This window comes from Aedes aegypti, chromosome 1 (assembly GCF_002204515.2).
Source record: "Aedes aegypti strain LVP_AGWG chromosome 1, AaegL5.0 Primary Assembly, whole genome shotgun sequence".
NCBI classification, from domain to species: Eukaryota; Metazoa; Arthropoda; class Insecta; order Diptera; family Culicidae; genus Aedes; species Aedes aegypti.
This window is the reverse complement of record NC_035107.1, coordinates 210235515-210483517: the sequence shown is the minus strand read 5'-3', so window position 1 is coordinate 210483517 and position 248003 is coordinate 210235515. Positions and strand designations below refer to the sequence as shown.

The window sequence follows — 248003 nt, the reverse complement described above, 5'->3', positions numbered from 1 at the left end:
CTAGGTCTGTTCATAAAGTTTATATTTCTTGATCTAATTGACCTATCTACGTCCATTGGTTCTGGTTTAGGAATTGTCTGATTGGTTAGTTGGGGCTGTTGTCTTGGTGGAAGTTGGGGTCTAAAAGGGTTTTGCGAAAAGTTTTGGTGTTGAGGTGGAGGCAAATTATTATTTGAGTAACGTCGAAATTGTTCGCTTTGAGCTCTATATTGGGGTTTATACTGTATTGGATTTGTATATGAGGGAACATGATTATAAGATAGAGGATTGAAAGGTATTCTGTGCAAGGGTTGTTGATTGTATCTCGTTGATGGTGAGATTTTCTTGTTTCCACGATTTGTTTCGAACTCGCCTATTTTTCTAGCAATTCGGTTAGCTTTTTCAATTGTATAAGAAAAGACTGTATTTAAATCTTTTGGCTGTAATAGGCCAACATGTGATGAAAAAGGTTCATCCAAACCGTCAATAAATTTCTCAAGGCAAATTCTATCAACGAATTTGACTAAATCATATGGATTTTTCCATGTTGTGTCCATTTGGATATGAGTTGATATTCCTGTAAAGCAATCCTGTATTCCAGGTATGCAACTTGATTAGCTCATCGCATTGTCCTCGCGCGTGCAATGGGCTGGTTCTGGATCTCTACTGTTGCTATGGGCTCAGGTGAAAGTATTGGTGTTGGATGATGACGGGAACCGACATAACGTCTCTCCTCTAAGTGTTATACTGAATCACTCTTAATGAAATCTTTCTTTTGTCTACTTTAACGAATGTGATATCTCATTTAATTATAACAATGGATTACTTGGTCCGAAGACCGAATTGAACTGTCTGTATTATTTGATTCAGGCGGTTTTTATATCGTGCAAGAATGTTGCACGGCTTGAGGTTTCATTATTGAATTTGCTTATGACTTATGGGAAGCCTTCTGGAGCGCGTATGCTGAGGTCAGCGTGACAAACAAATCGATAATTCGCGGATTGGACCTTGCCCTACGCAGCCGATCAATTGCAGTCGAGTTGTACTTGCCGTGGCGTGGTGCCTCGATACAATGTATCGTATGCGTAAGCATAACAATTTGGTAAGGCGGGTAAAGCGTGTAAGTGTTTAAATATGTACACTACAGTGTCAGGCGTCCTCGGTTGACTTCAATGAACCTTCGATGAACGTGAATTTGGCCGGGAAAAATGATTTTGCCAAACTGGATAATTTTTCTTTCTGTTGATTTGCGGTGGTCTCCTTGGGAAACTCATCTGTTGGATCTGTGTTGTTTCTCGCGATACGTAGAGTGACTGTTTACCCTTCTTTTGCTTGGCGAGGTTGGGTCCTATTATGGCTTTTGTATCTACGGATGCAGAAGATGATTAGTGGTAACGACACAAAGAAGGCAATAAATATTCCTCCAAGTGTCTGAGAACTCGTTATGTGGATTTTAAGGCTTTTGATCTCCTCCAAATTGTTAGTATTCATCTGGTGAAGTTCTTCCATATCCGTCCTTTGCTTGGTTATTATTATCTCTTTACCAAAAATTGGCGTCAGAAATTCGTGTATTACGGTTGGTTTTAGGATTACTTTTGAATGTACAGTTCTGCACTGTAATTGTGCAGTTAGCTGTTTCGATTATTGTTGGTGTTGCTATGATGCGTGAGTTGCCGCAAGAGTCCTCGACGTACACCGTCTTGTCTGTGTCGATCAGTATGGTTCCAAGGCTGATCTCTTTGATGATTGGTTGATCTGGATGATTAAAAGTTGAACATCTGGCCTTCTGGTTAGTGACTATGTTGAAGACGCATTCATCGTTTACTGGATAGCTATTGTCGCAGATGAAGAACCTTTCCATTTGCTCGTAGAACGTGTGTTGATATTGGGCCACATAGCGGATATTTGTATCGATTCGGCTTCCGTGTGTGTTGATGGGTTCCAACTGCATCAGTTTATACTGCTTCTGCTCAATTATAGGAATTTTGACGATTATGATGATGTGGTTATTTTGCCAAGAAGCGATTGATTGAATGAATTTATAGATTTCATCTTCAAATTTAATATTAATATGTCGATTTTCTAAAGACTTCCAAATATACTCTCTGTCTTTCAAGCTCAGGATGTTTCTATTTAAGTGATTCGATTTCGAAAAGGCTATCTGCTCCTCTAAGTCATCTAATGTTTTAATCAATATATCGAGATTTAAAATCAGGTTAATCTGCTCAAGGTCTGTTGAAAATTTTCGATTATCTTGATCGATTTGTAGTTTGATTGACCTTAGCGTTTCAGAAACTTTGTTGACCGTGGATTGAAGTAAATTATTGATTTTAATCTGCTTTGACAGGTTTTCGATTATCTTATTGCTGGTCTGTTCCTGTAATTCAAAATTTTGATTGATTAAATCCAAATCTTCCTGGTCTGGATTACCTGCTACAAACTTAATGACTTTTCCCAACGCGTTTACGAGTCCTCTTTTAAATCTTCTAGGATAAAAACCAGTCAGCTTTTCATTCGCTTTTTTAATTTTGAACTGGAGGGTTTGTTCTAAATAGTCTGTGATATTAAGTTTCGTTGCCAGATTCTCTATGTAGTCGATGTTCTGTCTGATGTCGTTAAGGTCAATTTTGTGGATAAGTCTTTCGTAGCCTACTCGTATCCTAACTGTATCTAGTTTTATTGTTAGCAGTCCGTTTTTTGTTGATACGTCATGAATCATGATAAGTCGTCGCTGTAATCAGCCGTACAAATCTGAAAAGAGGCCAAGAAAATGTGACAGTTTTCCTATTGAGCTAATGAAACTGTCTAAATGGAAATTCTGAACGCTAACAATGGCTATGTTCTAAACTACGATTGAACCAATACGTGATGACGAACTAAATAGTACGCACCATCAATAAAGTATTGTCTAAACAATAATGATCCCATAAGGATTTACAGCATCTAACGAGAATGTTTTGCTGCTTCAAATCATCATATTTTAATCATGCTTAATCTACCGTATACATACAGTTATCTCCTACGCTCGAAGTTGCCCTACATAATCCATCGCTGTTAATACTCGTTGGGGGCCCCGTGATGTTGCGCTGACTGCATCTTCGATGTCACAAGCGATCGACCGGTTGCGTCGCGAGCTGCACTGCGACACGCCCTCACTCTCTCGCACCGAAGATGTTGCGCGACAAGTCCCAGCGTGACAAAGTCCCAGCGCGACAAAGTCCCAGCGCGACGTCTCTCTTCGACGAGACGATATTGCACTTCTGCTTGCCACACAGATCACGAGTGCTTTTGTTGGAATAATCGTCCAATGACGAAGGCTCAATGAGGTGATGGGCTGGATTGGACTATCCGAGACGGTGTCGCTGTGTGCTAGCCGGTCGTGATCGACGGCACAGTCTTTAGGCTAAGGACAAAAGGCCCTCTCTTTAGGAGAGATGAGGGGAAATTAGTTCCATCGTCGTTCTTCAGGTCAGATTATAAAGCATTTACCTGGTGAAGGGCCTTTTCCCAACTTCAGATTATTGAGCTCCCGTAAATCCCGATCGTTCAAGGGCGAGTGGAACTGAAAGCACATTTTATGAACCCTAGCCAAAGTGGGACCATTAATTGAACATGGTTACCTATTGTTCGAACATGTGGCGGGTGGTTGTGATGCCTGGTAATGTCCCGGTCGGTATTTTCGGTCTGGTCTGGTCAGTCTTTGGGAGTCGGGTAAAGAAGCTGTTGGTACATTTGGGTTTTAAGGTCTAAATACGCCTAATGTTACCTGCTCAATCATGCAAAGTATCGTGCAGTGTAGAATCCGTGGGGTACAACTGGCACCGAGAGTTGTCTTGCACGTGGCGCATTCGTCACTTTAATATGAGAAGGAATTAGTTCTGAACTGAACATACACGGTGTCTTTGTGGAGCAACTTTATTACAAAAAAATAGGTAAGCCTGAAATTTCAAACTAAAAACAATTAGACTTTGCTTTTTCATTTGCGACCAAAATCAAAAAAATCGGTCGGGGGGTCCAGAACATTTTTTTTTATTTTGTGTAAAGTATTTATGAATATGCGTTTTTGTACCGACGCACATTGCGTTGAACGTATGGAGATACGGGACAAACTGCAAAATCGAACTATTTGAATACCTTGGCATGGAAATTAAAGTTTTTCTTGGTCAAAAGAGCTGTAATAAGCATAAATGACATATGATATACTCATAATCGCAAAACTGTATCAAGCATAATTTTCATTATTTTTCATGAAAACCCTTGAAAATCGTACTTAAATTGGTCATAATGATGTAAGAAGTTATTAGGAATTATTTCTCGTATAACTTATGATCTCGTCCTAAGGAGAAGATGCATCGAAGTCAAACCTCGAATTTTCAAGAGCACAAATCTAGAGAACCTGACAACCTTTTACGTTTATGTTTATGTTGATGTTTTATTGATTGGTCGCTACCAGTGAGTTATCGGTTGTCTGCTTTCCTAGACTTGTGCTTTTGAAAATTCGAGGTTTGGCTTCTATGTATCTTCACTCTTGAAACCATTTGTAACCGTTTGTGTAGCTCGTTGTTATTAAGCAGATAAACGGACCAAAATAAAAACTGTCACCGCTGGGAGACAGAGGAGGATCTTCTCTTCCTCGTAGCATTGTGAAATAACGTGTAACTCCATTTGTTTGCTCAGTAACAAAAAGCTACACACTTTGTCACCTATGGCTTTAAGGACGAGATCATAAATTATAAAAAATATCTATTCAAATGTATTACATACCTACACATAAATTAAATTTTTTTTTAAATAAGTTTTTTTTAATGGAAAATGTTGCTTTATCTGTTATTATAATAGGTGGATACTAATAGATGGATAACATTTTTATAAAATAACCGGTCGCATTTGAAAAAAAGCACTGAAATCTCGACTAATATCCATCCTCCAGTATTCCTAGTAAACCTAAATATTTACTTACAGATATACATACGTACATTCATTTATATATTCATCCAAACATACGAACATTAGTGCGATTCAAATTTTTAAAATTGTTTGGAAATCCAATCTCCCATATGCTCCGTAGCATCCTTACCTTAAGGTGAAACATCTCGGAATCTAAATATGGCCGGTACAATGGCCGACTTGCCCCCCTACTCACGTTTTCAAAGGCACAAAACTGGAAAAATAGTTGGCGAACCTTTCTGATCTTCTTATTTTAAGCTTTCTGCTAGTGCACAAAGCCAAAATAAAAAGTGCACTGTTGTTGGATGCTTTCTTCGCGAGATTTGTGCCTTTGAAGTTTTAGTGAAGTCTAAGAAGTTGATTCCAAACTGTTTCACCTTAAAAAAAGTGTTCTGTAAAATGTCCAGCTTTGTAGGTGGTGATTTAAAGGTGGCCCAAAGACAATGTAGGTTTATATGGAAATTACTATGAAGAAATTTTGAGAAATGTTCCAAACCCGCTAGTACTGTAATATATGCACATATTGAAAACTCATTATTCAAACCTTAATGAAGGATGTTGCTTAAGGAACTAATCCCTTTGAGCTAATTTGTTTGGGATCTTTGTACATGTTTGCAGGGCTAAAATCCCATATTAAGCTAAATAATGGCAAACAAACTCATGAATATCTCTTCTGCTACCCGTCGGATTGAATTTATCTCTTCAGCAAATTTCTTTATTATGGTTTGAAGAATGAGTTTTTACTATGGGATAATAAGTTTGTACTTGCATTACAGTACAAGCGTGTTTGGAACAAATCTCAAAGTATCTTCATAGTAATTTCCAAATAAACCTACATTGTCTTTGGGCCACCTTTAAATCACCACCTAGAAAGCTGAAAATTTCACAGAACACTATTTCTATAGTAAAGACGGCAAGGAGCATATGGGAGATTGGATTCTCAAACATTTTTGAATTTTGAACCGCCCTAATGTACATAAACACATAGATACGGAAATACAAACGTATGAGCAAGTCTCTCGAAATCGAACAAAAAAAAAGTTACTCTAGACCCCCCGACCGATTTTTTTGGTTTTTGCAGCAAATGAACGCGAGAGACCAAGACTTCATTGTGGCGAAGTTTCAGACTTACCTATTTTTTTGTAATAAACTTGTTCTATGAAACACACCGTGCATACTTTAGTGTCTTTTCCCTTTTACCTTCTGGAGATTCGCCTATATGCACAACGAATATATTTGCAAACTAGCATGCACTTTTTATTCACTTTTTTGCATGAGACTTTGACTCGTCGACCGACCACCAACTTCTGTTCAGCCACTATGACTGTGCTATAGTGCTATTGTCTTGATTGCTTTCGGGCTGCTGTTCGCGTAAGCAGGATGGCTTTGGAGTTGTCGGATTAGTATCCGAAGTGTGCGAGAGAGGAGCTACGGCTGTTGTTTCGTAAGATTTATAGCATTTATTGATAGGAAACGCACTGCGGGAAATGACTGCTACATTTTGTCGGCATTACTTCAAAAATTTTTGGTAACAAAAATTACTTCTTATTTCTGTTTTTGTGTACTTTTACTCCGAATGAATCTTTAAAAGTTAACTCGTTATTTTCTTGTATTCTAGAGATTTTGTAAGGTTCCTTGTCCTTTGTAATTCGTTGTGTAACTTTAACGTATGCCCTTTGCCCTGGTCCAGCTGTTTTAGCAGTGATTTTCTTTTGTTCTCTTCTTCTACTTGTCTTTTCCTTTTCTCCATCATTACTAAAATAGCTGATTGGATCTTTTTGTAACTTTGATATATGTCGTCAGCGTTTGTTTTGTTCTGGTAATTGAAGATTACCTGGCGAGGTTTAAACCCAGTAGCACTTCTATATTCTCGTTGGTGTCGAGTAGGATGATTCCCTGCGTGACTTGGGTTACTTGTCTTGCTTTCGTCATCGGGCATGTGGGTGTTTGATGGTTCAGTATATTATAGATGCAGTCATCTTCGATTAGATTAGTATTGTCACAGATGTTGCACCTTGTTGATTGATAATATATCGTGCTGCCATGTTTCGCGACCAGGTTGACGTATGTGTCGATACGTGTGTTGTTGATTTTCAAAGCAAGGATTTCCAGTAAGTCGAACATCCTTCAATCCACAATCGGGGTTTTCACAAGTAGAACTGCTTCGTCGTTGTTGATGGCGATGCTTGCTGAAGTATACTGAAAAATCTCATCTAAAAATTTCAAATTTAAGTTTTGCTTCCTGAGCTCATCTGCTATTAATTGTTTTTCTTCTAATGAGAGAATATTTTTGTTCACTAATCCTATTCTTGAGAAATCTATTTGTTCTGCTATGTCTTCTAGTATGTGGATAATTCTGTTTATGTTCCAAATGAGGTTTACGAATTCTAATCCTGATCTCATTCCTTGAACTGTATTGTGTTCGCTTGATATTTTTGAGCTAATCTTCCTGATTTTTTTTTTCATGATGATTTAAGGTGAATATATCCTGATAGGATGATCTGGATTGGCAGGATCATATCTGACTATACTTTCCTGTCTGTACTTGATTCTCATGACCACTAGTTTATATAATATAAAGATAATCAGTAATCCAAAACCTATTAAGGATAGATGGCCTGTTACTTCTGTCAAAGACGTATCATTAAAGTGTGGAAATAAATGGATATGATATCTCTAATTGTATGGCATCCTCATTATATTAGTATGAGATATCTCTATTCTCTGCTTTATAGAATTTTGGAGCATGTGTTCGTAATCTGAGATGGTTTTCCCGGGAAGACTTGATTATCCCCTCTAATATAAAGCCCATTCGGACCATCCGTCAAATTCAATAATGAATTATGACTCCAGTACAACCACTCTATCTTTTTATTATCCTCCGTTTTGAAAGAGATATAAGGTCTGTGAGGCGATTTAGATACAGTTACCCACTGATAATCACTAATTGGTTGTAATAAGCTTCCATTTAGAAGACGATATACTGGGTATCTACCAGGGGATCTCGGTGCTAATGTTTGTAGCTCGATTCTTGATAAAGCCTCCCCGTTAATAATCGTTCTTTGGTCTTCTCACACTCTTTTTTGAGAAATAAAGAAAACACAGTATGCTCCACAGAATGTATTAAGATTTCCTCAGGCTGAACCGAGATTTTAGACTGATTATTGCATCTCTCTACTTTATTAAGATATTCCCCTAACTTATCATTCTGGGGAATTTCTTCTTTCAGTATTCCAATCCATGTTCCGTCATCAAATGTGAACCCAGTCATACCACAGAATTCTTTTACGCAAATCCGTTTTGCAGATTGAAGAGGATAATCAGGACTCCAGAAAGAATAATGCCCTTTGTCACCTTCTCTAGCGAACACATATATCGGGCTTAGAGTCTCCTTCAGGCATTGTGGGAGATGATTATCTAGGCTCATCCAGATCATCCCTTCTTTAGCTGTGAGACAGTGAGCTTTGTTGCATTTACCGTGAATGAAGAGTTCAGAGATTTTAGTTCCTTCATACGGATCAAACAGAACGGGATGAAACCTGATATCTACATGAACACTACTTTCAGCAGACGTTCTCATCCAGGAACAAGATGCGGCAGGATGCTCGGATGATTGATAATCTCCATGCAACCAACTTAGAATTGCGTCAGAGCATTCTAGTGAAGATATGTGGGAACTCTCGGTTGAGTATCTAATGGTCTGACCTCCAAAGAAATTCTCTGTACATTCCGTGATGAAGATTGTTTTGATGCATAAATATCCTTCAGATGTGTAATTTTCTCTTAATAGTGGGGCATAAGATTTAATCCTTAGTCCATGCTTGCCGACATCCTGATATCCTCCGGTATTGCAATTTATATTGGACAGATTGGCCATCGACCATTTTAGTATTGGAGAGGTTGGGAATAAAACATCAAGTCCAAAGACTGATGCGAGTACTTTTAGGGTTATGACTAAAGATAGAAATATGTGAAACATTATCACGTTAGAACATATAATTTGTATGATATGTGTTGAATTAGTAAAGTTATTGAGCTTATTCTGGAAAAGTTCGTTTATTTGAATTTGTCTTCCTTGATTGTTTACAAGTTTATTCTCCTGAGTTTGCAATACTCCTAAGCTTTGTTGTAAGATCTCAAGATCGTCATTATCCGGGTTTCCTGCAACAAATTTGATAGCTGTACCTAATGCGTTCATTAGACCTCTTTTGGCCCTATGGGCGATGAGAGTATTGAAATTATCTTTAGCTATTTTCGTTTTATCTAAAAGTGTTTGCTCTAAGTGTTCGATAGTTTTAAATGACCTTGTATTTTTTTTTCTATGTTTCCTATATTGTTTTCTATTGAGTTAAGGTTCGCTTTATGTATCATCCTGTTGTATCCGATCTTGATTCTTGTTGATTTCAACTTAAATGCAACCAGTCCGTTACTGTTAGATATTTTCTTATAAATAGTGGTATTTATTGTTTTGATGAGGATTAGTCTGCAAAAGAAGAAAATGTAGTGGTTTATTTATTTATGGTTTATATATTTATAAGTTTTACCTGCAAATTTGCATTTAAGTATTTAATTGATTTTTAATGCAATTTTTATGAACTTTGACTCCGTTCGTATCTTTGAAAGTTAAATTGTTGTCTTCTTGGACTGTAGTTATTTTATAAACATCTTTGTCGTTAGTTAACCTTTGAGATATTTTTATGTATTTGGATTCGTTTGGATTAATTGCCGTAGGTTGTTCACGGTTTTCGTGTTTTTGTTCGTAAATTTGCTTACGTTTATCTAGTTCCAGTTTAACTGCGGTATGGATTTTATTGGATTGTTCGATTAGATCCGCGGCGTCAGTAATGTTTAATGTATCAAATATTAATTCGCGCGGTTTTCGTTTTGTTACAGAGTGAAATGTATTGTTATAAATGTCTGTAATGATGTTGATTCGATCGTTAATGGGGAGTTCTTTATATTTTGATTTAAGAGTCCTGTAAAGCTCAATCATAGTTGAGTGGAATCTCTCGACTATTCCATTAGAGGCTGAATTGCAAGCAAAATGAATTTCAATGTTTAGTTCGTTAAAAAATCCGACAAAATCGATTGATTTGAACCCGGGTTCTTGATCGCAAACTATCGTTTGTGGTCTACCGAAGTGTCTGATGTGTTCCGAAAAAGCGTGTTTCAAATCGACGATAGTTCTAGTCTGTAGTGGAATAGTATTTGCAAATTTAGAAAATGAGTAACATGAGTCACATAAGGGTTTTGACTATTCACAATTGTATTACCCATAAAAATCCCGGGGTGGATTTCCTCTGAGCATACTACCGAATCCTCTTGACATTTGGGTTTATTCTACGACTGGCGTGAGGTGACAATTGTCGGTGTCGTATAGCGAGGTGACAATTCTCGATTCGAATGAAGTGACTCGCCGTGCACATCAAATGGAGAGTCACTTCACTCGAGTCAAGAATTGTCACCTCGCTATACGACACCGACTATTGTCACCTCATGCCACTCGTAGAATTAACCCAATTGTGTCAAAGAAGGAATTCTTCTAATTATTTCGCAACGCTGGGGTAGGAAAATGGCTCCATTTAAATTGTCTTGAATAGGGACTGTTAACTCTTCATTTCTATTTAAAATGAAAAGCATCCACAGTTCGTAGTCAACTTTACATTTATACTGAATCATGAAATCTCTCCCTAGGATACCATCAGTTGGTGTCGGGAAGCCATTCGACACTATTTGAAAAGATGGATTAATTTTTTCGCCTTCTATATGAAGACATGTATGAGTGCTGCCTAGTGAAGTAATTGTTCCTTCACCGACGCCTTTAATATTGCAGTTTTCCGAGGGATAACAAATTTGGTCAGATTTAACTTTACTGGCTTTAGTAATTGAAATATCGGAACCAGAATCTAACAAAAAGGTACATTCTACTTCCGATAATCCAAGTTTTAATTTCACAAAGTTGCAGGCAGATACATTTATGGTGTATGCTGCCCAAACTGAACGCCTAAAGGGTGATTCTGGTTGGGAGTTGATAGTTGTTGTTGCTGCTGCTGATCATCTTGACCCTGTTGTTCATCGTTTTCGATATTTTCCTGTTGTGCTACATACATAGAATGCTGTGGGGGCCTATCCCGAGTAACACACATGTTATAATTGTGTATTATCAACTTATATATGACTAGTTTTGGTCATACATCAGTTGATAATACACAATTATAACATGTGTGTTGCTAGGGATGTCTTCCACGACCACCGAAGGGGTTGAAATTTCCTCTGGATGACCAATTATTCCTGTACCTAGTTTGTCCTCTGTATTGGCCTTGCTGATAAAAATTTTGCGGGTAGCCATTTTCTCGAGGGAAATGAGCATTATTCGAGAAATTTCTAGCTCCTCTTCCTCGACCTCTCAAGTTGTTGTGAAAACTATTTTGCATAGCAAAGACATTCACGTTGTCATTACCATGTTCGTCGTAGGTGTTTGTATCGTTTTCTGTGGCTTTAATAATCGCTGCATTAAGCGTCTCAAAATTGCCTGCCTTTAATATAAGTTGTGTTTGAGTATTTTTTATACCACCACACAATGCCTTTATACCCGCTTTCACAGCCATTTTACTGGCGGTGTTGTCGGGGATATTTTCTGCTAGATATATATTTTCTAGCTGGGTTGTTAATTTTTCGACCTCATCTGTAAAATTGGACAGTGTCCCTGTTTGTCGAGTGGCAGATAATTTCGCTAAAAGAAGTTCTGATGTTTGTGTGTTTTTACACTTATCCCGCAAATTTTGCACAATAACGTTAATCGTTTCAGATCTGAATGGATATACTCTATTTGATCACACGGTGTCATTTCGGTGACTCCTTTCTTCTTCCTGGGGGGTGATTTGATGCAGTTCTCCTTAAGTTTTTCAACTTCTTTTTCAGCCTGCTTTCTTCGGTGTTTTTCTTCTTTGTACGAAGTTGCGAGGTGTTCGCATCTTTTCTGTAGTGCTAGCATATTTTCCTCCATTTGTTCCATTTTCTTAACTTTTTCTTGAATGGAGTTATTCAGCTTCTCTTTATATTGGTTCAGTTTTGCGTCAAATTGTAGTTCCAGTTCATTTTTCAGGGTCTCAGCGTATGTCTTTTTTTCTTCGTTTAACTCATCGATTTTTGCACTTTGAGCACTGTTTTCTTCTGTAAGCCTTTTCACTTCTTCGTCGATCGAAGCTTTGACGGTGTTTGAGTACTTGGTTTTGAGTCCTTCTTCAACAATATTCCTGGCTTCCCAAAAGGTAATGTTCCTGTCGATTTTTAGCTTTGTGAGTTGTTTTTCCTTAGCAAGCACTGGACACTCCTTGGCGAAAGCGCCATGCTCATTTTTACAGTTCACACATTTGGCTTCGTTGTTGCATTCATCGTGGAATGCTTCACCACACTTGCTACATTTTTTTTTCACTATTGCAGTCCTTGCTAGTGTGTCCGAACTTGAGGCACTTGAAGCACCTTAGCGGGTTCGGGTACCATGGCCTGGTCTCCAGTAACAGATATCCTAGTTTTATTTCCTTGGGAGGACAGATTCCCTTCACGGTCAATATGAAGATTTTTGCCTTCTTCTAGTCTTTCAATCACCATATTTTTTTCTCTGGAACCTCCGTCAGAGGTTTCCCCCAAACGGGGGAAACTAAGGTTGTTCATCTGGCTCGGTTATCGCCAGCTGATTTTGATTTAATTTGCACTCGCGTATGCTATTCACTAAGGTTGTTCACTTTGTCCGTTTGCCTAGTAATCGTTTTCGCCGGTAGGCCGGGAGCGTAATATGACACCTTTTTAATTAATAACCGCGAGCACCGATTGCGCCGATGCGACTTAACACGACCGGGGTTGCACTCGAACTGCGTCTGTAGTGAGAACAAACGGCTTCTCAAAGTCCGGATATTGGAGAATGTCACTGGACGTAAGTATGTTTCTGCATCTTTCGAATGCATCAACAAACTCCTTGTCGTGTGTGATTTTCTCACCTTTCCGTAGTGCTTGTGTAAGAGGTTTGGCTATTTTCGCAAAATCCCTAATGCATTTACGGTGAGGTGTACCGGACTTCGAATAGGAATCAGTTGTTACACGATTGGTGGTTGGTTATCCAATGTCTTACTTTATTCATTTCAGTTTCAAAGTCAGTTCTGGTTTTACATTGCTTACAAAACATCTGGAATGCATGTGTGAATAACATTAAACAGGGAAATGGAAAAGGCAAGGCAGAAGGCCTTGTCACACTTGAATGTTGGGTATCAAATAACTCTGTCAGCATGTTAAAGAATTTGGGTGATGTTTAACTATCAGAAGGGTGTCATAAGGAAGTTGATAATTTATGGATGTTGCAAAGTGAGGCTTTGCTGTGCTGTGTAAGTGTTATGTTTTGAAATGAGATTAACTGAATGGTATTGTTATACCACAACGGTAGTAGCCCAAAATTCCGAGAAAACCTCTCAATTGTTTCTCGTCTGTGGGGATTGGCCAATTCCTGATAATATCAATCTTATCAGGATTTGGTTTTACTCCATCACGTGTCACGACCTGCCCGAGAAAGGCTACTTCCTTTTGGAGGAATTCGCTTTTGTCGAGTTGGATCTTCATATTATATTTTCTCAGAGTTTCAAAGATTTTCCTCAGGTTGTCGTCCATATAGACGAGACATCTGATGCCGATATGCTCTCTTAAAACGTTATCCATCACGCGCTGAAACGTTGATGGGGCGTTTTTGAGCCCAAAAGGCATCCTCAAGAATTCGTAATGACCGTTTTCAACATTGAAAGCGGTTTTATCAATATCACGGTTGTCCACTTCAATTTGGTGGAAACCGGATGCTAAATCGAGGGTTGTAAAATACATGCAACGCCCCAATTTATCTAAAATATCCGTAATGTTCGGAATGGGATAACGATCATCAATCGTTTTCTCATTAAGTTTACGATAATCTATGACTAGACGCCACTTTTTGTGTCCAGCTGCATCTAGTTTTTTTGGGACAATCCAGACAGGGGATGTCCAAGGGCTGCTTGAGGGCCTTATGATGCCCTGGTCAAGCATTTTCGAGATTTGCCGCTGCACCTCTGCTCTATGACAGAAGGGGTAGCGGAACGGAAGCTTGAGGGGATTACCGTCAAACGGTGTTAAATCCCTCACGCTAGATGGAGTCTGGAGGCTCTTAAGAACATCCTCTTCAGACGTCACATTACGACTGATGCTGCCATGGTTGACGGCATTACTCGCTGCGCCTATGCTAAGCCGAGTCAGCTGATCAGAGATGCGGGCCATCTCTCGCTCCAGTGCAGCGATTGTTGCTGTATGCTCTGTCTGAAGGGAAGACCCTTCGCTTGAGCGAGCAAACCGTTCGTTCGTGGTAGCTCCAGCAGTTTCCACATCCTCATGAGCGAGGATAAAACGCTCCTCCTCAACGGGAGTCATTGCCTTGCTTCTAGTTTCTGGCATTTTCACGGTCGGGATTTTTTCACTTGCTAGTTAACACTTCTTAAAACTATCACTTTTCACTTGTCACTTAGTTAGTTTTTTTTTTGAAAGGTTATTTTTACAGTAAGATGAGAGGTAGATAGATAGATTAATGGGATAGTTAGTCGAAAGAAAATACTTACTGCAAAAGATCGATATTCGCTCGATCTCAGATCTAAACTCCGGGTAGCCTAAAGATTCCTGGGATGTTGAAGATTCCGCGGATTACCTTGACGGCTGCAACCACTAATTTACGATATTCCCTCGTAAACGGAACACTCCGGATCGCGACACTACAATGAAATCCGCGCCGACTGCGCCACTTAAAACTTCATCGACTGGGAAGTTCTTTTTAAAAAAATATTACTTGTATACTCCACGATGGTTAACTACTGGGTAACTTTATTATTTCATTCAAAGCCCTAACTGCCCTGCTTGTTTTCCTAAAACAGCTAGCCTTGCACCTAGCGACGTTGGTCCGGTGGTTCCGCTCCTGTTGCTCTTACACCGAGTGTAGATAATGATGTAAATGCCTAGAATGATACAAATGGAAGATAGCCCCAAACTGGTGGATGTTCGGAGAGAATGTTGGTATTTGATGATCTGGAGTTGTTCTCGGGTTTCGATGTGCAATTTTTCCAGATCTTTGAGATCTATGGTTGATTCAAAGTCTGTCTGCTGAATTTTTACTCCGTCCATGGGTATTATTGTTGGTAGCGTTTTCGATGAAAATGCAGTAGTTGTGAAATTCTTCCCATCTATTGAAATGGTACAGTTTGAGAAGAATATTAAGGTTGTGCCAAAAAGCTTTCGCTTGTTTTGCAGGCAGCTGGATGATAGTGTGACCGATGCGTTTTTGACTATGACGTCAAGACTTGGTCAAGACTTCTATAGGTTGTAAAGCTGCATTGTCCGGGGAGTCCTCTTATGATTTTTGAGAAACATTCATCGCCTGAGATGTCTTCAAGCTTATCTTTCTTGCAAAGAGAGCTTCCTCCAATATTTTGACATTCATCTTTGAGAAAGTAGGTCAGGTTGTTGTGTATTATTGCTTCATTCCAGGGTAATTTAATATTTCTACCGTTGATTGGTAGGGGTTCCAGTATCAAATTATTGAAATACAAGGGCGAAATTTGTGGGATGCCGATTATTAAGTAGAGTGTTGAGCCCTTAAAAAGAGCACGGATGTCCAGATAATCGTAGACCTGATCGGGATTCAAAACTGTTATGCCCTGTTCTTCTAATTTCTCTGAGATAAATTTAATTTCCTCTGTTTCCAAGAAGTTCTTTGATATAATGTGGATTTTCGATAACTGAATATCTTCAAAAATTGAATCTAGGTGTTTTTGTAAAAGGTCAATAGGAAATTTTAAAAGCCTGTCGGATGGTCGTAAAGTTCTGATTTATCAGTTTGTTATTCATAAATGACTGTCTAGCTATTATTATTTGCCGTTTGATGATACTCTGTTCTCTATTAACCGTGTCTATGATTTTATTGATTCTATTCTCTAAATGTCTATTTAATTTTACTTGAATGTTATTTTGTCTGACTAAATCTTGATTGCTACCTCTTAGTTCTTCGATATCATTATTTATTTGATGCAAATCATTTTCGTCTAGATTTCCAGTTATGGCTTTTATGGCTGATCCTAGCAGGTTGAAAGCTCCCCGCCCCCGTCTACTGTGTTTTATCGGGTTTAGTTTCCTATATGAGGTTTTAACATCTTCCAACTTTGTTCTTAGCATGGATGTCAGGTCGTCAAAGTCGGTGAAAATTTTGAGTCCATCGACAGCGAGTTCGATGTTGTCCAAAAGTGGTTTGTATTTGTTTAAATCGATGGCATGATAGATGCGGTGTCGTCCTGTCTTTATGAGTGTGTTACCAGATTGTATCGTTAGTAGTCCAGGGTTTCTCGTGAGGTCGTATAGCTGTATAGTTTGTGATAATGTAGTCGTAATGGTCAGGCATGTCAGAGTCGTTAGGTGAATCCACATCTGAAATTGTGAATGCAAGAATTTTGTAGTGGATTCAGGTACGCCGAATGTTGTCTTTATGGATCTCTCGGTCATAGTGATCTTCAAACGTTCTACCGTTATCTTGGACCACTGTGACAGGGAGGTATCTTTCTCGACCCTTATTCCGCACACCCTGCACTTTGTTGTATACGGTGCCTTCCTCCAGTAGGATGGGTGGTTCCTCTCTCGCCTTGTTGTGATACTCCAAATTTTTATTCTGGGTTGATTTCGATTGAGCATTGACCTCTTGATAAAATTTATTTCTATTCTCTATAATTTTGTTCATGTCCAAAGGCATTTCCTCTCCGTCTCTTCTTGCATACATGATTTCCCTTGGTTTTAATTTTAAAGCTGAATGCACTGTATTATTGTATGTAGTGCATGCTATTCTGAAAAGTTCTTTATCATTTAGATCGGGGTATGCGGGTTTTAAGCATCGATAGATTTCACCTAACGTTGAGTGGAATCTTTCGACGGTTCCATTACTTTTACTGTGGTTTGGTGGAGTGAAATGTATTTGGACATTTCGATTTTCCAAAAGGGTTCTTATCTCGATAGAACGCATTGCAGGTTCATTATCTGATATGAGCAAATTTGGAGTACCAATCAAGGAAAAGTATTTCGTAAGCTATCTTACATCGTTTATGTTGCGGGATTTGATCGGTATGATCGTTGCAAATCGGGAAAATTTGTCTACAAAAGATAAAAATATATTAGGGTTTTTTATAAAAATATCTAAATGTACTATTTCTAATGATTTTTTTGGATTAGGTGTAGAGCCATACTTTATCTTGTAAGGGTGTCTCTCGTATTTGTTTTTATTAAAAATTCGACAGAGCCGGATAAACCGTTGGATTGTGGTTTTCATTTATGGGAAATAATAGCGACTGGCTATCTGTTGGTTATTCTCCCAGACGCTGCGGTGTCCGTTGGTATGTGTTTGCTCTGTTACCAGGTTTTGGTCTTCCAAGGTTTTTAGGTCTATCAGTAATTTTTGACTAATGCAGACTTTAAATGGTTTCCCCCTACTGAAGTAACTTTTGTAAACTATTTGCAATGTTTTAATAACGCTCTCTGGACAGAAAATACAATTGGATGTTTTTACGTCCATGTATTCTTTGAACATTTTTATTAAATAGGGTACTCCAAAATTAATTTTTGTGATGGTACGCCTAAACATTCGAGGAAATATTTCCTCGTAGGTTTCATTTTCATTGACTCCTAATTTTAAAATAATTTGGTTACTGAATTTATTAAGTGGGTGTAATGTACATGGTATGAAGGCAGAATCGCCCGTGTCAGCGGAATGTACTGTTTCTGCGGAGTCATCTTCAGATGAAGATTCGTCAGAAGATGTTTCATCCATGTCGTTTGCATTCAATTCTTCTCGGACCCTAGAAAGACCGTCAGCCACAATGTTTTGCTTTCCGGGTCTATATTTTATGTCGTAATTGAATTCTTCTAGAGATAACCTCCAGTGAATGAGCCTGTGGTTTGTATCTTTTAGATTCAGTCCGTAGGTCAACGGTTGATGGTCCGTATATAGCGTAAATTTTCGCCCGTAAAGGTACGGCCTGAAATATCTACAAGCCCAGACAATTGCCAATAGTTCTTTCTCAATGGCAGAGTATTTCTCCTCTGACTTATTGAGAGTCCTAGAAGCAAAAGCGACAGGTTTGTCCTTGCCAATTATGCCTTGTGATAAGACAGCGCCAACGGCGTAATTGGAGGCGTCTGTTGTTAGAATAAATGGTTTTTCCAGATCGGGATATTGCACTTGACGTTAAGATATTTCTACACCGTTCAAATGCGTCTATGAAATCCTTAGTGTGTATGATTTTCTCTCCCTTTCTCAATGTTTGGGTTAACGGTTTCGCTATTTTCGCAAAGTCCCGGATGAACTTCCGATAATAGCCCAAAACACCTAGGAACCCTCTAAGTTCCTTTTCATTCTTCGGGAGTGGCCAATTTCTGATAATGTCAATTTTATCTTGGTTGGGTTTCACTTCTTCGCGGGTAACGATGTGCCCGAGGAAAGCTATCTCTTTGTGTAGAAATTCGCTTTTATCGGGTTGTATTTTCATATTATACTTTTGTAAACTCGCGAATATTAGTCGCAGATTGTCGAGATGTTCTTTAAGACTGGTCGAGAACACTATGATGTCGTCCATACAGACAAGACACCGAACACCAATGTGTTCTCGTAACACGTTATCCATAACGCGTTGGAAAGTCGACGTTGAAGGCAGTTTTCGCAATATCGCGCGGGTCAACTTCAATTTGGTGGAAACCCGACGCGAGATCTAGGGTTGTAAAATACATATAACGTCCTAGCTTGTCTAGAATATCCGTTATATTTGGAATGGGATAACGATCGTCAATCGTTTTCTCATTCAATTTACGGTAGTCGATGACTAACCGCCATTTCTTGTTTCCTGATGCGTCCAATTTTTTTGGAACGATCCAAACAGGGGACGTCCAAGGACTACTCGAGGGCCTTATTATTCCCTGATCGAGCATTTTTGAAATTTGTCTCTGTACTTCCGCTCTGTGACAGAACGGGTACCGGTAAGACTTAGTGTGTATAGTAGAGTGGTTCAAAAAATCGTTTTTGCTCCACACCGCTCATTCGATTCTAGATCAAATTCTGAGTGTCCTCCCAAAATTTGAACTCATTTGGATGAAAACTGAGACTGCACAAGCCCTTTAAAGTTTATATGGGAATTACTATGGGAAAAGCAACCAATTCATTCAATCGGTCATAGTGTTTGCCCATGTGCTCTTGGAGATAAGAACTACGTTGATACTGTGAGAAACAATAATCAGCTACAACTTTGCCGAAGACCGTTTTTACATCGGACGCCTCAGTAATTAGTTATTGATTTTTGAATAAGTTGTGAAACTTTGGCTATAATTATTGGGCTGCTCTGCAGGCATCACTGGATATATGCAGTAAAACATAGTAGCCATGATTTGTGCGTGCTATCTTTCGCGTCAGGTGCAACAATGTTGCCTGTTCAGAAGTTAAATGAGCACTGCTGAAGAATTTGTGACTGGATATAAATCAATAACTAATTACTGAGGCGTCCGATTTGAAAACGGTCTTCAGCAAAGTTGTTCCTGATGAATGTATCTCACAGTACCAACGTAGTTCTAATCTCCAAGAGCACATGGGCAAACACTATGACCGATTGAATGAATTGATTGCTTATCTCATAGTAATTCCCACACTCTTGGAAAATATCATGTAAAATTAGGTTCAGTAAGATGCACATAAAAGAAGCGAACCTTTTGACGTTATTTTACGTCCGATCTTAAAATTACATGACATTGAAAAACCAAAAAAAAAACATACACGTCGTGACGTAAAAGTAAGTTTTCAAACTTACTTTTTCATCACGACGCGTATTCTCTCTAGAGGTTTTGTTGTCACATAATATAGTCGATAAACGCACTGGATTTTATTGCTCTGAACAGCCACTAAACATCACTTCTACATACCATCTAGAGCGATTCCATTGAGTCGAATTTCCTTCTTACGTTACTCGTGCACGGAATGCATGTGTAGTCTGTAGTTCCATAATATAATTGCACGGCAGAAATATCGAAATTTATGCAATTAGAGCGGTGGTCACTAGTCTTCAAACATTAACTTCGATGTTATCTGCAAACATTTTTGCCCCATAGTATTATTTCACAGTTGGACAAATTTATAAGCTGGGTTTTTCACGTTGCACAGACTCACTAAATAAAGCTTTGCTGCCAATGTATCTTCCACTTATTCTGTACGCGCTCCAAATCCAGCTATAATATTCTCCTGGCACCGCAACGGTTTAACTGGAGTTTTGGATGAAAATCACTCGCGCACCGATAGTATTTTAGATTTTGAGAAATCAGACTGAACGGCAGGTCCAAATGAACAATAAGTCCATCTACAATTCACGAGCAAATTATGTAGAACACTGATAAAACGACTTTCCGGTGGATCGTATTTCGCTTTGCATGTTTTCTGTGAAAAATTAAACTCAACTGTCAGCGCCCAGCAGCGGTCGTGTGCCTGTTTGAACAAAGTGCAAAATCATGTAATTTTAAATCTTTTGAAACTCGAATTCAAGTCTCGCGACATTTTTACACTTCTTTAACGCTTTATTGCGCGATGAGCTGTTTTTTTCATTGCTAATCAAATTTATTATTATGCTTGAGAATCATGGCATTATGATACATCCAAAGAAACAGAAAATTATGTCATATTGAGGATTGAGTCATGAAATATTTAAGTGCTCAAGCGATTAAGTTACCAGTAAAATTCATATTTTTTAAGAGTGCATATAAACTTTAAAGGGCTTGTACAGTCTCAGTTTTCATCCAAATGAGCTCAAATTTTGGGACGACACTCAGAATTTGATCTAGAATCGGATGAGCGGTGTGGAGCAAAAACGATTTTTTGAACCACTCTAGTGTATAGGTATCTCATCTTTGGTATTGATCTTATGTTTAATAGCATTTGTAAACGTTAATTGTTGATTTTCGGCATAGAAGATATGTTCATATTCAGCTATCAATTTCAATAGGTTGATCTTTTCCTCACTATTGAGGTGATCTAGTCTCAATTGATCAAAGACTCGGCCTCTACTTTCATCCAAATTTTCATCTGGGGTTGCTTGATTTGTGGTGAAATTATTCAACTCCACTATCAGTGGGTCATTGATCACAACCTTAGTGAGCTAATTTGAGATATTTGATACAGTGACAAAGACACGATTGTCTGAGCAACTATACACTCCGGCATGAATTATTACTTGAGGCGTTAGTGAGATATCTTCCTCCAAGTAAAATTCACCATCACTCTCGTCTGTTGGTAAACACACGACTAGAGTTTCGTTGCAATTTAGTTGCACGACCACTGAGTCTGGATATTTTCTATACATGTTTACCTCGCCGGTGGGGAATTGAAGTTTGTTTTCGTTTGTAAGCATATCTGCTTTCAAAGATCTTAGCGTCTCATATCCAATGAGACCGTCGAAGTAATCGTGAAAGTCGAAGACAAGGAATTTTTGTTTGCTTGAACCTGGAATAGTTGCAAAAGGGTCAAGCTCCACATATTTGTTACCACTAATGTTTTTGATTTTCACTGGTTGAGTTTGTTTACATTTGTCCCAATTGACGTGTTTAGGGCTAATGTAATTTCTATTAGCACCAGTGTCAACTAAAAATTTCAGGGGTCCTTTATTCGTAAATATTTTGATAAATGGTAAGAAATTGTTTATCTTTTCATCGCTGCTTCCTCGGCTATATGAAAATTTAATTCATCTTCTGGAGTATCGGATTCGCCGGGAGCTACGTTTATGTTATGTGAGTAAAAATGTTGTGGGTTAGCTTCCATTTCATCGTAGTTCGAATATGGTTGATCTTGGTCATTGTAATAATAAGCTCCATCATACTGAGTATTACAAGGTTCGTTACATTGAGAGTGTTCCTCTTCTATTTGGAAGTTTGGGTTTTGATTTTGATACTTTGCATGTGTTCTACCTGATAGAGGTTTTTTATAGAAGTTTTGATATGGCCTTGCGCCCGATGGACTTTGTTGCTGATTGTTGCCAAATTTGTTAGGAGAAAACCCGTTAGATTTAGTATTATTATTATTTGATCTATAAAATGGATTTGGGTTTGAATTACTAGAGAAGCCAGGTGGTTTAATCTGATGGGGTGGATTAAACTGTTTTGTTTCGAAGTAGACTGGTTTGTTGAAAAAGCCTGGTGGTTTAAAATTCGAATGAGGTGATTGTTTAAATGGGGACGTGGGCGGTTTCTGTTGATTTTGCGTCGAACTAGCAGGTATTTTATTGAACGATTTTGCGAAGTTTTGAACATAGTTATAATTGTCTTCTTCACTACAAAAACGTAAGGCTTCCTTTAATGTTTTTGGTTGTCGTGCCCTGATGATGGGACCTAATGGAGGAAATAGCCCTGCCACAAACACTTTTAAGCCTATGGCTTGATAATTCTGCTGTTTTGCAAGCCTAACATTGATATTTTTCTCATTCAGATTTAACTGATTCATAAGTAGGGAAGTTATGTGGGAAATTTTTTCATAAAGTTCCTGCACCGTTCCCGTTTGCTTCAGCAAGAATAGGTTTCTAATTAGAGAAACCTCATCTCTCTTGTCGTGGTAATGGGCTATGAGATTATTCTTAATCTCGTCCCAATCCAACTCGGTGCCGTACAGCTCAAGAATTGTGTCGGCGTCACCGATTATTTTCGATCGTATGGTTTGCATCCATACGTCAAACTGAGGTGTATGTCTCGCTTGCTCTAGGATAGGCATAATTCTATCTACAGCTTTGAGAAATTGGTTCAGCTTTATTGGATTCCCATCAAACGGAATCAAATCTCTCAATGTCGATGGTGTTTGGAGGCTTTTGAAAACGTCCTCGTCTGCCATCACATTTCTGATCCTAGCAACAGTGTTGTTGTTAGGAGTATTGTCTAATAATTTTGAGCTGAGGAGGCTCAGCTGGGCTGTAAGATGAGCCACCTCTCTCTTCAATGCATCGATTGTTGTTTCGTGCTCCGTCCGCGAGGAAGGTCCTTCGCTTAGACGGGCGAATTGCTCGCTTTCAGAGATTCCAGTATCTTCGTTACCTAGGTTCGAATGTTCCTCTTCGAAAGAGGCCATTTTCCTGTTTCTTGTTTCTGGCATCTCCCTGTATTTATCACTATCACTATCAGCTTTTATTTTTTTGTTGGGGTTTAAGTTAGTTTTTCTTTCTCGGTTTGTGATATATTAGAGATTCGGATACCGTGGGTTTGTCCTCCTCTCTCTGAATTAGTATGGTTTATTTTTTTGTTCAAAGGAATGACGTTTTTATTTTTTTCCAGAAAACGTCAATCCTCAGATTTTAAGATTTATTTTTTTAAGATTTTTATATACAAGAAGGATTACATAGTTAATAGAAAAAGGGGTGACTTACCGCAAAAGATCGATATCCGTTCGATCTTGGAGGAAATTCCGGGTAGCACTGGATGTTTACTACGTAAGGTTCGCGAAATTTTTTTAACGATGTAACCACTGATCCACGATATGCGTTCGTGGATGGACTGTTCCGAGTTACGATACTTTAAAAAAATCCGCACGACTGCGCCACTTAACACATTTGTCTTCTGAAAAGACTTTTCAAAAAACTAAGTCTAATTTAACAGGAGGATTCGGATTCACAAGTGCACTCTACAACGTACCGACACGAATTGATTTATTGTTTCCTTCTCTAGTCTGAGTTGGACCTACCTATTTCCCTAACGCTCCTGACTCTGCAAATTCCACGATCAGGTGACTCGTCCGTCTTTGTTGCCATGTAGTGGTGCTACGTCGGCACGTGGTGACGATCGGTGCATACGGTGCATGGTCAGCATGTTCCTTCTGGTGGTGATTGTCCGGTTCGTCTTGGATTGAAAGGTGTTGGCGTCCGTGTGGGTTTGTTTGATGAGGAGTTTTCGTTAACTTATATATATATATATATATATATATATATATATATATATATATATATATATATATATATATATATATATATATATATATATATATATATGCAGGCTTTACACGTCCGAACCAAACGGAGGCTCTACTAAGAATGAGCTTGATGGTATAATCGGAGAACTGGATAAGGTATGATCCTTGTATATCTCGTCCCTGTCCCGAACAATTTGACGTCAAGGTGATGTTCGTTACGCTAATCAAGATGTTGGCATCGTTTATTCTCTTAATCACATCCTGACTTTTTCGATGGGACATTTAGCTGGTTCACCAGCGACTAGTTGTTGGATGCATTCTCCTAGTGGTTCTAGTTGAGGGCTTTTGCAGACATATTCATTCTTATATCTTGTCAGGTAATACATTGTAGTTAAATGAATTCTATGGTTGTTGGAAATGACTGGTTCTATGTAGCACAATTGGTACTCTACCTCCTTAACTCGTGGAATTTTGAGGGTATAGATGATTTCATCCTTACCAAACAGCACGTAAACACTGGAAATATCTAATATGTTATCCAGTAGACTCATTCTAAGACCGCTGTTCTTGAGGAATTCCTGGGCTATGATTATCTCGTCTGGAGAAATGATGCGGCTACTGGGGATGTTGCTTCGGGCCAATGTAACATAGAGTGAAGCTTCTTTGATTTTACTTTAACAATCGAACTTAACATGTGTTGGTCAGAGATTTTCGTCTGAATTGTTGTATCTAAATTTTGAATAGTATTTGCGAGGAGATTTAGATTAATGTGGTGGCCTATTCTCAAGTAACCGCTGCTGATTCTGGCTGTACCTATCGGAATAATTATCAATGAGTTTTTCCCTACATCGTGTATTAGTAATTCCGCGTGTATCGTCGTCGTCAGTCATTGATAGAATTGATGCCCATTTCAAATAATTAATCTATTCGAAGTGGACATTAATACTATTGATGACGTTCAGTTTGCCTTTTGCTAACCAGAATGATCCGTAGCCACTCTTACTATTAGCTAGCTAGACACATCGTTATCATATACGACGTAGGGAATACTTAAGAACTCTTAGGAAAATGACTAGTAGATTCACTGAGTAGAAATAAGCGGCGACAATCTTATTTTAATATGGTTTTTACATTGCCATAATAAGAAAAACCTCTTTTGTAACAGCGGTATAAATAATCTAATTCCAGCTTCATTTTCGCAAAATTTACAAGTAGAAAGTAGGCGTTGTGAAGCATTGCATTTGCCACCGAAAAGTGAATCTTGTAGGAGACTGTAATACAAGCCTAAGGTAACTTTACTCTTCAATAATCACTATAAAAATGACTATGGTAAGTAAGACGCTGAGATCGATCATTAGGGTACACTTGCTAGTTTCGAAAAATTGTTGAACAGACAAGGAAAGCGACTTTTTTCTTTAAGGATATATGAACGTAATGACCAATAAATACTTTTAACAACAAAAAATGAAATTAACTAGAACTTTTACTAAACAGCCTAATTTTGTTAAGACTTGACGACAATTGACATTTAAGATTCTAATCTTACGTATAAGACAGGAGTAATCAGAATAGCACTTGAATGACAAATTATTCAAAACCATTTCGACTAGACAGTATTAGTAAGGGCACTACTACATTACTAATTCAAACAAATTCTGATGGAGCTGCTGATTTTCACAATGCTTCCTTTTCTCAGAAGCAAGGGAATATGGGTATTTTTCAAAAACTATCACGTCACAATACTAATAAAAAAACAGTGTTCATGTGGGCACCATAGCCCAGTCCGTCTGAGTATTGGTCCTGGTAGAGGGGAAACTTGGCAAAAGCCAGACCAAGGGTTCAGCCTTGACAAGTTAAGCTGTCAGGCAGCTCCAACTGAATACCACAAAAAAAAATCTGTACTACTGTTTTTGCTACTCCTGTTTATAGCAATAATATTATGTACCACTTTGTACCATTTTGTGTATGATAGTTTGGTCTTCGCTGAAAATTTCCTCGACCTCTATTATGCGAACGATTTTATTCGTTGCGATTATAATTGTAACGAACGTTATGTTGCGTTTGTCTGTTTACTTCCCTTCCTTTGAAATTTAACATCTGTGCAGTTTGAACTGATGTGTTCGAAGCATTTTCTTGAACTTTTTGGGTTGCTTCCTTAATGTCCGTAAATGTACTCGCCTTGAGGATTATCTTTGTCTCAACAGAACTGACACCGTTTATCATAGTATCAACTCCTGCTTTTATTGACATCGATTTTGACACTGGTTTAGGTATCCCACTATTGATGTAAACTCCCTTTAATTTTGCGGTAAGGTTTTCTACCTCGTCACAAAATTTCTGTACCGTATCTTGCTGTTTCAAAGCTTTCATTTTTGCCAAAATATTACCCGGTGTAGTTTTGTCTTCGCATCTAGCTTTGACGTCATCAATAACATCATTAATTGTAACCAATCCATCTGCTAAACCCAATCTGGCTCTACCGATAAGGCGTGTCTTAAGGAACCTTGCTGCAAGAGCTTCTAAGTTTGCCTCCGTTAAATCCTTCAAAAGGTTTGCGAGGTCTACAAAAGCGTTAAGTCCGTCAGCCGTTCCATCATACGGCTGTACGATTGATGTTGCTGTTTTGTAGTCGAAAGCCATTGTGACTTGTGGTTTTGTATTGCGAAACATGCGGCATCAAAAGATCCGTTTATTTTGCTTCATTTTTCCCACTGTGTACTGGTATAATTTCCACGATAATTCACTGTTCACAGAGTTCAGTTTTTCAGTGTGTAAAGACGATGATTTTTGTATTACTAAAATTGTAGTCGTGAGACTGATGGCTATTATACTGAGTTTCCACTTAGCCATTTTTCTGATCTATTCACTTTGCCAATTGGCTTATCGATGAGTCGAATTGTCTTTATCGCGCACTTTGCAGAACGGTCTGCTTTTTACTCTGTACCACTAAGGTTTTCAAAATTGGATAAAAGCTTGTGGTTTGCCGATAGTGTGCGTTCTATGTCTTTCTTAATATGGAAGAAAGACTTTGATAGCTGCTTCAGGTTTTGTTCAGAGGTAAACTTTTCCTGGCATTCTGAGCACAGTGGTAGCATGAATGAGCGTAACACTTCCTCGTGATTCCGTTGCACACCTACGCATGCTGCGTGATACGCACGTTGGCAGCTGCCGTGACATCGCCATAAAAAAGATTGCTGAGCTGCGCACATTTCGTCATTCCACACTTCATTGCACTCGCGGGTTAAGTACTTCGACGAAAAATAAGTACGTACGCGGAGGTCGCGCGCGGTCAGTTAATAATATTTATAAATAAGTTAAAATAATAAAATTATATACACGAGCGCTGTATTAGCGCGTTCGAACTCAAAGACGGTTCGTAAAGCAATGTCTCCACGTGTTCGATACTAACGATGGATTTTGGCTGGCGCGTACTTTGCTGACGTCTGCGAGTATTGGGGCTCAAGTTGTCGAGCGGTTGGAGGATGCGTACATATAACTATACATCTATAAAGATATTCCCTCAAGGTTTACCATATGTTCTTCGCGTTCTTTGGAATTTTAAACGGATGCTGTTCATATTTGGCAATTTTACAGTCTTGGCAATTTTTACGAAGGTCTTAACAATCGATATAATATCTAGAGAAAAGAATAATTGACGAAGTTCTTCATAATTAAGCTTCCAATTTCTATGGTTAAAGTTGTGCGTTCTACGAGCAAATTCGCCTTGGTCCTTCTTAGTTATTAGATCTGGTAATTTCAGGTTGCAAAATTGAACTTTCATCTCTTTAAAATTGTCATTTAAGATTTTAAAGCACGATTTAGCAACCGACAGTTAGGCAAAGATTCCATTTGTTATTCCGGGAGTTTTTTTTTTTAATTTGCGTTAGCTGGTCCTCGGTGTGTTCTTCAAGTTATTTCTTGAAATATGTGTTTGCTAAATCCTGAAAATACGGAATGAAATATGTGAGTGAATATTTTCTTGGGATATATGCATAATGAGTTTATTTTTCAACTTATAAATGATTTCCGGTCCGTAAATAGGGTTGTTTTTGAACAGCTATTTCTAAGTACCGTTTGAAGATTTACTTCGGATTCTTCAACCCGTGGTATTCTGTACAAGCCATCCGCTACCACGTTTTGTTTCCCTTTTCTTACAAATTTACTCGAAAACAAATTGCACTAACCGTGGGCGACCTGTAGCGTTAGTAAATTTGATCTCTTTGGTATTATGTTCTGCTCGAGGTTTAAGTTTTTATAAAGAAATGTGATAATTTGCATCTTCCAACGAGTGTGGTTTTAATTGCCTTATTATGGCAGCTAAAGGCTCCCCAATGTTGTCTAGATACCTTGTCAGGCTTAGTACGTCAATGATTTGTCGTACGGATATAGGATTCAACGGCAAATTTTCTTTCATTCTTGTATTGGTGTTCTTGCAGTCATTGTACAATCTGAGGTGGCTTTTGTCGCCACGCCGTATGTTGAATAATGACGACACATTGGTCGCGAAATCCCGGTGGTCTCCATGTTGTTCAATGGGAACTTGTTTGATAGCATAGATTGTATCTGGATCTCCGTTTGCGCATAGAATAGCGCGAGCATGTCTTTTAACTTTATTTTTATAGCTCTTAGGTACACAGAGCTGATTGAGTCGGGCTGAACATTGGCGCCCTTTACATTTTAAACATGTCATATAGCTCATCTAGTTCACGTAGCCAACTCGACAATTCTTTCTTGTTGCCGGAAAAATCCGGAAAATTTTTGATTGGGTCTGGAATGCAAAAGTTGCTGCTGTTCCCGACCGTCATCAACGCTTTGAGCTGTTCTAATTCAGCTCGAAGTGCCTTCAATTCTGAAGCTCTGGTTTCAGGCATTGTATATTTTGAATATGGAAATGTATGGTTTGATAATAAAATCAATCAGTTTCAACTTACAGTCGTGAATTCTGAAGCCAGGGTTCTCTTGATCGTGTGGCGGGATTATCTCCTCTATTTTAATACGTTCACGATCCCACTTCTGACACCACTTAAGTTCTGCAGGAACTTCTTCAACTTAAAAGAAAAACTTAAAATCAAATTTACAAACACTTTATTCACTCATACGATACCTCTACCACCGGTAGTCGCCCAGAACGAATTTCTTGATGATGATTTTTGGTGACCTCGCTCCGTGGAGGAAGACTGGACAGCACCTCCTTTTTGCTGCTTCACATTGCTATTACGGACCTTAATAGCGTGTAACTTGCTTTTCCTTCAAGAGGGACTTTCTTTATAGCATTGGTATCTTAGAGGATTACGGTGTTACGCGGCCGACTAAGAGCAATGAATAATCGGAGTTCACTCTTTGAAATTAGAATGATAAGTCCTTTCTTTATTCAAATCATCTGTTTATATAGCGATGGGTCACAGTTGTGACATCGCATCGTTCTGATTTAACAATTAATAAAAAAAAAAGATAAACACCTGGAGGGACATTTTAATGTATCATACAAGTTACATCCGAGATGGAGTTTCGGGGTTTTTAAAAAAGACCAAACTTACTCGGACGGAGTTCTGATAGAGACTAACTTTATTCCTACAGAAAATGAATATCGATCACACGATCGGTTCTACCTAGCAACTACCCTTTGGACCTACGTACTAATTCTGCTGGCCTAAGCACTCAACGTTCGCGACTCGGTGCACTGGCCGGTTTGTTTGTTTGTTTATTAGAGACCTTTTAACCGCTTGGTCATTCAGGTCTTGGGTATAAGATTACAGAGTTTATTTACTTAATGGATAGTATAGTATAATAATCTGGTCCGTCCTTCATACAGGGCTGATTGCAGCCTTGGCTGCCTTGCTCGCCTGCTTCTGCAGCTGGTTTTTGATTAGCATCCAAACTGTTATGATGAGTTGTATTCCCATCATGATGATGAGTATCAGCAGCTTCGTGTCGTGGTCTGCCAGTAGGTTGGTGTGGACTTCTTGGGTTTGGATTATCGTCACATCGTGGTCTCCGCTTTGGCTTGTGTCCTTGGAATCGTGGTTTCCCATGTTAAGCTCGGGGCGGGTAGGCGGGCACTGACGAATGATTGGGGTGTACTGATGATTGGTCGGGGTGTCCGCTTGTATATATTTGGTGGTTCTGCTGACGCCTCGTTTGTGTGTCGGGTGCTCTTTTCCTCCGTATCGTGGCTGTTTTGCATTGTTGATTTTATGGAGTTGTTTAACTCATCGATTTTTGAACTTTGAGCACTGTTTTCTTCTGTAAGCCTTTTCACTTCTTCGTCGATCGAAGCTTTGACGGTGTTTGAGTACTTGGTTTTGAGTCCTTCTTCAACAATATTCCTGGCTTCCCAAAAGGTAATGTTCCTGTCGATTTTTAGCTTTGTGAGTTGTTTTTCCTTAGCAAGCACTGGACACTCCTTGGCGAAAGCGCCATGCTCATTTTTACAGTTCACACATTTGGCTTCGTTGTTGCATGCATCGTGGAATGCTTCACCACACTTGCTACATTTTTTTTCACTATTGCAGTCCTTGCTAGTGTGTCCGAACTTGAGGCACTTGAAGCACCTTAGCGGGTTCGGGTACCATGGCCGGGTCTCCAGTAACAGATATCCTAGTTTTATTTCCTTGGGAGGACAGATTCCCTTCACGGTCAATATGAATATGACGGTGGGAGTTTTGTTGTCCTCCGGGCCCTTCATAATTTGTTTTACTTCCGTTATTCCTTGTACTTTTACGATTGTTAAAATAGCGGCGTCTGTATCATTTTTCACATCACGGCAAAAGACGACGACTTTGCACGAGTTCAGTGATTTGTGCTCGTATACCTTGACCGTTATTCCATCAGCTAGTTTGCTTATTTTAGCCAAGTTTTTGACTTGGCTCTCGTTCCGCACTGTTACGAAGATTTTTCCATCCTTGGTCTTCTTTGCAGCAATGACTGTTCCACAATAGCTTTGGATGGTCTTCTCCACTAGCACTGGAGACACGCCATGAAGATTTTTGCCTTCCTCTTGTCTTTCAATCACCATAATTTTTTCTCTGGAACCTCCGCCAGAGGTTTCCCCCAAACGGGGGAAACTAAGGTTGTTCATCTGACTCGGTTATCGCCAGCTGATTTTGATTTAATTTGCATTCGCGTATGCTGTAAGGTTGTTCACTTTGTTCGTTTGCCTAGTAATCGTTTGCGCCGGTAGGCCGGGAGCGTAATATGACACCTTTTTAATTAATAACCGCGAGCACCGATTGCGCCGATGCGACTTAACACGACCGGAGTTGCACTCGAACTGAATCTTGTTCAGTGGTTTCGACACATCCTTGGATTGTTTACTAGTTTCTAAAGATCGAGTCAACGATCTTGTGTTCACTTTAAGGATACTTAATGTTTTCAAATCTTCTGAATTATGTGGTATTCTCGACAATGCATCAGCACATACATTATCTTTACCTGGAATAAATTCAATATCGAAATCTAACTCTTCTAGTTCAAGACGCCTTTTGGTAAACTTTGAGGTTGGATTTCGCATGCCAAATAAATAGACTAGGGGTCTATGGTCAGTTCGAACTTTGAACCTTCGCCCGTACAGATATGACTTGAAATAGTTGATTGCCCAGTGTATTGCAGTCAACTCTTTCTCAATTACTGGTTTATTCTTCTCTCCTTTGGTGAATGCTCTGCTGGCGAATGCAATAGGTAAATCGCCATTTGCATGATTTTGAGACAACACAGCTCCGCATGCAATATTTGAAGCATCTGTTGTCAAAATAAATTCTTTTGAAAAGTCTGGATAGCTTAGAACTTGTGGGGTAAGTAAACAACTTTTTACTTCATTGAATCGTTCTTGATGACTCCATTTAAAGCTAACTTCCTTTTTTAACAAACCATTGAGTGGTTTGGTAATTTCCGCAAAATTAGGAATAAATTTTCTGTAATAATTACAGAAAGCTACAAAGCGACGTACTTCGTCTGCATTCGTAGGTACTGAATATTCACGTATAACTTTATATTTGGAGTCATCGGGCAAAATTCCATAATCAGTTATTTTATGGCCTTAGTACATAACTTGGGTCTTAAAAAATTTGCATTTCATACGGTTCAGTTTAAGATTATAATATCTCAATCTTTCAAAAACTATTGCTAAATTATTCAGATGATGTTTGACAGAGCAGCCAATAACAACAATATCGTCTATGTAAACAAAAGCACATTCTGGATTTAATCCAGCCATTGCTATGCTCATCATTCGTTGAAAGCTATTTGAACTAACATCAAGCCCAAATGGCAATCTCTTGAATTTAAAATGTCCGGATGGCGAGGAAAACACTGTATATTTTTTCGATGTTTCGTCAAGAGGGATTTGATGGAATCCGGCCATCAAATCTAATGTACTAAAATATTTAGCACGATCCAATTCATCCAAAATAACATCAATACGTAGTAAAGGGAATTTATCCGCAATTACCATTTTGTTGAGCTGACGAAAGTCAACTACCAATCCCCATTGTTTTTTCATTATTATTAGACTTTTTTGGAACCAATAATATTGGCGAATTAAATGGTGAAATTGAGGGTTCGATTATGTCATCTTTTAGCATTTTGTTTACTTGCCGGTTGATTTCATCCTTCTGTGCATGAATAATTTTATAATTTGGAATGTAAACCGCTTTGTGATCTGTCAGCTCTATGTTTTGGGTGTAAAAATTATTTGTTGTTAGTTTTTCGTCTGGGAGCGAAAAAACGTCTTCGTATTTTTCTATCAAATTCTTAAGGGGATTTTTGATGTATGGAGCAAACTCATCAACTCCAGTTAATTCAAAAATTGCTTGTACTCTTTGCTGTTGGGTTTTACTACAACGTGTATTTTCAGCCAATTCGTAGTTATCTAAACTTTCAATTTTTGGAATAAAATCTGAAATTATGACAGATGAACCAGTAGTGTTAATGAATTTTACTAAGTGACTTTGGCTTGATACAATGGTATTACCACAAAAGACACCTGGTTGTATCTCTTGAGATATTATCAAACAATCTTTTGAAACATTTAAATTTGGAATTTTTCGCACTACTTCACATCGTGCTGGAATGCATATGCTATTCTGGTAAGTGTCTTCAATTGGTATTGAAACTTCTTGATCAAAATTTCTGAACGTTAATAACCAATGGTCATAATCTATATTGCATTTAAATTTAGTTAGAAAATCATAACCTAATATACCATCGGTGTGAATAGGAAATTGAATGTTTCCGAAAGCCTGTTAGCCTTTCTGGTTCGGTATTCAGGTTTGGAACGGTGTCAACACCGGCCACGTAGACATTTCTAGCATTATTGTTCCGGTTATTATTTCGTCGATAACCGTTAAAGTATCGTGGCTGTGGGCGATTCTGCAAATTGTTTGTGTTATTCCTAATAGAATAGTTATTGTTACCGTTTAAATTACGATAATTGAAATGCCCATGGTTATTACGATTCTCATATTGTTCGGTGTGGTGACCTTCATTTTGACGATTTGTTGATTGGTTATTGCTGGAACCACTGTGCTGGTTCATGCTGGAACTGCGATGGATCTTCTTCGTGACACGTTGCTTTTTCAATGTTATTTTTCACCAATCATTAGTCACATCACATTGTTCTTGTTCATACATTTGTAACACGCGAACTCTTGTTACTTTTCGCTATGCGCAAATCAATTTCTCTTTTAAAACAACACCACACGAAATATGCGCTTGTGGCTAAGATAGCCAGTACAAAACATGCTGCGATAATATCATTCGATTCTAAACTGTTTTCTGTTACAGCAGGAGCAACTTGTTGGGCTTGCTGAGCCACAATGATATTCTCTTCTTTCGACTCGCTGATGGCGAGTTTGACACGCTAGTACTTCTAGTATTTTTTCTGAGTCATGAGATTGAACCTATTTTCGAAAAGAATTACCGTACCCAATATGCCATCAAAAAATGGGTGAAAATCAAACACTAAGAATTTAAAATTTTCACTCAAAAGTGGTTGGAAAAGATTTAATTTGATACCCTGTTTCACTTTTTCACTGCCGGTAACTCCTCGTATATTCAGTGCGTGTATATTTTCTATCGGGATACCTGACGAAAGTGCCCATTTTTTTGAAATAACATTAACGTTTGCACCACAATCTATAAGCATTTTAATTGGTCCTTTTGAAGTCGGAATTTCAATATACGGTAAAGATCTGATTTTTGGTTTTACTTGAACCATTTCGAGACCCATTCGGTGTCCTCTAAAAAATTTATTTTATTTATTTTTTTAAGGCCTCTTCCTTGGTGTCTGAGATGTTGTCTTCACTTGGTTCGTCGATGGTTAAATTTTCCAGTGTGGTGGTACACTCTCCATCATTAAAAAATTCTTTACTAAGCTCAAGCTGCTCATCGTACCATTTTTCATATTCTGTAGGATCCAAATATTCTTCCAAAGTATGAACAACGCGTTTAGCTGTAGGATCGTGAGCTCTCATAGAGTCGCTCGGTCCTCTACGCTGGGCAATCGGTCTATTACCGTAATTCACTTGTTGGGTTCGAATGGTACTAGCATCCATTGGCTCGGGACGTGGTTGTTGTTGGAAGAATGTTCTTTTTGGGGCGAACACATTCGGTCGCGCTGCCCGAGCAGAAGAAAATAACTACTGAATACCAAATTGAGGTATTCCATACCAGATAATTTCCAATACTACATACCTGGATGAGGTATGAATTAGCCCTGCATAAGAGGTAAAATACCTCAAATAATATCTCAAGCATATTCTACGAACACCAAACTGATAACTAGATCAGGTATTGTAATACCTCAATAATACTTGATGGATTTTCATATAAAAATGTAATTTTTCAATTGTAGTTCAATACCTCCAGCAGACCTCAATAGCTGTTTAATACCTCAATGAAGTATTTTTAATTGTTTTAAAGATTTTTTTCAATACCATTATAATACCAAATCGAGGTATTGACAACTGAACAATACTTAATTTTGGTATGATACCAAAAAATGGTATGCATAAGTTATTGGGGAGTTATTTGTTCCTCCTCGGGTGGGGCTTGTAGACTGAAATTTTGATTAGGAAAGTGCCGTGGTGGCGGGTTTGGTGGCATTCGTAGGGGGTTAATATGAGCCGTATGATGATGCGGCGGGACTGGTGGCTTTACTGAGAGGTTAGGTGCAATAAAATGTCTTGGTGCTGCAGTGGGAACGGGTTGCCATGAAGGTATGTTGACTGGTGCATTGCGAGCATCAAGATTTAGATAGTCGACACAATAGCTAAGCTTTGGGGCCAATAAATTCTTACAGAATCTAGAGAGCGGGTCTCCAAGTCCACGAATAAATGTGTCAAGTGCGATTTGGTTATAAAGCCGCATTAAAATTGCTTCATGACCGCGCCACTGGTCGTCCATAGCAACAGCAGAACTAATTAGTGCTATTAGTTCTCGCACTCTGCTGTAATAATTTTCTAAACTTTCGTGTTTGTGTCTATTAAGTGATTTGAGCTGATTATCGAGGGTCATCAAATCTCGTTTATCAGCATAATACAATTTCAAGACTTCTTTTATGCTATCCCACTGCGTGGGAGCATTACTAGTAATGAGGGCATCGTTCGCCTCTCCCTTAATTTTTCTTCTGATAGTTTCAATCAGTAGGTGATATTGAAAACTATTTTTTAGGTCGTCGAACAGTTCTAACACATCTTCAACGTCCAGTATCCACTGGCTTAGATCACGTGGGTTACCAGTGAATTCTGGTAAATCTCTCACAATTTGCGGTCGATAGCGAACCGAGGTTGGGCTGGATTCGACACCTGATTTTGATTAGTGTTTTCTTCAGGATCGGGGATCACGTGATTGAGCCGTGCTGGCAGGATGGGATTGGACATGGTCAAACTTAAATTTTTGAGTAAATCGATTAGAGGGTCAATTTTTCACTTCACTTCCTAAAATTAACACTGTCACTTGAGGGAGGCTTGCTTAATCTAACACTTTTCACTGATCACTAATAAGTTATGATTTCTTGGTTTCAGATTTGGGTTAGTATCGCGCCTGTCTGTGATATTTTAGCGGGTCGCTTACGGATGGTCCGGGCTTGCCGCTGTGCTGTTAGTAAGCGATACGCGTTTAATGTTTTTTAATAAATAATTTCCAAGCGCACTACCGCTCCTGGGGTTTAACTTGGTTTTGTTTTTGGATTAGTTTTGCGCCTAACTGTGATATTATAGTGGGTCGCTTACGGATGGTCCGGGCTTGCCACTGTGTTATTAGTAGACGATATCGCGTTTATGGTTTTGTTAATTACTTAAACTATTTCTTTCTGGTTGTGTTATTACTTACAGTAATACTAAGAGGAAGCACATTCCTTGTGCTGCGGAACAACGCCTCAGTCCTAGAAAATCCTATTATTCCGGGTTGTCGGTGCAACCTTTTGCGCTTTGGATCCGCAAGTCACTGAGTTGATCAATGATGGAGCTGGGACCGGAATCCAAATTCTCGGGTTGGCTTCGTCCGTTGAGACTTATGCGATTACGGAAAGGTCCCGGCTTCGGGCGCCAGTTACATCCGAGATGGAGTTTCGGGGTTTTTAAAAAAAGACCAAACTTACTCGGACGGAGTTCTGATAGAGACTAACTTTATTCCTACAGAAAATGAATATCGGTCACACGATCGGTTCTACCTGGCAACTACCCTTTGGACCTACGTACTAATTCTGCTGGCCTAAGCACTCAACGTTCGCGACTCGGTGCACTGACCGGTGCCGCTGACCTTCCTTTCCTTTGTGGTGGAGGACCGTGGTTTGGTGCTAACTTACATTTTACGTGGGAACCAACTTGGACATTTTCATTTTGCCGAAGTCAGCAGAAAATGTCCACACCGGGACCATCTACACTGGTCGCATATTGCACTTCTTCTTATTTTTATGGCATCCGCTACTTTTTGGTTCCACCACGGCACGGCCTTGTAGGGAACTTCCGTGGATGTTTTGGGAATAGCTTTGTTAGGTTAGGTTAGGTCGATTCTTGTGGTGGAGCTCTGCATTCCGGTTCGGTTGCTTGGGTGTACAAACGTTGGGCTTCCATCGTTTAGGATGATTAGCTCTTGATCGCTTACTATGCTTTCGATAATTTTGCCACGGCGGTCATCTTTATGGGAACCCCAGATACTATGATGAGCGTTGAAATCTCCGGCAATGATGAATGGTTTTTGGCAATGCATTAGTTATGTGTTCTATGTCTTTTTTGTTTAGACTTTGATTCGGTGATGGGTATAAGTTGCATAAGGTCATTTTTCTAGGCATATTTATTTTGATTGCAATTGCTTCTAGACCCGTGTTGAGTTGGATGGTCGAATACTTTATTGTTTAACTGCGATTGCAACCCTTCCTTGTCTCGAAGGGCGGTGATGGGTTAAAATGTTATAACCAGGGATTGAGTACTCGTTGGCGCTGTTTGTTCTAGTTTCCTGTAGGCAGATAAGGGCTGGCTTGTGTTCGTTTATCAGCAATTCAATTTCGGGTTTCTGACTTTTGAAACCATTACAGTTCCATTGAAGTATCTTGGCTTTTAGGTGATTTGATCTTTGCATGATAAGTTGTTAGGTGTGTGGTTCGTTATGAATTATTCTACGTCGTAATCAGGGAGTTCAGTCACTTCGATCATATCTTCATTATCGTCGTCGGTGTCAAAAATTGATGAGTCAGGGGATTCTTCACGTTAGATCACTTTTTAAAAAGCACAAACTTTAAATACAAAAGTGTCTATTGATATAAGTAACCTTACTTGTACACCTAACTAGCAAGAACAAGAGACCGAGCCACGCTGCTGGCTCGCTTTTATTAATAATTAGTGCACACCTTGCACATTCCTATGCCTAACACCTGATTGGTGCACCGCGTGGCGTGATACCGCCGCGTTGCGCGCCAATCGTTCCTATTGGCTAATCCACCTACCAGAGTTTCCTGACTACTCCCCGTCTACTTGAAAGCCGTCCTCGGTTTTCGCGATCTTCGGCAGCTACGGTCCTCCGTTGCTCCGGGCGTTCGTCGGTGTGCAGGGTCTTCATTGTTGCGGGATTAACCTCGGTTTTCTAGGCTCAGGAATGGTACTAAGTTCCTCTCTCGATTCTGGTGGCACCATCTCTTTCTTGTTGACGTCACTAATGCGTAGGATAATACCTCGGAATAGCCAAATGAAAAAGACTCCAATGCATATGATCATCGTAGTAGAGATTGACCCGAAAGAAAGCCATTTGAAGATGTTGAGCCTTAACTAAATGTTTTCCGTGGTAAGGTTCAACTTCCTAAGGGTTTCTCGATGCTCCAGGTGAAATGTCTGTAAATACTCTAGGGGTATACGGTCTATAATTTTGGTAGCATTTACCTTTAGTCCGGTCGTTGGTAAGAATGATTTGGTTGGTATGATGGTGTCCAGGTTGACGTACTCCTCTCCGTCTATGTATACTGAGCAATTTGACATTTGGATTAGAAAGGATCCAACTAAACTTCTCGGTTCATCCAAACAGTTTGATGATATGGTAGTGTTTCCGTTGTTGATGATGACATTGACTTCATCAATTCTCTTGATGTGGTTCTTGCTGTATGTCTTTTCTATGGGACAATCGGCTGAGCTTCCACTAGTTAATTTCGTAAGGCATTCATCTGTCGGTTTGAGGTCGGAGTTGGAACAAATGTAAAGGTTTTTCAACTATGGATATGGTGATTGAACTGTGTATGATTTGATGCCTTTAAGGAGATAATTTGACTGGATGTGGATTTTCGAACCATTAATGATGATGGGCTCTATGTAGTATAACTCGTAGTTGATGGCTTTTATCTTGGGAATCTTAAGAACGTAGATTATTTGTAGAGCATTGTGTAGGATATAAGCGCCTGCGATGTCGAGAATATCATTGGGTGAGTCTAAGCCAAGGTGGTTATCCGAGATAAAATTCCTGGCTAGCTGCAGCTCCTGTGCGGTGATGAGACGGCTGCTGGGGATATTTGCCCTAGCCAATGCAATGGCCTCTTCTATTGTTTCTAAGTGTTTTGTTAATTCATCTATGTTGAAAAGCAAGTTGACTGAACTCATCCGATCAATAATTTCGTTAGAGACATTTGAAATGAACATTGATAAAGATGTAGACATATTTTGAAATCTATTCTCAAAGTACCGGTTAATTTTGACTTGTTCGTTATTCTGGTCTATCAATAAATTTGTGGTTCTATTAATGATTCTCAAGTCTTCCGCGTCAGGGCTACCGGAGATGTATTTCCAAGCTGAACCTAAGGTTTCCCATCTCTTTCTATGTCTCGACGTAACTGGCCTTAGTTTGGTGTAAGTTTCGGTTAGTTTATTTAATTTTAGATTAATCAATGGCCCTAATATATCATCTTTCCAAACCCTATTTTCGACTACTAGTTTAATCTGCTCGATCGCTTCCTCTATGCCTTCTAGGTTTATTCTGTGTAGAATCCTAAGGCTACTGCTGCTGATTCTAGCGTCGCCCATCATTACCACTGCAAGGGGGTTCTGCCCAAGGTCGTGGACATGTAAGAATTTTGAAGCCACCGTCGCCAAAAAACATAGTCTGAAAGTAAAATAGTTGGGTGTTAGAGAAGTTTGATGTCAGTCTTGTGTGTCTTTATGTTATGTCCGTCGGTGACAGTCTTGTCCGTCTGTTTTGTTACGTCTATCAGTCTGTATCGGTTGCCAGAAGGGTGTGGCTTAGCCTTTCCTTTGACCAATACTTGTTTTTCACTTAAAATTTTGTATTTGTTTTCATCTGCTTTAGTTTTGTCGTTTGTGGCCATTGCCTTGATATTGTCCCGAGCGGTTTGAATATTCCTTTGCCTCGCGAGAATAATTTCTGCAGGGATCAAGGATGAACTCGTTCCGAAAATAATTTCGCGGGGTTTCAGGTTAGTGACGCTATGCTTCGTATCATTATAGAGCGCTGTTATAATTGCCAGTCCCTCGTAGAGAGTCAAGTTTTCGACTTTGCTACGATTAGCTAGGTACATTTCAAGCAATGTATTGTGGAATCGTTCCACAATCCCATTGCCTCTACTGTCACTAGCGAAGTGCAGAGCGACTCCTTGCCTCTCCAGAAATTCTTTGAACCGAGCATTTCTAAATCCTGTTGCCTGGTCACAAGTAATCATTTTCGGCAATCCGAAGATTTTGAAATACTCGATAAGTCCTTCTGTTAGCTCTTCAGTGCTTTCGCTGGAGATTTGATATAATTGCGCAAATTTGGAGAAGGAATCTACGACGGTTAGAAATTTCTGAGTCTCTTTAACGTATACGTCAATAAAGACGTTTCCAAAAGGCTCGTCGTATATTCTTCTCGAAATTGGAATTTTGAATGGTCTTCTTTCGTACTTTGCGAATTTGCACTCTTCGCAATTTTTTACAAAGGTTTTGACTTTACCTAACATACCAGGAAAGTAAGCAGCACTTCCTCGTACGTTAGTTTGTAATTCCTATGGTTGAAATTATGCGATTTGCGTATAAAATCCTGTTGGTCCGTGGCTGAAATGAGATCAGGTAATAGAATGTTAGAATAATGTATCTTTAAATTTTTATTAAAATCTGTTTCGATGATTTCCTTACAAATCTTAATTATCTCTAACGGTCCAAAAATGCCGTTACTTGCGGCTGGATCTAAATATTTTTTGATTATAGCCGCCAATTCATCTCTTGAATAATTTGACTTGTGAAAGATATGCCTTCTTTGGCCGGGGAAGACCTTCCACATCACATTCGGGCTTTTCCGGTCATTGCTATCTAATCGAATAATCAATTGGTTTTGAAACTTATTGATTATTTCAGGACCATAGATAGCGTCATTTGGGTAGCATTCGCTGAAGAGTTTCTGTAAGTTTAACTCGACTGGTGGGATTCGCGATAATCCATCAGCTACCACATTTTGCTTACCCTTCTTGTAAACGATTTTGAAATCATACTGCTCCAAGTAAAGCCTCTGTCGAGTGACTCGTCCAGTGGCATCGGTAAGCTTGAGCTCTTTGGTCAGAGGCTCATGATCGGTGTAAATCGTAAAAGGTTTGCCATAGAGGTATGGTCGAAATCTTTTAGCAGCAAAATAGATAGCTAGCAGTTCTTTGGCTGTCGCGGAGTAATTCTCCTCTGCCTTGGACAGCGTGCGTGAAAGGTATGCTATCGGCCTCTCCTTTCCGTCTTCTAATTGCGACAGTACTGCTCCAATGGCAATGTTGGAGGCGTCTGTCGTAAGAATGAATGGCTTATTGAAGTCCGGATAAGCTAGCAACAAATCTGTAGACATGATTTGCTTTAGCTTTTTGAAGGAATGTTCAAAGTCTTTGGTGTCATAGTTTATGACTTTGCTTTTACCTCTCAACTGGCTGGTGAGTGGTTTGGCAATGTTACCAAATCCCGGTATGAAGCGGCGATAATAGCTAACGGTTCCAAGGAAAGACTTAAGTTGTTTCGAGGTTTTTGGTAGTGGCCAATTTAGAATAGCCTCTATCTTACTAGGGTTTGGTTTCACCCCTTCTGTGGTAACAACGTGACCGAGGAACTCGACCTCCTTGCGGAGAAATTCCGACTTGTCGCATTGCACCTTGAGATTTGCATCGCGTAATGTCTCTAGGACCTTCGCGATGTCCTTAACATGCTCCTTCAGAGAGGATGAGAATATTATGATGTCGTCCATATAGACAAAACATCTTATTCCCAGGTGTTTCCGAAGGACAGAGTCCATAAGCCTCTGGAATGTTGCAGGGGCATTCTTTAGGCCAAATGGCATTCGAACGAATTCGAATTTGCCGTGGTCTATATTAAATGCAGTTTTTGGGATGTCTTTAGGATCTATTTCGATCTGGTGAAATCCACTGGCCAGATCTAATACTGTGAAATATTGGGCCTTTCCGAGCCGGTCTAGTATTTCACTGATTTCTGGGATAGGGTATCGATCTGCAGGAGTTTTCTCATTTAACTTCCTGTAGTCTACTACTATCCGGTATTTCTTTTTTCCGGAGTTATCCATCTTTTTGGGTACCACCCAGATGGGTGATGTCCAAGGAGACGATGACTCTCTAATTATACCCGAATCAAGCATCTTTCGAACTTGATCGGATACTTCATCCCTTAGATGATAAGGGTATTTATAGGTTTTTTGGTGCACTGGCTTATCATCGCTAGTTTCAATTCGATGCTTAACCTCGTGCGTGAACGTCAGTTTTTGGCCTTCACTAAAGAAAACGTCTTTGAAAGGTTTGAGCGTTTTTACTAGCTCACGTTTTTCTTACTCGTTCATGTGACTTGCGTTGAAGTTAATTTTGCAGCAAGTCTCATTCTGATTCAAAAGAAACTTTTCGTTTGCAAATGGTTCCATATTGGCTTTCACACCTGGTTTAACAGTGGATAAGTGGACAGAAGCTTGGTGTCCCTTGGCGGAATATAAGCCAGGTTTCAGCGAAATGCTTGGGGTGAGGTTTATTTCATCCTCGATTAGAAATGTGCCATCTGCCGTAGTGCAAATGGTTACCATCTGATCGGTCTGTTCATGAAAGTTCATCGAAGAGGGATAGTATCGTGCGAGTTGATACTTTTTATCACCTACTACAAGCTGGTGGTTTTTGGAGTCAATCAAGGCTTTCATCGATGCTATGTTTTCATACCCGATTAGGCCGTCGAAAAAAATGATGAAATTTGAAGACATGATAGGGGAGCTTTGTGCTGAATGCCTCCGAAAAGAGGTTAGCGTGAACTACCTTGTCAATAAGGAATTTCCCATTTTTATTTGAAACAATTGAAGGAGACTTCGCTTTGGAAGATTTTTTAACATGTTCGGGGTTAATATATGATTTATTAGCCCCAGTGTCGATTAAAAAGTTGAGGTACCCTTTTGTGGTAGGAAACCTCAGGTATGGTATAAAGTTCAAATCGGTCGTTCCTTGTTCTTGACCTTCTGAGAATTTAGCTCATCGCATTCTGCGTCACTGTCCAATGTATCGTATTCTTCTTTCTGTTCCTCTTCTTCAGGTTCACTTATGATATCATTCTCCTCCGTGTGATTAGTCTCGGCCCTTGGCTTACTGTAGAACGGTTTTTTATGTTTATGAAAGGTGTTGGGTTGCGAAGCGCTAGCTTGTGGGGGACGAGAATCGTTTGCCTGTGCATTCTGTGATTTGTATGGAGTAAATTTGCTTGAATACGTTTGCTTCTGAATGGGTTTCCTAGTTTCGGCGTTTTGATTGTTAACGACGGATTGATAAGCATCGTCAAGGGATTTTGGTTTAGAATTGCGGATAATTGAAGCTAATGGTTCACTGATCCCATCTAAAAATTTGGTCACTGTAAGGATCTCCAGCAGTTCGGTTGTGCTTAATGGGTGGAGCTGTAGGTTTGACTTCAGCTTCGTATTTAATTCTTTTATCTCATTAAAATACTTGCTGTTGCTTCTATCACCCTTGCGTATATGAAACAATTGGTTAAGATTTGTTACGAAATCTCTTTGATCGCCAAAATTGTCCCGAAGAATTTGTTTCAACTCTTGTATTGTGTCTGGATTGCCGTTTGCACAAACAGCTGTACGGGCTTCCCCACTTAATTTATTTTTTATAGCCCTTAAGTAGTGGGCGTTTATAGAATCTGGAGCACCGTTCTCTCCTTTAATTTTGAACTCTTCGAAAAGTTCATCTACTTCCTGGAGCCAGGCATTTAATTCCTTTTTATTGCCTGTGTATTCGGACAATTGTTTAATTGGGTCGGGAATATGGTAAGCATTTCCCGTCCCTTGAACGAGGGCTTGAAGCTGTGCGATCTGATCCCTCAACTGCTCAAGTTCACTGCTGTTGTCACGATCGCGTGGCATTTTTACGGATAGAAAGTAAGGCTGGTATAGGCGGGAATTATTACTTACGATAAAATCCGTAGCATCTATTCCGGTTTTGTGAGCGGCTTAAATGTTGTCGTCCGTCCGGTCGATGTCGCTGCGGTGCTCGAAGGATGGTTCCTCGTGCTGATGCGGAGCGTGATGCGATTCCTCTGGAGCTGTTACACTAAGCACTTTAACAACACTCACTTTATAAATATCCCACTTCTGACACCAGTCAGGGGATTCTTCACGTTAGATCACTTTTTAAAAAGCACAAACTTTAAATACAAAAGTGTCTATTGATATAAGTAACCTTACTTGTACACCTAACTAGCAAGAACAAGAGACCGAGCCACGCTGCTGGCTCGCTCTTATTAATAATTAGTGCACACCTTGCACATTCCTATGCCTAACACCTGATTGGTGCACCGCGTGGCGTGATACCGCCGCGTTGCGCGCCAATCGTTCCTATTGGCTAATCCACCTACCAGAGTTTCCTGACTATGAATTTTGCTTAACTGTTGGTTTTCCTGCGGCATCAGAATCAGCTCTGTTGCAATTCTTTTTCCTTATTGGAGATAGTTCCAGCGAGTTTTGCTTGTGCAGCTGTTCTCGGTTGTGTTTGTGTTTCTGAGATTTTTCTTTTAGTTTTTCGTTGAGCGAGTCTTTTTGCGATTTTTTCAATTTTTCTACGTACTTTGCGAGGGTGTCATATTCTTTTTCAGCTCGTTTGCGTGCTGCTCTTTCTTCTGTTAGATGTTTCAAGCATTTATCGAGTTTGTTTTCCAGGAAGGTGAGTTGCTCCGGGAACGAATTGGCTGTGGCATTAGCTTTTTCTTCTCGGGCAACGCTTTTTTCAAGAAGGTCTGCGAGGTTCTTGATTTGGTCGTCTCGAGTTTTTATTTCTTGTTGATGTTTTTCTGTTAGGCTTGTGGTTGTGACATCCGCGAAGCTGCTTTTTTTCCTATCGTTGATGGTTTTCCGGGCTTCTTCAAATGTAATCTTGGAGTCTACTTTTAATTTTATGATTTCGGTCTTTTTGATCCAAAGCGGGCATTTGTTGCTTGTTGAGTAATGCTCGTTCGTTTTGCAGTTGGTGCATTTCGAGGCTTTTTCGCAAGTATCTCCATGGAAATTATCACCACATCTGTAACACAGTTGTTTTGCTGAGCACGTTAATGCGATATGACCAAAATTGAAGCACTTGTAGCATCTTCGAGGCCGTGGGTAAAAAGGCCTTGTTAGGACATTCATGTAAGCAATTTTTATGTTTTTCGGTTCGTTTGGACTGTTAATGGTCAGCTGCAAGGCTGCAGTCTTCACTAGTTCATCATTGATTTTTTCATGCACCTGCGCACACCGATTACCTCTTGGGGCCTCAGGTTTTCTTCTATCACTTTGTCATCTTCATCGATAACTTCGCGACACGACACAACAACGCGGCACTTGTTAAGGAAGGGATGTTCACAGACCTTTATTGGCGTACCATCACCTAGCTTGGTGAGTTTTGCCAGATTATTGGCTTGATTCTCGCTTTTCGTCTGGACAAAGATATTTCCGTCCCTAGTTTTTCTGATTCTTTGCACTTCACCACACCAAGATGACACCGTTTTTTTTTTCAATCAGAAAGGCAGATACCTTACCGAGGTTTTCCTTATCTTCAGTGGATGTGATTAACATGAATCTCCCGCTTGTAGAGAGGTTACCCCCCAAAGGGGGGAAGTCATTTATGCCGCCTGAGGGCGGCATATCTTGCGCACTAGGATTGGCACCAGTAATGAGAAAGTGATTGCACTGTTTTGGATCAATGTGATCGCGGCTGGGGTATCAGGTATCAGAAGGCCGGCTCCAAAGGCACGTTCCCCACCAGTTGGGAGATTTGTGCCATCGCCATATTTGAGCCTATTTCATCATCTACCCGATGGGAGAGGAAAGGGAAGGGAAAGATGGGAGGAAATAGGAGTGGGGTCCCTTGAAGAGGGAAGATCGCATAAGCGAAATGAGAGCATGTAGCTCCATACCACAATGGGTTCGAACAGCGCCCTAAAAAGGGCACTGCAAAACGCATGAGCGTAAAGAGAGCCTATAGCTCATTACCACAGCGGGTTAAGAATAACAGGATGTCCTGAAGATTCAGGCTTCTGTATTCAGTTTCACTTAATAAGTGTTTACCAAGTAATTGGAATCGCATTTGCGCAAAAACTGGACAGTTACATATCAGGTGATACGAAGTTCCATAATCGGAGTCACAACTATCACACACAAATGAGTCAGCACGCTGAATATTTGCCATGTGATAGTTGAGTCGGCAGTGGCCTGTCAACGCTCTGACCAAGAGACTGCAATTCTGCTTTGACAGATTTGTTAAATACTTCGCCACCTTTGGAGATGGCTCAGTAATATACAATTTTGTTTGACGACACGACTCCAAACTATTCCAATATTGCTTGTGCTGAGTTGCCGCCCAAGAGTTTATCTGAAGCTTCACCCAGCACTTCGAAATTGGAATAGCCGGCTCAGGGCCAATGAAGTCATGCGATGCTCCATCGCGAGCTAGCTCATCAGCCAATTCATTTCCAGCGATGGAAGAATGGCCAGGTACCCATACAAGGTTTACAGAGTTGACTGAATTCAGTTCCTCAATTTGAGTTCGACATGCGATAACAAGCTTCGACCTTGAGTTGGCCGAAGCGAGAGCTTTTATAGCAGCCTGACTATCTGAACAGAAGTATATGACTTTACCCATTACGCGCTGTTGAAGTGCTGATTGCACTCCACACATAAGAGCAAATATTTCCGCCTGAAAAACGGTGCAGTTTCTACCAAGTGAGTAAAACTGATTCAGCCTTAGCTCACGAGAATATACTCCTGCACCAGCTCTACCTTCAAGAAGGGAGCCATCAGTGTAACATACTATATTGTTTGATATACTTCTTTCCAAATAGCCAGACGTCCACTCTTCCCGTGAAGGGAATTGTGTGGTAAATGTCCTGTAAGGAAAGTTACAAGCAATTGTGAGATCACTTGGAGCAAGGACAATTTTGTCCCAATTCACCAAAAGTGGAAACAACGAAGTGTGTGTAGATCTACGATTCACTGGATTTTTCTCCAGTAGATCCATTACCCATAAACGGTAAGAGCAAGAAAGTGCTTCTTGTTTAAGATATATGTGTAGTGGCGCAACGTCGAAAAGGGCCTCGAGCGCTGCTGTGGGAGTTGTAGAGAACGCACCAGACATCGCCATCAAGCACATCCTTTGGAGATGGCCCAATTTTGATTGGATTGTTCTCACTTCGCCCTTTTGCCACCACACAAGACATCCATATGCCAATATTGGTCGAACAACTGTTGTGTAAATCCATTTGATATATTTGGGTTTGAGGCCCCAAGTTTTACCAAAGGTTCGCCGGCATTGACCGAAGGCCATACAAGCTTTTTTGACTCTGAAATCAATGTGAGCTGTCCATAAAAGTTTGGAATCTAGAATGACTCCGACATACTTTACTTGATCAGTCACATTAATCTCAGTGCCAAAAAGACGTAAAGGTCGAATTCCATCGCGGTTTCGTCTTTCCGAAAAAAGAACAATAGATGTTTTATTCGGGTTAACCGAAAGGCCATATTGGCGACACCAACTCTCGACTACCTGAAGAGCACTTTGCATCAGGTCGAATAGGGTGCTTATGCACATACCAACTATCAGAGCTAGATAGTCGTCGGCAAATCCATAAGTTGGAAAACCGCAATTATTGAGTTGCCTCAATAGCGTATCTGCTACGAGATTCCACAAAAGTGGTGACAAGACTCCCCCTTGGGGGCATCCGCAAACACTCAATTTTCGAATCGCTGCTTGACGCAATGTCGAGAAGAGATGTCGGTTTTTGAGCATTTGATGAATCCAATTGGTAATCATTGTAGGTAGCCCATGGTTTCGTGCGGCTTCCAATATGGCATCGAAAGACACGTTATCAAAGGCACCCTCAATATCCAAGAAAACACCCAAGCACGATTGCTTCTGAGCGAATGCTTTCTCGATATCGTATACAACTTTGTGTAAAAGAGTCACAGTGGACTTTCCAGATTGGTAAGCATGTTGATTCACATGAAGAGGCATGTTTGCCAAATAAACATCACGGATGTGATGATCGATAATGCGTTCCAGACATTTCAGAAGAAAAGAGGTCAGACTGATTGGTCTAAAACTCTTCGCTTCCTCATACGACGCACGTCCTCCTTTTGGGATAAACTTTACAGTAATATCACGCCAGGATTTGGGAATGTACCCGGTAGCAAAACTGCTTACAAGTAGCTTTTTCAAAACATGTTTGATAGACTCAAATCCCTTTTGGAGCAGAACAGGATAAATCCCATCCGCTCCTGGAGATTTGAAAGGAGCAAAACTGTTAAGTGCCCATTGAATCGATTCAGTAGTTACGATACTGCGAGCCGAGGCCAGAGACTCGTAACTACATGAAAAGACATTTGGTTCATCCGTAGATGCTATGTCCACACATCCGGGGAAGTGTGTATTGAATAAACATTCTAAAACTTCTTCATCGGAAGAAGTAAAGTCACCATTAGGTAAGCGAATTTCGTTCACTTGGAAATCCTTAGATTTTGCAAGAATTTTGTTCAACCGACTGACTTCACTCAAACTGGAAACATTTGTACAAAGGTTTTTCCAGCCGGATCGTTCAGCAGAACGAAGAGCCTTCTTGTAAGCCTTGCGAGCTGACTTGAACGACTCTGATCCAGCTGAACGGCGTCTGTTCCAACTCCTTCTACATTGTTTCCTGAGTCTAGTCAGATCGGAATTCCACCATGGGGTCCCTCTTGTAGTCTTTACAGACCGCAGAGGACATGCTTCTTCAAAAGCTTCCATAATGTAGGATGTTGTAGTATCAACGGCATCATCCAGATCACTTGGATTTTCAATGGACGGAGAATATCCATGAAATTTGGTCGCAACCAATTCAATGTAGAGTTCCCAGTTTGTTGACCGGGGATTCCTAAAACGCAAAGTCTGCGCAGTTACATTTGAATGTTCAAAGAAGATGTAGCGATGATCAGATAATGATTCCTCATCGGATACATGCCAATTCGTCAACTCGTGACTGATTCTATTCGAGCAGAGCGTTATGTCTAACACTTCTTCTCTATTAGAAACCATGAAGGTTGGGCGATTGCCTATGTTAAGTAATCCAAGGTCTGTACTACTTAAGTATTCCATCAGACTGGAGCCTCTCAAATTGATATCCGAGCTGCCCCAGATGATGTGATGAGCATTGGCATCACTGCCCACAATCAGCGGAAGGCTTTTTGTTACGCAGTGTACGACAACTCGTTTGAAGTCATCCGTTGGGGATGGTTCATCATGTGGTAAATATACCGAACAATAGACGTATTTCCTGTTGAGGTCACCAACAGAAACATCGATTGTGACAGCACATACATCTCTGGTAGTTAACTCAGAAATGAGTGTAGCAACGATTGCTTTATTAACGAGCACGCATGCGCGGGGCATGGAGCGCGAGTTTGCCATTTCAAGCTTGCTAAAAGTAGCAAAAACTGGGTCCACAAGGTTACCTAGATAGAAGTTCCCTCTACGAAAGTAGGGTTCTTGAACTAGCGCCACTTGGGCTGCACCATTTTGCATGAGTCTGCAAAGATTGATCGTTGCTGTTCTTTTATGCTGAAGATTGATCTGAGCTAACCTAACCGTAGCCACTACCCAAACTAGGCAGGATTAAGCTTTTTGCAATCTCAGCACGAAAAAGACCAGCAACGAAAAAACCAGATCGGTATCTATTTAAAGTCGCCAAAGGCGAAAGAGCACAGAATACACTGTGTAAAACGCATAATGCGAATCCATATAGGTGATAATTTAAATTAAATGTCAACATATTCATAATCCCACCCTTATTAAGCCTCAAAATAGAGACTGAAGAAGGGCAGCCGATTATCTCGGAGAAACACAAGGTCACCTGCACCATTGCTCCGGGTAGCACAGGAAGGACTCAATACTGTGGAGGGCGCCCTGGTACCCCACAGGCTCCGTTTGCGGTTAGGTTTTGTTTAGACCCCCCTAACCATTCATTCTTAGGCACGGTACGCATCACACCATAAATTAGGGGTCACCTGTGAGGTGGACTTTTACCACCGGAACAGGCAATCCGTAGTGTTAATTCTTAGCCAGTTGAAACAACCGCTACCGACACTACACGGCTATCTAGGCTGCTCGGGAAAAGGAGGTTAATATTGATGATTAACTCCTGACGTGCCCAAGCAGCCGTGAATACCGAGGTTTTCCTTATCTTCAGTGGATGTGATTAACATGAATCTCCCGCTTGTAGAGAGGTTACCCCCCAAAGGGGGGAAGTCATTTATGCCGCCAGAGGGCGGCATATCTTGCGCACTAGGATTGGCACCAGTAATGAGAAAGTGATTGCACTGTTTTGGATCAATGTGATCGCGGCTGGGGACTATGAGTCTGCTGATTAAGGCAGCCGGGTACAATTACTGCACTTGAAATTAGATGCGACGATGCACCGAGGCCGTAATCGAATAATTAAACCACGACGTTACTGGACAAGTGACCGAACGAGACTGAGCCATCTGGTAAGAAATGACTAAACTGCTTATAAGGACAGGCTTGATTGCTTTTTTTCTTTTTATTGCTGGTGCAGAGTTTTCACTTCTACTTCCACAAACAAGTCTTAATGCTCGGTTGTTCTGTCACGGTCGCCATGTGATATGCTTCGACGAATGCCAACTACACAAGTTGCAAGTAGACGAATATTTATTTTGTCGTTGTCGCACGCCGAAATTGCTGATAAGCGTCAATGACCGATGGTTTCCATCCGCCCTGATGTCGCATACATGTTACGCGAGCGAAGCGAGTGTGTTTGTAAAACAAGCCTGACTAACAATTAAAAAGGTTTGAAAATAAGGATGGTTTGAAAATTAAGGGTAGTTTAACTGCTGACTGGGAGGTCGCAGTTGTTATGTATATTTTCAAGTGCTGACAAAAGGTCGTCGTTAATTTACGATAGCAATTATAATAGGATACTTTTGACTTAAGACGTTTACCGCATGTTGGTCATGAGTACAGTGCTGAAACTTTGGATTGATATTAATTGAATGATTTCAGGAAAGCGTAGTAATGTTACTACACCTTCCCTCTTAGAGAAGAATGGTGCAACATGATTTATTCCTATTACAGATTAATATGTTTGAAAAGTCTTGTTTTATGAACTTTCAATATGTTTGTGGTTATCTCATGTTTTATTACAGCATTTGAATCATCTATTTCTATTATAATATATGGTCCATCCTGAGCAATATCCAACTTTTTTCTGCCTTCTAACTTAAGATACACTTTATCTCCTATCTTGAGTGGTGTTGGATTTATTGATTGATTAGCATTACTACATTTCAAAACATTGTTTGTTTTACTATTTCTATTTGTTGGAAAATGTGTTTGATGTATAATTTGTAATTTATATTGAAGTTCATTTACATAGGATTCGTAATTATAAACCGGGTCTACTTGATTTATATTTATATTATCGAAATGGTTCACTGATTTACCGAAGACAATTTCAAAAGGTGTATAACTGTGATTCGTATTTGGAGTAGTGTTATAGCTGAAACAGTAGTAAGCTAACCAGTCGTCCCAATTATTCTTCAGATTATTGACAAAGGTTCGCAGATATTCGTTCAAACATCTGTGATTCCTTTCCAATGCTCCTAATGTTTGTGGATGATAAGCTGTTGCTAGAGTATGAGTAATACTCAACAATTTACAAACTGAGTCAAAGATGCCTTTGTACTCTGTTCCTTGATCAGTTCTGATTGCTTTCATCGGTCCATGTGTTAGAATACATGCCTCGACAACTGCTCTAGCTATTGTATCTGCAGATTTGTCGGGTATGGGAATTGCAATAATGTACTTACTTAGATCGCATTGTATGGTTACTGCGTATCTGTTTTCTCTATTGCTTAGGGTGAAAGGTCCAATGGTGTCTATAGCAACTATATCGAATGCTTTTAGGGGGGTTGTTGTCTTAACCATATTTCCTTGTACTGCCGAAAAATGTTTGTTTTTATGCAACTTTCGCAAGATTTAACGAATTTAGTTACAATATATTTCATGTTTGGGAAACTGTATAAATTTCTAAGCTTTGTGTACAAGCGATTTATTCCGACATGACCTCCGATTGGTGTATCATGGTAATGTCGTAATACGGCTTGTATTTCTTCTGGTTTGGAAATTATATTCGGTGAGTTGTAAATTACAATCGTTATATGTTTAAGTATTTGATTTCCAATAGCTTTGAAATCATTTATACTTATATAATTAAATATGGCATCGCTAGTCGAAATAGCGATGCTCTTAGTTTCAGTTTTCTTCAATGTGATGTATTGTAGGGTACCCTTCTCGATTAATTTAAATATATTTGGCAGTTCTTTTAAATTAATTGGGATGCCTGACGCTAGAGTTAGGCTCACTTTAAAATTTTTCTCGTGTATATTTATTGCCATTATAGGATCCTTTTTATGTTGAAGTAATGAAAATTGCAATTTTCTAAGTTTATATATTTGTTCATTATTAACAGCTTCATACACACTGAGTTGATCAGGCTTTGGTAATTTGCTTTGATTATTATTGTTGACGAGACTAGGTTTGTGTTACATTGACCTAGTCTGTACTTGTAAGATGTTCATAGATTTTAGCTCATTTGACTCCCACAGACTCCCACAGATTGATGAGGTTGTCGCCTACGTTGTATCCCCTTATCCGCTCATCAAGCTTCCGGCGGTACTCGTCTGCTACACCTTCCGTTGATAAGCGCTGGATATTAAAACGCAACGGTCGCTGTGTTCTTGTGTTCGTCACGGTAGACAACCGTGCACGAATTTTACAAACAACGAGATAGTGATCAGAGTCGATATTTGGGCCTCTAAAGGTCCTCACATCGATGACATCCGAGAAATGCCGACCGTCCACCAAAACGTGGTCTATTTGGTTGCAGAGCTCGCCATTTGGGTGCATCCAGGTGTGTTTTCGGATGTCTTTGCGTGCAAAGTAGGTGCTGCTGATGGCCATCCCTCTAGCTGCAGCGAAAGTTATTAGCCTTAGGCCGTTGTCATTGGTGGTGGAGTGAAGGCTCTCCGTACCAATTATTGGGCGGAAAAAATCCGACCTGAGCGTTGGCATTCCCGAAAACAACTTTTACGTCATGCAGTCTCCGTACTGCCCATACTCGCATAACAGTCCCATATTCTATGGGATTCCCTATATAAATGGGACTCTTATGCGAGTATGGGCAGCGTAGGTCTTGTCGAGACAATCATGAAACGCATCCTTCGTGTCGTTGGGTTTATCGTTTGTCGGCGCATATATGTTGATCAGACTGTAGTTGAAGAATTTTCCCCGTATCCTCAATAGGCAGGTTCGTTCATTAATCGGTTTCCACCTCATAACTCGCTTCATATGTTTCCCGATCACTATGAATCCGACACCATGCTCTGCCTTATCGCTGCCACTATGGTAGATGTTGTATTTGATAGCTGTGTTGGCGATGGGATCCACCGCCTTGAATTCACGTTCTCCAGTTCTAGGCCATCTTACTTCCTGAATAGCAGCTACGCTCACTCCAACCTTCTGCAATTCACGAGCCAAAAGGCTCACTCGTCCGGGTTCATTTAACGTCCTGACATTCCAGGTACCGAGTTTCCAATCATAGTCCTTATTTCGTTGCCAGCTTCCAGTCGTGATCTTCTAGAAGTCCGGTGTGGACTTCCTAGTTCTCGATTATGGTGACATCCTGAACACCGTTTGTAATGACTTTTATTGGATGTTCCAGTGTTTTATGATGTTTTGTCTTTTGCATAAAATGCATTTATTGACTAATTCTTCCACATCCGCTTTCATGCCTTTCCAATAATAAAATTGTCGTATTGTACGGAACATCTGAATAATGCTTTTTCTACTTGTTCCGTTACTATTTGTGCACTTTTGGTAATTATCATTTTTGATCCCTTATTTTCTTTTTTTTTGTACTCTACGTAGAGTTTTACTATTTGGTTATCGTCGCTGAGAACTATAACCGCAGTATTTTGTTTAATCTTCCCACATAAAGTCTTCAAGTCTGCTGACAATTGTCTGAACATGTTGTCTAGCTTAGTTTTGCGATCTTTGTTAGCTTTTTTTTCACGTATTTTGCGCAATGAAATATTATCCTTTCAATTTTCGGCACATATTAACATAAATCGGCTGCGATAGAGCAAGACTACATTTGCTTGACATGACCGCTTTGCTTCAAATCTAATCTACGATGAAAACTTTCGAGGAAGGTAGGTATCTATCATACGTGCAAAGCTGAAACGAACAAACTTATTTTTCAGGTGCCATACTTCATCTGCTTTAGCTTTGACCTTTAGTTGGAATAAAACTTTGAAATTTTAGCAACACTGTCTTCTGGTTTTGTCCAATGCCGTGCACAAAAAAAAACTATATCGTTTCTGTAGCAAATTCCATTCGGGAGGTAATTACATCTACCCGAAACAATTAAATAAATCGATGTTCTACCCAGTTACACATAAACTAATGTAATACAGAATAGTGGCTATTAGTAGAATGTAGGCAACGATTACGTACTCAAACAATCCAAATCAATTTGCACATGAATCATTCAACAAAATTTTCAAAACCTTTGAATCACCCCTTGGACAAATGCACACACTGGAACAAATTTTAATTCGATTTTCAGTATAAATAGAACAGGAAACAGTATGAAATGATCGCGCTACATTCGATGGCTACCGGTGTACCTGAAAAGCATTAGCGATTAGGATGAAAACTAACTTACGGTTAATCAACTTCAGCAAGTATCACAACAATATGTAAACCCATACACACAAAATAAAAATTAATTTGACTAAGCAATACTATGAATCCAAATAAATAAATAACTCAACTATCGATGATGTTGATTATCATAGTAAAGATAAAACAGACTAACAGAAGATCAAAGTAAAATAAGAAACTGTTTAGCAAAATCATCAATCTACCCGTACTCTTCCCCCTCTTCCAGTTTAAAACAGACCGTCAATAGATACCAATCCCTCATAAAAAAGTGATTGTTTTTTTGTAATGTTTGTCACCCGCACACCCGTACAATAGGTCCCCGTTCGTTATATTAGTGGTTAGTTGATTAGTGTATATGTATACACCTCTACATGCGTAATTAGGGAAGTACTCTTATTTATTGTCAGTATTACGGAGTCTATCATAGTGGAAATTTGTTTTTCTTTTTTTTTTAATCGTAGTTGTTTGATATGATGCCCATGTGCCGTGTCGTAATTTATTTGGATTTCAGAATCCACCGGCTTGATATTATACCGCTCGCTTTAATGTCGTATTTATTGAACAGAACACTAACGCATAACGATACAGAAATCGGACATGTACACAAAATTGATTGATCGATCTATTAAAGAACATGCTATATAAGCTGAAAATGAACGATGTACTAAATTTGCGATTGTTGAGTTTTACTGTGATCCGAAATGTCCCGATGTAATGCCAATACCAACGTATTAGTTATTAATAAACTTTCTGTCATCGAAACCAATGCGGTTCATTGTATTCCCCAGAAGATTCTACGCCGAGAAAGTAAAATTTAAATGGTCGCAATCAGTTGTAACTGTAAGTATTCTTTAATATAAAGAAAATAAAATTTTAGAGCTTTTTTTTAAAAGGGGAAATTTGCAAACAGACGCCAGAGAACGGCGACCCACTGAAACCAGCCCATGCACTGTACATGAGTAATTCTTGCTCGTGTACACAGTGCACAGACATTACCCTTTGCCTCAGACCCTTCTGTCCCCGGAACCACCTTACTGTATTTCTTCGGGGAGGGGCCAGTGCATATACTGCCCATACTCACATAACAGTCCCATTTATATAGGAAATTACATATAATATAGGACTGTTATGCGAGTATGGGCAGTATAGAACTTAACACATGTAGCAGAAGTAGCCTAGGCAAGCTGTTTTTCCTAGCCGACTTAAGCAATGTTACAAGGGACCAGCCTCGGCTGGGCTAATCGATCCTATAACACTTCCTGGAATACCATTACCCCAAAAACCATCACCCCGAAAGTCAATACCCCGAATGGTCAAGTACTCCGAAAACCAATACCCCGAAATCCATTACCCCGAATAGTCCGTTGCCCGAATATCATTTCCCCGAATTTTCTTGCCCCGGAAAATTCAAAATGAGGATTCAGCAAATCAACACCATACATTTTTTTAAATAATTTGTTGAGAAGACGTGCTTTCTCTTATTTGTTGGAGGAGGTCATTGTCTATCAAATTGTTGCTAATATATATGACAAAAAGAATCAAAAGATTCGGAAATAGAAAACTTCTCCTCAATATGACGAAGTTTTCCCTACTTCAAAATATACTTTACTTAATGATATTAAATAATGATACTAGCCTGGAAGCCGCTAATGGAATATAATTTACTACTTGATTTTTATTTGAATTCGTTTTCTTGTTATCAATGATTTATTCTTCTTTTAATCAACAGCTATTCTTTAGAGTAAAGTGGGGCAAAAGTTCGAGTGGGGTAAGAGTTTCTTTTTAAGATTTCTAGTTCAACTCAAAACAAATCTTATAAGTGTCATGGTAATTCGAATGCTATTCAAGTTGGAGACTTTCAATCAAAATATCATAAAAATCGATTGAGATTTGGAAAAGTTATGGCTATTTGTTGTTTTTCAACGTGAATATTGTAATTTTTGGTCGAACTTTCGTAGCATGGAACCAATTGAAGATAAAATCTTTTTCAATATTTTATGTAAGGGCGTTTCTAGGCCTATCATAAGGTTGCTTTGAGGTGTATTAGTTTTTGCATAAATGCTTGTAAACAATTTTTGGCCCATAGTGGGGCAAAAGTTTCTTCCTATATATAAAATCACGGAAAAAAATTTGCAAATTGCCTAAAAATCCACATATTGTCTTCAAATTTAGTTAAATTTGTGTGATCGTGTAAAAACTGTCACCAAAATTTTACATTTCCACTTAGTTTTGCGAAAAAACTGCTATTTTTGAGTATGTTTTTTTTTTTTTTTTATTTCTTTATTAACGAGAATTTTAACTTATAAGCTAGTTCTTCTCTTCTTTGAGTATATTACAATTAACCCGGATTTGGGCAATTTTTTGATGAAAATTTAGTGTCTATTTTTCGTCAAACTTACGGCTGGTGTGAAGTATGCCTGTCATAAAAGGATCGATATTTTGTGTTTTAGCCAACGAACTTTTGCCCCACACTAGATTCGAACTCTTGCCCCACCGGTGGGGCAAAAGTTCGAATAAGATAATCAATTTTGAAACTGTTATAACTAAAAATGGGTAAATCCCAGACAACCAGAAGTCGCATAGCAGTATGCGAACAAAGTCGATAATTTGTACAAACTGCATCACTTCCGCACTACATGGTGGATCAAATCGTTTGATTGATGAGTTTCCTCGCACAAAACGCTATTTTATGAGTTAATACGTACATTCCGTTTCGTCCCGTATACTTTTACAAAGTAAGTCGGATCAATCCGTAGCAGCTGTCAAATAAACTTTGTTATCACAAATTAAGTCGCATAAGAGTACAAATTAATTCGCAAGAAAATCTACACACTCGCACTGCATGTTATGTTTCATCATATAACATATGTACATATATCGCCTCCACTTTTGTACGCATAAGGCCTTTTCGCGACATCTTATACGTGAAACTTTGCACATATAAACATCGCATAACGCAAAAGGTGATTTGGTTATACGTACATTCTGGTTGTCTGGGATATTTTGACACAAGTTCGTTCAGCAAAAATATAGCCAATATGTTGAAGGTTCACTGTGTGGTATTTGTTTTGTTTTAACTGCTATTGTTTTCCTGGAAACTTCGATTATACCACTAAGGTCGAACTTTTGCCCCACCTTACTCTAAGGGTGAAGTGAGAACCAAAATCTCACTCATAGGCGTGCACTCAGTTTTGTGAGTATGGCTGTGTTCACAGATTCATTGCTACTTTATTCGAACTGCTAATACTGATTTCGTTTTCACATGTTAATGTTAGAGACCTCTACCGCCCTCTTTCAAAACCGTTAGAGTAAAGTGGGACAAAAGTTCGAGTGAGGTAAGAGTTTCTTTTTAAGATTTCTAGCTCAATTCAAAACAAATCTTATAAATGTCATGGTGATTTGAATGCTATTCAAGTAAGGGACTTTCAATCCAAATATCATAAAAATCGATTGAAATTTGGAAAAGTTATGGCTATTTGTTGTTTTTCGACGTGAATATTGTAATTTTTGGTCAAACTTTCATTGCATGGAACCAATTGTAGATAAAATCTTTTTCAATATTTTATGTGAGGGCATTTCTAGACCTATCATAAGGTTGCTTTGAGGTGTATTAGTTTTTGCATAAATGCTTGAAAACAATTTTTGGCCCATAGTGGGGCAAAAGTTCGACCCATGTATAAAATCACGGAAAAAAATGCAAATTGCCTAAAATCCACATATTATCTTCAAATTTAGTTAAATTTGTCTGATCCTGTGAAAATAGTCACCAAAATTTTACATTTCCACTTAGTTTTGCGAAAAACTGCTATTTTTGAGTATATTACAATTAACCCGGTTTTGGGCAATTTTTTTGATGAAAATTTAGTGTGTATTTTTCGTCAAACTTAAGTTTACGGCTGGTGTAACGTATGCCTGTCATAAAGGATTGATATTTTGTGTTTCAGCCAGCGAACTTTTGCCCCACACTAGATTCGAACTCTTGCCCCACCGGTGGGGCAAAAGTTCGAATAAGACAATCAATTTTGAAACAGTTATAAATAAAAATGGGTAAATATTTTGACACAAGTTTGTTCAGCAAAATTATAGCCAATATGTTGAAGGTTCACTGTATGGTATTTGTTTTGTTTTAACTGCTATTGTTTTCCTGGAAACTTTAATTATACCACTGAGGTCGAACTTTTGCCCCACCTTACTCTATATTATTTGATGGTAATGCATAATTGATGTTCGACATATTCTGGAATGGCACTAGACTATGGTTCGAAAAATCTCAGATGAAAATGTTTACTGATATATTTACTGACAACTATTTAAAAAATGCATCGCTAAAGAACAGCATAAGATAAAAGAAGAAAAAATCATTGATGAAAACGTTAAAAATTATGATGCCGATAATTACTTTACAATTGCAACTTTTGAAAGAATAGCCGATAATTAAAAGAAGGACAAATCTGTTGTTGGAAGTTGCAATAGAGTAAGGTGGGGCAAAAGTTCGACCTTAGTGGTATAATCAAAGTTTACAGGAAAACAATAGCAGTTAAAACAAAACAAATACCACACAGTGAACCTTCAACATATTGACTATAATTTTGCTGAACAAACTTGTGTCAAAATATTTACTTATTTTTAGTTATGACAGTTTCGAAATTGATTGTCTTATTCGAACTTTTGCCCCACCGGTGGGGCAAGAGTTCGAATCTAGTGTGGGGCAAAAGTTCGATGGCTAAAACACAAAATATCGATCCTTTTATGACAGGCATACTTTGCACCAGCCGTAAACTTAAGTTTGACGAAAAATACACACTAAATTTTCTTCAAAAAATTGCCCAAAACCGGGTTAATTGTTATATACATAAAAATAGCAGTTTTTCGCAAAACTAAGTGGAAATGTAAAATATTGGTGACAATTTTCACACGATCAAATAAATTTAACTAAATTTAATGGAAAGAATCGTTAACCACCGCCTGGTAGGTTTCCTCGAGGATAATCAGCTACTAGATAGCCGGCAGCATGCGTTCCGTCCAGGTTTCGGAACGGGAACATATTTGGCTTCCCTCGGCCAGATTCTAGACGAGGCTTTGAAGGCTGGTGAACATGTCGAGCTAGCATCTCTTGATCTAGCCAAGGCTTACAATCGGACGTGGACCCCCGGTATTCTCCAGAAGCTGGTAAATATGGGAATCTCTGGAAACATGTTAGCGTTTGTTCGGAACTTTTTGGAAGGACGGACTTTCCAAGTTCTTGTAGGAAATCATCGTTCTAAAATAGTCCAAGAAGAAACAGGTGTACCGCAGGGCTCCGTCCTGGCTGTCACCCTGTTTCTTGTGGCCATGAATGGAGTTTTCTTGGTACTACCGAAAGGCGTCTTCATCCTGGTATACGCTGATGACATTCTGCTGCTTGTGAGAGGAAAGCATCCAAAAATGATACGCCGTAAGCTCCAGGCGGCTGTTTCAGCTGTTGCTAAATGGGCTACCCAAGTTGGTTTCGACATGGCGGCGGACAAATGTGTTCGCGTTCACGTGTGCAACTCCAAACATCGCCCACCTGGTAAAATAAACATCCAGGGCCTTCCTATACCGACAAGAAACTACGACAAAATACTCGGTGTCACGATAGATAGAAACCTATCCTTTCATGCACATTTCACGGCGGTCAAATCCGCCTGTAAGACTAGGATCAGCATGATCCAAAGTATCTCGGGAAAGCGCACCCGAAGCGAAAGGACCACCCGCAAACGAGTAGCTGAAGCTGTTGTCAATAGCCGTCTGCTGTACGGGATAGAAATATCTGGAAGATCTTTCGATGACCTTGTTAAAACCTTATCACCCACGTATAATAATTGTGTTCGTGCGCTATCCGGCCTTCTCCCCTCAACTCCTGCAGCTTCCGCATGCGTAGAAGCTGGAATCCTCCCCTTTCAGTACAAGGCAACCATGGCATTGTGTTGTCGCGCAGTTGGCTACCTGGAAAGAACCGTAGGTAGAGGGCAGGACTGTTTCTCGCGGAGCAGGCAAACCGTGCCCTTAGAGAAGTGGCCAACGCCACGCTTCCCTCGGTGGTGGAACTCCATCGTGTAGGACCTAGAAGCTGGTCGGCCAAGGAGATCACGGTAGACAAAACAATCAAAAACCATTTCCGTAGAAACGCCAATCCGGTAGCCGTTCAAGGTTGCTTTTTGGAACGATTATCTGAAGCCTACTCGAATGCCGAGGTTTATTATACAGATGGCTCCAAATTGGCCAACCGTGTGGGAGTCGGAGTTTTTGGCTCTGATACAGAAATATCTCTCCGCCTACTAAGTCAGTGCACCGTCTTCACCGCGGAGTCAGCAGCAATCTATCTGGCTGCAAAGAAACAGACCGACAGAATGAAGCTGATCGTTAGTGACTCAGCTAGTGCGATTACCGCTATAGAGCGCTGCATATGACGAGCCTAACCTCACTTATTTGACAGCTGCTGGTCCTGTTGTTTACGTTTCGGACTTAGTCGTTTATTCCATCATTTTTTCATCTTCGCATTTCTATCACCAGCATGCTGATGGTGACGATTTTCCACGGTAGGAAGATAGAATAATACGATCCGTGGGTATCTGCAGTGGATTTGACCTCTCCTCGCAGCAAACTTTCACGAAATTAAGAATGATTCGAAAAAAGTACTAAGTCCAAACTGTAAACAACAGGACCAGTACCTGTCAAAATTGATGCGTGACGTCACAGTGCAGTGGAGTATATGCTCTGACACGAATAAACATCCTTTCATCCAGGCCGCTCAGAATCTTCTTGCTAATACGAAAAAGCAAGCGACACTTATGTGGTTCCCCAGCCATTGCGGCATTTTGGGCAACGAGCATGCTGATAGATTGGCTGCTATGGGCCGCCAGGAAGCTCTTCTAACGCCCAAAGTTCCTGGGGATGACGTCAAGTCTTGGGTGAAAACAATATCAAAAGTGCCTGGGCTCTGAAATGGGATAGGGATCGGTCATTGTTCTTGAGAAGAATCAAGGCTGACACAGCCCTTTGGACTGATATACCGAACTGGTGGGAGCAGAAAGTCCTTTCTCGACTCCGAACAGGGCACTCGCGGCTCTCTTACAACATGAGTGGAAGTGGTAGCTTCAGAAAGACATGCGATATATGCAAAGTACATAATACGACGGAACATATCATTAGCTGTTGTCCCAAATATGACCTACTTCGTAGACAGCACGACATAACATCGACCAGCCGAGCTTTACAAAACAACTCTGTCTACGAGAGAACTCTTATAAACTTCCTTCGGGAAGCCGGACTTTTCCTGGAAATCTAAAACCCTAAGAGACGGTCGAACGATTATGATAACCGCTGAGAACCAAGGACACGAATAGACAAAAATACGCTAGACAGCCTAAATTCATCATATAAAAACTCTGTAACTTGCACTTGCTAGCTGGTTGTACCCTTAAGGTGCCTTCAATATTTTCCTTCTTCTCGAGATGAACCAGCCTAGGGCTGAAAATCTCTTAAATAAAGACAATAATAATAATAATAACTAAATTTGAAGATAATATGTGGATTTTTTCCGTGATTTTATACATGGTTCGAACTTTTGCCCCACTATGGGCCAAAAATTGCTTTCAAGCATTTATGCAAAAACTAATACACCTCAAAGCAACCTTATGATAGGCCTAGAAACGCCCTTACATAAAATATCGAAAAAGATTTTATCTTCAATTGGTTCCATGCAACGAAAGTTTGACCAAAAATTACAATATTCACGTCGAAAAGCAACAAATAGCCATAACTTTTCCAAATCTCAATCGATTTTTATGATATTTGGATTGAAAGTCTCTTACTTGAATAGCATTCGAATCACCATGACATTTATAAGATTTGTTTTGAATTGAGCTAGAAATCTTAAAAAGAAACTCTTACCCCACTCGAACTTTTGCCCCACTTTACTCTACATACCTACAAGATGTAATACAGACAAGTAATGCAGAAGCTTATTTTCAAGGCCGCTCGTCTGGAGTCACTGTTAACTTTGAATTTCGCTCAAGACAATTGTGTCAGTTGATACTTTGGCAGCTATCGCTCAAACTTTAAATCAAACAGTACAACTCGAAAGAACAGCCTATAACTCAAAGAAGGGCAAATCATTGGTTAAAACGTTCACACTGGCATTATACAACTTCGAAAGAACAGCCCATTAAAAAAATTAAAAATTACTGATAGAAATGTTAGAGATGGGAGATAGTTTTCGGGGTAAGGGTATTCGGGGAAGTGTTATAGGACCGGGCTAATCCTCTGCAGACAACTCTCGATCGGCGCGCCATAGGCGCTGCAATTCTAGCATGAAGAGAGTGAGAGCCGTAGCTACTGCAATCCAGCACTCGGCATCCGCACACATTCTCTGTATTATATTGCTGGGGGACGTGTCCCCTCCGCATGTAGCAAGCCTGCGATCTCTCTCAACAATATGAAACAAGGACAATGGAACACGACATGCTCCGCTGTTTCCTCCACACCAGCACAATTGGGGCACGCAGGAGATTCTAAGTGTCCGAACCTATGCAGGTACTGCATATAGCAACCATGTTCTGTCAGAAACTGCGTCAGGTGGAAGTTCACTTTCCCATGATTTCTTTTATACCAATCTTAGACATTTGGTATTAGCCGATAAGCAAGGATGGTAGCGAGTCACTTTTTAGTGACTTGGTCACTTTTTTAAAGCTTGTCACTTTAAAGTCTCTTTTTCGAAGCCATTTCAACTAAAGTCACTTTTTTCAACTATTTTAAGCTTAATTTCTAGGATAAAATAATGAATTTGCATTTTTTTTTTCACTTCAGGCCATGTTTTAAGTTACCGTAAAACGGGGTAACTTTGATAATGCGGGTAACTTTGATAGTGCGAGACCCCCAACATACTGAACGAAATAACGAAGTTTCTGTCAATCAGTTAACAAAAACGAATGCAAAAGTAAAGAGTATTAATATGACACTTCATGTCAAAGCTATTTTCGTTGAAATCAAGTGCATTTGAGGATTTTTATGCAAATATTAAAAATTTACAAGATTTTAGCATTTTTGCAACGCTTACAAACAATCTGTTCTATGATCACTACTTGATTAAATCATAATGAGTTCGTCACTTACCCATGATAGCCTAGTTATAGTAGAACATGAATTCGGTCTCAAATCTCTTAGCGAAAACCATTTTCACAAACTGGGACCATTTTTGTAATCTTAATCAGAAATTTCCATATAGCGTTAAACGCCTAGAGGTATGCAACGCCCTATAAATGTTCTGTAATTCATTCAATCTTGTTCGATTTATACTGCATTATCAAAGTTACCCCAAAACAGAAAACCGACTTTCGATTATATGAAAAAATCTATATCCATTCAGAATAATTCTTTTGGCAATCTATCAAGTGCAATCGGTAGCTAGGATGTCAGTACTTGTTTTAAAAATATAAATTGTAATTCTTTGAAACAGCATGCATAAATATTGAAGTTTTCTTCGAAAAAACTATCAAAGTTACCCCGTTTTACGGTACCGTAAAACGGGGTAACTTTGATAATGCGGGTAACTTTTATAGTGCGAGGCCCACAATATAATAAACGAAATAACGAAGTTTCTGTTAATCAGTTAAGCAAAACGAATGCAAAAGTAAAGCATATTAGTATGAAACTTCATGTCAAAGCATTTTTCGTTGGAATCAAGTGCATTTGAGGATGTATATGCAAATATTAAAAATTTGTTAGATTTTAGCATTTTTGCAACGCTTACAAACAATCTGTTCTACGATCACACACATTGACAGCCTAGTTATAGTAGAACAAGAATTCGGCCTCAAATCTCTTAGCGAAATCCATTTTTACAAACTGGGACCATTTTTATAATCTAAGTCAGACATTTCCATTCAACGTTAAACGCCTAGATGTATGCAATGCCCTATAAATGTTCCGTAATTCGTTCAATTTTGTTCGATTTATGCTCCATCATCAAAGCAACCCCAAAACAGAAACCCGACTTTCGATTATATGAAAAATAATTTATCCATTCAGAATAAACCTTTTGGCAATATATCAAGTGCAATCGATAGCTAGGATGACAGTACTTGATTTAAAAATGTAAATTTCAATTCTTTGAAGCAGCATGTATAAATATTGAAGTTTTCTTCGAAAAAACTATCAAAGTTACCCCGTTTTACGGTAGTTCATAACCAGAACAACTTCATGTCAGTATCAATATATTGGTTCATGATTTCCTTCTGAAAAAAAAAATCTTTCATGCACCTTATTATTTGTAATAATATCTAAGATATTATTGGTACGGTATAAGCTGATTGTAATAAAAACTGTAGGGTTTAGTTTTCTTTTTGAATATCTCGCACATACTTATGTAATAGGATGTTATATACCTTGTGGTGGATAATTAGATGTTTATCTTCTATTGGCGAACACTACGTTTCAAAATATGCATCCTAATTATCCTCTTTCTCTTCGAAATTCGCGTTATTAATCAAACCATCATGGTATGAAGCACATTACGCACTTTAAAATTTTACTAAATCTATAATATAGGTATTTGCTACTAAAACCCACAACAAAGTATATCTATTTAATGTTCTATTTGAGAATAAAAACTTATCATACTTCGTAGGACAGAATATTCGTAAACCAAACCTTTAAAAATGGCCAGATAGATCTTGACCTTTTTTTTATTATGCATGTACTTAAGCATCTATTAAGGAATGCATTTTATCAATTGTTTCCAGGAAAAACATTTGAAAGAACCTTCATTCAAAGCTTTTTGAGAATGATTCCAAAACATATTTTCATGGGTTAATACATAAGAAAGGTGATTCACAAATGCTTCAGAGAATTTATCATTTCCATTGTATCGCTGCATGTTTTTTTTTCAAATTCTTCAACCTTTTTCAAAATGTGGGGTGGCGAGTCCTTTTCTTGGCACTTTTGATTAACTTTGGGTGGAGGTTTTTTGGAAGCCTCTGGGCCGATTTCTTCACTTTCGCTTAAGCCGTAAACCACGTTTACCCATACGATTAAACTAGGTTTAAGACCTAAGCGGTGGTGAAGAAATCGGCCATTACAGTTTATATTTGACAAGAACATGCGCGGCATTAAAGCATTTGTTATTGCAAAGTTTATGATAATTCGATCGACTTGATCCCCAATGAATGATGAAAGTGTCCAAGTAATTTGTATTTAAATATTAGAAGCTTAGTGCTAATTAACTACTTTAACAGCATAACGCTGAAGAACATCCTATTAAGCCTATCGTCTTTATGCTCAATGTCCATTCGGCTAAACCTCCATTAAACTTACTGATGGGATATTTCAATTTCACTCAGGCTCAAGTCAACCATTTGTTCTTTCTTAGTCGGTGTTCAAAGGACGCGTCTATGATACATTGGTTTTAAGTAGTATTTAAATCATATTCCATCTTCTGGCACTTTCAATTTAAAATTGATTGATGGCAGAATTCCATTAATTACATTTTTCATAATCTTGATCTAGGGGATTTTTTTTTATTATCGTACAAATTGGGCCGAAGGGTCTCAGATTTTCATGAAACTTTTTCCACAGGCAGGGCTCATGGATATATGAATAAAAAAAATGAGAAAAATTCAGGGTGGCCTATTTTTCCGGAAAACTCAGGTGGAAATTTTGTGTTTTCCCTTGACACTACATACTTTGAAAAATCATAACTCAAGAACAAAGTATCGTAGGAACAAAGTTTTTATATAAAAATTTAAGCAAATTTTCTCAAAAATCCAAAAAAATATAAACTGGAAACAGTTTTCCACAAAATTTTCCACCGTTGGGAAAATTCGTAAAGAAAAGCCTTAAAAACTATGCCCGAACTCGTGGAAAATTTTCAAAAAATATTTTCGTGAAGGTAATTTTATAAGCTTTAATCACTGAAATTTTTGGAATGCACTTTTTTTCGTTTTTGAGTTATGGCCAATTTTGTGAAAAATGTCCAGATGTACCATATAAGACTTTTCTTTGAAAAATCATAACTAAAGAACGAAACATTGTAGAAACAAAGTTTTTATATGAAAATTTAAGCAAATTTTCTCAGAAATCCAAAAAAAAATATGAACTGGAAAAATTTTCCACAAAATTTTTCACCGTTAGGGAAATTCATAAAGAAAAGCTGGAAAATCTATGCCCGAACTCGTGGAAAGTTTTTATTAAAATATTTTTGAGAAGGAAACTTCATAAACTTCAATTCTAGTAACTTTTAGGATGTACTTTTTTTTTGTTCCTGAGTTATGGTCAATTTTGTGAAAAATGACCATATTAGCCTTTTCTTTGAAAACCCATATTTCAATCGAAGCATCAGAAAAACAAGGTTTTTTTTATCAAAGCAATTGCAAATTTTCTAAAAGATCTGAAAGAAACGATATGAGATTGGTTTTAATGAAGTATAAGTCGGATTGGATTATATTTTCCATGAAACATTACACCGATAAGCAAAGCTGAAAAAACTGTTTCTTTTCCATTCCAAGGGATTCTTTCTTTTCTATGGAACAAATAAGATTCTTTTTTTTATTTTTCTTTAATTTTATTTATTCAATTATTCAGTACATAACTTACATTTTATCTTAAAACTATCTATTTTTTCAACCGGGAAGATTGCCTTTGGTTGCTACCACCAGAAGATTTTCGTTTCTTTGTAGTATTAAGAACAAAGCATGCTGTATTTTCTTGGTTTTCATGTGCATCTGAGAATTCACTCGCAAAAATGCTTCGTTCGTCTTTTGGAATAAATGAATGATATTTTTTTGTTCCAGGAATTGGAACAAGGTTAGAAAATCTCTCCTGAAGTAATTTTTCAGCCTCTGAATAGTCATTTTCAGTTGCATAGATAAATTCCCAATCTTTTTTAAATTGGTCTTTCACCTTTTGCGACACAGCCCAGTCGAAATATTGTTTGGCGTTATTAATTTCTGCTGACTAGCATCTCTAGCCATTTGCTTAATATTGCCACCGATACCATCACATGGACCTTTTACATGTGAGGTTGGGAAAAAGTGCCATTTTGCTCTAATTTTAAAATCATTTTCATGGTTGCATACATTTTTGAAATTTGATTTATTTTTGTACTGCTCTCCGCAACCATTTTTTCAAGCTCAAGAAATTTATTTTTCAATCTTGAAATTAGTTTTGTTTGAAAAGCATAAACTGATGTCGTATTATGCTTTTTTATGTCAGCAATTACAACAAAATTTAAGACTATGATCGAAGATTTGTCTTTGTAATAAATTACAAATGGATGTATTGTTACTTGAGGTCGTACAAAGTAATGGCTTTGAATGGAATCTTGTATCACGCACGAATAATTTTCCGCGAAATCCATCTGGCACATTATTTCTTTGTTTTCAACTAGTGATTCCTTTTTAGCTCTTATAAATTTATTTTGTTTATCTACTTTGAATTGATGCACAAGAAACTTCTCTGTGAGATTTTTCAAGTTTTCTATAAAATCATTTACATTTTCCTCTTAAATACAATACTTAACTTCTTCAACGTTGTTTTCATCTAAGCGATTGGCAACAAAATCTTATTTCTTTAATTTACAATCCTCACAGGACCTCAAGTAACAATCATCTGTACTATCTGGACATATCATTTGACTAGTCAAAAAGGTGTTAAGTTTTTTTTCTGTATTATGAACTTCAAAGCAATTAGTTTTTTTCAATGCATCAACCATGAATTTCATATTCTCATGTATCATGCAAACACAAACATTCATGGCCGATGAATCCTTTGTATAAACACATTGTTTTGGTTTAAGTTTCCAGAACGATGTGAATGAGACAGATTCCTTTTCACTCTTACAGGTTTCCAAATATTGTTTATGTAAAGTATCCAAAGGGTCATGTAAAAGGCGTTTTTGAACATTTTGGCGCACTCCATCTTTCAAGCCAGGAAATGGCCGACTGATATCATCCCTTAGGTAAAAATTTGAAACTATGTCTTGGACATCTGATCCATGCGAGGGTCGTCCTACTTTTGAAAGTGGTTGAATCCCTAAATTGTATTTTTTTTTGATTCAGTTATAACGTGTTGAGATACGTCAAAATGAGCTTTAACTTTGGCATATGACCAATTCCTAGGAAGTAATTTTAGAAGATCAATTTGCTTGTCAGGTTCGGCTTTTGTAACAGCTGAGTTCAAATTTAATAAAACGGAATTAAAATCAGACATCATGTATACGCGCTTCACATCAAGAGCTTGAGATCAGCTTGCCATGAGCGCACAAAAATAACCGCGAGCTTGAGCACGTGCTATGGTGAGACACATTTTTTAAATCTCATGTAGCAATGTACTAGCTCAAACGATCACATCTGCACTGGCTCATGCGTCGTCTCATGAGAAAATCTCAATGTGACAGTGCATTTGAGACTCGCAGGCAAAGGTTTCAAAGGAATGAATAGGGTTGAAATTACAGATTGAACTGCCTTTAAGCAGTTTGAAAGGACTGACGCGGTTCAACGCGGTTGAGTCTCTAGCATTTGAATTGAAAAACTTGTGCTGGCCACCGAAGAAGCATAGGCATAGACCGAAACCGTATGCTTCCGTAGGGTTATTGTACCAGGCCAACATAACTGCATGAAAGTACTCCTAGTAAGCGCATGCAACGAGCCTCACGAGATGTCTCATGAGACTCGCTCACTAAGATATATTTTGTACGTATCTGCATCTCGTGTCGCACATAATCTGTGAGCTGCGTTATGGGATATCGCATGGCACACTAGCTCATTTATGTATACATGAGAAACACGACACTCTGATTAAAATCCTCTGTAACATCGACAATATTAGGCGGAAACCAAGTCTTTATTTTATTCAAAATTTGATTGAACATTTCGTCCATAGAAGCATTGCGATACTTACTACTAGAAGCAATAAAACGTGAAGATTTTACTTGAAAATAAATTTCCAAGAATTTAGCAAGCTCTTGTATTTTTTGTACATTATTTATAGAACCAACTGACTCACCCGAGGAAGGAGTTTCCTTTGGCGACTCCAACGAAGATAGTGGTGAAACTTGTTCCTCAAACGCCATTGCTTCTGGAAGATCCGTTACTAGAGCCTTCTGGTCACCGGTCATGGAGCACTTCACGCAAATTTTCATCTTTTCCGTAATCCACCGAACTCCATTCGAATGAAGCTTACTGATGAGGCCTTGGCTGATCGATCGTAGATTTGTCCTTACTGATTTGTGGCCGTCCAGTCCGAAGGGGTTACAGCATAAAGAATTGTATTCGTAATATTGAACTTTGTCCATTTCAACAGCTTCGGGAAAACTTTTTTCACTTTCCAAAAATTAATAACGAGGAATATACAGCTGATAGACAACACTTGCACTTTCTCACTGCTCTTTGTTAGTTTTTGGTAAACTTATGATTCTCAAGCCATTTCAACGCTTTAAACTTGAATTGGTAAATACCTATTTGTCATATTGTCTACCCATTTATTTAACTGTCAATTTTGTAGTTACCTAGCAGGAAAAAATTGCCTATATTCTGATTGAAGGAAACTTTATTTCTATGTTGTTTCGTTCTTAAGAAATTTTGTTTATGAACTTATAAATTTGTAAATATATGGTTCCTAGCAATATTTGATTATGTTTTAGGAACGAAAAATGAGCGTATTGAAAAATATTGTAGGATTGGATCTTATTGATCGCTCTTTTCAAATATAATTTGTTTGAAAGCTGGAATAGCTAATCGGGTTTTCATTATTTGTTTTCATAAACAGTGAAAACTGTCCTGGGAAACTGATTCCATTTCAAAAATTTCATATTTTTGAGATAATTTGAATCCGGTTCGACAAGTCATGATGAGTCTTGAGTCACGATTTTTAAACGAAAAGGCATGTATGGCAAATCTTTGCATTTTTTACAAAATTGACCATAGATTAGGAGCTAAAGAAAAGTACATCCTAAAAGTTTGAATCCGGTTCGACAAGTCATGATGAGTCTTGAGTCACGATTTTTAAACGAAAAGGCATGTATGGCAAATCTTTGCATTTTTTACAAAATTGATCATAGATCAGGAACTAAAGAAAAGTACATCCTAAAAGTTACCAGAATTGAAGTTTATAAAGTTTATTTCTTAAAAATATTTTATTAAAAAATTTCCACGAGTTCGGGCATAGATTTTCCAGCTTTTCTTTATGAATTTCCCCAACGGTGGAAAATTTTGTGGAAAACTTTTTCCAGTTCATATTTTTTTTTTTGGATTTCTGAGAAAATTTGCTCAAATTTTCATATAAAAACTTTGTTTCTACAATGTTTCGTTCTTGAGTTATGATTTTTCAAAGAAAAGTCTTATATGGCACATCTGGACATTTTTCACAAAATTGGCCATAACTCAAAAACGAAAAAAAAGTGCATTCCAAAAATTTCAGTGATTAAAGCTTATAAAATTAACTTCTCGAAAATATTTTTTTGAAAATTTTCCACGAGTTCGGGCATAGTTTTTCCGGCTTTTCTTTACGAATTTTAACAACGGTGGAAAATTTTGTAGAAAACTTTTCCCAGTTCATATTTCTTTTGGATTTCTGAGAAAATTTGCTTAAATTTTCATATAAAAACTTTGTTTCTACGATGCTTCGTTCTTGAGTTATGATTTTTCAAAGTAAGTAGTGTCAAGGGAAAACAAAAAATTCCACCTGAGTTTTCCGGAAAAATAGGCGACCCTGAATTTTTCTCAAATTTTTTTTATTCATATATCCATGAGCCCTGCCTGTGGAAAAAGTTTCATGAAAATCTGAGACCCTTCGGCCCAAACCCGTACGGTAATAAAAAAAATCCCCTCTAGTTACACACAATATTAACGTTATTTAAAGTAGAATCTAATAAAGCTAAATAAAAAGTATCCTTCTGTGAATATTACATTTGATGGAACTTCTATTCGCTTATAATTTTTCTAGACTATATCTTCAATTCTTATCAACTTGAAGTCATGCAAAAGTTTTGGAATTCACACAGTTTACCATGAATTCAATTTTAGCGATTTTAAGATGTCATTTGTTTTAGATTTCGGATGGAAATGTGAAATGCTCAAAATTTTGATTTCACAAATGTGTCAAATTCTTATTCAAATTTACATTGCAAAATAAAATACTTTGGTGATATAAAAAACACAAATGGTGATCTTTTTCAAATCATCTTACTGAAATTTTGAAAAGATTGAAAATCTGCTAAAGAAGGATTATTTATGTAAATGTTAACTTTTCTGTTTAAAAAGAAATTAACGCAATAGTACTTACTTGATACTTGATACTTGATGGGCAACAATTCCTTGCTATTGCGTTGAATCTACGCCGAATGAAGAAGCCTTCTCCATTGGACCCGGTCCTGGGCCAATCGCTTCCAGTCGCCCTGAACGTTAAGCGACCTTAAATCCTCCTCAACTGCAAAAAGCCATCTGGTGCGCGGCCTTCCACGGAGGCGACGGCCTCTCCCTGGTTCCCTGCTGAATATTTGTTTAGCTTGACGTTCCTCCGACATGCGAGCTACATGCCCAGCCCACCGCAACCTGCCGTGTTTTATACGCTTAACAATATCCATTTCATTATAAACTTGGTATAACTCGTGATTCATGCGACGCCGCCAGATGCCATTGTCCAATTTACCGCCGAGTATTGTTCGCAGCACTTTACGTTCAAAGACCCCAAAAGCTCTCCGGTCGACCTCTTTCAACGTCCAAGATTCGTGGCCGTACAGAGCTACCGGAAGAATTAGAGTCTTGTACAACGCGAGTTTGGTCTTCGTCTGTAAGCTGCGGGACTTTAGCTGGTTACGAAGTCCGTAAAAAGCCCGATTCGCAGCTGCAATACGCCTTTTAACCTCGCGGGTAACATCATTATCGCAAGTCACTAGAGTTCCAAGGTACACAAATTCTTCAACTACTTCAAATATATCACCACCTATCACCACCTCACTACCAACATCACCTATGGGCCCACGATTTCTACCAGCGACCATGTACTTTGTCTTCGTGGTATTGATAATGAGCCCAATTCGCGTTGTCTCCCTTTTAAAAGGCACGTATGCCTCTTCCACGGCTCGGCGATCAATCCCGATTATGTCGATATCGTCCGCAAAACCAAGGAGCATATACGAACGTGTGATAATAGTGCCATTCCTATGCACGCAAGCTCTCCTTATTGCTCCTTCTAACGCTATGTTGAACAATAGGTTTGAAAGTGCATCGCCCTGCTTCAATCCGTCTAAGGTTACGAAGGATGTGGAAATCTCATCCGCAACACGTATACTTGATTTCGATCCTTCCAACGTTGCACGAATCAGTCTAATCAGCTTCGTCGGAAAGCCATGTTCCATCATTATTTCCCACAACTCGTTTCTTTTAACTGAATCGTACGCCGCCTTGAAATCAATGAACAGATGATGAGTCTGCAAGTTGTACTCCCGGAATTTATCGAGGATCTGTCGCAGGGTAAACATTTGATCCGACGTCGATCGGCCCTCACGAAAACCAGCTTGGTATTCGTCAACGAAGGACTCTTCAAGCGGTCTCAATCTGTTGAACAGAATACGTCACATTATTTTGTACGCCGAATTGAGGAGTGTTATTCCTCGGTAATTGGCGCACTCCAATCTATGCCCTTTTTTGAAGAGAGGGCAAATGAGGCCATCCATCCAGCTAGCAGGCAGTTCTTCTTCCTCCCATATCCTTAGTAGTATATGGTGAATTATTCTATGCAGCTGCTCACTACCGTGCTTGAGAAGTTCGGCCGGGAGCTCATCCTTCCCAGCAGCCTTGTTGTTCTTTAGCTCTTTAATCGCCTTCTTAACCTCATCTAGAGATGGAGGCTCCACAGCTTGACCGTCGTTGTCGATGTTCATTCTGTTCTCCGATGCTCTATCGTTCCCTCCATTCTGTAACGTTTCGAAGTGCTCTTTCCACCTGGCAGCCACCATCGTTTTATCTGTCAGCAAATTACCTTCACGGTCGTTGCACATGACGGGAGACGGTGCTGACTTTCTCCGCACGCCATTGACAGTTTCATAGAATCGTCGCATATCGTTCTGTTCCATACAGTTTTGCGCCTCGGCTATCACGTTCTCATCAAACTCTTTTTTCTTCCTGCGATGGATTCGCTTTTCGGCTGATCTTGCTTCCCTGTACCGCTCTCTGTTCAGCCTGGTACCAGACACTAACATCCGACGTCTGGCCACGTTCTTCTCATCCGTCACCCTCTGGCACTCCTCGTCGAACCAACCGCTTCTGGGGCGTCTTCGAGCAGTACCTATCACTTCTCGCGCTGTTTCACTCACCACTCCATGGATTGCATCCCATAGATTGTTGAGGTTTTCGCTCACATTGACCTCACGTATCCGCTCGTCCAGCTTTTGGTGGTATTCAGCTGTAACACCGTCTGCTGAGAAGCGCTGGATATTGAATCGCATTGTTCGCTGTGGTCTTGAATTCGCTACAGTTGATAACCGCGCTCGAATTTTACTGACAACGAGGTAGTGATCCGAGTCAATGTTAGGACCCCTGAAACTCCTAACATCGATGACATCTGAGAAATGTCGGCCATCCACCAGAATATGGTCTATCTGGTTGCAAATATCACCATTTGGATGCCTCCAGGTGTGCTTCCGAATATCCTTGCGTGCAAAGTAGGTGCTGCAGATGGCCATCCCCCTGGCAGCAGCGAAAGTCACTAGTCGTAGGCCGTTGTCATTGGTAACGAAGTGAAGACTCTCCTTACCGATGATCGGACGGAAAAAGTCCTCTCTTCCGACCTGCGCGTTCGCATCTCCGATAACGATTTTCACGTCGTGTTTTGGGCACTCTCCATAGGCCTTATCAAGGCCTTCATAGAACGCGTCCTTCACGTCATCAGGTTTGTCGTTCGTCGGTGCATAGATGTTGATCAGGCTGTAGTTGAAGAATTTGCCCCGTATCCTCAGTACACAGATTCGTTCGCTAATCGGTTTCCACTTCATAACGCGTTTCATCTGCTTCCCGATCACTATGAAACCGACTCCATGTTCTGCCTTATCGCCGCCGCTGTGGTAGATGTTATATTTGAACGTAGTGTTGGCGATGGGATCAACCGCCCGGAATTCACGTTCTCCAGATCTAGGCCACCGCACTTCTTGAATGGCGGCCACGCCCACTCCAACCTTCTGCAGTTCACGAGCCAAAAGGCTCGCTCGTCCGGGTTCATTTAACGTCCTGACATTCCAGGTACCAAGTTTCCATTCATAGTCCTTATTTCGTTGCCAAGTCGGTTGCCGAAAATATCGTTCGTTATTTCTTCTTTCTCCATTTTTCGTGGTAGGTGAGAAATTCGGTATGCTACCTTACCGGGGTTGCGCTACCTACATCACGTTGATGGGGCTGCCACCTTAGGTTAGTTGACGTGATACAACATTTCATATTCAGCCGCTGGATACCAGAACAGACGCTGTTTGAGCCGCACCTCCTGGTGAACAGACGCTCGGGACGCACCCCCTCACTCTAGCTGATGTCAGAAGGACAACAGTGCCCAGGTTGCACTACCAGCTAAGTACGCAACCCTTAGCTGGCGGTCTTTGTCATCGTTAGACCCGAGGAAGCGTGAGGTAGGGACTTGCGAGGACCAGAGCTATGTTGGACGCTCCTTCCTGGTTGTCGACTCACCATTTTACAACCCAACGCAATAGTACAATAAATATATTCCAAATTCGGTACTCAACTAGACCTACTAACTGCAGTAGATATTGGATACTCCCTATCATATTGAATATTCATCAACAGTGTGCTAGAACAACAAAACTGATTACGTTTTGATTTTCAAGTCTCTTTTAGTCACTTTTCCGAGAATTGGAAGTCACTATTTAGTCACTTATTTCTCAAATCTGTAGGCGAATTCCGGCGCGTATTTTCTTCGAAGAAAAGAAAATTTTCTTGCTGGTACGTAATGGAAGAAAATTTCTTCTCTTCGAAGAAATTGTTCGCCGGAATTTACCTACTGGTCACTAAAATTACTTTTTTCGGTACCACTTTTCGCTACCAGCCTTGACAGTATTGGAGGTGTCAATGACGAATCTCTTATAGGAGCATCTGAAAATAATTCAAATATGCTTATGACATTCCTTGTCCGTGTTTTTCAACCTGGAATTTTTTCTAGACTTTTTCCGGGGATCCAATGAGGAATTACTGTAGGGATAGGCATTACTTCATGGCAGTGAATTTCAAAAGGATTTTCTCCAAGCATTCCACATCATTGAAATGTGGAACTCCTATACTACCCATAACTGCATATTTGTAACATTCGACAAAAGTAGGCATTGAGTAAATGGAATACCAAGTTTGTATTTTATGGCAGTATGGGAAGAAAATAAAATTTCAATAAATTACCAAGAATTCAAATGTGCTTATTTGAGGCTGAAATTTTGTACAGCTTATATTGCATATTGGGTTAATAGCCAGAAAATCATTCTGGCAGTAATTTCATTGCCATCACACTAATCACATTATCTTAATGTTACTGTTACGCGGTTATAATTGCTAATGTGACAAAACAACTTGGTATTTTTTTTTTATTTTCTAGAACAATCTCCCAGATTTCAGTAAGTTGATCTAAAATGTTTATCATTTGATGACTCCACGGTATTAACTCAAAATTGACGAAAATGATCAATGTGAAAAATATGTACAGTTATGGGCAGTACAGAGATTCCATGTAGGAATTTTAGAAGAATATTTTAGAGAACCCCTGCAGATTTTTGGAAATCCCTGATGAAACTAAAAGAACACTACCGATAGGAATTCATGTAGAATATTTTGTAGGGACTCCTGGAAGAACCTCTGAATGTATTCCTGGTGAAATTCCTGGAGGACCTTGTACAAATATCGTAGGAGAAATTCAGAAATGAATTACAGGTATATACCTGGTATAATCACATGAGAAATTTCGGTTTTTTTCTTTAATTTCTTGATGGAATCCATGAAGGGTTTTTTAATGGAATCTATGAAAAGATCGTAGTAAAATTCATGAAGGAATATCTGAAGAAATGTTTGAAGAGTTTGAAGAATTACTGGAAACAATCCTTGAAGAATTTGTGAAAAAATACCTGGATTGACACTTCACCATGAGTACCTGGATGAATGCATGCAAAATTCACGTAAATTTCTTTGAAAGATTTATTGCAGGATTTCCTGGATCAATGTCAGGATAATTCAGAATTAATTTTAATCTATGCTTATGATATCTCGGCGATTTTTAAAGTCTTCATGTAATACGTAGAAAATTTCTGTACAAATTTATTATGAGAGTACTGATAAAAAAACTCCGTGAAACTCGATTCTTTGCAGGATATTCTGTAGAAATCCCTCATCCTATTCCTTAATTAAATATTAAATCCTGGAAATATGTTGTCACTAGACAAACACCAACGCACGATTATTAGCTAAAATTTCGTACTAATAACATTTTTAGTTAGTTTGTCTTTATGCTTCATAAATATTGACATTAGGTATCATTTATTCATTGATATTTTTATGCGGTGGATATCAGGCGCAATTTCTTTCTTTCTCGCATTCAAGGGAACAAGAGTCAATCGAAATATCAACGGTCAAAAATATTCTCCATCCCGGTCACAATCATGTTGATGCAATAAGATTTGACAGTTCGTCAAGCGGTCGTACGAACATAAATTGGTTTGACTAACTTGGGGGCGGAGCCAATGTTGGTCAAACTGACTGACTTTGTTGCAACCAGGGAATGTCTTCAAACGGTCGCGCAGAGAAGCAGTTTAGACGGAACAACAGCCGTATTTTTTGTATATTTTTAATTATACATATATGTATATATATATTTTTTGTTGTTCTTGCTATTGACAAATTATGTTTAACCTATTTATAATCACATATATTTATATATTATATAATTCATTTTCTTTTCCTTTTTTAATAATAGTTATTAAATAGTTAATAGTATTTCTTTTGTTTATACTCGATTCATGTTACTCTGACTTTCTCTGTCTCTGTCAGCGTACGCATGTGTGTGTATGTATTTTGTGTGTAATTTACTCTTGCTTCCTTCCTTTCTTTGCGTAAACTTTTGCTTCTTTTGTCTCTCCTTCAACACTGGAAGAGCGGAGAGCGAGGAGATTTCCTCTTATGTGTGTGTTTGTGTGTTTTTATTTTCCTTGCTATTTGTTCAACTGCTACAAGCACACACCACTACCCAGTGTCGTTTCTGGATTTCACAGTGGTAGCCGTCGCAATTACTACAATGGGAGGGTGTGAATGTTTCTTTTTACTTTACTACCTTGTTTCGTTTTTTACTGTTTACTTCAATGTTTCAACCTCGTCCCCGCTCTTTTATATTCTTTTTCTTCATCATTTTTTTTTTTCTGTTGGATTGCGTTAATCTCCTACTGATTGATTTACTTTTTGTTTTGTTTTAAGGTTGAACCCTTTCTCGAGTTGGTTCCAGTTGTGTCTGTTAGTTTTTTGTTTTACATTTTGATTTGTTTTCACTTGTTTAAATTCTTTGCATTTTGTTTTGACCCTTCATGCCCAACGCTTTTCAGCTACCGGGTCGGATCGTTTCGTATTTGGTAGTTTTTTGTTTGTATGTTTTTTTTCTTTTAACAACGACGATTGTTTGTGTTTACGGCTTTGTTTGTTCACCCATCGAAGTGATCTTATTTTCAGAGTGGGTTTAATAGTTGTAGGTGTTTTCACGTGTGGCGCTAAACGCGTCTGTTGTTAACGCGGCTAGGCAGATTTTTGAGCGGTTGTTCGGAGAACAATCGCAATGAATGTCAAACGAGTCCTTGCCTTACTTTGATTGTATCTGAGATCTCTGCCTGATTGTTCAGCTCCTCCTGCACACTCACACGTTCAAGGCTGTCTCCCTCTGCCATGTTAGTGTTAGTGTTAGTGTTTGCATTCATCAGAGTAGTCCGATTGTTATCTGTTTCGCTTAAGGTGGGACTGATGGCGAGGGAGACAGAAGTGTTTATCTTCTTTTTGTTTCGTTTGGGCTTTTAGTGCCCTGAGCGCACTTGCCAGAAACGTCACCGCTGGCGACGCTTCGTTGTCTAGCGACGAGGTGGCGCCATTTTGTTTGGTAATGGTTGGGTTTTTGTCTTGTTCTTTATGTTGGTATATTAGTTTCTCTTAGCACGACACCGTTTAGAAGAGTTCTAATATTTTCTTTTGTTTTTAATTATTCATACGAAAAAATATTGTTTTAATTAAATTTTTAATTATATCTGTTATATTTATATGTTTTTTCGACACTACATCAACTCTATTTTGAGATTTTTATTTAAATTTACTTTCTTTTAAAAGATATACTGTAATATATTATGGTCATTGTTTATTTTCCTTTCCTTTTTAATTACATCATAATTATAATAATAGGTTTTTCGCTATTATTACTATTGTTTGTATGTGTGTTGTTTGGTTTAGTGTGTAGTGTGAGTGTGTTGTTTTAGTCGCTGTCTCACAGTGGGGAGTTTTAAAAAATGAACTAAATAGCGTAATTGAATCGGTTCGTTTGGTTTTGCCTAGAAAACCGAACATGTATGCTCTATACTAACTTAAAATACCGGAACGGAATCGTTCTGACCTAACCTAGGGTCAAAGGTTCCTCGTACGTTTCAGAGGAGAATGAGGAGGGTAGGTCTATACAATAACTATGAATTATGACTTATATGCTACAAACGATAGCGTCACTATCCAGAAAAGTGTATGTGATACTAGATTTATAGTGAGTATGCGTCCGTCGCTGTGCAGTCATCGGGCGGCAAGGGTTACTGCGATGCCACAACGAGGTAAATGCGAAAAAAAGGAGATCTGTCAATAATGTGTTTGACGGCGATGTTAAATTTGACACGTGGTACCGCGATAGTTCGCCAAGGCCGCCCGGTTTCCGGCAAAGGTGCGAACCGGACACAACTCGGTCAACGTTTTACGAAGCCTCCGGAATTGCAAAACTAGTAACACTGAGCCCCTACAGATTTCTGGATAGCGAGGTGTCACGTTGTATTTGGCTCGTCACGTTAGCGATCTAATCTATTCCGGACCAGAGGGAGGCAACGCGACGAATATTTCGGGAAACAAGGCTTTATATACCAACCAAGGTGGTAACTCAGGTGACACTTCAACCAAGGTGTCTATGGTTTTGGGTGAGAAAGGTGAGTCCACACTACGCACGGATCGGTGGCGACACCTACACATCTAGTTGTCTGTGCAGTGTATGTCGTACTTGTTGGTATGTGTCTGTGTGTTTTCGTGTGCTTGAGAATATGTATGATTTTCGATTTGTCGCGTGGAAGGACGCACGACCTAAATAGTGATAGTTTCTATTTTGTCTGGACTCACCCTTCGGCAGGGATTTTTTCGTATAAGCATACATTTCGTTTGTTGTTTAATTCCTTTTTTCATTCGACAGAATAACGCTGAGAATGTTCTAGAAAACGCACCCGAGATTTATAAATTTCCCGATGTATTTCTCCTTTCACCATTTTGGTGGTTTCAATTGAAGCTGATCTGGCTTCTGCCCTTCGAATGCAACACGAATCCGTGCGGTTGACTAAACATTCTCAAGATCGGTTATTCGGGGCCGCCGGTTGCCATTCGCTCACACGCACACATCCACCGAAAGGGGGAATGTTTTCGTACGTAGGAACCGTGATCAAAGCAACCCGCACGTCGCTAGGCTACGCTGACCAATGGTTTGACACTCTTTCATTATCACGGTGGGTGGTGATGAATGCGGCGGTGGCGGAGCGCTAATTTGATGTTTTTAGCGCGCGGTTGCCATGATATTTGGCTTGCTTGGGTTTCGATTTCGCACGTTTGTGGTGTGCGTTTGGTTTGGGTGTGGTGGATATAGTTGCAGTTTGTTGGGTTTGCTGCTTAACTGTTTTTACCGGTTTGTTATAAAGGAAAACTTGTTTTCATTTTGTCATTGTTGATTTTTTGTTGTTGGTAGCACGCAGCTGCGTCACTGACGTGCCTTCCTGTGGGAGTGTGAGAATGTGAATTCGTCGCAATTGGGATGTTTGTTTTTGTGGTATTTTAACTTACTTTTAACGTTTGTTTTTGGCAAGTGTAATTTCCCTTGTATTCGTGACTAAGATTGGGTGTTTTTTTTTGTTAGTATTTAATAGTGTTTTTCATTTTGTTTAATGTAGAGTTTGGTAAAATACCATACAGAACGTAATTGTTTGAATCACAATTTACGGCTATTAATTGTGTGTTGCCACTTGATAAACGCACTCAACACGTTAAGTTCTTTTTTTAACCTGTGTTTTGTAGATATAACTAAAAATAAACTTATATCTTTTTGGTTTTTCCATGTGTTTGGTTTTGTCTTCTGACAGTTTCCGCCTTCGTAGCGTGGGGAAACGTATGTCAAAATATAACCATCGATTAATGTTTCACCCATTTTTCGTTTTTTACCCTTTTCTCTTCCTTACATAAGCGTATTTAAATCTCTGGTTTTTCTCATTTCATCGCCTTTTCGCTTTGTTATGTGTTGATTTCAATATAATTTAATGATTTTTTCGCCTTAGCGCGTGAACGTTGTGTATAGAAAAAATGAATAGAAATAAAATTCATAGTAAATATAGTCAACAACATTTCCGTATAAATATTTGTTTTTGTTTTCAAATTCTTTTGTTTGTTTTTGTTCATGTCAGTTTCAAGAAGAAATTTGCGCTTGTGTGATAGTGTGACATTTATCTCGTTTGCGCGTCGAATTCAATCGGTCTTCTAATTGAACAGAACGGTGTACGTACATGATTTTCTTGCTTATGTTTGTGTGTACATATGTATGCGTGTAATTGTTACGATTCTTGATTTGAAAACTCACAACAGAAAATCAAACAACAAATTCGATTCGATTCCTCTGTGTGTGTTGAAACGATATACCGACAGCCTTCGAATTTGCCGTCGAAAAAGCAACAATTTCATCTTCTTCTTACTCATCAAAAATATGCATCTGTTCACAGTTCATTCTTTAGTTTTGCTTTTTTTTTTGGTTATCGCTACACTGCAAATACTGATTTGGATCTGCGCTTGCTTTGTTCGCTTTCCAAAGATTAGTTTCTTCTTCATTTTTCATTCTTGTTTGGTTTCTTTGTATGATAATGAATACTATTCCTGCATTGTTTCTTTTGTTTTTTTTTGTTTCCGTCCGTGAAATAACTCAAGAGCCATTAATTTAACGTTCCTTGCGCTTGTTTGTCTACCGCCATTTTGTTTGACAAGAATTGCGGGTTTGGATGCTTCAATGTTTTTTTTTTTGGCAAAAATCTTTGTTCCCACGGGGTGTTTTTGTTTTTGGTTGTCGATTGGTTTCGGTACAGTGTTCTGTTTTGTTACTCTCTGCTAAAGACGGTTATGGTTAATAGCGCACGACGCATTTTTCGCCTTTGTGTCGTATGGTTAACTTCGTTTTATTATTACCCTTATACTTGCACACACCTGTTGCCGTCGCTAGGGAGGCCTGCTAAGATTTATCTACTGTCAAAGTTGTATCTTTACATGGTTTAGAGTAGGTGTAAGAGTGTGTTTGTATGGATGACTTGAGTGAGTGAGAGCGTATGCACTATTGCTCCTTCGAAAGGATGGCCTACAAAGTTTCTTCGAAAAATTCGCTACCACATGTACATAGGGGGTGGGCTGAAGTGAAATGCTCGTGTTTATGCCTGCTCCTCTACGACGGATTTTGTATTTGGAATTGCTTTGCTTGTGGGATTGACTTTGTACAAGTTGTGCTCACAGCAGTGCTGCCAGCAGCGCGATATTGATTTTTTACTAGATTGACAGTCCGCTGTCAAGGTGACAATCGACCAGTGTTGCCGATTCGATTATAGGTTTTTCTTACGAAGCATCATCATCATCATCGGATGATTGGTGTTCGTGGTTGTCAGTGATGGTGGTGTTTCTGTTGGCGCTGGTGGAGGAGGAGGCGGTGGCTGCTGTTGCTTTTTCAGTGATAATTGCCATTGTGGTAGTGGTAGTGTCAACAAACGACGAAGCACGTTAAATTAATCGCTCGTTATACCAAATTCAGAAGTCGGTATTGTTCGAGTCGACTTCCTCCGGCTCCTGGGGAGCGGCCAGCGTCATCTGTATTCCCGATGGCCCCATCACCTGCATCGTCGGTTCGGTGTTTCGTCGCTTCATTTTGCCCTTCATTTTTTTCAACATGGTCGCCTGTACCGTCCGGTCCGCGGAAAGTGAATTTCGTTTTGTTTCGTTTTATGGAAAGTATCAACAGTTGGTTGTGGTAGTGGGACATATAGATATTTGACGTTTCGTGTTTCGCGGTTCAAAGTGCAATAAAAGTAAACAATAGTGGTTTTCGTTCAGATCCGAAAGTATTTTTTGTTTACGTTGTTTCAATTTTTCGAGTCAAAGTGATGTTGGATGGCAACCGAAATTACGTCACACGGAGGTGGTGTTTGTCCGCGTTGGAACAAGAAAAAGAGAAAGAAAAGAAACAAACCGCATCGATAATGAAAATGTCACTGAAATTTTGCATTGTCTGGTTTTAGCGTGTAACAGAGATTATCATTGGCAAATTGTGAACGAAAATTAGACATTACGAAAGTTACAACATAATCAAGTCAATCAGTTCCAGCGAGCGATTGTGTGGTAGTATATTGGTAGTAGCGTAAAACATCATTCCTTTATAGAAAGAACAAAATTGAAAAAGTAATCAAAGAAACACAGTAGGCGACATTCTCAAAAATAAAACTATAATAATAACCAAAACAAATAGGAAATAGTTTCAACGTGTACCGAATGCAACAACTGGCAGCGCTTCCAGCGAAACAATAGCAGCCCACAAACGCCTCATTAAACGATGGTTTTCGACACGACAACCACTTAACGATAGTACGGATACGAACGCTAAAAGCCCATTTATGAACTGCGCTTGCTTTGCTCGTAGCTTGATGTTCATTCTAGAAGGCGCGCTGCGTTTTTTGCTACTTCTATTAGTTAGGTCGCGTATGAGTACTAATCTAGTTGCCACTTTTATACGGGGCAAATAATGAGTCGATTATAGGGTTTATCTCAATTAAATACATAAGAGTAAAGTGAATCAAAATTAACGATATATACTGTTGAATAACCTCTAAATAAATCGAGTTCTAGTTTACGTTTAGTTAAAAGTTGACTTAGCCAAAAAGTAGTGTAAATAGAAATCTTATAGAAGTAAAAAAAAGGTCAGAAACAATAGAATACAAAATGGATGAACGAGAGAAAATGAGAGCAGGGAAAGATAGTGTGAGAAAGTAAAATAGAGTAAGATCGAAGAGGGCGTGTATTCGAGTGTCGGCGGTGAGAATGTGTGAGTAATAGGTGTGCTCATTCCGGTAGATAGTTTGCCATATCACTTGCAAGTTAGTGTCAGTGTGTTTGTGTGTGCTCATTCAAGATATCTGGATTGCGGTGTAAACTTTACTGATGGGTATCGATTTGGATTTTTGGGCAACAGTTACACAACCATAACGGATGTAATGTGTGTTCGATTTTCTTTTTTTTCAGTTTTGCTGTTTCGATAGCGAGATATAGTGAATGAAAGGGATTTCGATCGTGAACCAACAGGTGGACCTAAACTAAGCTTGAACATCTCTCGTTTCGCAAAATTTGATTTGGTTAACCTTGTTCCAGAAACTAGTTTACGGTTAAGAAGCGTTTTTGTTTAAACCGATGGCGCAGTGCAGAAACCGAAGAAAAAGCTTGAATATTTCATTTTTTTTCTGTGCTTTCATGAATTGTACTAAGTTTGATAGAACTGTGCATGTTTTGTTAGCTGAACAGCAGAAACACTGTAGTTGTAGACTGTATGCGTTAGATGGTAGTTTCCTAGTGTCCTATCACGATCTTTCAGGAATTCCGGATCGCTCTACTAGTTTTCTAAAAATGGATCGTTGGTTTTTGGAGTTCTTATCGTTTTGTTTAGTGGTTACAGAAAGCAGGAAAACAGAAAACTAGGACCGGACGGACGGGTACTCTATGCTCCGCTCAGGGCGTCTCGATCGCGGTCTCCATTTTCTGGAGCGCCACCCTGCGAGAATCCCGATACGGCCGGCGAGATGTGCGGCTCAGTGAGTCTCCGTTTGCTCTTGATCTTCTTCAGCATCGTGGCCTAAGAAAACAAGTGGTAGTTTGGAGGTAGTTTGAATTGGTTAGGGCTCGCTAAGGGGGATTGCTTTCGAACACAGTCATTTTGCGGGTGGTGGGGGGTTCGGAAATGGAGGCCTGTTGAAGAACTTAAACGAACTAAACAAAAGATAGGTGTGGCATTGGGACAGTCTGTTGATGCCTTGTAATGTTTGAATCGAGAGTTTGAGATCCAGGAGTTTCACACGTAATATTGAATGAAAAAAAAAAAAAAAAAAAAAATACTAAGCTTAAACCTAATGCATAAGATTCTATTCAGCTGATGGGCTCGAAATACTTTCAAATCAGAAGTTCTTTCTTAATCTCCCTATTTTTCAACTCGACATCATAACATTGACTATTGGCAGGATGTCAAGACCATGAAAAGAGTTTGCAGCAGATCGATTAACTATTGACATCATTGGCGAAAACTACCATCGTACGGTACCGACGTCCGTACTAGTATAATGTAGCGCATGACTGAAACTACCGTCCATTGTCTGCCTCTCTCTCTCTCTCTCTCTCAAGCATTTAGCAATTACAAAGTAGCTATCAACCATGCTGCCGAGAGCATGTTATGAACGAAGATTAAGGAACGAATAGTTTTACGAGGCGTGCTGGAAGTACGATGAGATGGAAGAATGAGAAGTGGCTTTCAGTGTGCATCGTACCTTTGCTCTGTGCGTACACAAATTCTTTCTGTTCTAGGAAGTTTTTAAAACCACCTAAAACAATAAAACAGTATTTGTCAGTGCTAATTTTTACTATTGATCCCTTTTCGATCCTTGTTTGGATCCATTAGCGAAAGTGGTGATAATCCTTCTTGGACACCGTCTTGAAAAAAAAACCTCTTAAAGGGTCACTTCTTCTTTCGATTATTCACTGAATATGGTTGCAACTACCCGGTCAACCAGTCAGTGGTTTTCGATAGCGATCGACATAGATTCGTTTTGAACCGTTAGCGATCGCCATCGTTGGTCAAAGATCTATAAAGAATTATGAAGACTGGTTGGTCGGGTACGAACCAACGAAAGAATTAATCTCTTAATACACAACTTCCTTCCAAAATAGTGGGATTTAAAACTGTCACTAAACGTGGCAAAAATGGAAGAATGGACATTTCTTCAGAATGCGAGCTTTCTTCCAAGGATGAAATGGATAATGTTGATAATTGCATCGAAATCAGCTATCAGTTCGATGCTTTGGACAAAGTTTCCGAACATCTTATCGAAGCAGCCTCTAGCCCAGGCTTTTTTGATTCAAGTGAGGAAGCAAATGGTGCCGCCTATGGAAGTCAGTTGCTCCGAATTTGGAGGATTTGGGCATGAGATCTTGAGCTCCATCAGGGTAATGAAGGTTTCCTTCCAAATCGTAAAGAAAGGAGACTGTCGCGTTCTGCTGGACACTTAAAGATCGCGAACTTCTTCTCAAACATCTTGAAGAGAAGAAGCACAAATTTTTAACTTAGGACGACAAACCGGAACGTTTGTTCAAGGCCGTCTTGGAAGGTCTCTCAAGTGACTATAAGTCACATTATAGAAAGGAGAACCATATTTGGCATTCGTCGGAAAGTGCTTTCTCGAGAATATTATTTAGTTCACTTTAGATTGATGGAAAAGGGTGGTAACACAGCGTAACAAAAATGACATTTTTGCGTGTCTCAAGGATCAAATTATGTATCTCTAGTAGATTTCGGGTCGCTGAATCTGATGCCGTTCTCAGAAATGTTCCAGATTATCACAATTTTTAGCTATAAGTCGCCAAAGTTGTATAAAAACATTGGTTTCATTGAAAATTTCAAGTATGATTTATCAAACTTTTTGTGATATAATCTACCAAACACGCTAAATAGGATTTGAACTTTCAATTTCGATATAATTTAGTTGAAATTTCACAATAAAATTTAGTTTTAATCGATTTTTTTCAACATGCTTGTAGTCTTCATATTCTTTGTTTCTCTTATTTTGCAAAATACAATACTTTTCTGAACCACCAAAAAATAACATTTTAACGAAGTATGCACTTCAACAGAAAAGTAATCGCCTATCTCGATGCGTGGGAAATTTCTTGCAAGAAATGCTCAAGAAATGCATTTTTCTTTGATCGCAGTACGCAGTTGAAAAAAAATGTCATTTCAAATGGAGCTCGCTGTAGGAAATTTCTTGACCATTTCTTGGGCAGAAATTTTTACTTTTCTTGAGCCGAACAGCATACCTAGCTTTACCATCGAAAATATTATGAACTTTGTTGATAATTATTGTTGTATACATGAAGTTTGAATTCTGTGGCAAATTAAGTAAAACATTTGCCGTACAAGCTGGTAAACTTGCATGCAAGTTGGCTGAAATAGTCAAATTTTGCATTTTAATTAACCAATATCTCGAAAACTAGACGTGTCATGATATTTATGAAAACGGCAATGGACTCAGCAACCCTTAATTTAGTAAATAGCGGTATTTTGGTGCTTGAGACAAAAACGTGTTCCACAGTGTAATCGACAGTAAAAGCAAGTGTAATAAGAGCATCAAATGTTAAGATCTGCTACGCTGCGGTGATGGCAAATGTTTTGTTATTATAGAGTTTAGTAACATTTGAATACACGAACACTCGCATGCGCTCATCATACACAGTTTGTTTTTGTTTTCCTCAACGAAACTTGCACACGCTTTCCAGACTCGTCAAAATGCATATGGAAATATTACCCAATTTGATTTTATTCTACCCAGATTGTTGGTGTTTTTTGAGACAGAGTGCATACTATTTTCCTCTGAGTTTCACAACTACATCTACACTGGAGCACCCACACCATTGAGCGTAAAAACCGCTATTCAAGCGTGTGCTAGAATAAGGGCGAAAGTCGCATGATCGATTTCTATTCATCGATCCTCTTTTCTGTGAATAAAGGTGACAAGATGCAGACTTTTCCACAACACTCAGAAACACGGGTAGTCACAGAATGACTAAATTTTAGTAATTTATGACTATTTTCTATCTGCCTCTCTTTCATTCTGAAGGGAATTTTATTCCTATTTGTCAATTCGCCTGGGTTGAAGCATCGCTAAGCTTCAACCCAGGCGAAATGACATTTAGTGTAGAAATTCACAGTAGAATGAAAGAAAGGCAGATAGAAAATAGACATTAATGCATAAACTTTAGTAATTCTGTGACTATTTTAATTTCTGAGTGTAGAGACCGCTTGGCAGCGATGCAATCTTTCGTCCTGAGGTGAAAAAATGCTGACAAATTTGCGCAAACGCTTGTATTGTGCTCGCTTTATTTAACACATTAAGGGGGCAGGATCCGTGATTGATTTCGGAATTTTTAAAAGCAGTTTTTTCGTTCAAAATCAAGAAAATTTACAGGAAAATGTGTTCACTGCATTCTATTCTCCAACCGAAACACAGTGAACATATTTTCATCGAATAATTTTCAGTTTTGAACAGAAAAATTGTTTTTAAAGTTTCGCTAATGACGATGATTACAATGACGGAGCGTTGAACGTTAATCGGATTGTGTGTGGCAGTCTGAAGAGCCTGAAAATGTTTTCATAGCATCTCATGATCATTGATCCGTAGACCCGTAAAAGATAATATTATTGAAAAAATTATGAGTGATTTCTTTTAAGTACAGTCAAACCTCCATGAGTCGATAGCTGAATCGACTCATGGACATATCGAGTAATGGAACAGAAATGCTTCGGAAAGCTGTTCTAGGGGACCGTCGTAGTAACCATAAACATTTGTTTTATGTATGGTTCCATGAGTCGATATCGAGTTATGGAACATCGACTCATGGAGGTTTCACTGTATTTCAGTTACAGTTGTTGAGGTAAACATTAATACACTTTGTTCATAACTAGATGACAATTTAAGTAAAATGTCGGGAATGAGTTTTGACGTAGTAATCGAAAAACGTTTATAGACAAATTCTAGCAGAGCCCATGTTCAAAATTAATTATACCTTATTAAAATGTGTGATGGAGGCAACGTTCTTCTTCTTCTTTCTGGCATTACGTCCCCACTGGGACAGAGCCTGCTTCTCAGCTTAGTGTTCTTATGAGCACTTCCACAGTTATCAACTGAGAGCTTACTGTGCCAATGACCATTTTTGCATTCGTATATCGTGTGGCAGGTACGAAGATACTCTATGCCCTGGGTAGTCGAGAAAATTTCCAACCCGAAAAGATCCTCGACCGGTGGGATTCGAACCCAAGACCCTCAGCTTGGTCTTGCTGAATAGCTGCGCGTTTACCGCTACGGCTATCTGGGCCGGAGGCAACGTCCTGTCGCATTTATTCAATACACATATTTTGAAACTACCTTTAGCAATCTAGACCAGATTGATGCTTCTTCAGCAGTCAAAAGTTTACAAAAGTCTGACCACATCCTTGCGACAATTGGAGAGTGGTATATGAGAATATTTGGAAGACTACTTTAGACATTTGTAGACACCTCTATAATTACACCCAAAAGTGTTTACTATTATCAAAAATAAAGTTTGCAGTTCACACATCATTCTGCAAGAAGAAGAAAGAAGTAACGATTACTACAATTTTTTTCCATTGATTCCGCAAAATCTAAGCTACATTTTTCTGCTATCCGTTTTTATTTATACGGAAGTTACAGAAAATCCCGCAGAAATAAAATCGAAAATTGTATCCCTACACTGAGAACAGCCTTGCGGTTGAAAATACTATATCAGAGGGTACGTTCAGTTCAATTGCCTTTCGATATACTGATTGGATGTTTTGGATTATCAGTACCGAATTCTAATCCAGAACTAACCATCAGTTCACACCACAGTGCTACTGTGATTTCAAATTTTATTCCATTTTTCATGAAAGGGGTCATGCACAAATTACGTCACGCTCCAAGAGGGGGGGAGGGGGTCCAAAAAGTTGAAATTTAGCGTGACATAATTTGTGTACCATCCCAAAAAGAAACTCATTTTTCTCATTCATTTCATTTTTCATACGGATTCCACCAATGGACCAATGCACGCGTTCATTCTTTGACGTTTTAGCGGTGCCGTGTTATTTATGTGACCATGCACTGAAACGAGCATTGAAGTAATGAGAACCATGAACATGTTTTCAAATTTACTATTCCAACCACGATTGAGATATCATGAACGCTTTTTATTTGCGTTTTGTTCCCTTTTCATCCAACCGTATCGATAGCCGTGTGGTAAGCGTTCGCGCTTGACAGTCGCCAGATCCTCGGTTCGATTCTGGCTTGCTGCAAGTTTTTAACCATGATATAGTAATTTTAACTGTCGAAATGGTGCCATGTCAAAATCGAGTGCACAAAATATTTGACATAAATGCTAATTTAGTCTGCATAAATCAAGTGGCGTTGTGTATTTAATTTAACCCTGAAATTTTCAACCGCAAGGCTGTTATCAGTGTAACTGCGGTTAGACTTCGTTGTATCTAGGACGTATTTTTTTTTAATTTCTTTATTAGTATTATTTCAAACATAACATTCTTTTCTTATATCTAGGTGTTCTGTTAGACAACACTATCATCCCAATTTGGTAAAACAAATTTAAGATTTTATCAACATAATACATTTCATTTGCCGCAGCAGTTCAGATTTTATACAGGTGAGTTGATTTCACCTGCTTATAAGAGAAAAAAAACACGTTTTCAATTTACTTATCCTAACTTAACCTAAATATATAACGCATTAATCGTGGCAATAGAAGATTGTAACGATTTTTGCCTTACATTTTTTAATTATTTTATTTGACATCTGTTCCAATATTGGATATTCTATGTAACTCATTGGTACTATACCAGGGAAGAAGCTTCAGAATCATTTTCAAAATTTTATTTTGAATTCTTTCTAGGACGTAATCGATTTGCGTGAGTACGGCCCAAGAATTGATCCAGAAGGACATTGTAGTTCACATTACCAACTGCTTCAATAATCGTGCCAGGGTGCCATTTCCAATTGGTCGCGATTTTCCACAAACACCATATCTGCTGGAAATTTTCCTTCCAAAACTGTACTTGGCGTTGAACGATACACTTGAAGGAACGTTTGTTGGGCATCGGCTGATGGTATGTTCTCTCCGTCGGTGATTTTCCGTAGTGAACGTTTGAGGGTATCAACAAACCGTTCCACTTGTCCATTTGACTGTAAATGATGGATGCTACAAAATTGGCATCCATTGTCCGAGATTATAGTATCAGGAACCCCACATCTTGCAAAGGTTTCTTCCAAAATTCCGATAGTCGAAGATGCTGTTGTTGATCGGGTTTGAAAAATGTCTGGCCATTTACTCAATGAATCGATATTGACCAGATACGACATTCAATTCAATTAAATTTCAATGACATTCAATTGGTCCGGCGTAGTCCAGATGAAGTCGTTTTCAGGGTCCTTCTGATTTAGGCCACGGTTAAGGTTGGATCTGTGGCGGTGACTTCACTCCACTGGTACATATGGAACAATGTCGAACGAAATGTTGAATTTATTCATCAATCCCAGGCCAGTATACAATACTGCGTACAACTGTTTTCATCCGCCGCTCACCATTAGGGTAACCGCAATATATTTGCTTCAAAATGCGAGCCCGAAATACAGCTGGAATTACGATTCGGTCGCTGAACATAACACAATCCTTGATGATTGAAATAAATTCTCACCGGGAATGATACATCTTGAGAGCTGGATCTGAAATTTGCTTGATGGACAACCAGCCTTGAACCTCTTCGAACGTGACTGGACGGTTGCCAAACGTCTCGAATACTGTCCATTTCCTCTTCGATACTAACTGCAGCAACAACGATTTCTTAGTCTGGTTTCTCATGATTGTTGATTAACCAGGAGAGGACGACCGCGCGCCCAAACTGGTCAGTGGGAACGTATTCCACATCTAAATCAAATCCCAGAAGCGCAAGTGCCCATCTCTGGAGGCGATTGTCCGTATGAAGTGGAATTCCCTTAAAATGCCGGCCTAGCAGCATGCGGCGAAACTTGGTCACGAAGGCTTCCTTCTCCACTTAACTGTAGTTTTGCTCAGATTGTGTCAGTTTTCTTGAAGCGTGAACAACAGCTTTAACTTGTCCATCGGCGAACAGATGCATGATGACGACATCTTGGACGTGGCATCTGGACAATTGCACTGCATTTTGCTGGATCCGGACGTATACCTTCTGAACCGACTATGTAGCCTTCTTCGTGTTCAGCATCTGTTTTGAGTCGTCCAGAAAGGATTCTATTCGTACGATTCAGGCAATCAAACTTCTCACCAGCTGCTGGAATGCACCCGGTGACGATTTCACACCAGGAGCTAACCGCTTGAACTTGAACAGTCCATTATGGATGTTAATTGTCAATAGCTTCTTTGATTTTTCATCAATCTCAACTTGCAGATAAGCATCCGAGAGATCAATAACACTGAAGATCTTGCTACCTGCCACTCTGCCAGCTGGCTGAAAATATCGTCGGGCGCCGGAAGAGGATAGTGGTGTGGTTCCAAAGCAGCATTCAGTCACGAGGAGTAAGTAAATAGTCAGCCCCGCACATATGCGTACTTTTCCTCCTGGCTTCTTCACAACGACGTTTTGTGCTGCCCATTCGAAGAAATCAACTGGAGTGATGATATTCAGCTTCTGCAATCCATCCAACCTTCTGTATAGCATGAAATGCAACGGGTCGCTTCGGACGGAAAACAGGCTTCGCAGGTGGATTCAGGAATGGACCAATGCACGAGATCACTAATTTGACGTTTCAGCGGTGCCGAATTCACTCGTTGCTAAGGTCACGTAAATAACACGGCACCGCTAAAACGTCAAATAGTGAACCCGTGCATCGATCCTTAACTTAACCTTTGTGCTCGTGCAGTGATCTAGTGCGTCATTGGTATCGGCTTCCGTAGTATGGGTTGAAATTGGGTTGATTTACTTGATTGTAGATGGAAGCAAGTGGTTTGTTTCATAGATCGAATGCTTCGATGAAATCCAGTCCAAATGAGGTTCAAATTTTTCACTGTAGTGACAAAGCAAGTGCCTGTTCTGGATTCATTGTTGATGGTCATCCGACATTAGACTCTTCCTTCAGTGATAGTGCAGCACCCGAGACTGTATTCGCTCCATGGAATGAATTGATGATTAATGATGAACCAAGCTTATTCCATGATTGGACGGAGATGACTGTTACGTCCGAACCACAAACCAGCTGGACATGCGCTTGCTTATCGTTGATGAGAACGGTGACGTATTTGCGGATAGGTGCTGCTACTGCGTTGACAGAAAGGATGTTATTGGCTATCTTGGTGAAGCATCCGCAACAGCCTTTCTTGGCATTCGGTGACTAAATTCTCGAGATTTATCGTTGCCGCCGTGTCTGCTTCAAGCTTCGACAGTAATCGTGTCCTGACGTCTGCATCTCTTGATAATTGTAGACCGCAAACGAGATTAGTCCCTTGAATTGGTCGATGGTCAGCTTGTTCAGTTCGAAGTCCTCATACTGGCGGTTGACGATGCCAGCGTAAGTAACGTAATCGTCTGTTTCGTTATTCACAATCCAAATGCAATCGTACTGCTGACTAAACTGGGACTGGTGGTGTCCTAAAAGCGAATTTCAGTTTCTACACTACTTCTTCAAAGGTGAAGTCTCGTGGGTGTCGTGGCAGGATATAATTCAAGAACTTTTCATTAACTGGAACGCTGAGGCTCCGCATGAGCAGGCGATATTTTGCTGCGTCATCCAGTTTTCTCCCATCAACACTGAACAAATCATAATACTTCAAAAACCATCATTCAATCGTCTTACCGGTAGCTGGATCAGGCGTGTTTCTTGATTGCGGATTACCCGAAACGGCTTAAAAAGCGTCTGTCTTGATTGAAGGCTCGTAACTGAATGATATTAATTTCTGCTTTTCGCTGTCATCTTGGTTGCGCACCCAAAGCATGGCATCAGGTCCGTCCCACTCGGGCTCAGACTGGGTACCACTTCTAGTACTGCATTTGGTCCCTCGGTAGTGCAAACGGTCCCCAAGTTTGACAGATCGCAGTACACTTTTCACAGCCTTCTAGATTACCTTAGGAGCCATAAAACTTTGGGCAACTGCAAGGGACATGGAGGTCTTTAATGTGTCTTTGATGGCATACTTGGTTGCAAAACTAGTGGTAACAGTATCCGGTGATGATGATATCCATAATAAGAATTTATTGAAGAAATCTTTACTGCCCTTTGACGCCTACTTGTCCCATGTTCTATGTAAACCTTATGTGGACCGCGGGACACACATGCGTAGAACGGCAGCATACATTACCTTCAACTCGTATAATGTACAAAAAAAATAATTGAATAAATAGGTTTAGTTACTAAAGGAATGTCTCTGCCACCGCTTAGACTTCAAACCCAGTTCAACTATACATAGATGGCCCGATTTTGGCAGCCACCTTTTCAAACTTGTTTTCCGCTCTTCTTAAAAATGCAAACAATTTATCATCGTTTTTTCTGTCCCATGTTTTGCATATTCACGGTAGCTTGAAAAGGGTTAGGAAATTTTTGGGGAAAAATCAATTATAAGATTATGGCAACCTAAAGTTCTGCGTGAAAAGGGGCAGACAAAATCGGCCCAGTACTGTATGGGTAAACGTGGTCTACGGTCTAAGCGGTGGTGAAGAAATCGGCCCTTAGACAATAGATGGCGAGAAATGTTGGCGAAAAATAAGCCTTAATTCTTAACATATGTTTTCAAGGAATTTCATCATGGCAAATTTTCTCTAGAAGGATGGCAGAAATTTAAAATGATGTGAAAAAGTCTAACCACAGATAACAGCCGTTGAAGTCCGATTGTTAAACTGTGTAAGACAATTAACGGTCATTTTGAATCGCAACACAAGTAGCAACATCGGTGTGGCGCTGTCATCGCTGAGTTCCCATGACGATATCCGTGGTGAATATGAAATATTTCGAGATACTGATATTAATCAATGATTGACGCAATTCGTTGTGTGGCGGCGCTATTGATTGCAAGGAATTTCTGTTTGAATATTTACACAGGTTTTCAGAAAATGGTTGTTCTAGCATAAACATTAGACTGGCCCAGCTCAGTATGGGAGAAAAATAAAGTTGTATGATTCCACGGGGCACCCCCCAGGATTATTTATTGGGGTTAGAGGAAGCCTTTCTGAAAAATTCAGCTCATTTGGCACATCATCTACTGTTTGGCTCAGGAAAATTGATGATCGCGTTCAATTGGACCCAGAATGTCAAAAACACTACTTGATATAATAGCGAAGAATATTGTGGAAGATTATACCATGATCAAAATTAATAATGTTGGTGTTTTAACCATCTGAAGTGTATCATGCAATACTGCTTGTATTTCTTCAACATAGCTTGAAGGTAACCACTAAGCGCATCATAGCCACCTATGACGCTGGGCGAGCTGAGGCACATGTCGCACGCATATAAGTGACTGTACGGGAGTGCTGATCTAAGCTTAACTTTCAACAACTGGAAAAGTAATGAAAATTAGTTTAAATCCAGATACAACCTTCTGCAATTATGTTCATTAGGGTATCAACTAGTGTATTTGTCATTCTGGGCTTATTTGAACGCGAACAATTAGTATACGGAACGAAACAGTGACATAGGATCAATTTTCAATATATTTGAGACGAATATCCCATACAAACTTCACATCGATTGCGCCAGCTGGTGGAGCAACCAATTGAGTTGAAATTTTGAGAGAGCGTTTTTTTTTACCCTAAGGCTCATATCTAGGAGGTGTCCCGTTAAGTTTTACAACTTTTTTGTTTAAGGGCCAGTCTAATGAACAACTGTTATCTGTGGTCTTACAAAGCCGATCATTTGTTTTTATTTCAGAATAATGTTTTTCTTTGATTTTGTTTTGATTTTTAATGTAGTTTCGCGACTTTAAACTAAACTACAAAACTCTAAGCTACATTCTTCCAAGAAAACTTGTTATAATTTTTTGACTAATTCGAACACATTTGTAGCACCATGGTTTTTTTTCTGTTCGGAACATAAACCACTGCGACCAATATTTGATCTATTGTAGTATATCCCGTGTCCTTTGTATAGTGCATGTCGTGTTACTTTGTCACTATCGAGAAGTGATAAAGTATTCGTTTTTTTTTACAGCTGTCATTCCTAACTTGATCAAAGGAAAGGATTATAATTGAAAGGTTCCGCTTTTTAAACCCTTCGAAGGGTGTGGTGGGTAGACTCTCCGCAGGCGCGCCCCTTTATCAGTCAAAATCGGATCCCTTGATAAAGTCGGGAAGTGACACCGATTTTGTCCATGCATCAGAATCCTAGTCCTTACTTCTTCAAACTAGAGAACAATAAATAAAAGATTAGAAAACAACTTGTTGATTTCGACTCATTTTTATCCTTGTTTTAAAGTCATTCTCGGCTACTGGAAAACCGAGACTTGTCACTTTTAACAAGGTTTAAAATGTAACATAGACTAATAGTGTTCCTTTGATTACTATAGCATCCTGTTCTCTTCGTTTGAAGCAGTCAGGACTAGGTTTCATTGGTAGATCTTTACCCCATAACGCACCACGAAAAGGTGATCTACCCGCGTTATGGGTATAGCACCATGGTTGAAACCATCCTTCAATATTCTTGAAGACTTCTAGTATAGTCTAATTCCTCAATGAATTTACAAAACACAAAACTTTTGCTACAAATCTCTTGGAATTTAGTCAAATCATATTGTGAGATTTGTTCATACTTTTAACTTGAATTCCTCCTGGAGGACAACAAATCGTTCTATGTTTACTTTTTATCCACATATTATTTTTAAAATGTGATCCTCAATTAAAATTTTAAAAAATACTCATTAACTCACGTCATAAGTGACTGTCTTGGGGATGGGATTCCATCCCAGGTCCTCGGCGTAAGAGGCGTGTGTTCTAACCCCTATCCCCAATTCAGTGAAATTTTACATTATGAATCTTTTCTTGAATGTATGTTCTACAAAATAGCGCCAATATTTTCTCGTTAAACATCTACAACTCTACCAGGATAATAAAAAAATGGTCCCTCCTAAAAAGATTGTTGGGAATATTTGCAAGTAGGAAAAAAATGGTTTCTACATCAATCTATTCGCCATCGCATCATGAAACTCATGGGTTTTTTTTTATTTTTATTTTTTTTGAGGAGTTCAAGAATGAATTGCAAAATCCTTCAGTAAATCTATTTAAAAGTTGATTTTAAAATTCCATTGAAGAATCGCTAGTGCTGTTTTTTTTTCTTTTTTAATCTGTGGTACTTGTATGAATCTTTGGAAAATTTAACGGAAGAATACGTATCACAGGGGAAACAATAATATAATTCTCTAAAAAAATCCCTAAACAAATTGCCCGGTATTTTTTGAGTATTTTTACCGAAAAGTTTTTGAAGGAACAGTTGAACGTATTCATCTAGAAACTTTTTGTTTGATTTTTTTTAATTTGCTTAGACGAAACTTTCAAATTTTATTTTAGAAAGGAGGAATGCGGGGAGCAACTCCAAATTAATTTCTAGAGTAATAAAAAAATACACTTAGAAAAAAATTTTCTGGTAAAGTCGGAAAGCTTAAAGAATTGAATAATAACTACTAATCCCGGGACTAAACTCAGTGAAAACTGATTCTTGTAAAAAACACTGAAAAAGTACGGAAATAATTCATGAAGAAATCCCCTTTGGAATTCTCAGAGGAATCTCTTAAAAGTACATGGTTAAGTTTTAAAAAATGAAAGAGATTCCTCGTGAGTTCTTTGGAAGAATTTTTGAACAATGTTTTTACTGGATCGAGCCTGATTTGCTGCTGAAAAGGAATCGCTAAAGAAATTTCTCTCCGATTTCTTGCAGAAATTTTGTACAGCGACTCCCGTTTGAACTGACATTTCTTTTCAACTGCGTACAGCGATCAAAAAAGAACGTCTTCATTGATTCCTTGCAGGACTTTCCCATGCATCAAGATAGGCCAAGAATAGTTATTTATGCAACAAGTGGCAAAATGATGATTTTTTCAGCATGAGTTGTACATTTTTCCAACGAGGCTCAACGAGTGTTGAAAAAATTAATACAACGAGTGTTGAAAAAATCGAGTTTTGCAACGAGTTGCATACAACATTTTTTGCTATTTCGAGAAATGCCGTTTCAACTGGATGAACTCTAAAAGCACAAACAAACACTTCAAGAAGATCCACATGGGCATAAAGCCATGCGTAGTTTCAATGGACCGATGCACGAGTTCACTATCTGACGTTTGAGTGGTGCCGTGTTATTTATGTGACCATGAGCCTGTGCATGCTATAAAACGTTTGACTTTTACTGTGCGCTCTATTTTCAAGTTGCCCGTGAGAGAGAGAGAGCGAGACAGCACCAACACACGGCGCACAGTTAAAGTCATGAGAACAAAAGAATTTATGGCACGTACAGAGGCTCATGGGAACGAGTGAACTTGGCACCGCCCAAACGTCAAATTAGTGAACTCATGCACTGGTCCATTAGAGGAATGAACAGGTAAGAAAGCACAGACAGCAGCTGACTACAAATGCAGGACGATCCGATCCCACATCAGAAACGCCAACCTGTGTCGGAGCCTGATCGCACAACGGATGTAGACTCTAGTGAAGTGACTCGCAGTGTAAACCACCTCGCTATAGGACACCGACAATTCTCACCTCACGCCAGACGTAGAAAAAGCTCAAGAATCAGATGCAATTGTGCTGATTCTGTGCGGCATGTAAGGCAAGACGAGTCGGTGAGGTGTCGACTCGCTTGTATTTGATTAACATTAGTCGCCTAACGTCACCCGAGGTGAGAACGACTCGTCTCGACTCACACGCCGCGCAGAATAAGCATGGCATGAAGAGACTGCGATACTGGGTTATTCGGTTGACGCCTACCAAAATAGTACTGAAAAGTGCTACTTTTCAGTACCGAAAAGAGTTTCTTTTGGTTCGAAAAGTAGGCCGTTATGTTGATCAACTTCTCAATGAAAAGTTGATTGATTTGCAACGGAATTGCAAAAATACTTTTCAACAGCAAATCAGGCTTTAGACAAAAAATGAATATGTTTCATAGTGAAAATATCTTTGAACCACTTATTTTACAATTTCTAAAAAAAATCCCCTACTTTCAGAATCTGTGTTGAGTTCATTGTTGTTCACCTGGTTTTGGAGGTGTTCCGAAGAAAGACTGCAACATATAAAATTTCTTCGGCCGCCATTCAAACACAAAATTCATCAACGTAAAATAAAGGCCATGTAATGCAAGGTATCAGAGAGCATTTATCTGAAAAAAATCATACAAATTGTTTGATTTATCTCAAAGATACCAAGGTAAGCAATCTTAGTTTTCATTCAAATTAGTTTAAATTTTGGGAGGACATTCAGTGTCTGATCCCAAGAATCGAATCATCGATATGAGATAAATTCGTTTATTAGGAATCTTTTGAAACTATTTCGAGCACCACTGATAACTGATAGAAAATGCTAACTTAAGATTTTCACCAGAGCTTACTTTTGTTCCTACTAGTTTTGTTTCACTTCAATAAAAAGGCTTTTTTATATTGCTGCAGTAAACACTAAAGCTAACAGGGGTCTGTGGGGGTAGAAAAATCGCACTGTGCAAAAGTAACTCATTTGCTTCATTTTTCTGGACGAACCTAGGCATGGGAAGCTCATTTTCAATGCAGCATGCAAATTCATCGAAATTTTCCTGGTGCAATTTTCCCGATATGTATGTGTTCGTATGTGACTGATCGATATGTGCTTGAGTATCGCTGCTTGCTGGAATAGGGAACTCGAAACTACTACTATACGAAAGCTTCTATCTAGAATATGTGTGTAAGAGTGGTTGGATATATGTGGTTAACGAGAGCGAGTGAGATCATTTGCATATTTAAATATGTAGTATATATAAGAGGTAACGGAAGCAACACATGCAAAATTCAATTCAGAGCAAGGAGCAATCAATTCGAGAGATGACTAACTGGTGTTTCGAAAAAGAAGTATCATATGGGAGAAAAACAAATTCGGAAGGTACTGACCTTGAGAGCTGACTTTAGCACCACTACGTCTCCGGGACTCTGAACCCACGGTTCCCCATCGACCTGCACCGGTATGTCTGAATGTAGGTGAATCTTAATGTGACCTCCCTAAAAGGTGTGGACAATATTAGCATTCAATGGTAGGAATTTCATCTTCAGTGAATTAAACGTACCTGGGCTATCCGCATGGCTGATCGCAAGCCAGACTGTATTTGACCGAGATGAACAACGCCGGTTACTCCTACGACTTCCAGCATTCCGTCCCAGTGGTTCGGTTTACTGAACTGATCTTCTTTCTCTGGCCCCCACGGATTGGCACCCGATCCCCAACTAATTAGAAAACAACCTTCAATTAGATTACCCCACCGTTGAAGTCCCAGTTCGTACTCACCTCAGGATGTTTAGAATGATGATACCTTCGACGGGCGGTAGATCAACCACCTTGCCGTCGACCTCTAGCCGAATCTCCTTGTGCAGCTCCTTGACCATCTTTCGTCCAACCATCTTCCGTAGGCCCATCTTAACGTATACGCCCTTATTGTGTAGCCGGGAGTTGAACTTCAACGGGTTCTCCTCGCGAGCATTGTGGAAATCCAGACACAGATCGGCGTCGATGCCAATGCCGAAGTAGTTGTTCATCACGAAGATCTGCGAGTTGTCTTCGCTCTGCGTAGCACCGACGACTGTTACCGGCGAAACAAGGAGGAAACAATTGGTACAGGGGGCTACATGACTTGGCATGGAGTCTTCTTTTGGAATCTTTGAACAGGAGTACAACAACAAGGCATCCAAGCAAGGCAAATATATCTTTCATTAGGAATCTGAGGAGGTCTTCGATACTGGGAACTGATCCGAGAATTTGTACAACAAAGCACTCCCACGGACTGTTTCCGGCAGAGAAATGGGCAAGGTATCAAGCGAATTTTCAAGCTCGGTCAGGATCAAAAACCTATTAGATGTCGCGATACAGGTCCTGCTCGCACGCGCCCGAACGCACAAATACGTGTGATCTATTGTGTGCGATCGCAACAAACATCCATATAAACAACATCACATTCACAAGAGAACACCAATGACAACAACAGCAAATGATAACACTATTTGGTAGTGGAGATCACTGCAACATCGCACTCGCAAGTCCAATTCGGGCAATCAATGTTTAACCATCGGTGTTCGGTAAACAAGTCGACTTGCAATATGCAGGTATGTATGTAGAAAATACGATCAGGTCATGCTGCTATTTAGTACGGTACGGCTTTTTTGGGTAAGGTTCTACGCTATTTGTGATTCGTTCGTAATATAAGTTTTTTTTTATCTTCTGTTCATGAATGAATGATTTGCATTTAATGTTCTTGCACACTCATAATCATATTGATTTAAGGACAGCGTACGATTCTGTGAAGAGAAATCATCTTTGGCAGATAATGGCCGATCATGGATTCCTGGTAAACCTATTTAGGCTTATTTAATCCCTCCAACACTAAACCGAATAGCGTCTTCCGCTTTTTCACTAGCGCTGTCTTTCCTGTATGTTAAAGATTCCGACATTATCTTTAACATACAGGAAAGGCAGCGCTAGTGAAAAAGCGGAAGTGTGCGCTGTATAGATTTTCAGATGCTGTATACAGCGCACTACATCCGACATTATGTTTAACATATAGGAAAGGCAGCGCTAGCAAAAAAGCGGAAGATGCTATTCGGTTTAGTGCTAGAGAGATTATACTTCCAACGCAGAGTTGCACACGTGGCATTAACACCACATTTGCGAGGTTTAATAAATTAAAACAACTTGTTCGATGAGGCAGCGTCCATTTATTACGTAACGCTTTTTGTATGAAATTTTTTGATTTTTTTGTATGAGCCATACTTCCCACTTCCCACTCCTTCCAGTCATCCTGATCCTGTGTACGAGGATGGGGAGGGGTCTTCCAACGCACTCAAGCAAGCAAGTACTCTCAAGTCTCGACGTTCTACCACGTTTCCCAACAGGGAGTTTGCGAACCCCAGACTATGGAAAAACCTCGCTGAAACGGATACCTTACAGCGAGCCAGTTTTCCGTTGTTATCAAGGTTGAGAACAAGTGTATCTACCTGATGCGACTGAACGGAGCTGATCGCCTCATCTCCATATTCTTACAGAACGTCAGGAGCTTACGAACTAAAATTGTTCAGCTGCGCTTGTTGCTCAGTAGCTATGACTATGATGTTTCAATATTCACAGAAACGTAGTTACGTGCGGATTTCGAAAGCAGAGAAATTTCTACCAACTATACTCGACATGACAAACTATGAGAATGTGAAAGTTTAGGATCAAAAGCCAGTTCTTCAACTTCAGCATTATAAACGTGCACAGCCCTCACTCCGGAAGCACTGACGATGATAAAGGCGCATTTTACACACAGCTCAAACGCCAGCACGACATCTGCTCAAGCCACGACGTCAAAATCATCATAGGAGATCAAAACGCTGAGGTTGGCCGTCAGAAGTTCAGACCGACTATTGTTCAGCGTTCACCGGCTGACGGACGAATGCAGCGCGGGCGGTTATGCTGCAGCAAGGGACTCGGCAAAGCGTGGAGCGTTACAGACGGTAACGGGAGAAAAAACGTCGCCTAGAGGAGACGGATTGCGAGAAGATGGAACAGCTATGCCGGTCTCAAGAAACACGTGAGTTCTATCAGAACCTCAACGCATCATACAAAGGCTTCGTGCCACGAGCCGAGATTTGCAGGGATTGTGAGGTGATCGGAAGGTGGAGGCAGCACTTCGACGAACACCTGGCAATGAAGGTCGAGACCATGGAAATCAACCAGCCCACACTTTGAGCGAGGTTAAGGATGCCATTCACCGTCTCAAGAACAATAAAGATGCTGGTAAGGATGGTATCGGAGCTGAACTCATAAAGATGGGCCCGGAGAGGCTGGCCATTTGTCTGCACCAGCTGATAGGCACAATCTGATAATCTGCAAAACAGAACAGCTACCAGAGGATTACACGGAAGGGGTAATATGCCCTACTAGAGTGGTCCAAAAAATCGTTTTTGGTCCACACCGCTCATTTGATTCTAGATCAAATTCTGAGTGTGCTCCCAAAATTTGAGCTCATTTGGATGAAAACTGAAACTGCACAAGCTCTTTAAAGTTTATATGGGAATTACTATGGAAAAAGCACTGCAAACCCGCATCTTGTCACCTTTATTCACAAAAGAGAGGATCGATGAAGAGAAATCGATCATGCGACTTACGCCCTTATTCTAGCACACGCTTGAACTAATTACTGAGGCGTCCGATTTGAAAACGGTTTTCGGCAAAGTTGTAGCTGATAAATGTATCTCACAGTATCAACGTAGTTCTAATCCCCAAGAGCACATTTGCAAACACTATGACCGTTTGAATGGATTGGTTGCTTTTCCCATAGCAATTCCCATATAAACTTTAAAGGACTTGCGCAGTCTCAGTTTTCATCCAAATGGGCTCAAATTTTGGGAGGACACTAAGAATTTAGTCTAGAATTGAATGAGCGGTGTGGAGCTAAAAGATTTTTTGAACCACTCTAATGCACTACAATAATAGTATCTACAAGTTAGATTTTGAGAACTTTCAAGCGATCACCATTCTAAATGCGGCCTACAAAGTATTATCCCAGATCATCTTCCATCGTCTGTCACCTGTAGTGAACGGTTTTTAAGAAGTTATCAAGCCGGCTCGTTGATGGCTGTTCGACAGCAGACTAGATCTTTACTACACCGCAAATCCTGCAAAAATGGTATTAATACCAGGTCCCAACGCACCACCTTTTCATCGATTTCAAGATGACATATCGACCACGTAGAACTATGGAAAATCATGGACAAGCACATCTTTCCCGGAAGCTCACGAGAGTTATAAGAGCAACGACAGAGGGTGTGCAAAATTGTGTGAAGATTTCAGGAGATGATTCAAGTTCGTTTGAACCCTGCCGAGGACTACGACAAGGATGGACTTTCGTGCCTGTTGTGCAATATTGCGCTAGAAAGTGTTATGCGGAGATCCGTGCTTAATAGCCGGGGTACGATTTTTACGAGATCCAGTCAATTTGTTTGCTTCCCCGGAAGCTACACCTACCGTACCCGAAACTAAAAACATGTTCAAGAAGCCGACAGAGAAAGATTACGATCTGATTTACCGGCAACCACTTTTTGCGCGAAACAACGGACACGAATTGGAACATGGAACGTACTAATCCTAGCTCAGTAGGGTAAACTGGCACAGCTTGCCAACGAGGCGTGTCGCATGAAACTCGAGATCATAGGACTGAGCGAAGTCCGTTGGCCGTACTTTAGAGAACACATAATACCCTCCGGACAAATTCTGCTATATTCTGGCCTGCGAGGTGAACACGCTCCTCGGCACCATAGAGTTGGCTTCTACGAGCCTATAAATAAGAGAATAGTCGTCGCCAGATTTAGAACACAGGTTCGGAACCTTACCATATTCCAATGATATGCGCCAACCGATGCTGCCGAATTGCAGGACAAAGAGAACTTTTATATTCAACTCAATGCTGTCGTGGATAAGATTCCGAAAGGTGATCTACATGGGCGACTTCAATGCGAAGATCGGATCCGACAACTCAAGCTATAATCCCGTCATGGGACGCCATGGTCTCGGAGAAATAAGCGTAACGGAGAGCTGTTGGCAGAGTTTTGTGGCAACAACGACATGGTGATCGGGGGATTACTCTTCTCACATCGTCCGGTTCACAAGGTCACGTGGGTCTCCCGAGTAGAAGCATTAACCTAAGAATGCTAATGTCGCTGCTGTTCGTGTTACCAACATCTAGTTTGCCACGAACTGACAGCCTGAGTACCGGGCATCAAAGTGTCAAATTAATTATAAAAACATAAACAACAACAAGGCATTGAACAAACAACGAAAAACCATAATTAAAGGTAAGAATAATTAAAATCAGTTTTGTGATAACAGCGCTACTAGCGTTCTACTACTTATATTTCTATTGTCTCCCGTGACGGCTTTACTGGAAATCAAATTGATCACATCTGTATCAGCCGAAAGTGGAAACAGAGCCTTCTTGATGTGTGGAAAAAATGTAGCGCTGACATCGCATTCGACCATTGCCTTCTCATCGGCGATGTGCGTATGCGCATTGCGGGGATTCGCCAACAGGAGGAAAGAGTCGGACGTCGATTTAACACACACCGACTGGAAGATGTCACAGTGAAAAGGTCCTTCGTCGAAGAACTGGAGACTCGTGCCGAAAATATTTCGGAAGGTGACAGCGTTGAAGAGCAATGGACTGCCATCAAGAATGCCTTCATCACTATCAGCGAAAATAATCTGGGTGAGCTACGCACTCGCAGAAAACAGTGGATCACCGATGAAACCTGGAGGGAGATAGAGGAGCGGCGAAAAGCCAAAGCCGCGATAGAGCGTGTGAAAACCAGAGGAGCCATGACACTTTCCCGTCAACGATACTCGGTTCTAAAAAGGAAAGTTAAGCGCTCATATAGGCGGGACAAACGAGCGTGGGCGGACTCCCTTGCTGACGAAGGTGAGAAAGCCGCAGCAACCGGCGACAATCGTCTCCTCTACGATATCGCCACAGCGGGGCAAAGATGAATACGACGATGCTCGTGAAAGGCACGACTGGACAACTGTTAACCGACCCTACTTACTGACCAGCTAAAACGCTGGTTTGAGCACTTCGAACAACTTTTTCAAGTACCGACCCGGCCACCAACACCTCAGCATGATTGCCGGACGATACTGTGTGGACCATATTGTCACGCTCCGTATCATCCTGGAGCAAGTCAATGAATTCCAAGAGTCCCTGTATATGGTATTTATTGACTACGAAAAAGCTTTCAATCATGAAAATATGTGGGGTGCAATGAATTGGAAGGGTGTTCCTGAGAAAATCATCGGCCTCATCGAAGCGCAATACGAGGCCTTTACGTGCAGAGTATTGCACAACGGGGTCTTGTCTGAACCCATCCGGGTTGTAGCTGGAGTGAGTCAAGGATGTATACTATCACCGCTACTGTTCCTTTCGTAATTGACGAGATCCTGGTAGCCGCCATTAACCGTGGACAAAGCCATTACTATGGAGCACTTAAATGACCTCGATTTGACTGATGATATTGCTATCCTAGCTAAACGGCGCTCTGATATACAGATTAAGCTCGACGGTCTTGCCGAACGGCAGATCTCAACATCAACGTCAACAAGACCAAATCGTTGGATTTAAACACGACCAGCCCTTCCAGCTTTACAGTAGCCAGGCATACAGCGGTAAACGTCGAAAACTTCCAATATCTTGGTAGCTAATTGGCGTCTGACGGTGGTACCTAGATCAGAAGGCAAAGGCTGCTTTTGCGAGAAATATTTGGAAGAACAGTCAGATTAGTCAACGCACAAAAATTCGAATATTCAATTCCAATGTCAAATCTGTGTTGTACGCCAATGAAACGTGGTGTGTATCAGCGGAGAACACTCAACGGCTGCAGGTGTTCATCAGCAGATGCCTGCGGTATATAATTCGGGCATGGTGACAACACAACTGGATCTCTAATGCTGACCTCCATCGTCGGTGCCACCAGCAACCGATATAAACCGAAATTCGACAACGAAAGTGGGGGTGGGTCGACTACACTCTACGTCGGGGTGGAAACGTAATCTGCAAACAAGCGCTGGATTGGAATCAAGCGGGACATCATAGCAGAGGCAGACTCATGGCGGCGCAGCCTCAACAAAGAAATAAAAGAAGTCGACGTTAAATTGACCTGGCCGCAGGTGAAGGCGTTAGCTGGCAATCGCCCAGGGTGGAAATCTTTCACGTTGGCCCTATGCAGAATAGGTCCAGGACCCAATAAGTAAAATTAAAAAAAAAAAAACATGTTGCCAAAAATGGATCCATTTGTTGTCCAAATTGAGGGGAGCCAAAAATGGAGAAAGCCAAAACTCAATTCCACTGTTTGGACAAGAATTACTGGAGCCTTTTTCATGGATTATAAATATGTTGTGATTTAGTTTGAATTAGGTGGACATGGTTTCAACTGGGACAAAGCCTGCTTCTCAGCTTAGTGTTCTTATGAGCACTTCCACAGTTATTAACTGAGAGCTTTCTATGCCAAATGACTATTTTTGCATATGTATATCGTGTGGCAGGTACGTGTTATGTCTACATATCTCTAGCGTTGTTTTTTATTCTACCTTATGATTCTGGTACCCTTTAGGGGCTGTCCATTAATTATGTAAGACAATTTTGGAGGTTTTTAGACCCCCCCCCCTCCCCCCAAAGTAAGATTTTTTGTATGATAACTAAAAATAATTTGTATGGCGCGTAGGAAATCTTAAAGCACCCCCCCCACTCCACCCATAAACCCTTACGTAATTAATGGACCACCCCTTACTTGTTGGTACCTACGGACTATAAATACTGGCTGCCGTGCCTGTAGAAGAGAGACTTCCCGGACTGTGGACAGATTAACATATTATTTTATTCTATATTTGCAGGATATAAAAGTACGAAGATACTCTATGCCCTGGGATGTCGAGAAAATTTCCAATCCGAAAAGATCCTCGACCGGTGGGATTCGAACCCACGACCCTCAGCTTGGTCTTGCTGAATAGCTGCGCGTTTACCGCTACGGCTATCTGGGCCCCCGGTACCTTCACGTTTGTCCTTAGAAATACTGCCATCCTTATCTGTGCACAACTCGTCTCGCGACATGAAGCCATTGCAGAATGCGTTGAGTTTCTGGTGAAACTTCCACGTTTCTTGCGACCGGCACTGCGCTCCATCGCCTCATATCCAGCTTCCAGCCGGCGGCATTTTTGTTGACTCCCAACAGAGGCAGGACTAGTGTTGCCGTTTCGGTCTATAACATTCCACGTTCTGCCGTTTCGCTTGCTGTAGCATGAACGTCCACACTTCATTCTTCATTCTTCCAGAATCTGCTTACATTCTTCGTCGAATCAACCATTCGGTCAACTCCGTCCCACGCACACGACGTTGCTCTCAAAACAGAGTGTAAAGCGTTATGTTTATCGTTTCATTATGGTGAAAATGCATTGAAGCCAAACCTCAAAATTTCAAGAGCATAAATCTAGAGAACCAGACAGCGGTTTAAGTTGAAAACTAAATTGATTGGACACACGCTGGTGGTGACCAAATGATCAAGTTTTCAGCTTTCACGGCTATTCAGTTCTCTAGATTTGTGCTCTTGAAAATTTGAAGATTAGCTTCGATGCATCTTTACCTTAAATGAATAAATAAGATGGTCGCAAGATAATCCATTAAAACCTAACCACAAACGGAGCATGTGAATTACCAAATTACCCTCCATAGTATTGTGCCAATAAACCAACATCTTGAAATTTTGTCAAGAATCACCATTCTTAAAGGTAGAGCAGATGCTGGTGTATACTCTCGGGAACTGAAGCTACATCAGTTTCGCTTACTTGGTAGACATTGTACTGAAACAAATTGCGCAAAAACAGACATTTTCATCCACTTGCCGCGTTGCAATTCGATTCTCAATAGTGCACATCATGAACATAGTGAACAGTTCAGAATCATGTAGATTCAATTAAATCCTCTAACAATGTTATGTATTACAACCGACAAGTCATGCTTGATCATTCATTCGTGCACAGCTATTCCAATTAATTTCTGCTACCGCATCACAAATAACGGCCAAACCTCAAAGCATTACAGGGTTTCAACCGCCAATATTACGAAATGTTTATACTGTATGTGTACTGTACTGGTGGTTAGTTAGTAGTAAATTAGGAAAGTAACAGCCATCGAGAACACAGTAAAAGACCTTGCGTTTGGCTGATCGCGCTGATCGTCGTCGCGGGATGATGGTGTTGATTCTGTTGTTGTTGTTGTTGTTGTAATTGCTGTTGAATTTTCTTCTTCTTACCCGCTGAGTTGGCCTGGGACGGTCTGGGTGCCGCGTCTTCCGGTTTGTCCTCGGGATGGAAGACCACGGTCCAGCGGTCCAACCGGATTTCCTCAGCATCGATCACGTCCCGCAACAAATTCAGCGGATCTTCTCCGCCAGTATAGCCGGCTCCCCATCGTAGCACCCGTGCCAGATCGTTTCCTGTAGGGGAATTGAAATCGTTATCTGAAGAGAGGAAGCATTTCAAAAACTCTTCACTTACCAGTTCCGAGCGGGACAATCGCACACGGTGGACTAGAACACTCCGAATCTTGTCCGACGTTGTCCAAACACTGCAGCACCCAACCGATCGTGCCGTCACCTCCACAAACTAAAATTTTGTAATCCTGAATGTGTCTGAATACATACAGTCTGCAAGATAATAGGGAGAAAAATTTGTAACGTAACGTCTACCGGGCCTTGTTTTCCCATTTCTTACCCAGGCAGTGGTCCACCGTTATCCAGATCAAATACTTGATATGGATTTAACAATTTCCGAAAACTACTAATAAGCTCTAATCCTTGGCATCCACCGGACTTGACGTTGACGAATACCAGCAACGGTTGGACTCCCTGTGGAACCATGCTCGGTTCAATGTTCGGTAACAGCAACACAAGCAGATGTTTGTCCTCATACTTGGACTCCCGCAAGGCTTGGAATGCACGAACCTGCAAAACGGAATTGAGTTTTATGTGGATCTTAAGACATAACAAGCTTGATACTCACGGCTTTGGATGCGTTCTCGTAGGTTATCACTAGCGATCCGTACTCGTAGTAGATCGGACCGATACTACTAAACTTGTTTTCGAAACCAAGGATCTCAGTCAGTATGTGTTCGTAGTTCCGTTGCGACAGACCCGGAGGTAGATTGCCGACAAAGAGGGCCAGGTTCGGTCCGTGCGGATCCTGTTTGAGCTGCAGGTAGAATCGCATCATCTCCATCTGGCGGATCGAGTCTTTCCCGAGCTGCTTCATGATCTCCCAGGGTCGCTCGTTCCACGACAGGACCCGCTCGGTGACCCCCCGGTCCAGCAGTATCTCCGAGCAGCGGTAGTCCTCGATCTGGTGTCCTTGGAGGCCGAATTTCTTCAACGACTCACCGATGAGGTCCTTCACCGTCGAGTCGAGGTCCACCGGGATGTTGACGTAGGCGTTCTCCACCTGAAGCTTGCCGGGGTAGACCCTCACGAAGCCGTGATCGTTCTCGCGGTCACTGCAAGAGTAGACCAATTCAGGTTAGATGGCCGTTTTAAAGTAGAACGAGCTGGGATTGCGTCTCAACAGTATTGATATAACTTTAAAAAATGCAGCACATGGTGTTACATGTAAAAAAGGTAATGCCTATAGCAGTCATTTCTTTGTGATGCTTTTTGAGTAGGCTTTTTTTTGTGGTGCGTGTACTCAGTACACAATGCGACCACTATTTATTCTTCCCAACTTCTTCCAATCACTCATAAAAACATGGATAGAGCCTGTGTCTTTCGCACATTTTGTGGCAGATATTGAGCAAGCTTATAATAATATCAATGAAATCCATTATTACCTAACCCTGTCATAGCTCAACAAGAAAAAATAAGAATCAGTAGTCATCATTCCCTTGGTAAAATGTTTCTTAGTCCATTGGTGTCCATAGGTGTCCATCCATCCGGGAAATCCGGGAAAAGCGGGAAAAACCCGGGAATTCCAAATGGCCGGCAAAAATACGGGAAATACCCGGGAAATTGTTGCACACACCGGGAAAAAGTACTATAGGTGGAACTAAACAATTTGACCATGCACGACTGCTTGATCACTGACTTTAGCTTCAAGCGAGTAGCTAGAGAGATAGTTAACGGTTACTACTAGTTTTTTAAGCAAAATCCTGGTGGGATCAATTTTTTCTTCAATTTTTACCGATTTCTTATGAGATGCTTTTAAATTTCTGGCTTACTTACTTTACTTTTGCTGGCGCTACGTCCTTCAAGACATGACCTGCGCCACAATGTTACGCCAACTAACTCGGTACATGGCTGCTAACCTCCAATTCCTCGATCGCCCCACACTTCCAAGATCCTGCTCCACTTGGTCAAACCACCTAGCTCGTTGCGCTCCCCTTCGTCTTGTACCGGCCGGATTTGAGTTGAACACCATTTTTGCGGGATTGTTGTCCGGCATTCTCACAACGTGTCCCGCCCATCGTACCCTTCCAGCTTTGGCGACTTTCGTGATACTGGGTTCACCGTAGAGTTGCGCAAGCTCGTGGTTCATTCTTCTCCTCCATACGCCGTTCTCACATACTCCGCCGAAGATCGTCCTAAGCACACGTCGTTCAAAAACTCCTAGCGCTTGCAGGTCCTCTTCAAGCATTGTCCACGTCTCATGCCCGTAGAGGACTACCGGTCTTATTAGCGTCTTGTACATGGTACACTTAGTACGGAAGTGAAGTTTACCAGACCGCAAGGTCTTGTGGAGTCCATAGTAAGCACGACTTCCGGCGATGATACGTCTTCGAATTTCTCTGCTGCAGTTGTTATCCGACGTTATCAATGATCCGAGATAGACGAATTCGTCCACCACCTCGAACTCATCCCCGTCGATCGTCACGCGTCTGCCTATGCGAGCTCTATCGCGCTCGGTTCCTCCAGCCAGCAGATATTTCGTCTTCGACGTATTTACCTTCAATCCAACCCGATCTGCTTCACGTTTCAGCCTGGTATACTGTTCAGCAACCACCTGGAACGTTCTTCCGACAATGTCCACGTCGTCAGCGAAACAAATGAACTGGCTGGATTTATTGAAGATCGTGCCCCGCATGTTGAAGCCCGCCCGTTTCATAACACCTTCTAGCGCAATATTGAACAGGAGGCAGGAAAGACCATCGCCTTGTCGAAGTCCTTTGCGTGTTTCAAACGGGTCCGATAAAGCACCCGATATCTTCACACAGCACTGTACACTATCCATCGTAGCTTTGATCAGTCTAGTCAGTTTCCCGGGAAAACCGTTCTCGTCCATAATCTTCCATAGCTCTTCGCGGTCGATGGTATCATAGGCCGCTTTGAAATCGATGAATAGGTGATGCGTAGGGACTTGATATTCGCGACACTTTTGAAGGATCTGCCGCAACATGAAGATTTGGTCTGTCGTCGATCGCCCGTCCACAAATCCGGCTTGATAACTTCCAACAAATCTGCTTGCCAGTGGCGATAGACGGCGGAAGATGATCTGGGAAAGCACTTTATAGGCTGCATTAAGAATGGTGATCGCTCGATAGTTCTCACATTCTAACTTGTCACCCTTTTTGTATATTGGGTATATTATTCCCTCCTTCCACTCCTCCGGTAGCTGTTCTGTATCCCAGATCCTGGCTATCAATCGGTGCAGACAAGTGGCCAACCTGTCCGGGCCCATTTTAATAAGTTCCGCTCCAATACCATCCTTTCCAGCTGCTTTGTTGTTCTTGAGCTGTTTGATAGCATCCTTAACTTCACCTATTGTGGGAGTTGGCACGTCTCCCTCATCCGCCGTACTGATGAAGCCATTCCTCCTGCTGTCTTGATCTTCCTCCTCTGCGCCGTTTAGGTGTTCATCGTAGTGCTGCTTCCACCTTTCAATCACCTCACGTTCGTCCGTCAAGATACCACCATCCTTATCCCGGCACATTTCGGCTCGCGGCACAAAGCCTTTGCGGGATGCATTTAGTTTCTTGTAGAACTTACGTGTTTCTTGAGAACGATACAACTGCTCCATCTCTTCGCACTCCAACTCTTCCAGGCGGCGCTTTTTATCCCGGAATAGATGGGTTTGCTGTCTTCGCTTCTGTTTGTATCGTTCCACGTTTTGACGGGTGCCTTGCTGCAGCATCATCGCCCGCGCTGCATTCTTCTCGTCCAAAACCGTCTGACACTCCTCGTCGAACCAACCGTTCCGTCGATTTGCTTCCACGAACCCAATGGCACCTTCCGCTGCGTTGTTTATGGCTGCTTTGAGACTACTCCAGCAGTCCTCAAGAGGGGCTTCGGTGAGCTCTCCCTCTTCCGGCAACGCTGCCTCAAGGCTTTGCGCGTATTCAGTTGCGACTTCGGGTTGCTTGAGTCGCTCCAGATTGTACCGGGGCGGGCGTCGGTACCGAATGTTGTTCACAACGGAAAGTCGTTGGCGCACTTTAACCGTCACAAGGTAGTGGTCCGAATCGATGTTTGCGCCGCGATAGGTTCTGACGTCGATAATGTCCGAGAAGTGCCTTCCATCAATCAAAACGTGGTCGATTTGTGATTCAGTCTGTTGTGGTGATCTCCAGGTGTACCGATACGGCAGGCTGTGCTGGAAGTAGGTACTACGTATGGCCATGTTTTTGGAGGCGGCGAAATCAATCAGTCTAAGGCCGTTTTCGTTCGTAAGCTGGTGAGCGCTGAACTTCCCTATAATCGGTCTAAATTCCTCCTCCTGGCCAACCTGAGCGTTGAGATCTCCGATAACGATTTTGACATCATGGCTTGGGCAGCCGTCGTATTCACGTTCCAGCTGCGCGTAGAAAGCGTCCTTATCGTCATCGTCACTTGCTAGGTGAGGGCTGTGCACGTTGATTATGCTGATATTGAAGAAACGGCCTTTGATCCTCAACTTGCACATTCTGTTGTCGATTGGCCACCACCCAATCACGCGCCTCTGCATTTCGCCCATCACGATAAAAGCTGTGCCCAGCTCATGTCTATTGCCGCAGCTCTGGTAGATGGTATAACCATCCCTATACGTATGTACCGTCGACCCTTTCCAGCAAACCTCCTGCAGCGCTACGATGTCGAACTTGCGGACCCTCAATAATTCGGAAAGAATGCGGGTACTTCCCAAGAAATTGAGAGACTTACAGTTCCATGATCCGAGTTTCCAATCGTTAGTCCGTTTTCGATGCCTGGGTCTATGCCGATTGTTCCGGTCCGAATTTACATTGTATGCTTCCTGTACTGATGATTTTTACGGCTGGCTTGTAAGGCCTGCACCAACCCCCTGTCTCGCCGGAGGATCATCGTGCACAGCACTGTTTAGAGTCCCACGCTGGCACTAGGACGATGATCAGCCGCTCCTAACATGGAGAACAGACGCTGTTTTGAGCCGCCCCTAACATGGAGAACAGACGCTCTGATAAGCTACACCCTCAGAAGAGAGGAGCCCCCCTTCCCTGTCAGCATACGACCAAGGTTCCACCAGGGTTGGTTACCCGATCTTCCCTACGGTTACTCGTATCCCAGGCGGCACCACGGGGAGGTAGGGATAGGAGTTACTGGACAAGAGGCTAAGGACCACAAATGGGGTCTATTTTATACCTGCAGGTACGCGAAGTACCAATGGTACGCATTGTCCAGTCATTTACCACCCAATTTCTGGCTTAAAAAGATATTTATTGAGCAGATTCAAAGGACATCTGATGGAACATCATTAAAACCTATAATTTCTACCGTTCTTCGGGAAGATCTTTGCCGGAATTCTAACGTGAATCGAGGCGCCAATCGAAAGTTCTGTAGAAAAATCATTCTATAGGGAAATAGTATATTACTAATAAGATTTCAGTGGATTCTATAAAAGATCCTTCGATGTTTTTTTTTCAAATTACTAGAAAATTCTAGCAGTAACTGTTGATTAAAACCATACCCAAGATATGATTTAAATTTATTTTTTTTCTTTGGGAGATCTAAAAGGTTTTTTAACCTCTCTACCAGCAGCTTCATTTCCTACCGCAATAAAAAAAACGAATCGTGATAACTTTTTTGTTTCTCAATATTTTTGCACCATTTTTTCACAAGTTATCAAAAAACTCTTGTAGTATAAGAATCCATGTCGATATTGATCATTAATATAGTGTCCATTTCCCGGCCATTTTGCTCGTCCCGGGATTTGGGACAAAAATCAATGCTTCTCCCGAGAAATCCCGGGATCCCGGGAAATTACGGGTTTGCTATAGATTTTTCAAATTCTCTATAAAACTTATGAATGGAGGTATTATAAAAACTTGAGCCATAATTTTAAAGCAATTTGTTTCAAACATTTGAAAAGTCATAAAAACTTTAGAACAAAAGAAACGATAAAGATCATTGAAGGTGGCTTTAGGACATTTCGTCGAATGACATTTGGTCGAATGACGTTTGGTCGAATGACATTTGGTCGAAAGTACATTTGCTCGAAAGGACATTTAGTCGAATGGACTTTTGGTCGAATTACATAGGAACATTTATTTTGGTCAAATGACGTTTAGTAGAAAGCTTATTTGCAAATAGTTTATTGAAAGATCACTTGGTAAAATTGATTATTATTTGCAATTTTTTGCAAAGTAGGTAAAATAACGTATTCTTTTGAATAATCTGAATCATTATCTGATGTTGAAAAAAATATAGAACATTTTGTGTTGTGTTTTTTTTTTTTTAATTTTATTCATCTTTTTAATTGAAATTTGAAGTTATGCTAAAATCTAGGATATCTATGAATGTTCGAATGAACTTTTTAGAATAAGTTTATTTTTGTACATTGATTGAAATGTTTCGCTGTAGTGAATTTATTATTCTTTGAAAATATCAGCATTCTTTAAAAAACTGCTCTACAACTTATTTTAATACTAACTGATTTGTTATGTTTTTATAATAAATTATTTTTTTTGAAATGTCAACGTTCTTCGTTATGCACTGCGGATCTTTATCTGATGGAAACATTCGGAGAGAGTGCTCGGGTTCTTTTTTTGAATTCCGGGTCTTGCAGCTTACGGACGTGGGAAAGATTTTTGAATGTGAAGTGAATGTTAGGTATCAGTAACTCTACTTATGATCAATTGGCTTATTGTAATTTCCAGCTCAATAACATTCCTCAAGCAAATATATGGCTTTACTGACAGTGTTGATGACTTCGGGTGAATAACAGAGTTTGCAGTAGATGCTTTGAATTATTAAAAATGAAAATTGTGCGTATTCTATGTATCGGGAAAGAGAAGACGAGTTGACTGAGGCGACAAAATTTGGCTTGCTTCCATTTAGGAACAGTTTATCTCGAATCGAAGAACGAAACAATACTTTTCCTTGCTGAACAAAAAAGCAGCATGGAACGTCAAAAACGCAAGAGGTTGATACATAATACATATAATGGGAGAGCGTCAATCAAATTGAATAACAAAATTTTGCTAATCGTATATACAAACAATACAAACAAAAATACTTTTTTCAATTTTTCAATCACTCTTGTATTAGCGGCAAAATGCTACTCTTGACGGTCAGAATAAACGTAAAATTTTGTTTTCATATTATTTAAATTCGACCCCTATCCTCTCCACGAAATGTCGGTTCGACAAAATATCAGATGCTTTCTGTTGCAACTATGCCTCTTCGACCAAATGTTCATTCGACCAAATGTACTTTCGACCAAACGTCATTCGACTAAATGTCATTCGACCAAATGTCATAGATTCATTGAAGGTAATGTAGATCATGCTTAAAGTTAATTATTGAAAATTATTGTCTGAAGTTTACTGCCGTGAATCATAAGTCAGTCCCATCTGCATTTTGGTCAAAATTGAGTTGATATCAGTTTTCATTATATCTTCTAATTGTCTTTCAACTGCACTAATGAGAAATCACTTTTTGTTCATAAAAATTAGGAAAAACAACAAGTCGAATTGTCCCATAATGAAAAGTAAACGCATGCCAATCCCACTGCAGACTTTCGCATCGTGTAACACAAACATGACTCATTATTTGGTCATCTTTATATTTCTTTTGGAAAGGTGACGGAGTAAAAAGCATTTTTTTTTTCTAATATATGTAGGGTAAGTGTTCCCTTAGTTGTGGGTGTTCCTATAGTTGCGGTAGTACCGTTTTTACTGATTTTATTACATTAGCCACAGAACCGACACTGCCAATCGACGTATTGGCTGGTTGATACGCGGAATCGTTGAAAAGAGCGTTCAAATTGCTTTAAAACTGGTGAAATATCACTAAAATTGCTAAAACTATTTTTGCTTGTACCAATAGTTGCGGTAAAGTGTTCCTATAGTGGAGGATCCCATAAGAAAACAACGGATACCGCAACTATAGGAACACAAATTTAAAATATACCGCAACTAAAGGAACAGTGTACCAATAGTGGAGGTATTATTTTTCACTGACATGCCGTGGATTACTGCGATGAAATCATTTTTCTCACTAAGTCAATGGGCGTTAGTTTCCGTTACAACATTAACATGTACATTAATTGCGCTTCTTGAATTTAGGCGGGTAAATGAAGTTCAATCGTGCTTAATACCTCCACTATTGGTATATCTACCCTATGCAAAACGAAATTGGAAACTTCAATTTTCTCAATGCCTACTTTTTACTGACTTGCGATTTGCAGCAGTTTAGGGGTACTTTCAAATTTGTTATCTCAGCATAGGCTTATAGAAACGGCTAAAATGAAATGAAAAGCATTAAAACTTTGCAAAATATGTCTATCTCAAATGGAATATATTTTTTTGCAGTAAAAAATGGCTACACAGAAAAAAAATCCGTTTTCGTATCCGTGAACAGCAGACGTGAACTCGTCAACAAGCAAAAATACACGTAAACTAGATCATGTTTATGTGACCATTGGTAGTAGTTCATGGTGTATTTTTGACAGTTCACGTTTTCCAGAATTCTTTTTTGAGCGTGTAGTAAAGGGGTTCATCAAGATCTTTTAAAATTCATTAAGAATACCTGCTGAAATGCTTCTTATTCTTATTGTGAAGTTTCAGAAAATTCGGTCGAGGAAAATCCCCCATGCCAAAGTTAATCATAGTAGTAGCTTTGTGTCCTACTGATACAGATTTTGATTTTGGAAGAAGCGTTATTTGAATAACTAACATGACTAGTTCTTGATCTATGACAAAGTCCTTATAAGGTCTCTGGCGAGATTTGGTATGGATAAAGTAGATTAGTAAGATATTTTTTGGAAACATAAATGGAAAGGTACTTGAGGTATCCTTGAGCAATCTTTAGCAACATTTTTAGCAACATTTTTGTAAAAAAATGGATTTCTGGAAAAATGCTTGTTTATTATGGTATTTTTTTTTAGAAAGTGAGCAATCTAATGTTTTTTGACGAGATATCGTTTTTGTCTTACAGTTCTAACCTTGGATCCAACGAGAATTGCACCAGGTAAAACAAATCTCTTTAGCCGAGTGGTTAGAGTCCGCGGCTACAAAGCAAAGCCATGCTGGAGGTGTCAGGGTTCGATTCCCGGTCGGTCAAGGATCTTATCGTAATGAAAATTTTCTTGACTTCCCTGGGCATAGAGTATCATCGTACCTGCCACACGATATACGAATGCAAAAATGGCAACTTTGGCAAAGAAAGCTCTCAGTTAATAACTGTGGAAATGCTCATCAGAACATTAAGGTGAAGATGATTCGAAACCAAACTTCAAATTTTCATGAGCACGTATCTGGAGAGCCAAACATCCGTTTAAGCCTAGGACAGGACGTGACAGCTCAACTAAGGCTGCCCCGTTGTTTTTCAGTCGATAACCTTGACGATACAGAAGCCAGTGTTACCAGTATCCTTTTTAAGCAAATCTTGTTAACAAAGTCAAAAATCAGGGCTCATAATTTGATTGTTTCGCTCACGATTTATTCATCTAATGCAATAGAGGATGCTATATTTATCCAAACTCATGTTAAAATACAAAACTGGCGATATTTTTTGAGATAATTGACACCAATTGTATTATATTGATCTCAATTAGGTATTTTTTTTTATTTTAGCATTGTAGGGGCACATGCTTTGAACATAACATCGAATATAAATTGATTTAAAACAAAAAGATTCAATGAAAAATTTCCAAACTTTTTATAAAAACTGTAATTTACGAACTAGCAACACGGCCGGACTAGCAACAAAGTGCCCTGTTGCAATCCAACACAACGATGTGAAAGTAGGCCTTTGCCAAAACGACCAAAGGGAAGTGGTCTTTTTTGACAGGCATTTGTTTTCATTTTTGTACTCTGACCTGTCACGTCTTGTCTTAGGTTTAAGCTGAAAACTTAATCGATTGGTCACCACTAGCGACTGACCAATCGATTATGTTTTCAGCTCAAACGGATGTTTGGTTCTCCAGATCCGTGCTCTTGAAAATTTGAAGTATGGCTTCGATTCATCTTCACCTTAAGGTGAAACAGTTTGGAATCAACTTCTAAGATTGCACTAAACTTTCAAAGGCACTAATCTCGCGAATGAAGCTTCCCACAACACTGCACTTTTTATTTTGCCTTTGTGCACTAGCAGAAAGCTTAAAATAAGAAGTTCTGGATCGTTTGCTAAATATTTCTCCAGTTTTGTGCCTTTGAAAACGTGAGTAGAGGCCATTGTGCCGACCATCTTTGGATTCCGAGATGTTTCACCTTAAGCTAAGAAGCCGGCTCTGTCCCAGTGGGGACGTTAATGCCAAGAAGAAGAAGAAGAAGAAGAAGAACAATTTCCATGAACCACTCATGGAATATACATTTGAAGGTATTCTTAGAAGAGAAAGGATTAGGTATGTTGAACATTGCCGTTTTGTGATACTACGGTCCAAATTTAGATGGACAGAGCAGATGTTTTTGCATAAAATTATAAAATATCTCTGAATTGAAAATAAATACTAGATGATTATTTTTATTATGACAAATATTTTATTTCCAACGAATTAAATAATTTAGTTGAACTGCATAAAATTGTTTAATGAAGAACAAAAAATCCCATATATAATATGTTCAACTTAAAAATACATAGTTTGAAAACGAATATGTCAAAATTTTCTACAATGGGGTTACGTATTTTCGGCCGATTTTTTATTTTCGTCACGGGGGTTTTTGTCTACCAAATCTTATGAAAATCGGCATTAGGATGCGCTAATATGCATTAATGTTAATTTTGATCCCAACAGGTTTAAGAAAACCTCCTACCGAAAAAAAAACAAAAGATCACTATATCAAAAATATCTAGAAAATACGATGTCGCAGTACCACGATGTCATTCGGTTTTTAGTTTTTGGGCATCCGTGAAAAATCCGGGAAATGCAATATTGATTTTGAATGGACGCCCTGTAAATAATGTTTAATGGATTTTTCAAAGATTTGGATAGACTCACTGTAAACCTCGATAATTTATATAAAGGACCTGCGGTTTTTGGTGTAGGTATAAGTTGTAAGTGAAAGTTGTGCACCCTTTCAAACTATATGAAAAGTTTTTGAGTTTTTACGCAATAAACCTTCAATTATTTTTATTTCTTAATTCAGAAAAACTTTTTTTTTAATTTCTTGTAGGTTCTGTCCCAATCAACAGCAACCAACATCAATCAAACGTCTCGCTATCAACAACCGCACCGAAGAAACTACACAAAGTGTTTCCCCAGTGCCGGCTGTTGCCGGTGTTTCTGAGAGCAATCGTGTAGTAGTTTCGGCTATGGCTGGCACTGTGAGGCAAGACGTTCCACACGCCAGTCGTTCTACTTTACCATCGCAAACGGTTGCTGCTACGCCTGACAATCATTCAGGACACGTCGCATCAGTCCCGGAGAAGGCCCTTCGAGAGTTAAACGCAAAAACAATACACAAAGCGCTTCCCCAGTGCCGGCTGTAGTCGGTATTAGCAGAACTAGCGTAATGGTTTCGACAGCAGCTGGTATTATGGGACAAAGCGTCCCACAGGCAAGTGACAGGCGATTTTTCACCGACAGAGACTACCGCACTTCCTCTCTCTCCCACAACAGACCCGCTGATCCGAAGAACATCAACCTCGTCATCCACCACACGATCAGCTACGGATAGTCGCTCCGGCGGCTGCTTCGCCCTACAATGGTATATCCGTGGTCTTGGGACCAACATCAGCGAGCTGGTGCCCCGAGGCAAAGGCGGCAATTCGTCGGCGACGAAAGTGTCTTCGGTCGCTCCGCCGTTTACAGCAGGTCAAACCAGATCAACCCGATGCATTGCCGGAGTTCCAAGTAGCAAGAGCAGAGGCGCGAAAGGCAATTACTGAAGCGAAGAAGCAATCTTGGGAACGCTTCATAGGGAAAATTTCATCGCACAGCAAGACGACAGATCTGTGGCGCACAGTAAACACATTGCGTGGAAATCGGCTGATACGCTCAGTTATCCTCAAACGGTTTCACGGACAACCCCGAAGAAGTAGCAGAAGAACTGGCGACGTACTACGGCGTAGGATCGGCGACGTGTAGCTACCCTCCATCGTTTCAGGTGGTGAAAATGGCAGGTGAGAGAGAGTCCATAGATGTTTCGTTTAATACCGACGACACGTACAACATTCACTAGCCGAAATTCTGTGGGCACTCTATAAAGGGCGAGGTGCCTCGATAGATACTAACATGATAGGGTACTCTTCAACGCCTTCCCGTGTTTGTGAAGTTTGTACTGCTGAACAAGATCTGATTCAGCGCGAGTTTCCCGCCAGCTGGTGGAATGCCCTCGTCGTTCCGATTCTGAAACTGAACTGCCAAGATGTTGGTTCGGCTGACTTCCGTCTTATCTCGCTTACCAGCTGCAGGGCGAAACTACTCGAGCAAATTGTCAACCGTCGTCTAATCACGGAGCTGGAGACGAACGAACGACTTGACAAGCGTCAGCACAATTTTTGTATGGCACGCGGTACCGACACATACTTAGCCGAGCTGGAGAGGCCGATACCAAACGCCGACGAGTATGTTTGATAGCGCCTCTGGATCTGTCGCACCCTGGAATCATGGCGGATACGTGGTCGGATGATGAATCTACTGCAAAGCTTTCTCTCGTAGCGAACGTTTCAGGTGTCGTTGGGTGGGTTACACGTCCAGTGAACACAAGCTGGAAAATGGTGTGCCACAGGGATCAGTGTTATCCGTAATCTTCCGGGTACTGCCGGATGGAGTCGACATACTCTTGCACGCCGACGACATCCTCCTCATCGTTAAAAAGGCTAAAAGTGAAGGCATACACACGAGATTGCAGGCTGCCGTTAAGGCTGTCTGTAAGTCGACGAAAGAGGGAAAGTCATGGCCTGCCATGCGCTGGTTGGCAATTGACATCTCGATGATGCGAGCGTTATCTCACGCTTGGGTACAAGACGGTTATCCGTAACACATCGGGGGACAAGACACTATATAGACACCACACAGGCTTATAACAAAATGGTTCCAAAGCGGGTACTTTACCATTTGAACTGCTGGCGGTTCAGTGTATAGCGAGCACAGCCATCCGTATTCTGGAGAAAAACAGCCGAAACAACATTCTTCCCAGACAACCAAAATGTACGTATAACGAAATCACCTGGAGGCTTTATATGTGCAAAGTTTCACTTATAAAATGTCGCGAAAAGGCCTTCTACGTACAAAAGTGGAGGCGATATGCGTGCATATATTATGTGATGAATAATAACATACAATGCGAGTGTATAAATATTCAACCGAACCAACCTGTGATCTTATGCGACTTAACTTATGATAACAAATGTTGATTTGACAGCTGCTACGGATTGATGCGATTTACTTTGTACGAATGTACGAGACGAAACAAAATGTATAAATGAACTCAGAAAAGAAGTGTGTTATGCGAGGAAACTCATCAAACTGACGAGTTTATCCACGGTGTTTTGCGGGTTTGATGTAATTAGTATGAATAAACGAGTTGTAACGTGAACTTTCATGCGATTTCTGGTTGTCTGGGTTCTCTTGATTCAACGCGACTCGGAACGTTTGGAAGAACTAATCGACGCAGCACTTCCTGCTGTTGGTCACCTTGCGAGACAGGTCGATCGTGTTTGGAATGAACGGAAACCCTCGATTGTATGGGACATGAAGAGAAGCATTCGAGCCGGAAAAAGTTCACAAAATCGTCCAGCGACTTCTGTCGACACGGTTCCGCAACTCGTCCGTCGTCTACACTGAGGCTGGATCTTCGAAGCACCCGTGGATTCAGGAAATTGAGTACATAGTGCAAAACAAAAACGTTCGGTTTTGTTGAATCCCGGAACATGCTGACATAACCGGAAATAATAAAGCCGACAGCTTGGTCAACGAAACTCGACAACAACCAGCTATCGATAGGGATCCCCGGCGAAGATGCACTGAGAGCGATAAAAGAAGCCATACGGCGCCGATGGGATAGCCAATGGTTTGAAATAAAGGATAACAAGCTGAGAGAGATTAAGTACTATACCAAAAAGTGGACTGAACGTGGCAATGCTGCTGACCAACGCGTTTTAACGAGATTGAGAATCGGCCATACGCGGTTAACAGACACACTTTTCTTCTAAAATGGGAATCTCCGCCTACTTGCGAGTGTTATGGAACCACAATCGATGTGCGACATCTTATTCTGCACTGAAGGAAGTTTGAAGACGAAAGAAGAAGATACAGCTTCGATACGCTTAGCTTGAAAGAAGCCCTCGATGACAATAGAGAGAGAACAACGAAGCTGTTGACGTACTTACACGAAACAGAAGTGTACGAGACATTGCAAAAATCAAAAATGAATTGCGTAATGTAAATTAGATTGCACATTTTTCACCAACACGAATGCAGCTTTCTGGTGTAAAGTGTCATCAATATACAAAAAAAGTTGATTTTTTCGAAGAGAGCCATTCCCATCAATGTCACCCCACTGATTAATGGTACCTCGTTTTACAGTATTTCTTAAAGAAAACCTCTAGTGAAACTCATTGAACAATATCTGAATATCTGAAGTAACTTCTGGATTAATCCTGGGAAAATTTCTATGGAAACTATCAGATCACTGGAAAAATAACATTTGAGTACTGCAGGATTTTTCAAGGGAAACTCTAAAAAAATCCTTCAAGCATCCTTTCAGAACGCGGTTAGTAAATGCTGTGCATGGCGTACCATTGGTACCTCGCGTACCTGAACGAATAAAAAATCCCGTTTGTATGGTCTTAGCCTTCTGCCCAGAAACTCCTATCCCTACTTCTTCACGGTACTGGCCGGAGTACGAGCAACATTAAGGAAGATCGGGTAATCAACTACGGTGGGAACTTTGCTCGTATGCTGACAGGGAAGGGGAGGTGTTCGCTTCTGCAAACCTGGAGCGTCTGTACTCCGTGTTAGGAGCGGCTAGAAACAGCGTCTATTCCCCATATCAGGGGCGGATAATTATTGTCCAAGTGCCAGAGAAGGACTATTAGCTAAACTGTGCCCTGCAAGCCAGCCGTAAAAAAATCAAGCAAATAATAGTTAACGAGCGAACACGAGCCGGAAAAATCGGCAAAGACCAAGTAAAGGGACTAGCGATTGTAAGCTCGGTAACGTGGAATTGTAATTTTCTCAACCTCATCGGGAGCACACGCATACTCGCCGATGTGCTGAAGAACCGCGGATTGGGCATCGTAGCGTTGTAGGAGGTGTGTTGGAAGGGATCAATGGTGCGAACGTTTAGAGGTAACATACCATCTACCAGAGCTGCGGTAACACACACGAGCTTTTATAGTGATATGCCGAGGCGCGTCATGAGAATGTACAAGTTGAATATCAAAGGTCGGTTCTTCAACTTCAGCTTAATAAACGTGCACGGAAGCACTGATGATGATAAAGACGCTTTTTACGCAAGTACGACAACTGCCCAAGCAACGACGTCAAAATTATCATAGGAGATCTATATGCTTATGTTGGCTCAGAAGGAAGAGTTCAGCGTTCACCGGCTGACGAACAAAAACGGCCTACGACTAATCGATTTCGCCGCCTCCAAGAACATGACCATTCGTAATACCTACTTCCAGCTGGAATATGGAATGCTGTTCTATACCGATACACCTGGAGATCACTACAGCAGACAGAATCACAAATCGACCACGTTCTGATTAATGGATGGCACTTCTCCGACATTATCGACGTCAGGACCTATCGTGGCGCTAACATCAACTCTAACCACTATCTGGCGATGGTTTAACTGCGCCCCATCACCTTTTCATCGATTTCATAGTATCGACCGCGTAGAGCTATGGAAAGTCATGGACTAGAACAGCTTTTCCGGGAAGCTCACAAGGCTAACAAGAGCAACGATGGAAGGTTTCCGGCGAACATTCCAGTTCTTTTGAATCCCACCGGGGCCTACGACAAGGTGATGGACTTTTGTACCTGTTGTTTAATAACGCGCTAGAAGATGTTATTCGGAGAGCCGGGCTTAACAGCCGGGGTACCATTTTTACGAGATCCAGTTAATTTGTTTGCTTCGCGGATGATGTGAGCAATCTCGCCCGAACATTTGAAAAGGTGACAGACCTGTACACCCACCTGAACCAGGTTGCAGCAGAAGTTGGACTGGTGGTAGATGCGACCATGATAAAGTACATGCTAGTTTGTGGGGCCGAGCGCGAAAGGGCTCGCCTAGGTAGCAGTGTTACGATGGACGGGGATGCGTTCGAGGTGGTCGACGAGTTCGTCTACCTCGGATCCTTGCTGTCGGCTGATAATAACGTTAGCCATGAAATATGTCATCAGTGAAAGTCGGGCCTTCTATAGAGCTTAGTGACATTTGAACACACGAAGACTAGCATACGCTCGTCATACACAGTTTGTTTTTGTTTTCCTCAAAGAAACTTGCACACGCTTTCCAGACTCATCAAAATGCATATGGAAATATTACCCAATTTGAAAATTTTACACCCGGTTTCTGGGTGTTTTTCGAGACTGAGTGCATATTGTTTTCCTCTAAGGTTCACAACTACATCTTCATTAGGGCACCCATACCATTGGGCGTGGTAACCACTATGGCCTCCACAAGAAGCTACGGTCAGAAAGGATCCACCGCCGCACTAAATGGACCATGTACAAGACACTAATAAGACCGGTAGTCCTCTAAGGGTATGAAACGTGGACGATGCTCGAGGAGGACCTACAAGCACTTGAAGTCTTCGTACGCCGGGTGCTTAGGACGATCTTCGGCGGCGTGCAGAAGAACGGTGTGTGGAGGCGATGGATGAACCATGAGCTTGCCCAAATCTACGGCAAACCCAGTATCCAGAAGGTGGCCAAAGCTGGAAGAATACGATGAGCAGGACATGTTGCAAGAATGCCGGACAGCAATCCTGCAAACTTTGAAACCTGCTGAACTACTTAGTCATTATATGTTTCAGTAGCTTAATTGGCAAAGTACTTAATCTAGCATACATGAGTCATAAATCCGAATTACACCTAAGAAGTGGATTTTTTTTAAGAATTTCAATCATAGTTTGTCCATTCATACACATATTCATTAATTAAGTTATGCAAAACTTTACTATTTTAACCATCTCCCCTTCTAAGCCACATTTTTTGTATGTAGAACACCGAAAATGTCGTATGCATCGCCATGCTACCCTGAAACCTTCCTCCCTCCCATTTAATCAAGAGCATAATTTATGGACTTTTCCATATGTACAATAAGTAAATTTTATTAATATTTATACACCAAATGTTCAAATAAAAAATGTAAAAGAGGTTGTCTAAATCGAGTCACACTATATTCAACTCACCGAAATCGCAAATAGATGGCCGGTCGTTTCCCCTCGATTCGGTGCAGATTGAGAACCGGCGTCGGATCCTGTAATCTTACTTCATCACCGTAAACGTCAGTAAGAAAAAATAGCTACAAGAAAACGAGAGAAGGATATAGTTACATTTTGCAGTAAGATCATATGAAACGCTAAGGTGACTTACATTTGAATCCCTGGCTATGTGAAAGGCCCTCAAGGCGGTGGTCAGTAATTGTTCTAACGAGCATGTTCTAGGTACGGTGATGGCTCTAAATATTTTTCTTCGATATGAACAGTTGCCGTCAAATACTTTGATTGTTTCTGGAGGAAAGTAAAGAGATAATCAGTTAGAGGATAATTACGAGGATGTTTTTAATCTTTGACATCACCACATCAATGAATGATAAGAAAGTTCAACACAGGGGTCGAGAGGGGAAAGTTTTCCAACACGTCCATAATTGAGAAAAAATAAGTGTATCCGCTTAATAGTGTCGAAGTGCAGGAATTTACAGAGAGGATGCTGAGATGAGTGCATCGGAATGAGGAAGGGCACTCACGCTGAGAGGCACTCGAACGCACATACGTGGATACGCACGGGAGTGAGTTCCCACAGTGAAGGATAATGAGGAGGGTGGTCGAAGAGCGGAGACTAAACTGATCAGCACTTACCTTCATCACGTTCCTCCTTTTCCTTATCTTTCTTATCTTTATCTTTGTGCGCAGAATCGGGTTTCGAGTGAGTGCCAGAACTGCTCTCTGCCTTCTGTTGGTCGTCGCAGCGTGAGGGGTCTGAGTACATTTCTTCTGAGATGCTGCGAGCTGCTCTCGTCGTGCGATGACAGGAATCAGCAGGCAAAAAGGAAGAAAAGAAAACAAGAAAACGCATGAGTTGGTCTAGTTTTTCGGATGATCGGAACGAGTGCGGGTGTGAATGAGAATGAGTGACGACGTCGGGGGTGATGTGTCAAAACGGAAAAAGGAGATACTTTTTCTTGCTTTTCTGGGAATGGTTTTTGAACTGATCTGGATTTATGGGAGAAATTTTCGTCGTTCGTGTCCTGCTTGGCCCAAGCTATCAGTAGGCTCCCACTTCCGTCCCCCAAACTTCTTTGCATGCAAATGGGTACTATCGTGATGGAGAGAATGTCCTTCAGTGGTCCTCCCATCCGACGTCGACGTTATGATTGTTCATTTTTTTTTTTCGTTTCGTGCTCCTGGTTAGTTCAGCTGACGATGATGTGGATGATGATGGTCGCTATGAGAGAAGCAGGACGAAAGGAAACACCCCCAGCAGTAGCCTCGAGACCGTAGATTTGTTCAAAAATGGTAGGCTGCTACGCGCCGGAGGCAAAATGAGGACAAAGCAGTAAATTATCTCCCTTAACTTTATTGATTTTGCCTTACGGACTGTGACGGTAAAATAGAACTCGGGACGCGTTTGCTCTCTCTCCTCCACATGCTGCTGGATGGCGAACAGCACACGACAGCGAGTTCAGGTGTGTGTTTGAAATGTTAGTCGTGTTTTTGCGTTAGCTAAATGCGAAGGCACATGCAGGTTAAGTATTGAGTGCGTTTTAGAACAAGAGATATGCTAATTAAGTAATATTTCAAAGATTGTCTGTGGTCAAACTCGTTGGACAATATTTTTGAACAAATCCCTGTATCAAATCTTACATTAAATCCTGAAAAAATCTCAAGTGTATTGCCTAGAGCAATTTTTAGAGGGGTTTTCAAAAATACTCCTGTGAACATTCGGGGACGTATTATTGAACAGATTACTGCAAGAATCCTGCAAAAAAAAAAAAACAAATATAATGGAGGTATTTCGACGGACGGCCGTGAGGCGATTGAAAGGTGGAAGTAGCACTACGATGAACATCTGAAAGGCGCATAGGAGGAAAACCAAGGCAGCATGTAGACTGGCTTCATCGGAATGGGGGATGAGCGAGAACTATTTTATAACTTTTCACCCAATGCGCGCTATTAGCTGTAAAAAATGTCAGGCTCCAATAAGCACTTTTGAGTTTCTTTCAGAAGCTGAGTATTTTTTAGAAATTTTAGTTTCTTTCCATACTGTCATAAAATGCACAATAGTAGTATTCCATTTTTACAATCTCTCATCGTAATAGGCTGTTTTTCATCACGCCAATCTGTCATGAAACGGCCTACTTTCCTGCATTGAATTATGCAGTATCGTAATAGCCATGTCTCAACTGATTTCAGTTGCGTAATGACTTTTTCTGGTTCCTCTTCGATCCCGGCGCACAGTGCTTCGTCCCTTGGACAAAAGTAGAAAAATCAACTTTCATATTCGACCGAATCAAGTAGGCCATGATGTAAACATATGTTTTGAGTGTGTAGTACAGATACTAGAAAGTTCGTGCGCTTTTCAAAACAAACCAAAACACCACGTGTTGGCAAGTTGTTTCATCGTTCTATATTATTAATTGTTTTCGTGTCAATCCAATCCCTGTTCAATTCGCTTTATTCCCACCTTAATTATATTTTCAAAGTGAAAATCGCTATGGACCGTGTTGAAACAAGTAAGTAAGAGTCATTCCATTTCATTTCCTGTGATATATTTTACCAATTGTAGAAAAAGTTGCTTCTGAGCTATAAGTTTTTTATGGAGAAGAAAATTAAAACACCTATCTTCTTTTTGCTCATACAAAAAAGTACCTCAAAGTACCTTTCTGAAATCCACTTTAAAATAAAATTTGAAGTATTTTTTAAATTCTGGAAGTGATTCCAGCTGCATATATTTGCCGATTGTATGTCATCTTATGATTTTTAGGTTATGCTGCCACAATCACCAATAGAGATTGTTTCGAGCTGTGGTTTTCTGCCGCTCCACCCAATCGAAAAAATGATGTTCTGAATTTCATGTACAGTTGCTATGGCACTGATTCTTTCTCCAAGATATTTGAGCACGAGCTAAAGACGTTTTGCAAATTTTATTGTTGCAAAATAAACCAAAAGTGGGCTAAATGTGGAAGGTCTTACAAAATTTTCGTGAAGCAAAACTCCGACTGGTTAGCAAAGCCAGTTGAGCTTCCGCGCAATCATTCAGAGATCATCGATTCAGAGTTTTCCAGTTCGGCTGCGCAGGCTGGCAAGGGAAGGCCTCTCAAACCGTTCAATGCATGTTCAAGAAAAACCAAAAAGCGACGTGTTGCAGATCTTATCAACAATAATGCACCTGAAGAGCTAGCGTTCGCTGCCAATGTATCAAATTCTTCGAGTGGGGATCAAGTACAGGTCATGACTGCAGCACAGGCATTAGCTTTGTACGTCGATTTAGATCTGTCAGAACGAAAGTACAATTTGCTTCGAAACACTTTAAACGAATTTCATCCGAACATGCTTCCTAGCCTTTATGCGCTAAGGCGAGAGAAACAAAAAATAATTCCGAAACCGATTTCTGCAACAGAAACATCTGCTACGGTCGATCTACAACAGCTCATGCTCCAGTATCATGAAGGATATCTCGTTGGAAGCTTCAACTGCAGTAAAACTGGTTTGCAAGTGGGGCTTTGATGGAAGTTCAGGATACAGCATGTACAAACAAACATTTTTGGAAGCAGGTAAATCGGATGAAAGTATGCTGACTGTCGCAATGGTTCCGTTGAAAATAATCGAAACAAAGGGAAATCAAACCCTCTGGTCAAACCCACATCCAGGATCGACTTTTTACTGCAGGTCAGTCAAGTTTATGTTCATCAAAGAAGATACTGAAGCTGTTCTGAAAATTCAAAAGGAAGTTGAAGAAGACATCAAATGATGCATTTTTATTTCGAACATTTATTTCAAAGCGAGCACTGTTCTGGTGTCAAATGTAAAATTTGATGTATAAGCCACTTATGCCATTACCGATGTAATATGTGTCAGTCATGCCAATAATGAGTTTTTTTTGTGTATAACGAGTTCCTCCTCGACATCGTAGGGCAAAACCGCATAAAACATCCAGTTATGACTTTTGTCCCCAAGTGCCATACGTTCGAAGCACTGTGCGGCGCCCTCTGACCATAAAGCTTACCCATCCGCATCTAGGGGCCCCTATCTGTTTTTCTATCGGCCCAAAGCGAACGGAAAACCATTGAACAAACTTTAAATTGAAAGGGATCAGGCAAAATCGTTGCGATGTATCCTCAAGATAAACTCAACTAGTTGTTGTAAGTTGCGAGTCACAGTCAGTGATCGCGACCAGGCGAACAAAATTGCTCCACTCCTTTTACAGAATCGACTTTCCCTCGATGACAGTCATTGAAGTAGTTGCATGTCATTTTACAGCCCGAGGCAAAAGTCTCAGCATAGCCAGTGTACACATACCGCCAAATGCAAGAATGTCTCGGAGAGACCTAACGGCTATATGCGAAGCCTGTGTCATGGTTGATCCTAGGAGATTTTAATTCTCACGGTACAGGTACAGCCTGGGGGTAGCCGAGAGATGACATTCACACAACATTAATATATGATCTGTGCGACTACATCAAGCAACACGAATAAAACCTCCAGATCCCTCAAGTATGTTAGACTTCTCAATCTGTTCGAATTCACGTGGAAAGTAATTCAGGATCTCCATGGTAGTGATCACCTGCCTATTAAAATTTCAGTCACCAATAACTCATGTCGGACAAATCAGATCGATTTCGCATACGACCTTACGAAGCATATCGACTGGTTGCTGAAGCGATCTCTGAAAGTGAGGAATTGGTTGGTACCTATATTTTCTCCGATGGAAGAATATCAGTTTTTGTCTGCCTTAATTTTAAGGTGAAACAGTTTGGAATCAACTTCTAAGATTGAACTAGCACTTCAAAGGCACAAATCTCGTGAAGAAAGCATCCGACAACAGTGCGGCTTTTGACGTAGGACTACGTCTTTGTTTTCTATATTGAGGTGCACTTTAAAAGTACGGAAAATGAGACATGTAACGAAATTAGGGGAGATTTTTAACGTTAATAACTCAGATGTTTATGAACCAATTATTACGATTTTAGTATCATTCGATCAGAAATGTATCTACGCATCGTAAGTAATATATCCGATAAGTGAATTTTGTTGTTTAACTATTGAAAATTTGATAAATGTCGACCCCTTTCTTATCCAACCAATCACGTTCGAGCATTTTTCGACGGTATCGCTTCCCACTATAAAAGCAAACGGGTCCCTGCTTCTTCCCTCAGTCTTCTTTTTGCAGTCGGACTGTGAACACGAACGGGCGAGTCATTCTCGATTTGCGTTTGCACCCGCGTCACAGTCCAATTTGTGTCGTCGGAAGAGGAAGACGCAAGATTGATTTGCGGCGGCGATGACGATGGCTTGGGCGCTTCTCCGAGCGGCGAACTACTACCGCTCGGAGAAGGGTCCAAGCCATCGTCATCGCCGCCGCAAATTTATCCGCGCTCCCAGATTTCGACTCGTGATCGGTGGTCAAGAAGCAAGCCCGTTAGGAATCAGAAACCAGAAGCCCCCAGAGTTGCTGATCCGATGAGATGCTGCTAATTGAGCGTCGGATGGGTGAAATCGCTCAAGATTTCAAGAGTGAGCATCGTTTCTGGATTTCGACTTGTTCCAGGAAATCCACAACCCGTTTCTGTTGTGCGCCATCCACGTCACGAACCGTGTAGCGACGTCCGCATCTGCTGACCTTCAAGCTAGCGATCCAGCGTCTGGTGATCGGTGGTCAAGAAGCAAGCCCGTTAGGAGCCACATACCAGAAGAACCCAGAGTTGCTGATCCGAAAAGAAAAGAGCAGCGAATCGAGCGTCGGTGTCCGGTCGGATCAATCCCGCAGTGCTATTTATCTGTGACCGCATCGAGGCTAAGAAAGCCATCGGCCCTTGTCAGGGCCATCAAATTTGTGGAAAAGAGTTGAAAGAATAATATTTCCGACCTTATTACATCTTATATTCCTCAATCAATCTCACAGTTTCGTACAAAATTTAATTTGTCATGAATAATTGATGGCACGACAATTTGAGACTATTCTTGGACGCTGCTGCTGTGCCGTCGGGGTGAGTGCTCAACATTTCACAACGATTGAAAACTAGAGTGGCATTTCCAACAGTGTCTTTGATTTGCCATATTTTATGGGAGCATTTCGATTATGAAAATAATCACTTGTAACAAAATTGCGACATATTTAGGATAGTTGTCAAGAGAAATTCTGATTGAACAATTTTCATCATTTTGGCACCCATCAATCAGAAATTCACCGTCATACTAAAGAACACTATTGATCATCAATAGCTTACTAGAGAATATTTAGTAAATGTCAAGCATTCCCACTATTCATGTTTGATCAATTTCTCACACATTATCATTTTTCGCAATTTTCAAGTAATTCTAAGCCCAACACATTATTGGCACATACCGTCAAGCTACCATTCACCGTGCATTTAAGAAAAACTCCATCGTTATAATGAAAAATGTGAATTTTTGGTGTTTCTACTAAGAGTGTTGAAAAATTTTATTATCAAACAAAATTCACATGATTTTTACTATATAAACTAGGTTTTTCAAAATGCTTTGTGACAAAAACTACTTCATTTCATCAGTTTTATATTATGTTGCTGACAAAAAATAATTTGTGAAAATTGTATGAATATTCTGTAGGAATTTGTATATGTGCACGGTGAATGGAGGCCGCACGGTGACTGGTGACTTAACGGTAACCATTTTCCAGATTGGTCGACTAGAAGAGAAGAGCACGAATGGGAGGAGCATCATCTGATAATCTAAGGGTTACAAGCATGCTTCCTTCGCCGGATTCGGTTTCATTCCATTTTCGCTTTCGAGCTGGTAAGAGCTCCTCCGAACCTGCTTAGCGAGGAGCACCTCGTAGACAGAAGCCTGCTGAGCTGTTGATCAGCATCTGGTTTATGAGATTTCGGCTCGTGATAAACTCATCTGTGGTGCAGTCAAAAATCAAGCCCGTTAGGCATCATTACTACTATTATTAGACAAATCGAGCGTCCGGCTTGTGGTATAGCTCAAGATTTCAAACTTAAGCTAAGTTTCCAGATTTCGACTTGAGCCATGTGATCTAATACTTGTTGCTGATGTGTGCCATCCACACCACGAAACATTCAACTGGTTCGTCTTATAAGCAGAGAACTTACACAAATTTCTACACTTGCGTTGGGGATTCTTCGTTTAACCATGGCAATCGGATAAAGATAATGTATATTTGGGACATGATTAAACGTACACTTGGCTGCAAATCGTTATATGCATAAATATTTACGAAAGTTTCGAGCACTGAAAACAGTATGAAGTCAAAACGAGCAACACGAACGACATCAAATTCAGTTAAATTAACCATCGTGGTCCTACGTCACCAGTTCGTACAACCCCATAGGGATGTACCTTTATAGTTTTTATTTTGGCTTTGTGCACTAGTAGAAAGCTTAAAATAAGAAGATCAGGAAAGTTTGCCTATTATTTCTCCAGTTTTGTGCCTTTGAAAACGCGAGTAGGGTCACAAGTTGGCCATTGTGACGGCCATCTTTGGATTTCGAGATGTTTCACCTTAAACAGTACTCTTCAGGCTCAACGTCAACGCTGGTAGATCACCTTTACGTGGTGCGTTACGAGGTAAGATCTACCGGGGCAGCAGGGACGAATGTAGGAGTGCTTCGAGCACATTGGGACCAACGCATTACGGCTCCAATTATGTATACTGGCAGCGCACGACTAAGGACAAGTAACGCTATATGTACTGGATAATAGGGTAAGTGTACCAGTTTTGGCCACCCTAAGGAAAAATATTGTTTATTTATGAATCAAAAGACCTTCGGTTACTGTCAATACATCAAACGAAAGCTTTCACTCCATGCTCAGCAGGGAAAATATAAAAACTAATCATAAACTTTGTTTTTGTATTAAAAATGGTGGTAACGAATACCGGACCACTTGCACCAGTATTCGTCACGATTTTAATTTCGCTCCTGAATTCGCCACTTACGTTGATTTCTTATGGAGGGTGGCGAATCAGGAACAGGTGGCGAAAAAAAGATGCAAAGGAGCAAACATTTTAAGGAAAATGATTTTTTTCTATTATTTTCAGAGAAAAATTTTGCGGTTCCCAAGAATGTTTCCGTATCATCTTAAAGCAATTTAGCGAACACTAAACAATTGGCAACCATATATCTAGTAAAACGGTATAAAATCTGGGGTGGCCAATAACTGGTACATGGCGAATACCGGTACACCTTCCCTATGCTTAGAGGCTGACAGCGGCGACATTCTACTCCCTTAGTAGGGTCGGGCGACACTGGCCCGAAACGGCGAGTGGGCTAATGGCGCAGGCTGCCCCCGTCCCTTTAAACAGTGGCATGCCTTAGGGTACGTTCCAAATCCGTCGCCTGGTCGTTCCAACTGGGCGGGAGTAGGCTCAGATGCCATTACCTGACCTGCACCGATCCGGCTCTGAACAAAGTACCCCATAAAGGACTATGTCAACCCTAGCATGGCTTGCATAGATAATCATGGGATCATGAGTTGGATAGCGGCTCTTAGGGGGACCCATAAGAGATGATCAACCAAAACAAACAAGTAGCGGAATGTGAAGGAGAGGCTTCTGGACCCATCAGTAATCGGCTAAGGTTCCCGCCAAGGAAGTAGGCGACCAACATCAACTTAAGTGAAAATGTTTTCACTGTTCAGTGTGAGCAAAAGCTTAAAGACTGTGACGACGGCAGGCACTGGCCGCTCCAGTGCAACATGTGAGGTGACCGATGGCCCGGGACTAATCGAGGCCATGGTTCGCAATAGGGAATACCTCCCTAAAATGCAGGTAGCTGCTGAGCAACTTGATGTCATCATCAAGTTTGTTAAGAGCAAAAGCAATATCAGCAAAGACTTGAAAACAAGTCTACTGATATTGCGACAATCAGTCCTAGCTGCAAAGCAGGACTACGAGAAAGCCAAGGCACAACTTGGCACGGTAGAAGGCGAAGGAGACACTAAGTCGTATCAGACTGAAGTGTTTTCCTAGACACGCAACGCGAATATATCTGATGATATTATTCGATACGCGATGCGAAAAATGGGACCTTCCGAGGTTGAATACGTGGCGAAAAGGCGTATGGTTGCTTGGGAAAAGCGACCTAAGCGGCCGTCTTCCAGAGCGGAAACACCAAGCCTAAAGTCAAGAAAGCCAAGAAAAAGGAGCCACGGGATAACCCGAACCAGACAGTGCATCCTCAGGAACCACGGGTGCAAGACAACAACAACCCGTGGATTCGAGTTGGAAATAAGAAAAAACAGAGGAAACCGAAAACAGCGAAACGTAGGAATTTAGGCGAAGCCCTCGTTATTAAAACGGAGGAAGCGAAATAAGCACGCAGAAGTTATCGCAATTGGGCGCAGATGTGCGGAGCATAAGGCGGACTAGGATTGGTGAAATGATCCTCTTAAAGAAGGACGCCAAGGAAAAGGGTGCAGTCTATAAGCAACTGCCACAAGACTCTCCAGTGTAAAAAAATCTTGATGAGGTCACCGATGCAGCAGAGGTCTCGGCTGCCCTCAAAGAGCAGTGTGACAGCGACGTAGCCAGTAAGGCCATCCACCTTAGACAGGGCCCGCAGGGCACCCAGGTGGCGGCGATCAGGCTGCTTACTTACGTAACGCTCTAGGGGGAGGGGAGAGTAGGCTCAAGCGTTACGGCCCATACAAAAATTACAAATTTTCCATACAAAAAGCGTTACGGAGGGGGGGAGGGGGTCAAAAATTTCAAATTTTTGGCGTTACGTAATAAATGGACGCTGCCTAATATGTGTCGACAGAGCAGACAACAGACACTTAACGGGCGGACCCATATGTCCTGGCACAAGCGGAGTATCAAAGCTGCCAAAACCGGAGTAACACAGTTAAACTTGAACCATTGTGATGCAGCCCAGCAGCTGCTTTGGTAGTCAGTCTCGGAAACCAAGACTGACGTGGTGTTACTGTCGGACCCATACCGCATACTAGCCAACAACGGGAAATGGGTTACGGATAGGTCTCAACAGCTAGAAGCTATAAAGACGACAGGACGATACCCAATCCAAGAAGTAGTTTCTATCTCAAATGACGGTTTTGCGATAGCAAACATCAACGGCGTATTCTATTGCAGTTGTTACGCGCCCACAAGATGGTCGATTGAGGAATTTTCCCACATGGTCGACAGGATGATAGCCGAACTAGCTAATCGGAAGCCAGTAGTAATAGCTGGTGACTTTAATGCATGGGCAGTGGAGTGGAGTTCAAAAAGAATTGCTCAAGTACACTGCATGGGCTGGTTTTAGCGGGTCGTCGTTGGTGCGTCATCCCCTGAGTTACCTTCTCAGGAGATCTGTTTGCAGATTCCCCCCTTGTAAAAAACAGGTCTATGATGATACTGTATGCCCAGGGAAGTCAAACAAATTTCCATTACGAAAAGATCCTGGACCGACCGGGAATCGAACCCAGACACCTTCAGCATGGCTTTGTTTTGTAGCCACGGATTCTAACCATTCGGCTAAGGTAGTACCCTTGAAGCTTATGTACGATTTTTTGAAACAAACTAACATCATTGTTTGATTCCCCCGTCTTTTCGGTTTACTTCTCCACCTTGTGTCCCCTCTTTTTGTATCGTTACAAAGCAAACAAGTCATAACCGAACGTTGCTGAAGCCAACGGAATGATCCCATTGTCCTATCCCTTTCTTACAAATTATTGTTATCCCTAGCCACCTAAATTTGCTTATAACTGTAAAATGACAAGAATAAGAAACTCACAAAGTTCAGCAAAAATATGTGTTATTACTTCGTCTACAACTATTGTAAAGATCACATTCACGGAAAACTGGAAACAAAAAAGTTAGACTAAAATAACTGATTTTTCGGGTCCACCCTTCTTTAAACCTTGCAGAATCAATTTACCGAGCTGAAATGAAGAGTTAAATCAAAAGTGTATTCGGCAAATAAAAAAAATTTGGTTCAAAACCAAAACCTTAATAAGTTTATTCAACTGTTTTATAAGAATATACAAAATTCCATTATGAAAAACTTCTCTGATTACATCATAAATCTAAAATCAACCATTGTGCAACGTAATGAAAAACTTGAGCTATCAAATAGAGCTTTAAAGTTTAGTTCGAAATGTGTTAAATTTTGTTAGGTGTATAAATATCAAATTGGGTCAATTCTAGACACACATGCAATACTTTTCCATCATCCAATCAGAATGCAAATGGAATCATTTTTTAATTGTAGAAAAATAGATGACAACTATGACCTCCATTATTGATAAAATATTTTAAATTTAATCTATCATTCAATAGTTTATAACAAACATGATGTAAAAACAGCGACCTGTACGAATGTGAAATTGAACTACTGTATGTTTTTGTTTCAACGTTGACCATAATCATTCAAATCAAACCACTGTTTCATTCTTTATTGTCAACACCTACTTTCAACCTTGCTTCAAGCTGTAAAAATTTTCATGCTAGCATAGGAGAATTGTTATTGAAAAAAATGGGTTAGTAAGGGATCATTCAATTATTGCGTAATACAGCAGCGGGAGAGAGGGGCCTTGGTATTCCGTAATGTTACGGTCCATACAAAAGTTTAAAATTTGGCGTACAAAAGCTGTTGCGGGGGAGGGAGGGGGTCTTAAAATGGCAAATTTTGCGTTACATAATATTTTAAAGATCCCTAACACATGCACTAAAGCGATTGTCTTTCTAAAAGTTTTGTAACTACTAAAAGCCAAACCATCCGATCAACCAAAAAAAAATATCGAACAGGAAAAAAAGTAACATAAAGAAAAACAAATCACCTCTCCGATGTCCCGTTTTGCTCCATCCCATCGAGCATTTGCGCATTCGACGATAGATTCTACCCAGCAAATGACCTCGCCGACGATTTTCCTTATCGCTTCCAGCATCTGCCACCTTACCCGTCTTCTCCGCCGCCATCACCACCACCACCTCGGAAGCATCACTTCCTCGAGCGTTTAATTTAGCACACGAATCACTGGCCGCGACCACTCCACTACCGTCTTCGTCGTCAAGCTCAGGTGGAGAACCCGCCATAGCATCTCCGTGGCCACAGTCGTAACCGTAACCGCCACCGTTGTCGATGTCCTCATCGATGAACACAAAACTACTGACGTCACCGTAGGAAAGTACCCGCCGTTCGCCAGTATCCTTTCGGCACACCACCCCGTTCCCCTCCTTTATGGGGTTGTCACTGTTGTTGCTGCTGATAGTCCCCAACCCCTCTCGGGGCTGACCGTTGCTTCTGGACCTTTGCCAACCCACTCCGCCCGAACTGATGATTTCCTCGTTGGGAATTGTAATCGCGGATGCCGTCGCTGAGGTTGATGCTGACGTCATCATTGGTGAATCTACTTTGAGCGTCGATAGCATAGGCGAAGGACATCCGCAGGACGACACGTTGGACGATTCGTCACACAGTGGAGAACGTCTAGAAAGGCTTGGAGCCTTGCTTGGTCTATCCTTCACCCGCAGGAATGGCAGCATTTTCAGCCGCATTGGAATGCTATTGCTTTGGTCCTGGAAGGATTTGCTCCGCGTGACGATTGCATCTTTCGGGGCAAGTTTCGTTCGCCGCATGGCCGGATGGATCAGGTTCCTGCTGGGAACGCTGGGTTTGAAATGCTCCTTCTCCGACGAATGGAAAATGCTACCGTACGTTGGCAGATCGGTGTCGCTTGGGAATCGTGCCTGGCTGGATTCGCTGTCGTCACCGTCGTCAAAGAAGGTAAAAACCGGTAACTGGTAGCGACTGTCGTCATGCTCTCTATGGTCGGTCCCGTTTTCGCAGAACTCGTCCTGCCCGATGGTCCACAGTTCCGCTGGGCAGTTGTTCAACGCACATCATCAATTTTCGCATATAGTTAGTGTTTTTTTTTTTTTATTTTTGGCGACAACATCGAGGTGAGCGATTTTGGTTTTAACATTGATAGAGAGCGTTCGCATGTGTGGAGAAGTTGGCGGGACAAACATATTCAGAACCGAAAAGAGAGTAGGTGGTACATTCATACAACATAAAAAGAGATGAAAAGAAAAGGAATCAAATTAAAAATCAACATTCAAAATGAAAGGGGTAAGAAATGGCGGTGAAATCAATGGTAAAAAGCTGACATGAAACGATAAATTGTAGGCGATATGACAGGAGTCCTCTTATATATTTTGCGTTCCAACTGGGATACTACATCTTAGAGTTCTAGAACACTACTGCTGTTACTAGACATATGAAGGCATGTCCGAAAGAATTTGTAACTATATACGTAAACATTTAGGTACGAAGCTTTAATAGATTGAGTGTAAATAAACGAGATGGTATTATCGCATCGATGCGAATCAGAAGTTGATCTTTAAGAAACTTTTTTCAAGCAAATCTTCATAACGTAATCATTTATTAAAGAATCTAAAATAATATTGAAAAAATGTACAAATATCAATAAATACAACAAAGTTTACTTCATACACCACGTCAAACGGATTAAAAAAATATTGCTCTAGAAAAACTCAATTATTGGAATAAGGTCGGCTTAAAAATAAGGTACCGTGGGGCAAGTGGGTAATGGATTTAGCATAGGTGGGATTTTTCAAATTCTAGAGACTTTAAATTAAAACAAATGAGGTCATGTATATTTTTTAGCTTGACTCCCGCCAAATATAAGCGGTGTGCTGAAATTGATTTTCATGTAAAATTGAAGAAAAAAGTACAGAAAAAGTTTTTGAAAAACGTCTCTTTACTTTTCACTTGCCCCAAAGGTTATTGTTTTGAGCAATAAATCCAAAAACTAACAGTTATATTCACGATTTCTATTACCTTTAACATTTGTTAAGGCGTCCCAATAAACAATAACATAAATAACATGTGAACAAGGAACATTTTATTCTTGTTACTTGAAGTGTCTTCTGTTCTGTTATGTTTGTTGAAATGTTTCGACAACATTATAACTGCAACATTTTCAATGATAGTTCTTACATCATGGGTCAGCAATTGCATTTCTGCTCTGTAGAATTTTCACCGCTCGTTATTTGTCTTTAAGAAAGTCGGATTTGACGTCTTATAACTCTTCGGGAGAAATCAAACGGAAACCTCCAATAAAGTATTTCGAAACATTCTTATGTGGGTAGACCAATATCGCATTTTTTATGTTTTGAACTAGCTTTAAATAGATATACACTACCCGTCATAAATACGGACTCACTAAAATAAGTATTGCAACACTCAGCTGAATATTGAATCACCCTGAAAAGTTTAGCATCACCTCAAAACAGGTAATTTCACATTGCTATATCTCGAGATCCATACGACTTGCAAAGAAGCGATCTTCAGCAAAGTTGTTCAGGGGTTCAAGGACATCCGAAAAGCGAACAGTTTAGATCGCGATTTTGCCGCTAGGTGGCGCTAGTGAGCATGCGAAATTGAGCATTTCAAACTAGTTCTAGCTTGTGATCCATAAGAGATAGAAAGTTCGGGTCTTCAGCAAAGTTGCTCAGGGGTTCAAGAACATCCGGAAAGCGATCAGTTTAGTTCGCGATTTTGCCGCTAGGTGGCGCTAGTGAGCATGCAAAATTGAACATTTCAAACTAGTTCTAGCTTGTGATCCATAAGAGATAGAAAGTTCGGGTCTTCGGCAAAGTTGCTCAGGGGTTCAAGGACATCCGGAAAGCGAACAGTTTAGTTCGCGATTTTGCCGCTAGGTGGCGCTAGTGAGCATACAAAATTGAACATTTCAAACTAGTTCTAGCTTGTGATCCATAAGAGATAGAAAGTTCGGGTCTTCGGCAAAGTTGCTCAGGGGTTCAAGGACATCCGGAAAGCGATCAGTTTAGTTCGCGATTTTGCCGCTAGTGAGCATGCATTCAAAAATGAAGTGTCACATGACATGAATCATTTGGATATAAAGCGAATCATATCAGAATAAATTGAACAAGAATGTAATCGGTCCTGAATTACTTTTCATGCACAAGTGAATATTACCTTAAACACTTGACTATGAAGTGAATCAGACATGAATCACATGAAGTGATTCTCACCTAAAACACTTGAATATGAAATGAATTGGACATGAGTCTCTTGGATATGGAGCTAGTCAAATCTGAAACACGTTTAACTTTGCTTCAAAAATTAACAACTTCGCCGAAGACTCGAACTTTCTATATCTTATGGATCACAAGCTAGAACTAGTTCAAAATGCTCAATTTTACATGCTCACTAGCGCCACCTAGCGGAAAAATCGCGAACTAAACTGTTCGCTTTCCGGATGTCCTTGAACCCCTGAGCAACTTTGCCGAAGACCCGAACTTTCTATCTCTTATGGATCACAAGCTAGAACTAGTTCAAAATGCTCAATTTTACATGCTCACTAGCGCCACCTAGCGGCAAAATCGCGAACTAAACTGTTCGCTTTCCGGATGTGCTTGATCCCCTGAACAACTTTGCTGAAGATCGCTTCTTTGCAAGTCGTAAGGATCTCGAGATATAGCAATGTGAATTAACCTGTTTTGAGGTGATGCTAAACTTTTTGGGGGTGATTCATTATTCAGCTGAGTGTTGCAATACTTATTTCAGTGAGTCCGTATTTATGACGGGTAGTGTACCACGAGATTTCCGTGCGTTCTCTTGTATTGGAATTTTTCAATCAACGTCTTCCTTTTAATCGGCTGTCCGAAGTACACATATTAATATCGTAATATTTGGCAATCTTGTTTTAGAGAAATGCCATGATAATGGCTTTTAACGCTTTGAGTATAGTGTTTCTTGAATTATCAGCACGTTCTGTTATTCTATGATAATTGCGCACCTTATATACTTATAGTTACCTAAAAAGAAAACACAAATTCAATATCAAATGAGATACTTTTCACTTGCCCCACGTGATTAGAAAATTGACGGTGTTTCAATTTAGTTATTTTTAGGTCTATGTCGAATTAATTCAAAAGACTTTTTACATCGCAGTTTAAAACTGTCAGAGGGGACAACTTAGAAGCAGCACAGAAAATTATTTTTCGCAACTTTTTTCCGCTGAAAATATTAAAATAAGATAGCACACCGACAACTTGTTACGGAGTTATATTTAACAGGTTAACAATCTATCGCTCTGTTATGCAATAATGGTTGAAAAATCTCTGGAATCTCTCACCTATCGTAATGTTCTGAATGGCCTCGAAGGTTTACGCATGAGTTTAAAACGTTAATCACATATTTAGTAAAATATGCAAATTATTTTCACTTACCCCATTTACCCACTTGCACCGCGGTACCTTATTAGAGGATTTTTTTTTAATTTTTCGTGGTTAAGAAACAGATTTCAGTGAATATGATCAACAATACCTTAATTTGTTAAGGATCTCCGTAATTATTCGCTAAATTCAAATCCATTCAGCAAACAGATAGAGAAAAAAATAACAACTGTAATATTTGAAATTAGTGATTTTGATTATCAACTTTAGTAGTATTTCAACTAAATATAATCATCGTCACCTAAACTGAAATATTCTTACACAAATTGAAGATAAATAAGTTCAAGTATCTTTATTGGGAGAATTTGTAAAGAAATACTGGAATTGATTTGTAATAAACAACCTAAAAAAAAATAAAATGCACGAAAATCCTGAAAATAAGGGTAAAAGAGGATTCTGGTAGCCCTGAGAAGATTATCCAGATTATTATTATCCAGGCTGTTCCATCAATATCATTGATATATCAAAACGAATTGTTGAGTTGACTAAGTGGAGATCTCCTGTAACATTGAACGCACTTAAATATCTTGTTTTACTACAATAATTTTAATATTTACCTAAATCAGCATATTGTATTTTTTTGACGAAATAAAGCTCCAACAACAAATGTGAGTTAAAGTAAAAAAAGTGATTCTATGTCTTGTTAATAAATGAAAAAAATACAATATATTCCAAGTCAATAAAGCATTGATTTTTAATTAACTTATTAAACTTTTAATTTGTTAATTTATAAATAAAATAGTTTGGACACAAATACAATATAAAATTTACAAAAGTATTAAAAGCTTCATAAAATCTGTTTGATTGTCAGGAAAATCATAAAATCCTAGAAATTTTTGAATTTTATTATATTGATGTTTTGAATGTTTGAATTTTTAACTTAAGTTTAAAAATTCAGACAAAGAAGTTTGATAAAAAAAACTGTTTGTCAAATTTTCCTACTATTTTTAACGACATTATTCAAATTGCTACGTCCACAAGTTGGGACCCCTCTCTCCCCCTCGTCACACATCGTCACAAATTCGAGAAGCCCCCTCCTCCCTAAAATGCTACGTCATTTATGGACAACCCCTAAATTGTGAAACATGGTTATTATAATCGCGTTAAAACCTTGGTTAAAACCCACCAATTCCTCTGTCGAGTCGAAGTCTCTCATAATAGAAGTCCTTAAGGCCGCACGGGACGTCATCATAATCACCCTATCCATTTCAAGAAGCAAATCCCAAGAACCACTCCATATATCGATGCAAAAATGTATCACTATGATTCTATATATGTAGTGCACAACCCGATAAATTTTCAGCTTCATTGGTTCACTAAAACTCGAGATTTGCTTCCACAAAGTTTTGATGATTATTGTTAGAGTGAGACGAAAGATAGGGAAAATAACACGGTCTCCCGTGTCCCCTTAAATCGATAATGATGCATTCTTTGAGTCGAATATTTGGGTTCCGGAGATATGAATAAGTCATTCAAGATAATAATGATGCTTTATAAGAGCAAATGGTAATTTAAACAAACCTTTCAAATTAAAAAATTCACGTTATCCTCATAAATCAGGAGCAGAGAGCATGAGCATGAGCATTGATGACCGTACACACTTAAATTGTTTTACGGATTCTTGTGAAATCTCAACAGCTGAACAGTTCGGTAAAATAAATTAACGGAGTACGGTAAATTTTTACAGTATTCGGTAAAAAATCACCGGAATCCGTTAAATTCCGACGAAGCTACGGTGTTTTATTTCACCAAACTGTTCAGCTGTTAAGATTACGGTGAAATTCACCGTAAGAGCTTAGTGTGTACAATTCGTAGTTGCTACTCCGTGATTGACCAGAACAATCGAAATTGAACAGGGAATCAACAGATGTAGCTTGGGAATAGCATACCATCGTCAATGTACATTTTAGAAGACTCTGAAATTTCTAATGTTAATAACGGCGCCGGCCACGCCCTTACGATCATCAGGGAAGGGAAGGAATATTAGTGTGACATCCATTGTTACTAAAGACCGAGTATACCTCTGCATCTTCATGGTTGTCACGCGAAGGAGTTTTGTTAGTGGGAGAGCTTAAAAGCTACATGATCAAAATTCACCTTGGTAAGTGATGCGATTCATAACCTCTGTTTAAAAAGTTATCTATCAATGCGTCGACACAGTAGCGCAACCAGGATTTGGTTCTAGGGGGGGTTTTGCAAATTTCAAAATACTTTTTGAGAAGATATTTTTTGATGAAAAAATTGAGTTGAAAAATTTAAGTATGTTTTAGTTTTTGCATAATAAAATGAATTAAGAAATATAACGATAAATTAGCGTGATGCTGCTCAGCTGCTCTCCCGCTGTGTAGATCATTACAAATGTTTTCGAGTTTTTCAATAATGAGAATGAATTCGAGAATAATCTTTAAGAACAGAAATTTGCTATAAAAATCATTGGAAACTAATTGTCAGACCTTACAGAATTGGCCATCTATAAAATCGAGTCCATAGATCAAACACGAGGGTTACTTTCATTGTGAAGATTTTATGTCCAAATATGTGATAACACCTTAAAGTTCTCTAAACGACAATTCAACTTTATTTTGGATGACTTTGTAGTCCGATTCGTTTACTATTGTAGTGGGATGACGGGGTTGGTGGTTCAATGTCAACCGCTTCTGCTTCATAAGCAGAAGGTCATGGGTTCAATCCCAGGCTCGTCCCTTTCATCATATTATACCATAAAAATTATACCAGCCCTTACACCTTCCTGCATGAACTAGCGTAGACGTAGTGGTATATACGGTCTACTGTGGGAGCCAGTTTAATGCCGCATCAATTTCTTCCCCTTCCCCTCATTGATCCACATTCTGACGTGGCAGGCGCCATTTTCGCGATAAATAGAAAATTACCAGCACTTATACACCGAGGGTGTCTATCAGTCCTAAGCAGTCAACCACGGGCGGCCAATCAAGCTCAAGCTCGTTTACTATTGTAGTGGGATGCTATTGCATCCATATTTGTAATAGACAAATCCGAGTCTCATGTTTTTTTTACATAAACATCCTATTTTCATGAAGAAAAAGAAAACACCTAAAAAATCTCAAAATTGTCAAAAGTTCCTAATGGGGACGAAATGCTTCCACCGGCAGCTGCAGCAATGAAAAGATTCCAATAAATCTGAAGGTTTAACAAACTGTGGACACAACGCCGTTAGTTTGTTTCAAAAATAATGTTATATATTAGCTTATTGTAGTTATTTTGTTTTTATAAAACTCCCTTAAAATTTTAAGAATAACAAAAAAAAAACTTGGGAGGATAAAACTATGAAAACTACTGACTTTACCAGTGCTCATACGAATCAAACTAAGTTAAGTAGATGAAAAAACCGAATTTAGTACTATACCATTTAATTCCACTAGAGTTTGCATCCTTTGACAGATACGCGTGTTTCGACATCAAATGTAAGGCCGTCTTCAGTTTCGTGTACTAGACTCGACTTACACCTAGTACACGACACTGAAGACGGCCTTACAGTTGAGGTCAAAATACGCGTATCTGTCAAAGGATACAAACTCTAGTGGAATTAAATGGTATAGTTCTAAATTCGTTTTTTTCATCTACTTATAGGTATTCTACTAAACAGCTCGAAGATTTATTATCAAACTAAGTTAGTGGGCTTCGTAGCCGTGTGGTTAGTGTTACCAAGGCGTTAAGCCGCATCGTGCTAAGGAGTATGGGATCGATTCCCGCCTCAGGCCGGAAACTTTTCGAGAGAAATGTTTTCCGACTGTGCGTTGCATGCTAGTCCGTTGGCTAGTGTGGTGCTTCCTGCAAAGGGCAAATAGCCCACTGGAAGCATTAACGTGTAGTGTCTTTTTTTACTGTTCTGTAGTTGTATGATGTATAGTGTTAAATTTCAAAAATATACTTGGCAACCCTTTAAATTTTTCGGCTCTGGGGGGGGTTTTGACCCCCAAAACCCCCCCTTGGTTGCGCCACTGCGTCGACATCTTATACATCGAACTATTCAAAGGTTTAAATCTCGATTTTTTTTAAACATGAATAAGCGCTTATGTCAAAACTTTAAGTGTCGAACCATCCATAGTTTGTTCAAAAAATACATAAAAATACATGAACCGCAAACGCGCTTCGTCTCTGTACCAGTGTTTCAAACCGAACCAGGTACATGTGTACTTCGGTTCAAATAATGGCACAAAGCAGTCAACCGGGGAACGGTTGAAATCCACGTGGTCATATATGGAACTTCTTGGCTCAAATCGCGAAACCCTTGAGGCTTGAATTAATGTTTTATTTAAGCTGATCAACTAAGATCCATACTTTAAATAATATTTAGCGGTAACTTTATGAAAAAAACCAGGGATTTTACTATATCATACTATAAAACACGGTAAGTAGAAATTGCTAAGCGTGGATAGCGTTCTGAACCTCGGATTCAATCGAAGATTTGCACCAAAGTTTGAACCGTGGTTGCAACCGAGGTACAAATGGACCGGTTTTCGAACCGGCGTTTGAACCGAAGTTCACTTTACACATGTTTGGGTTTAGGTTCAGGTACGAGCGTTTCGGTTTGCACACGAGAACAGAGTGCAAGGAGAGTACGAAACCACCTAAACCAACGTGTTCGGTGTTTGTTTGAGAAGACTGAAGTAATGTAGTGAAGTAATATACCGTTTTGTCTCAAATTCCGAACAGACTCATATTCCGAACACTCAGTTTTTGTATGGCGATTTGGTTGAAATGTTTCGTTGAAATATGTCACCAAATAACAAGGAAATGGCAGTCAATTGCAATTCAATTTAACCGTCTCCAATATAATTTATACCGCCGTAGTAGTAATGATTCTCTAGTTTGAGACCAGTAGAACAAGCTCAGATAAATGTATTTGCGAAATTATTCATTTGAATACGATTTATTCGTGCTGTTCGGAATTTGAATCAAGGTGTTCGGAATATGAGACAGAATTATCACAGTGTTCGGCATTTGAATCAAAATGTTATTCCATTCTTTTGCGTAAAAACAATACTGAAACTAATTAAATCAAAATTATTATCGGTACATCCAACAGCTAAGAGTTAGACTTTGCGAAGAAATTAAAATTTACACAAATATTTGCTAATTTTTGCCAGACAGATGCATTTGAAGTCACTGTTGGCCTAAAGTGTTCGGAATATGAGACAAAACGGTAGCATCTATCCAATCAACATCGCACTATAAGCAGGCTTAGAGAAATATCAGTATGGAAACCAAGAATAACATTCTGTCAGTTATTAGTCTAATCGCAATCCAAAGGTCCTCGAATCAGTGAAAACATTTTTTTTAATTTTCATCAAAATTTTGTGGCATCGTGTTTTTTTATTGCAAAAAGTCTGAAAAAATCGTGCAAAGTGTGTATATAACCTCCACATTGGCAGGTACAGTCAGTGACAAAAGTTAGTAATCAAATGCTGTTTTTCCATACAAAATGCCCAAGTTTGGGGCACTGTATCGCAGCTTCTCGAATTGGATGAAATTTGAATGACGAGCTACAAATAACTTGAAGTGTTGCCTGTGAAATTTTAATATTTCAATCTTTTTCCAAAGTGTTTTAGGGGGTTGTTCAAAGACAAAAGTAAGCAAAAATGGGAGATTGGTGTGCTCTACTAATTTGCGTAACTTCTGAAAATGAAAAGCTTTGCCAAACATATCAACCACCCACAACATATCGATTTTGAATTAAATTAAAAAATCTTTTGATTACTTTCGTTTGTATTTAAACAACCCAAAATTACTGCACTGTTATGAATTCTCTACAGACAAAACTTCAAGTTATTTGTAGTCCATCATTCGAATAGAATAGAAGCTGAGATACAGAGTCCCAAACTTTGGTATTTTGTTTGGAAATACAGCATTTGATTATTAACTTTTGTCACTGATTGTATATAGCTTTTTCGTGCATTTTTTTTTTCTTTTGTTGGGATTTGAACCACTGCGACCATTAAGTTGATCTATTGTGCATTCTATACGAGTTAATTAATTCATATGGAATGATGAGCCTTTCTGAGCCTAGTGGTTAGAGTCAGCGGCTTCAAAGCCACGCTTAAGGTGTCTGTGTTCGAATCCCGGTCGGTCCAGGCTTTTTTCGAAATGGACATTTCCTTGATTTCCCTAGACAGAGAGTATCATCGTACCTGCCACACGATATACGAATGCGACAATCGCAACTTTGGCAAAGAAAGATCTCAGTTAATAACTGTGGAAGTGCTCATTGAACACTAAGCTGAAAAGCAGGCTCTGTCCCAGGGAGTATGTAATGCCAAGAAGAAGAAGAATGATGCATATCAAAAGCTATACCAACACAAATGTTGACTGGAAAAGTTGTGGAGGGTTGGTGGTACCGTCGTGCGGGGTGACATTGGGCCTAGGGGGTGACCGCCCTTTTCGATGCATCTCATGGCTAGATGGAACACCAAAAATCTAATTTATGAGCATGTAGTGGCCATTTATAACGTATTCTTGAAACTTGAAACATTGTTTTCATTATTCTGGTATTCGTTTGCTGTATAAATCTAGGCCCAAAGTCAGCCTTATGGCCCAATGTCATCCCGCATGACGGTACCATAACGGTTTTCAACAAATCCAAACAATTTGTTTACTTCGCGGATGATAAGAAGATAGGACGAATATTATGAAAGATGGCAGAGATGTACACCCACCTGAAATTTGAGACAGCGGATGTTCGCTCTTTTAAGTATTCGAACCTTTTAAGCATAGCAAAACTTCTGGTCAAATGCTTGTGTTGTATATGTCACAGACAAAATTAATGCCGCACGGGACGTCATTGTAATCACCATATCCATTTGATGAAGGAAATCTCAAGTAACACACCATAAATCGATATGAAAAATTTATCCTATAATTCTAAATATGTAGTGCACAAACTATAAAATTTTCAGCTTCATTGGCTCACTAAAATTCGAGATTTGCTTCTGCAAAGTTTCGATGAAAATTGTTAGAGTGAGACAAAATATAGGGGAAATAACACGGTCTCCCGTGTTCACGGCGTGTCTGGTAGAAAAATATTATCACAAAAAAATAGGCATCGCTAAATCTTTCAGCATTCGAAAATATAGGTTTTTAGCTTTCATTTGACGGGTTCCCCAAAAAAATCCACCGAGGGATCCCGAACACTTTTTTTATTTTAAATTTTTGTTCCTTGAAGTACAATATTTTCAAATATACCATGCCCACACAGTTACGGATCACCCACAGTGACGGATCACTTTGGCGTTCAACATTGGATAACTCGCTCAAAACATAAAAGTTGACGTAAAACATATTTTTCCCAAGTTATACTATTTGTCTTCTATCATTTGTAGTGTTAAGCACAACGTTCAACCGCTAAACATTTGAGTATTTGACAAATGTTTAGTTGGTACCACACAGCTATCATTATATGTTCGTTTTCTGTAAGAAGTGCCGTCAGCATTCATAAGCTCCCACAGCTGTGCACAGGTGGTAAAATTCAAATGTAAAATTCAAATTTATACTCATTCGTTTCGATTGAGTATGAATCCATCTTTGGAAAACATTTTTCTCGATTGTTGATTCTAAATATCGAATATTAGCACTTCTAACTAGTGATCCATAATATGGATCAGGAAATTATTGTTTACCACGGTTATGGATCACTTCCAAAGAATCTAGATTTCTGCCATTTTAAGCATTGGATTCGACATTTTCAGACAATAGCACTAAGGATAAAACTAATAAAACATCAAGGTTTGTAAATTTCATTTTTTAGCCGACAAAATGGGTGAAAAACTTGGTGTTGTGCGAAAACAGTACATGTCTCAATTATTACAATGCAGCATCACAAACAAAAGGCATTTTACCCTTGTTTCCAGCTCGAACACTGCTATTTTTTGCAGTAATATTTGACGCATTGTTAACTTTCGTCAAAACATGCAATACATATGCATTGAGTTGAAAATCTCTTGATTTTGCGCACTGATCCGTAATATGTGACAATTTGATCCATAATATGAACGTTGATCCATAATATGGTTTTCAGAAACCAATACAATTTTTAATTTTTATGCAATCCTATGTAAATATTATACTCAAAATAGTTTACTAACCGAAGTTCCAATTTGAAACGATTCGATTCATGCTTTTAAATTACCATTTTACGTTTTCCATGTTGTTTTATTGAATTTTATAGGGGGGTCATGGTAATTATGGTGAAAGCCAGTTTTTTTTACTCTCAAGCTCGATGGTAGCCCAAATTTCAAATGAAAGTTGATATAACATAGATATATAAGATTACATATTGTAATAGACATAACTATCCTATGTGATCTTGGGGATACGACACTTACTCGTACAGTGGAGGACACACTCAGTTGAGTTCAACTAATTTTCATTCTTTTACCAAGATCCGCACAGCTGAGCGGTAAGCAAATTAATTTTAACTGATATGTCAGCCTTACATCAAGTATACTTATAACATCACCTTTGGGTGCCGTTACCAAACGTCACTTTTACTAAGATGTCAACAAACGACCTTTTACCGAGATTTTCACAGCTGAGATCGCCATTCGGATTTAAGTGTGTATTTGATTCTAGTGTATAACTGTTTCTGTTCATATTTAGAAAAGATTAATTTTATTTTCCTTCTTTCTGGAATTACACCCCTATTGAGACAAAGCCAAGTTCTCAAATAAGAGTTCTTCGGTTACTCATTAACTAAGAATTTGATTCGCCTATCATGATTGTTTTATTTTTTTATATTGTGTGTAAGAAAAATATACTCGACCGATGAGATCTAATCAACCATCCTGAAAATTCCACAAACTACGTAACGCTCTAGGGGGAAGGGGGAATAGCGTTTAATTTTTCCATACAAAAAACGTTACGGAGGGGGATGGGGTGAGGTGGTCAAAAGTTTCCGATCTTAGCGTTACGTAATAAATGGACGCTGCCAAACGATTGATACGAAATAGAGCTCTTTTGAACTATTTTTACAAATAAATATCACTTGCTGCTGGGTTAATATTGTCATTTTTTTTTTCACAATCAATATGATATGAAAAAAAAACAACATGCCAAAATAGTGACTCTTTGAATTCAAAATAGTCTTGCAGTTGTGTTAACTCAACTGTTAAATCCTAGAAAATATCGTGGTCAACAGGCACAATCTAGCTTCATAAATAAGCAAAAATGCTACATTTGAGGAACAGAAAATCTATTCAAGATTCAAGAGACGCCATTCCATGACCAAGTAAGTACTAACAGTTTGGACCAGACCAAAAGAATCATTGAGTCATTTTTTTTTTCAACCAGTACGAAACTGTCGATAAATTCGATATCTTTGGAAGTTTGTTCATTATGTCTCTACAACGGAAATTCCATGGACATCTGACATAAAAAAGGGACACATGATTTGAATTTGGAGATCCTAATTTGACTCCTCCTGACTTAAGTTTATGGAGCTTCTGTAAAAACAGAGGTAGAGCTCAAGGCAGACTCTTGAGTCGCTATCATCGCAAAACCCCCCAAAAAGCTCCAAAAGGTAATGTAAAATACATGCTGTATGGAGCTGCTACGACCAATAAATGCAGCCACTTGATTGATGTTGCTTTCATGAAATAGCCCAAAAAATTGCAAAAGTTGCACCCTGTATTCGCTGATGTCCGCACGAATGGGAAGGTATCCTTTCGAGATATTGAAACCCTTAGAATAAAGTCATAAAAATCTACTGTAAATTGCAGTTACTCAACTCTACGGGGCAAGTGGGCACATGAAATTTAACTTTTTATTCTTCCTCATAACACATACCGTTGCTAATAATCACATAATTAACCATATCTCATGTTGAAAACATATATTATATGAATATAATATCAATCTAAAAGGAGTATAAAATGGTAAAACTTTCTTGTTTGTAAGCTACTTACGTGTTTTAATTACTACAGTAATTGTGAAAATTGTATTATTGTTGTTTTGCTTGTCAGAAAACTACTTTCACGGTGGAATTATTTTTATGATTTGATTTAACAGGAAATATCTTCCACTATATTCTTATTAAATTTTGAAATTCCAAGCTAAAAACATCAAAATAACTTCAATACTATAAAAAAAAGTCTGTGTAGTGTCATTTACTCCGGGTGCCTGGATAATATTCTTAATGAGGATTTTTAAGCTTTTTGCTAAGGCTTGGGTAACAGGGCGTTTAAGCATATTCCATTTACTTTCGTAGGCCGTTGTAATGTTGATCCATTCTACTTTTAATCTTTAACGATTGATTGGCAAAGAAAATTCTCAATCAATATCTAAGTATTCAACGAACTCTAAGCTGGGAAGCAGGCTATGTCCCAGCAGAGGTGTAATGCCAGACAGAAGAAGAATAAATTTAATGTATTCTAACCATGAAAAGAAACAGTGCTCGGTTAGATATACTTCCACAGTATGAATAAGTGAACAGTCGAACTTACAACATATCTAATCGAATAAGTGTCCTATAGTTCAATAAATCCTCAAAATCACATAGGACAGTTTTGTTTTTTACAAAATGAAACTCAATAGATATGTATGTATATGTATTTTATGAACTTTAATATGGAAATAAAACTTTTATCCAACGAAGCTGTCTTTTGCAATGATTACATTTAAAAATAATGTACTCTAAACAACAAAAATTTTAAATAAAAAAAAATGTTCGAGATCCCTCGGTGGATTTTTTTGGGGAACACGTCAAATGAAAGCTAAAAACCTATATTTTCGAATGGTGAAAGATTTAGCGATATATATATACACGCCGTGTGTTACATTAATGCTGGTAAGGGAAACCAAGCGTAACAAGACTTGCCTAGGATACAGTACTGGATAGATTAAAGTACGCATTGGCCATTTTCCATACAAAATGATCAAGTTCTAAGACTTGGATCTCTGCTTCTAGTGCTCCAATAGACTTGCAATTTTCACCACTTGACCACGCTTGAAAGTAACTTAAAATTTTCCGAGCTATAATTTCAGAGCATTTCATAAATAAACTTTTGAGTTATCGCAAATTTCATATTAAAATTGGATAATTTTCATTACAAATCATGAGAATTTCAATAGTATATCATTTACTAAAATAAAAGCATGTAAGACTACAGGAATGGTAAAATATGGTAAAATTTCACATAATTTCAATTAAGTTTACAACACTTTTTGTTTAACTCGTACAGAATCACAAAACATGAAATCGTGATCTGTGGGAAAATCTGTTTAATCTGTCCATGTTCTAAACATGCAAGTGGACGAAGGTATACAGTAGACTCTCCATAAACTCTGTTTCATATCTAGGTATCGAGGTATAAAACCCATGATAAACCATAGTAAAAGTTGGTTTTCAGTCCCAAGGAGATGCATGAGCAATGTGCCTAGAAAGCATCTATTTTACTAGCGACTGATATTTTACCCTGAATGAGTGTCCCGACGACAATAGTATCGTTTTGTACATGATTCATGATTATTCGCGCATTTTATAGGGTTTGTTAGCAAATCAAGCGGTGTACTTACGACAAGAGTAATCCCGTTGCATGCCTGGCGTTCCCTTGTTCTTGTTCTGCACTCCGATGATTGCTTCCATTGGCACTTCAGTTCGCGGTATGGAGACGGCATGCGGTGGCAAGTAGATTGGCTGAAGCGTGCCGAAGGTGCACTCCGATGGGATGTTGTTCCGACAGCCACCGTGCGTCGTTGTGCCGCACCATTCACAGCGGTAACCTGTTGGGGAAAAGGAAATCGTGCAAAATTTGTTCATCAATAATCAATTTCTGTTCCAAATTTACCGTCGAACTCAGGCAACCAAATAACCGTATTTATGGTGAGAAGTTGATATACGGCTGATATAATGCTAATGAGCCATTAAGCAGCTCTATAGCTGTAGATATACGGTTTATGGTTACCTAGGTAGAAAAACGTAAGAGTCCAACTCACCCGTAAGGCATTCGTAGGACCCGCATGCCTTCTTGCAGTGGGCGCACTTGGACGACTGTGGCAGATTGCCCTCGCGCCAATGGTGCTGGTGTTTGACATGGCCCAGCTCCTTGCCCGGCACGTACGTGGCATTCTCCTTGCAATCGGGGATCGCAAAGTCCTGGCACTCGGCGTGAGCGAAGTACTCGCAAACTGTGGATTAGAACAGAAAGAGAAACGGTTCACTACCTGTACCTGTGGTTTACTGCACATTGGTCCCAAAATCACATCTAGGAAGATAAAAATACACCTTCCCTTATGTTCCATACAATTTTGGGCAACTGCAAGGAACATGGATGTCTTTATTTCGTCTTTGATCGGATTGCTTCTGGGTCTTCGACAATGTTCTTGATCGTTAGATTATCTTGGTTTACCTCTGGTGACTTATCTTTGCAAAAATGAATTTTTCCATTTAAACTTTGAATTGTTGGCACTTCCAAGCCATAGCAAAATTTGATGTTTGCAAATCTATTGAATAGCTCGCTGATATTGGTTAGATCTTTCAAGAACTAAATTTGATATACTAACGATAGTCTAGGAGTAAATTTTAGATATCATTTTCAGATCTTTTATCTCTTATATCTATCAAGTTAATATCACTTTTAGATATCCATATAAAAATTCGCTATTACTAAACTTTTTTCACCTGCTCGGGTATAGTTTCACCGATCGAGCTGAAATTTAGCAGTTGTTTTTTGGACAGAAATAACATCCAAAATGGGAAATGGAGCGAGCATTTGTATTTTTTATATAATCGTGTCCCACGCTAATGGGCACTGGTGGCGCTATCGATACTTACTTAGACAGTGAACGGCGGAGGTTTCATCCAATCGTTTGCGGCAGACCGAGCAGAACTTCCGCTTGTGGTGCTTCTCCGGCTCGGACCAGCAGTGTGCGACCGGGTTTCGGATGAGATACGGTGCGACGCCGAGGCATGGCGTTATCACATTCTTCTCGCACTTGTCGTGCACGATAAAGTTGCAGACTGGAAGTTGGCAGAAGACGGAATGAGAGTTTTTAGTAAATTTGGTGTAGAATAGATCAATATTGGCGTGTTTCCCATTAGTCCAGAATACGGAGAGTTCGAGCATTCGTAGTGTATCTTCTGCAGAGTTCGCTTCCGACGTGGAGATTTTCAGCTTCCGATGAGTTTACAATCCATTGTATACTTATTCACATTTTAATATTTTGCATGCATTATGATTAAATTAACTTCCTATTTAATGCATCTACTCACACATAAAGTTTGAAATTGTTATATCTAAATTCCTAACCCAACTAAACAACCTAAGTGCTAGCCTCCGACTGCTCAGAAAATTTTCAAAACAGAATCTTGACAAGCAAACTTTTTGCTTGTTGAGACCTCACATGAATTAATGTTTGCTGAGAAGTTGATGGTTATCTCAGTAAAATTATTATATCTACAGTAAAATTCGACAAAAAAGTGTGCATGCTTTACAAACAACAGACATAATTCCATAATTCAAATCTAATGAAAAGTTAAAAAAAAAACAAGAAATTTAAATTAAGTTTAAGACAGTGTGTTTAAGCTGATCCCTTTATCGTATTCAATCCCTCGGAGCAGAATTTCAATAAAAAGAATTAAAAAAAGTAGATTTGAGCATTGATTTTTTTTAATTCTGTCCTAATTGCTTATCTTTGACAGATATGCATATATTCACTACTACTTATAGTCTTCTTGCATGTAACTCATACACAGTCAAGCCACCAAATATTCATTTTGAAATTCCCGTTTTTTCCCGGTTTTCCCGATATAATCGTCAAAATTTTCCCGGTTTTTAATTGAGGGGCCCAAACGCAAAGGGGTGACTCTTTAGTCGGTATTATACTAAAAATTCTACTTAAACCGTTTAAAATGTATTTTTAAATGATTTTTCCGTCCAGTAGGAAAATTAATATTATTCGTAGAAGATTGGATTATTCTTTTATACTCCTGTACAATCAGTATGGGACAACATATTGCTGAAAAAAAAAAATTTAAATTCGATTTTCTCAAAACTAGGTGTTTGTCCCTTACACTTATTTGCTTCTAACCACCCATATTTATTTACAACTAGCTGTCCCGACAAACGTTGTATTTCCCAGTATTCCATAGAGGCTTTGAAAAAAAACAAAACCCGAAGTTCACGTCAAATTCCATTTTCCGTTTACTCAACTTTATCGGATGATTCAAAAAAAATTATTATTAGAATTAGGTTAGAAGGAAATAAGTGACAAAAACCTTGTTTTGAGAAAAACGAATCTATAAGAAGAATAAGAATCTATAATAAGAAGAGATTTTTTTCAGCAATTTTTGCACACATAAACAAAACTTTATTATTTTTTAAAATCCTCCGATAAAGTTGAGTAAACGAAAAATGGAAATTTGACATAAACTTCGGTTTTTAAGCCTCTACGGCCTACTGGGCAATACAACGTTATTTGCGTTAAAATAAACATAATGTTTGCATTGATTGCACTCGCCATATACGTCAAAATCGTAGGCCGTAACATTTCATAGGGTAAATACACTTGTTCACCTTGTTTCTGTAGCCTATCTTACGCAATTTTTCCTCAGCTTTCTGATGGTGATCTCAGAATTCAAAACGAGCGCTAATGGTGTAAAAACGATTTTTCTAACAAAATTCAAGATGGCCAAATTCTAAATGGCAGCCAAATGTTTTTAACTTAAAGTGAAAGCTATGTCCTTTCTCTATACGATGCCACTAAGTTTGCTATGTGTTCCAAGCGAAATATGAGACATATCACGTGAAGAAGTACCCAAGATTTATCGAAAAATGGGCTTTTTCGCAAACTGTTTAGCTAGCTGACGTACAAGGGGTCCACCAATTCGAGAAAACCGAAAGGACCACCTTTAAGTTTTATCGAAAACTAGCGATCCGTGACATAAATTTGGAATTCTAACGATGGGTGCCGGTGGCGGCCTGGTTTCAGCGAGAATTGCTCAACTGTGGAAGTGCTCATTGAACACTAAGCTTAGAAGCAGACTCTGTTCCAGTCAGAATGTAATGCCAAGAATAAGAAGAAGTAGAAGAAGAAGAAGAATGAATAGGACTACAAGTAATAACCCCAAACATCTCAAGAGAATATATCTGTCAAAAGATAAGCAATAAGGGTGGATTTTTAAAAGAACAATACTCAAATTAAAAAGTACAAATCAAATCTACTTTTTCTTAAATAATTCGTTATCATAAAGACTACTCCAGAGAAACAATTGCTTTTTCGGAAGTTTCAGAAAAGCACATGGGATCAATGGACAGATTCTGATTGATCTCAAGGCATATATAATATGTCTAGTGTGTGCGGGCCCAGATAGCCGTAGCGGTAAACGCGCAGTTATTCAGCAAGACCAAACTGAGGGTCGTGGGTTCGAATCCCACCGGTCGAGGATCTTTTCGGGTTGGAAATGTTCTCGACTTCCCAGTGCATAAAGTATCATCGTACATGCCACACGATATACGCATGCAAAAATGGTCATCGGCATAGTAAGCTCTCAGTTAATATCTGTGGAAGTGCTCATAAGAACACTAAGCTGAGAAGCAGGCTCTGTCCTAGTGGGGACGTAACGCCAGAAAGAAGAAGAAGTGTGTGCGGGTTGTAAAAACGATTACTTTTGCCGGTACATTCGGAACATGTTCGGTGTTACCAGGTCGATTCAGAATGATTGTTAGACATTTGGAATACAATTTCCAATCATTACTAGGCGATTCTTAAAGCTTGAGGTGTCACACGAATAATTTTGAAAGTGTATGAACATGGCCACTGTAGGAAGAATAATTAGATGAAAATATATCTAAAATTCATTTTAATAAATTTAGTAGAAAATGTGAAAAGTAATGATGATTCGATTATGTAAATGAATTTTCAAATATAAATAACATCAATTTTTGAGCAAAGAGTAAGATTTTACAAAAGACAATCCGACGCATCAACACCAAGGCTGATTCATTGAACTCTGTAGCCAGAGTAAGGTGATCTCATTTGGCGAAAGTGGCTAGGAGGCCATCTTTAATGTGTCACCTTAGGAGCTGAACCCGCCTTGGTCACCACCGATCGAGCTTCTTTGATCGCGGGTGGCGAGGAGAAAGAAAAGCAAGAGAGACAAAATATAATCGTGAATGAAAGAGGAGAACAAAAGATACGATGGCAGACGGGTAGAATGACGTGGGACTTGATCAAGGCGGGTTCAATTCTCTAAGGTGTCCTATTACGCTCACTTTGTGGAGAAAACCAGACAGGATAGGTGAGGAAGAACTGGCCGTTTTGTTTACAAACATCTGAGACACGTAGTCGAGAGATTGACTCCTGATTGGTTGAAGAAACAGTGTTGTCAAAAAATATTCTAACCTGGTCGCCCCTGCTCTTTTGACAATTTCGTCCACACTGATGGCAGTACAGTTAGTCTCAATTTCAGCATCGTCCAGGCCAGGCGGTAATATTTGTAAACATAACGGCCAGCAAGTTAAAGATGGCCTCCTAGCCACTATCATCAAGTGATAACACCCTATTCTGGCTACAGGGTACAATGCCTTGGACTTGATTGACTTTTATTTACTTAATAATTTATTTTTTGGGCTCATGCCTAATGACATTACGGAGACGAGTTCTTTTGATTGTTTTTGACAAATACTTGATGGCTTCTTTATTTTCTATGTTAGCTTTGGGGAACCGTAAAAATCGCGGTTTTGTCGAGGTTAGGGGTAACAATAATTCAAAGGAAATGATAGGACAATGGGATCATTCCGTTGACATACAGCAGCTTTCGGCTATAACGTGTTTGCTTTGCTGTTGGTCGAACGTAGAATGAGCAATGACAACCAGTAACGATAAAAAAGACGGGTTTCGAGGGGACAACAGGTGGACAGGTGACAATGATTGTTTCAAAAAATTGTACATAAGCTTGGGCCCTGAAGGATGCACAAAAATCAGATCTGGCAATACCGTATTCAGGGCATTCGCAAACTACGTGGTTGATATCTTGGTAACCTGCACCGCAGCTTCAGTGATTGCTATCTGTGAGCCCTGCTCGAGAGCCTAGAAAGTAGTGGTTGGACATAAGACGACACATTGCCTTAATAAAGTCTCGACTTAAGCCCAACCCCTTGAACCACGACTTCTTCGATACCTGCGGGAGAATAGAATGTAACCGCCTGCCCAATTCTCCGGCATCCCACTTTTGTTGCCATACATGTTGAAGGGCTATTGAAAAAAAAATCATTGAAGACGATTTGTCGATCAAAAATATCGCCTTCCATAGCGCCTACCTTGGCAATCGAGGCCGCATTCTAATTGCCCGGAATCGATCAATGCGAAGGGACCCAGGCCAAGGTGATAGTATATGACTTATTCGATAGATCGTATTTCACCGAGGAAATACGGGAAGTGCTTTACCGGCCTCATTGAACGAATAGCTTCTATGGAGCTAAGGCTATCCGTAAAAATGAAATATTGCTCAGAGGGAAGAGATGCAATTCGCTCTAATGCGTAATGTATAGCCGTCAATTCTGTGACATATACGCAGAATGACCACTCAAAATCAGTTTTTCAATACCCGGATTTTTCCCGGATGCTTAAAAAATTTAAATAGTATTTTCCGGATGTTTTCGATAGGGGATGGTACACAAATTATGTCACGCAAAATTTGGACTTTTGCGACCACCTCCCCCCCCCCCCTCTTTGTCACGTTTTTTGTATGAGTCCTTCGAACATTTTGTAAGGCTTGTCACGCTTAGCTTGACCCCCTCCCCCACCCCTTGGAGCGTGACGTAATTTGTGCATGCCCCCTAGAAGGTTTTGATCGTTGATTTGTTTTTTTCAACTATGATTTTTGAAGCAGTGCCTTCAAATACATAAACACACATAAGTTTTCCACTATTATAAAATATTATGCAGAAACCCATTAAATTTGTATGCATGTTAACTGTCATATAATGAAAAATATCAGCAATACCACTGCTGTTCCATAAACTTGAACTAAATAAAGAAGAAGATTATTTGAATCTAATAAACAAGTCTTTAGAGGGTTTTGTAAATTATTCAGCTGCATTTTGATGAAAAAATATAAGGTTTTACAGAACCAATTCTAAGCAAACTCGATCCAAGTTGTTTAAACGAAAATATTGATGATTTTTTTAAAACAATGTGAATTTACAACGGTTTGAATTTCGAAAGAGAATTGGACAAACAGATATAAACGATTTATTAAAAAAAATTGAAAAAAGACTTACACTTGACATATTTTTAGCAAACTTTAATGAACTGTCAAAACTGAAAATTTTCTGAAGCAACCTTTAGACCAGGTCTCCGATTTCATAGACATATCAATTCAAATTAGTTGCCAAAATCTCACTTATAACTCACTTATAGAAGAAAATCTCTGACATGGTAAATAAAAACATTCTAACAACTACCGAAAAGCTACACATTACATATAATTTGCAATTGGATTAGATGGACAAATTGATGTGAAGATTTGCGAAAAAGTTACACGTCTTCTCAGTGAGAATCGAACTCACTACTCCCCGATCTCTAGTTGAGGCGCGTTACCACTACGCCATGAGAGGACTCATGAACGCAGAAGTTAACCTGAATTCGATTTCAGCTCAATAATCACGTGGTCCCTTTTCGCAAAGTGCACCTCTTTCGGAAGAATTAGATTCATTGGATATATATAGAAAGCGTTGTGTTTGGATGGGCATCTAGCCATGTTCTCTTTTAGATTTTGATTGAATAGAATTGTTTCAACACTGTCCGTACGAGTTGAAGGGAATGCTGAAAACATGCGATAAAATTTAGTTTTTCTGCTACTCCAACAACTGTCATTTTCGATGCTTGTTGTAGTAGTGTTAGTGCATTGTATAGCTTATCAATACTTGTTTCAATAACGGATGCTATCTTTGAACACTTGTGGATACTTATTATCGTCGGATAAAATAATTTGATTTTTGTCTATGGATCAACGCACTGTGCAACGCCCTAAAAATGATGGTTGATTCCTAGATAAATTCTCAATCTTGACAGACTTCTGTTAGATACAAGAAAAAAAACTTTATGATAGAAATTATGTATCATCTAAAAGAAACATTTAATTGCTTGATTTCTAAGAAAAAAAAAAATGACATAGATCCAAACAAGCACCAATCGATGATTTTGCCAAAAACATCGTCAAGAACTAAACAAATATCTACCCAAGAATGCCTAAACGATCTTACCATTTATTCACCAATCAAAGATTAATCGTCATAAATTCATAAAGGATCTTACAAGAAATTTGCTAACAAGGCTGCAGGAATTCACTGTAAATCTGAAGAGGTCCATTCCAGACTCTGTCATAGTTCACAGACTAGTCAAGATAGTAATACAAACAAGGCATCTTCGCGAATCAGTATCTCCAGGATTCCGCAAAAATCGAGCTCAATATCGAGTCAAGAACAATACCAGAAATCTCTAAGAATTTTGCTAAAAACATTTCAAATATCTCAATGAAGTTCCATACAATTTACTTTCAATCTGCTCAAAATTTTAAGTCAGAATTTTGAAAGAAAAATGCGAGACAAGTCTGTAAGATGTCTACAGGAAACCAACGATTTTGATAAAAATATAAATTAGAAACCGTTAACAATCTCTCTAGCATTGCAACGCACAAAAATTAGTCATTATGCAAAGTGCGCAAGATGGGAGGCACTCGTAAATCACCTGGTAAAATTTTCAAGTTTCGCTTATAATACTTTTTTCCCGGCGTGTTCAACAATTTCCCGGATATTTCCCGTATTTTTCCCGGTCATTTGAAATTCCCGGTTTTTTCCCGCTTTTCCCGGATGAATGGACACCCTGTATACGGTGCAAGGGTTCTGAAGTTTATATGCGGCGCTATGAAACTCATTATATACACCAAACCCAGTGGAATCATTTGATTTGACCCGTCTATGTAAAACAGTTTTTCGCAGCTAACGTGACCGAACTTGCTTGCAAAATTTTGTTGTAGGGGGAGATCCCCTAGTACCGGACACTTAAGCCACTAAATTCATAATTCGAAAAATATTGGTTACATGTGCTCGTGTTACCCATTTATGATAAATATTATCATTTTTATAGTGTACAAAAATAAATTTGATAATATAAATATGAATTTTGACATTGCATTTTGATGATGTATTTTAGAACCAAATTGATCCATCTTGAAAGGTGGCACCCAATACCGGACACGATCCGGAAATGCCTCGAATTATGTGAATTTGAGTATCATTGAATGTGTTTACTATAGGAATAGTACATAATTGCCAATTCAATGCATTTGCAACATTTACAAGAACAATTTGAGTTTTTCTTGCAAGATGTCCATCAAAAACCTCTTTCATATATGAAGAAAAATAGCACATTTTACGATGTTGTTCTGAATGTTCATTCTTCTTAATTTAATTGCATGTTCGATACCAGGATCGACGAAATCCATGAAAAATGAATGTATTTTGAGACACTGGTGCAATAATTACAAAGATATCATATAACAAATCAAGCTGTCCGAAACTGGGGGACAGGAGGCGTTCAACAAAAATTGTAATTTGTCCATATTTAGTTCAATTTTGGTACACAATACATTCATACTATCAAATAAGGATTAGGTTCGAACATGCTTGCGTGATTCAAATTATTTTTTCATATCTTAAATAATTACTAAATAGGCTCAAAATTAAGGCAAAATGTCAAATTTTTCAAAATTTTCAAACTTTTTTACTTTTTTAAAAAGGCATGCATATTTCAAGGATGTGTTATTCCACGCAAACATTAGTCTCCATAATAGCTTCCTTTTCTACTAATACACCATCTTAATTGTACCATGATTTCTCAATTTTTCGACTTTGTCCGGTATTGGGTGCTGTCCGGCACTGGGGGACCTCCCCCTATTTACTCCGAACGAAGCAGATCTGGAATTCCACGGACATCTTGCTTCATGGTCAGATCAAAAAGTACAGCGGAACTTGAGAAGTCTGGTAAGCAACAGTGCACAGTGGTCCAGGAATCAGTTTTACGCGGAAAGATGCATTTCGAGCTTTAGAATGAAACATTAGACAAAAACGGTCTTGTACAAAGTTGTTTGTATTAGTTAAGCCCTTTGTTTGGTGTTATTGAAAATTAGGGTGGACCACATTTCCATAGAAATTGTGTAACTAACTTGCTTATTTGTAGAAATTATATTATACATGCTTCAGCAAAGTTATAGACCATTCAATTTCAAGCAACTTTGCCAAAAAAAGTTTTTTTGTATCTCTTAAATTGACCGATTTAGAGCTTTTTTCCTGCAGTGACATAGGGTGGCCCGAACAAAACTGGTTTTCTGGCTCTAGAGTTTTCAATTCAAATTTCTCATCAAAGTAGTCTATGAAAAATTTTTAGAACTTTGAAAAATGCGTAATTTGGTGAGTGAAGAAACTCGCTATGTCCTTTCGTTTAGGAATTATTGTTGTTTTTCTCTCAAAAACATGCCTACTTTGATTGTGAATGTCTCTGATTGGGGCAAACATAAAAAAAATCTTTTGACGGCATTCAAAAGACAAAATAAAATTGCATATTATATCAAAAAATTACAGATGTGTTATTTTTGTAACTTCAATAAAATGCCTTGAAAAACAAAGGATTTTAAACAGAAAAACTTTAATAACTTTTGAACTAAAATAGATATCATCAATATTTTTGCATGGAAATTTGCGTTTTGTTAAGTTCTTAAAGTCGTTCATAGACCGCTTTGACGAGAAATCTGAAATAAGAAAGATAGGGCTTTAAAACTAATTTGAAGATTTTCATAGTATGTATTTCTATATTATTTTGCATTTTGAGCCTGAAAATAAAATTTTAGACAAAAATGATCTTCTACAAAATTGTTTCTCAAAATGTAAGCTTTCATACTGTGTCATTTGAAACTAGGATGGTCCACAATATCACACACATCATATAATCAACTTTTTTATTTGCAAAAATCCTGGTATATGCTCTTAGGCAAAGCGGTAGAACTTGAAACTTTGATCAACTTAGCCAAAAAAAGTATTTCTGTAGCTCAAAATTTGACCAATCTAGAGCATTTTTTCCTAATCATCGCAGGGTGGTCCAACAAAAATGAGTTTTTCAACTCTAGTTTTTTTAATATTATTTTCTCGTCAAAGTCGTCTATGAACGACTTTTAGAACTTAACAAAACGCAAATTTTCAGGTAAAAAGATTGTTGATATCTATTTTAGTTCAAAAGTTATTAAAGTTTTTGTGATAAAAAATATTTGACTTTCAAGACGTTTTATTAGAGTTACAAAAATAACACATCTGTGATTTTTGATATAATATACAATTTTATTTTGTCTTTTGAACGCCGTCAAAAGATATTTTTTATGTTTGCCCCAATCCGAGATATTCACAATCAAAGTAGGCATGTTTTTGAGAGAAAAACAACAATAACTCCTAAACGAAAGGACATAGCGAGTTTCTTCACTCACCAAATAACGCATTTTTCAAAGTTCTAAAAGTGTTTCATAGACTACTTTGATGAGAAATTTGAATTGAAAACTCTAGAGCCAGAAAACCAGTTTTGTTCGGACCACCCTATGTCACTGCAGGAAAAAAACTCTAAATCGGTCAATTTAAGAGATACAAAAAAACTTTTTTTGGCAAAGTTGCTTGAAATTTAATGGTCTATAACTTTGCTGAATATAATTTCTACAAATAAGAAAGTTAGTTACACAATTTCTATGAAAATGTGGTCCACCCTAATTTTCAATAAAACCAAACAAAGGGCCTTACTAATACAAACAACTTTGTAGAAGACTGTTTTTGTCTAATGTTTCATTCTAATGCTCAAAATGCATCTTTCCGCGTAAAACTGATTCCTGGACCATAGTGCAGTGATTCGGGAGATTCAAAGAAGGATTAACCTCCAGAGTCAGAGTCCAGAGTGAAAAAGAGGACTTAATCACAAGCCCTGGGGGGACCCTTGTAGCTTATTCGCGAAGTTGTCAAGTTTCCATGTGAGAAAAACATGTGCTTCTCAGACAACAAATTGTACTAGTAGTTGTTCAAAGTCGGGGAAAGTGTACATTCGTGGAGTTTGTCTGAAAAGACTTCTGCGCAAACTGCATCAAAAGTCCCTTTAATATCCAAACAGACTGAGCCCATTTATTCTTTTTAAGCATATGCCAGTTGAATTTCAGTAGAAAACAGTGCAAGTTGAGTCCATTTCATTCCTTTCGTCTGGATAATCACGAGTGATCGTTTGCTCTTGGACAGAATACAGGCAAACTTTCTGCGCGAAGTCGAATATCCATCGAGGAGAACTTTCACGATCCTCATTTAGCGATACCGCATTGCGCATCCTTCTTCCAACCGTCCAAAGAGTTCGCATCGACGATTCCCATGATGCACCATTGACGAAATTCATCCAGTAACCGCGTTTCTTCGCTTTTACGAGGCTCTTGAACTTGCGATCCAGAAAACTATACCGCTCCTAGATAGGTCCTTTTGAAAAGCTACGCGAATTAATCATTCGGAACAAGTCCAGTGTAACCGGGTCAATTTTGAATGTTAACCAGGTAAACTTCGAAAATCGTCAATGAAACATAAAAATAAGCACTAAGAACTTTCCTTAAAAAAAAAGAAATATATTGTAGAGCCTAGTTTCAATGTTTTCTTACATAATATTTAATCATTAAATACTGATTACACTGCGGAACACGCTTTTGTCTCCAGCACCAAAATACCGCTATTCACTTAATTAAGGGTTGCTGAATCCATTGCCGTTTTCAGAAATATCATAGCACGTCTAGTTTTTGAGATATTTACTGTTGAAAATGCAAAAAATGACTATTTCAACCAACTTGCATGCAAGTTTGCCAGCTTGTAAGGTAATATATTGGCTTAATTTGCTACAGAATTCAAACTTTATGAGTATAACAATACTTATCATCAAGGTTTGTCATACTTTCGATGCGGAAAAGTTATTGTTTAATGGTTTAGAGAATTTTTGTATTATGCCATATAGAAAAAACAAAGAATTTTGTATGGAGACTGCAAGCATGTTGAAAAAAATCGGTTTAATCGAAATTTAATCGCGCAATTTCAATCAAATTATGTCTGAAATGAAAGTTCAAGTTCTATTTTGCATGTTTGGTGGATCAGATTACAAAAAAAATTGATAAATTGTTTAAATTTCATGTAAACATGAATAAAACCAGTGTTTTATACAACGACCTGTAGCTAAAAATTGTGACGTGCTGGAACATTTCTGAGAATGGCACCAGATTCAGCAACCCCAAATCTACTAGAGACACATAATTTGATCCTTGAGACACGAAAAAATGTCATTTTTGTTACGCTGTGTTATCGATGTTTTATTTCTTGGTGAAAAAAAGGGTAAAGAACTACTTGAGCACTTCCAAGATTCACTTTGGCATGGGGAGTTTCTCTAGGCTAAATTGTCTGAAACTTTGCAATTAGGAGAACTTCAATGCGACGCATATTGTGGCCAAATATAAACTCTGTAGCTTAAAAAAACCTGCCAAAGTAAATCAAAAATGCCAAGAATGGTATCCAGCTCCCCACATTCTGAAATGCTATTTTGAAAATTTCAATAGCAAATTTAATACTATCCTAATTAAGCACATTTCCCAAATATATTTAGTATGTTGATTCATTTAAAGTATTTCTACGAGTATCAGTTGAAATAATCGAAATCTACCAATGATGCTTGAGTTACAACTTGCAATAAAAACCCGGTCAAGAACTCCCCACCTGCCCCTAGAAAATCTATGAGATAACTATAAAAAACTCCCTAAAGAAATATATTGCAAAACTTCAAGAGCAATTTTCAGAAGAATCTCTAAAGGAACTCATAGATTAATCACATAAGATATATTTTTAAGGAATGCGTTGGAACAATGGCCAAAGGAATGACTGAAGAAACCCCTCAAGAAATAAACTTTATCAGAAAAAAAAACAGAACGATTATTGGAAAAATTCGACGTTAAACTACCGGAAAAATCTCCTGAAAACTGTCCAGAATGAAATCCTGCGAAAACTTTCTATTTGCGAGGATAAATTTTTATGGTGATTCTTGGAGGAATCTATCGAAGAATTTTTGCAGGAATTTCATAAGTAGTTTATGGTCGATATGAAAAACTGCTGAATCAGATAAACTCATGAACAAAATGTTGGTAAATATCGAACCCCCGAAAGAAATGCTGGTTGAATTGCTGGTTGCGATCTGTGAAGGAGTTTTCAGAAAAATCACTACCAGAGCAGATAGCAGAACTCTTGGAGAGATTTCTTGGAAGTGGCATCCATATAGAAATAATAGATGTGCTTCTAAACATGATTCTGAATTAATCGCTGATGAAACTACTGAAACTCGAGTACTACTTCTTGAAAAAACTTCTATATGTTTTAAATAAATAACTGACAATTTTTGAGGATAATGGAAGGATGTATGGAAAAAAAGACTCCAGAAGGAATTCTTGGAGATTTGTCAAAATAATCATATTGATTAGAAAAAAAATAAAAATCTGATACGATTGGTGTCAGAATACGTAAGACATAACTGCTCTAGTAATTCAAAAATATTAATAATACATCCCTACAATAATGATTTACTTCGCCAAAGCATAGCATTTAAACATTTCAATGGTAAATCTCGCAACAGAACTACATCATCTCAAATCACCATTACCGCGCTTCATGGTACACATCATTTCCCACTTGGGACGCAGAAAAAAAAGAAGCTGAACCATCCCCATAAACAACACACGTGTGGAGCTTGCTCTCTCAGTGTCTGGGAACCAGTGACGTCAATGCGAGACAACGGCGATGACTCCACGGGCGAGGCGACCTTCCCAAAAAAACGTCACTGGTGTTGATCAAGCCAAACCAAACCTTCTGGTTTATTTCACACCATCAGAACGAAATATTTATAATTTCCCTTTGCTTTGTGCACACACCACGACTTCAAATATTTGTTCCGATCTTGTTCGGACGCGGAACCGTGCTAGATATAACGTGCTGTGTTTCACGCACTGTAGGTGTTTTCCCTCTGATACAGCTCAAGTTTGAAGCATTCCATGAAGTTGTCTTAATCTTCCATTTGTTTTAACATGGAAAACTCCGAACTTTTATTACAACCGTTTTTAGTGGGTCTTACAAGAAATCGGTCGTAACAATATTAGAGTTATAATTATGTTTTTGAAAATTGCAATGTCTAGATGTGGAAATACTGTTCCGAGATATTCGGCAAAGTTGAAGCATGGATTGAGAACTTTCAAGTTCAGTATTTATTTTCAACCGAGTGGGTGAAACTACTGTAATGGATGCCATACACTCCCTAGAATTTCAGGGATTTTGAACTTATTTTAAAAATGTCTGCACTATTTGTTCAAATGTAGACCACAGTTCCTCAATAGGTAAAGTTTAATGGACAACCCATTCTCTTCTAAACATGCCATCGAAATTATGTTCTTGGTTGTTGATCTGGTAACATTCACAAAGTATTGCTAGTAATCCTCAAGTACCTCTAGAAGGATCCATAAGGATCTTGCCATCAGAAGTAGTTAACTATATGTCTAGCAATTGATGAAACGTTAGCCATGACGTTAAGTGCGAGTTGTCAGGCGTTTATGTATCTCTTGGCAAATCCTTGATTGAAAAACATATTTTTCCGGTGTGTTCTACAATTTCCCTTATTGTTCCCGGTCATTTGGAATTAACGGGTTTTCTCAGTTATTTCTGGATTTCCCGGATGGATGGCAACTCTGAATTAAAAAAATCGGTGGATCCCATTTCGGGGTGAAATTAATCATTTGTCAATGATTAATCGCATTATGCTACATCATTAATTTGGGTTCCCTGAATTCGAATATGTTTGCTAAAATCTTATTGTTATTTATAAAATTACTAAATAATAAAATTTCAATATTTACACGGAAAACGTCAAAATATAGGCAATCAATAAGTAACTTTATAATGGCTAATAGCAATCTAAATATTTCAACAAAATGAGCAAATTGGAACGAATTTTGATGATGAAATCTGGTTTGGAGATACACTCCCGTGCAAAAGTTTAGATTCACCCCATCAAAAACATACAAAAGTGTTCTGTCCATTTCTTTGTGATTACACGTCCAATTGAAACTCTCTTTGCAAGGCAAAAAGTTATTCTTACTTCGTATGTGTTTTTCGAAAAACATGTTTCGAATTTTGTATTCTAAATTTTTACTTAAAGTTGTGACATTTGTCAAAAAACTCGCTGAAAAAACATTGCTAATTTCCTCAGCATTGGATCGACCAAAATTTTAAAACAAGGTGTCATTAGAATCGTAATCTTATATTCTTTGAAGAGTACTCACAAAAATTTTGCGCTGAAAAATCATTCAAGCCATCGTGCCAAAGTTTGGGTTCACCCCTTTGAATGGTGTATCGTACAAAAGTTTGGGTTCCTTAGTACGCAGTGGAAAAGAAATGTCAGTTCAAATGGGAGTCGCTGTAGAAAATTCCTGCAAGGAATCGGTGAAAACTTTATTGAGCGATTCCTTTTCAGCAGCAAATTAGGCTTAAGAATAAAAAAAAAATGTGAAATAATGTTGTTATTTTTATATTATCTAACAAACGGGAAAAAAATAACATGAAGGGTTAAAGGCTGTTCATTTGAAAAATTGGACACCTTGCTTATGCTATGCCCCGTGATCAAATTTATTCTTCTTCTTTTTGGCATTACGTCCCAACTGGGACAGAACCTGCTTCTCAGATTAGTGTTCTTATGAGCACATCCACAGTTATTAACTGAGAGCTTTCTTTACCGAATGACCATTTCTGCATGTGTATATCGTGTGGCAGGTACGAAGATACTCTATGCCCTGGGAATCGAGAAAATTTCCTTTACGAAAAAATCCTCGACCAGCGGGATTCGAACCCACGAACCTCAGCATGGTTATACTGAATAGCTGCGCGTTTACCGCTACGGCTATCTGGGCCACATTTCTCTTGTACCTTAAATTTCAATCAGCCGCATCTCAGCAACAAGTCAACCGATTTTCAAAATTCTTTCATGTATCTCATGTCCATATTCGATAGCTTAGTACGGTAGGAAAAAATTGTACCTATGAATGTTCAAATTTCCCATAGAAAAATTGAACCAATACAAAACATTTTCGCACACTGCAGCGACATGAGAATCGTGCCAAATTTTAAGGCAAATATTATAATTTGAGGTATTTTAAACCCGAATGACCCTAGATAACTAGATAAACAATGCATGTAGCATAGCATGCATAGCATAGACTGACTGTACATGTCAATGGTTGCTACTCCGTGATTGATCGGAACTGGTAAGAATTGCACTACGATCCACATGAATAAGGGATGGAAGTTTCCGCTTACTCTCGAAGTACAATTTTAGCAGATCTAATATTATTGATCAATAACGGCGCCGGCCAAGTCCTTACAGTCAGTTGGGATGGGGAAGGAATGTTAGGGTGTAATGACTGTTGCTTCTAGAGACCGAGAATACCTTTGCATATCCACAATCACCACGGGAAGGGTGTTTATTAGTGAGGGAGGAAAAGATCTGGGAGTCACCTCTGGTCGATGATGCGATCCATGGACGAGGGGGAAATACGACTTATATTTAAATCTAAGTTTGTATTTTTGTCTCGAAAAGTTTTTGGTAGAAGCTTTAAAAAATACGTCAACATCTATAATGTCGAACAATTCAAAAGATGTTTTTATTAATGACGAAAACTGAAAATTACATGTATATATTTTAAATTATATGAAACAGGAATAATACCAACACTTGTAGTGACGAACTATACATAGTTTGTTTGAAAATTACATATGAGTATTACTGTGCATTTTGTCTAGATATGGTAGAAGTTTTAAAAAAATACGTCAACATTCACAATGTCGAACAATTCAAAAGATAATTTTTAATAATGTCAAAAAGAGAAAAATATATGTATATTGAAATTGTATAAGAAAAAAGCATAATGCCGACACTTATAGCGGATTTCACATGCCAAAACCTTTAGTAATCGTGATGTGCATGCTAGAGGTTTGGAATCTTCGCGGTAGACTACAAAATGTTTTAAGGAGAAAATAAAATTCAAGATTACACTCAAAATTCAATTCAAAACTTTAAAAATCCTATATTTTGAACCTGTTTTTTCTTCAATTTTAAAGCGGTGACATATAGTTTTTTTTTGTAAATCTTGAGTTCATACGTTTGAGCAGAAATATACATTTTAGATTACTTTCTATTTTTTTACTAAAAATCTACGAAAAGCCCTAAATTTTCATCCCGTTTGCCTCTAAATCAATTTTCAAAGCAATGACTTTTGCGGTATGAATTCGCTATTAGAAGCTCAGTGAGCTCAGTGGGCATCGATAGTAATTTTTGCATACACTCAAAATTTCTTTTGCTGAAAATCACGGAAATACTTATTTTATTATAACTATTTGCCTCCAAATCGAGTTTCAGAGCAAGGGTATGTAATTTCACTCCATGATTTGATTGAGTAGAAAGATAAATGTTGGATTACACTCTGAACTTCATTTATTAAAAAAAAAACACAAAAATAGGTTGCCGGTAATAAAACTTAAAAGCAACTACATTGAACGAACTTAGTTTAAATAGTTCAGTGTACATGTTTGGGATAAAATAGTAATTTTAGATTACAATCAAAGTTTTTTCACAGAAAAAAAACTAAGGAAAACCCTATTTTCTGCAACTATTTGCCTGTCAAACCAAAGAAGAGACGATATGTAGTTATTTTTGAACATAAATTTTATTGTAGAAAACCATTGAAAACCATGTTTGAGTGGAAATAATAATTATTGTTAACACCCTAAATTTGTTTAACCTTGTTTTTAACTTGGCACAGCCGAGAAACAGTCGACAAGTTTCGATGGCTGAAGCGGGAATGGAACTCACACTCCATGACACGATGCGCTTAAATGCCTGACGACACTAACCGCACGGCCACAAGCCCCCATATGACGTGGGAACTAAATAAACAACTATTTAAAGGTTAAAAATAACTTATTTTCATAAAAAGACTATATTAGTCAGGACGTACTTTAAACCTAGAAATTCTATTCATTTTAGTTTCCTATAAATTTAATATATTGTTCTTAAAAACATCGGTGAAAATTGTTTTTATGATATCTGCACAGAAAAAAATCCGTTCTCGTATCCGTGAACTCGTCAGCAAGCAAAAATACACCGTGAACTAGATCATGTTTATGTGTAAACATGATGGTAGCTCATAATGTATTTTTGATAGTTCACGTTTTCCAGAACTCTTTTTTGAGCGTGTGGAAAACTTTTGCTCCAAAAATAACTTGACTTTTTCAGAAGGCTTTTCAATCATGTTTTTTTTTTTGAAGAAGAATAAGCCCGTTTTTAAAATGAAAAATTTAGATTGTCGAGTTCTTCGGCCAAGTTCTAATAACACTGCGGAACACGTTTTTGTCTCAAACACCAAAATACCGATATTCACGCAATTAAGGGTTGCTGAATCCATTGCCGTTTTCAAAAATATCATAGCACGTTTGTTGAAAATGCAAAAAATGACTATTTTAGCCAACTTGCATGCAAGTTTGCCAGCTTGTAAGACAATTTGTTTGCTTAATTTGCCACAAAATTCAAAATTTAAGTGTATAACAACACTTATCGGTAAAGTTTATAATACTTTTGATGCAGAAAAGTTATTTTTTGATGGTTTAAAAAAGTATTGTATTTCCCCATATAAGAGAAACGAAGAATTTTGTATGCAGACAGCAAGCATGTCGAAAAAACCGGTTTAAGCTAAATTTAATCGTTCAGTTTCAACCAAACTGTATCCGAAATGAAAGTTTAAGTGCAAAATAGGTGATTAGGATCACAAAAAAGTTTGATAAATTATACTTTAAATTTTATGTAAACATCAATAAAACCAGTGTTTTATACAACTTTGGCGACCTGTAGCTAAAAATTGTGACGTGCTGGAACATTTCTGAAAATGGTATCAGGTTCAGCAACCTTAAATCTACCGAGACACATAATTTGATCCTCGAGGCATGCAAAAATGTAATTTTTGTTACGCTGTGTAATCATTGATTTTGTTAACTTTATTTTACGGCCTTTTTATTATCACAACCTTGTACAATATTGGTAAAAACGATGTACAGAAAACCGATTGCAATTTCTATTATAAAGCTTTATAAATTAAAAAGATATAGCATGTACAAGGTGTCCACTTTATAAAATGAACAGTTTTTTGACGTTTTGGAGCCCTAGCAGACATGGAGAAAATGGTTCCTTTGAGATTCCAAGAGTAATCTATGAAATATGTGGCAAATATACAGAACCACAAGAGCGATAATTTGAAAATCCTTAGCACAAAAAAAAAGAAATATTTGAAGTTACACCATTTATTCAAAGGTACACCAAAAGTTAGTTATTTTTTAAACATATATCGGGACTTGACATATATCGGGACTCTATTATTCCACATTTTTGGCACATGGACATAGATTATGCAAAAGGAAATCATCGAAAACCTGGTGAAAATTTGGAAGATTTTACCAGAAACGTGATGCCACAAAATCATGTTGCGAATCTCATGGCAAAGGTTTGCTGGATGCCTAGTCGAAAATGGAAAAGTAAGTGCAAATAACTTTCACTCATACACAGCTAAAACCCAACGGCAATGTTCTAATATAAAACTTAAAATATACTACATTGCAATGCAAATAGCTCTGACATGTAGTGTCATACTGATACTTATTTCAATTTCTGCAGCAAATCTTCCAATTCTCAAGAAGATTTTGATTTGTTCCTCAAAGATACATTCAATAATTGTAAGAAAAATTGTCATAATGGCTGAAAAGATTATTTAAACGGTTCAACAAAGTTTATTATGAGGTTGGTAAATGGATGGGCATGGCGTACCATTGGTACCTCGGGTACCTGAAGGAATAAAATAGACCCCTGTGTGCGGTCCTTAGCCTCTTACCCAGCAACTCCTATCCCTACCTCCTCGTGGTACTGGCCGGGGTACGAGTAACCTTAGGGAAGATCGGGTAACCAACTCCCGGTGAGAACTTTGGTCGTATGCTGACAGGGATGGGGGGGGGGGGGTTTTGCTTTTGCTCTTGCTTCTGCAAATCTTGTACTCCATGTTAGGAGCGGATCACAACAGCGTCTGTTCCCCATGTCAGGAGCGGCTGATCATCGTCCGAGTGCCAGAGAAGGAGCCAGGGACGAAAAAAAATCATGCTCACTACACTCAATTCACTGACATTTATGCCACCATCAAAGTAACCACATCACCACCAATATGAGTGTACCAATGAAGATGGCACAAAGGTAGATGAAGAAAACAAACAACAATGCCCGTATGTCGTTGGTGTTTTTTTGTTATTAGAAGCAGAAGAGTGTCAGTTTTAGAAAATTGATTATCAATGAGTTTCATATTAATTAAAAAATTCGCTGCTTTACGGGTAGTAAACGATCCGATGCACGGAATCGATGATATTGACGCGTTTTTAGTGTGCTTTGTGCAAAAATTGCGAAGCGGAATGTAAAAAAGTCAAGCTGGTTAGAATGAAAATAATTTTTTGTTTCCGATTATCAAAAAGCGGTTGAGTATCAGCAAGAAACTGACAATCTTGCGGCAAGCGCTTTGCCAATCTTTGTTGTGTTGTCAAGGCGAGGATAAAAAAAAATAAAATCAACGAAGATTCTACCCAGCAAATATCAATGTAGGCGAGGGTAGATTGAGTATTTTCGTCCCTGCTCTAAGCTAAACTGTGCACTATGGTCCTCTGAACATTCAGGGGGAATGGTCCTCCGGAAATCTAGGGGGTTGGTGTCAGGCCCTGCAAGCCAGCCGTAAAAAATCAAGCAACGAATGATCAACGAGAGAATACGAACCGGGACAATCGGCGAAGACCACAGCGACGTAAAGGGACTAGCGATTGGAAGCTCGGTACGTGGAACTGTAAATCTCTCAACTTCATCGGGAGCACACGCATACTCGCCGACGTGCTGAAGGACCGCGGATTCTAGTGACGGGTGATATGCAGAGGCGCGTGATTGGGTGGTGGCCAATCAATGAGAAAATGTGCAAGTTGAAGCTCAAAGGCCGGTTCTTCAACTTCAGCATAATAAATGTGCACAGCCCTCACTCCGGAAGCACTGATGATGATAAAGACGCTTTTTACGCGCAGCTCGAACGCGAGTACGACCGCTGCTCAAGCCACGACGTCAAAATCATCATAGAAGATCTAAACGCTCAGGTTGGTCAGGAGGAGGAATTCAGACCGACGATTGGAAAGTTCAGTGCCCACCGGCTGACGAACGAAAACGGCCTACGACTAATTGATTTGGCCACCTCCAAGAATATGGCCATTCTTAGCATCTACTTCCTGCACAGCCTTCCATACAGATACACCTGGAGATCACCACAGCAGACAGAATCGCAAATCGACCACGTTATGTTTGATGGTCGGCACTTCTCCGACATTGTCGACGTCAGGACCTATCGTGGCGCTAACAACGACTCTGACCACTAGCTGGTGATGGCCAAACTGCGCCCAAAACTCTCCGTCGTCAACAACGTACGGTACCGACGGCCGCCCCGGTATGACCTAGAGCGGCAAGCAACCGGATGTCGCAGTAGGGTGGGGCTTATTTCCAAAAATCTTCCGTAGTCAAGATTTACAAAGTGGAAAATGATCATCGGTCTTAAAATAACATCCTGTGAAAAAATGAGAATTTTTGGTGACGGTTTAGAGGTGGCGCAAAGGGCGTATGTGCAGTTTTCCCATTTTAGTGAACTCTGTAAAATTTTGGTATGCTTTTCAGCTTGTTTTGGTGATTTTAGGACCCTTAAGGGCAAAAAATCACCTCAAAATTGCGATATCTCCACTCCTTTAGATGATATTTGACAAAATATATTTTATGCATGCGATTTTTGGCCCTTGAATAGGATACGCTGGCTGATTACTATGAACCCGAATATGCATATGAATAGCTGGGGAGAATTCCTATGCTAGTAGAATAGAACAAAGAGCAAAGAAGAATGAGAGAAAGAACAAAGAACACAGAAGAATGTAAGGTGGGAGGGTGAAACTAGTGATATCTTGAGTGTAACTGAGGAATCTTTAAAAATCTCGATTTTACGCAATGGAGAAAAGTTCCAGTAATAAACGATGATTATATTGACTTCTATTTACTATTACCGATTTGTCTTAAATTCCAAACAGACTCATATTCCGAACACTCGGTTTTTGTATGGCGATGAGGTTGAAATGTATCTAGTTCAGAAATATTTTGAACAATTTTTCTTCAAGTAGGGGAAGAGCACCAATTTTTTAACCATCTCTAGTTTTCGACCCATGTATACGATTTTAGATTACTATTTATGGAAAAATTGCAGTAACGGCTAAAATGTCCTCAACTCCATGCGAAGTTTCATCATTATTCTCCTGGTAGATATAGATCAATGCATGTCCACTTTACTGCTTTAGTTCAATAATCGTTTGGTTGTGTTTTCCTGAATGATGATGGTAATTTATCGAAAGGGAACGTTGCAAAATATACATCCTGGAAATTGAGCCTCACGCAGTATCTATTGAGTTCATAACCAATTTATATAATTATTTATAAATACATAGGACATCCTGTGAAAATTCCTTCATGTAGCTCTGTCGCAATTCCTAAAAAATATGTTATAGAACTGTGAGAGGTTTGCAACCTGAAGTGCTTTATCTCTTGCACCCTATAGAAGTTCGTGCACTAATTTGAATTTTGACTACCGATTTTTTCCTTCTGCTGTTGTTTATATACATCGATTTCAAATACAGATGTAGAACGATGTATTGATCTTCAACTGCATTTTCGTTCGTCCGAAGTTGGGTTGCAGGTGTTGTGGCGAAAGTATTGGAAGCCCAAACGCAATTAATTGCTAAAATGGCATCCTAATCCAGATATTCCTGTGGAAATTCTAAGAGGAAGTGTTATTGCTAGAAAGCAGAAATCGTTTATGGATTTACCTAATAAGGATATATTGTGCGGGATCAAATTCCGAACACCTAAGGAATGAATCTAAACTCTTCCACTTCATAAAAAACTACTTCTATTTGTATAAAGTGTACGGATTTTGAGCCTGTATGGACTTAGGCCCCCTCTGTTATTTCTTTCATTTTATAAAAGCAATTGCTGGAGTTATATCAAACGGACATTCTAAAATACTAAATAAGTGTTAAACTTACATACAATCACATCTCATACATCCAACCGAGATATTTTCACGGTTCCGTAGTTGATTCTAATATAATATCATCAGTTACACCCTCCCACCTGTTTAACCCAGCCCACCTTACATTCTTCTGTGTTCTTTGTTCTTTCTCTCATTCTTCTTTGCTCTTTGTTCCATTCTACTAGCATAGGAATCCTCCCCAGCTATTCATGTGCTTATTCGGGTTCATAGTAATCAGTTAGCGTAACCTATTCAAGGGCCAAAAATCGCATGCATAAAATATATTTCGTCAAATATCATCTAAAGGAGTGGAGATATCGCAATTTTGAGGTGATTTTTTGCCCTTAAGGGTCCTAAAATCACCAAAACAAGCTGAAAAGCATACCAAAATTTTTCAGAGTGCACTAAAATGGGAAAACTGCACATACGCTCTTTGCGCCACCTCTAAACCTTCACCAAAAATTCTCATTTTTTCACAGGATGTTATTTTGGGACCGATGATCATTTTCCACTTTGTAAATCTTGACTACGGAAGATTTTTGGAAATAAGCCCCACCCTAATGTCGCAGCTGCATACGTGCAGCACCTCGAGGCTGCATTACCGGAAGAAGGTGAGCTGGATGATGCACCTCTTGAGGACTGCTGGAGAACAGTGAAACCAGCCATCAACGATGCAGCTGAGAGCAACGTCGGGTAAGTGGACCGGAGTCGACGGAACGATTGGTTCGACGAGAAGTGCCAGGAGGTTTTGGAGGAGAAGAATGCAGCGCGGGCGGTCATGCTGCAGCAAGGGACCCGGCAGAACGTGGAACGTTGTAGACGGAAACGGCAACAGCAGACCCGCCTCTTTCGGGAGAAGAAACGTCGCCTGGAGGAGACGGAGTGCGAGGAGATGGAACAGCGTGAGGTGATCGAAAGGTGGAAGCAGCACTTAGACGAACACCTGAATGGCGCTGAGAGCACAGGCAATGAAAGTCGGGACAACGGAGGAAATGCCTTCGTCGGTACTGCGGAGGATGGAAACCAACCAGCCCCCACTTTGAGGGAGGATAAGGATGCCATGCACCAGCTCAAGAACAATAAAGCTGCTGGTAAGGATGGTATCTGAGCTGAACTTATAAAGATGCGCCCGGAGAGGCTGGCCGGCTTCGTTGACGGCCGATCGACAACGGACCAGATCTTTACTGTACGGCAAATCCTCCAAAAATGTCGTGAATACCAGATCCCAACGCATCACCTTTTCATCGATTTCAAGACGGCATACGACAGTATCGACCGCGTAGAGCTATGGAAAATCATGGACGAGAACAGCTTTCCTGGGAAGCTCACGAAACTGATAAGAGCGGCGATGGAGGGTGTGCAAAATTGTGTGAAGGTTTCAGGCGAACATTCCAGTTCGTTTGGATCCCGCCGGGGACTACGACAAGGTGATGGATATTCGTGCCTGTTGTTCAATATTGCGTTAGAAGGTGTTATGCGGGGAGCCGGGCTCAACAGCCGGGGTACGATTTTCACGAGATATAGTCAATGTGTTTGCTTTGCGGATGATATGGACATTGTCGGCCGAACATTGGAAAAGGTGGCAGACCTGTACACCCGCCTGAAACGCGAGGCAGTAAGAGTTGGACTGGTGGTGAATGCGACCAAGACAAAATACATGCTAGCTGGTGGGGCCGAACGCGACGGGGCTCGCCTAGGTAGAAGTGTTACGATAGACGGGGATACGTTCGAGGTGGTCGACGAGTTCGTCTACCTTGGATCCTTGCTGATGGCTGACAATAATGTTAGCCGTGAAATACGGAGGTGCATCATCAGTGGAAGTCGGGCCTACAAGAAGCTGCGGTCAAAAAAGATTCACACCCGCACCAAATGTATCATGTAAAAAAACGCTCATAAGGCCGGTAGTCCTCTATGGGCATGAAACGTGGACGATGCTCGAGAAGGACTTGCAAGCACGTGGAGTCTTTGAACGTCGTGTACTTAGGACGATCTTTGGCGGTGTGCAGGAAAACGGTGTGTGGCGGCGAAGGATGAACCACGAGCTCGCCCAACTCTACGGCGAACCCAGTATCCAGAAGGTGGCCGAAGCTGTAAGGATACGGTGGGCAGGGCATATTGCAAGAATGCCGGGCAGCAACCCTGCAAAGATGGTGTTCGCTTAGGATCCGGTTGGTACAAGAAGGCGTGTAGCGCAGCGAGCTAGGTGGGCGGATCAAGTACGAATCGATTTGGCGAGCGTGGGGTACAACCGAGGATGGAGAGATGCGGCCACGAACCGAGTATTGTGGCGTGAAATTGTTGATTCAGTGTTATCTGTTTAGATGTTAACTAGATAAATGAAATGAAGGTTTATTATGAACCAGCTACTCCGGAAACCGCTATTTTGCAATGAGAAATCCCGCTTAAAATGACACTTTTGTATTTTTATTACAGTGGGGATTCGCTCGTTGGGATCCGCTACATAGAATGACTCGATGGTTGGATGTTCGCTGGTTGGAAAAAAATCCAGCTAAAAAGCACTCGAATGTCAAAAGAAGGTGTCAAACTGACTTTGACGTCTAAGTACCGTCGCAGATGCGTTAGTCTGGAGCATTTTTACCATCTGTCAGTCGTTCCAACTAACGGATCGGATTCGCTAGATGGAAGGCAGTCGTGTTCCAACCAGCGAATCCCCGCTGTATTTCTATACTACGTACAGACTATATAGCTCACATTCAGTAAATCAATTGTCACACAACACACAGAAACAAAGAAATTGTCATCTCCTATTCTTGTTGCATTTTTTTTTCCGCAACATCAGTTTATCACCACTTGAACAGAATATGACAATGATCGATCACCACGTGCACAGAGATTTTCTGGGCTTCGAATTGCAATTTTCGAGAACATTCTATGTGTTGGTAAACATTGACACATTATCGAACAGCATACATAAAACAAATTTTGTTTTGTGTTCAAAATAACTTATTAATCACAATGTTGCGTCCTGTAATTGTCATAACAATTTCGCTTTGGATTGTATCCTAATCCGCAAAAGTTGGGACAAACGGATGTGAGCGAGATTGTTTTTCGTCTCCTTTGATGACAATTTGATTCACTGCTCACATTATTCAAAATTTGCTTCCCGCACGCAACCTGGAAGTTGGTTTTCAAGAGTATAGGTCATAGTTCACTCTACAGATTTATTGTTCTTGATGAAAAATTGTGATTACCCAGTGAAAATGGCCTATTTTATTACAGTAATTCCTCGATTATACCACGGATCCAACAATTTTTGACGTGATATACCGAAGGGTGATAAAATAAAAATCTCGAAAACTTATTCAAACCGACTCAAGTCAAAACAGTATACAAACTTACTTTATCGATTCTACGTGTTTCGCAGACGAAATTCTACACATTTCGCTCTAAACCAACTCGATTTTTCACTTTTAGAGCGTTTACTTTCCGGATTTACAAAACGACGAAAGTAAGATTTTCAACTTTCGCTACCTAACCACTACTTTCGCCGCTCCGCTGTATGGAGAGACAAAGTGACTTATCCACGAATCAAAACAAAACACTACTTGAACCGATTTTACACTGATACAAAAACGTCGAAAGTAACTGAATAATTCGGCTTATCATTTTGTAATAAAATTGTTGTGGGAAATAACAGGAACTCCCTAGTTTTTTTTATCGCGAGCTTATTGTATGCAAAATTTAAGCAATGTACACGGCGAAAAAATGTTAAAAAGGTGATTCATTTTAAAACAGTTTTAGAGGACAGATTGTGATTCTTCTGAATTAATTTTCTCAAAACCGTATGGAAGTTAGTTACGTCGATTTGAAAAAGTAATCGAGAAATGTATATTTCTGCTACATAATTTTCATTAAAATTTGAGATTTATGTTGCAGAAATAGAGCAAATGAAATGAAAAGCACATAGAAAATGGGTCAAATAGATATATGTTAATTTTTTAATATTATTTTTCAATATGAAATGTAAGAACTTCATACAATTATTGTGGCGTGATAAAATTAAGGGTGAAAAATGATGCGATATTCAAACGAGCAGAGATAAAATCGAGTTTAATACAAAAATGTATTTCAATAATACATTTTTATATTAAACTTAAAATAACTTCAAAATGTCTTCTCGTCTTTTTTGCATCGTATTTGATCAATATTTTTCAGCTGTGAATGGTTTTGCAGTCAATTTCTTAAAAACAAGTTATTTCAATTAGAGTGACCTAATATCACCCCCTCTATTGGATGAGATTGGGTCATTTTTCATTCACTTATAGCGCCGCAGGTAATACATATTTTTTATAATTTTTTGGACATTTGTTAAAGTACCATCAAAGTACATACACACCAAATTTGAAGTTTATTGGAGTTAAATTGCGAAAGTTATTCAATAAATTAATCGTACATACGTTTTTGACCCATTGTTACCCCAAACGACGGTATTTGTCAATTCGTCTCGGTTGAAGCATCGCTAAGCTTAAATCCAGTCGAAATGATAGTTAGTGTGAAAATTCACAGCAGAATGAAAAAGAGGCAGATATGCATAAACTTTAACAATTCGGTGACTATTTTTTTCTGAGTGAATCTTTGCACGCTAAGATGGAAAACACCTTTTCTGTCATATCGAAAACATGTGTAAAATTTAATCCAAGTCGAAAATTTCAGGTAAGAATTTCGAGTCATTTTGGATGGAATTCGTCTGATGTAAAAATCATCATTCTACAACGAGTTACGACAAGTGCTGTAAAAAGCGAGTTCATTCAACTTTTTTTGCAATTAAGGCGCAAGACATAATGGCACAAAAGTCAAAACTGAAAAAGCAGTTCTCTCCTTTTAAAACAACAAATTGATGAAAATAAAAACACACAGCCATTTTATTTGGCAAATAAAAGAGCTGTGTGTTTTTTTTTTTTTCTACGATTTGTATATTTGAAAAGAGAAAACTGCTTTTTTAGTTTTGACTTTTGCACCATTCTTACTTGGGCCTTAATATAAGGCCCCTTGGGGATATAAAAAATCATAGAGTAAAGTGGGGCAAAAGTTCGAGTGGGGTAAGAGTTTCTTTTTAAGATTTCTAGCTCAATTCAAAACAAATATTATAAATGTCATTGTGGTTCGAATGCTATTCAATTAAGAGACTTTTACTCCAAATATCATAAAAATCGATTGAGATTTGTAAAAGTTATGGCTATTTGTTGTTTTTCGACGTGAATATTGTAATTCAAACTTTCAAACTTTCGTTGCATGGAACCAATTGAAGATAAAATCTTTTTCAATATTTTATGTAAGGGCTTTTCTATGCCTATCATAAGGTTGCTTTGAAGTGTATTAGATTTTGCATAAATGCTTGAAAACAATTTTTGGCCCATAGTGGGGCAAAAGTTCGAATCAGCGGGGCAAAAGTTCGACCCATGCATAAAATCACGGAAAAATTTGCAAATTGCCTAAAATCCACATATTATCTTCAAATTTAGTAATATTTGTCTGATCGTGTGAAAACTGTCACCAAAATTTTACATTTCCACTTAGTTTTGTGAAAAACTGCTATTTTTGAGTATATTACAATTAACCCGGTTTTGGGCAATTTTTTGATGAAAATTCAGTGTGTATTTTTCGGCAAACTTAAGTTTACGGCTGGTGTAAAGTATGCCTGTCATAAAAGGATCGATATTTTGGGTTTTAGCCAACAAACTTTTGCCCCACACTAGCTTCGAACTCTTGCCCCACCGGTGGGGCAGAAGTTCGAATAAGACAATAAATTTTGAAACTGTTATAACTAAAAATGGGTAAATATTTTGACACAAGTTTGTTCAGCAAAATTATAGCCAATATGTCGAAAGTTCACTGTATGGTACTTGTTTTGTTTTAACTGCTATTGTTTTCCTAGAAACTTTGATTATACCACTAAGGTCGAACTTTTGCCCCACCTTACTCTATCGAAAAACGTTCACCATTACGCTGCAGTTTTGTTTCAAATTTTTTCGACACTGCACAATTCAGTGCAGGAAAGTAGGCGTAATGAAAAACAGCTTATTACAATGAGAAAAGTACTAACTACATGTTATAAACACTGCATTTCTAATTTTCATAAAGTAACGAATGACTGATGACGAACGATCCATATTCCAACTCGTATGAATGACTGTTTAAAGTTCTAAAATAACTCTCCAAGTATCAATTCATGCCAACGATCACCCAACCTTGTCCCGTATGATTATTTTTATGGCAGACACAGTGACGGCTGTTTGGATCATATCTTGTCAGTGATGAACAAATCCCAGCAGGCGTAAAATATACCAACTGACAAAAAAAACTAAAACTGGCGAAGGCGGATTTCCCATCTCCAATGCCAGGAAAGTTTATGTTTTTCCCTCCCTCCTGGTCGGATGTGCCCTTGCGGCAGATGAGCAGCATCAAACATCACCGATCGACCGACCGTGTGCGTCGTGTGAAGGGCTTTTCGTGCGTCATAGTTTGTTTTGCGGTTTCATTCACAACCGATGTTGATACAACATGCGCTGCACAGTGAGCTCAGGAGGTACGGAAAATGGCAAAAAAGCAAATAGAATACAAAATTTTAAGAAGTAAATGAAACCCGAATTTAGCGGTATACCATTTTATTCCACTAGAGTTTGTATCCTTTGACAGTACACGTATTTTGACCTCAACTGTAAGGCCGTCTTCAGTGACGTGTACTAGACTCATAGGTATTCCACTAAATAGCTTCACAAACAACAACAAAATACATATATAGTGACCACTCGACAAATTTTAAACCACTACCACATGACTAACTACCGGAAGAGCTTCGATACAGGTTACAGGTGTTCCGGTATAAGTGGACAAATATCAAAATCGAACTAAATACAATAATAAGCTATAAACAAATCACGTCAATCTGTAAATCATAATGAATGGTAGACTAATTTTTGAGCGACGAGTCTTACATTTACCCAACGAGACTCACCGAGTTGGATAATTACGACCTGAGGGTATAAGAAACCATATCGGGATGTATTCACAATGATTTTTCATTTTATGGAAATTGTTTTGTAATCATAGGCGACAACTTTGGGAGGGCAAAGCACTTTTGGTCTGCTGAATATTTTTTTCTGAGGGTAGAAGTATCATTTTGCCCCTACTTTGAATTCCGACATGAAAATTTTACTTTGAAGTAACTATTCGTATTAAACTACAATTGGTTTTAACTAAGAAGAAAATATGTTGCCTATTTCTAACATATACAAATCTTTTTGAGAAGTATAACCTTCCATGCTGCTTAAGCTACAATTTATGCATAAATACTGTAAATAAAAATCTAGCACTATTGTATAACCACATTTAAAGTCCATTTAAAGTGGGAAAAGGCCCAACAAATATCTAATTATTGTTATAAATTAATACTTCAATATGGCTCTAGTGGAGCCCTTTCCCACTTTGAGGCTCTAGTAAGAATATAGCATTTGTCAAAATTTTGAAAGCATCTTTCTCGATTGATCAATAAATCACGAAAAACAAGAATGTCCATATATCGCAATTTTAGACATTTTTTTCATCATAAAGGTTTAAATTTTCATTTATCTTCTTTGCCTATGAGCATTTAACTGCAATAGATTTGGCTGACAACGAAAAAATCCGCGCAGGTAGTACAAGTTATTACTATTAATTCAGTGGCGCGGGAAATGGGTAGGATAGGTACGATTGTACCCCGTTTGGCATAAAGTCGTTTGGCATAAGGTCGTTTGGCATAAAGCCGTTTGGCATAAAGTCGTTTGGCATAATGGCCGTTTGGCATAATGGTCATTTGGCATAATGGCCGTTTGGCATAATGGTCATTTGGCATAATGGCCGTTTGGCATAATGGTTGGCTTAAAATAAATATCGGCATTTTTTAAGCTTTTACCGAGATCAACACCACCGAGCCCATAGCAAACATTTTTGGTAGGTTCTAAACAAGCGTGGTGTTCGTTCAGAGACTTTCCAAGCTAAGAATTTCAAAAATTGTTGTGACATTAGAGAGCATTACTAAATACAACTCGTGACGAGTTTCTACATCTGAGTACATAGAATATCTTTGAGCTTGTTGCGATATACATATTTGAAAACAGTAAATTGGTAAAGAAAGTTCGCAGTTATTCATCAAGGGAACGCTCATAGAATATTTTGCTGCAGATCAAGCTCTGCTCCAGTTTGGACATAACACGTGATGAAAATTACTTGATAAAAGAATGGACTTTTTTTGCAAAATATTAAAAGTTCTAATCCAAAGATCTATCAATGCGACTTAAGGTGAAGATAAATCGAAGCCAAAGCTCAAATTTTCAAGAGCACGGATCTAGAGAACCATACATCCGTTTGAGTTGAAAACCTAATCGATGGGTCACCACCAGCTAGTTACCAATTGATTAAGTTTTTAGCTTAAACGGATTTTTGGTTGTCCAGATCCGTGCTCTTCAAAATTTGAAGATTGGCTTCGATTTATCTTCACCTTAATGGAAAAATAGCCTATATACGAGAGCAGATTATTTTTCGTTTAAAATGTTTAAGGCCCTAACGCAAAAAAAATAATAACGGCATAGTTCCAATGAACAACACATCTCTAAAAGAAAATATTTGTGACAAAACTTTTCAACGGTTCAATATAAATTCTAATTTTGGATGTGTACATCAAAAATATTGTCCATTATCGAGGAGATCACGCGTTTGCCCCAAAAAAGTATATGTTGAATATTGGCAGATTTTAAAATAATAATCATTCTAACAACACATCTGGCAAGAATTGATAAAACAGCAAAATATAAAAATATTTAACATTTATCTTTACTCAATAATAAAGTTTAAAACAGTATAAATATAAAGAACAGCCTATTTTTAAAAGAAGGCAAAATTTATAATTAAACCAATAGAAGAATAGACGCCTAAAATTCTCGCGGCATAATAAAACGAAAATACATAAAAAAGAGCGTTCAGAATCATCGAAGTGATTGTGCTACTTTTCCCCGAATGCCAATTCCCCGAATGCAATTTCCCCGAATGACTGGTTTTCCCGAAAAGTGGTGACGAGAAAAAACGATAAACAGAAGAAAGTATTCTGTCATTCTTGGCTATACACATGTTGGCAAAAATGCTGAGGAAGGTAAAACTCGAAAGAACCGCCGATTGAACAAAGAAGGGTGCATATTAGATTGTCAGTTCGTTTACCACCCTGAAATGTATAATGTAACGACAATTATGAGTGCTAAAAACTTTTCGGGGACGTGGGCTAGTCGGGGAAATGACATTCGGGGAAAAGTAACACAACCCATCGAAGTAACTGCAGTAATCGATTTCTCTTTTCGCTGATAATTTGAGCAAATCAATGTTATCGATTGCCGCCCTTTTGTCAGTTGGAAACAAAAAAATACTTTAAAAATATAGCTCCAAAGAACAGCCTATGCATAAAAGAAGGAGACATTTATTGAAATTTTAAATCAACAGTTTTCATACCTATAATTATGGTTACATCATATTTAGAAAAAAATAGAACAATTAAAAGAAGGGTAAATCTGTGCTAAATATATAAAAATCTGTGCATCTGTGCAAAAATTTGTTCCAATATCGAAACTTAAAAGAAGAATTATTATTTGAAAGAAGGATAATTTCTGGATAAATAATAAAATACTATTGGCAATAACTTTCCTAATATTCTTAAATTTATTCAAGAGCGAATGATTGTTGAATAAAGTGTCATTTTGTATCAACTGACTCCAAAACAAGCCTGATGTCATCAGAAAGATTCAATAGAAACGTAAAAACGAAAAATTGAGAAATTCTTGCTTTCAGACTCATTATGCCAAACGACTATTATGCCAAACGACCATTATGCCAAACGATCATTATGCCAAATGACCATTATGCCAAACGACTTTATGCCAAACGACTTTATGCCAAACGGCTTTATGCCAAACGACTTTATGCCAAATGACCTACCACCGGACAGGTACTGCCCATAACTGCATAACAGTCACATTCGACATTTTTGACAAATTTGAGTTAATACCATGGAGAGTCATCAAATGATGATTACTTTCGATCTACTTACTAAAATCTGTGGGATTGTTCTAGAAAATTCGAAAAAAAAAACCCAGTTGTTTTGTCACATTGGCAATTGTAACCGCTTAACAGTCACATTGAGATTATACATGAGCCTCATAATGTAGTAGCAACGAAATTTCTATCAGAATTTTTTTCTGACTATTCACCCAATATGCGATATGAGTTGTACAAAATTTCAGCCTCAAATAAGCTCTTTTGAATTCTTAATGATTTTTTGAAATTTGAGTTTCCTCCCATACTGCAGTGAAATGCAAACTTGGTATCCCATTTTCTCATTGCCTACTTTTGTCGAATGTTACAAATATGCAGGTAGGGTCGAATGTTACAAATATGCAGGGCAGGGTAGGACATGTACTACGCACAAAAACACCTGGATATGACAGTCACAGGATTGTCCTACCCATGATTCAACAAAAACCAAAATAAAAAACAAAGATCAACAGGAAACAGCAAGAATCAATTAAACTATTTATCATCTGTTCAATACACATACAAATTTGATCAAGGTAGTACTTATTCTCATGGAGAATGGATGACCCGATAAAGTTTTCCATGGTTTTCTGATGCCTGAAGGTTCGTTTGAAGAACGATTGAGAATATCCTGGGAAACTAACTGTAAGAATTGTATCGAGAATTTTTTTGACCATAAGAAAAGCTAATGGAGCAATACACTATGGAATTTCTGAATGAATCAATTGACGGTTTCTGAAAAATCTACGACCTACCCTGTACATGTTCTGGGACAAATTGCCTTGAGAATACCTGGAAGTATTGCTTGAGAAGTTTCTGGAACATCCATAGAGAATTATCAGAAGATTCTTGAAGAATCTTTGGAAGAAGTAATGGATTACTTCGTCGCATCGTTTTGGTGCTAACGATTTCTCAACGTGCGATCACTCTTAATGATTTTCATAACAATTCCTATAAAATTCGTACAGCACACTCACTCTACAGCACAACTGTTGGAATTTCTAGAAGTAGTTCTTAGTTAATACCGGGAACATGATTTGATTAAATTCCCAATATATTTTGAACCATAATTCATGAAAATAATAAGTACAGATTTGACGATTCCAAAAACATTTTTCTTGTCTAATTGTTGAAGAAAATCCTGCGAAATATTTGAAGGAGTTTCACACTTTTTCAGTACAATTTTGTTCCACATTATGAAACAACCTACTTCGGGACAAAACAAGGTTTGTCGGTTCAACTAGTTTTAAATAAATTCTTACTGAGATTAGGATTTTCCTTTTCTATTTTTTAATTATCGATTCTGCCGAGAATTTCACAAGAACGTCCATGAATTCATCTACAATGTTTGTAAGGAACGCTAAACAATCTTCATTTATCATCGTAAATTTACTTTCGAACTCCCCCTGAAATTTCCCAAGAAATGCATAAAGTAGTGGTTCCCAACCAAGCTTTTTTCAATATTTAAAAATAACACAAGTTTTCTCATGTTAACTTTTGAAAATATTTGAAATATCACTAAGCTGAACCTCACTTATATTGACTTCTTACAAAACAAGTGAGCTACGAGTTTTTTTCCACATTTTTTTATTAATCTAAAAAAACGATGCTTATACTGTGGTAATTAATAATATTCAGCATTGAATGTTTTACGTTTATCAAACGTAACATCAATTGTATATTGAATTTTGTTTCTTAGAATGAAACCTATTAAGCTAAGCTTGTTGGTCAAGCCATGTAAAAACATACTTAAGCCACTCTGGTAAGTTAAGTCAGTTGTAAATATTTCTAATTATAACACCGGTAACATACCGGTATATAAGATTTCTCGAGATTCCTGCTAGGGATTTTTTTAAATTGGCCAAGATGTGCAGAATGACCTCAGAATTCGAGCCCTGTGCTCAGATTTGATGGACATTTTGTTTTTCGTAATGACGGTCTGTAGACTTCCGTAGATTCACAATTTGCAACTTTTTTTTTATGGCAGACCTCCTAAGGGTCATTTTAAACAATTGTTTCTGCAAAATTAAAATCCTCCACAAAACAATAATTGTCTGAAAATTTCAAATTGCTGGGTTATTCCAATCAAAAGTTACATTGATTTGAATCTTGAAGTAGGTCGGAAAAGACCCAAAAAACCCTTACTGAGACGAAGCATACAAATTAAAAACATCCCAGAAACACCTGAAAAAATAGTGTAATTTATTAATTTTGATATCTTCAAAAGCCCAAAAAATCACAAGCTTAAATTTTCAGGCAACATAGACCACTAGAACATAAGAAAATAAAAAATGCAGCAATGATGTTTCATGCAATCGAAAGCCGATTTTTAGTTTTGGGTGATGATTGGATATGTAAACACATCAAAATCCTCAACCAAACTACTGTTTGACATCATCGCAGTTGGAACTCGATTGAAAAATGCTAACAAAGAACTTGTGTTGGATTTTATTCATAAAAATGCAGAATCGACTGAGAAATCATCAACAAAAATGTTTTAAGGATCAAGAACCCCTCATTCAATCACCAGCAATAGTCAAATATTAAAACCCAGTTTTTTTAAACGAATTCAAAGAAATCCTCAGTCAAATCTATCATTGTATCACAGATAGCATCTGTGTACTTTACATTTAATGTATAATTTCTAACACACACGAAAAAACTTCTTATTTTTGAATAAAAAAATGAAAAATCAAATCATTACAAACGTTCAAATTTACTTCAATGTTAGAAACTAAACAAAATCAATTGAAATGTCATTCCTCTACGTTTACACAGCTGTGCTTATCAGTGAGAGAGCATTTTTTCCTTCTCTATGAACAAGGGTAACTCACGGAACTCACTTAGAATTTTGTGAGTATTCGAGAAGATTGAGATAGAGAGAGAGCGAGAGTGAGAGAGTAAATGGAAAAACCATTGCTGACATAGCTGATTGAAGCTATCATGCTCTCCAATTCAGATAATTTGGGAATCAGTTTTTGTTTTAAAGATCGATACGAAATTGTGTTTGTAAAATAAGTCTTGTCTCTCACAATTGAATTCTTATTGAAATATATGAAGTAAACCTTATATGAGTCTATGTTCTACAATTTATTATCCAAAAATATCTGTACTGTTTGACACATGTGTGACTTTGGGTTCTACTTAGCCAAATGTTTGAAATGTTGAGTAATCGAGTTATGGAAATATTGACTTATGGAGAGTAAGGTGTATGAAAATTTAACGGAACCATCGAGTTGTGGAGAGTCGACTTTATAACAACATAAAAAATCCTTCAACTAGAACATCCTGTTGTGGAGATTTGACTGTACTTATCTTTCAACACTCATAATAAAAAATCATTTTGTTTGTTTTGCAAAAATACCTCGATTTTTTACAATTTCACTGCAAGTCATGTTGGTTGAACTATATTTGATGTTTAAAAAAAAAAATCATTGTTTGTTGAAGTTGATGTAGAATTAGATATCGCTAGCCACCCATATGGAATGTAATGCCAAAATCTGGTCTTCCTTCACCTTTGGAATGGTAGATAAAGCTAACTGGTGTGGCACGTGTTTAGGATATGAACAATTCTAAATTACTTGTAGCACTCAAATGCAGTTCTGGATAATTTCTAGAATTTCAGTACCCAGTCTTATGATTTGAGATTAAAAATTCTGTTACCGTAATTCGGGGTAATATTGATCAGTTTTTTTTGGATATTGAAGAACCTCAACGTTCATTTACGAATTTCATGCGAAAACAATAATCTATAATGCAAAAACGATGCGCTATTAAAGATATCCATTCTCCTTTCTCTTTCAAAGTGGACAATGTAGTATCTAAATTGTGTCTTGATTCAATTTCTCGGCTAAATAATTTCAAACTTTCGGGGTCTAATTTCAGAATGGAAAAATATAAGATTGATTTGGTTTCAACCTTAGTTCCTTATTGTACACGACTTTTGGATTATATAAGTATTTTCCTTCAAAATCTCTAAAACAACAATCATTCCAGGATTTACTCCAGGCATCTCTTGAAGAGTTTTCCGAAAAATACTTCCAAAGAATTTGTTAAATATTTCTCTAGGGACATATCTCGGAGATTGTGTGAAGATTTCTCCAAGATACATGCCACTCTCTAGATATGATTAAAGAAAATAAAGTATTCATTTGAATGTAAAAAACTACAAGACATTAATTCACGAATTTTGCTAGAAATTTTTTATAAGAATTGTTGCATAAACTGATCTAAGGATTTCGCATTATTTTTTAAAAGTACTTCACTAAGGATATGTCTAGAAGCTTTGCTTAAGACAGATCCAGGAGTATATCAACAGATTCTTCCAATTATTAGCTCTTGAATTCCTACATGGCTTCGAAACGCTATTCCTAGGGATTGTTTCACATGTACTTGAAGCAACATTTTTTAATAATGTTTTACAGAATTCGTTCTGAGCAATCCTCAAAATATGTTTTTACATATTACATCTCCAAGAATTAATCCATAGATTATTATATGAATACCAACTTGAGTTTCTCCATAGAAAATTTTGTAGATTTGATCAAACTATGGAGTTGGCCCGGCAAACGTTGTATTGCCGCAGTAGAAGCATTAACCTAAGAATGCTAATGTCGCTGCTGTTCGTGTTACCAACATCTAGTTTGCCACGCGCTGACAGCTTGAGTACCGGTCCTCAAAGTGTCAAATAAATTTTAAATCATCCACTACAACATAGCATCGAACAAACAATGAAAAGGTACAGTTAAAGGTGATAATAAACTAATTCAGTTTTGTGAGAACAGCGCCATTAGCGTTCTACTACTAATATTTCTATTATTGCCACCCAGTAGGCCATTTTATATTGCTAAAACACTCCAATACAAAGCAACAATTTTTTCCACTCGTTTTTTATACTTTCACGGTGAAAGTCATAAACTCTTTGTTCACACGAGAACATCGAAACTCTTCAAAAAAGAATCATTCAAATCCGTTGATCCTTTCTCAAGCAAACTCGTGACAAACGAACACCATTCCATTTTAGAACTACAAGCGTAACCTGTGAGTTCAACATCCGTTTAAAATGGAACAAGAACTCCTTTCAGTACATGACATCAGATTTAAAAGCGTGATCAGTCATCTTTCGAAGGTTTATGAACAAGTTTTACACCCATGCGGGTTTATTTTTTTATGTTCTACCAAGTATAAACGACTGTTCAAGGTAGTCTCAGAACTATTTGGAGCACAAGTCATTACATCTACCAGTGTAACGGGTGACCTTTCAAAACCTTGAAAACAATGGAAATACCCAATCCAGGTCATATAGTAGTGTTCTATCACGTTTTGAATTCAACGACTGGCTGTTCCATAACTTTTTTCAGTACAGGTTTTCAGTTTTCAGATTTACAAACGTAACCAGTGATCTTTCAAAGATTTATGAACAACATTCATACCCTGAGAGCCTTCCTTAGCGTTGGGGTAACTTCCGCGGCTTCAAAGCAAAGCCATGCTGTAGGTGTATGGGTTCGATTCCTGGTCGGTCCGGGATCTTTTCATATTGCACATTTCCTTGACTTCCCTGGGCATAGAGTATCATCGTACCTGCCACACGATAAACGAATGCGAAAATGGCAACATTGGCAAAGAACGCTCTCAGTTAATAACTGAGGATGTGCTCATACGAACACTAAGCTTATAAGCAGGCTCTCTCTGTCCCAGTGAGCACGTATTGTCAAGAAGAAGAAGAACAAATGTTGGTATCCCATGATAATCCGAAATAACTTTCGAGCCTTTTGGACCATATTCCCAAATTCTTTGAACCCATCAAAATCTATTAAAAGGGGGAGGGAAAGCCACTTATGATGTCTCTTCCTCGATTATGGTTGTGACTTCGAACAAAAGGAGGGTGAATCTCTTTCACAACTTCAATCCAAAAAAGTGAGTTTTAAAATACAACAAAGGTGAAATTGTGTGAAAAAAGCATCGAAAATGCTTTGGACATTTTTTTCGAGCAGCAATTTGAAGCAGCTTTTTTTCGATTCAAGTAAGAAAGCGAAAGGTGCCGCCAGTCGTGATCAATTTGGTAAATTTATCCAGAATATTAAGGTCTCCTTCCAAATCGCGAAGAAAGGAGATTGAAATTGTTGAAAATTACAAACTACACTTTTCAAGCATCTTAAAGAAAAAAGATGCTTTTTCACCTAGGACGACGAAAGGTCTACTTCACTTTAACAAAAGTAACCTTTGAATGAAAAGGAGGACAAGCTGTTTAATTTTCTAACAATCAATAACGAAAATCTTCTTCTTCTTCTTCTTCTTCTTCTTCTTCTTCTTCTTTATAGCGTTACGTCCTAATTGGGACAGAGTCTGCTTCTCAGCATAGTGTTTTTATGAAAAATTTCACAGTTATTAACTGAGAGCTTTCTATGATCATTTTGTTTTACATGTGGCAGGTACGAAGATATACTACGCCCAGGAAGGTCGAGAAAATTTCCATTACGGAAAGATCCTCGACCAGCGGGAATCGAACCCACGATCCTCAGGTTTGTCTTCCTGGATAGCTGCACGTATACCGCTACGGCTATGGGCCCAAATAACGTTATGGGCCTCAATAACGTGCATATACCAGTTATTACTGAAACTTATTTGAAACTCAGATTCAATCTTGAAACAGATCAAATTTTTTTCGTTCATCGAAATGTACGCATGGATGGAGCATGTAGTGTACCATAACCATCTATTAGCATTTGCAATGCACTATTTGTGAGAATCTCTCATTTATTGCTGTCTGTAACAATCATGATTTGCATCACCTCATGAGCGACTGTTTATCATATACTGCTACAGCAAAGACGCTGCAGCTCTGATTATATCGGGGGATAGTAGTGCATGATAAAATCCCTCTAAACAAGCTCCAAACCTGGGGGACACTCACACCGAAGACCTGGGATCGAATCCCATCCTCGAGATAGTCATTTATGACGTAAAAGGTTATGGTGACGGCTACATTCGGAAGGGAAGCAAAGCCGTTGGTCTCGAGATGAACTAGCCTAAGGCTAAAAATGTCGTTATTGAAGATAGAAAAAAATGGTCATAGCTGCCCTTTTGAAAACACTGGAATATGCTCTCCAGTTCTACAAGCGTGATCTATGAAGCTTTTATATTCTTTTCATATGCAAAGAAGTTCAGAGCAATATGCTGTTTTTGTTGATGTATTGTAGTGACATATTTAAGAGGTGTTCTGGGTCATCCAAGAGATCTCTAGAATATATGTAGGTCTAAATATCTATGTACTTAATAAGTGACATAGTGATCAATAATGATGCAGTACGAAGGCTGGATTTAAAAGCCATTTTTGGTGAATACACCAAAGTTCTAACAAGGAAGGGTCACGATAGCGCCCCCCGGGGATTTCATTTTTCATTGCCATTTTTATTGGATTCTATATGTCAAAATATGGAAAAATCCAAAGCCTTTCGAGTGATGGGCCAATGATTAGGATGAAAACTCGTGGGTACATTTTATAATAACCTACATTTTTTCGATGTCAATTTCCAACCACATTGCGCTCTTCCCACCCTTACAAATCGTTACTATTGCTACACAAATGGAAGAATTTGTCATTCGAGGTATTTGCCATAAGGTACAGTATTTATAAGTGTACATAAAAACCTGAGAGAGAGGGACAGCTGGCTTGGATTGCTAGCTCCCAAAATTCAAGGAATCCTGTCACCAATTGTCACTGGAAAACCGCACATTCGAAGGGCAGAGCGTGAAAAAACGTCAAACTTCAAGTAAACGCAATTAACACTTCTAGGTGTTTTTCGATGATTAATACCTTAACCCGTTAATGCCCAAGGTATCTCACAATTGGAATTCAGCTCCGTTGTTGTTATTCATAGTCGTATTCCCATATATTATACCTTATTTCACCAAAAAATATCAAGTCTATGGTGGGGATCCAAAAAAATTCTTGAAAGTGTGTCTTCCATATCTATAGTTGTTCTATAAGTTTATTTTCGATATTAATCAAAAATATTTTCATGCTCTTCGATCCATTACAATGTAAACAAGTTGAAAAAACTGCAGGTGAGGGGTAATTCATAAATTACGTCCCGTACAGAAGAGGATAGAGGGGGTTACAAGAAAACGTGATTACCCATATAAAAATTGAAATCCATACAAAAAGTTTGGTATAGAGGAAAATTGAGGAGGTTGAATATGGCAAAACTTTGCGTGACATGATTTATGGACGTACCCTGATAAAGAAATTGCAACAGAAAGAATCAAAATTTCAGAGGCGAAAGATGCATGCTAGAACTAAATCATTTAGTGACTTCAATTCAATTTTCTGCTCTACCACGTAAGTAAGATACAGACATACATACATTTTCATACATGTACATGAACAATTATGCACACTTACACCCTTTATACCAAAAACAAAATAAATTCTTACGTCAAATATTTTGATTATAAAAAAACCTACAGATGTTTCAGAATAGTCTTCAAAAAGATTCTATAAAACTTGTCAGCTGATAATGAAAACATAACTATCAAAATATTTTTGCTGGGTCAAGTTATTAGTATACAATGTGGCTTGGATCTGACAGCTATCGAAATATATATTTGGCAATATCAGAATTTCGTTAGTGCTAATCAAAAGTTAGTTCTTCAGTCCATTGACAGTCAAATATTCAGAATTATCCACTTATGCACCGATAGAACCGAATCCACGCGGTCCAAGATTTTTGACACTAGAGCGGGCTAGAATACCTGGGGAGCATACGAGCGTACCCGCTCGAATGTCACAATTCTTGGACCGAGTGAGTTCAGCAAGATACAAGAATACGACCAAACAATGGTGAAGGCGTAATCAATTTTCTCGAACATTCAGTTTAAGAATTTAGTAGAATTTTCTGATTAAATTGGCAACAACGCACTGCAATAGTGCGTAGTAAATAACTGTTTGCAAACAATATCTTTCAAGCGCATTTATTACATGTAATTTTGCGAAGAATTATTTTTACTTTTCCACGTTAAGCCATAAAACTGGTTCTGGACTTAGGTTGGCGGCTATCCAATTTTACTCTCATTTGACAGCCGCCCTTCACCCTTGGAGTTCAGTTCATGGATGGATAATTCAATTTGTCGGTTTTTTCGTTCTTCACTCACTTCAAAAGATCATCTTTTTCATTCGACGGCTAGAAAACATGTGTGTTCTTCTATTAGCCTTCAATAAATGGTGTCAAGGTTCATCTAAAAATGTAAGGAGCATTGCATCTGAAATAAGCGATTGTTGCTCGACTCGATAGTAAGTATCCATTGTTTTGATCTAGGCAGACCAATTTCTTATTGGTTGTTTCCTTGATGTTTCGCACATAAAAGCAATTCCCAGCTAATATGTTTTTTTTTTTTTGCGAAAATATCTCCTTTAGTTGATCATCGTTTTCGAAGATACCAAATTTTTCATCACTGGACTTCAATATAGGCGAATAAAATATTTGCCAACTAGCGCCATCAAAGAGAATGAATTCCAAAATAAGAAGGATTTGGGCGCATAGCTTTCTTTGGATTTAATCAGTGGACTGATATATAAGCGAATCAAATTTGTACCCAGTAGTGCCATTTAGATGATTTACGAAGTAATAAGTTTCCAGGCGAATAGGTCTCATTTAGTTCTTAAGCTTTGTCAAAGACACTAACTTTGTATCCAATCAGTGGATTGAGATATAAGCAAATAAAATGTTTGTCTACTAGCGCCAACTTGGGAGAGTTTTTCAAACTACTATGTTTCTGGGCGAATAGATCCTATTTAGTTGAACACTTTTGTCGAAGACACCAATTTCGAATCTCATCGCTGGACTGAGATATAAAAAAAAAATAACACTAGCGCCACCTTGTGAGTGTTTTCCGAACTGATAAGGTTCTAGGCGAATAGGAATCATTTAGTTGTTCAACATTGTCCAAGATACAAGCTTTGTATCTAATCACTTGACTGAGATATTAGCAAAATAAAATCTTTGCCCACTAGCGCCATCTAGTGAATGTTTTCCAAACTAATAAGTTTTCGGGTGAATAGATCTCATTCAGTTGAACACATTTGTCGAAGACACCAATGTTGTACCTCATCATTGAACTGAGATATGAACAATCAAAATGATCGACCACTAGCGCCATCTTTTGAGTGTTTTCCGAACTAATAAGGTTTTAGGCGAATCATTTAGTTGATCAACTTTATCAAAGACACCAATTTTGTACCTCATAACTGGACTAAGATATAAGCAAATAAAGTTTTGGCTCACTACCCAAGTGATGGTGGCATAAATTCAGTGAATTGAATATAGTGAGCATGATTTTTTTCGTCCCTGATAATAGCATTAAATGCGTATATAAAACTGACATGCATCAAATGATTACCCTATATGCGCATATAATGCTGTTACCGTGCCGCATTATCGTGCTTACTGGTTACTTGGGTAGTGCCATCTCGGAAGCGTTTTCCGAATTTATAAGGTTCTATGCGAATAGATATTATTGAGTTTTTCAGCTTTGTCGAAGACACCATTTTTGTATCTCATAACTGGACTAAGATATAAGCAAATAAAGTTTTGGCTCACTAGCGCCATCTTGGAAGTGTTTTCCGAATTTATAAGGTTTTATGCAAATAGGTATTATTTAGTTGTTCAACTTTGTCGAAGACACCGATTTTGTAACTCATCGCTGGACAGAGATATAAACGAAGCAAATATTTGTACGTCGGAGAGTTGTTTCATATGTTGCTTATATATGCGTGGCGTCTGTGCGCCACCTGGTGAGTTAATTCTGAATTAAAATAGTTACCAAGTGGTAGTCAGCAGTCCTGTGATCAGGACTTTGCAGAAGACAGTTTTCTCGTAAACCTCTTTATTTTCAAGATATTTGCACTACAAGTACTGTCCTATTTATAGGACGCTGGGCGTTCGGGGCTTCTGTCCTATTTTTAGGACGCTGGGCGGATATGGGTTAATATTAAAAGAAAGTTGAATACCGTTTTGGCTCATATTCCGAACACTTAAGGCCAGCAGTGACTTCAAATGCATCTGATTGGCATAAATTAGCTGATATTTGTGTAAATTTTAATTTCTTCGCAAAGTCTAACTGTTAGCTGTTGGGTGTACTGATAATAATGTTGATTTAATTTGTTTTTGTATTGTTTTTACGGAAAAGTATAGATCAACATATTGATTCAAATGCCGAACACTGTGTTAGTTCTGTCTCATATTCCGAACACATTGATTCAAATTCCGAACAGCACGAATAAATCGTATTCAAATGAATGTTATCGCAAATAAATTTATCTGAGCTTGTTCTACTAGCTTAAACTAAAGAATCATCACTACTCCCGCGGTATAAATTTAATTGGAGTCGTTAAAATTGAATTGCAATTGACTGCCATTTCCTTGTCATTTGGTGACATATTTCAGCGAAACATTTCAATCAAATCGCCATACAAAAACCGAGTGTTCGGAATATGAGTCTGTTCGGAATTTGAGACAAAACGGTACCTAAAAATAGTTGTGTGTTGGCAAATTGCCATAGATTTTTTCATATTCATATGCTTTCTCACAGTGAACATCAAGAAGTGAATATGATTTCAACAAAAATAAGTTCATTTGACCGTTGTGCAAAACCTAAGAATTAATGAAAGAAGTCAAAGGAGGCAAGAAAACATATCAACTGTCAGTGAGCTGCCTCCTCTTTCTCAGATAAATACTAGATATATGTTTCATTAATTTCAAGCTTAAACACTAAAAAAAATCAAAAACGTTTTTAACTACCCTTGTGGAGTATCTTGCAACAACAATTTCAATCTCAATTGCTCGATATTTCGTGCCGATTATCATCGAAAACACATGAAATAGCTAAATTGAACATTTATTTTTACAATTATGGTAAAATTGTTGTACCTCAATCAAACAGCACATTTTTTTTTTCGAAAATCTTCATGAACCCTTTATAATTAGAAATATTTATTTTTTTTTTCGAGAACACTGTGAATAATTTAAAAAAAATTGCTTCAAAGGTACCCTGCTGATCTGCCATTATAAGCTGACCGCATGAAACATGATGCTATGTCAAAAGACCAACAGAAGCCATTTCAAGGCAAAGCAGATCAATATATGATATGTCGCTTTATTAGCAGTATGTATAAAAAATAAATTATGTGAAATTACGTGAAAAAAAAAGTTGCACTTAAGCTACTGAATGTCTTTCCACTAGCCTTGAAGTTTTTTGATTCGCTAAAGTGTCCACGTTTGGACACCCGATACAATACAAAGTGAATTTTCAATCGAATAGGTTTTAAAAGGCATAATTCCATCAACAATAATTAGTTTTCAAAGAGTAGGGTATAGTAAACTATTGAATGATCAAAATTTACGGTGTTTGTTATGGTTTTGATAGTTAACAAATCACTGTGTGCACTGTGTGTTGCATGTTACCCCACATCAGGGGTAGCACGAAAAATGTATATTTTTGGCCTCTCATGATTCCTGGAAACCAAATTACGATAAAACAAATACCGTGTAGCATTCTCTCTACGTTACGATTAGGATATCAGATTGTTTTTAGTTAGTCTAAATGCTTAAATTTTTCATCCATATAACACTGGAGTTGAAAAGTGTTGCAAGTTACCCCGGTTGACGGTACAGATGAATCTCAACAATGAACCTTACGATTAAAACCAAACAGTTTGGAACAAACTTTGAATTTCAAGTAAATGGAAACCGAAGTTAGTAAATAACAGAATTATCTAGAGTCACGACGATGATAACGGTCCTACAGTAGATGTCGAAATACGCCTAAATATCTGTCAAAGGATACAAACTCAAGTGGAATTAAATGGTATAGTACTAGGCATTTCACTGAACAGCTCTTCATTATATAAATTTTACTTTTAAAGATAAGTATGTTTCGCTAAAAATCTTAATCGTATCGGTTAAGAAATTTTGTACAGGCTACTCCATTAGAATCACAATTAAAAAAAAAATGTTGACCGTTTCAGAAACATAATTTTCTACGCAACCACACATTTTTTTTTACTTTAGAGGTGCACAGTTCCCATAAGGAGTTTACACATGCGTCACATTTCGTTTTGTAGATAGATTATAAAATTTAGGTTCTAACATTTTAAGTTGAAAATTGAGCTGCCTTTTTGACAGCTATCATTGAATTATATAACCATTTTCTTAAACAAATTTGAGATATATGTGTAACTAGACTTCGTTTTGCCATCAAGTAGGCTGTTGGAAAACGCTTTTGATCGTCCCATTCAAAATTACAGTTCCGTTCTCGCTGGTTTTTTTTAACTTTTTCGGTGAATATCCAGGGATTTTTATACACACAAACACGTCGGAACCCTTGACGAACAAAACGGAGAAAGAATCATTCAAATCCGTTGACCCGTTCGTAAGCCATTTCGTGACATACAAACACCATTCCATTTTTATTTATATAGAGATAGATAGATAGATAGATAGATAGATAGATAGATAAACTGACTGCTTGTTAAGGGCGGAGCTCAATGTTTTGTTAAACTATTTTTCAAGAATACAGATGATACAGATGTTATTTCGTTTCAAAAAAGAAGTTCAGTTGAATTTAAATTGAATTTATTGGAAAATAATGACTGCTTGTTTTCCAAAGAGTGTCTTTTATTCAAATATGATTGCGTTTCATTCAATAGAGCAAACTACAACTGATTGCAGAATAGTTGTGTTGAGACATTATTAGAAAAATTGCTTAAGAAACTTTGAAGTCGATCTTCTCGAAACATGTCATCTACACCCCTTTGCTCTTAACCCCCTCAAGTTATTATTATTATTCAGAATCTATTCAAAAACTTTGATAAGAACGTCACAAACAAAGAGTGCTCATTTCTCCCCACCATCCCTTTCGTAGCCTTTTGCACATACACAATTTTGAATCTTGTCAGAAAAACCTCTTAAACAGCCCACAGCCCTGCGTATGATTCAAAATGAAACTAATCGTCAGTCACCTAATGGTTATATTGTAATTCGTAATGATTGTACACCATGTTGTACATTGCACAAAGTTGTCAATCCATATTAAGATAAATCAGCAGTGTTTTAAAAATTGTAAAAAAAGGTTTAAAAACTAAATGAAGAAAAACAGTGTACTCTACCTTACCGGCAAATCCAGAATTGCACTAAAACGTAATCCAACTAAGTGTGTTTTGTGTATAATCCAAATGAATATTGTATCCTAATAATCCTATAAGGGCATGCAAACACTATTCTAGCAGCTAGAGTAGATATCCATTCAAAGATACACACACACAGATACGGAATACAAGCGCACAGGTAATAAATCATCTCTACACTATCCATTCGATTTGGTTTCGCCGCCGCCCGTTTACCGAAGCACTTGATGATCACCATTGATGCGTTCGCTTCAATTCACAATCCACATTCCGAAACACTCAGAAAAATCTTTTTCTTCCTCAGGGCCCACACATGTGTAAACGCGCTATTCTGTAATCTCATTTCTTTTTCGATCATTACCCACTCTACTAAATACACACAGTAAAAAAAGCACTAAACACCCTCTTGAGGGTGGGTGGGCGCACTTCTGGCCTTAGACTTCAGGTTTGAAAATCCTCTCGAAGCAGAATCACACAAACACACTCTTTGCTCTTGATCGTTTAAGACACTTAGGATTTATCGGGCAGGCGTGCAACTTTCTTCCACTTGACTCAATTGCCCGTTTGGCGAATTTCACTACTGGCTAGATTTTATTTTTCGACATGCAACTACCTGGAAAGTGTTCCGACTTTCGAACTTGTTTCGCACTACTTTCGGTACAACATCCATGAACTTTTTTTTTTCGGGGGGCAAAACATTTTCAATGTCAAACGCACTCTCTGTCTTTCTCTCGGTCTCATGATTCATGCTCGTTCTCCTTGCTCGCAAGGAGCAAGTCTCCTCGATATTTTTTTTCTGTTCGGCCCAAGTGCCAATGTCCATGTCCACCATCGAATCCAGTTTCTTCTTGTTGATATATAGGATATGTTGGTGTTGTAATTCGTGAGTGCGTGCGTGCGTGAAAATGTGTGTTACATGTTGCAAATTTGCTCTCCCCACGGTTCTCACGCTTTTCTTTCGGGAATGGGAGAGAGGAACTCCTGCTCTCGTATGCACGGTGCTCCCTAGACCTTTCTTGTCAGAAAAAATCTTATCAAATATGTGCTTATCAGTCGATTTCTATAGCTTAACTGCACTGCCCCTATTTGCATATTCGTCCCATGTTCTATGAGATTTTCTATATACATAGGACAGTTATGCGAATAGTGGCTGTGAATGTACGAGCAAAATTTAAAAAAATAGTCGTAGAGCCCGTTTTGAAGTGACGCCCTTTTAATAGTATTTAAATTTCTATGTATAACAGTAATACATACACGATTTTGCCGTTATTATCAGAAGAAGCATACCATCAACACTTGGCTCGCAGTTTGTTTTTAAAAGTATATTTAACTCCAATAATGAATTCTGAAATAATAGATCAGCAATACTCTTCATTACAAACCATTTTGTAGTAGAATAACGTTGCTTCCATATATTGCTACAATGTGTTTAATGAGTTCAAAGATTTTAGACCAGAACAAATTTGAAATTTTACTTTTGTCACCGCGTTCCTAAATTTGGCAAAATTCTGGAAGGGGAAAATAAATAAAATGTATTATTTTCAATGTAGTTTATTACAACTTTCCGTGTTTTGACAAATTCATAATTCAACCCGCACAATATCGTATAGGATATACGCTTATGTTTTCTAACAAACTTGATCGCAGAGAAACAAAGAAACAATTTTTATATACTCCCATGCAAAAGTTTGCGTTCACAACTCATAAAACACACGAAAGTTGTTTGTTCATATATCAGCGATTACACTTCCAATTGAAACTATCTATGGAGCATTCGAAATTCAATGAGTTAATCCTACTTCGTAGATATTATTTTTAAAAAATGAATTTTTTGTACTAAAATTTTGACACTTTTCAAACAAAAAATTCTAATTTCCTCAGCATTGGATCGAACAAAATTTTAAATCAATGTGCCATTAGAATCGTAATCTTATATTCTTTGAAAAGCACTCACGAATATTTGACAGAAACATCTAAAAACTATGAAAATCGGTTGAAAAATGGCAGCGATATTGACAAAAATGATATGCGTGCGGCTCAAACTCCCCGAACTTTTGCACGATTTCATTGATTTTGAGTTTTCAGATTTTTCTGCCAAAACCTCGTGAGTGCTCTCAAAGAATATAAGATTGCGATTCTTATGACACATTGATTTAAAATTTGCGTCCATCCAATGCTGAGGAAATTAGCCATGTTTTTTCAGTGTGTTTTTCCAATGTCACAAATTTAAATAAAAATTAAGTATAAAAAATCAGAAGTGTTTGCCTTTTGAATTCGCCAAAGAGAGTTTCAATTCAACGTGTAATCACAGAGATATGGACAAACAATTTTGTATGTTTCTTAGGGGGTGATTGAATATTTTAGTTATTTGACGCGAATCACGTAACACTCATTAGATTTTTTTGTACTAAAACTTGCAATGAAAGTCTTGTTCAAATCAAATTGGTGGTTCAATTACCAATATTTATGTGATTTCTAGTGAATTCTTCTTGTTCAAAATATATACACAATGGAAACGTACTGTAGATATCCATCGCTAACAAGCAGTGTAGCAACATTTTTGTACACATACCCCTTGTATTAATAGTGTGTATGTTTTCAGCACGTTTGATTCTATTTTAAATTGTAGAATAAATTCACATTTGTGGAAAAATGTTCCACAAAAATAAAAACATGTGTGTCAAAAACGCTACATTTCTCTTTTAGGTCACTTCATGAAATTCTTTTTAATTTAAGGTTCAATATTTTCACTAAAACCTAAAGGCTAAATCACTTATATTTACAATTACAATTTATTTATAATTTGAAAAACTGGGTATTCCGCTAAAATCAGTATGATTACACAATGTCTCAGAAGAACATGAAAAAAGCGTGATTTTTTGCAATTGGTAATTAAAATATGATAAATATACACAAATTTTAATTTTATTATTTATCGTTTCCCTCTTCGACACATTCTGGTAGAGAGTTACAAAAGAAAAAAAAATGTCACGACCTTATTACAATTACAAGGTATAAAGCATAAATGTTTTTATTTTTATAATTAATTAGTTTGTCCAGAAATTTTAACAGGATTTTTTCCAAGAAATTGCCAAAGCCATTTCTCAAAATTTTTTGGAAGTCTAAGATCCAGTCTAGGAGGTTGATGGAACTTTCGGTGAAGTATATGATAAACTATTAATTTTAGTTTTCAGTTTATCATATATTTCATCAAGAGTAGGAACTTATGCAACTTTTTTCCAATGATTCTCCAGGAAAATTGCTATAATCATTATTGGAAATGTTACCAAGCGCTACCCTATCCTGCAAGATTTTCTAAATGAATCCCTGTTAAACCTCGTTTGAAATTCCTGCTAAAATTTGTGAGAAAAAAGAGTAATTGAAGGAGTAATGCTAGTATAATTTTCTGGAGTGACATCCTTAATGAACTTTTCGAAAAGCCACGAAAACGTAAGTTACAAGTAATTTTAGTTGGGCAAAAAAATCTTAAAAAAAGTTAAGCTATTATTCAACAAATCTGCAGCCTGCAAAAGTAACCTGCTGGAGAAATTCCTGTATGAAATTTCTGCGGGAATCCCTGATTGAATAATTCCAAGAGGAGTTCATGATGAATTCATTCTTTTAGAAATCCTTATAAAAATTACAGGCAGAACAAATAAAAAATCACAAAAGAAATTCCTTGAGAAATTATTGTATGATTTTTAGGAATGATTCAAATTTCTTCAATCCTAGAAAAAAAATGAGAAAATAGAAAATATCTATAGAAAATGAAAGAACTACTGAAATAATTTAAAAAAAAATCCTGGAAAAATCTTAAAGCGAAATTTTGGAGTAATGCCTGTGAAAATTAAGGTAAGTCGCCAAGTGTTAAACGTGATAATTTCTCGTTAAATAATGAACACCGCAGAAGCAAGACAAGCGTTGTTTAATATTTAGTGAGAAATTTTACCCTTAAAAAATTTAGCGACTTACCCTACTGGCTTGATAATACTGATAATAATGAGTTCGGTGACATGCTCTAGAGCAGCGTCCTGTCCTCTGTATGAGGGAGTGAAAACATATTAAGCAGAGAGGCAACGAAAAATGAGCGAAGAAGATGCGACACAAAACACAACAGAATAAAATTCCATCAAGAAAGAGTGCTATCACAACTCCGCGAGGCCTGTTTTGTTAGGACGGGTCATTGAAAAGTTCATTTAAAGTGTAAGTAAAGATGATCATAGCAGCGAGAGAGGGTGAGTATCAGAGAAAATCCTCGCGTTTCGATGCATTCGAAATCGAATCGTTTGAGGATCGAATTGTTAATTTTGAATTTAATGTTTACCTCAAAAAAAAAATATCATCGGAATCGCCTCATTTCTGTCAAGCTTGCTGGTGGTGGTATTAATGTTGAACTGCTGAATGATTTATTGAAGTAAATCCTGTAGGAATTTATATAAGCATTCATTTACAAATAACTAGGGAAACACACATTTGGTTCCTCAGAAATCAAATCGATTATGTTTGATAAAGGACTTCGCTGAGAATCAAGTCTCTATGAAGAATGTAAATAGCGGAACTATTTCATCACATTCGATTTACCCATCAATTTTCGAGGATCCAATACAAGAACTGTACAGAAACCGATACTTTATTACCTATCAATAGAAATGGAGTAATGTGACATGCACTATACACTAAAAATGCGGGTAATGCCACAACAGATCAAAATATTGGTCACTGTAGCTCATTCAAACAGAAAAAGAAACACTTTCAAAGAATAACTTTTTTTTTGGGAATCTGTAACGGAGAGACTTTACTTCACATTTCATACGTTCAACGAATACACGAAAATGGCAATTTCGTCCTACTTAGAACACACGATATACAGTAATGGATTGGATTTGAATTTTCTGGCACTATGCTATTGGCTCCGTAATGCTTCAGCGAGCGTAAGACTTTAAAAAATCAGTTGAATAACGCATTCAACGCACTCGCGATCCTGCTATGAAAATTATATGGCAGGGTCTGCAGAAAGAAATAAAAAAACGATTTTCACAATTAAGGAACAAAAAATTTGAAAATAAAATTTCTCTATTGAACCCTGGAAATTATCTAAAATTTTGAAAAAACCTCAGCAGCCAATTCCGGCATTGAAAGAGGAAAACAAATTATCACTAACTAATTGCGAAAAAAGCTCAAAAACTTGCTATGCAGTTTGAAAACGCGCACAATTTTAATTCAAGACTTACTAACCCCAATAGAAAATCAAGTAACTTAGGACTTCGAAAACATTCGCAATCAAGAGAACATTTTCGAAAGTTCCTGGAAGACTGATTTGGAATATTATTAAAAAAAATCAAAAATATGAAAGCTTCTGGCAATGATGGAATTTTGTACATCCTCATCAAGAACTTCCAGAAAGTAGCTTATCATTCTAAGTTGATATATTTAACAAATGTTTTCAATTGGCATATTTTCCTGACAAATAGAAAAATGCTAAGGTTGTACCAATTTCAAAACCAGTCAAAAATCCTACAAAAGCTTCTAGCTATCGTCCAATCAGTTTGCTTTCCTCTAACAGTACACTTTTTGAAAAGGTCATTTTGAACGAAATGGTGGTCCACATCAATGAAAATTCAATTTTTGCCAATGAACAGTTCGGATTCCGCCATGGACATTCGACCACTCATCAACTTTTGAGTTTAACAAATTTGATTCGTTCCAACAAATCTGAACGCTATTCTACTGGTCTTGCTCTTCTAGACATAGAAAAAGCATTCGACAGTGTTTGGCATGGAGGCTTGATCGTAAAATTAAAAAACTATAATTTTCCAACATACATTGTTAGAATAATTCAAAGTTATCTGTCGAATCGTACACTTCAGGTTAATTATCAGAACTCCAGGTCAGAAAGACTTCCTGTAAGAGCTGGTGTTCCTCAAGGCAGCATCTTGGGACCAATATTATACAATATTTTCACATCTGACTTACCTGAATTACCTCAGGGATGTCAAAAATCCTTGTTTGCGGATGACACAGGCCTCTCCGCCAAAGGACGAAGCCTGCGTGTCATCTGTAATGTTGCAAAAGAGTTTGCAGTCATCTGTAACTTTTTCTTTGTGCTTGCAAAAATGGAAGATATCTCCTAATGCTTCCAAAACTCAACTGATAATATTCCCACATAAACCAAAAGCTCTCGTACTCCGTTAATTTATTTCAGCTGTTGAGATTACGGTGAAATTCACGGATTCCTGCAAAATAATTTAAGTGTGTAGCTAGGTGTGTAGCTATAATTTCCAGCAGTGTCATATACGACCGCTTACGCAGCTGGGCTAAAATATTGAAATCCGTGGCATAAAAGAGGCTCATTATATTACTTTGTTTCAAGTTAGACCAAAAGGTGTAGTGGTTAGAACACACGCCTCTCATACCGAGGACCTGGGATCGAATCCCGTCTCCGATATAGTAACTTATGACAAAAGGTTACTGTAATGACCTCTTTTGGAAGGGAAGTAAGCCGTTGGTCCCGAGATGAACTAGCCCAGGGCTAAAAATCTCGTTAATAGAGGAAAAACAAACAATTTATTTGGAATAAGAAGTTCATCACCTATATTTGATGGCTTCAAGATTCGAGATTTCAAAATTTCCATAAACAATAATAAAGGACGCTACATGTTGCCGCGTAGACGGTCTTCAGAAAATTCTATTCTATAGGTGATATTTTTTCATACATTTTATATGGGCAAAAGTGAGTAACTAAACGGGATTTCCATTTTAGGATGAAAAATAGCTTAAAAATGAAAAAACAAAACAAAATTTTATCGATCTGTTATTTAAAAACCTTCCGATTATGGAAATACAGACCAAATACTAATATCTGGCGAGAAAAATCCGATGTACATTCTTCGTGTTTAGACATAGCGTTGGCTGCTGCAGTTTAGAATTCACGGTACGGATTTGTTTTTTGTTCCAGCATGGAGTATTTCCAATCTTATTTGTCTATTCCTGATTGTCGCAGTTGCTTTTGATTTCAGTGTATTTGTTTTAAGAACACAAAATTGTAAAGTGCTTGTTTACATCTGAGTGAGAGGAGATTTTTCACGGACAGTTGGCATGTTTTCTTGCCTTCTTCGGTTTCCTTTTCTAATTCTTGGGTTGTGCACAACGGTCAGATGAACTTATTTTGTTCAAAATCATATTCACTTTTTGTTATTGTCACTATCAAAAAGGATATGAATATGAAAAAATCAAATCAATTAGCAATCACACAACCTTATTTAGGCATTCATTTTTTTTTATGTGAAATCATCGAAAATCACCTAGAAATTTTAATTATTTTTACTTGAATTCTGACGGTTTTTCACGCCCAGTTCTTCGAATGTGCGGGTTTCCAGTGACAGTTAGTAATAGGTTCCCTTGACTTTTAGGAGCTCGCAATCTAAGGCAGCTGTCTCCCCTCTATCAGGTTTACATAGAGGTCTACATGCAAACTGCCACGAACACCAACGCACAATCAATCTTACACAAGTCGATTTCCTCAGAATGAAAACGTGTCGAAGTTTTTTTGACATCATTGAGCTTTCGGTCAACATCAGTTCAATAAGGAAGTGAATGTTTTGCAACAATTCTGTTTATATTTGCATTCTCACAGCAAACAAAGGCAATGTTGTGACAGTTCTCACAGCAAACAAAGAAATTTTTGACAACACTGCACTACTACGCAGGCAATTGGATTGATCTATATCTCATTTTACCAATTGTCAAATTAACAAAGCATTCTTAGATTGAGAGACCATTAAAGCGCAGTAGGCCGTCATAGAAATTTGTACTTGTTGTTGAAGATTGTTGCTAATCCATCTCACGATTTCGAATCAAAGAAAATCAGTTGGTTTTGCACTGACATACCTGAAAAAGTATCAGCATACTACATGCATGTTAGCGCGTACCGTGATACTTTTTCAAATCAATATAAATTATCAAGACTGAGTTTTATTACTTTGAAATGCAAGCTGAAAAGTTATCATTGTTGCCAAAATGAATGAAAGGCTACTTAGCCTTAAGATTGAACGTTACGAAACGTTTCATTGCTAGTTTACCCAATGCTATGAAATATTTAAGATTGTTAAATTGAACAAACGCTAAAAAGGGCAAATTTATCACTAAATATTGTAAATGATGTTTCTAGAGCAATGCAGAGTTAGGTGTTCACACGAATGTACTTATATTGTAACCTGTCGTTAAGGTGAAGATGAATCGAAGCCAAACCTTAAATTTGCAAGAGCACAAATCTGGAGAACCAAACATCCGTTTAAGCTGAAAATTCAATCGATTGTTCGCCACCAGCTAGTGACCAATCGATTAAGTTTTCAGCTCAAACGGGTGTTCGGTTCTCCAGATTTGTACTCTTGGAAATTTGAGGTTTGGCTTCGATGCATCTTCACCTTGATAAATAACAAACAAAACAAACATGACTTACGCAGCTATTTATGTTGGTAAGTGAGTATCGCTAATGTTTTTAACTATTTGGGACGTAAAAAGGGCGTCACTGATCGTTTTGTACATCAATTATTTCAAAACCCATGCAGCGGTAAAGAATACCTATAAGAACCAACTTTGAACCAAGCTATGATGATGTATTTCTTCTGTAATTAACGGTAGATGTAACAATATCACTGTGTTGTGGACTTACCGTCAAAAGAGGCGTATCTTCAAACAAATCGCACGATTTTTTGAAAATGTTTCACTAGTCATGCAGTTAAGCTAAAGAAATCAACTGGTGAGCACAGAATTTATGAAGAGATTTTTTTCCTGATAATACCGGTCCAGGAAAACACCGTGCTGATGATTATTGTTGAGAGGAGCTCCAAATCGCGCGTACTCCGAGAGAAAGCGGGAGAGCTGGTCGCCTTCTTGGGTGGACGGGCACTCACTTTTCCTCCCGAACCTGCCGGAGGAGTTGGTATAGATCAATATTATTTTTCGCTTTTCCTTGGCTTCGATGAAGAGCCGATGATGGCACACTTCACACTTCTGTGCGGAGAACACTACTTCTTCTGGGTAACACACTTGCGAGTTAACGCGAGAACGAGAGCGAACACTTATAATTGGCCTATACGATGGGAAACTCTATATACTGCTACTACTGCCTTTGCTTCTGACCGAAATCAAGATGTGGAAGCGAACTTGCAGAAGATGATGATTCGAACATTCCTGGAAAATTCGCAGGAAAATGGCTCGGGTGGGATTTTCCGTATTCTGGACCGGACGGAGCTCCCTCGGCTGTACGAGACGTGTGGGGACTTAGCCCGAATATCAATGGCCAAGAGACGTACTCCCACCAGACATTTTTTTTTTCTTGGGGAGTGAAGTGTTTTCTGGCCTTGGATTATGAAAGTTAAGTTATACGATACGGACCTTCACAGATGTATCCTTGTCCGATTAGTCCCCACAGCAGATCCGAGCAGTGGTGGCAATAGGTTGGCTTGTGAAATGTCTTTCTTCCAAACGAATGCTCACCACCCGCCATTTTGTTTTGCACGACGATGCAATGTGATGCTGATGATGTTGTGGTGCTCTGCCTCCGCGGATCCGCCGGTTCTGCTGCTGCTGCTGCTGGTCGAGACTCACGCTACTCCGGCCAAGTGCGGATGACTCGTGACGGCTTCATCATCCATGGTATTATCACACTTGCCTGCTTTTTATCGCTGGGGCTTTGGCTTTGACTTCCCTAAACTGACCCACTCTTAATCCGTCATCCTTGGAAAAATGGTGTTGGCGTTGCTCCTGATCCTATTTCGTGACTGGTCGCTTTTCCACACACTACCAGTTCAGGCCCAGAGTCTCTCACTTCTTCACCAGGAGTTCTTTTCCCTCATAGACTTTTCTTCTTCTGCCACCTTTCTCTCTCTATTTGCTCTATATGCTCTGGGGCTGGTGTCTCTTTTTTACCAACCCCCCACCTTCGAATCGTCTGCACCTTTCCACGAAGAGAAAAAATCCGAAACTGAAAAAGATAGGTCCCGTTTTCAGACACAATCGACCGTCGAGGAATCCGACCCGAAACGAGCAACAACTTAAAACGCACAGTCAACCGGACAAACTTAAACCCCTAAAATTTGCACCAAAAACCCGTTCCTTTACACCAAACTACACTTCTTTTTCCAATAGTTAGGATCAAACCACACATCCGTTTTGTGTGATGGGAAAAGATCCTCGCACAACACACCTTTTCACTGACTGACGACTGGGGTGGTGTTCTACTTCTTCTTTATCAGCAGACGACGGGAGTGGGTCACTCACCGAGTGCTCGCTCGTGAATTTGCTTGGAAAAAAGTGTGTGTTATCGGTTTTTCCTCATACGCACGGCACAGAGATAGAAAGAGAGAGCCATCGTCACTCACTCTCCGTTCGGCGCAGGGAGCAGGGAAATTCTGTTGCTCTCATTTTCATAGATACTGCTTGGGGGTGGTGCTGGTGGTGGGTGGTGGACTGGGAAAATCACACGCTCTTTCGCTCTCGCTCTCACAAACATTTTCACGTACGCACACCTGTCAAAAGTTATCTCTTGTGGACCTCATGGCCGTAGCAAGGGCAAGTTGATTATACACTACCCGTCATAAACACGGACTCACCAAAATTAGTATTGCAACACCCAGTTGAATATTGTATCAAATATTGTATGTAGGTGGCACTAGTTAGCATGTAAAATTGAGCATTTTAAGCATGTTCTATCTTGAGATCTACATGAGATAGAAAGATTAAGCCTTCGGCAAAGTTATTCAGAAGGTCAAGGACATCCGAAAAGCAAACAGTTTGGTTCAAAATTTTGCCGATAGGGTGTGCTAGTGAGCATGTAAAATAGAGCGGGCTAAAATAGTTCTCTCTAGTGATCCACAAAAGATAGAAAGTTCGAGTTTTCGGGAAAATTGTTCAGAGTGTCATGGACATCCGAAAAGCAGAATTCTTAATTTAAATAACCGGTTGGGCCACTAGTAAGCAAATAAAATTAAGGATTTCAAGCGAGTTATATCTTCTGATCCAAATAAGAGAGAAAATTGGAGTCTTAAATATCCAATGATTTAAATCCGAATCACTAGGAAATGAAGTGAATCAGACCTGAGACCTGAATATGATGTCATACTTGAATCTCCTCAATATGAGGTGAATCTGACATGATTTGTTAAAAATAAGTAGACCAATTCAGAATCTCTTGAAAATGAAGTGAATCAGTCGTAAACTGTTCGAACATGAAGTGAATCAGACCGAAATCATCAGAAAATGAAGTGAATTAGTCCGAAATTGTTTGGAAGACATGAAACAATGGAAAATGCACTTAAACAAAAATGAATAACATAAACTCGAAATTAATCAGACCTGAATTACTTGAATATGAAATAATTCAGACCTGAATCGCGTGAATATGAAGCTTCTAAGACTTATAAAGTGAATCAGACCTGATGCACTTGAATACGCAATGAATCCGACATGAATCACTTGGCTGTGGAGCAAATCTAACATGAATCACTTGACTATGAAGTGAATTCGTCCTGAATCACATGAACATAAAGTGAATCAGACTTAAACCACTTGTGTATGAAGTAAATCTGACATGAATCACTCAAATATGAAGTATGACAGACCTGAAACGTTTGAATATAGCGAATTAGTCTCAATTATAAAGAGATTTCAAAAAGAAGGTTTAAAAATGAAGAGATTAACTTAATTACTTAAAAATGTAGTAAATCAAACCTGAATCACATGAAAATGAAGTAAAGCAGTCCTGAATTCCTTAAATCTGAAGCAAATCAGACCCGAACTACTAAAATTTAATTTGAATCAAACTTTAAACACTTGAATATAAAGTAAATCAGAGAATTGCTTGTGAATGAATGAATCAGACCTGAATCACTCAAAGATGGAGTGAATCAGCAATGATATCTTCAAATATGAAGTAAATCAGCCCTGTGTCTCTAGAAAATGCAGTCAATTGTACCTGAAGCACTTGATTATAAAGCGCATCAGACATGATTCAACAAATTAAAATAAAAAAAATGAAGGTGGTGAAGAATAAAAATTAGTTGAAAACCAGCATCGAACCCATTGATCTATACACAGAGATGCTGACCATTTGGCTATGCCTCGCAGCGGGAAGACGAAGGAAATCAGAGCATCACGTTTTTCGCTGTTTCAGACTACCCAGATAACCATAAGCCGTATAACAGGCTCAATCCATTTATATACGGCTCATGTAGTGCTATCCAACCAAAGACGAAATAAAGACGTAGGACTTTCATATAAAATGACTTTTTTTTGGGATCATGAAGTACTAGATTAGCAAACACAATACCTACATTTCTATCTGCCTTGCAAAGCTGGAATCTGATCCATCTCGCTACCCGCGAAATCTAAATCCGCGTTGCCATGTGATAATAAATAAACAATTGTTGATTCGCCATGGGGAAAGTCTGTTGCATCGACAGTTGCAAAACTCGGGACAAATTCAGCATCCCATTCCATACAGTGGTTTCCCTACACCGTTTTCCCGAAGACAACGACAAGTAAGTTAACGCATTTATAAGTTTCTTTATACATTAGTTATCTTCCGTTTATTTTCAGATGAATCGGTTTGAAAGAATTCTGCCGTAAACACATACACGGCACGGTAGTCAAAGGAAAGAAAGAGCATCGCCGAATTTGTTCTCAGCATTTTGATGCATCATGGATCCGTTAGTATTTTTTATTGTATTACTGTTTATAGATATATAAGAAATACACCAAAACAATAAAAGATTTATTATTGTAGTTTCAATGGATTTTTATAACTGGATAAATCACATTGGAGGGTCGGGAACAATGAACATCTAGTAAAAAATGGGATGGCAGGTCGAATCCTGTTTCACTTCGACAGGGAGTTTGAAATCTTGCTTTTTGCACACAACATTAGCGCGGTGCTCCTGATGATGGTCAACCGCGCGACGACCGGAAGGTTAATTTTGTACAACGAAATGTCACCATAGAAACCACCCTCCTGTTATCATCTAAGACAAGACGTGACAGGTCAAAGTACAAAAACGAAACCAATTGCCTGTCAAAAAAGACCACTTCTTATTGGTCGTTTTGGCAAAGGCCTACTTTCACATCGTTGAGTTAAATTGGCACTTTGTTGCTAGCTCGGCTGTGTTGCTAGGTCGTACATTAGGGTTTTTATCATAAGTTTAAAAAATTTCATGAAATGTTTTTGTTTCAAAACTATTGATATTCGATGTTAAGTTTACCCCATGTTCTTCTACAAGGTCAAAATAAATAAAAAATATTCTATCAAGTGCAATATAATGGAAATTGTTAAAATTTTCATGAAAAACATCTCCGGTTTTGAATATTAACCTAATATATAAAATAGCGTGCAAGAAGCAACCAAAATGTGAGCTATGAAATTTGATTTTTTTTTTTCTCAAGATTTGCTTAAAAAAGATACTGGTAGCACTGGCTTTTGTATCGTCAAGGTTATCGAAAACAACGGGGCAGTCTCTGTTGAGCTGTCACGTCCTGTCCTAGGTTATCATGAGTAACATCATAAAGCTGATATAAAATTAGGTGTTAGGCCCAAATGTCAAACTTGGGTACCGGGGACGAAATGTAGTACTAGAAGAGGTACCCGTTGTGAGCCCGAGTACTATGTCTCTATTTGTGTCTGAATCAACGGCTTATTGGCATTATATCGGCCGTAAATCAACATGTTGGCCCAATATACGGTTTATTGGTTACCTAGGGGGACTGCAAAACGGTGAGTCGACAATCAGGAAGGAGCACAAGCAACACAGCTCTGGTCCTCACAAGTTTCTACCTCACACTTCGACGGATCAAATGATAAGAAAGACCGCCAGCTAAGGGTTGCTTTACTTAGCTTCTGACATCAGCTAGAGTGAGGAGGTACGTCCCGAGCGGCTGTACACCAGGAGCTGAGAGAGAGGAGACAGCTCACTGACAGTTGTCATGTTTTCTTGCCTTCTTTGACTTCTTTTTTAAATTCTTGGGTTGTGCATAACGGTCAGATGAACTTATTTTGGTCAAAATCATATTCCCTTCTTGTTGTTCACCATGAAAAAGGATATGAATATAAAAAAAATCAATAACAGTTTAGCAAAATACAACTATATTTAGATTTTCAACTTTTTGAAATGTGAAATCATCGAAAATCACCTAGAAATTTTGATTAATTTTACTTGAATTTTGACGGTTTTTCACACTTTGCCCTTCGAATGTGTCGGTTTTCCAGTGACAGTTGGTGACAGGTTCCCGTGACTTTTCGGAGCTCGCAATCTAAGCCAGCTGTCTCCTCTCTCTCAGACCAGGAGGTGCGGCTCAAACAGCGTCTGTACTGGCATGTAGGTAGCGCGACCCCGGTATGGTAGCATACCGAATTCACCACGGAAAATGAAGAGAGAAGAAGAAACGAACGTTATTTTCGGCAACCGACCTGGCAACGAAATAATGGACTATGATTGGAAACTCGGTACCTGGAACCGGGACGAGTTAGCATTTTGGCTCGTGAATTGCGAAAAGTAGGCGTATGTGGGGCAGCTATTTAGGAAATAGACCCCGTCGCTAACACCGCATTCTAATATAAGATCTACCACAGCGGTGGCGATAAAGCTGAACACGGAGTCGGGAAGCCGATGAAGCGCGTTATTAGGTGGAAGCCGATCAACGAGCGGATCTGCGTATTGAGGATTCGGAGCAAGTTCTTCAACAACAGCCTGGTCAATGTCTATTAAGGTGGTTCAAAAAATTGTTTCTGCTCCACACCGTTCATTCGATTCTAGATCAAATCCTGAGTATCCTCTCAAAATTTTAGCCCAATTGGATGAAAACTGAGACTGCACAAGCCCTTCAAAGTTTGTATAAAAATTACTATGGGAAAAGCAAGCAATTCATTCAATCGGTTATAGTGTTTGTCCATGTGCCCTTGAGGGTAAGAACTACGCTGATACTGTTAGATACATTTGTCAGCTACAGCTTTTTCGAGGACCGTATTCACATCAGACGCCTTAGTAATTAGTTAATGATTTAGTGAACTTTGCTGTCACCAGGGAGATGGCCATCAATAGCACCTACTTTGCACGCAAGAATATCCGCAAGCACACCTGGCGACACCCAAATGGCGAACTTTGCAACCAAGTCGACCATGTTCTGGTAGATAGCCGACATTTTTCCGATGTCATCGATGTTAGAACTTTCAGGGGTCCTAATACCGACTCAAACCACTATCTAGTTGTAAGCAGAGTTCAAGCACGGTTATCAACCGTTTCGAATTCTAGAAATCGACAATCGTTGCGTTTCAATATTCAACGCCTGTCAGCAGATGGTGTAGCAGCGGACTACCATCAAAAGCTCGACGATCGGATTAGCTAAATCAACGAAAGCACCAACCTCAGTGATCTGTGGTAGTCAGTCCACGGAGCGGTGAGCACAGTAGCGCGAGAAGTGGTAGGTACTGCTCAACGAAGACCAAGGAACGGTTGGTTTGACGAGGGGTGCCAGAGAATGACGAACGAGAAGAACGTGGCTAGAAGCCGGATGTTGGTGTCCGGCACGCGTCAGAGAAAAGAGCGGTACAAGGAAGCAACCTGGGTAGAGGAGAATTGCAAAATAATAACAAAAAATACCATTAAAATAGAATGTTTGAATAGCAAATTTTGTTCTTCGTTTTATATTTGGAGATTGTTGATATTTTCCGGTAATTAGTACACACTGAAACACGATTATAACGTTTCGGCTTACTAATTTACTAGTTTTCAGCAGTCACCAGTGTGGTTTTATTACTGATTTATTTGTTCTTCGTTTGTTTGAAATAAGACTTAAAATAACAAAAATAATAAATAAGTTTGTATGGCATAAAAACTAAATAATATCATAGTTTATTTTATTTAACACAAATAAAGACAACAGTAAATAACAAAATAAGTTATAATTTAGATATTAATAACAAAATAATAACTTAATAAGCTATTCACGAGTAGATCTGAAGAATGGTACTTTTAGTACTTTGACTATCTAAATTTAGCATGGTTGAAAAATAAACTCTTTGCTTTCCTGCAAAAAACTTGTGCTTTTTAAATCTTCAATGAATACCATACGAATAGTAAAATGAGCTATTATGGCAAAATTTGATATTTGTTTGTTCTCATGAATTATTTAAATAAAGTTTTCAAATATCAAAATAATGACATTTTTTACTGTGATGGTGAGGTTTGGTATTCTTTAGATATTTAATCTTTTCTTAGTATTTTGCACAAATATCAAATTTTGTCATGATAGTATATTTTGTTATTGACTAGTTATTAGATGACTTTTAAGTATAACATACCAATGACAAATTTTGATATGATTTTATGTTTTGCTCTTGACTTGGCTCTTGATGAGATATGTAATGTCATATATTGATAACATAATAATGGTTAAACTAGATATGATTGCAAAATTTGTTCTTATTTTATTATTATTTTGTTATTCATCTCTACCCGAGAAAGTTAGCCGAAAAACGGATTCATCGCAGAAAGAAAAAGTAGCTTGAAGAGGCAGTAACTGCTCAGGCGCAAGAAGCTATGGAACAGAACGACATGCACCGGTTCTAAGAATCTGTCAATGGTTTGCGGAGAAAAACAGCACCATCTCCCGCCATGTGCAATGACTGCGAAGGAAACTTGCTGACTGATAAATCAATGACGATGGAAAGGCTGTGGAACCTTCAAAGCTAGATGAGGTAAAGAAAGCTATCAATGGGCTGAAGAACAACAACGCCGCTGAGAAGGACGAGCTCCCGGCCGAACCTCTCAAACACTCTTCACCGTATCATTTAGAGGATATGAGAGGAAGAACAAATGACTACTAGTTGGTTGGATGGTCGGTCTCATTTGCCCTTTGTACAAGAAAGGGCATGGTGTCCGGCCATTAGGTGGCGTTTGGCCGAATGCCATTTGGCCAAACGGGTCGTTTGGCCGAATGCCGTTTGACCGAATTACGAAAAATTAATTAAAACGACGTGTAGTGTACGGGACGAAACAAAACGTACAAATGTCAGTGCGCATCGTAGCTAGGTATCAACAACTAACAAAAGGAAGGGTGAATCTCTGAATTCACTACTTCCTTCCAAAAAAGTGGGTTTTAAAACTGTCACTACACGTGGCAAGAATGGAAGAAAGGACGCTTCCCCGGAATGCGAAGTTTCTTCCAAGGGTGAAATGAATAATTGTATCGAAATGAGCAATCAGTTCGATGCTCTAGACAAATTTTCCGAACACCAAATCAAAGCAGCCTCTAGCCCAGGCTCTTTGATTCAAGTGAGGAAGCAAAGAGTGCCGCCTATCGTGGTCAGTTGTTCCGAATTTGGGGGATTTAGGCAGGAGATCTTGAACTCCATTAGGGGCATCAAGGTTTCCTTCCAAATCGCAAAGAAAGGAGACTGTCGCGTTTTGCCGGAAACTCTTAAAGATCGTGAACTTCTTCTCAAACATCTTGAAGAGAGGAAGCACAAGTTTTTTACTTATGACGACAAAACTGAACGTTTGTTCAAAGTTGTCTTGAAAGGTCTCTCAAGTGACTATAAGTCTCCTGAAGAGATCAAAAATGGAATAAATGATTTACTTGGATTTTCCCCAGTCCAAGTAATCATTATGAAAAAGAGAACCCAATCTGGCATTGTTCGGAAAGGGCTTTCTCAAGAATTTTATTTAGTTCACTTTAACAAAAAAGAACTAAATAATATTAAAGCTTTAGAAAAAGCAAAACTTTTGTTTGATGTCCGTGTGACATGGGAACATTTCCAGAAACCTGGAGGTAATTACCAGAACCCCACTCAGTGCTGTCGGTGCCAAAAGTGGGGTCATGGTACAAACAATTGTCGCATGGATGTTAAATGCATGATTTGCGGAGGTTCTTCTCATGCCAAGGACGTCTGTCCAGTGAAGGAAGATACCACCAAATTCATATGCTGTAATTGCGGGGCTAACCATAAGTCCAATTTTTGGAATTGTCCTTCACGCAAAAGGGTCATTGAGGCTCGTGCCAGGCAGATGAAAGATAATATCCGTTACGATAACGGTCGTTTCCGGAATTTGCCTGGTAGAGTATCGAACAATGCTCATTTTTCAGTTAACGATCGCTTGATCATGAATCATACCCATCAGGAAGATCATAATCATGCTCATTCACAATCTAATTTTAATCCGTCGGGTAGCCGTTCGAATCTTTCAATTTCGAATGTATCTACCCACGGTAAATCCTTTGCCGATATCGTAGCAGGAAATTCGAACTCCTCCCCTGTTCGATCCATCTACTTGTTTCAAATCAAATGGTAACTCCGCTTCTTCGTCTACCGGAAATTCCAATGGGAAATCACATGACATGTCTGCCTCTGATTTTAATTTTCTAACTGAACAATTGAATCTAATGATTGATGCAATGTTCAAAGCCACCACTATGACTGAAGCAGTCCAAGTAGGTGTAAAATTTACAAATCAAATTGTTATTGGATTACGTTTTTCTAATGGATCCAAATAATAATTTAAATATTTTAAATTGGAATGCTCGTTCTCTGAATGGTAAAGAGGACGAGCTGTTTAATTTTCTTACAGCTAATAACGTGCATATAGCAGTTATTACCGAAACTTATTTAAAACCTGGATCCAAACTAAAAAAAGATCCTAACTTTTTTGTTTATCGTAATGATCGACTTGATGGGGCATGTGGGGGAGTAGCAATCATCATTCATAGGCTCATAAAACATCAACTGTTTTCGTCATTTGAAACTAAAGTTTTTGAAACTTTAGGTGTTTCTGTTGAAACACAGTTTGGTAAATATACTTTCATAGCTGCCTATTTGCCTTTTCAATGCTCTGGGCAGCAAGTTAATTTGCTCCAAACTGACTTGCGAAAATTGACTCGCAATAAGTCAAAATTTTTTGTCATTGGTGACTTTAATGCGAAACATCGGTCATGGAATAATTCTCAAAGTAATTCCAACGGCAGAATTTTATTTGATGAGTGTTCTTCAGGATTTTTCTCAATTCAATACCCTGATAGCCCCACATGTTTTTCCTCTTCCAGAAATCCATCTACGATTGATTTGGTCTTAACCGACTCTAGTCATCTTTGTAGCCAACTGATTACTCATGCTGATTTTGATTCTGATCATGTCCCTGTTACATTTCAAATATCCCAAGAAACGATTCTCAAACCTATCAGCTCCACTTTCAATTATTTACGAGCCGACTGGAATATATAAGAAACGTATGTTGACTCTAATCTTGATATTAACATTTCTTTAGAAACTAAACTTGATATTGACAATGCTCTTGAAACTTTAACAAATTCCATTGTTGAAGCCCGGAGTATTGCAATTCCAAAATGTGAAGTAAAATTTGAATCCGTGATTATAGACGATGATCTTAAACTCTTGATCCGTCTTAAAAACGTGAGGAGAAGGCAATTTCAACGCACTCGCGATCCTGCTATGAAAATTATATGGCAGGATTTGCAGAAAGAAATCAAGAAACGTTTTGCAGATTTAAGAAACAAAAAGTTTGAAAATAAAATTTCTCAATTGGACCCTGGCTCTAAGCCCTTTTGGAAATTATCTAAAATCTTGAAAAAACCTCAGAAGCCAATACCGGCATTAAAAGAGGAAAACAAATTATTACTAACAAATTGCGAAAAAGCTCAAAAACTTGCTATGCAGTTTGAAAGTGCGCACAATTTTAATTTAGGACTTACTAGTCCAATTGAAAATGAAGTTACTCAGGAGTTCGAAAATATTCTCAATCAAGAGAACGTTTTCGAAAATGCCTGGGAGACTGATTTGGAAGAAGTGAGAACTATTATTAAAAAATTCAAAAACATGAAAGCTCCTGGCGATGATGGTATTTTCTACATCCTCATCAAGAAACTTCCAGAAAGTAGCTTATCATTTTTAGTTGATATATTTAACAAATGTTTTCAATTAGCATATTTTTCTGACAAATGGAAAAATGCTAAGGTTGTTCCAATTTTAAAACCAGACAAAAATCCTGCAGAAGCTTCTAGCTATCGTCCAATCAGTTTGCTTTCCTCCATCAGTAAACTTTTTGAAAAGGTTATTTTGAACAGAATGATGGCACACATCAACGAAAATTCAATTTTTGCCAATGAACAGTTCGGATTCCGCCATGGACATTCGACCACTCATCAACTTTTACGTGTAACAAATTTGATCCGTTCCAACAAATCTGAAGGCTACTCTACTAGTCTTGCTCTTCTAGACATAGAAAAAGCATTCGACAGTGTTTGGCATGAAGGTTTGATTGTAAAATTGAAAAACTTTAATTTTCCAACATACATTGTTAGAATAATTCAAAGTTATCTGTCAAATCGTACACTTCAGGTTAATTATCAGAACTCCAGATCTGAAAGACTTCCTGTAAGAGCTGGTGTTCCTCAAGGCAGCATTTTGGGACCAATATTATACAATTTTTTCACATCTGACTTACCTGAGCTACCTCAGGGATGTCAAAAATCTTTGTTTGCGGATGACACAGGCCTCTCCGCCAAAGGACGAAGCCTGCGTGTCATCTGTAGTCGATTGCAAAAAAGTTTGGATATTTTTTCTTCATACTTGCAAAAATGGAAGATTTCTCCTAATGCTTCCAAAGCTCAACTAATAATATTCCCACATAAACCAAAAGCTTTTTATTTGAAACCTTCAGGTAGACATGTTGTCACGATGAGAGGGGTTCCAATAAATTGGTCAGATGAAGTTAAGTATCTAGGGCTCATGCTAGATAAGAATTTAACTTTCAAAAATCACATTGAGGGCATTCAAGCCAAATGTAATAAATATGTAAAATGTCTCTATCCCCTTATTAATAGAAAATCAAAACTTTGTCTTAAGAACAAGCTTTTGATATTCAAACAAATTTTCAGGCCAGCCATGTTGTATGCTGTACCAATATGGACTAGCTGTTGTAATACCAGAAAAAAAGCTATGCAGAAAATTCAAAATAAAATTTTGAAAATGATTCTGAAGCTTCCTCCCTGGTATAGTACCAATGAGTTACATAGAATATCCAATGTTGAAACATTGGAACAAATTTCAAATAAAATAATCAATAATTTCAGGCAAAAATCGTTACAATCTTCTATTGCCACGATTAATGCGTTATATGTTTAGGTTAAGTTAGGTTGAGTATATTAAAAACGTTTTTTTTTCTCTTATAAGCAGGTGAAATCAACTCACCTGTAAAAAAAAACTGAACTGCTACGGCAAATGAAATGTAATATGTTGGTAACAAAATGTTAATAAAATCTTAAATTTGTTTTACCAAATTAGGATGATAGTGTTGTCTAATAACACAGAACACCTAGATATAAGAAATGAATGTAATGTTTGGAATGATACTAATAAAGAAATTAAAAAAAAACGTACAAATGAACTCAGAAAAGAAGTGTTTTATGCGAGGAAACTCATCAATCTGACGGGTTTATCCACGGTGTTTTGCGGGTTTGATGTAATTAGTATAAATAAACGAGTTGTAACGTAAACTTTCATGCGATTTCTGGTTGTCTGGGTTGGCAATAATTAAGGTTACTTTTAATTGCGAATTTTACTATACTGATATAATAATTATTTGCATTATACTCGCTTACATTTTCATAAGAGAATTTTCCTTCTTTTGACCATAGGCTATTCTTTCATATTTGAATATTTTTCGTAGTTTTTGTACGCTCATAAAGAGTCTTATTAAAAACATATTTTTTAACGCAAGGGTTAACATAGCTGGGATGTTATTCTTCTCCAAGATTAACTCTCACTGTTTTTCCGTTGTGAAAAGAAGAAGCTTAAACTCCCTGTTACTAGGACTATGAATCAATTTACTTACCGTTTTGATTCATATTACGGACAGCTTCTTATTCCGGACACTCTACTTTGTATGGGAAACATTTCACACGAAATGTTTCAATTTTTGCCATTCGAAAGTTCTCACTTTCGAGGCTCATTTTAGTTAACATTATCCATAGATACCTATGAAAATGTATAATGCTTAACTGCCTTAGACGCCACTTGAGTGGTTTGCCCATTTCAATTGATGATTTGACTTTCATATTTATGACTTTCATGAGCTGTCCGGATTATGAGACAAAAGTAAGGAAGTGTCCGGAATAAGAATCATGAAAAGTCCACACATTTCTATTTATTTGAAATTATTTATGTAGTGGAATGAAAATCTTCACCCACCATTCGAAAGTTTATTGGTTTGAAGACTTGATATCGCTGAGGAATCATGCAGAATAATTTGTTTGATATGCTTTCTGATGAGTTATACTTCACTGAGGCCTTAAGTGTCCGTAATATGAATCAAAACGGTAGTACGATTCGAAGCATCAAAGCAAACCAGTAAAGCAAAGAAGAATGAATAAGTCGTAAACCGTTTCAGTTACTGTCAAAAGCTGACTACAAATGCAATGCGAAAACCTCTGCTGGCAGCTATGACCACTAGCAGAGAAGTAGAATAAAAGCATTTAGGTTTTTCTTTTTTTCAGAATTGACAGCATGCTAACTGTAGTTTACTATTGTTTTCAATTTCGGCCAAACGGCATTCGGCCAAACGGAACTGATTAGACTGATTCGTGTAACGCTTGATGGATCGAAATCATTTGTGCGGGTGGTGGACGAAATTTTGTCATCGTTCGTAACCTTACACGAATTGAAACAGGGTGACGCTCTTTCTAACTTGTTCTCTAACATAGCGCGCGAAGGTGCTATCAGGAAACTTGGTGCGCAGAGAAGCGGTAGTTACCATTATCACATGCTCCTTGAGTTCGCGGACGATATCGACATCATTGGGATTATCCGTCGGGCAGTGGAAGAGGCGTTCGTGCCTTTCAAGAGGGAGACATCGGACTCATGATCAACGCCACAAAAACGAAATACAGTACTGGACAGAATAAAGTACGCATTGGCCGTTTTTCCATGCAAAATGGTCAAGTTTGGAGATCTGAATCTCAGCTTCTAGTGGTCCGATTGATCTGAAATTTTCACCACAGCCTAGATATAACATAGATTTAACTCAAATGGAATATCACTGTATTTGAAACACAATCTTTTGAATTATTCAAAATCTCTCAATTTGCGAAAAATTGCATAATTTTATTTTGCAAATATTTTGAAAACAATCAGTTTGACAGAAAAATGATGTTCTGCAAACTTGTGTGTCTCATCAAATTGCAATTTTCTGCAGAAAGACATATTGCTCTAAATATTTCCATTTTAAAATTATTTCTATTTAAAACTTTTGTCATTTTTATAAAAAATTGAGACTTGCGATAACATAAAAGTTTGTTATTGAAAAACTATGAATTTCTAGCCTAGCAAATTTGAGGCTACTTTCAAGCTGCGGTGAAAATTTCAGGTCAATCGGACATCTAGAAACCGAGATATAAGCCTCCAAACTTGACTATTTTGTATGGAAAAACGGCCAATGCGTACTTTATTCTGTCCAGTACTGTACATGATAACTGGTAGTCAACGTGGATCCGGACGTGTTAGTGGTAGCGAAATGGTGCTAGGTGGTGAAAAGTTTGAAGTGGTTGAAGAATTTGTGTATCTTGGAACACTAGTAACGGTTGTATGGCACCATTCTCCATTAAAGACAGGTGGAAATAATAATTCTGCAATGTGGATTGAAGTGAAATAATAAAATGCAACAATCGTAAAATTGATAATAAATTGAAAATAATTGCGTCTAGAGGTTTCTACCGTGGATCATGCCCACGTGGCAGTCCTCCAAATGATTACGGTACCAGATAGTCTAAACTTACAATCAGGGCAAGTACTGAAAATTGAAGAAATTTTGAGCAGCCTGTCGCAAATGATGTAAAACTTTCCTAAAACGAAACATAGGGTTGCTGATCCAGTGGCAGTGTGTGTCCCAATAATAGTGGTAGTGTGGTTTTAAGCGTGTTGTAGGCAATTTATATTTTTATGAGAATTTTCTAACATGGCCCTTGTTAAAATAATATGAATGTGTATAAAAAAAAATCTTGGATATCAATAAGGAAATAGTAGAAAACAATTAAAAACCGCCGTGCGGGGTGACATTGGGCCTAGGGGGTGACTTTGACCGCCCTTTTCGATGAATCTCATGGCTAGCGCGGGAGTCAAAAAGCTAATCCATGACCGTCCAGTGGCTATTCATAATGTGTTCTCGATGCTTGCCACATTGTTTTCATTATTCTGGTATCGATTAGCTGTAAAAATCTTGGCTCAAAGTCACCCTTATGGCCCAATGTCACCCCGCACGACGGAACCTTAACTTTTTTGCTCCTTTGCACCAGTAATAGTGGAGCGTTCCTATTATAATGAGTTTCAATGGGAAATCAATGTAAACCACTATTATAGGAACACAAGTTAGCAAATACCACTATTACTGGAACATGTTCCAGTAATGGAGGAAATGATTTTTTAGAAGATTCAATGATTTTATCATTCTAAGATTATTTGTTACGTGAAATAGAATAGAATAACTTTCGAATGTCGTATTCAGATATGAAAAACGACCTTCCGTTATTTTTTGGCGATTTTTCATTCCTCAACCCCTTACTATCACTGGTGCAGACGTCCTACGTGATTTCAAATTTAAAGCAATCGTTATGAAAATCTATCATTGCATTATAGAAGCGTGGACAATCTTCAACAAAACATCTGTCTACGGCACTGAACTGTTCCCGTACGACCTGCATCCTTCGCACGTTCAATCTCGCACCCAGCAGTCCATCGGAGGTCACTCATTTTCTCGCTTCACACAGCGCTCTCTTGCTAACTCTAAGGCACTCACTCTCGCACACTCTCCACGCGCTCTCAGAGCTGTTCAATAATGGCAGCCCCTGTCTCGCACCACACAGACAGGACAGAACACACAAAAGTACTCGGCAACTCCATCACAAACCACGACCACCACCAACAACAGCAACAATAATAGCAACAACTTTTTTTTCCAACTTTTCATCCAAGATGAAATCCAGATCTTCGATTCCCCCCTCTCTCTCTCCCCATCCTCGCGCCTTGGAGGTTCCACCTTGACTTGACGCACTCCCCTCGCCACTTTTCGCTCGTACAGTTTTGTTCCCCACGCTCGTCACCCCCCGGGCGGAAGATCAAACGGAGCACAAATTCTTCTGATCTCGAACTCGATTTCCACGGGAACCCGATTTCCCGATGCTCGAATTCCGAGCCTCGTCGTGTGATTGGACCCAATCCCGCAGCCAGCAGCCAGAAAGAGCCCCCCGGGGGGATTTGCTGTCACTTTCACGACCGATGCTGAACGGAATTTTCACTCGGTCGGTTGTGTTCCATTTTTTCCACTGTGCTTCTTCTTGTTTTTGTTTCTCGGTTGACAGTTTGTCAGCATTTTTCCCCCACTGTTTCACGGTGTCTCTGGCGAAGAACGTTTTTTCGTAAAAATGCTGATAACTATTCTAGCCTACACAGGAATTGAAATTGTATTTTCAATCATCGATTTTCATGAGCTATTCAATTGCAAATTATGTTCACTTAATTCAACAGATAAAAAATCTGAAATTTACACCTAACGTAAGTATAGGAACGTTTGAATTTTTATTACATTTCATTTTAACTTTACACGGAAGAATTTATTGCAAGGTATGTTAAGCATAAGCATTGATGACCTTACAATTCGTAGTCACTACTCCGAGATTGACCAGAATAATCGAAGTTGCACAAGGAACCATGAAATGTGGCTTGGGAGTAACTTTACATCTTCAATGTACACTTTCGAGAACTCAAAAAAAAATATTAAAAAGTCAATAACGGCGGGCCTTACGGTCATCGGGGAAAGGAAAGTTTATGAGTGTGACATCAATTGTTACTAGAGACCGAGATCATCTCTGCATCTTCATGGTTGTCATGGGAAGGAGTTTTATTAGTGGGGGATTCATGGCTTCATGATCAGGATTCACCTTGGTAAGTGGATACAACCTCAGTTCAAAACAATCACCTATCAGTACTCTAGAGACAACGTGAACTTACGGTAAGTCGACACTTGTAGCGTCGAACCATTCAAAGTTTATTTTTCATAATGATAAAAATTCCCATCGTTGTCATGATAAAAATACGCTACACTTTTTTATTGAATGTAGGGGAGGGATTATTAGAGTATGTTTAAGGTGAAGATGAATCGAAGCCAAACTTCAAATTTTCAAGAGCACGGATCTGGAGAACCAAATACATGTTTGAGCTGACAACTTAATCGATTGGTCACCACCAGCATGTGACCAATCGATTAAGTTTTCAGCTCAAACGGATGTTTGAGTTTGAAGTTTGGCTTCGATTCATCTTTACCTTAAGACAAAAAACTACTAATTGAACTTTAACACTCAACTTTTGCGCAAAAATTAAATATGGTACCGTGGGGCAAGTGGGTAATGGAATTCGCATAGTTGAGATTCTTCAAATTCTAGAGACTTTAAATTGAAACAAATGAGGTCGTGTATATTTTTTAGCTTGACTCTCACCAAATATAAGCAGCATGCTGAAATTGATTTTTATGAAAAATTGAAGAAAAACATACAGAAATTTTTTTTGAAAAATGTCTCCTTACTTTTCACTTGCCCCAAAGGTGGGGCAAGTGAAAAGTTTACTGTTTTGAACAATAAATTCAAAAACAAACAGTTATATTCACGATTTCTATTAGCTTTAACATTTATTCAGGCTTCCCAATGAACATTAACATAAGTAACATGTAAACAAAGAAAATGTTATTCTTTTCACTTGAATTTTCTTCTGTTCAGTTATGTTAGTTGAAATGATTCGACAACATTATAACTGCAACATTTCAAATGTTAGTTCTTACATTATAGGACTGCAATTGCATTTCTGCTCTGTAGAATTTCCACCGCTCTTCATTTGTTTTTGAGAAAGTCGGATATACCGTCGGATAACTCTTCGGGAGAAATCAAACGGAATCCTTCAATAACGTATTTAGAATCTTTTTTATGTGGAAAGACCTATACCCCATTTTTATGTTTTGGACTAGCTTTACATAGACATTCCACGAGATTTCCGTGTGTTCTCTAATATTGCAACTTTTCAGTCAACGTCTTCCTTTTAATTGGCTGCCCAAAATAGACATATTAATATTGTAATGTTTGACAACATCTTTTAGAGAAGTTCCATGATTTCTAACAGCTTTTAACGCTTGAGTATAGTGTTTCTTGAATTATCAGCACGTTATGTTTTTCTATGATAATGGCGAACCATGTTTACTTATGGCTACTTAAAGAGAAAACGCAAATTCAATCTCTAATGCTAAACTTTTCACTTGCCCCACCTGATAAGAAAACTGAAGGTGTTTCGATTTAGTTATTTATAGGTCTATGTCGAATTAATTCTAAAACTTTTTTTATTGCAGTTTGAAACTGTCACAGAGGACAACTAAGAAGTGGTACAGGAAATTATTTTCCGCAACTTTTTTCCACTGAAAATATTAAAATAAGATTGTACGCCGCCAACTTGTTACGGAGTAACAGTTGATAGGTTAACAATTTTTCGCTCTATTATGAAATAATGGCTGAAAAATCTCAGAAATCTTTTACCTATCGTAATGTTCTCAATGGCCTCAAAGGTTTACGCATGAGTTTAAAACGTTAATTCACATATTCAGTAAAATATATCAATTGTTTTCACTTACCCCATTTACCCACTTGCCCCGCGGTACCTTACTAAAATCACTAGTAAGGCGAGCAAATACCTTAAAACTCTAATATGTTGCTTATCTTGAAATCTTTTCTAGTATAAATAATATATCCATGCGATGTTCTCTTCAAGTCGAGCACTCTACAGTGAAGAAGTCTGTAAGCTGCAGACAAAATAGGCCTATCTGTCAAGATAAGTAACATATTAGAGTTTAAAGGTATTTGCTCGCCCTACTAGTATTTTATTTTTTGCAGAAGTGAAGTATTAAAGTTCAATTAGTAAATTTTCTCATAAAAATACGTTTTATAATATATTGTACACTCAAAATAAAAGCATGGAACGAACTCAACAAATTGATCGTCCATCCTTGATTAAGCAGCTGTAAGCTGCTTTTATCAGCTTGCTTATTTCACAAAAGCAAAATATAACTCCGGCGACGCGAAAATCTGAAATTAATTGCACACAGAATGCGTGCAAACTTAAACGAGAAAGAAAAAGAATTCGGGGACGACGCAAAAAAAAGATTATTTTCCTGGTGAAGACGAAACGAAGCCAACTCTCAAACTCTCAAGAGGACAAATCTTGACAACCAGACAGCTCCTGAAAATTTGAGATCCGGCTTCGATTCTTCACCTTCACCACAGCAGAACGCGTGCAGAATAAGCCGACTTATTTCCGTTAATGAATAAAATTCGTTCTCAGTGCAGGTAGTGACTGAGTGCCTTTGAAATATGAAGTCTCTTAACTTATGATTGAAAACAGAGACCTAAAAGACACCGAACGGGAAGCAAAAATCTAGGAGGTTAGTGTCAGGCCCAAGCCAACCGTAAAAACTAACTAGTACAGTAACATCAACAGAATAATACGGACCGAAACAATCGGCATAAACCAATGCGACGAAAAAGGACTAACGATTGGAAGCTCAGCTTTCAGCACACTCTCCGATGCACTTTCCAGACTTTCCCTTAAAATGGAACTCAGTACATCAGCGACGTGCCCAGAATATTTCCTTGAAGAGCGTTTTGTATCTTTTCCTATGATATCTTCGGAAATCAGGGCTGGTAGAACTGATCATCTTGAAAATAGGAACTCTTGCTTGACAAAAAAGCAATACGAGATCGTTTCTGAATTATGAATTTACAAATAAATTTTTAACTAACTTCCAAGAAATTCGTTTTGAATGCCTTCAAAATTTCAATCTGTAGTTTTTTTTTCTAAGAATAGCCACAAAAATTACTTCGAAGATTCCATCAAGAATCCATCCAAAAATCGTTTCATACATTTTTCAACAAAGTCTCCAATTTATCCGAAAATGTTCCATTGATTTCCCTATGACTTCATCCAACATTCCCGTTAAGAGCATCTTCAAGAATTCAGGAATTCCTCCATTTATTTTATTGAGAAAAATCACCCAAAGAAGTCTATAGACTTGTATACAAAGAATTTTCAAAGCCATTCATCCGATGGTGTCTTCAGGGAAATGTTAAGGAAATTTTATAGATTGTTTTGTAAAAAATTGTTAAAAATAATTTCGAAAGAAAATCCTAGAGTAACCTTTAATGAAATTTGTGCGGGTTCTAAGTATGCTTTGATGAATTTCTATAGGGATTTCTGAAATCCTATAGTTTTGATGAAATTCTTCCTACATTCATATTTCGATGAATTGCTAAGATAACTGAAAAAACATTAGAATTTCAGAATAATGTCCTAGAAGACGACAAATTCCTTGAGAAAAATGCGGTCCGAATCTCTGAAAAAAAAACTTTAATTGTAATAAATACTATTAACTGGTGTGGAACCACGTGGAACCTTGAATAAAGTTTTGAAAAAATCATGATGATTTGAAAATTTTATTTGAAAAATTATTAGAAAACCGTCGTTTGAACCGCAGCAATAATATTTTGATGAAATGTTGGAAAAATACCGTGAGAAATTTCTGGAGGAATTTTATGAGGATTATGAGGTCAAATTAATCGAGGGATTCTTGGGAAAATAAATAATAGATTTCGCCGAATAATGCCTGAAGGATGTTTGGAGTAACTCCCAAGAGAAATCGTGGATGAATTTTGATCAACAATCCTTATGAAAATGCCTGCAATAATAGTTGTATAAATATTATATAATAAATAAATACTAAATAGCAAATTTATGTGGAAGCGTTGGAGTGCTCTAGGATTTCATGAACAAAATCCATTGAAAAATAAGTGTTGTTGCATATATTCTTAGCAGTGCTTTAGTTCCATACTTTCATGGAATTTTAATAGCAAGTAGAACCAAAGTTGAATCAACGTTGGTTGATGATTTAGTTTGGTTGTCTAAAAGTCTTTCTGTTGTAATTGAAGATGAGCTGTTTCTATAGATCCGGACTCTGTTGTTCCATATGCGACATACAATTGAATAACAATCTTTTGCAACAGTTGTTTCGTCACTATTGTTCAACTTACCAAAAACCAATTTCTCCCTTGAGAAAAGTTTCTGAGAGCTGATTTATTCAACTATTGTTTATTTGATATTTGTCTTAGTAAAAATAAAACTGTTATTCATGCTTCATTCGCCCAGAAATGGAGAATCTATTCAATAATAAACCATTTGATTAACGTATTATAGTAGATGTTCATTCAATGACCTTACCTTGGCTGTTAAACGGTAATAACATTTTGAATAGACTCTACAATGTGTGTTCAACAATTACACAACCAGTTATCCATCGAACATTCAGAAATGCTTGTTCAGCGTTTGTCTAACAGGGATTTATAACGAGTAATAACTAAATCGTGGTAGAAAAGTTGAAGAAGTCCTTATTACTTATGATCACCATCATTCCAAAAGTAGCCTATGTACAGTGTTAATTCAACAACATGTTTTAATAAGATTATTTATCTGCTATTAAACTGTAATCAAGCTTGCGTTTGAGACCTTTTCACAAAAAATATTCAACAATGATGTTTACACACACCGAAGGCAAGCAAAATACTTAGACAATGTTTAAACAACATATGTACGATAATCTGTTCGATTATCTTATTATCTTTAAATACTGCTCTTAACCTGCTGATATATATAACCTTGGTTGGAGCAGTGGAGATGCATGCGCCTGTAAGCCGGAAGATCATGAGTTCGAGTCCCGACATTGCAACAATGTTTGATTAATTGACATTTATTAATGAAGCGTCAAATTCCTAGGCATCCAGATACGAGTATTTATAAAAGTGCGCAATTAACTACCAATGTTTTTGCTGTTTCCATTATAAAATAAATGTTGAAGAAACATCGATCAAACCTTTTTTTGTACGTTTAAACAATTATTTCTATAAATAAATATGATGTCTAATTCAGTTGAACAAAACGCTTAAATGGACTGTGTTCAGCAGAACAAAGTCTACTATTTTGTACACTAGTTATCATGAGTAATAATGGCATCTACAACTTTTCTTCGACAATTTAGAAATAACACGTCATGAGATCCTGTCAAACAAACTAATAAGCATCTCTGGATGTTCGCTGTATACCTGGTGGATTAAATGTTGAATAAACATTATAGAGACTATTTAAAATGTTACTACTGTTTAACAGCCGAGGTAAGGTCATTGAATAAACATGTACTAAATTACGAAAATAAAATGGTGATTGTTGAATAGATTCTCCATTTCTGGGCGAATAAGGCTTGAATAACAGTTTAATGTTCACTAAGTCAATCATTAAGCAACTAACAGCTTATAAAAACAGTTCTGATAAACTTTTCTTAAACCAAAAATTGTTTCTTGGGTCGGCATCTGAGAAAACTATCATCAAAAACTTATGGAATAGTCGCGTAAAAATCTCTGAAGGTTTTTCTGAAGTCTCTAGAATTTTGCACCAGGATTCACTGCAAGCAGATTAAAAAAGTGACTTTAGCAACCATTTTGATTAAAATAAAGACCTTAGAGAAATGCATGAAAATAGTGACCGAGACCTTAGAAATGTATTATTTTTTGTACCAGTCGTAATTTTTGCTCTTTTCCTACAAAGTTTATCATTTTTGTATAATAGGCAAAAAAAACATTTCTGTAAAATAATTTGGAATATTTTCAACTATGTTTTGTATGCTTATGAACGACACCCGACACCCGGGACCTTCCTTAGCCGAGTGGTTAGAGTCCGTGGCTACAAAGCAAAGTCATGCTGAAGGTGTCTGGGCTCGATTCCCGGTCGGTCCAGGATCTTTTCTTAATGGAAATTTCCTTAACTTCTCTGGGCATAGAGTATCATCGTACCTGCCACACGATATACGAATGCGAAAATGGCAACTTTGGCAAAGAAAGCTCTCAGTTAATAACTGTGGAAGTGCTCATTAGAACACTACGCTGAGAAGCAGGCTCTGTCCCAGTGAAACGACACCCGATTGGAAACAACTTGGCAATCTTAAGTTCTGTTACCTTGTGTAAACATGTTTTATGTTGAATAAATAAGGATATGCTCTTGTAAAAGATTCTTGAAGAACACGGGTGCAATAATGCTCTAGAAAGCAGGCCTGCCCAACCTTTTTGGCTCTTTTTAGACATAAATTGTTGGTGCGTTCGCTTGGTTTGGTAGTATATCTGTCTAGTCCATGCTGAAAATTTTAAATTTATATCAAATTCTTCGCTAGTGATTCAAGCCAAGGTAAAAATCAGTCCGGCCCGCGGGCTGTATCATTTTTTGGACTTAATTGCATCGGTAAGAAAGAGGTTGACATAAATTTAAAATTTGCAGTATGGATAAGACCAATGTACTACCAAGCTTTCATTTAAGACTGTATTTTTTTTTTCATTTCGGTCTATTTCTACGAACGCACCAATCATTTATGTCGAAAAAGAGCCAGGCCTGCTCTAGAGATTCCATCACGAGTTTCTTTAAGAATTCTTTCACAAATTTCTCAACAAAATTTTGGAGTGATTGTTTTATCGATTTCGCTAGAATTTCGTCTAAGACTTACGGTTTGAACTTTTTTAAGAACTCAAGCAGTACCTTTTCTTCCAGCATTGTTTTTTCATGATTTCAACCAACAATTTCTCTAATCAGGAAGGATACCTTTACTCTCCAGAGATTCCTTCTATGATTTCTTCAGAGAGTCGAGCAGAAATTATTCAAAAAGTTTCACGAGGAAGTTCTTGAAGAATTTATCCAGAAATGTTTCCGTGAAATTGAAAACATTTTTTGAACCCAAAAACAATACTACAACAAAGCCTATAGTAATCTAAGACGAAACGTTCATAGAAATTCCTGATTAATTGTTGCGAGAATTTCTGAAAAACTGTCTTCTGTGGTTTTTAAAGAGGAATAGCTAAGATAATTATTGAAAAATCAATTGAATTTCTGGTTAAAAAATGGAGAAATCCCCGAAGACATTCCTTGACAAACATTAAACAGAAGTTTAAGTTTCATGTAGAAATGAGAGGAATAATTGCTAAGGGGACGGACCTGGTGTGGTGGTTAGAAAACACGCCTCTCACGCCTAGGACCTGGGATCGAATCCCATCCCCGAGATAGTCACTAAAAATTTCAGTGACGACTTCCTTCGGAAGGGAAGTAAAACCGTTGGTCCCGAGATGAACTAGCCCAGGGCTAAAAATCTCGTTAATAAAGATAGAAAAAAAGTAATAATTGCTGTAGTATTTGACTCAAATAAGATTTCGAAGAATCCACGGATATTTCACTCGAGAAATTACCAGCAAAATGTATGGAAGAACTGCACGAGTGAATGAATTCCTGTTCGAATTTGATTGGAAATCCCTGAAAGAGTTATTCCAGAGTTAAGCGTACATTTTTTCAAAAATGGCTGAAAATAACGTAGGAAATCATTGAAGAATTCTTGTAATAGTTTCTGAAAGAAAAACATTGAAATAAATCCTAGAGATTTTATTCGGAAGAACTCCTTCAAAATACCTGCTACAGTAATTACTGGAAAAATCGATATGAAGCTGGAATTGATAATTGATGGTAACTCTTACGGTACCCACTGCATCAAAACAGCGAAGCTACCGTATAGGGGATTGAACATTGTAACAGAATCGCTGTTCTGTCAAACACACAAGACTACGGTGTTATTATCTGAGACTCTCATAGCACAGATTTTGGTTATTTCAATGATTCATTGGTGGAAAAATATCTGGAAAAAATCCTGGAATCGAAAAGCAGACTGGAAAAATTTCAAAATGTTTCCTGTGAAAATTGCTGGTTGGGTATTTCGAATCAGAATTATATTCAAGGAGAAGGAAAATACTAACTTTAGAGACCATTTCGATTGGAAAAGAGACTTTGAGATCTTCCATTAAAAATGAAGATTAGACTTGCATTAAAATAGAGATTAAGCCTCTAAAAAGAGACCTGCTACAAGCCCTGCGTTCCTGAAATAACACAACAATTTTGTAATTTGAGTGGCAAACCGATAACTCCAAGTTATTGAATTGCTGTTCAAAACTAGTTTTGATAGTTATTATGTCATTTCTGAAGCAAATCTCAGTTATTTTTATTTTACTTTCAATTCAACCAAATCAATATTAAGTTAAGTTAATTAGTTATTCACCTTAAGTGTCAGTAGATAAATATAGTAATAAGAAGGGCAATATAGTAATGTATTTAGTTCTATCAGTGATAAATTAAAGTAGGGGAATTAGGGGCATAATAGGCACGTTAAGCAAAAGTTCTTTTTAAGGCCATAAAATGGCAATGTTTTCAATTTACTATCGGCTAATTTTCAAGTTTGATGATAGTACGACGTGCTACATTCATTCATGGTAATACCATATGTCAGAAAAGCGAGACAAAAAATTGGGCCAAAAACAAGGCTGGTAAAAAAATATCGGAGCAAAATGAAATGCGTGAAATTTAGTTATTTCAATGTATTTAATCATTATGTAAAAGGGCTCTCCTTCAATCATAACAGCTGAAGAGAACCTTACTGGGTTCGTTACTTTGCTCAAAAATTACATTCATCCACCGCCTTGCTTATATGCCAATTCGAAACTGAGAAAAATTTAAAGGTAAATTTCAAAGGACAATTAAAGCAAAAAATAAACTTTTATACCGTCAAACATTTCAAATACATTACAGATTCCATGCAGTGTATGAACTTTTGTTGAAGTATGCATATTCTCAGAGATTAAGGGGTGTCCATTTCGCCCCGTGTGTTCATTATGCCCCTAAGTAAATCCTTATTCACCTTTCTCGCTGACTTAAATATTGGCGTCGGTAAGTCACTGGACTCTTGTTAAGTAGATATCATACAACGTTTCGAAAAATGGCGCTTATGTTATCGTTTCGAAGAATGGCGCTTTAGCCTAGGCTATAATAAGAGCCAGTCCAACCACTGCACCATCGAACAACTATGGAGTGAAAATAACCTTTCTTATAAATATCACTTCCAACGGTGATAATCCGTCGGTGAATCGCTGACCTTTTGCTAAATAGATATCATATCATCATTACCCTTTACTATCCCAGTAACAAAGAAAATTGGCGTGGCCCGCAATGGAAGTTTTCATGCCTTCTCAATTCTGAACTCTGGTCGAATGGCTATCCATTCCCAATTAGCCCTCAAAAAGGAATCGGAATAAGATTGAAAAAAAAATCCTGTTTGATCATGAAAAGCCAAGAACATTTGCAAAAACAATGCATATAAATTGTAAGTCGTTGACGTACGTTACAATAAGCTTATATATTTATTTTTGTATTTTAAGATTCATTCTAGTTTCAATAGCGATCAGCGTTTTTATTTTTCGAGAACATTTCCCAACCAGGGACACCGTGTATTTCCCAATTTTCCTGCTCTTCACAACGGATTACTTCATGCACAAAACTGGAATTTCATCCACCACCATCCAGCCCAGTAAAACTTCCACAACCGATAAAAGACCGAATCGATAGATTTCCACTGCACTCTCCGATATTCTATTGGCTTTTCCGACCGACCGTTTTTAGATTACGCTGATTGGATGCTGATGGCCAAGGGGAAGATTACAACAGTTTCCCCCCTTGCCCTTGGCTCTGTTCATGTCTACTAGTCAGGTATTGTTGTTGCTGTTACTTTTGGACAACACACCGACAGAACGACCGATCAACGAACCAGCAGCGCGTGAGAGAACGATGAAAACTGAACTGACGACGACGACGACGACGGAAAATTATACAACTGACGGGGAACTCAGCTGGAGAGATTTCACCACGCACAATCCCACTGTGTTTTCGGAGCGTGAGTTACCCAGCGAATGAGGGAAATGGAGGAAAATCAAGGAGATTGAGATACCTGAATCCAACGCACTCACACGGTTGTCTGATTCTACGCAGCGATTGGTGGATGGGTTTGGCATTACAAATTTTAAGCATTCTATTTCAGAAAAAAATGTAGGAGAATGCCAATGACAAAACTAACGATTTCAACTCTATTATAGTTTCCTGGAGCTTATTTGGACCATGCAATTTCGAAAGCTCGCAGTCGACTAAATATGCTCAGCGAGGTGACGGAATAGAGGCCACAATATAATAATTGAAAAATTCAAGATTAATGCAAGTTGTTCATCTTCTCCAACATTATATTTTCACGAATAGCGTTCCCAAATTTCCCGGGGTCCCGTGAAATTATTTAAACAATAAAAATCAAGCAAATATGGCTTGTCAAAATTTGTTTACAACTTCCTTTTGAAGAAAAAGTTCCTAATTTTGCAACCTGCATGAAATTTTTGTTTTGAAGATATCTCAGGAGCCTGACCATTCACAAATATGGCGTCTTCGGTAGTTATTCGGTAATTCAAGGACTATGATTTTTCGAGCCAGCTGATTAAAATTTTGGCCACCATACCATACGCGCTAGTGAGCATGAAACTTTTGTTTTGCAGATATCAGCGAATACTCAACGGATTCAAATATGTTTTGTCAGTACACTGGTACACATATCTAGTTTCTAGAAGTGGACAGAAAATAAATCGGAACTATTCCTGTGGCCGGAGTTATTCCGGTGGGTCAATAGGTCAAGTCGGATAAGGAAGATCTATTTTCTGGGACGTGTCATATTATCTTTATTTATTTGCAATGACAATATTTTTTTTTTTTTCATAAATCATTAAGTTTTGACATTCAGCATTGTAAATGTAGATCATTTCATAATGCCCTTAAGAACCGGCTATTGATTTGTTGGATACTAAACCGTATAAATTCTTGAAAATTAGGCATCAAACATAATCCACTGAAATATCTTCCAATTAATTTACAACATATGTATAGGTACAAATTGGCTACTTTGTCGTAAATTTGAGGCGTCTCGGAAAAAAAGGTCATTTATAGGATCAATCAAATGCAGGACACATAGTTATCCAATTCAATCATTTCTCAAATGGTTTACACAGATGCGTTTTTCTTAAAATTACTTGATATATGTATACACTATGATAAATGTGTCTACCTCGATGGGCACAGAACCACAACGCCCTTTTCACCCGACCTGGCCCAGTGACCCACCGGAATAACTCCGGCCACAGGAACATTCCAGAGATCCTTAGGTCACATTTGTAAACTATGTGATATGTATACGAGATAGGTGTATACTGGCAAAGATAATTAAACCGTTATGTATTCGCTGAGCGGTAAGAGTTTTATTTCCTTTCACTCAAGCTTATTATAATACGGGTTAAATACTTAATAAGTGTTAAAATCACGTACCAAAATGTATTGATTTTGAATCAATGTTATATTCATTTTGCATCAGACACTTAAAAACTGCCAAGAGATGAGTGTTAATAACCAAATTTATATTTTAGATCTAAATATCATTTTTCGCTATCTAAAATCGATCTAAACATGTTTTAAGCAATGATTTATTTTTATTCGCAAATTTGTGAATTTTGGGTTTTGATTTTTCTAATTTTTATTTTTGAACATCCTTATCATTCTCTATTTTTTCTTGAAGCCTCTTCTGGTTACCTTTTTTTGACCATAATGAAAATTTGAAGTACTACAGTACTGGGGATTTTTTTTTTATTTCCATTTCCGTACAAAGTGGAATAAAATAAAAAATTATAAATAAAAATCTTATTCGTTCCATAGAAAAAAAAATCCCTTTCCAGTGTAATGAAAAATTGAGGCAGAAACAGTTTTTTTCAGTTTTTCTTAGCGGTGTAATTTTTCATGAAAAATATCATCCATTCCGACTTATACTTCATTAAAACCAATCCCATATCTTTTTTCAGATGTTATAGAAAATTTGCAATTGCTTTGATAAAAAATTTTTGTTTTTCCGATGCTTCGATTGAAATATGGGTTTTCAAAGAAAAGGCTTATATGATCATTTTCCACAAAATTGGATATAACTCAAAAACGAAAAAAAGTACATTTCATAAATTTCAGCGATTAAAGCTTATGAAATTATCTTCCCAAAAATATATTTTTGAAAGTTTTCCACTAATTGGAACATAGTTTTTTCCGGCTTTTCTTTACGAATTTTCTCAACGGTGGAAAATTTTGTGGAAAACTGTTTCCAGTTATTTTTTTTATTCCTGAGAAAATTTGCTTTCATTTTCATAAAAAAAAACTTTGTTTCTACGATGCTTCTTTCTTGAGTTATGATTTTTCAAAGAAAAGGCTCAAAATGGCACATTTGCACATTTTTTACAAAATTGGCCATAACTCAAAAACGAAAAAAAAGTACATTTCATAAATTTCAGCGATTAAAGCTTATGAAATTACCTTCCCAAAAATGTATTTTTGAAAGTTTTCCACTAATTGGAACATAGTTTTTCCGGCTTTTCTTTACGAATTTTCTCAACGGTGGAAAATTTTGTGGAAAACTTTTTCCAGTTAATATTTTTTTTATTCCTGAGAAAATTTGCTTTCATTTTCATAAACAAAAACTTTGTTTCTATGACGCTTCGTTCTTGAGTTATGATTTTTCAAAGTAAGTAGTGTCAGGGGAAAACAAAAAAATTCCAACTGAGTTTTCCGGAAAAATAGGCGACCCTGAATTTTTTTTATTCATATATTGATGAGCCCTGCCTGTGGAAAATGTTTCATGAAAATCTGAGACCTTTCGGCCCAAACCCGTACGGAAATAAAAAAAAATCCCCTACTTTCAAAAAAATGATTTTTAAAATATTTTTCTGAAACATATTTTATTTTCTGTGTAACTAACAAAAACACAGTTTTGGAGCAAAATTAATCCCTGGGCTTGGAATTATATTTTCCAGGGAGCGATGAATTTTGATAATTGATCGCTGTTGTTAGTAGTTTTGATTAGATGTTGGGTGAATTTCAAAGCAATGGTAACCTTTTTATTACAAAATTTAGATTTTATCTTCTGACCTTAAGATTCTGGTTAAACTACTGTACTATGCAGTTGGGCTGCGCTCACTCATCAAAATTACTTTCACTTCGGGAAAATATAATTTCAAGATGGCGAGAAGATTACGATCTGAAGGTGGGTTAGGCCCTTGAATGTGCAATGTGGGGTAGTAATTGGGAATGCCATTGACGGTTTGTAATCTTCTACGAGGTTTTCGAAAACCAACAGGGCGCGTGCACCGGGTTGCGGATAGGAGCAAAGGGAGATCAATGGCTTCTACCTAAAATAGTAGAACAAAAAGCCGTTCCATGATTAGGTAAAGTTTAGCGATCTTCTATGGTGTTCTAGTACTATAAAATTCTTCACTCACTGGGAATTCTGGCCTTGATAATATCAATAGTGATAAAAGCATAAAATAATACCTAATACTTAATAAGTACAATGTAGCTTCAATGTAGTAATAAATGAAATAAAATCAATATTTTATACTTGACAAGGTTTTGAAGACAATCAATGAGTGAAAAGCCACATCAGCTTTAGTCTATACATATACAAATGTTGGTCATAGGGTCATGGCGAGCATTCGGTATGTATGTCTATGACTGATTCTTATCTAATAGGGGCATTAGAAGACCACGCGGACAATTTCGAAACAAATTATTTTTATACATCGGTCTTACGATCCGAAAGGCTCAGCTATGCTGCAAAGTCATTTTATAAGGTATTCATTACTATTGTTTAATTGTTTAAATTCCAAGAAAAAACAACATAATTAACCCATTACTAATCACGGTTCCTATATTCTCTTTTTCTCTCCTTCTTATCTGTTGCATGATTATGAGCATCACTAATATAATGCATGAGCATGCACAATAAGAATTATCAGGATTGAAAGCAGTACATGGATACCTGGATAGAATAGCTTCGAAAAGAACGCTCAAAATATAATATATCTGGTCAGGGAAGTATTGCCATCAAGGGTATGTAAATTTTTTCCATTATAAACACCTAGATCATACAAATAAATGAACTAATAATATCAAATATTTTTAAAATATGTTTATATAAATCAGCATCGTCAATCAGTGCAAAAACAGATAAAGTTTGTAAAGTTATCACCATCGATTGAATTGCGCTCTGTATAGTAATATTCAATCAGTATCAAAATCTCCTAAAGCGTCGCATTGTGCTATCAGCAGCCCTTAGCATCACTCTCATATTGTTATTATTTTGTTGTTTATAAAATTTCTAGAAAGCGATCAACATATTCTTTCTTACTTGTACAATGGCCGATCTATTTGGAATTTTAATAAGTCAAATCAAACTTCAAAACTCAAATTAAATTGCTTTCTGCACATTTACATTTTGCAGCATTAATCGCATTACTGTGTCAAGTCTTCTCCATTCCCTATACCCTACCCCAACCCTTCTTATCCTTTCCGATGGTGTTCAAGTGGTCCGCATAGACTATTACGGCCATTACCTATCCCTTTCCCCGGCTTTGGACTGACTTGCGCTCTCATTGCCCCACCAAACGCTGCAAAATGAAAATGAAAATGAAAATGAAACTAACAGAAACACTGTTTTGGAGCAAAATTAATACCACCTGGCTCTACTTCTGTGATAGGTTGATAGTGGAAAAATATAGAATGTACGAATTTTAAGATTACACATCAAACAAGAATTAATCATTTGTAGGTTATAAAAAAATCAATTTTTCAAATATTTTTTTTTAATGCAAAAATGTTTCAAAAGTCATCAAAAAACTTTTCTGACATATACGCATGGTGGCCATAGTTTAAGTCAAAAATAAAATCAATTTGCTTTTCGATCTACGAAAAATTCACAATATTCCAAAGTGTACCCTGTCGGGTAGGGTATTGGAGCGTTGAAAGGTTGTGGCCCAATTGATGATGTTATTTGAACGAAAGTAGATTAGATTGTTGCATTCTTGTGTATTTCATATTAAAAAAAAAGTTTGTGGTCATCCGTAAGTGAATGATTAGATTGTAATCTGCATAACTCACAACTTATTCCGGAATTTTACGCAGATTTAATCCGGACATTATTTAACGGTTTATCGCTGAATGCCAAAACATTTTTTTTTTATTGCAGAAAGGTCCAAGCCTCGAACTATAACAACAGTTCTGCTGAAAGTATTATAGCGCAGTAGTGAAGCAAAAACAAATTTTTCTTTCAATTTATGCGAAATACCTAACTTCAATTGTAGGGCGCAATCTTTCTATTCATATAGACTTTAAGATACAAGCATTTTCAGATTTCTTCCTTTGATTATCATGTGCACCATCCTATTGCAATGGTATCAAATGCTCGAAGAAAAAATAACATTCCGTTATTCTGATTGAATGATTTCGAAAACTAAATCTAAATTCGCGACAAATCCGCACGAAAGATCATAATTCGCTTTCAAATTGGCGCAAAATCTGTGATATTCATGAAATCCGCGTAATCGCATCTACCCTGACAATAGACAATATAAGATGTTATAATATTTGAAAATAAGATCTCTAAACATTTTTATTAAGCTGTACTTAACAATTCATAATTAATAGCTTTATCGTCTTTCTAAACTCTCGCAGATCATATGATGTCAGAGTCGTTAATGTTGTGTTATTTCAAAAACAGTTTCAATTAAGTGATTCTCAGCCAATTACCAAGTGAAGCAGTTTCCGAACACATAAAAGCAGCTTCGTGTGAGTGCAAGAGACACTGAGTGCTATCGAACAGAACTCACCGACCAGATGATAATGCGATCATTGATACTTACTCACACGCTAGGAACGTGCGGAAAGGGGGCGCATGGTGCTCGCTATACAGAGAGCATAGATGTGGCTGAGAAAACTCGATGGGGGAGAATGGTTTGTGTCATGTTTTGTGACAATCATTCTGTTTGGTTTCGCTGCTATTTTGTTGTCAGCAATATAAGGCAAAAGTGTAGGATACATTTATGGCGTTTTATCACCAAAACATATCACGTTTGAACTGAACGGTAGTCCAGGTATCCGAAAACGGACTGTTAGCTCTGTTTTATAGAGCAGAAGTAAAGTAATTATAAATTAGGTTTTTGGTGTCTGAACTTGTTATTAACTTAAATTAAAAGTTACAATTGAATTAAATTTACTCATGATATAAGGAGTGTAATTGTTAAAATTATTCGCAAACATATACAGTCGACTCTCTTTAGGGAGAGATCGAGACATAGAGCAAATTTTTAATAAATACTAGATTGAAAATCACTCCATAACCAAGAAAATTGAAAATAAATAGACGTCATTAAGTCTTAGAAAATTGTTTTGCATCCCTAAAATCTGGACTATAAAAGGTCAGATAATGGGCATATCGGTAAACGGAGAAAATCATGAATGAAAATCACATCCAGGGTGTCTACTCGTTTACCAAAATGAAATTCCCTGATATTTCCAGGTTTTTTCCAGGTTTTATAAATCAGTTCCAGGTTCAAGAAATACTCTAATTGTATATAACCAAAACAAACTAATTACAATTATAAAAAGTGTTTTGAAGTGTATTCACTCTTCAAGACATTTTAAAGCAATGTGCTAAAAATATTAAAGCTTATTTCGAATATTCATATGAATTGTATTTAATAATGATGGTGTTTTGTTTTATTTTGTTTGTAAAAGTTCTGTCCATCATCGTGTTTAGAAAACGGATAATAAAGTTCCCGTTCAATCGAACCCGACCTGTATAACATTTACAAATGTGGTAATTTAGGTAAATGATTAATTGTTTGCATTTCATTCGAAAACTTTCAAGAACTCTGAATGAATCATGATTGTAAAAAAATAATTCAAAGTTGTTTAAATTCCAGATTACTTATCCGGAAAAAAACTTATCCGGTTTTTCCGAAATTGAATATTTGCCAACAATTTTAAAAATTGTTCATGAAGCATAACTGAGTGTTTTGAAATTAGAAAATTCAGAAACCTCTTGCTTGAAAAAAGAGACCAAACAGTAAACAAAAAACAAATCGAGACCTAACAGGAACCAGAAGAAAAAAGTTTGATTCTTTATGGAATCAGACCTGACATTTCTCTGAGAACATTTTTTTTTGTTTGAACTTTCTCGAGACATTACGACAAATAATAGTGTTTGTATTACTGCATTTTCAATGATTTTCTCAAGGAATTTCATCAGAAATAATCTCAGGTATTTGCCCATAGATCCAGATATAACTCTGAAGATTTCTTCAAATTAGATAAATGGATAGATATATTAATTTGAGAGATTTGAATTTTTCTCCCACCTCGAAGATTCCATCAGGAATTACTTCATATATAATTTCAGATATTTTTCAAGAAAGATTTTCTTTAGTCCTCAAGGGTTTTTTTTCGGTGATTTTTTCATCGATTTCCTAGAGCATCGTCCATAGGCTCCCATTTAAAACATGTTGCAATATACAACCTGAAATGCCTCCAGGGATTTCTCAGGATTTCCTACATAATTGTCCTTCAGAATTTCTTTAAGATTTTGACTAGGAATTTCTCTAAGGATATCTTGAGAAATTACTCAAGAGATAGCTTCTAAGATTTCTTTGGAAATTCCAGAAACAGGAAATTCCACTAACAATAACTCCTCCAGTAAATTTTAGAGATTTCTCATTGAAGTTTTCACCGATTTTTCCAAGCATTCTTCCAAGAATTTTTCGTGAAGAATTTCCAGCAAATATTAGAGTAACCTCTAAAAAAATCTTGTGTAAATTATTAAGTCATTCTTGATAAATAAGGGTTTTTAGAAAAAACTCTTGACAAAACTTAAGTTTAATTGCTAAAATTATTGAAACAAAAACAATAACAGATCAATATTGAATCTCTGTGAAGCAACTCCTTGAAAAACGAAATCGCTACGAAGTTGTGTAGGAATGATCTTGAAAATTCTTTCTTGAAAAAACAGCTGTAGTAGTAACTAATGTGGAATCTTAGATGAACTTTTGAGAATTTTATGGTATTTTTTATTAGATTCATTGAGGAATGTTTGGAACAACTGTAATCCTTGGATGAAATACAGAGGAAATTCCAAAAATAAATAATAGAGAAACTGAACCACGAAACACAGGTCGAAAATGAAATGTTCCTAATAGATTTACTGATTAATTACTCGAGAAATTTTTGTAACAATTCTTTGGAGTGAATGTGGACATAATGGCGTAGAAATTCTTAAAAAAAAAATCCCTGAAAGCTTATGAATTAACCTTTGTGGGCTTCTTGGAAGATATTCTGTGGGAATCTTTGGAAGATCTGAGAGTTACAGCTGGAAAATTCAATTGAAAAATTAGTGAAAAAATATCTCGAGGAAGTCCTAGAATAGTCTTTGGAAAAAAAATAAAGTAAACCCCTGACTGGAGGAAGTATTGTTGAAGTGCGCAAGGATGGCCTGAATCAAATTTTGGTGACATTCCCTTAAGCATCCTTTGAAAAATTGCTGGTAGTATTGGTAGAGGAATCTCTTGAAGAATTCCTGGAGAGAATCCTGTATTAGTCCCTGAAAGTATTCCAGATGAAATATATGGAGAAAACACAAGGAAAATTCTTGGAACATTTTATCTAGAAATATGTGAAAAATTTCTGATAGAATTAGTTGAATAGTATTGTAACAGGCTCTGAAAGTTTCTCGAGGCCTTACAGAATTTTGCATCAGAATTCACTAAAAACAAGATAGGGAAAAGAGATCCTTTAGAGACCATATTGGTTAAAATAGACATCTTTCATCATGAATAGAGACTTATTAGAGATTTGAATAAAAATAGAGAGCAAGTCTCTAAAAAGAAACCTGCCCCTCAGCCCTACATACGTGAATCCTATACTGATCAAATATACCTGAAGATATTTGATGTTTAGATAAGGCGATTAAGTTCCATACCTGAAAAGATCCTCACTGAATAGCTTAAGAACCGTTATGATAGCGGCGCAGCCGATTTTTTTTTATTGAAAAGAGTATTCTGGAAAGTAATGGTAATCTCTGAATTTTGACGCAAAATCCTTTGTAGTGAACATATTCTACCGTGAATTACTACCTCAAAATATTTCCCTGATTGTAATTCAAATTCCCTGAGAATTCCAGGTTTTTTTCCAGGTTGAATAAAATTCCCTGATAATTCCAGGTTTTCCAGGTTTTTCCAGGTAGTAGACACCCTGCACATCGAGATAGAGAGATGTTGAGATTCATTTTCATTTATTTAGTTAACATCTCCATCCTCGCTTAAGGTGAAACAGTTTGGAATCAACTTCTAAGATTGCACTAAAACTTCAAAGGCACAAATCTCGTGAAGAAAGCATCCCACAACAGTGCACTTTTTATTTTGGCTTCGTGCACTAGCAGAAAGCTTAAAATAAGAAGATCAGGAACGTTTGCCAACTATTTCTCCAGTTTTGTGCCTTTGAAAACTTGAGTAGGGGGAGAAGTCGGCCATTGTACCGGCCTCCTTAACGCATTTATTTAGTTAACATCTCCATCCACGTTCGCCAAATCGATACGCACTTGATCCGCCCACCTAGCTCGCTGCGCTCCACGCCTTCTTGTACCAACCGGATCCAAAGCGAACACCATCTTTGCAGGGTTGCTGTCCAGCATTCTTGCAACATGCCCTGCCCATGGTGTCCTTCCAGCTTTGGCCACCTTCTGGATACTGGGTTCGCCGTAGAGTTGGGCGAGATCGTGGTTCATCCTTCGCCGCCACACACCGTTCTCCTGCACACCGCCGAAGATCGTCCTAAGCACCCGACGTTCGAAGACTCCAAGTGCTTGCAGGTCCTCCTCGAGCATCGTCCACGTTTCATGCCCGTAGAGGACTACCGGCCTTATGAGCGTTTTGTACATGCTACATTTGGTGCGAGCGTGAATCTTTTCTTACCGCA

General features: G+C 38.4%; 2 protein-coding genes across 6 annotated transcripts; both read right to left on the bottom strand.

Moving 5' to 3' along the window:
* Nucleotides 1-9404: 9404 nt before the first annotated feature.
* Nucleotides 9405-31407, bottom strand: LOC110674314. The gene is made up of 3 exons (XM_021838601.1): nucleotides 30160-31407; nucleotides 11764-12080; nucleotides 9405-9409 (listed from the first exon to the last, which is right to left on the bottom strand). Exons 1-3 carry the CDS (start codon nucleotides 31011-31013, stop codon nucleotides 9405-9407), a joined length of 1176 nt encoding a protein of 391 aa, XP_021694293.1. The 5' UTR covers nucleotides 31014-31407.
* Nucleotides 31408-77877: 46470 nt separating this feature from the next.
* Nucleotides 77878-212300, bottom strand: LOC110681517 (diacylglycerol kinase theta). 5 transcript variants are annotated; one of them, XM_021857451.1, is made up of 16 exons: nucleotides 211496-212300; nucleotides 155356-155541; nucleotides 154518-154709; nucleotides 154098-154304; nucleotides 138104-139144; nucleotides 126965-127114; nucleotides 126480-126616; nucleotides 126296-126408; nucleotides 109557-110043; nucleotides 109269-109498; nucleotides 109053-109201; nucleotides 108707-108991; nucleotides 100272-100563; nucleotides 100054-100210; nucleotides 99881-99988; nucleotides 77878-82888 (listed from the first exon to the last, which is right to left on the bottom strand). In XM_021857451.1, exons 1-16 carry the CDS (start codon nucleotides 211605-211607, stop codon nucleotides 82742-82744), a joined length of 3993 nt encoding a protein of 1330 aa, XP_021713143.1. In that variant the 5' UTR covers nucleotides 211608-212300; the 3' UTR covers nucleotides 77878-82741. The 5 variants fall into 5 exon arrangements, with proteins under 5 accessions (XP_021713143.1, XP_021713144.1, XP_021713146.1 ...); XM_021857452.1 differs by having other exon boundaries at nucleotides 108809-108991; XM_021857453.1 differs by having other exon boundaries at nucleotides 78014-84830; nucleotides 108809-108991.
* Nucleotides 212301-248003: the final 35703 nt, after the last annotated feature.

Coding starts and splice junctions, on each gene's coding strand:
- LOC110681517 (XM_021857451.1), bottom strand. CDS start 211,607: ATGGCGGGTGGTGAGCATTCGTTTGGAAGAAAGACATTTCACAAGCCA. Junction 155,542..211,495: donor ACAAGGATACATCTGTGAAG/GTCCGTATCGTA, acceptor GCCAACTTCCAG/TCTGCAACTTTATCGTGCAC. Junction 100,211..100,271: donor ATCATTCTAAACATCCTGAG/GTGAGTACGAAC, acceptor TTTTCTAATTAG/TTGGGGATCGGGTGCCAATC.
- LOC110674314 (XM_021838601.1), bottom strand. CDS start 31,013: ATGAACAACCTTAGTTTCCCCCGTTTGGGGGAAACCTCTGGCGGAGGT. Junction 12,081..30,159: donor GAAGAAAACAGTGCTCAAAG/TTCAAAAATCGA, acceptor CAGTGCTCAAAG/TGCAAAAATCGATGAGTTAA.